This window comes from Lithobates pipiens, unplaced genomic scaffold (genome assembly GCF_037356315.1).
Source record: "Lithobates pipiens isolate NorthernLeopardFrog02 unplaced genomic scaffold, aLitPip1_a1.2 Scaffold_28, whole genome shotgun sequence".
Taxonomy (NCBI): domain Eukaryota; kingdom Metazoa; phylum Chordata; class Amphibia; order Anura; family Ranidae; genus Lithobates; species Lithobates pipiens.
The window spans coordinates 138,949,836-139,238,193 of NW_027507789.1; the positions used below are offsets into that span (position 1 = coordinate 138,949,836).

Sequence of the window (288,358 nt, forward strand, 5' to 3'; positions counted from 1 at the left end):
AAAGTGGTTGTAAACCCTTACAACCAACTTTGACCTACAGCCTACAGGTAAGCCTAGATTAAGGCTTACCTGTAGGTCCAAGAAATATCTCCTAAACCTACACGGTTTAGGAGATATTTGCCAAAAGACAGGCACCACTGTCTATGGCGCATGCGCAGGCCCACTGAGCGCACCACTGTCAACGGCGATATGACGCGAGTGGCGGCTCCCGTGCGCATTCGCGGGAGTGACGTCATCACGGCTTCGCCGAATGACAGCGGCGGAGCAGTGAGACCCACCAAGAAGATGGACGCTCCGGACTACAGGGGACAGCGGTGACTTCGCTGGCTCCTGTGTCAGGTAAGTGAACTATAATGGACTACTATGCGATGCATAGTAGTCCATTATGCTTTACCTTTAAACCCACAGACAAGTCCACATGAAGGCTCTTGCCCTCAAGGTTGTGTTTGGGGAGGGGGGTGCTCGTTGGCCATAGGGGAGGTTTGAGAAGTATGTGTGTCTGATGTGTGGTACGAGGAGTGATATCCAGAGGTTACAAAATAGTTTTTCTCCCCCTTCCTCCTCAAATCTTATGCCCTTGCCACATTGGACATTCAGGACCTGTTGTCTCAGGATGTTCTTATCCATGTTCCTCCATTGGAAAGCTTTCAAAGAATCCACATAAAGGAGGCATTTCACCTATCCTGAACTTGAAAGTTTTCAGTTCCTCCATCCTCAGAAATTCAGGATGGAGTCCATTTGGTTAGTTATTGCCTCTCTCCGTGAGCACAACCTCTTGGTAACAAAAGGATGCATATTTGCACCCCATCTTATACCCATACTCTTCTGGGTCTTCCTGACCTAGGAAAAGTTGTTACATGTGGGTTCAAGGATTGATAGTGTCCATCTTCACAACTTCACATTTGCCCAATTGAATTCCAGATACCTGCAGCTGAACATCCTGCCTATGTGGGACAAGAATTCCTGTCACTTGATGGAGTGATTTAAACCCCTGGACCAAGACATTGCTGTCATGGCGGCTCTTTTTGCCAGCATTGGCAGTAGCCAGGTCCTTTCTCCTTCTTTGATACCTGCCTTTGGGGGTGGCGTGGGGTCCTGGGTCAGTTCAGGATTGTTAGTCACAGGAGTCAACACACCTAGCCAATATTTTGGCTCTATGAAAAATATGGCCAGCTCTCCTCACTGGATAGATCTTCCAACCGGTCATCTGCTCCATATTCAGTATTTTTTCGCAAATTAAATATATTTCCAGGGCGAAAAATTGTCAGGAGGGTTTTTGAAGCAGACAATTGGATTCAGGGGAGTAGTCTTGACACCAAGACTGCTTTTGTTGTAGTCTTTGAAATGCAGGACAAATGTCTGTATTGGGTGGCTTTGGCTGTGAATCTTCTGGCATTCTCGTTGAACAAGTTTGCTTCCACGACTTGGGACCAGTAATGACCTGACGGCACCATGGAATCTGTATACTTTGATTGTAACAGCTGCAGCAGAAGCAGTTATAAAGGGCTCAAAGCAGAGGGCATTCCTGTACTTCTCATCGCCCTGAAATGGCCCCAAAGGAATTTCAACCGTCCAGCTAAGTTAGCTGACCTTCATGACATTTGCTGGATCTTTTGTCTTAACCGATCTGCACCCTGCTTGTTCTCTGACGTGAACAACATGGTTGTTGGGGCCCAGACGTTTAGCCACAGTTGCATTTTAGGTTTGGTAATACAAACCATGCTAAAGATTTGTAATTACACTTCCCAAAAAGTCTAATCATCGAATGTGGAAAGCATATTTTCATGCTAGTTTGAGCTCCTTTCTTGTAATTGTGTGTGTGTGGGGGGGTGCGTTGAACAACACATGGACTTCAAATGTCAGGTCTCTGCTCTGTCCTTTTTCTTCCAGAGATTTTTTTGCAATTGTTTGACTTCCTACTTTTATACAGGTAGTTACTTATGTTATTGACCATTAGGTCTCCAACCGGGAAACTTGACTGAGGTCTCTCTTTAAGCTAATTAGTGAAATTGCTTTGACCTTTAATTCTAGAAAGTAGCTTTTATTGTGGCTATCACATCAACCAGAAGTTTTCGGAACTGGCAGCCTTCTCCTGTAAGAAGCCCCATTTGTGTTATCCTGCTTCTGTTCAGTGTCCGTTTACTCTAGAAAATTTGCCTTCTGTCTACTGATTCTTTGTCATCCCAGAAGGGCATAAAAGAGGTTCTCAGATTTTCCTCTTGCAGGCTTATGAGTTATAAGACAAGTTTCCTCCTTTTCCAGTAAAAGTTCACTTGACCAGGACAGCAAGTGCTTTATGTGTCTTTCACCATCAGGCTTCTGTCTCTCAAGTCTGTAACCTGGTCTCTTGTTCATATGTATTCTAAGTTCTATTAGCTGAATATCTGTGCTTCTTCAGATGCCAGTTTGCAGGCAAAGTGCTTCACACGTAATACCTTATAGTTTTTGCCATTCGCTGACCTGTGGACTTGTATTGAGAGAAAAGCAGTGCCCATGCAAACAAATGTCATTGTACATAAACCCTTCTGCAACTTCTATGCAGATGGTAAAGCCGAGATCTAGGCAATTTGTTTTGAACTAAAATTGGCCTCAGTGTTTAAAATAAAAAAGCAAGCTAGCCTTCAACATTTGCCCGGAGCTGCCCCCACAGCATGTTTTAGTCCCAAAATGTCCTCAGCATTTCAGGTTGAATGATGCCTAGTGTCATTCATCCCTGGAAACGAAGGTCAGACATGTAAGGGTGTCATAGTCCTGCTGTCATGGGGGAGTCACTAGAGCAGCACCCTTCATTATCCGTGTATCCCACAGAGAGCAGTGCTGACCTTGTCTCCCTTCTCCGTATCACCAAAGCCCCACTCTGGGCCTGAGAGGAGGTAAAGAGGAAGAAAACCCAGGTAAATATAAAAACAAAGCATATTGTATAGAAAGGGCACAATCATATAATGACTGAATATACCGATTTTTTTTTTTTGGGGGTAGCCGGGGTCTGATTGGCTGCCTTTGTCTTGTAAGACACATTGAAATAAGCTGCTAATTGCAGCCACAACTGTCTGACATATCGTTACTTTTGTTAACAAATGGCTTCTACATATTCCATAAAATTTGTATTGTACCTTTAAAAAAAAAAAGCAGCACGAAAGATCAATTAGATGATGTGATGGGCCTACAGCAAATTTATGCTCTGGATTTATAAAAATTGATGATTAGAAAATATATATTAACTGGACAAAATGCTTTTATAAATAAGTGTGGGAAAAGTGAGACCTTCTCACAATGCCTGTTTTCTTCCAGCAGTGAGGCGGCAGCACCGTTGGCCAAGAACATCTTGGATGATATCAGTACAATGTTCGATGACCTTGCCGAGCAGCTGGAAGCCATGTTGGACTGAGGAGTTCTGTTCACTTTTTTTTGGCACTTTAGCTGGGACTGAATGATAGCACAGCTTCACTTGGATTAAAGCAGACAAAAATCCTCAAACTGTTGTTTCACCCATTGTTCAAAAAAACACTATTGAAGTTTAAGGATATTTGGAAAACTTTGCAACAGCACCTGGGATGAGGTATTGACCTGGACTAATCAAACTTCATTCAGTTTGAATGCCATATATTTTGCTGTCTCCTATTGCCAGGCTTCTGCATATACTGCCACACCCAATCTTGTTTGTGTATAATCCTTGTTCCTAAAATGAAACTGTAAATGTTTGATTTTCTTTTTTAAGAAATGTTTATTTTAAAGTAATTTTATATATATGTATACATCTATAAATATATATATATTTACTAACCAGAAAGTATTTGAAGTAGTATTTCTTTTCATTCTAAGATGAAACCCCCCCCCCCCCAAAAAAAACAGGTTTATTAGTTATCTGCTCTGCGCAATGGAATTGCAGAGAGCAGCTCCAAACCTCCCCTTTTTTTCGTGTCCCCCACTGGCTCTCCTGCGAGTGTCCCCAGAGCAAGCTCCCTGCTATGAGGGCAGTTGTACAGGCTCGATCCTGAGCCACACTGCCTGTGTCTATAGGCACAGACAGCATGGCTCAGCCCTGTACCCTCCTCACTGAATTTGATTGATAGCCAATGGCTCCCATGGCTGTATGTCAGTCCCTGTGTGAAGAGGGAGGTGCGGGAAGAGAAAACTGCAGCTAGGTACAGCTCTGGATTGAGTGAGGACTTGAGTACGTATAAGGGGGGGGATACAGCTACCCAATCGTTTTATACCTTATGCAATGCATTCAATTAAAAAATGTTTGTGCTTTAGAACCACTTTAACATATATATATATATATATATATATATATAGTTGAAGCGCTGTCTCACTGCCCAGGGTTCTTGGCTTTTGCTTGGATAGATTGATAGCAGCGCAGCCATTGGCTCCTGCTGCTGTCAATCAAATCCAATGACCCGGGAGCCGAGTGCATTCGGCCTCTACGGATGCTGAATGCTGGACTCGGGAGCACGCCCGCAAGGTAACCTCCTCGAGGAAGCACTTCTCGCTCTTATATTTAGAGCGCAAAAAAACAAAAACGCAAAAGGTGATCAAATACCACCAAAGGAAAGCTTTATTTGTGGGGAAAAAAGGACATCAATTTTGTTTGTGTAGAACATCGCACGATCTCGCAATTGTCAAAGTGACTCGGTGCCGTATTGCAAAAAATTGCCTGGTCAGGAAGTGGTTAATGCATAGAATGCAATAAAAATAAAAAAACCTCTTACCTTACAACCCCTTTAACAGTGTGAAGTGGACATACATCTGGGAGGCCTTGCGGGCCCTTATCAACCAGATTGAGTTACTATACTCTTCTCTAAGAGCACAAATATGTATAATTGGGTTGCTGTCTTAACTGCTTAATCTGTATCGAGGCAAGCATGGTCTACTGGTCCAGGGGTTTCTCCTCTTTGTTCAATAACTCCATATGGACAATCAAAGAAAGTAGATGAATGGCCACGGTCAGAAAACACCTTTTATTTGTGGCAAAACAATGTTAAAAAAAATCCAAAACTGTCACGTCATGGTTTGTAGTTGGTATAGAAGAAAAGCCCAACGCGTTTCACATCATTGTAGATGCTTAATCATAGCTATGAGTTGCGGTGTGAAACATGTTAGCGAATGATTCCATCTTTTTTTTTTTTTTTTTTATGGATTTTTAACCAATAACCAGTAGAGACCCGCGCTATAGCCAAATGATGGCTACAGCGCGGACCTCCTTTGCCGGGACTACGTCTATTGTCGTCCCGTGCACGAGCGGCCTGCACGCGTGGCGCGCTCTATGATCGGCGAGTCTACGAGACCTGCCTGATCACGGATCCGAGCAAGGGGTCGATCCCGACCCCTTACCACGTGATCAGCTGTCAGCCGATCATGTGATACAACGGAGCCGGTAATCGGGACATCAGTCCCGATCACGGCCAGCTTACCAGTGCCCACCTGCCAGTGCCACCTCTGTAATAAAAAAAAGTGAGTGCCCATAGTGCCACCCAGCAGTGCCACACATCAATGCCCACAATCTGCCTCAACGGTGCTGCACCCCAGTGCCACATATCCGTGCCCATCAGTCCCATCTATTAGTGCCACCCATCCGTGCCGCCTTATCTGTGCCTATCGGTGCCACTTTATCTGTGCCTATTAGTGCCGCCTTAACTATGCCTATCAGTGCCGCCTCATCAGTGCACTTCAGTGAAGGAGAAAAATGACCTGCAAAATTTTATAACAAACTATTAAACATGATTTTTTTTTATTTTTTTTTGCATCTTTTTTTTGTTTGTTTAGCAAAAAATAAAACTCCCAGCTGTAATTAAATACCACCAAAAGAAAGCTCTATTTGTGGGAAAAAAATTATAAACAATTTCATTTGGGTACAGTGTTGTATGCCCGCGCAATTGTCATTCAAAGTGCATCAGCGCTGAAAATTGGTCTGGGCAGGAGGAGGGTTTAAGTGCCCAGTAAGCAAGTGGATAAAGAAATTTGTTGTTGGAGTGTGGCCATCCAGATTGAAAACTTTTTCATATGCTATTTGCATACTGAGCCAGCACCTGTACCTGCCGCAGGAGGAGATTCTGTGGCTCAGACACCTGGAGCGGGCTCTTTTTCTGATGTTCTGGATGTTACTGACTGGGGGTAACTAATTGCTCCACAGACAATTGTGAATGAGTGAGTGCAGTTTCTCAGTGAAGCTACATTTTAAGGTAGATTGAGTCTATATTTTTTACAGTTACATTCGTTTTTCTAAGTTTTCTTCATGTGTTTTTTTATTTTTATTATTGGGGGCTTGCTACTTTATTTCTTACTTTTTAAAAGCGTGGCACCCCGTGATCTTTGAGCTTTTTCATGTTGTTGTCCACGAAGATCTCCACCTTTCAAAGATTGCCTGCCCCACTGAGCTGATGAGCGAGCGCTATTAATTCCTCAGGTTGTGCTCATGAGGTGTAATCACTGCAGACACCTCACATCTCAGTCTCTGCTCATGCGGGCAGCTCACATCCTGTACACCAGGTCAAACTTGGCAAGGGATCTGTGGTAGTCTATATTGAAAACTGGCGCAATCCCTCTGTTAATTAGGTACAGAACCAGCACCAGTTTCTATTTAACTCTGAAATAAAAACTTGCACAGATAGACCTGAAATAGGTCTATCTGCTCTGTTAGTGTGAGCACACGACTTGCGCCAGTGTGCTGCGCCATCATAAAGGTGCAGAAAACATTCAACTCCACGGATTGTTTTGACCAAATTATGATGTTAATTACAAATGCCTCCACCAATGAAAAAGGAGGTGAAGACCACCAAAACATAGCTTGTGTAATATCATGAACTGGACACACGAAAAGCTGTAGCTAGCGGCAATGTTGTTTAAAAATCATAGGTCCGCCGTGACAGTCTTGCAGAACAGTTACACATTGCAGCAGTGATCTTACTCCCTTCCCTATTCCTTTAATTCATGGAAATCATAGACTTAACTTTAACACACTTCACTATCATCTTGGAAGAAACTAGCTCTTAGGACATTGCAGAGCTGTAAACAGCTAATTGAGTTCTGCTGAACCAGACCTATCGTAAAACTATGACCAAATCCATTAAGAATACATAGCATGCCATAAAATGAAACCCATCTAAATCCTGTTGCAGAGATTTCTCTTCACTTCCTGTCCCATAGCCAAACAGGAAGTGAGTGGAAATCCCTTCAAACAAAGGGGATTCCTTGGGGACCTCCAGGTCACCAGAACTAGTGTCCCCTTTATTACTTTTCTGGGGGAAACCCCAAAATAGTGATTTTCTTTTACTTTCAATGATAATGGTAAACGGGACAAATCGAGAGGGTAAATCTCGGTAACAGAGACACGGACAGTAATAAAAACTGACAGGTGTTCTACTATCCAAAACTACAAAAAAAAAAGTTTTGCTTTAGTTATACTTTAACAAATCCACACATGATTCATAAAGTCAGACAGGAACATGACAGATTAATATTTAGTATATATTTAAATGAGAAATTTCATACGGAGCAAATCGAGGTCATACATGACTGGGCTAGCACCTACAGAAGGGAAGATGGCAGTCACTTTGAAGATCTTTCCAATGGAGTTCCGCTGAAACTGTCTTGCGTACACACGATCACACCAAAGTCTGATCATCAAGAACGCGGTGACATACAGCACGTATGACAGGACTAGAAAAAGGACGTCCAATAGCTTCTGTCTCAAACTTTTTTCAGAGCATGCATCGTTTTTGGTCGGTCGGAACAGCATACAGACGAGCGGTTTTCCCGATAGGAATTTGTTCCGTCGGAAATATTTAGAACATGTTCTATTTCTAGGTCCATCAGAATTTTCGGAAAAAAATTGTCAGATGAGGCATACACGTTCGGAATATATGATGAAAAGCTTCCGTCTGTCTTTTTCTGTTGAACATTCCGCTCATGTGTATGTGGCATTAGATGTCTAATTGGTCAGAGGGCATCTGTCAACACCCCTTCGATCCCAGACAAAAAGGGAGATGGCAAGACAGTTCCGTGTACCATTGAATCAGGTCAAGTTTGAGAACCGATAATACCTGGATCATCGACTGAACTCTGATAACACCCAGGGCATTGATTGCAAGTATCCTTCCCTCTCAATTCTGCCTTATTTCTCTGAAACACCCTTTTTTCTGTAAATATTTTATTTGCACAAATTTTTAACTTTTCATTATTAAAACCTTATTCTGAAAAGTGTTAACCTTGTCTTTAACTGCGCTATGCATACTAAACTAATTCCTGTCTCTTGAAGAGTGCTACAAAACAATATAAATCTCTGAATATACTGGTCTGTGGTGGCAGTGTGTTAGACATTTCTTCTAAACTCATAATTGGCATTGCTAAAATTACAAGTCTCCTCCTGCATGGTCCAAAAAAAGGGGGTGGTGGTAGTTAAAGGGTTAATTGCTCTCAGGTTGCTGGCATCTAGATTGGGTCCCGCAAGCTGGGAAATCTTTGTGCTGGGTGCAGCTGAGAATGGCAGCGTAGTGTGAGATTGGGCAGTTTTTTTGTCCATCATACTGAGGTTTTAATGTGTATTCAGTCCATTCATTGAAACATTGATACTCCAAGATCCCTCTCTCTATAAGAAATAAAGATCCACTAGCGGCTCACTATAAGAATTGTTAAAAGAAAACATTATTAATGTGAGATTGCACATTGTCAGCTAGTAGAATGTGCATCACAGGGGGTACTTTTCCTTCATAAAATATATTTGTAATTTGTACAGATAAAAGGATTGGTAACAGCTGAGATCCCTATACCAGTCCAGCAGAAGTGAAGTTGAACTTTGGTAACCTGGAGAGGGTTTCTACATAATAGAACGGGGATATGCAATTAGCGGACCTCCAGCTGTTGCAAAACTACAAGTCCCATCATGCCTCTGCCTCTGGGTGTTATGCTTGTGGCTGTGAAAGCCTTGTTATGCCTCATGGGACTTGTAGTTCTGCAACATCTGGTGGTCCGCTAATTGCATATCCCTGTAATAGATGATCAGTGTAGGAGACACTCCCACCCACCTCAATGGAATGGGGAAGACAACCCCTGTAATGGTCATGTGCATCGGGGATCCTTATAGCTTAGTGTGTGTAGCAGCCATAAAGTTTGCGTCACAAGTCTCCCCTGCCATTTTGTCATAAGAATGACAGAGAAAATGGAGTACTGTCCGTGATACTTTTATTTTATTTGCACTAACATACAATTTTTCAGGACAAGCTTTTGGGGTATGTCCCCTTTTTCAAGGTCAAAGCAGTACTGATTCACAAATTTTTAAGCAGAATGTTATAAAAAACAAAACAAAAAACCACACTCTATCTAGAAGAGAGGAAAAAGAAAAATAAACACATACAAATCAAATCAATGGTAATAAAGATAGCAGCAGAGTTAGTGAGATAAGACAGAGGGAGAGCTATAGAATGGAGGAGGGGGGGCAGCCTCTAAGCGTTTCGCAATTCCCATTTGCGTCATCACAAACCAATATCTAAATTCAGGCCATTATTTTTTATGTCAAAAAGAATTATTCTTAGTTCAAACGTTTTCCTTTCCTGAATAGTTCTGAAATTCCCTTTAAGTACTAAAACATTGAGGTCTTCTATAGTGTGGTCCAGTTGTGAGAAGTGATGTCCCACAGGTGTGCATAAACCTTGATGGTATGTCTGTGCAAATTCATCCTCGCTTGCAACTTCTGTCCTGTTTCACCAACATAAGATCCTTTGCTGCACCATTGCATTGGATGAAGTACACAACATTACTGGGGGGTACAGTTGTAAGATCCCATTTGTGCGTGTGTGACACTTTTGGATAGATTGATCTGGTTGCATAGTTTGCAGCATTTTATTATTGCAGGGTTTGCTTCCATTATGTGTGACTTCATAATCAGAGTGAAGTTTCCTGCTGATTAGTTTGTGTCTGAGGTTGGGTGGTTGTCTGAAAGCCAATAATGGGGGTTGTTGGCATATTCCTTTCAGAGTTTCATCCTCTGTTAGAATGGGTTGTAAATCTTCAATTATCTTTTTGATCCCTTCAAGTGCTAGCTTGTATGTGGTGACTAGAGGTACTCGGTTATTTCTTTTTTTTTTTCTGTGTATCGCAGGAGATTTTTGCTTCGGGTTTTCAAGGCTGTGTTTATGCTGTTGTTGATGGTTTTGCCTTTGTAACCTTTCTTATAGAAGGAGTCTGCCAGTGTTCTGAGATGTTTATCTCTGTCTTCTGGGTCTGAACAAATTCAGTGGTATCTGATGGCCCGTTTAGTGTGTTGGGGGTGAAAACTGGAACTGTGAAGATAGCTGCATTGGTCAGTCGGTTTTCTGTATATTGACGTGTGAAGCTGGTCATCCCTGATGTATACTGTAGCGTCTAGGAAGTTTACATGAGTGTACGAATTATCCATTTTTAGTTTGATAGATGGGTGAAAAGTGTTGATCAATGAGAAGAATTGGTTTAGATTTTCTTCACCTTCAGTCCATATCATGAAGATATCATCAATATAGCGATAAGATATGGATGGTTTTTGTTGTATGCTGTTCAGGAATTTGTCCTCCGGGTCAGCCATAAATACGCTTGCATATTAGGGGTGCCATTTTGCTTCCCATAAACTAGAGATAGATGTCATTATTGAAAGTGAAGTAGTTGTGTGTAAGAATGAATTTGATGAGCTGTGTCACATCCTCACCAGTGTATTTGTGGTTTGGTGAGGATGATAAGAATCTGTGACATGCCACCAACCCATCCTGGATGTTACTGTACAGAGATTCTACATCCATAGTGACTAGAAGTGTATTTGGTCCTAATTGTTGTATATTGTTAAGTTTGTTCAGAAAATCAGTGGTGTCTTGCAGGAAACTCACATTGTTCATGACTAAAGGTTTTAACATGTTTTCTACAAGGCTTGAGATATGCTCATTAAAGCAGAGGTCCACCCTAAAATGGACCTTCCGCTCATCGGAATCCTCCCCCCCCTCCGGCGCCACAATTGGCACCTTTCAGGGGGGAGGGGGGTGCAGTTACCTGGATAATCCAGGTAACTGCACCCACTTCCGGGATAGCTCTCTGCGGAAAGGGGCGTAGATTACGCCCCTTTCCGCAAGGGCCTGCCGCCTTCCGCAAGTGCCCCGCTGCCTGCTGGGAAACACACAGATCCCAGAGGCAGCGGGGACCGCCCTTATTGCACAGCGCTACTCGCGCATGCGCAGTAGGGAACCGGGAAATGAAGCCGAAAGGCTCAATTTCCTGATTCCCATACCCAAGATGGCGGCGGCAGCACCCGAGTACCGACATCGCGGGCGCGCTGGACAGGTAAGTGTCACTATTTTAAAAGTCAGCAGCTGCAGTATTTGTAGCTGCTGGCTTTTAAAAAAAAAAACGCTGAGTCCCGGCGGACTCCCGCTTTAAGTGTATTCATACCTGTTATAATGGGTCTGCCTGGATTTCCTGACTTGTGAAACTTGGGCATACTTTCCCTCAGAGATGTGTTTTTATTTAACATTCTGCTTAAAAATTTCCAAATCAGTACTGCTTGGACCTTGAAGAACGGGACGTACCCTGAAAGCTTGTCCTGGAAAAAAATTGGATTTTTTGTACTCTTAAAATCCCTTTCTCTGTAATTCACCAACCGACACAGCTCCTCTCTTAGCCATTGGGTTGTTATGCCTATTACTAGGAGATAGTAGGCATTAGTTGTAACACATCACTCAGAACTCTTAGTGTAGCCCAGGGGGCGGTCCCTTGGGCTACAACCCTCCAGTCTGCCAGACAGACCTCAGTATGTCAACAAGCAGTATAAGATAAAAAGGAGGGGCAGGTGCTGTGTCGGTCAGTGAATTACAGAGAAAAGGATTTTACGGTGAGTACAAAAAATCCTATTTTCTCTTATATTCACCGACTGACACAGCTCCTTACTTAGCCATTGGGACGTCCCCAAGCAGTGCCAAACGAGGGGCGGGAAAATGGCATAGAAACTTCATCCACCATGGCAAGTGGGAACTAGTGAAAACTTTACCCACAAAAAACAGTGCGTGGAAAAAAAAACGCCCCAAATACCAGGGTACCATCAACAGGAGTGACTACCCCTAACCGCACCAAAAACTGCGGAATCTAAGGCAACAGCGCATTAACTTAATGGTACTGTGTTTTTATCGAAAAACTACAAAATATATTGCATATCAATTGCAACTATGGCCGCGGTTTTGCAGACGGCCGTAAAACAGGTATCAGACGATGCACTGATGTCTACCTTGTAGAACTTGGTAAACGTGTGGACAGATGACCAGGTCACTGCTTTACACACCTGAGCGACAGACGCTTGGTGTCGGAAGACCCAAGACGTTCCGATTGCCCTCGTGGAGTGAGCCGTGACCAAAAAGGGGGGCACCTGCCCCTTCAAGGCATAGGTTGTAGTACAAGCCTATCTGATCTACCTAGAAATGGTGTCTGACGAGACCGCCATGGCTTTCTTTGGACCAGCCACCGAAACAAACAGTGAGTCCGACTTCCGAAAGGGAGCCGTGGAAGACAAATACAACTTCAGAGGCCGAACCATGTCCAGAACGTGAAGTGCCACCTCCTTAGGGTGCTTCGGCTTAGGACACAGAGATGGTAACACAATGTCCTCAGTGATATGAAAAGCAGAGACCACTTTCGGTAAAAAAAGACTGTTGCGGACACAACACCACCTTATCCTTGTGGATAACCAGATAAGGTGAGTCAACAGGGGAATCTCCCTGATATTTTTAAACTGCGTTTTTTTTTTTTAAGTGCCGACAACACCAGGTTCAAATCCCAAAAGGGGCAACGGTGGACGCACCGGAGGGACTACATGTTGTACCCCCTGAACAAAGGTACTCACTAAGGAGTAAGACGCCAGGGGTCGCTGAAAAAAAAGACAGCTAAGACTGAAATTTGCCCCTTAAAGTGGTTGTATAGTCTTAATTTGAACTTTTACCCGTAGGTTAAAAAAAAAAAAAAAAAAAATCTAAACCTATACGTTTTAGTAGATATTCCCCTGGCAATGCGCCGCTGACTGCAGCGGCGCATGCACACGGGATTCTCGGCTGGAAGCCCGGCAGACGCCTGACCCTCCCGGAAAGAAATCTCCCGTGCGCATGCGTGGGAGTGACGATATCGCTGCTCCGGCCACTCACAGCGCCAGAGCCGCGATATCCGGAAGACACGCCGAGGGAACATGTCAGCTCCCACGGCGTGTATCGGGTGAGATGTCGGGGGCTCGTTCTAAGGTATTTCATAATGAGCTAGTATGCAGTGCATACTAGCTCATTATGCCATTTGCCTTGCAGGTATGAAAAAAACATGTCAGCGGGTTTACTACCGCTTTAATGGTGCTAAACACCAATTTCTGGTCTACTCCTTGCTGAAGAAACAGCAGGATCCTGGATATAGAAAAGGAGCGTGGATGCCATCCTTTCTCCTCACACATGGAGATGTAGGCCTTCCAGGTACGATGGTATATCTTCCAAGAAGATGATTTTCATGCTCTCAACATAGTCTGGATCACAGAGTCCGACAGACCCCGGTTCCTCAACACCTGGCTCGCTCAATAGCCATATCGTTAAAGCCAACGATGGTAAAACAGGATGGAGAATCGGACTTTAAGACAGAAGGTCCTCTCACAACGGCAGTCACCAGGGAGCGTCTGCCACCAGACGCACCAGGTCTGCGTACCAGGGCAGATGAGGCCAAACTGGGGCAACCAGTATCACTGGGATCCCCTCGGCTTCCACTCTGCGAAGCAGGCGTGGTAACAGTTTCAGTGGAGGAAAGCCATAGATCAGCTGGTACTGATCTCATGGAGCCACCAGTGTGTCTGCCCATGAATCTTGGCACCTTCTGATTGAGACGGGAGGCCAGAAGATCCACGTCTGGTATGCCCCACTTCAGGCACAGTAACCTGATTATCTGCGGATGCAATGCCCATTCTCCTGGGTCCAGCATCTGTCGACTCAGATAATCCGCCTGCCAGTTCTCCACTCCCCAGATGTAAATGGCCGACAGGGCCGGTACATGTCGCTCTGCCCACTGAAGTATGTGAGCGACCTCCCATGCAGCGGCTGAGCTTCTTGTTCTCCCTTGGTGATTGACGTATGCCACAGCTGTGGCGTTGTCTGACTGGATCCTGATCGGACGCCCTTGCAGTCTCATCGACCATGTGGAGCATGATCGCTCTCAATTCAAGCAGATTGATCGGCAACTAGGATTCTTCCGTCGACCAGAGACCCTGAGCTGCCTGAACCCCCATCACTCCACCTCAGCCGGATAAACTGGTGTCCGTTGTGTTTACTGTCCACTTCAGAGGAAGGAATGATTTCCCGGACTGAATCAGGGACCTCAACCACCAGATCAGCGAGTCTCTGATTGGCTCACCTGTATCTATCGAACAGGGACAACTGAGATTTGCCCCCTTTTGTCAAAATCTCCTTCTGCAGGACTCTGTGGAACTGGGCATAAGGAGGTTACGATTTGTCCCAGTACTCGCATGCAGCGACAACCACTTGTGGTTCATCAACAGTTTTACCGCGGCTCTGAGAGTCTGAAGGGAGAAACACTCTTGCTTCCCTGGAGTCCAGCAGTAAGCCTGGGTGCTCCAGATGCTGGGTCAGTACAATCACCGACTTCTTTAGGTTCAACAGTCAACCAAATTCTTGCAGGGTCTGCATGGCGATTGCCACACCCTCCTCTAATTCTGAGGCGAAAGATGCCTTCAGGAGGAGATAGTCTAGGTATCCCACGATTGCGATCCCACATTGCCGTAGCAATGCCAAAACTGGAGCCAATACCTTGGTAAAGACCTCGGGGGGGGGGGGGGGGCGGGGGGGGCTGGGCTGATGTCAGACCAAAAGGAAGAGCCACAAACTGGTAGTGGGCTTCCCCAACTGCAGAAGTTTTTGATGCCGAAGGCATATGGGTATGTGCAGGTACGCATCCTGAATGTCTAAGGACGCCAGAGATACCCTTGATGGAGTGCGATTACTGAGCGAACTGATTCCATTCTGAACCTCTGCACTTTTACAAAGTGATTGAGGGCAAACAGATTTGAGTAGAATCCCAAAAGTAGATCGCAGACCCATTGGTCGGATAACAGAGCTGCAAACTCCCGAAGGCGACCCCCCCACCTGAGACATGGGTGGGGCAAACCTTCATGCGGTAGCAGTTTTATTCGCAGGCTTAGTAGGCTTGTGGTTCCAGGGGCGTTTTTGGTCGTCCTGTCAGGCTGGGGATGTTTTGTCGAAGCTCCGGGCGGACGAAAAAGCAGTTTGTGAGCGGAAAAGAGGGCCCTTGCCTAGGGCGTGGCTCCTTCACCTTCCTGGCCTGGAGGAGTAGGGTACTCTTACCACCGGTGGCATTTTTAATAATGTCATCCAAAGAGGCTCCAAAGTGCCGATTGCTCCGTCAAGGCTTTTTTTGAACGCCTGGTCAGCAGACCAACATTTTAGCCAAATCAGGCGCCACAATCAGCACCACAGCTGACACTGAAGCCCTAGACAACAGAGGGAGAGTATCCAGGACTGCATCACAGATCCACGCAGATAGGAGAAGCCTGTTGCTCCCCCAATTCATGGTGCAAAAGTTTTGCCCAGTCAGTTTCTGCGAAACAAGTGCGGATGCCAGTACTGGTCGCATGGCTGACCCCACAACCGTAAACAAGGAACAGGCCACTGACTTGGCCTTCCTGTCCATTGGATCCTTGAATGCAGGAGTCCCCTCTACCAGGATCATGGTTACTTTATTTAACCTGGATACTGGGGGATCCACGACCGGAGGAGCCGGCCATTTCGTGAGAAGTCTCTCCTCAAAAGAGTTACACACCGCCATGTTTTTGGGGACCGAAAAGGTTCATTGCAGGCGACCCCATTCCTTGTAAATGAACTTGTCAAAATAAGTCAGATAAGGGAACACCTTAGGTGAATTTGCAGGCTTGCGGGACCCAAAAGGGACCGGTACCTCAGCAGAGGGATCTGCTGGCTCCTGAATCTTCAGGGTATCACGCACAGCTGTGATAAGTGCTCCAACAAGTGGGGACTCATCCTCACTGTCCGAACGATCCTGGTCAGCGTCATCTGACAAGACAGAGCAGGGGTCACCAGCCTCAGCAGGACCCGAGTCTGCATCAGAGCTCTTCCCAGAGGACGGGGGGGGGGCGCTTTAATGCACCTTTCTTCCCACGTACCGCCTCCATCTTGGCAATGAATGAATTGAGGACCGCCACCAGGGTTGTCCATGGGCACTGCACATTCTGCAGGTGACCCGGTTGCAATTGCCTGGATTTCCGGGGAAGAAACACCAGTTTCTGAAGCCATGCTGATCCTACCCTGTCTGCCACCCGAAGGGGACTTAGGACAGTGACAGTCCCACCCTCCTTGCTGTCGCTGGCTGAGGGGGCTCTTTCCCGCTGGACTTCAATAAAATGGCCGCCCAGCGTCCAGTACAAAGACAAAACACAGGGAAAAGGGCTGTGAGAGCACAAGCTACTGCTAGAGAACACTGAAAAAATGATTTCAGGCTTCCAGAAAATGGCCGCCAATGTCCTGAATAGGAGGTTACTAGGAAAATGGCCGCTGAAGCCCAGGAAGGCACGCTGCCCTCGCCCACACATAAAATGGCCTCCAGCATCTCCATGAGGTACAGAAAGAAAAACGATGGCAATGAACATAGCGCCATACAAAACACCAGCAAAACCTCACAGGCACATTCCAGGGGCATGAAGCACAGGACCCAGGGCACTGCTAGGCAGCACAGCCCCCCAACCCAGGTGAGAACCCTCCAGAGAGCCCCTGTATAGGCGCACAAACACTGCTCAGCAGCCACATGCAGCATCACCCCGGGGGGGGAGGGAAGATAGGGAGGTGAGGGACCCCCGATTTGACCTCCCAGGGAATGCCCGGCTGCTAAGCCCCACAGAGGAAAGGAGAGCTGTACTTACCAGTCCTGAAGAGCTGGCAGACTTTCCATTACAGACCCACTCACAGATCAGTACAGGGTGGCTGCTGGCATCGGCACACTGCGCGGACATCAGTAGCCCGGTCATATGTGATATGATAGTAGATCACAGGATCAATCATCTTGTGCAAAAAGTAGAGCTTCTGCATAAAAAAGCACAGACCGATGGGCCTGCAGGGTTCCTAGGTCCTTCTTCACTAGGCAAAATAAAACGAAGGTCTGTCTGGCAGACTGGAGGCTTGTAGCCCAAGGGACCGCCCCCTGGGTGGAACTAAGAGTTCTGAGTGTTGTGTTACAACTAATGTCTAGTATCTCCTAGGTCATAACAACCCAATGGCTAAGAGAGGAGCTGTGTCAGTCGGTGAATATAAGAGAAATTGTATGTTAGTGCAAAAAAAAAAAATATCACGGACAGCACTCAATTTTCTCTGTCATAATTGCACTAATACAGCTACAAACACGTCATGAGAATGAATAGCCACAGTGACCTTTCCCCCTCTCCTACTTTCCCTTTATACAATGCACAAACTGTTAACTGATGCCAGGACCTTGTTATCAAATCGGACACACAGACCTCTCCATTACCCAAACCACAATTTCAGTCTGGAAACCCTAATAAAATTGTCACCCTCACAAGCTTGAGCAATCCAGAAAACTAACAGATACCCAGTTGAAGAGAACAGCCAATACACATCTTTGCTAGACCGATTAGCAGAAAAGACTTTAAAACGTCAGCATATTTCTTAACTCAGGAAATCATAATAGCACAGCAAAAATATAGACAAATGTACCTCCCTCAGCTAATTTGTAGCGTCTTGAGTCCTAACACAGCTACCCTAGGAGTACTGGGAGCAGAACCAGCCCAATTCCTCTCCTAGGAAAATTGGCATCCAAAACTTGTAAAGTTTATATTTATTTTTAAGCTAAATTCAGGCTGGACAATAATATGTATTAGCAGAATGTACCCAATATAGGTATTCAGAGAAATAAATACCTATAGAAAATGGTTTATGACTATGTCCCTACAGTTATATTCCAGAAACCACTCCTCAGATGCTTAATTGGTCAGATGGCCTCTGTCAACACCCCTTTGACACCAGAGAAAAGGGGAATGCCAGGACAGTTTGGGAGCTTTCGTTAACATCAAACCAAGGAACACCTAACAGGACTTGTGTGAGCCACTGTACCGTTTTTTTACTCATTCGCTGCACTCTGCTGAAACCAGGACACTGTTAAAGGAGAAGTATGGATTTGCCTTTGTTTCCCTAATCATACTTACCTACCACACTTAACTTATCTGACCGATGCTGCATCTGTCCCGTCTCTGCACTGGGAACCGAGGCACCGAACATCACCGGTGGCTCTGTTTCCCGAGCAGAGAGCTGCTGCCTGTCAATCAGCAGCTCTCCTGCTCTGCTCCTCCAGACTCACTGGAGCACTGAGCTGTGGAGGGGCGGGGAGCGGCTTGCTGAGACTGCTATCAGTCCAGGCACCTGGTGGATCCAGACTTCTGAAGTCGGCATGACGCGATGCCTGGACCGAACTTGGTGACATCAGCGGAGAGCGGACTTCAGACCGCTCTCTGCTGAAAACGGGTCACAGGAGTGCAAAACTAATTGCATTGCCTGTGATACATAGGAGAAGCCCAACCAAACAAGCCCAGGCTGGACTTCTCCTTTTAAAGTATTCTTCATTTTCAACTTCTTTTTATTTCTCTGTTGAATTATTGTCTCTATTTCTTTGTAACACCCTTTTCCTGTAAATATTTTATTTGCACCACTTTGCCCTTTTCGTTATTAAGTCATATTTTGAAAAGTGTTAAAATTGTCTCTAAAGCTTTAATGCAAACTAAAGTAATCCCAGTCTCTTGAAGAGTGCAACTGTGGTATAAATCTCTGAACATACCGTGTGTGTTAGATGTTTATTTTTTCATAACTGGTATTGCTAATCTCAAGGAAGTTCGAACTCTGGTAAAAGTCAGCGCTGGCTCTTAAAGAGTTAATTGCTTAAATTAACGCAGTGAAAATCACTTTCAGGCTTCTGGCACCCAGATTTTGGTTCCGCAAGCTGTAAAACCTTTGTGCAGTGGCGTAGCCAAGAGTGTTACGCAAGTGACAGCGTGGTGTGAGATTGGCCAGTCCTTTGTCATGAGTTGGTGAGAAGGACAGGGGTCTGACATTCATGTTCATCACAGCCCCCACAGGCAGTGTGCCTTTGTACAGTAGCATATAATCACTAAACACAATAACAGAGGTTTATATACATGATTTATTTACACATTTTAGTACAAATCACAGTTCCCTTAATATTTTTTTTTTTTTTTAAGAAAATATACATCCATAAAAAAAAAAACACTACTGCCAATTAACGCTTTGCACAAATGCAGCATACAGCACAGTCCAGTGGTTCAAAAGACATTAGAAATTTTCCATGCTAGTTAAGCCATGCACGTGGCACAGAGACCTGCAGGACACCTATCGAAAGACAATATTTTGCGCCAGCAGGGTCAACCATGCATGTGACAGGAAGGAACAATGATAGGGTAGAGACTTGATGCCCCCCTCCATTAATCTATCAGTGCAGAAGGGAGAAGACCAGGAGAAGATGTACCGTTCAGCTTTCTCCAACTGCTAAGTATATGTAAACAGGCAGGGAGATTGTGGAGGCACTGGTGGTGACCGCTGGTTTTGGTGAGATATAAATAGCTATGTGAGCAGCATCTATCCAACAGTGAGGTCATACTATACCAGCCCTGTCTGCCTCCCCCTCATCAGATGCTGTGGGAACCATTAACACCACAGCGCATGGTGCTAAACAGTGCAATCAGAAGGGAGAATTCATGCCAAGCTTGGTTTCAAATTGCAGCTTTTGTCTCTTCTGATAACGGACACGAGCCCTAAAAGAAAAAAAAGCAGTGTACTGGTTACAAAGTACAAAAAAAGTTGAATGGAGAGTTTGAAACAAGAACTTTTTATCATTTCCAGTAACAAAGGGTCAGAGGGAGACAAAGAAAAAAATATGTCTGGTGTCAACAATTTTAAATGAGTCTCTCGATAGCAATTAGGCTTTAAGATATGACCTTTCCCAAACTATATTTTTGCCAATCAGAACTATGGATATCATTGGTTATAAGAATTCATCTGCTCCATTCAATAGCTTTATTGTCTTTGCCATTTGTATTTTATAGCTTGTGCAATATTTTCAAAATCATTCCCGACACACCTGATGTCCGCTTGTGCTACATACAACCTACGGCATGGAAATAAAAACAGGATTTTTGTACTTCCCATGAAATCATTTTTTTTTTGGATATAAAGGCCATGTTTCAGTTTTGTAGAAAGTAGTAATAGAGCACTTCCAATAGCAAAGACTATCACAAACAGAGGAGTGTATATACCAAAAAAAATAAAAATAAGAAAAACGGTACGATAAGAGCATAACTCCCATTATCTTTCACCTTCATTAGGGGACACAGGATTCAGTTAATCTGAGACAACTGGGAAGTTTAAAAGCAGTCTGATTGGTAATGGAACACTAAAGCTGGCCATACATGGATAGAAAATCGTTAAAAAAAAAAGTACTCGATAATCGTTTAACCACTTTCAGACCGGACCATTTTGCTGGTAAATGACCAGAGGTCTTTTTACAATTTGGCACTGCGCTGCTTTAACTGGTAATTGCGCGGTCATGCAATGTTGTACCCAAACAAAATTTGCGTCCTTTTCTTCCCACAAATAGAGCTTTCTTTTGATGGTATTTGATTGCCTCTGCGATTTTTATTTTTTGCGATATAAACGTAAAAAGACCGCAAATTTTGAAAAAAAAATGATATTTTCTACTTTTTGTTATTAGAAAAATCCAATAAACTCAATTTTAGTCATACATTTAGGCCAAAATGTATTCAGCCACATGTCTTTGGTAAAAAAAAAGTCAATAATTGTATATTTATTGGTTTGCGCAAAAGTTGTCACATCTACAAACTAAGGTACGTTTTCTGGAATTTACGCAGCTTTTAGTTTACGACTGCCTATCTCATTTCTTGAGGTGCTAAAATGGCAGGGCAGTACAAAACCCCCCCAAATGACCCCATTTTGGAAAGTAGACACCCTAAGGAAATTGATAAGTGGCATGTTGAGCCCATTGAATATTTTATTTTTTTGCCTCAAGCGAATTTTTTTTTTTTACACAAAGTTGTCACTAAATGATATATTGCTCACACATGCTATGGGCATATGTGAAATGACACCCCAAAATAAATTCTGCTGCTGCTCCTGAGTACGGGGATACCACATATGTGGGACTTTTTGGGAGCCTAGCCGCGTACGGGGCCCCGAAAACCAAGCACCGCCTTCAGGCTTTCTAAGGGCGTAAATTTTTGATTTCACTTCTCACTACCTATTACAGTTTTGAAGGCCATAAAATGCCAAGATGGCACAAAACCCCCACAAATGACCCCATTTTAGAAAGTAGACACCCCAAGCTATTTGCTGAGAGGCATTTTGAGTCCATGGAATATTTTATATTTTGCCACAAGTTGCGGGAAAATTACAAACTTTAATTGTTTTTAATTTTTTTTTCACAAAGTTGTCACTAAATGATATATTGCTCACACATGCTATGGGCATATGTGAAATGACACCCCAAAATAAATTCTGCTGCTTCTCCTGAGTACGGGGATACCACATATGTGGGACTTTTTGGGAGCCTAGCCGCGTACGGGGCCCCGAAAACCAAGAACCGCCTTCAGGTTTTCTAAGGGCGTAAATATTTGACTTCACTCCTCACTACCTATTACAGTTTTGAAGGCCATAAAATGCCAAGATGGCACAAAACCCCCACAAATGACCCCATTTTAGAAAGTAGACACCCAAAGCTATTTGCTGAGAGGCATGTTGAGTCCATGGAATATTTTATATTTTGCCACAAGTTGCGGGAAAATTACAAACTTTTTTTTTTTTTTTCACAAAGTTGTCACTAAATGATATATTGCTCACGCATGCCATGGGCATATGTGAAATGACACCCCAAAATAAATTCTGCTGCTTCTCCTGAGTACGGGGATACCACATATGTGGGACTTTTTGGGAGCCTAGCCGCGTACGGGGCCCCGAAAACCAAGCACCGCCTTCAGGATTTCTAAGGGCGTTACAGTTTTAAAAGCCATAAAATGCCAAGATGGCACAAACCCCCCCCCAAATGACCCCATTTTGGAAAGTAGACACCCCTAAATTTAGGGGTACACTAGTGAGAGTAGGTAATAAATGGCGGGTGCCCTGAAACTATAAAAAAAATAACTAACCAACCAGCGTCACCTGTAACAGTTATATGGTGATCACTGGTGAAAGGGTTAACTAGGGGGCAATCAGGGGGCTTTATGCGGTAGTATATGGGGGTCCCTGGCGCTATAAAAAGCTGCGGCGAACCTAAATACCTACCTGCCTAACTAGCGTCACCTGTGACACTAATACAGCGATCAGAAAAACGATCGCTTATTAGGCTGGGTTCACACTGGAGCGATGTGGGAACGCCACGAATGCGCGGCGGGTTCCCGCATCACATGCCTCCCGGCGGCAGTTCACACTGCCCTATGCGAACTGCTGGGAGTGTCAGTGAAATGTTAATGACACCCCCAGATCAGTTTGCATATCGCAGTGCGATCTGCAAACTCGGATCGCATGGTGTGAACACCCATGCGATCCGATTCTGCTGCGGACCAAAAAAAGGGTCCCGTGCGAGTTTGCGGCGGGTGCGACACGAATTCAGCCATACTATCTGTATGGCTGAACTCGAATCGCACAGAGATCGGATGTGATTTGCACTGCAGTGCGGTGCGAATCACATCCGTTCTCATAAACCGCTGCAATGTGAACCCAGCCTTAGTGACACTGGCGACGGGGGGTGATCACGGGGTTAAACCTTTATTGGGGGGGGGTTAGGGGGGTACCTTAGAACTAAAGGGGGCTAACCCTAACTGCCCTAACAGTTATTACAGTCACAAATGACACCCGCCGGGTGATCAGGGGGTTAAACCTTTATTAGGTAATAAATGGCGGGTGCCCTGAAACTATAAAAAAATAACTAACCAACCAGCGTCACCTGTAACAGTTATATGGTGATCACTGGTGAAAGGGTTAACTAGGGGGAAATCAGGGGGCTTTATGCGGTAGTATATGGGGGTCCCTGGCGCTATAAAAAGCTGCGGCGAACCTAAATACCTACCTGCCTAACTAGCGTCACCTGTGACACTAATACAGCGATCAGAAAAACGATCGCTTATTAGGCTGGGTTCACACTGGAGCGATGTGGGAACGCCACGAATGCGCGGCGGGTTCCCGCATCACATGCCTCCCGGCGGCAGTTCACACTGCCCTATGCGAACTGCTGGGAGTGTCAGTGAAATGTTAATGACACCCCCAGATCAGTTTGCATATCGCAGTGCGATCTGCAAACTCGGATCGCATGGTGTGAACACCCATGCGATCCGATTCTGCTGCGGACCAAAAAAAGGGTCCCGTGCGAGTTTGCGGCGGGTGCGACACGAATTCAGCCATACTATCTGTATGGCTGAACTCGAATCGCACAGAGATCGGATGTGATTTGCACTGCAGTGCGGTGCGAATCACATCCGTTCTCATAAACCGCTGCAATGTGAACCCAGCCTTAGTGACACTGGCGACGGGGGGTGATCACGGGGTTAAACCTTTATTGGGGGGGGGTTAGGGGGGTACCTTAGAACTAAAGGGGGCTAACCCTAACTGCCCTAACAGTTATTACAGTCACAAATGACACCCGCCGGGTGATCAGGGGGTTAAACCTTTATTAGGTAATAAATGGCGGGTGCCCTGAAACTATAAAAAAATAACTAACCAACCAGCGTCACCTGTAACAGTTATATGGTGATCACTGGTGAAAGGGTTAACTAGGGGGAAATCAGGGGGCTTTATGCGGTAGTATATGGGGGTCCCTGGCGCTATAAAAAGCTGCGGCGAACCTAAATACCTACCTGCCTAACTAGCGTCACCTGTGACACTAATACAGCGATCAGAAAAATGATCGCTTATTAGGCTGGGTTCACACTGGAGCGATGCGGGAACGCCACGAATCCGTGGCGGGTTCCCGCATCGCATGCCTCCCGGCGGCAGTTCACACTGCCCTATGCGAACTGCTGCGAGTGTCAGTGAAATGTTAATGACACCCCCAGATCAGTTCGCATATCGCAGTGCGATCTGCAAACTCGGATCGCATGGTGTGAACACCCATGCGATCCGATTCTGCTGCGGGCCAAAAAAAGGGTCCCGTGCGAATTTGCGGCGGGTGCGGCGGGTGTGACACGAATTCAGCCATACTATCTGTATGGCTGAACTCGAATCGCACAGAGATCGGATGTGATTTGCACTGCAGTGCGGTGCGAATCACATTCGTTCTCATAAACCGCTGCAATGTGAACCCAGCCTTAGTGACACTGGCGACGGGGGGTGATTACGGGGTTAAACCTTTATTGGGGGGGTTAGGGGGGCACATTAGAACTAAAGGGGGCTAACCCTAACTGCCCTAACAGTTATTACAGTCACAAATGACACCAATGCAAAAAATAAAAATAAAAAAATAAAAAAAAAAGCAATTGGTGTCACTGTGACTGGGGGGGCAGGGGTAATTGGGGGGTGATCGGGGGGTAAAGGGGGGGTGTGAGTGTGCCTGGCATGTTCTACTGTGTAGTGTAGTGCTTGTGCAACTCACCGATGCTCTCTCCTCGGTGCCGGAACGAAAAATACCGACACGGAGGAGAGAATACATCACTTCCTCTCCTGTGTTTACATTACAGGAGAGGAAGTGATGTCACCGGACATTTTCATTCGTCGGGAGCGATCGCGAGGGGGTGGCCATGAATGAATGGCCGTCCCCTCGTCCGGGATCGCTCCCGAACGAATACCGACCGCCGCAGGCACCGGGCGGGGGCCCGATCGGGCCCCCGACCCGCGGGCAGGCAAGGACGTACATGTAAGCCCTTATGCCTGCCCGTGCCATTCTGTCGACGTACATCGTCGTGCGGCGGTCGGCAAGTGGTTAACTTTAAAAACGTTAGTGGCCGCATTTCGATTTTCCAAATGCAAAGTTTTATGCCAAAATAAAGAAAATGTTTGAATTTTGTTGCGTATTTGAACAATTTCTAAACATTATTAGGAAAATACATCTTAAATAGTTAGAAAAAACATACAGCACACGTGCCTTGATCATCGACAAAACAAATCTCAAACAAATCTCAAACCATGCAGAACGTATTACTAATATTCAGATAAAGGAACATCTGGGTAGCAGTGACCATAACATGATTTCATTTGATGTTAGCTGTAAGCAAAAATCACATACGGGAAAGATAAAAACACGTAATTTCAAGAGAGAACATTTTCCAAGGATGAGGGCTGCTCTCCAGGACTTAGACTGGGAGAGAATATTGGCACCAATGGGCACAGAACAGAAATGGGAATTCTTCAAAAAGACTGTTTGTGATCTCACGGCAAAGTATATTCCCATGGGCAATAAGTTTAAAAGGTTAAAAACAAAACCGATGTGGCTCACGGCCAAAGTTAAAAAAGCAATAAACTATAAAAAAAGAGCTTTTAAAATATATAAAAATGAAGGAACGCTAGTGTCATTTTACATTTTTAATATTACAAGAAATATAACAGAATATGTAAAAAGGAAATCAAGGATGCAAAATTTCAAAATGAAAGACAAATTGCAAAAGATAGTAGGACAAATTCTTCAAATATATTAATAGCAAAAAGGTTAAGTCTGAGCATGTAGGCCCTTTGCAAAATAATCTGGAGTGGGTGACTGGGGACAAAGAAGGCTAACTTATTAAATACTTTCTTCAGCTCTGTGTATACAAAAGAGCATGGGGGAGCTCATAATTATAATGGGGGTGGTACTGACGCAGCCCCAAATCCACAATAGCTCAAAAGTGATATGGTCCAGAAATATTTGGACAGAATAAATGTGGATAAAGGTGGATAAAGCACCTGGACCTGATGGCATCCACCCACGGATCCTAAAAGAATTGAGCTCTGTAATTTCAAAGCCATTGTATCTAATTTTTAGGGACTCATTAATGACAGGAATAGTACCACTGGATTGGCGCAGGGCCAATGTGGTGCCTATATTTAAAAAGGGAACAGTCTTTACCAAGTAATTATAGACCCGTTAGTTTAACTTCTATAGTTGGGAAGATACTGGAGGGATTAATAAAGGACCACATAGACGAGTTCTTTCAGGAAAAAAATATTTTGAGCAACAGACAGCATGGATTCATGAAAGACAGAAGTTGTCAGACAAACCTGATTTCTTTTTATGAGGTGGTAAGTAAAACCTTGGACAGAGGGGTGGCGGTGGAAGTGATAGATTTGGATTTTGCAAAAGCGTTCAATACAGTTCCGCACACACGGCTCATGTGTAAGGTAAAGTCTACAGGTTTGGAAACATCAGTTTGTAAATGGATAGAAAACTGGCTAAAAGACAGAATTCAGAGAGTAGTGGTTAATGATTCTTACTTTGAATGGTCTAAGGTTATCAGTGGTGTACCCCAAGGTTCAGTGCTGGGACCCTTACTTTGTAATATCTTTATAAATGATATAGGGTCTGGGATCAAAAGTAAAATTTCCGTGTTTGCAGATGACACCAAGCTATGCAGTGGAATAACGTCCTTACATGATGTCTCCAATTTACAAGCCGACCTCAATGCCCTGTCTACTTGGGCGACTATGTGACAGATGAGGTTTAATGTTGAGAAATGTAAAGTTATGCACTTGGGGGCTAAGAATATGCATGCATCATACACGCTAGGGGGAGTACAACTGGGGGAATCCATAGTGGAGAAGGATCTGGGGGTTTTGGTAGATCATAAGCTCAATAATAGCATGCAATGCTAAGCTGCGGTTTCCAAAGCGAGCAAAGTCCTTTCCTGTATTAAGAGAGGTATGTACTCCAGAGAGAGAGATATCATTTTGCCCCTGTTCAAATCATTAGTAAGACCTCATCTGGAATATGCCATTCAGTTCTGGGCACCAGTTCTCAAAAAGGATATCGGTGAACTGGAGAAAGTGCAGAGAAGGGCAACCAAACTGATAAGAGGCATGGAGGAACTCAGCTATGAGGAAAGATTAGAGGAATTGAATTTATTCACTCTTGATAAGAGGAGATTAAAGGGGGATATGATCAACATGTACAAATATATAAGGGGTCCATATAGGGAACTCGTGTCGAGTTATTCACTTTACAGTCAACAAAGAGGACAAGGGGGCACTCTTTACGTCTAGAGGAAAAGAGATTTAATCTCCAAATACGGAAAGGTTTCTTCACAGTAAGAGCTGTGAAAATGTGGAATAGACTCCCTGCAGAGGTGGTTCTGGCCAGCTCAGTGGATTGCTTTAAGAAAGGCCTGGATTATTTCCTAAGTGTACATACTATATCTGGGTACTAACATTTATAGGTAAAGTTGATCCGGGGAAAATCAGTTTGCCTCTCGGGGGATCAGGAAGGAATTTTTTCCCCTGCTTTAGCAAATTGGATCATGCTCTGCTGGGGTTTTTTGCCTTCCTCTGGATCAACTGTGGGTATATGGGCTGGTATGATATTTATTATATATATATATATATATATATATATATATATATATATATATTTTTTTGTGGTTGAACTGGATGGACTTGTGTCTTTTTTCAACCTGACTAACTATGTAACAATTTACCAGTAACGATCGATAAGGTCAAGAAATGTGGAAAACAATTTGATACAATAATGGCATCAACACACAAATCGTTCGACAAATCTTTATCAAAAACAACTGTTTTTTTAAACGATTTTCTATCCATGTATGCCCAGCCTAATAGGTCCACATAAACAAAATAATAGAACTGGAGAGAGCTCAAAAAGCTGCTTGAGGGCCAATTCCCACTATATGTGGCAACAGACATTTTACCACATAGTAAAATGTCTGTTACGGCAGGGACACAGGAAAAAAATAGGGGCGCCACACTGCCCCCAAGCGCAGCCAACAAAGCAGAACGGCCGCAGGGATGAATCGCTCCAGCTGCTATGCAATTTAAGGATTTACTTTGTGAATTCACCCTGAAGGACATTACATCCAAGGTTGGCAGCTGGTAAGCAGGACAAACAGTGGGTCAATCTCCCTAACAGGAATACGGCGATATAAACAAGTGATAAGAGTTCTAATCCTTCTCTAATCTATCCAAAGCGAAAAAAAAATGGGAATTTAGTTTTTATTTTAAACAAAAAAATTGAGTCTAGTAGTCTTTGAAATAAGATCACAATTATTGAATTGTGTATCTTGATGGTACACAATGCCAATCCAGTCCCGATAGGTCAGGATTCTTCCCATGGAGTATTTTCCAGAGGTAAAAGCTCCTCTACTCACAACAAGTGAAGCCATGTTGTTAAAGCTAGCAACTGTGAAGTAGGGTGGTAAACCAGTCCCTGTCATAGGAAATCGAATCAATATGGAAAAGTCCACAGGATGTCGATCAGAGGTTTGGAGTACCAAATCTGCCTAGGCCAGTTCAGCAATAGGAGGATCACTGTGATGTCCTCAATCTTGATCTCGTGGACAAGACAAAGAAGCAGTTTTAGAGGAGGGAAATATCAGGTTGTACTAATCCCAGAGGGTTCCACTGCTTCTGCCACAGGATCTCTGCACCTGTGGCAAATATGTCCAGTTCATTGTTAAACATGAATGCCAGAACCAAATCCAGCAGCCCTCACTTCTGACACAGGTCCTAAGAGACTTCCAAGACCTAAAGACCATTCTCACAGATCCAGACACTGCCTGCTGAGGAAGTCTGCCTGTAACGTGAACAGTGGACAAGAATGGAATGTGGAGTTCTTTCCAATGCGGTCTGCCTCTTTTGCTGCAGCAGTGCTTCTAGTTCATCCCTGATGGTTGATGTACGCCACTACTGGGCCAATGTCAGCCTGAATCCTGTTCGGATGATCCTCCATTACAGGTGTCCAACGTTGCACAGACAACTAAATCGCTTGGAGCTCCAGAATGTTGATCGGGAGATGAGATTTCCTCGACCAAGCCGCCTGCACAGACAAGGTGTCTGCTTTGTGGGCTAGCATGTAGCGATAGGCTCTTTCAAGACTACAAAAAAAGGGATTTCCCCCAACTCCAAAGCTGAGCCACTGAGACCAGAAGTCAGGTTGCTTAGTCAATGAACAGATTTGTCCCACAATGAAAGAAAGAATTGTGTATTGAAGGGGTCTGAGGTGAAACTGAACAAATTAAACTACCTCAAAAGGGGGCTACCATCAGGCCCAGGACTCTCGTACAGAATCGCAAAGATGGGGGATTCCTGGACTGAGCTTGGGAGCAGAGCTTTGTCTAGAATGAGACTCAGATACTCCAATGAGTTTGCGCCAGAGTCACTAAAGCTACAGGATCCAACCAAATTTTTTAAAGGTCTGGACTGTCTGCAGTACATTTTCAGATATATTTTGTGTCAACTGCTTCGGCAGTAGTTCCCACAATGGTGAATGACCTGGGAGCCCATTAAGATTAGAATTAGTGCCAAGGATCAGAAGACAGACCAAATGTAAGGGCTACAAACTGATAGAGCTGTGTGGCTACAGCAAAATGGAGATAGCATTGCTGCTAAAGATTAAGACGTGCAAGTATGTAACCTTGATGTCCACAGAGGATAGACAGTCTCCCTGATGGAGGGAGCTTATGACAGACCTGGTGGATTCCATACAAAAAAATTGGACTCAAAAGACATTTAAAGTGGGTGTAAATCCACTTAATTATTTTCTGGCAATCTCGCGTGTTAAATAATGCAACGTCTCTTTAAAGCGGTTCTCCACCCTAAAGTGTAAGTTCCGCTAATCTGATCCCTCCCCCCCTCCGGTGCCACAATCAGAAACTTTCGGGGGGGGGGGGGGTGCAGTTACCTCGATAATCCAGGTATCTGCACCCACTTCCGGGACAGACCGCCGCAGATGCTGCCCCCCCCCCCCCCCCGTTGTGTTCTGGGAAACACACAGTTCCCAGGACACAGCGGGGACCAGCGGGGACCAGCAGAGACGCGCAGCGCGACTCGCGCATGCGCAGTAGGGAACCGGGCAGTGAAGCCGCAACGCTTCACTTGCCGATTCCCTGACAGAGGATGGAGGTGGGGGCAGCAGAGAGACGAGCGATCGCTCATCATCTGCCGCCGACATCGCTGGACCCTGGGACAGGTAAGTGTCAATTTATTAAAAGTCAGCAGCTGCAATATTTGTAGCTGCTGGCTTTTAATATTTTTTTTTTTAAGGTGCAGAACCGCTTTAATAAAAAAAAGACCCTGTATTACCTTATTTCCGAGCACTAGTTGGCGTTTACGTGACCGGCCGCCGTTCCCTCTCCCAATCTGACAGCTATAGTGGGAGGGGAAGGGAATCCCCTGCTGACCTCAGTCAGGAGGAGGGGAGAGGTGGCCGGTCACGTGAGCACCACTTGGAAATAAAGCATACAGAGGTATTTTTTTAAAATAAAACACAGAAATTGTAGACAATGCATTATCTAACACGGGATTGCCAGAAAATGTTAAAGTTGTTATAGTAGCAGGAGGAGAGGGGAGGGCACTGTCACGAGCTGACAGGAAGGGAGGGATGGGGGGAAAGGAAGACAGAGGAGAGAGTGGATGACGGAAGCACGTAAACTGACCACGGTGTCAGGGCTCAGCAGCAATGATATATCATGGTCAGTTTGCAGGGGGGGGGCAAAACCAGACAGGATCAGCCAGGTACTTCAGGCGCTACAGGGGGCCAAATGACACAGCACAAGCACTGTGCTGTTATTCATGCTTTAAAAGGGACAGAATAGTTTTGTTTTGTTTTTTGGGGTAAAACACTTTAAGGCCTTCAGATACAACATGACGTAGATGCCCTTCTTTTGTTTTTTGGAACAGTTGAAAGGTTTGAGTAAAAATGCTGAAACCTGTCTGATATTGGAACAATTCAGGAGCTCTAAAGATCTGTAAGAGCAGAATTAAGATCAGCTAGCCTGTGCAGAGGCACAGGTAGGTTGGACAACATGAAGTGAAGTGTAGGTAAAGCACTAAACTCTAGCGTGTAGCTCCCAATCACCATGTCTCTTACCCAAACACCAAGATGTTTGCCGACCAGGTTTTTGCAAAGACCTACACAAGTTCCCTCTGCTTTGGAAAATGGGGGCATCCACTAAAGATGAAGAGGACTAGTCTGCATGTTTGGGTAAAGGGTGTAAAGTCTGAGATTGAAGTCTAACCTTGGGTTTGAGCTTGGATTGGAACTTTTCTTGGCTTTAGAAGTGGGAGAGGTCTTTCTTGAAGGTGACCTATTCTTGTTCTCCTGGGGCAAATGAGACATCTTAGCACCAGTTACATATTTTATGAAGTTATCTCAAGATGCACCAAGGAGACGCTCACCATCAAAAGGTTTGTTCAGCAAGTGTTTTGTATGTTATTCCACAGAGCAACATTTCAGAGAAGTGTTCTTTGCATATTTACAGACAGAAGACTGGAAATAAGACGGACAATATCAACTAACTCATCTATGCAACAGTGTAAGGCTGAAGGTTTAAGCTCTAAGCTCTCTACAAATAAAGGATCAATAAGGATTTTAGCTGGATCCTGTGACATAAGATTAGTCTATGCCACTAATGTTTGACAAATAAACATCACGACTATGGTAGGGTGCATACCAAGGCCTATTAATGAAAATAGGGATTTGGAAATAGCTTCAAGCTGTTTGTCACTGGGATCCATAAACAATGATGCACCCTCAATAGGTACAATCAGTGGGCACAGCCCACTTCTTATTAAAAGCCTCTTCCAATGGATATTGGTAAGTAAAATGCTTTGGAAGAGTGAATAATTTATCAGGATTAGTCCAGTCTCCATAAAGAACTGGTTCAATTCTACCGAAAACGTTTTGGGGCCTTTTGGAGATCTCCAACTAGTAACAGAACAAGTTGCTTGAGCTAGTCACTTGGGCTGTTCCAGTTTTAAACAGGTCCTCAGCTCTTCAAGAACCATCAATATGGTAACTTTAAGGTAACTTTCCGTTTGGGACATGTCTCAGTTGACTGTGGCTCGTCAGGAACAAAATGTATTCAGAATACATTTAGAAGATTGTTTATTTGAAAACAAATCTGCAGCATAAGGTTCAGAGGGCACTATGGCTACAGGAATGTCAGCAAAAGTTTCTACAAAATAGGTAAAGTCTCTATGTTCTGAGAAATCTTTTTTTCAACTTCATCCATAAACTGTAGCATAGCTGTATCGAAGTACTGTACTACCTGAGTAAGGTAGAGGAGGGGGATTACCCCAGATGAAGCAAAGGGAGACTCCAAGGACAGTGTGGGCTAAGGAAGAGGACAACATTCCAGGCTATCAGTGTAAGGTCCCTGAGGAGGGACCTGGGAGGCCTCCCTGGAGTGGATCGTAAGCGGAATAGGCCTGATACAACTGCAGAACTATTCCCTTTATGCTTGGGATTCATCATGATGTATTGCTAGACTGAGGCAACTTAATTTAGGATGCCAGGTAAAAAACCGGCCGGACCTCACAAACCAGCAACTGAAAACAGGAGAGGGTTAAAAGCCTGGAGGTGAAAAGGTCAGTGTAAGACGTAGAAAAGACTAACTCAAGTGAAAAGCCAGTGTCTCTTGCAAAAAGGATCAATGGCAGGAAGATTTACCTCCTGCTGAAAAAGGTGGGAACAAAATGTGAAATGCAGCACAAAGCCCAGTACACGAAAGGTGACATTCTAGGTTACCTTAGCTCCATTTACGGGCATAATCAAGTGATTCTTCTAGACTGAGTCACACCAAAGGTTTTGCCATGGCTCTGGACCTAGAGCACTGTGCTGCTAATTAACGCCGTAAAGTAAGGTCTGGAGTAAATGCCACAAGCAGAGCCCAGTGCTTAAAAGTCACATTCCAGGCAGGCCCCACAATTTCCAGGTATGGCCGCCAAGGACACGCTGATCTGGATATCTGTATAAAGACCTGAGCTCAGCAGCAGGGAGTTGAAATAATTGAAGCAAAACGGTAAAAATGGTTAAATCTTTTTTAACCACTTAAGGACCAGGCCTCTTTTTCAGACTTGGTGTTTACATGTTTAAAACAGTTTTTTTTTGCTAGAAAATTACTTAGAACCCCCAAACATTATATATTGTTTTTTTTTAACACCCTAGAGAATAAAATGGCAGTCATTGAAATACTTTTTTTCACACCGTATTTGCGCAGCGGTCTTACAAGCGCACTTTTTTTGGAAAAAATTCACTTTTTTGAATTAAAAAATAAGACAACAGTAAAATTTTGTGATTTCCACTGCTGCCTACTAAGCGCTTGTGTTTATACATTTTTTGGATTTGGGGCACGAGAGTATAAACATTGTGAGGAGTAAAATTAGCCCAATTTTTTTTTTATATTGTGAAAGATAATGGTACGCCGAGTAAATTGATACCCAACATGTCACGCTTCAAAATTGCACCCGCTCGTGGAATGGCGTCAAACTTTTAGCCTCAAAAATCTCCATAAGCGACATTTAAAAAATTCTACAGGTTGCATTTTTTGCGTTACAGAGGAGGTCTAGGGCTAGAATTATTGCTCTCGCTCTACCGATCGCGGCGATACCTCACATGTGTGGTTTGACCACCGTTTTCATATGCGGGCGCTACTCACGTATGCGCTCGCTTCTGTGCGCAAGCTCGTCGTGACGGGGTGTTTTTAAATTTTTTTTTTTTCTTATTTATTTTAATTGATTTTATTTATTTTTACACTGTTTAAAAAAAATAATAAAAAATGGATCACTTTTATTCCTATTACAAGGAATGTAAACATCCCTTGTAATAGAAAAAAGCATGACAGGTCCTCTTAAATATGAGATCTGGGGTCAAAAAGTCCTCAGATCTCATATTTGGGCTAAAATGCAAAAAATAAATAAATAATAAAAAAAAGAAAATCTGACATTTAAAAAAAATATACCTTTAAGAGGTATGGGCGAAAGTGACGTTTTGACGTCGCTTTCGCCCTCCTATGGTATAGAGACGAGTGGGGGCCATCTTAGCCTCACTTGTCTCTATGCCCAGCAGATGAAAGGACCCGATCGCCTCCGCCGCTACCGACGGCTCCGGTAAGCGGCGGAAGGTGCGGGAGGGCGGTGGGAGGGGGGGTGGCACCTCTCCCGCCGCCAATAACGGTGATCACGCGGCAAATCCGCCGCGGAGACCACCGTTATCGTACAGCCGACCGCCGCCTGAAGAGATGGATATCTCGGTTGTGGCAGCAGCTGCTGCCGTTACCGAGATATCCCTCTTAAAAAATAGGACGTACATCGTCGTGCGGCGGTCGGCAAGTGGTTAAGTAGAGAAAAGACATCCATCTTCATAAGGATGCTAACAAAGAACTGAAACATGCTGGTAGTGGGAGTGTCTATACCTGGCTGGGCATTTTTGTTTGCCAGTGTACGATTCCTCCTGAAGGTGGCAGTACAAATTAACTGTCTTGCATTAACTGAATCCTGTGTCCCTGAAAGGGTTAGTTCACCTTTAGGCCACTTTCACACTGAGGCGCTTGTAAACTGCCAGTAAAAACACTGAGCGCTTTTGAAGAGCTTTCCATTCATTTCAATGGAGAGGGGAGTTTTTCACAGCCCTGCCAGCACACTGTGCTGTGTGAAAGTGTTCATTGATTAATGGAAATAAGTTTTTCGTGAGCTTTTTAGGCACTGTTTTTAGCGTGAAAGCACCTGAAAAGCGCCTCAGTGTGAAAGTGGTCTTACAGAAAAAAAAGAAATTTAAAAAGATAAACTAGCACTGGACACCCTCCCAGCCCCCCTCATCCCTGTTGTACTTACCTCAGGAGTTGCCATGCTATCGTTACCCCTGAAGCCATTCCAGCAGCCTGGGGATTTAAAATCCCTACTCTTCCTCCTTTTCTCGGTCAGTGCTTCTGGAACAAACCAGGTGGATTCTGAATTCCGATTGGTCAGCGCTGACACTGTGACTGGCGCTGATCAATCAGAATGCAGAAGCGCTGATGGAGAAGAGGTGGAAGAGCAGGGGTTTGAAAGCCCAAGACAGCTGGATCAGCTACGGGGGGGGGCTCACAGCGCAGCAACCTCGAACATAAGTACAGCTGGGACTGGGGTGTGAGGTTATCTGGTATTTGCAGTAAAAGAAATGTAAAGCTATACACTCACTTTAATGAAGACGTTCATAATGAACTTTTAATAAAAACTAAAGGACGTCACATGATGCAGCTACATCAGATGAGGACTGCACTCCTGTATATGCAAGCAAAGGATTCTAGACCTTTTGGTTCTTCTGACCAACACTTCTTGTCTATAAGCACTCAAAACAGTATGGTTGACTGTCATCTTTTTGTTTACTTACTAAATACTACCCCTTTCAATTCACCTATGCCCACACAGATCTCTCAAAAGTGTGAATAATGAGGACTTCAGTGTGGCTTTGTACATAAAATAATGATACACTACTGTAAGAAAAATCTTTATATGGAATAAAAAAGTACCTTATTTCATGCAGTTTGACTATTTCATTGATAACTAGAACGACAAGAAGCGAAAGTGACCCTGACAGCCATGACAGTAGGGGGATGTCCCAAAGGCTGAACTTTAGAGGAGAATCCGGATTTGTCCACAGCTGTAGATCTAGGGCTGTCTGTAGTCCTTGTGCGAGAACCCTATGACACAAAATGCTGTCAGGAAAGTAGAAAAAGCCCACTGAACACATTGCACAACTTAGAGAAGCACCAAGTACTCACAAGAAAGGGAGAGTCAAGCTCCACCATATATTGCTGAAGGGGTTCCTCTTCCATAGAGATTTAGAACGATGGACATGACTGACAGAGATAAATACTGAAAAGAGAGAAAAGACATTTAGAGACACAGTCCAGGTTACACTCACTTTTTCACACTTTTTTTTCCATTAAAAAAATGACTTATTCCGGTAGATACAAATTAAGGGACATTGAGATTACATAGGGTACAAAGTAACTATTGAGATTATGAAGTGGGGTTTGTTTGTCCCCCAATAATACCATACCTAACAAGGCACATCATATGGAGTACGGAATAAAACATAATAAAATACTGACAATATTAAAATATAGGTATAAAGACAATACAAGGTAAAATATGGTTGTCAATATTAACACCCAGACGTCAGCACAGTCCGGACAGGGGCATCACTCGGGCCATGTTTGGACCACAGGCCGGCATCTAATGAAGGCTGGTCTAGAGATTCAATCCATTTTTCATCATCTATGTTACATCAGTCTCCCACCTTGTCTTTATCCCATAGGCTATTTGGGATGAGGAGGGAAGAAGTAACAAGCCATAGAATATAAAGATCCGTTTACAAGGTTCTATGCTTTTAACCACTTTCATAATTTGGTTCGGGACTGACTGTGGGAACACAAGAAAATGAATTTTACATGGCATGACGAACCTGCAGGAATCTGAAAGACATATGTTTGGGCAATGAGAAGTCCTCCTTTAGTCTATCAAATGTTTTTAGATTACCAGATGAAAGAAGGTGACATAGATAGTGTATACTCAATAGGTCTGCATCAGAAACAAAGATAGGTTCTGTAGCATTTTATTGTGTCAAAAGGGGGTATGGTCATTATATTGGGGAATATTCAGTTTGTCAGAGGCCAAGTCCCATATTTGCCCTATAGTGGTAGATAAAGGGACATTCGATCTCCCACAGTTTCAGCTCCCTTTAAACCACACTTTCTCACACTTTTATCACAGGTTCTGCTTACCTATGTGTAGAACAATGAGACAGGCACAAAACTTCTGAGCTACAAGCAATGCCCCAGAAAAAGATCCAAACCAGTCCGGGGCACCGGGAGCATCACTGTAAGGAGAGAACCAAATACATTAGGCACACCAAATTCTGCCTTCTGCAAGGGGGAAGTGTTTTCTTATGCGATTCCTGATTTTGTACCTGAAAACTGGAAACCCAGAGCAGTTGGTGGCATTATTGTGGGAAGAAATCTCACAAAAACTCTGTAGCGAGAACCAGAAGCAGGCCAGACAACAGGAGAAGGAAGGGAGGAACTTGATTAGGAAACATACCAGGAAATATTGCCGAGTCTAACGGTGGAGAAAATGATCACAATTATCCACACATAGTATGAAAAATCGGATTTTAAATAGTAACAAAAGATATGTAATAAGAGTATCCAAGCAATAAGTGCACTTTTAAAGCCTAAACGAAGACAAATTAAAAAAACAGAAAATTCAAGATCTATAAACGGAGGACGGGCAGATGATTGAAAGTTCCACCTCATCCATTCATAGATCCCGTTTTCATTCACAGAAGCTGCAGTACAGCTTCTATGAATGGCAGAGCTGGGCAGAAAGGACAAGTATAGTTGGGGCACTGTTGATAAGAGCTTGTGACATCTCCGACAGTTCTATTAAGTCATGTCCCTTGTGATGATTTTTGTGTGTTTGTTTTTTTTTTTTCAATTTTGGCTGCACTTGGGGCTTTAAGGGAAAAAAAAACCCCTCCCCCACAAAACTCTACATAAATCAACCAATTCACTGTCTGGAGCAGTTCAGTATTTATCATCTCAGCTGCTCATTCTCACATCTGAAGATAAGGATCTGACCATGGAGAATTACCTTGGCACATAACAGTCTGTCATTATTCTCTATGGCTAGAGCCACTTCCAGTCCAGGCAGAGACAGATAAGGCAGAATGGGGCTCTTTGAAAGGTAGCAGATTTGCTCATATTTGCGCTCCATCACTTTTATTAATATTGTAAGCATTATAATAGGTGCAGAGAAGCTACTTTTTTCTTTGTAAAGTGAAACAGTAAACTGCGTTATTCCACTGGTTTGCTGCAGGAGCAGAAAAAGTTGTAGTTGGGCCTCCTGGATATCCCCCAGACCCTAAGCTCATAACTAGTTTGCCTTTGGCTAGTTAAGTTGCCTTTGGCTGAAACAGCAGAGCTTTGCTCCGAAGAAAGGGGAATGTCCCCCAAAACGCATCAGCTGGTATTAGGACATTGACTTGAATCAGAGGAATTCCAGCATTTGCTAGTCCTTTCAGTTCCCTGGTTACATACAAACGCTGTTACTACTTTTGCGCGTATGTACTCTATTTTATCCTTTAACTCTTTGGCACAGAAAGTATGCAAATATATGCAGCGTTTCAGCAGGTTGGCCTTAATGCCAAGAGGCCGCATATTTGCGTACCAGAATGTAAAACACAGCTGTGCCGAGAGCATGCGCCCTGTGTGCTCCTGGCACAGTTAACGTATCGCTACTTGCGATCGGGAGCTTTCGGATCATTTGAGATAGCCAATTACGGCAATCACATCATCATAGCAAAGGACAAGACACATGCCCACTAGGGTTCAAAGAGCCTCCCTCTTTTCCCCCCCTCTCTCCGGGTTGGTAGGAGGGTGGGGATACGTTACAGGTGATCTCTTGTAAGCTGCGCTGGCGGGCGCCATCCTGTCCCCGGTCTGCGATACCTGTGGAGTGTTCCGGGACCCCGAGTTTGCAACCAAGGGGCTCTCTCTTTTTAACAACAAATCTTCCTTGTGGGAACAATAGTTGAATCTGTCATCTTTGTGGATACAGTGGATGGGGTAACTTTACCAATTATTTGTACCCTATGTTATTTAACATATTGACAATGTACATGAGGAATATTTGTTATATACTTCCCCCACATACACATTTTTCTCTGAAGACCCCAGTGAGGGTTGAAACGCGTACTAGCACTGTACATGTTTCATGTATAATTGTACAGCGTTAATAGGACATAATTGACTGTCACATTGTATCCATGTAGTTACATTTATTTGTCTTTTTTCCTTTTTATCATGCTATTCCCACTGGAAGCTCATGTTTTAACTACTATGTTTTGAAAAAGTTTTTTTCTTATCTTAATAAATTATTATATCTATAGAGGTCATCCATCCTATCTCTGTGTTTGCTGCCAAAAAACCCCATCTGGGGGAGTTGTTCTTCCTTTTTCTCTATCACATCATCATAAACCCCGCCCCCAGCAGTTGAAACCCATTAAAAGGCCGTGAGGAGCTGAAGCCAAGGGGTTAATAAAGTTCTGTAGATAATGCACTAGGCGTTTGTACTCTTTGTTCTATTTGTGTCTGCGCAGTTGCAAGATTGCTTGGTCTTAGGAGGGCTGCATCGTCTTCATCATCCAGTGTGGGTCATGAAGCGGGAGCTATCATTTGTTTAATCTCCCTGGAGTCCCTTGGCGCTATGATGTCATGATATTTTTCTTTGTGGAAAGTGAACCGGTTGCAATGATAGAAAGATGCGCCAGTGGTGTTAAGAGCTGCACAAGCCTCAGGCAGAGAACTGGAGGATTTTTAAAAAGTATAGGTACTGGGCACAATGGAAACTTTTTTTTACTGCAAAGGCTGGGGATTGATTTTTTTCCCCTTCTAAACAGGAAGGGCCTTTCCTCAACAAACATGAGAACTCAGCAGCCTCTCGTCACCTAAAGCCAAGGGCATCGGGATTTCTCTCTCCAGCATCTATAAAACACTGAAACTACAATTTTTCGATGGACCCTTACAGTGCATCTGGAAAGTATTCACAGCGCTTCGCTTTTTCCATTTTGTTATGTTATAGCCTCATTCCAAAATGGATTCAATTCATTATTTTCCTCTAAATTCTACAAACAATAACCCCATATAATGACAATGTGAAGGTAGTTTGTTTAAAATCTCTGCAAATTTGTTAAAATTTTTTTTTTTTTAAATCCCATGTATGTAATACCTAAATACTTTGTTGGCACCAATTACAGACTTTTTGAGTATAATGCTACAAGCTTAGCACACCTATATTTGGGCAGTTTCTTCCATTCTTCTTTGCAGGACCTCTCAAGCTCTATCGGGTTGGATGGGGAGCATCGTTGCACAGCCATTTTCAGATCTCTCCAGAGATGTTCAATCGGGTTCAAGTCTAGGCTTCGGCTGGGACACTCAAGGAGAATTCACAGAGTTGTCCCGTGGCCACTCCTTTGTTTTCTTGGCTGTGTGCTTAAGGTTGTTGTTGTGTTGGAAGATGAACCTTTGCCTCAGTCTGAGGTCCAGAGCGCTCTGGAGCAGGTTTTCATCAAGGCTGTATCTGTACATTGCTGTATTCATCTTTCCCTCGATCCTGACGAGTCTCCCAGTTCCGGCCACTAAAGAACATCCCCATAGCATGCTGCTGCCACCACCATGAGTCACTGTAGGGATGGTATTGGCCAGGTGATGAGCGGTGCCTGGTTTCCTCCAGACATGTGGCTTGGCATTCAGGCCAAAGACTTCAATCTTTGTTTCATCAGACTTTTGTTTCTCATGGTCAGAGTCCTTCAGGTGCCTTTTGGCAAACTCCAGACGGGCTGTCGAGTGCCTTTTACTGAGAAGTAGCTTCCATCTGGCCACTCTACTATATATGCCCAATTGGTGAAGTGCTGAAGAGATGGTTGTTCTTCTGGAAGCTTCTCCTCTTTCCACAGAGTAACCATTGGGTTCTTGGTCACCTCCCTGACCAAGGCCCTTCTGCCCTGATCACTGTTTGGCCAGGCAGCCCACTCTAGGAAGAGTCCTGGTGGTTCCAAACTTCTTCCATTTATGATGGAAGCCACTGTGCTCATTGGGACCTTCAACGCTGCAGACCTTTTTCTTCCCCAGATCTGTGCCTCAATTCAATCCTGTTTTGGAGGTCTACAAACAATTTCTTGGACTTCCTGGCTCGGTTTGTGCTCTGACATGCACTGTTAACTGTGGGACATTATATAGACAAGTATGTGCCTTTCCAAATCATGTCCAAACACCTGAATTTACCATAAGTGGACTCCAATCAAGTTGTAAAAACATCTCAAGGATGATCACTGGAATCAGGATTTACCTGAGCTCAATTTTGACTGTAATGGCAAAGGCTGTGAATATTTAAGTACATGTGATTTTTTTTCTATTTTTAATAAATGTGCAAAGATTTCAAACAAAATTCTTTCACATTTTCATTATGGGGTATTGTTTGTCGAATTTTGAGGAACATAATGAATTTAATCCATTTTGGCATAAACTTGTAACAACAAAATGTTGAAAAAAGTGAAGAGCTGTGAACACTTTCTGGATGCATTGTAAATATGCGTGATAGAATTTATTTAGTGTATGGATGATTAAAAACTAAGCCAAGTTTTTCTGGAAAAACCTTCATGGCTTTCAATACTGCCAACAAAAAAGTGTTTTATATATAACATTAGCAATTTTCAATTTTTGAATCATCCCTATGACAAGATCAATAAACCTAATAATCCTAAATTACCTTTATTATGTTGGATAACAGCTACTTATCCAAATGTTTAACTCAGACACTTTAATAATGGTGGTAGGGAGAGTTAAAGCTGAACTCCAGCCAAAGCTTTATGAAGGTTTAGCTATAGGAGGGTAAAAGTTAGAACCGCTTTCAGGTTTTTATCTATATCCCTATCAGTGGGATTTCCTTGCACTTCCTGTCCAGAATGGACAGCAATCCCAACAATGATTTCTGCTGTCAGGACAAACATCCTTATTGGAAGATATCCCCACCACCACCTATCACGGTAGCAAAAATAAAATGTTGCACTGCACTGACTTTATGGTGAGGGGAAATCGCAACAGTGGAAACACAGACCAAAACAAAAACCTAACAGAGGCTCTAACCCCCAATCCGCTATGTCCAATTTTTGAGTGGAGTTCTACATCAACAGCTGCTCTTCCAAAGGATTACTGAAGAGGCTGTATCTCACTCATACCAACTTTATCTTGCAGTGTTTCTAAAGGAAAGATTATAAAAAAACAAAAAGGAAAAAATAAAAAATAAACACACGTTATACTTACCTGCTCTGTGGAATGGTTTTCCACAGAGCGATCCCGACCCTCTTCTTTTTGGGTCCCCACTGATGGTCCTGGCTCCTCCCTCCTGACGACTGACCCCAATAGCAACCCTCTTGCTATGAGGGCACTTGAGCAGGCAAAGCCACACTCCCGCTCTTCTCCTCATTGGCTCACTGACTGTGACTGAAAGCGACAGGAGCCAATGTCTTTTGCTGCTGTGTGAGCTAACGAGGAGAGAGAGACCCCAGAAAGCTGATGCTCTCATGCACATCTCTGAATCGAGATGGGTTACATATAAGGGGGAGCAGTGCCCAAGTTTTTTATCCTAATGTAGAGAATGCATTAAGTTAAAAAAAAACCTTAAGCCCTTATAACCACTTTAAATACTGCTCATTCTGAGAACTCCTGGAGCTTTTACATGTTGTCAATTCTCTATTCAGCTATTATGCACAGCACTAAAACTATTGTTAAATCATACATACTGAAAACCTATGTGCAATAAATAAGTATAAAATAAATTACAATAGGAACACTAATGAAAGTTATAGTGAAAACAGCAACTATATATGAAAAAATATATATCTTCAATATGCAACAAATACAACTAGTACATAAACCATACATAAAGTGCAATCCAAACAAGTGTGAACTTTTTCAGTTGGTGGTAACCAATAACCACTTGTCCATCCACCATGCATAAAGTGCAATCAGTGCAGTACGAATAATTGTCCACCTCTTAATGGCTTAAAAAAATAACAAAAAAAAAACAAGCAAAATGAAGGTTTTGGAATGGCCTAGTAAAAGTCCGGACCTAAATCTGATTGAGATGCTGTGGCATGACCCTAAACAGGTCATTCATGCTGGAAAACCCTCCAATGTGGCTGAATTAATACAATTCTGCAAAGAAGAGTGGGACAAAATTCCTCCACAGTGATGTGAAATACTCATTGCCAGTTATTGCAAACACTAAATTGCAGTTGTTGTCGCCAAGGGTGGCACAACCAGTTATTAGGTTAAGGGGGCAATTACTTTTTACAAGGCCAGGCAGGTTTGGACAACTTTTTTCCCTTAAAAGAGATTTTTTTTTTTTTGGATTCATACTTACCTAGGTGGATGCTGCATTGGTCCCCTGGTGCTTCTACACTAAGAACCGAACGATCCAACACCACGGATCGCACAGTTCTCTGCTCTGCCTACCCCCACCCCCCCCCCATTTACTGGAGCACTGTGGGCACGAGCGGCCGGCTCAGGCTCTCAGCGGCTCGCTGAGAGGTTGACGTGGGTCTGGGCGGATCCCGACTCCATGGCCTTAATGACGCCCGAGCCTGGACCAAGTTTGTGATGTCAACAGAGAGCAGATTTAGGCCGGCTGAAAATGGGCCACAAAAGTGTAAAACAAATGGCACTCCTGTGATCCATAGGAGAAGTACAGCTAAATAACCTCAGGCTGGACTTCTCCATTTTGTATTTGCTCGGGTTATCTTAGCGTAATAATAACATTTGTTTGATGATCTGAATCATATAAGTGTGACAATAATGCAAAAAAACAATAAATTTGGAAGGGGATGAATACTTTTTCACAGCACTGTATATCTTTTAAAATATAGCACTGGATGTAGGTGTTGTGTAGTTGTTAATCACAGAGTATTTTCTACACATAATGCCATCTCTGATGGCACGTAATCTGTGTTTATTGGTTCTGCAACTCCCATAATCAGTAAAAAAAAAAAGTAAACTCATCAGTATTATTTTGATTGTTGAACAGATTTTATCAGAAAAATAAAGTTGCCATACAGTGTTTACCTTCATACCACAGTAGTTCAGATTAGATACAGTATATATAGAACAATTGCCACCAATCAGAATTCATTTACCTTTTTAGGTATGGAACGCAGATTTTTCCCAGTTGCTACAGACATTATGGAGATGTCAGCTGGCTTCCCAATCAGTGAGACACTGTGGAAGAAATAAACAAAGAGTTCACTACGCAAATCTGATCAGTACAGCGATGTCTGATGTTACCATGGTAAAGGGTTCTATTTATAATACATTCGGCGGACAAATGTCAGAAGCATTTGTGTAGTCTGGACGAAATGTCCTTGTATTTTTTGTAATAGATTAATGTCTGTAACACCAGCATCATCTAGTGGTCAAAATGAGGTATAGTTTTCTGAAATACCTCAATGAGAAAATATACTGCATTTTGGCCACTAGATGTACCTGACAATACAGCAATTAGTCTATTACATAAAATACAGGAAAATATCATGCAGGTTGCATGAATGCTTCTCATATTTGTCCAACAAATGTTTTATAAATAGACCCCTTGAATATACTTAACCAGTTCACCTCTTATGCCGTGTACACACAACCGTTTTTCCCCATCAGAATAAACTCAGACGGTCTTTCCAATGGAATTCCGACGGAGTTCCGCCAAAACGGACTTGCCTACACACAATCACACCAAAGTCCGTTCATTAGAACGTGATGACGTATGACGGGACTAGAAAGAGGAAGTTCACTAGCCAGTAGCCAATAGCTGCCCTTGTGTTGTTTTTAGTCCGTTGGAATAGCATACAAACTGTTTTCCCGATCGAAATTGATTCCGTCGGAAAGATTTAAAACGTTCTATTTCTAGGTCCGTCAGAATTTTTTTTAAAAAAAGTCTCATGTAGTCCACACATGATCAGAATATCCGATGAAATGACTCCATCTGACCTTTTCTGCCGGAAAGTCTGGTCGTGTGAACATTACACATCTATACCCCTCTATACCACTATGAACCAGAGCACGTTTTTAAAATCCATATTTTATTTATTGAAAAAAAAAAAAAACAACAACACACATAAAAGTCAAGAAGCCGTAGAAAAACATCCAAACACAAATGAAAAAAATAAATAATAAAAAAAAAGTGCAAATTTATTTGGCAAGAACTGTCATTACTTAAAGTGTTTGTAACCCCCCCAAAAAAACATGCTCCTGTTCCTGTCAGTCTGACATACTGCAACACTGATCTCGGCAAAGAGCCTCTGACGGAGGCTCTTTACCACGTGATCAGCTGTGTCCAATCACAGCTAATCACAGTGTAAACAGGTAGAACCGTTTATCGTTTTTTCTCACTCGCGTCTGCCAGGCGCAAGTAGAGGAAAGCCGATCGGCGGCTCTCCTGACTTTTTTTTTTTAGGTCTTTTTTTAATTTGTTTAGCAAAAAATAAAAAAACGCAGAGGTGATCAAATACCACCAAAAGAAAGCTATTTGTGGGAACAAAATGATAAAAATAATAATTAATTTGTGTACAGTGAAGCATGACCGCACAAGTCTCATTTTAAAAGCGACAATGCTGAAAACTGAAAATTGGCTTGGGCAGGAAGTGGGGAAGTGCCTGGTATTGAAGTGGTTTTAAGAATAATCAGTAGCATAGTGCTATTGCAGTGTAATTGGTCTCTTTTTTTATCTTAAAAAAAACTGGTTAATTTAACTTTTTGCTATAAAACACATCCAATAAAAAAAATAATTAAAAAAAAAATCAAATTTCATCATCAATTTAGGCCATAATATATTTTGCTACATTTTGGTAAAAACAAAATCCCAGCAAGTGCAAAAGTTATAGCATCTACAAACTATGGGATATATTTATGTTTTTCTTTTATTGCTTTTTTATAGTAATGGAGGTGATCAGCAATTTTTAGTGGGACTGCGGCATTGCAGCAGACAAATCTGACACTAAGTGACACAAATACAGTGATCAATGCTAAAAAAAATAAAAAATAAAATAAAAATGCACTACTAATCACTACTAATGACACTGGCAGGGAAGGGGTTAACATGGGGGGAGGGGATCAAAGGGTTAAATGTGTCCCCTGGGAGTGCTTGCTAACTGTGGGGGGAAGTACTTAGCAGAAACACAAGATTCTCCATCTTTCCCTATGACAGAAAGGCCTTGTTTACATAGGGCAGTGATGGCGAACCTTGGCACCCCAGATGTTTTGGAACTACATTTCCCATGATGCTCATGCACTCTACAATGTAGTTGAGCATGGGAATTGTAGTTCCAAAACATCTGGGGTGCCAAGGTTCACCATCAGTGACATAGGCAGACCGCTGTTCTGTCTGCTTCGGGAACGATCTGCGGGTCCCAGTGGACATTGGGTCTGCTGGACCCGCTGATTGGTTTCCACTGTGTCCACTCACTGCGGGAGCGGGTCATTGACGATGCATGCCCCCCAGACCCAGTGATCAAACTCATGTACAGGAGGTATGTGATTTTGCGCTGAAGTGCCCGCCCCGCTGCAGTAAATGTATGTGGGTCGGTCCGGAAGAAGTTAAAGACAACAATGTAATGAGTATTTTTTTAGTTAGATTGCCTGAAAATAATATATTTCTTGTGCAACCCATAGCTAAAAAAAAGTAACAATATTTTAATAAATATTTTTTAGACAGTTATAAAAAAAATAAAAAAATAGTAAAATAATCATTTTTTTTTGTCCTTGTTAAAATGACAATATATTATGGGATTCTGGTACAAAGCATTGCAAAGTTTTTGTTTGTTTTTTACAATTGAAAAATATATATATTTTCCAATTTCACACTTTTTTTTTTAAACGTGACACAAAAAAAAAAAAACAATGAACAAAAAAAAATCAAAATGAAAAAAGGTTTAAACATTTATGGTTAGAAAAATAGTAATAGAAAAAAAACTGCTGGAAAATAATACCTTATAATATAGAAGGGGAGAAGATGAAGGCGTCGTTTGTTAGGGAACGAAGGGTTAATAAGGAGTAAATAGGAACAAATTTTATTTAAAAATATTTTCTCTTTACCGGTCACGTTACTTTGACAACATATACGGAACAAAGATCATTCCTTTGGTCTGCAGATGAACGGAACAAAGTACAAAAGTGAATCTTTTGCACAGACATTCAGCAAACAAACATTCACTGGCATTCACCGCTTTATAAATAGACTCATTTGTCCCTCTAAATCGTTCTTTTACATCATCTGCTGTAATATGTATTTATACATCAACTCCAGGCTATCATTTGGATGGGTATGAATTGCTGGCAAATGGGGTGTCAATAAAGGAGGACAGGGCATCACACACACCCTTTGTACTGTGGTTAAGTTTTTTAGGGGGTGTGTAGCCCAGCCAATTAAGGGAAACACATTTTTTTGGTTTTGTTTTAAATAGAGTATTGAGGAGTTTTTAGCCCTCAATCACACTGAATGCGGCTTTGAAATCATGTGACTCCATCTAAAGTCACACAATTTTAGAGCTACGTGTCAGTGCGACTTGCATAAACATCTGTGCATGAAGCCGCACAGATGTCTTGAAAATCACACCTGAAATCACTAAAAGTAATGCAGAAACTACTGATTGAAACTGATGCGACACCGCAAAGTCGGCATTGCACAGATTTGAATGGCGCCATTGCTGACAATAGGGTGCGACTTGTCATTTGATTTCACCCGACCAAAGTTATTTCATTTTTTTGCAACATAAAAACCGAATGCGGCCTACAATATAAAAAAATAACGCGGCGTACAAAATTCAGCAATGTAATGTATATTTGATTACATAAAGAAAAAAAAAAAAAGTACAGTTTAATTGGAAATGAGCTATACATTCAATAAAGAAAAGTTTAACCGGTTCCGGATCGCCCTGTAGCAGATTTACATACATACATATATATATATATATATATACACACACACATATATATATATATATATATATATATATATGCGATTCTGCACTGATCAATCACAGCAGAAGCTGATCTGCGGGTGCTGGGCACTGGATGTCTGCTGGCACCTACCAATTGTCAGTACAACACACAAAGCAGGGATCTGCCTATGTAAACAAGGCAGATCTCCATTCTGACAGGGGGGGGGGGGAACAGATAGATTTTGTGTCCCTGCAAAGCAGGGAATAAAATTCATCTCTTCCCCTAGTAAAAGCAACACACAGTCACAAAAACACTGGTTAAGCACACAGTTAACCTTTGATTATCCTATATATTTAACCCCTTCCCAGCTAGTATCATTAGTACAGTGACCGTGTATAGTTTTAGCACTGATCACTGTATTAGTGTCACTGACGGACGGGAAGGGATTGCGTCTGATGTGGATACCGTCGTGTTGAGGGGTGATGGCTCTGTTGGGGGAACAGTTAAGTGGGAGGGGGCTGGTGGCTGTGATGGGGACAGAGTTGTGAAGGGGGATGGTGGCTGTGATGGGGACAGAGTTTTGAAGAGTGATGGGGACACAGTTGTGAAGGGGGATTGTGGCTGTGATAGGGACACAGTTGTGAAGGTGGATGGTGGCTGTGATGGGGACACAGTTGTGAGGGGGGATGGTGACTGTGATGGGGACACAGTTGTGAAGGGGGATGGTGGCTGTGATAGGGACACAGTTGTGAAGGGGGATGGTGGCTGTGATAGGGACACAGTTGTGAAGGTGGATGGTGGCTGTGATGGGGACACAGTTGTGAAGGGGGATGGTGGCTGTGATGGGGACACAGTTGTGAAGGGGGATGGTGGCTGTGATGGGGACACAGTTGTGAAGGGGGATGGTGGCTGTGATGGGGACACAGTTGTGAAGGTGGATGGTGGCTGTGATGGGGACACAGTTGTGAAGGTGGATGGTGGCTGTGATGGGGACACAGTTGTGAAGGTGGATGGTGGCTGTGATGGGGACACAGTTGTGAAGGGGGATGGTGGCTGTGATGGGGACACAGTTGTGAAGGTGGATGGTGGCTGTGATGGGGACACAGTTGTGAAGGTGGATGGTGGCTGTGATGGGGACACAGTTGTGAAGGGGGATGGTGGCTGTGATGGGGACACAGTTGTGAAGGGGGATGGTGGCTGTGATGGGGACACAGTTGTGAAGGTGGACAGTGGCTGTGATGGGGACACAGTTGTGAAGAGTGATGTTAATACAGCTGTGTGTGTGTGGGGGGGGGGGGTGTTAGTCGATAGCTGTGATGGGGACACAGTTGTGAAGGTAGATGGTGCTGTGATGGGGACAGAGTTGTGAAGAGTGATATTGACAAAGCTGCGGGGGGGGGGGGGGGGGGGCTAGTCGATAGCTGTGATTGGGACAGAGTTGTGAAGAGTGATAGGGACACAGTTGTGAAGGGGGGTGGTGCCTGTGATGGGGACAGAGTTGTGAAGAGTGACGGGGACAGAGTTGTGAAGAGTGACGGGGACAGAGTTGTGAAGAGTGACGGGGACACAACTGCGGGGGTGGGGGGGGAGAGTCGATAGCTGTGATGGTGACAGACACAGTTGTAGGGGAGGGTGATGGCTCTGAGGGTGAAACAAATGTGTATGAGGAGGGGGGGTGGGGGGCTCTGATGGGGTCACAAATGTGCGGGGAGATTCTAATGGGGACACAAATTTGTGGAGAGACTCTGATGGGTGATGGGGACAAAAGCTTGTGGGGTGGCTATGGTGGGGACATCAATTTGCAGAGGAAAGCTAATGGGCACACAAATCTGCAGGGAGACTCTGATGGAAATACAGATGTAAGGCATGAGGCTATGGCATTTAGGTATGGGCAGAGGACACAGGTGCACCATGCAGCCAGGCAAATTCTATTCTATGCCACTGCTGCAAATTTATTTATAAATGTTTTTTTTTTGGCCTGCGAGCGTGTGTAAAATATACTATGTGGCCCTCGAAGTGAAAAGTTTGGAGACCCCTGGTCTATCACATAAAATACATTTACGTTTTTGGTTGTAACATGACAAAATGTGGAATATTTCAAGGGGTATGAATAGTTTTTCGGGTGTGTGTGTGTGTATGTGTCTGTATATATATATTACTTTCAGTGTTTCACAGTATAAATTACCCCAGGGTATTTGATTTTTTCTCTCTTAATAAAAATGTTGATCTCCGTTTCTGATGATCTGTACCAGATTCAACCTCTCCACAGTCGTGCTGTGTACTCCCTGATAGTATCCAGCCGACTCTGAGACGCAAACGTCACTTCCTATCATAGTGGAGGTCACACCTTGATGCGTTTCGTCATATCAGACTTCAACTGAGGGTGTGACATTCAGGCTTATATTTGAAGAGTAAACAAACCGAGAGGCAGACCAATAAAAGCATGGTCGCCATGCCGTGAGATCGCCCCCACAGTTGAAGATGTAGTTTCCACAGCACGGCTGTGGAATCTACATAGACGCTATCCTGAGAAACAGACTGGTGATTACGCATTTATACATGCTTTATTGATTTAACCACTTCCCGACCAGCGCACGACGATGTACGTCGACAGCATGGCACGGGCAGGCATATTGGCGTACATGTACGTCCAATATTCGTTGCCACCGTGCCATCGGGAGCGCGCCGCCGGCGGCGCGCTCCCGCGCTGGTCGGGACCCCCGTGAGTCCGGTCGCGGGACCCGCGGACTCGATCGCCGCGGGCATCCCCGCGATCGTCTCACGGAGCGGCCGAATGGAGGAAATGCTGTATAAACAACATTTTCCCATTCTGCCTAGCAACTAGTGACGCTGATCTCTGCTCCATGTGATTGGAGCAGAGATCAGTGTACACTAAATGAAAGCCCAACCCCCCCACAGTTAGTAACACACCCCTAGGAACACTTAACCCCTACACTGCCACCCACAGGTTAACCCTTTCACTGCCAGTGTCATTTACACAGGAATCACTGCATTTATATAGCAGTGATTACTGTATAAATGACAATGGTCCCAAAAATGTGTCAAAAATGTCCGATGGGTCCCCGACAATGTCGCAGTCACAATAAAAATCGCAGATCGCCGCCATTACTAGTAAAAAAAAAAAATAATAAAAAATTATTAATAAAAATGCTATAAAACTATCCCTATTTTGTAAACGCTATAACTTTTGCGCAAACCAATCAATAATCGCTTATTGCGATTTTTTTTACCAAAAATATGTAGAAGAATACGTATCGGCCTAAATTGAGGGGAAAAAAATGTTTTTTTATATATTTTTGGGGGATATTTATTATAACAAAAAGTAAAAAATAATGCGTTTTTTTCAAAATTGTCGCTCTATTTTTGTTTATAGCGCAAAAAATAAAAACCGCAGGGGTGATCAAATACCACCAAAAGAAAGCTCTATTTGTGGGGAAAAAAAGGACGTCAATTTTGTTTGGGAGCCACGTCGCACGACCGCGCAATTGTCAGTTAAAGCGACGCAGTGCCGAATCGCAAAAAGTGGTCTGGTCTTTGACCAGCAAATTGGTCCAGTCTGAAAGTGGTTAAACAGCTTGTACGTATTTTGTATGAGGGACGGGTATTGGGTTCTAATAAATGTGTGAAACAGGATTATGCTATGTTGGAATCTTTTTGTTTTTTATAACTGTATCTAACTGGAGCAATTCACACTGTCCAAACCCACCTGCAATGCTGATGACTTTTCTTTAAAGTATTATAAGGATTTACTTTAAGGCCCAAGATATTCTGAGCTCTGGTGAGTGTAACCCCTGAGGGGATTGTGCCTCACGTGTTGAAGACCTTGGTGTTTGGTGAACCCTTTGACAACCATTTAGGATCGCCTGCTATTTCCAGAGTGGAACCCACTAACTGGCATCATATGACGTTACATGCTTAGGAACACATTTATGAAATTTTCTGAAATCTGGTGGACTAACATAAGCACTGTTATAACATAGGACCGATGCAGCGATCCAACTGTGTGTATTATATATATATATATATATATATATATATATATATATATATATATATATATACATATATACACACACACACACACACACATATACACACACTAATATATATATATAAATTATTATTTTTTATTATAACAGAGAGAAGCTCAGTCGCTATACGTTTATAGGAAAAGGTGACTCGGGAGTCTCAGAAAGGGTTAATGTGATGTTCTGAACTAGCATCTCTCCAGAATCGGTTGTTCTGAATCAGAACATTCAATCCTGGCTTCAGGTTTTGCTAGATGTCTGCAACCTGGCTCACTACACAGGTGCGCAGGGCCATTATATAGTCAGGTCTGAGAATTGCTCAAAGCTCTAATTTTGGAGACAGCTTCCAGCTTGGAGGTGGAAAGTCTCACCCGGGCTCAGGCGGCCCCAGCCAGAAGCCATGAGACAGCAGGAGAACCCCAATCCTTAGGCCAGAGGTGGGCCATGCAGCAGGGCACTGTGACCGAAGGCTAGAGCCAACTGTTCTGAGAGAGCTGAATGACACACTCAAAGGACTGGTAAGAGGAGCAGCCATGCTGCCAACACGCAAGCCAGGTGCCTTGGTATTTTCGTTAATTCATCTTATGTGGAAGAATCCCCTGCGTGGGCAACTGATGCATAAGTGAACATATATACATATTATATATATATATATATATATATATATATATATATATATATATATATATACACATACACATATACACACACACACATATATATATATATATATATATATATATATATATATATATATATAATTTTCTGTCCGTTATTCTCAGAGGAGCCAGAGCAGAGTGGATTAGATATCATGCTCCCAACCATATAGCTGGCTGATTTTTTTGTATAACTACCACTGCATATAAATATTAAAGAACTTTTTTTTATTTTTTTTGCTTTACATATTAACTAAACTGCATGCCACACTTTGTTTTAAAGGTTTTTATCCAACTAATCAAAACCTTAATCAGTCAACTGATTATGAAAATAATCATTAGTTACAGCCTACTGAAAAGTATGATTGGTAAAACTTCATTTTTTAGTTTTGGATAGAATGGACAAGGATTAGAACACCCGTCAGCCTTTATTGCTGTCTGTGCCCTGCTTAATGAGATCCACCATCTCTATTTGTCCTGTTTACCATTATCGCTTTAAAACTGAAAAAATAAAATAAAAAAAATAATCACAAATTTTGGGTTGTCCCCAGAACAGGAATAGAAGGGAGATCGTTGAATGGAACAGAAACTGACAAGAAATCTCCCCATTGGGACACAGATAGCAAAAAAAAAAAAAGGACTGACAGAGGTTATAGCCCTCCTTTACTCTATCCCAAATAAAAAAATAAAATATGTTGCCTTTGGCTCTACTATAAATAAACTATGGGGACCATCATTTTACACCTTTCCCGTGCTTGCTATGCATTTACCTTTTCCACCTTATTTATACACTGCATGCTTTAATGTGCTCACAGTACTTCCTGCCGTGGCTTCAGCACAAACTGTACTTTGTGAATGATCATCATTGCTGCCAACCTCAGCGGCCTCCTTGACTTTGCAAGGGACCAAATGCAATATAGGAGATGTACTAAATCTAAAAATGAATAAGTGTTTGTGCAAAATCTTCTATGAAACAATCTTTAATAAAAATTACCGGATTGAAAAAAAAAAAAAAAAATGTGATAAGTAGCAATTTTTTTTTTTTTTTTAACAAGGCACGTAGTATATAAATAGTAAGGCAAAAGAAAAATATGACACTTATTATGTTCGAAAATGACTTTCCCAATTCAACAAAACACTCTCAGTTATCTAGTGGAATGGGACAGTATGGGGATATTTTAAAGCATGCTGTCACTTTTTGCATAATTTCCAGGGATGGTATGCAATCTAGCCAGCAAAGCAGAGGAACGGTAGAGATATGTGAAGAATTTGGAGGGACAGACAAAAACAGTGATGGCACGTCCATTTAGTTATGTCATCACTCACCTCAGTAATGGATAACAGAAGCAAGACAACCATAAAATATCTGTCGTGCTGAGTAAAGGAGGTAGCTGGAGCAGACAGGCCAGGAACTAGAGAAGAAAAAATGTTCATATAACTTCCATAATACAAGATATTCTGACAATGTAAATCAATTATTTTTCCATAAAACAGTAAAATAGTTTTACAGCATTCCTGTTTTATCTTTAGGGCCCTTTCACACAGGCAATCTGATCAGGTCCGCCTCTCAGTTTTTCAGGCGGACCTGATCGGACCCTCCAGTCTGTTCTATGGAGCGGCAGATGTCAGTGTACACCGATCCGAAAAAAAAAAAGATGGTGGTCCTATTGCCCCATTAATCTGGGAGTAGCGGATGGCATTGGACAGAAACAGACAGGTGGTCCATTTCCATGAGATTGCCCCATAGAGGAGAGGGGACCTGTCATCCGCCTGCTCAGCGGGGATCAGTGGAGAGATCCCCCGCCGAACAAGCGGATTCCGCTTCACGGAGGCACCTGTGTGAAAGGGGCCTAAAGTGTATGCAAAATGTTCTTTAAGTTAAATAGTTAAGACATACATTTATATATATATATATATATATATATATATATATATATATATTACACAAGATAAAATTTTGCCTTGTGTGTTCCCTCAGGGAGATTTCCCTTCTTTACAACTTCCTGTCCCACAGACACAAAATGAAGCAAGAGGAAACATCTCCCTAAAGCGAAAAAATACACCCATAAACTGTCAGCAGATTTAAAGCTCATGTACATGGCTATTAGGGGGCCATACAGCATCCACAGCCGCTGTAAAAATGTATTAGGCCCTGCAGGGGGTGCATACGGCCCATAGACATAAAATGGGAAAATGTCATTGTACTGAGGATTGATGCTGTATGTACCCATTACAGCTGTGTGCACGATCCCTTACTCTAACCATACCTCCTGTTACAGTGGAAACTCTAAATATTTAAAGTGGAACTTCAGTCATTTTTTCCCAACTTCTCATCTATTAAATCTTCTGCCCTTGTTATTTTAACTTTGGATAGTACATTTTTTTTTCTGCCAGTAAATGCCTTATACAGCCCACTTCCTCTTCCTTGTCTGGTTAAAAGCCTAGGCTTATGACTTAATGCACAGCTCTCACTATCCTGAGAGAGTTTTCCAGGAGGGGAGGGCGGATGAGTCATAAGAGGGCCAATGAGAGCTGCAGGGCTGCAGAGCTGGAGGTGTGCCTCTGTGTGTCTGTGTAAATCCAGGAAGTGAACAGGCAGCAGCTTCAGCTGCCCACAATTAAAATGGTTGCAGCCAGACATAGTGGAGGGAGATTTCTGAAGCATATTTGGCAAGTACAGAATAACAGTATATATAAAATAACATGCAAAGTGGTTGGAGGGAAGCTTCAGAATGGCAAAGATGTTTTTATTACAAATTATGTGAGCAGACCGCATTTACTCTTTAACTTTTGGCTTTACGTACACTTTAATGAGTTCACTGGGTTCAGGTAAATTGGAGGGCTCATTTTATCATGAAGAAACCTTTCGACCTGTTAGCAATAGCCTTGGATCAAGGGACATGCCCAGAGTAAATGAGAAAAACCTGAATTGGAGCACTTGAGACATACAAGACTGTGGTTTGGCCTAAGATATACAGGAATTAAAATGGACAAATGAAAAATATATAGCCGTGTTAGTCTGTCAGATAGCTTGGGGTAGACCAGCTTGCAGGCTTCTCACTTGTCCTCATCATCCCCCAGGACCCCAATATCCATTTGCCACTTTTGTTTAATTTGGCAGAACACAGCTGCCTGAGGGGTAAGGTGCATTGCATGGAAAGTAGAAATCATCTTAGAGGGAGTGGATCCACAGACAATCTCTAATATGGGAACAGCAGTGGGGCAAAACTACTTCCAGCTAATTGAGTCCTAAGGGTGTAGCATATCTAGATTGTAAGCTCTAACAAGCAGGCCCTCGATTCCTCCTGTATTGAATTGTAACTGTACTGTGTGCCCTCCTGTAAAGTGCTGAGCAAACAGTTGGTGCTATATAAATCCCGTATTATAATAATAATTTGAAAGTGATCCAGAAACCCCTGCCAGACCACAAAATCAGGACCTGGACTTCCCCACAGGCTACACTGTCAACAATACAGCCTGGTTCAGGACTGACCCCAGCCTGTCAGTGGACAATAACAAAGCAAAAGCACTGCCATATGGTTATACTCTCCTTTAAATATGGTGAACTGAACCTTGGAAGTTCTACCCCAAAAAACGCAGGCAGATGGCAAAAGACTATTCACTAGCATGGCCTGTGGTTTTCCTGCAGCTAATCTTTCCCTATTACTGAAATTTTTCTGCATTTTGCCTCTGTGTGTCTATTGTAATAGAGACAGGGCTTTGCTTCCTTATGTCAGAGCCTCCAGCAAGGAGAACAGTGAGACCCACAGTACGGACATCAAATTACTCACACTGCAGACATATAGTTATAAGAATGTAGGCACAGGAGTGCCTAGACAAACTTACATACAAGAAAATGCACTGCTATTTTTCATCTGGAGTTTAAATAAACAATTTAATTGCTACCTACAGCATGGCAAATCTTAATTTTTTTAGCTCAATTCCACTGTAAGCCTTTTTCCTTGAGGCAAACCTGACAGGTAACTAGTGCTTGCCCTGCTGCTGTGTAGATTACAAGTGGCTGATATGAAGACCCTTTCAGGCACTTATACTATAAAGCAAACTAACGTAAAAAAGGAGGTGCTAGCCTAATAAAATTTACAAAACTCTTCAATGGTGATGAACCAGATATACAATATGTGCAATGTATTCAAATGTCCATGCAACAAAATACACAAAATATAAGGGCACATGTACTATAAGTCCATATCATGTGTATCCAATCACCGGGTTGCTGAGCGAATAAAATATAGTTGCCAAAAAACTTCTTCCAGATCACCAAACGTGCTCCACCATGTACTAGTAATTTATTATACCCACAATACCAACAAGCAATCAAACATTCTGGTTTAAAGCCATCCATCCACACAGATAGGTCTGCTCCTCTCCTGGTGGGTCCCGACGTTGCTCATAAACTAGAACAAGAAATCGTTTGAGAGGTCGGCGTCATTACCAAGTTCTCATCTTACTTGGTTTCAGAGTATGTGGAGTGCATGCCGGCTCTTGGGAACACAAGCGGCAGGATATTACATTCCTGACCGAGGAAACTGTTTATGGTGGAGCTACATCTACAGCACCTATATGTCAGTGCATATGAATATGATTTTACAGGTTTTGTCGATTTAAAAAACGGTATCACACTATATGCCCCTACTTGTTGGGATTTCTGGTTTACGAGCAACATCGGGACCCACCAGGAGACGAGCAGACATATCTGTGTGGATGGATGGCTTTAAACCAATATGTTCATTGGTTGCTCCTTGATGAGTGCAATAAATTACTAGCACGTGGTGGAGCACTTTTGGTGACCTGGAAGGAGTTTTCTATATTGTGTTCGCTCAGCAACCTGGTGATTGGATTCACATGATATGGACTTATAGTACACATGCACTTATATGTTGTAGTTTTTGTTGCATGGACATTTGAATACATTGCATATATTGGATCATCACCATTGAAGGGTTTTGTCACATTTATTGCGCTAGTACCTCCTTTAGTTTATTAAAGTGCCATTTGATATTTAATGGGGCAGCTGCCCATTAATCACAAATACATCTTTTGGTGAGGTGGGGTAGGTGCCCCGCTTATATATACTTATTGTTTAGGCACTTATACTAGTCCGAAGCAAAAATACATTTAACAATTGGATTCTTGTATCTTGCCTGGAGCTCAGCTCTAACATGAATTTTCAAGCGCTGTCTCACTTACCTGAACCATGACAAGGGTTAACTGACATTGTAATAGAAAGAGGAAGCATTTTCTTATACCATATGTAGCGTGACGAGCCTGGAAGACAAACCAGCAAACATTTAATTATAAACCATAATGCACAATGCCCTTACATATACAGTAAATATGCAAACATTAAAAATGATCTGCTGTGAAACCGAAAGTTTTGTTTTAAGCATAGCTGGATTCTAATTGGCAGGTTGGTGGCATTGTTCCATGGGGTCACTGACTGAGTGGGAATGCCACCACATTCATCACTGCTTTACACTCTTCACATTGGGGAAATCAAAAGACAAAACTTAAAGAATCATTGCAGAAAGGTTCCGCCCACAAGAGTTTATAATGTAAAATAGAGAAGCGAAAAGGAACACGTGTTTATTTTGTATGAAATTCCAGTTATATATGATGATGACAAAAATTGAGGATTTTTGCACTCACTGTAAAAATCTTTTTTCTTGGAGTCCGTTGAGGACAGCTATATATAACCTTCCAGTTATACTGCCGCCTACATGTAAATTGAATGCTGGCAAGTAAAAAAAACTGTAGGCCAGGCAAGGAGAACACCCTCTTACTACCAAGTATGCTTGAATTTTTTAACTTTTTTGCAAATCAGTACCGACAGCACGATCATGAACACAGAGGAGTGGGACCTGTGCCCCTCAAAGGAGAAAAGGATTTAATGAGGAGTACATAAGAGAAAAATTCTCTGTACTGTATTTTACAATAAGATGCAATTTTGACTTATCAGTAATATCCTTATCTTGGAGTACAGTACAAAACACAGGATTCTTAACTATGGGTTATATGCTACCACCTTCAGCTGATTGGACACTGGCTTCAGGATATCCCCGATATAAGCCCCCCTCCCAGAAAGCCTTGGTTTAGTATCATTCAATAGAAAGATCATAAATACAGCTAGGAAGGGCCGGTGTCAAAATACCATTTTCCTAATCATATACTACCGGATTCTTATTCTTAACTATGGGATATTCAAAAGCAGTCTAACTATGGGGCGGGCAACAAAGCAACCAAAATCCTAATAGGCTTACAAGTTATTTGGTTAGGGAAGGGTCTCGACAGAATTCAGAAAGCAACCTTACACCTGAAAATGGCCTCATACAGTGGGATAAAGTAGAAGGTGTAGCAGCTGAGAAATGAACTCAAATACTGCATGCCACAGCTAAATAAGGAAAGTTAAACTTTCAGATATACTGGAACGGGAAAGAGAAAAGTTAAAACACTGTCCTAGCTAAAGCAATTAAAGTCTAGGTATGGATAAATAAATAAATAAAGTCGCGCTATGGAAAAATCAGATCTCCAATGTGATAGAAATATGTGAAATAAAATTAATAAAAATGAAGAGAGAAAAGGAAATATACTGGGTTAGAGCTGCCTGTGCCTGAAGCCCTCACTTCCTTAATGGGAAGGAGAGGGAAATGAAAAGTGTAAAATAAAAAGGTTATGGCGCTAAACCCTATCAGTGATGTGATGAGTTAACTTATCATCAAAACCTGGTGTTTATTTTTTATATAGAAAGAAAAAACTGTTGGTGATAACGTGCAGAGATTTCCTAAAACAATTTTATCCAAAGAAAATTGTGTGTGATTAATGTGGAGTCAACATTCATGTTCCATTATAATTAAAACCAAAATGGGTATTAAATTATCATATACGTATCAACCTACTATGGGTGGGTACTAAAAACATGTAAACATTCATTTAAGTATGCAAAATGGTGGAAATATTGTTAGCATTCAACAATGTGCTAGTTCAGAACAGACTGTGCAAACGTGCAAAAAATGTGCAAAAAAGCAACTAAAGGTCAGAACAACCAGGGATCAGAAATAATTCAACCAAAAAATCGCATGAAGACGCAAAATGTGCAAATAAACAACAACTAAGGATCAGAACAACCAGGGGTCTGAAATATTTTCAACCAATAATCGCATGAAGACGCATCTATGTCCAATGTAAGTCCAAAGTTAATATTTGGCTTAGTAATATTGCTTTTAATGTAAAATGTGAGTAGTTCTTAATATTAATAAACGAACGATTTGGTTAAGAATGTATTACACTATGGATATGTCTTTCCTTATATAATTAACGTTGGATACCATACGGACGGAATAACGAAGCTTCACCCAGTGCACCAGCAGCAGCCAGAGATCGACACAGTGGCTTACATTGTGAAGGTCCATCCAGCCCCACAGGGGCATGAACTCTGGTGAGAGCATTCACATACTATAGCACTGAGTGGCGCACCGGAGATGAAGTTCTCTAATTGAAAACCCGCACTATTTGCACGAGTGAATCAAATATTCCCTATTGACTTTATGCACCAATTACAACAATAATCTGAAGAGGCAATATTACTAAGCCAAATATTAACTTTGGACTTACATTGGACATAGATGCGTCTTCATGCGATTATTGGTTGAAAATATTTCAGACCCCTGGTTGTTCTGATCCTTAGTTGTTGTTTATTTGCACATTTTGCGTCTTCATGCGATTTTTTGGTTGAATTATTTCTGATCCCTGGTTGTTCTGACCTTTAGTTGCTTTTTTGCACATTTTTTGCACATGTTTGCACAGTCTGTTCTGAACTAGCACATTGTTGAATACTAACAATATTTCCACCATTTTGCATACTTAAATGAATATTTACATGTTTTTAGTACCCACCCATAGTAGGTTGATACGTATATGATAATTTAATACCCATTTTGGTTTTAATTATAATGGAACATGAATGTTGACTCCACATTAATCACACACAATTTTCTTTGGATAAAATTGTTTTAGGAAATCTCTGCACGTTATCACCAACAGTTTTTTCTTTCTATATAAAAAATAAACACCAGGTTTTGATGATAAGTTAACTCATCACATCACTGATAGGGTTTAGCGCCAAAGTCTAGGTATGGACCACTAAAAGTCCACCTAACAAGTTTTCACGCCAGGGAGAAGCATAACAGTAAGGGTTGAAGCCAGATTCCCACCCAGTCCATTAGCAGATGTGCTTCTCTGTAATTTGCAAGACAACAGATTACTACCCGGTGGGTGATACAAGTCATCAGCATGGCATAGTCCAATGGAATCCATGTCAGATAACCTTGCAGATGAGAGGTCCAGCACTGAAGGGATAACCAAAATACCCTGAGCTCTGAAATGTTGATTGGAAGAAAAGTTCCTCCAATGGCCAAGGAGGAAGGAATTCAGAACTTCTTACCAGCCCTAGAAGCTGATGAGTGGAGGGGATGTTGTACTTGTTCAGCTCCAAGCTCCAGTGCAAGTCTGATCCCTGACCCAAAACTCATCTGCTCCCGACTGCAGATTCTGAACATGGAAAACAAAAGCCTGGAGGTTGCCCAGGGGAAAACAAAACCTGAACAGGGCTGAGATTTAGGCTTAGATACTTGAAGAGATGGGATGATTCCAACGCTGAGTTCAGGAGATTTGGATCCAAGATTTGCATAGTCGAATGGAGCTGTGACTGAGCCAAGTATGATTTCAGAAGAATGTCATCCAATATCCTACAGAGTAAGAACACGTGCTAGTGCCTTGGGGAAGATACCAGGAGCAGCGGACATGCTCAAGGAAGAGCCACATTTAGAAAAGAGCAGAAAACCTCCAGCAAAGATGCAGGAAGTGCAGAATTGCCAGGAAAATCGGGACATGCAGTAGGCATTACACAAGTTCCACAGAGGCTGGAAGGTTCCCCATATGGAGGAATTAATGACGGACCTGTGTTTCCAAATTACAAAAAAAGGGCAAAACACTGCGCTACTTAGATAAAACTAGCAGCTAACACTCAAACATACAAAGTTATAATAAATGTGAAAAAAAATATAAATTTAGCGCTAAAAAATAAACTCAAAGAACCCTAAAAGTAAATTTTAAGCGAGTATGAGTGACCCGTCTTTAAAAAGGGGAAGCTTTGCACTGATTATAAAACAAGTGTAAACGACATTATGTGCAAGGTGCAATCACTGGTGCTATATAAATACAGCAGTGCATAAATAATGTTATAACAGTGGGATCACATGACGTGAATCCTGAAGGGTAAACTATTAACAGTTCATCGATCTGTACGAAAGTCCACTAGTATGGAAAAAGAGTGACCAATCTTCTCATGTAGACCTTGAGTCAAGGTAACAAGGAGACAAACCACGACAATCTATTTGTCTGTAGAAGTATCTGAGGATGCGACACTCTGAAGATATAAGATGGATACTCTTACCAGAACAGTTGCATGCCCTATGACAATGGGTCTAAAGAGCTTGTAATCCCAGATGGCATATAACAAGAAAAAAAGAAAAAAGAGCTCCGGATGGTGTAGGTTAAAAAAAACGATTGGTTTTAATAAAAAATACGTATTATACAAATATAGAAAGTGATCACAAAAAAGACAAATGGGATAAGAAAAAAGCAATATGGGGTGCAAGTAACCATATTGCTTTTTTCTTATCCCATTCGTTTTTTTTTTTTTCTTTTTTCTTGTTATATGCCATCTGTATGAACCCTTGAAATTGGAATTGGGATAAATTGGTTTCCTGAGGTATCGTCGCCCTCGAGCGTGGGAATCACTGGTTGGTAACTATCGGGGCCCACCTATTTCCATGTGGGATCGAGGACGCCTATAAGAGGATTCCATACCGTGACCCTTCCCATCAGAAGTTGGAGTATAATCCTTTGGGATTACAAGCTCTTTAGACCCATTGTCGTAGGGCATGCGGGTCTAACTGTTCTGGTAAGAGTATCCATCTTATATCTTCAGAGTGTCGCATCCTCAGATACTTCTACAGACAAATAGATTGTCGTGGTTTGTCTCCTTGTTACCTTGACTCAAGGTCTACATGAGAAGATTGGTCACTCTTTTTCCATACTAGTGGACTTTCGTACAGATTGATGAACTGTTAATAGTTTACCCTTCACGTCATGTGATCCCACTGTTATTACATTATTTATATAGCACCAGTGATTACACCTTGCAAATAATGTTGTTTACACTTGTTTTATAACCAGTGCAATGTTTCCAAATTAGACTCAGGCGGATAGAGAGAAGCAGAATGATTGTGATTTACACAAATCAGAGTTGGCCCACATGACAAAATGCAATGCAAACAGAAATAGCCAGTGTGTGTGTGTGTGTGTGTGTGTGTGTGTGTGTGTGTGTGTGTGTGTGTGTGTGTGTGTGTGTGTGTGTGTGTGTATAAAATTAAAACAAGGTAGACTCATGATCCAGCTGCAGAGCAGGAAGGATCAAGGATTGAGTGATACTGGATCACCCATGGCTGTTGATGAAGCACCCTCAGCTGAAACACAAAAATAGTATTGCAAGTGAAACTGTACACACAAAGGGTGCACCGGACAGGCAACTGAAAGGTAATGGCCATTGTGACTAGGCCACCATAGCCCAGCAACCATGTGCAAATAAGGCAATACCAGCAAGGTATACTCAGAGATCAACTACAAAGCAAGCAGAGTTAAATGTCATCAATCACTACAGGCCACTGGACAATAGAATAGACAATGAAACAATACCAACTAGGTTTACTCACAGCCTCACTGCAGAGCTGTAGGTGTTAATGGTAGTGTGTGACTAGGTCACCACATGCCACCATACAAACAGAAACTGTGATCCATTACTAACAAGGGATACACACAAACACCAGCAAAGTAGGATAGTAAAAGGCTGCGTGTGACAAAGCACCATAGGACGCCATACCAACGTTATCTAATTATGCATTACCAATAAGGATTAATTACAGACCCACTGCAGAGTAGGAGGGGTTAATAACTGTGTGTGAATAAGTCACCATAGGCTGCTGTACAACACTAGTGAGATATCATCAGCAGCGGTTACTCACACCCCACTGCATAGCAGGAGGGTTGGTGGCCATGAGTGAAAGTCACCATAAGCCACTGTATAAACAGTATACAGTGAAGCATTATCAAAAAGTGTTACCCACAGGCCACAGTATCAGGAACACAGAGAGAACTTGCAAACCAAGGGGTCACAGAACCCCCTGACCCAACGCCTTTCTGCCACAGATCTGTCATGTGTGGTGCTACAGTATTGTAAGGATACTTACAATATTCTTAACGGGTTGAATGGGTTACTGCCTTTCATGCCAGGCATTCATGACAGCTGGGTTTTATGGAACATCCTCTGATTTTTGGGCTGCTTTGATGGAAGAACATGCAGAGCTATTTGTTTGTTTCCGATGTGCTTCTGAGCTTACTAGAAAATTTTCCCTTCTTCAGAAAGAGTCAATTTCCCAGCAAAGTCCCCTCCCTCCTGCCATAGCTCTCTCCTCTTCTGGGAGTGTTTAAGGAACAATATTCTCAGGCATTTTAAATGTCTTCACAAGAAAGGTAATAAAATTGGGAGATGCAGGCTATAAACCCTGCTTATGCATTTACTTACATGTTCAATAAGACGGATGATGCTGATGCTGTCCTCCTTTCTGAAGGACATGGAGCAGGCCAAGCTGGTTAGTGCTGAAGAGAGATGCAGTGGAGACAGATCCTCTAAAGTGTTGGTCCTCAGAGGGCCACTCACGTACCCAAACGTCTCCCATGAACAGCGAGAGGGGAACAGTGGGTCCAGGGAAATGCTAGGTGAGGTGCAGGACAAATTTGGGTTTGAATTAGAACAATAAACAGAAGAAAGGCATGGCAAAGTTTCAGGAGAATACAATCGAGAAATCGGCAATAAAAATGTCCTATGTCAATGAAATTGAGAGAAGAGTCCAAAAAACGGACCGTACCCAAAACTGCCATTTCAGATGTGGGTAATTGCTGGCAAGCTAATCCATATTCAGTTTTTTGCTGGGAATTACTATGGCGTGACCACTCGAGCAGAATTCCTTGTGCCATCCAGCAGCTGCAGGTATTACAAAGTCACCATGGTACCATGCTGCTCTCAAGCACTTTTCATAAAGTGGAGAATCCAATATCACAATATTATGTGTGGAAATTTCATAAGCGAGACGTTAAGAGAAGCTTGAGGGCAATTTAACACACTACTGTACATCAAGACACAAAATGGCAGTTTTGGGTAAATCCGGAGGAAACAGTACAACCCCACTGCCCGTCCCCCACTTCTCAACTCGGCCAATCAGTATTGTCACAAGGGGATTTTAATAAGTTTGTAGTCATAGATGTAGTCATAGATGCAGCCACTGTGTGCGTAAACATACTGTTGTAGCATCAGCTACATACCGTAAGCGCCGTGGTATTTCGGGGAGCAGTACAAGTGAATTCTTCTCTGATGTCAGAAATAAAAAAAAAAAAAAAAAAGAGTCGGACTGAGTGCAATGAATACAAGGCTTCCTCTCATTGGCTAAGGTGAAAATTGTAAAGTTATCCACCCACCTTTCCATCAATTCTGGAACACAGCAGAACTAACTGTATGCAACTAAAACAGAATTTTACAGCGCACACATTGGTTGCATCATTATGTAATGGAAATCGTTTTATTGGGCCAGTTTGACTGAAACTATTTAAAGTAATAGGAAAGCTGTAACTCTAGTTTAAACAATTGACTGTCATGCTGATAAAAAAAATCTGCTCATGGACCGCACAAAATACATTTAGCAAAAAAATATCTGCAAGCAAGACACAAAAGCTCACCCCCCAAGTGGTAATGACCACACCTGCATATAGGTTGGATCATCATATGCAACCTGGGGGGTGAATTCGAGTGGCATGCCTAATATCTCCACTGCACATCATGAGGCCACCAGGGAGCACTGGACACACAAAGCAAATAGGCGTGGGCAGAAGATGTTCAATATTTTATCGCAGCTGAAATTCTGCTTAATTACTTTTTCCTAAAGCTTGAGAAACTTTGAAGAAGAGACAAAATCGATAATATATACCTGTTTACAGGTAGTCCTATACCCATACTAAATAAGCACATTTCTGTCTCAAATGAAAAAAACAGCATATCTTTTGTATGCAGAAGACTGGTATCTTGTAATATGGTAATTTAAAAGATACACAGACAAACTGAATACCAAGCCCATCCAAATAATACTCACTATCCCTAACAAGGGCGGAACCTCAGAAGTGGAGCCCTAGTGCCATTAAGTGTTTGCTTTCCTGATATACTTACATCTGTACAAAAAACATTCATGCTGGCTTCTGAAAAGAAAAATGATGTATGGTAACCCAAGGCAACCAATGGACAATTTTTACTAGCTCAAAATTTCAAGTCCTGAGCTACTAGCCAGGACTCAAGGGTTACTTGCCACCAGTTGCCCCCACTCAACCCCTACCCCGCCTGTCCCTAAACATGCCCTCAAATTATCTCATGAAATTACACTATTTTATGCAGAATTAAGTTACAAAAATAAATATTAACCACCTTATTAGTGCCCCCCTTAGCACAGCCTCACCAGTGCCCATGAATGCAGCCTCGTTGTGCCCACCATTGTAATAGCTTACATTACAATTGCCTCTGCTCGCTGTCACACAGAGCCCCGCCCTCTTGACCTGCGCCTGTTGTAGACAGAACGCATTCCCAGCATTGGGCAGGTGTTCTATCAGACGTGGGTCAGGAGGGCGGGCTGTGTGTGACAGCGAGCAGAGCGGAGGCAATTGTAATGTAGCGGTTACAGCAGGCTATTGACACTCTGGGATCCCGTGGCTTTCCTCTTCCTCCATGCTGATCACTGGGAGAACAACTCCTGATCAACCCCACCCGCCGTCGGTGCTTGCCCCCCACTCCCAGGCAGCTCAGCTCCTCACCAACCATTGTAAAACGCGAGTAGAAAATTTGAGGGTTGAGGTAAACAATTGTTATCAGCCTTTGGATTACCATGCAATACCTCGCTACCTTTTGTTTATTTTTATTACGTTGTGTCAATAAAGGGTCACTGCATACCAAATCTTAACATCTTATTTTGATGGTGGCATCTCGATACTGGTAAGTCCTCAAAGTGATATGCAATCATTAGTGGTTTTGATCCATTAATATGACAAGCCATATTGAAAGGCAGACAAAGATAGGGAGTAACAGTAAAGAATGCTGCTGACCTGATATCACTCTGTAAGAATAAGCCACTGTTTCTGACGTTTGCAGAACTTCCCATACAGCAGGTCACCTCCCCATACTCCTGCATGATCTGGATCATATCGCACATAGCTGGGGAACAAAGAAATATTACCAAAGGAACATTTCAACAAACCAAGTCCATCTATTACAGCCTTTTTTGCTTTACCCACTTTCTGGTGTACAGTCTGTAAACAGCGGTACCAACAAAGGAACATTATCAATGTTCTGCAGATGAGGTCTTACTTGATGGATACCACGAGGAAGTTTTGCCTATGGTTAGGTAATAAAAAAAAAATGGTTAAAAAGCACCACTAAATCGTAAACAGCTATTCACATTGTAGCTTAGTCAAGGTAAATTTTTTTTATAAAAAATAAATAAAAAAAGTTTTCTTACACGATTCGAATCCTCTAGAAAACTAGGAACATCACTATCTGTAGGCTGAAAACTAATCATATCTGAATGACCCTCATCATCCATCAGTAATAAGCCCTCTGCATCTTCTCGAGAACCTAGAAGTGTTATGAAGAAACAAGTTATTTGTGTGGACAACTATTCAATACTGTCCAAAAACAAAAGTGGGATAACAGGATGGAGAACATTTTGAAAGAACCATGCTACAATTGTTCTGATATTTTTGCTCACCTTGATGTAGGTCATCTCGCAGAGATCCAGCATTACTGGGGCTGGATGGTGGTACCACAGATCCTGGCCCATCACCGTTTGGAGTTAGAGAGATGTGACAGTTCCATCCAGTTTCTAGGCCCATTTTCTCAGAAAAGACCTGAGTAGACACAGTTGGAACAAAATTAAACAGAAAGGGCGTTTCAAGTTAATATCTAAATGTATCCAATACCCACTTGAACTTCCTTGAAACGGATAGCTATAAACTCTAGAACAGGGGCAGGCAACCTGTCAAAGGTTGAGATCTACCTGGACAACATAGTTACACAGTAACATAGTAGGTTAAAATAGACACAAGGCCAACCTATGTGTGTGGTTATTTGTCAATATTACAGTGTATATCCCTGTATGTTGCGGTTGTTCAGGTGCTTATCTAATAGTTTTTTGAAGCTATCGATGCCCCCCGTTGAAACCACCGCCTGTGGAACGGAATTCCACATCCTTGCCACTTTTACAGTAAAGAACCCTCTACGCAGTTTAAGATTAAACCTCTTTTCTTCTAATTTTAGTGAGTGGCCACATGTCCTATTAAACTCCCTTCCGCGAAAAGGTTTTATCCCTATTGTGGAGTCACCAGTATGGTATATGTAAATTGAAATCATATCCCCTCTCAAGCGTCTCTTCTCCAGAGAGAATAAGTTCAGTGCTTGTAACCCTTCTTAATAACGAATATCCAGACCTTTTATTAGCTTTGTTGCCCCTTCTGTGTACTCGCTTCATTTCCAGTACATCCTTCCTGAGGACTGGTGACCAGAACTGGACAGCACACTCCAGGTTAAGCTGGACCAAAGTCTTGTAGAGTGGGAGAATTATTGCTTTATCTCTGGGAGTTAATCACCTTTTTAATGCATGTCAATATTCTGTTTGCTTTGTTAGCAGAAGCTTGGCATTGCATGCCATTGCTGAGCCCATCATCTACTAAAACCAATTTTTTTCAATACCTTCGCAACCAGATGTCCTTCCTCATTCTTTATGGGGCCAATATGGTCTGTCCTCCCTTTTTACTGTCTATATACTTAAAGAAATTCTTGGGATTTTTTTTCACGCTCCTCCGCCATGTGTCTTTCGTGTTCCATCTTAGCTGCACCAATTGCACCCTTACATATCTTGTTGCATTCTTTGTAAAGTCTGAATGCGGATGATGATCCCTCAGCCTTGTATTTTTTGAAGGCCTTCTCCTTTGCTTTTATGTGCATTTTTACATTAGAGTTAAGCCATCCTGGACTTTTGATCGCTCTTTTAAATGTATTTCCCAATGGGATGCACTGGCTAATGCCCTTATTTAATAAGCAAACCCATCTCTCCTCCGTGTTCTTTGTTTCTAAGATCTTATCCGAATTTATATCTTCTAGCAAGGTTCGTAGTTTAGGAAAGTTGTCTCTATTGAAATTCAGTGTCTTTGCGTCTCCCTTGTGTTTACTATATATGTGATTTATACTGAATATTAATCACAATTGACCTGTGATCATTTCCTAAATTGCCCCGTATTTCCACCGTGATCAGGTATGTATTGTTGGTAATCAGTAGATCTAGTAATGCCTTGTTTCTAGTTGCATCTATCATCTGACCCATGAAATTGTCCTGCGAGACATTTAGGAACTGGCAAGCCTTAGACAAAAGCTTGGTTCCCTCCGCCCAGTCTATGTCTGGATAATTAAAATCCCCTATTATGATAACACTTCACATCCTTGTCCATCTCCCCCTCTTTCCTCAGGTTAGGAAATGCATATAGCATACTCCCAGTATTATTTGCCCCTTAGCTTTATCCCTTTGGAGCTATACCCATAAGTATTCCACCTGCTCCCTTAGTAATATCATCTCTCACATTCACTTGCACATTATTCTTGATATATAGGCATAACCCCCCCCCCCCCTCCTCCTTTTTTACCCTCTCTATCCCTGTGATAAAGGGAATACCCTTGAATGGTTGCCAGCCAATCATGAGAGCTGTTGAACCAGGTCTCTGAAATTCCCACAAGATCAAAAGCCTCCTCGTTCAACAGTTTCTCTAGTTCACCCATCTTTTCCGCCAGGCTCCTGGCATTGATGAACATGCCGCATAATTTAGACCGATTCTGGGAGGACAGCCTATGACATCCTCCCAGAATGACAGATCAGGGGCATTAATGGGCAGGCAACCTTTCAGAGGTTGAGATCTACATGGAGGAAATCAAAGAACCCCAGATGTGGGGGTTTGTGGTGTTAGGCAGCACCCTTTTTAACTGAAGTTTTACAGTTGGCTGGGCAGGAATCATTTAAAAAGGGTGCTGCTCGACACAACAAATGCCCTCCCATGGAGATCGTAGTTTCCTCCATGTTGTCTAGGTAGATCTCAACCCCTGAAAGGTTGCCTGCCTGTTAATGCCCCTGCTCTGTTAGTGACACTCCATACATCATAGGATGTCCTCCCAGGATCGGGCTCCGACATACTCTGTCATCTGCTGTGTCTACCAGACAAAGAGGATAAGTGTACTGGGCCGCTGCCGTTACTATGTAATCGCTGTGACCAATCACAGTAGATTACATGGCAATTGTACACAATGAATGGACTCCATTCATTGTGTACTATTGTGTTGATCTCTGTGATTGGTCACGGTAATCACATGGTACAGACAGGGCCATTTACAGCCCATCTGTATCATGTGATTAGCTGTGGCAAATCACAACTAAGCATGATAGTACACACTGAATGAATGGATGTCATAAAAAAAAAAGTTACTTATAACAGTGATATTCACTGTTTTAACCACTTCAATACCAGGCACTTTCCACTTTTCTTGCCCAGGACAATTTTTAGCTATCAGCGCTGTTGCACTTTGAGTGACAATTGCACGGACACGCAACACTGTGCCCAAACTAAATTTGTTAAATTTTATTCCCACAAATAGAGCTTTCTTTTGGTGGTATTTGATCACTCCTGCGGTTTTAATTTTTGCGCTATAAATGGAAAAAGACAATTTTGAAAATGAAAACTGATGGGCACGGATAGGCGGCACTGGAAGGGCAGCACTGATGAGGAGCTACTGACAGGCATTACTGAGTGGCACTTTTATGGTCACTGACAAGCGTTTCGATGGGGGACAGGCTGGCAGGTGATGGGCACCTTTTGATGGGGGCTCATTGATTACAGCACATTGATTATCAGCATAGACCACCTGATTGGCTCTCCCTGTCAGCGTGAACTGAGGAAAGACATTTACAGCACTTCCTGGTTCACGCGATGATCAGCTGTGATTGGTCACAGCTGAGCATGTGGTAAGAAACCTCTGTCATTTTGCTATATGGCAGGCGGCAAGTGGTTAAGCAATCGTAATGTGAGGAAATTTTTTTTAGATCATCTCCCCAGAGTAGTGTTGCTGTGGTAACACTGCACCGCCCTGATCAAAACGTAATAAAAAAAAATATTAAACAGTTTTATTTAATTTTTTTTTTTTTTTACAAACTGTGCCCAGTCAGTGTTGCTGATCTCCGCCACACCAGTGATATGACGATACTGTACCACTGACGGTGGGTAAGTAGGGCCTCAAGAAATGAGATAGGTCATCAGTACTTATCGATTTTCATAATATATATATATATATATATATATATATATATATATATATATATATATATATATATATATATATACACATACACACACACATATACATATACATACACACACACCATAGTTTGTGGACTGTATAACATTCCTACAGACTTTATAATCTGATATAAAAAATAAAGTAATCTGATCTGGGTTATTTTCACCAAAGAAAATGTAGCAGAATACAATTTGGCCTAAATTTATGAAGAAGGATTTTTTTGCAAATTGTTATAACAGAAATAAAGAAAAATGCGGGTTTTTTTTTTTCCAAAACTTTCTGTCTTTGTTTATTTAGCAAAAAATAAAAAAAAAACCCAGTGGTGAGTAAATACCACCAAAAGAAATGTAAGCTTTATTTGTGTGAAAATAAATGATAAAATGAAATTTGGGTGGAATGACAGTGTGGCATGACTGCAAAATTGCCAAACTGTGACAGCGCTGAAAATTGGCCTGGGCACGAAAGGGGTGAAAGTGCCTTGTATTTAAGTGGTTAAAAAAACTACCAAGCTTCCAATAAAAAGACGGCATGAAGAACAGTGTGTCACAGTAGTGTCCTCTGCCCCCCTTCAAATCACCCTCCTCCCCATAGTAGTATATTCTGCCTCCTCTTCACATCATCCTAACAGGTCGCCCCCCCACAGTAGTAACCTCTGCCCCCCCCACCACCATACTGTAGTGTGCTCTGCCCTTCCCATAGCAGTTTTCTTAGCCCCCATATTAGTGTCCTCTGGCCCCTTTACTGTGTAGGTAGCACTCCGCTACCTCACTGTGTGTGTACAGCAGAGCAGAAAGCAAGAGGCAGCACAATACGGGATGGAGGGCGGGAGCTGCCGGAGTTAACACTTCAAATTAACAAGCTAGTGATTGGTTGCTAGGACCGCCCAGTGTCTTACACATGATTCCCTGTGTGGAAAGGCATTGGGGGAGGGGATAGGATGGAGTTTGGGAAGCAGTAGCAGCCTTTGCTAGCGGCATAGACCGCAGAAGAGGAACGGTAGCCCCACGGGTGCACACAATTCTGCCTGTAATATTCTGCTGCGCCACAAGCAGCACCTGGAGTGACAGGAGAGGCACTTTACAGTCGCTCGTTGTAGCGATATAGCGCCTGTAACGTGCCTCAGTGTGACACAAGTCCACACAAGTTACTTGACTTTTACAGCTTTTCAATTGGTTCATTGCAAAGGGCAGTATGTCTAATATATTCTATGCTTTATTATCATACAGTATATGTTTCAAATTCATAGTTCTAGCACTCTTGAATGGTTTATCAATGTAGCAGTGCTGCTAAGGATAATCAACAAGAGCTATAATATCTCTAGGTCCACATATATCAAGAAATAAGAGTAGTAAAAAAGAAAAAGAATGGTTTTAAGTACCACCAACTGTTAGGATTACCGATTCCGAATGTTTGGCATTGCTTGCTATAGCCAATTATCTTTTGAAGGTGGCAATATGTGATTAGTGCCTTTTTTCACTTAGATTTCACTTACTAGAGGGCAACCCCTTATATTTAAATGTAGGTTAAAATGGTGATGACAGACACCCCCTTTTTTTTTTTTTATTCTTTTTTTTTGAAGACATGCGCACTGCCGAAAAACGTGATTTTCTTTTCATTAATTTTTTTTTTGTTCGCCCCCCCGAGTCATTTGTTATGATCTAAATTTGCTATTTAGAATAAATTCGTAACTTCGGAAAAATTTGAATTGCCATGTTCCAATTGTTTAGATGCGGTATTCGTAAATTAGAAAATTCATAAATTAGAAATTTCGGAAATTTGAAAATTTGGAAATCCAAAATAATAACTAATATTAACTATTAAATTATAGGCATTGGAATTTCCTTTCAAATTTCTCTATTTATGAACGTAACAAATTGATAACAATAAATATTAAAAAGTTTTATTATTATTATTAATTTGTTAGGTTCTATTCTTTTAGATGCAGCATTCGTTATTTCGAATTCATAACTTCAGATAAATTCGTATTCGTTACGTTCACTAATAGTCAAAATTTTAAAGGAAATTCCAATAACTATAATTTAATAGTTCGTAATAGTTATTATTGGTTAGTTATTTCGAATTTTCAGATTTTTATTCTTTTGAATTTTCGGATTTTCATTTTCACATTTTTGGAAAAATTTGTTAAACAAGTTTTCTTTCATTCGAATATTTCCACAATAATGAATTTGTCGAATTTCATCGAAAAATGAATTCGGAACAAATTAATTGCAAAATATAAAACTGTAGCCCTCTTCCTTGGGGATTCTGTAAATCCCTTATGTAACATTAAAAAGGGAAAATACAAGACTTCCTTTCTTACCTTACTTCTAAGCTCATCTTCCATGGAAAAGTAAACAAATCGGATACATGCATTCACTAAACCATCAATAAGACGCACAATATCCAGACGAGCCTGGTACTGTGAGGAGACCATCCCCATGAAGATCTGTCCACTGAGTGCCTGGGTGAAATCCTCTGTGAACTCTCCAATGCCTTCTGTGTTGAAATAGACAGAAAATAATACAGGAGGACACAAAGAAGATTTTTAAGTACCGTAGTTTGTTGCCATTCAATCAGAGTGCTCAATTTTAAAGCATGACATGTTAGATATCTATTTACTCTGTGAAACATCAACTTTCATATTTTACAAAAAAATTGGGGTATATATTGTGTTTTATAAAGTGAAAAATCAACCAGCGCTAAAAACACAACAAATACAGTGAAAAAATATATACAAATGCAGCTAGAATACTGTAGGTCAAATTACCAAATCCCACATCTCAAAATCAAAAAATATCAGTACAGCGCAAATACAAAATAATACAATAAATATCATAAAGTGAAAAATAAAAAGTCCATATAGTGAATAATAAGAGAAGTTCAGAAAGAGTCCACTTGTGTAATGTGTCTTCAATCAATATATCAAGTGACGATGTGATCCCTTCACCATTGAGCAAGTTGAACTCTCACCTCAACAAGTGGACCCCTGATAATTCGGATAGGTCAAAAACGCATGTTCCCATCAAGGGTAGATCATAAGGTTACAGCAGACCAAGCGGAAGCATTTCCAGGTAAGGTTCTCCTCCGTATCATCAGATCAATGTGATATCATATATGAAAAAGAACAGGCTAATCTAGTGCTCTCCGTTGATGCCAATTTATTAAACAAATAAATAAAAGACAAATACCACTCACATTTGAAAGCACTGATCTCCAGTGCTGAGTGCAAAGATAAAAGGTACCATGCATGGATCAGTGTGTCAGCTGGCGGATGACGTCACGACGCAGGTCACCGCTGATGAAGTCTCGCCTACTCTCTGGGACGCAACGCGTACGGACCGCTGATGAAGTCCCGCCTACTCTCTGGGACGCAACGCGTACGGACCACGTGACCTGCGTCGTGACGTCATCCGCCAGCTGACACACTGATCCATGCATGGTACCTTTTATCTTTGCACTCAGCACTGGAGATCAGTGCTTTCAAATGTGAGTGGTATTTGTCTTTTATTTATTTGTTTAATAAATTGGCATCAACGGAGAGCACTAGATTTGCCTGTTCTTTTTCATATATGATATCACATTGATCTGATGATACGGAGGAGAACCTTACCTGGAAATGCTTCCGCTTGGTCTGCTGTAACCTTATGATCTACCCTTGATGGGAACATGCGTTTTTGACCTATCTGAATTATCAGGGGTCCACTTGTTGAGGTGAGAGTTCAACTTGCTCAATGGTGAAGGGATCACATCGTCACTTGATATATTGATTGAAGACACATTACACAAGTGGACTCTTTCTGAACTTCTCATATATTGTGTTTTGTTTTTATTTTAATTAAAGTGTATTTTTTCCAAAAATATAATTGGAACAATCGCCATTTTATTCCCTAGGGTCTCTACAAAAAAATAATATTATATATATATATATATATAAAATATGTTTGGGGGTTGGAACTAATTTTCTAGCAAAAAATATTGATTTAAACCTGTAAACACAAACTGCCAGAAAGGCCATGGTCTGTCTTTAAGTAAACTTTTTCTCCTGCTAATATTGAAGCTGCCATCGTTATATTTTATTCAGAACATATAAGACACATGACTATAATGCTGAACCACTAGCTTTTTGAAATCACCAATGCAGAACCAGTATGGACATCAGAAACGTTTGAGAAAAATCATAAAAAAATAAATAATAAAAAAAAAGACAAAAAATGTAATAAAAAAGACAAAAAAAAATAAAATTGAAAAAAGTTATAATTTTTTTTTTTTTTACATACTGTCACCAGTCATCAATAATTGTAACAAAAAAATACTACTTCAAAAAACTCCCCATGCCTCTTACTAAATACCTTGGACTGTCTGGCATTTTTGGGCCTCAAGAAATTAGGCCATCAGTACATCTGGATTGATCAATTTTCAGATATACAGTGCATCCGGAAAGTATTCACAGCACTTCACTTTTTCCACATTTTGTTATGTTACAGTCTTATTCCAAAATGGATTAAATTTATTATTTTCCACAAAATTCTACAAACAATACCTCATAATGACAATGTAAAAATAGTATTGTTTCGTCATACCTGTAAAATCCTTTTCTTTGAGTACATCATGGGACCCAGAGTTAGGCTAATATTCATTACCTGCTGGGTAATACTTCATCTCCAGGTGAATGGTTACTGGTAGAACAAAAGGTCTTTAGACAGGAAGTGATCCCCTATATAACTCCTCCTATACAAGAAGTACTTCAGTTTTGTAGCAAGAACTGAATCCTCAAAAAGAGGGGAGGGACTTCTGTGTCCCATGATGTACTCAAAGAAAAGGATTTTACAGGTAAGTATGATGAAAAAATCCTATTTTCTTTTTCATACATCATGGGACACAGAGTTAGGCTAATATTTATTATCTGCTGGGACATCCCAGAGCAATAGCCTTGAGGGGAGGGAGACACCCTGCCAAACAGCAGCTATCAGACCTTATACGGCAGCCCGCAGTACACTGCGGCCGAAAGCCAAATCCTCAGCTGCTCGAACATCCACTTGATAAAATTTTGTTAACGTATGCACTGAAGACCAGATGGCAGCCTTACAAGTCTGAGCCACAGATACCTGATGGCGAAAAGCCCAGGAGGTTCCTACACCCCTGGTAGAATGAGCTCTCACCCTAAAGGGAGGAGCTTTACGTTTCAGACCATAGGCCTAATTAACCAATTGATGGACCCAATTGGCAATAGAAGCTTTGGAAGCTGTCTGCCTCTTCTTGGGTCCTTTGGGTAAAACAAAAATTGAGTCTGATCCTCGGATCTCCGCAGATCTAGACAAATAAAACTTGACTGCCCAGACAACGTCCAAAGAATGCAGTCGTCTCTATTTCGCTGAACGAGGCTGAGAGAAAAAAGAAGGCAAAACAATGTCCTAATTTAAATGAAAGTCTGACAACACTTTTGGCAAAGGTCATAACCCAACCCTGTCGTGGTGAAGGATCAAGTATGGTTCCCTGCACAAAAGGGCCACCATTTCTGACACCCTTCTAGCCGAGGTGATGGCCATCAGCAAGGCTAGCTTGCATGACAGCAAGTCTAATGGAATTTCCTTGATGGGCTCAAATCGTTGTTTCTGTAACACGGACAGCACCGTGTTCAAGTCCCAAGGACATATACCGTATTTAGCGGCGTATAACACGCACCCCAAGTTTAGGAGGGAAATTTAAGGAAAAAAACATTACATTTAAATGCCCATCAATGCAGCCTTATCAGTGTCTATCTGAAGCCTTGTCAGTGTCATTTGCAGCCTTGTCATGCAGCCTGTCCGTCATTGCAGCCTTGTCATGCAGCCTGTCCGTCATTGCAGCCTTGTGCATCGTTGTCCCCTCAGCTTTTGTTTTTAAAAATGGCGCTGCCGAGATGTCCTTTGTATCTCGGCGGCACCCGGAAGTTCTTGGCGGCCTTCGGCCGCTCTCGGCCTTACTCAGAGGCTTTCGGCCGCTCTTGGCCTTACTCGGAGGCTTTCGGCCGCTCTGGGCCTTACTCGGAGGCTTTCGGCTGCTCTGGGCCTTACTCGGAGGCTTTCGGCCGCTCTCGGCCTTACTCGGAGGCTTTCAGCCGCTCTCGGCCTTACTCTGCGGTTTTCGGCCGCTCTCCGCGGTTTTCGCCCGCCGAGAAGGACTGAAGGCGGCCGGAAGCCCCCCTGAGCCTAAAATTTGCAAGGAAATCGTGACAGGTCGGCGTATAACACGCACCCACGATTTTCCCCTTTGCAAACACCCACAGCTAGCCCAAAAACTCCCCCGTATGGTCGTGGTGTTCAGCCTCTAGCTAGCTTGACCGATTGTTACACTCACTGGGACACTCCAATAATAATAAATGGGTTTCACTTACCCGTCCAGGCGCAGGGCAGCTTAGAAACGAAGAGCCCAATCTTCACCCTTCATGGTGGGTTGTCACTTGAGGACCTTCAATGGCTGGGTACCCTTTTCCTGTTTAAGGTCTACTCCCTTGGACCTGTAAACCACCCGGTAGGAATGCCATAGCGCTGTAGTCTCCAGGATTCCACTTTGCAGGGAAGGCCGCATTACAGACAAAACCTCGCAGGATCTTGAGTCTTCTTTGTGAGGCTTGGGTACCATTTATCTAAGCATATAAACCCTGTGTCAAATGGATCTGATCGGTCAATCCCTTGATTAATTTAAGAACCGTTTGTGGGACTAGAGACCTGGAGCTCAGAGAGCTCAAAACTGTGCCATCCACCTTGCAGGTGTAACGACATTTTCGGCGATGCCATCTTGCTACACCCCACACGCCTCCATAGTAAGGATACATAAGGATACACTGAGAAGGGGGAAAGCAGACATCCTGTTACACCAACTGGAGTTTTGCATTTTACACGTATTTATAACAGTAAAGTCAGTTAATATAGTGAAATACAGGACTTAGAACTCCATCTGAATTTGAATTGAATTGAATTTGAAAAGCAGCAGCAAGCCTGCTGATCTCAGAGGTTTGCTAATCTGGCAGAAGTTTACTGCTTTGAAAATTCAACATCTAAGCAGTCAGACAATGCAATGCAAAACTCCGGTGGGTGTAACATGTCCGCTTTCCCCCTTCATAGTCTATCCTTACTATGGATGAGTGTGGGGCATAGGAAGATGGCGGCGACGGAACGTCACTTCCGTAGCAAACTGATCGGGTCGCCCAATATGCCGTTACACTGGCACAAAACGGAAGTACTTCCTGTATGGGAGGGGTTTATTTTAGTAACGGGAACGTATCATTAGCAGTAATCAGCATGGATTCATGAAGAATAATTCTTGCCAAACCAATCTATTAACCTTCTATGAGGAGGTGAGTTGCCATCTAGATAAAGGAAGGCCCGTAGATGTGGCGCATCTGGATATCGCAAAAGCATTTGACACAGTTCCCCATAAACATTTAATATACAAAGTAAGGTCCATTGACATGGACTGTAGGGTGAGTACATGGATTGAAAACTGGCTACAAGGGCGAGTTCAGAGGGTGGTGATAAATAGGGAATACTCTGAATGGTCAGAGACAGGTAGTGGGGTCCCCAGGGTTCTGTGCTGGGACCAATCCTATTTATATTCTTCATAAACGACCTGAAGGATGGGGTAAACAGTAGACATGTGCAGAGTAAAATATTTCGTTTCGGAATTTCGTTTTCGTCTGAAAACTTAATTTATTTAGTTACTCCCGAAATTCGTTTTTATTTATTTCGTTTTTCGTTCAAAAATTGCATTCGTCCGAAAATCCACATGAATCACGGTCGAATCTGTCTTTGAAGGCTTATGGTGTCTGTCGAATGTATAAAGAAGATTCGACGGAGCTAGTATATAGCATACTTTAGAACCCTATTAAAGTCTATGGGACTCCAACGTTCAAAATCTAAAGTGCTCATTTTAAAGGCTAATTTGCAAGTTACTGTCCTAAAAAGTGTTTGGGGACCTGGGTCCTGCCCCAGGGGACATGGATCAATGCAAAAAAAAGTTTTAAAAACGGTTCCCCGTGACGTATAGGTGACCCCGCCCCCCTCTGATGTAACGGAAACCTGCCTGTGTTACATCAGAGGGGTGCGGGGTCACCCATACGTCACAGGGAACCCCGGGTTTCCCCTTGCGTCAGAGGGGGGCGGGGTCAGGTGACGGGTGGCCCTGCCCTCCGCATATAAGAAACGTCAGCCGCCGGAATGCCTGCAGTGTCTCCTACACGGAGACAGAAGAAGGATGGATTCGCTGCGCTGGATGAGATGAGACATCGCTGGAGAGATGACCATCCGTCGCTGGATAGCAAGAGTCGATTACCGCCGCTGGAATCTTTTTTTTATTTTTTTATTTTTAATAAAGGAATTTTTCAAAAGTGTGTTTGTTTTATTTAACCATTTTTTACACTTTCTTTGTGAAATGGTAGGGGTACTTTTGTACCCCCTTACCATTTCAAACAGGGGGGGGGGGCGGGATCTGGGGGTCCCCTTCTTAAAGGGGGCTTCCAGATTCTGATAAGCCCCCCGCCCGCAGACCTCCACAACCACCGGCCAGGGTTGTGGGGATGAGGCCCTTGTCTTCATCAACATGGGGACAAGGTGCTTTGAGGGGTCACAGACCCCCAAAGCATCCTCCCAATGTTGAGGGCATGTGGCCTGGTACGGTTCAGGAGGGAGGGGGGGCCGCTCTCTCGTCCCCCCCTCTTTTCCTGCGGCCTGCCAGGTTGCGTGCTCGGATAAAGGGTCTGGTATGGATTTTTAGGGGGAACCCCACGTCAATTTTTTTTTTAATTTGACGCGGGGTTCCCCTTAATATCCATACCAGACCTGAAGGGTCTGGTTATGGATATTTAGGGGGAACCCCACGTCAAATTTTTTCTTAAATTTGAGGCAGGGTTCCCCTTAATATCCATACCAGACCTGAAGGGCCTGGTAATTGAATTTGGGGGACCCCCACGCTTTTTTTTTATATTTATTTTTTTTTTTTTTTATCAATGACTTTCAATGAGTGTTCTCTGTATTACGGGAGCCGACAATTCATAATAGCTGCGAGTGATTTTAAAGGACTTTTTTTCCTGCATAAATGACACTTTGTGCAGGGACAATTCTAAGCACGGGAAACATGCGCCCCTTCACAGGCATACTATAGACAACCCCCCCCTACGAAATTTAAAGGAATATTACACTTTTATTGTTTCACTTTAATCATTATTAAAATCACTGCTCCCGAAAAAACGGCCGTTTTTAAAACTTTTTTTTGCATTGATCCATGTCCCCTGGGGCAGGACCCGGGTCCCCAAACACTTTTTAGGACAGTATCTTGCAGAATCTTTTCTCTCTGTCAAATCTTTTTTCTCTGTCGAATATTTTCTCTATATAATCTTGGACTAATAGAGGTAAGGTTAGGCACATTCGAACACAGGTTCTATAGACACAGATTGTTGTCAGAGTCATGTCGAATCTCCTATTCTATATCGAACTGTTGTAACAATGAAAACGAAAATAAAGCATTTATTTATGTCGGATCTTTCGTTTTTCGGATTTTGTGCTTTCGTTATCGTTTGTCAAAACAAAAACGAAAATAGCTGAAATTCGGACGAAAATGCATTCGGACGAAAACGAATGCACATGTCTAGTAAACAGTTCAATCTCTGTATTTGCGGATGATACTTAGATAAGTAGGGCAATAAGTTCTCCGCAGGATGTGGAAACCTTGCAAAAAGATTTGAACAAATTAATGGGGTGGGCAACTACATGACAAATTACGTTTAATGTAGAAAAATGTAAAATAATGCATTTGGGTGGAAAAATATGAATGCAATCTATACACTGAGGGGAGAACCTTTTGGGGAATCTAAGATGGAAAAGGACCTGGGGGTCCTCGTAGTAAACGATAGGCTCAGCAATGGCATGCAATGCCAAGCTGCTGCTAACAAAGCAAACAGAATATTGGCACGCATTAAAAGGGGGATCAACAGGGATAAAATGATAATTCTCCCGCTCTTCCAAGACTGGTCTGGTCACACAGAGTAAGCTGTCCAGTTCAGAGTACCAGTCCTCAGGAAGAATGTACTGGAAATGGAGCGAGTACCAAGAAGGGCAACTAAGCTAATAAAGGGACTGGAGGATATTAGTTATGGGGAAAGGTTGCGAGCACTGAACTTATTTTGGAGAAGAGATGCCTAAGAGGAGATATGATTTAAATTTATAAATACCGTACTGGTGAACCTACAATAGGGATAAAACTTTTTCGCAAAAGGGAGTTTAACAAGACACGTGGCCATTCATAAAATTTAGAAGAAAACTAAGTAGAGGGTTCTTTACTGTAAGAGTGGCAAGGATGTGGGATTTCCTTCCACGGGCAGTGGTCTCAGAGGGGAGCATCGATAGTTTCAAAAAACTATTAGATAAGCACTTGAACAACCGCAACATACAAGGATATACAATGTGATACTGACAATCACACACATAGGTTGGAATTGATGGACTTGTGTCTTTTTTCAACTTCATCTACTATGTAACTATGTAAGCAGGACTCTTCTTAGAGCGGACCACTCGGGTAAGTTGAGAGATCGAGGGAGAAGGACCTTAGTCAGGGAGGTTACCAAGAACCCAATAGTCACTCTGACAGAGCTCCAGCGTTTCTCTGTGGAGAGAGGAGAACTTTCCAGAAGAACAACCATCTCTGCAGCACTCCAACAATCAGGCCTGTAAGGTAAAGTGGCCCGACGTAAGCCACTCCTCAGTAAAAGGCACATGACAGCCCACCTAGAGTTTGCCAAAAGGCACCTGAAGGACTCTCAGAACATGAGAAACAAAATTATCTGGTCTGATGAAACAAAGATTGAACTCTTTGGCCTGAATGGCAAGTCTGGAGGAAACTAGACACCGCTCATCACCTGGCCGATACCATCCCTACAGTGAAGAATGGTGGTGGCAGCATCATTCTGCGAGGATGTTTTTCAGAAGCAGTAACTGGGAGACTAGTGTGGATCGAGGGAAAGATGAATGCAGGAGTGTACAGTGACATCCTTGAAGAAAACCTGCTCCTGAGCGCTCGGGACCTCTTACTGGGGCAAAGGTTCATCTTCCAACAGGACAAAAACCCTAAGCACACAGCCAAAATAACAGAGTGGCTATGGGACAACTCTGTGAACGTCCTTCAGTGGCCCAGCCAGAGCCCAGATTTGAAACCAATGGAACATCTCTGGAGAGATCTGAAAATGGCTGTGCAACGACATTCCCCATCCAACCTGATTGATCTTAAGAGGACCTGCAAAGAAGAATGGGAGAAAATGCCCAAAAATAGGTGTGCTAGGCTTGTAGCATCATACTCAAAGTGACTTGAGGCTGTAATTGGTGCCAAAGGTGCTTCAAAGTATAGCGCAAAGGCTGTCATTTTTATTTTAATAAATTTGCAAAGATTTCAAACAAATTTCTTTCACGTTATCATTATGGAGTACTGCTTGTAGAATTTTGAGGAAAATATTGAATTTAATCCATTTTGGAATAAGGTTCCAACAACAAAATGTGGAAAAAGTGAAGAGCTGTGAATACTTCCCACATGCACTGTATAAACCATAGTTTGTGGACTGTATAACTTTCCTACAGACTAAATAATATACACGATTTGGGCTATTTTCACAAAAAAATGTAACAGAATACATTTTGACCTAAATTTATGAAGAAATATTACTTGCAAAACTTTATAACAGACACTAAGAAAAAATAGTTTTTGTTAAAAAAAATTCGGTCTTTTTACACCTATTTAGCAAAGAAAAAACCCAGTGGTAATTAAATACCACCAAAAGAAAGCACTATTTGATCATTTTTCTTATGGGTTGCATGAACGCACAATTGTCATTCAAAGTGTCACAGTGTTGAAAGATGAAAATTTGCCTGGGCAAGATGGGGGTAAAAGTGTCCTGTATTGAAGTGATTAAAAAGGAGAAAAAGATAAAAATGGTATAGTATGCTGTGCAGTATGTTCAATACTAGTTACTTGCTCACCATCAGAACTCCAGCTGTCATGACGTCCAGAAGGTTTCAATGGCACAGTTCCACCTAGATCACATGATACTGGAATGGCGCTGTGACCAGGAGCATGGTGCATCTCTATGCACTTTCCATGTAGTTGAGGGGACAGTGAATAGTGCATCGGCTTGTAGGAAAAAGCAGAGCAGTATCCAGACAAACAGGCTCGCTGGTAGAAATCGAGCACCTTTTTCCTAAGATACATGATAAATAAGTATGAGTACTATATAGGCAGGATACAAACATGCAAATATAAAATGTGGAATGCAGAGAAAAGCTAATAATGGCGAATGGAGAAGAGAAGACAAGCTTTTGGTGCATTTTAAAATATATTCCAGTTTTTCAGGGATCCTGCCATTTGGAGATAATATTATAATGCGTACCTGTCAGACCCAGAGAGGGGGTAAATATCAGCTCCATCCCAGAAATCAGTACAAGCTTCAAGGATAATATCAGCTGTTCCATGGGACAGCATCTGCTCTGTGTCTGAGAGTTACAGGAAAAACAGATGAAAGATACAAATTTCAGTATATATATATAAAAAAAAACATTCTGACAGACAGGACAAGAAAAATTGCTAGCAGTGGATTAGAAAGGAACAGAACATAGCTTCAAATGAACATTATATACTAAGGAAAATGCATGTGGTGTAATGCTTTAGGTAGGTGGCCATTAAACAACTTACTGGATGTGACATCCTTGACAAATAGGCTGACCATGTGGCTGAGGGAAGGTCGTCGTTTGGCAACCGCTGGAAGCTTGCAGAGAAGGGACTCTTTCACAGTTTCATCACTTGGAAGGTGATAAAGTGCAAGATGATTTTGCAGTTTAAACAGATCCTTTGCTCCAGGCGTGAAACCTAGATACAATTCACAAGGTTGATAAACAAGGTGAGAAAAATAATTCTGTATTACCAAAAAAAAAAAAAAAAAAAGTACACAGTAGGGGAGATATTAAACCAACCATACCGATGAGCCTAGAAAAGTCACAGAGTCCCCATGGGATATGCCCTGGAAGAACACAGCAGTGGGATTCTTGAAGGGCAATGTGCCGTAAATGGTCAGAGAAGCGGCAAAGTGTGGTGGTCACGCCTGGGTTACAGAGGTTGAGCAGCACGTTAAGACCCAGAGGTTTCAGAGAGCTCAGGTGAAGTTGCCAGTTAGCCTCATCAAACTGGATGCTTTGAGGATTCTGCTGGTCCTGCGACAACCGAAGCATCTCTAGATGGCAGTCACAAACATAATCATCCACCTCGCTGCTTAGCTACAAACAAAAAGTGAAAAGCATAAACTATACATACTAACATAAAAAAGAACACATTTTAAAGTGGAACTTTAGAAAATTAAAAGAGAAGCATGGTTTGGTATGGTGGATGCAACATTGGCCCAATGCTGCATCTGTCCCCGGCGCCTCTGCACCAAGAACTGGGCGAGCGAACATCGCCAATCGCTTGGTTCTGACAGTCCCCTAAGCAGAGAACTGTAGACTGCTTCCTCCTCGCTCATTGAAACACTGGGCTGTGGAGGGGGCAGAGTGGCCGTCTCAGGCTCTCAGCGACTTACTGAGAGGCCGAGTGGGGTCTCAGTCCAGGCATCTGGGGAATCCAGACTGTGTGGTCGGGATGACACGGTACCTGGACAGACTTCTGTGACATCAGCAGAGAGCGGACTTCAACCCGCTTTCTGCTGAAAACGGGTCACAGGAGTGCAAAACGAATTTCACCTCCTGTGATCCATAGGAAAAGTACAGCGAAACCAGCTTTGGCTGGACTTCTCCTTTAAGCCCTGCTAGATCACTTCAGGCTGGACCCTTTTACAAGTATTGCTATGTAAAACATTAAAAATAAATGCCTATACTGTCTAAAATCCAGTAATACACTGTCTCCCTGTTTCACACATGCTCAGTTGCTCTCCATTTTTAGGCACTGAGTTTGTAGAGACCAATCTGCTGACAGCCTTAAAGCGTAATTCAACACTCCTATCCTTTACAGCCAAGCTGCTTCTCTTTGATCTGCAACTGCCACGGTGCTGCACATGTGATCAGTTGTGACACCAGCCATTTGGTGGTTTTGCAGTTTGGTTGAGGACACAAGCAAATGTGACAGTTAGCAATCCCGGCATTCCAGGAATGTCAATTTTTTGAAACCATTAAATCGATGGGCTTAGTTCCGCTTTAAGATTTACTTCCGCTCAGGGGCTCTGGTCTTTGGAAAAATGGAAGCCTCCAGCAAGAAGAAACAAGAGCAAATCTGGATGCAATTTACAGCACAAACTAATATTGGTAGCATAATTATTAATATGGAATGTATGTTCTTTACTTTACTAAAGAATGTTATTATTTTATCGTTTAGTTGTTATGTTATGGGTAAAGTTCCACTTTAAGTATTTCTAAATCAAAGACAGTTGTTTTAGATAGGAGGTAGTTAAAACCCATGAGGGGGTGGAAAGTCTCAGTTTTTTTCCTTCAACCACCTGCCGATCAGCCGCTGCAGTTTTACGGCAGCAGAATGGCACAGCTGGGTGAAATGAAGTTATGTTACGTCATTCGCCCTTTTGGCCATTAGGGGCACGTGCGCCCGCAGCATTTGCCCGATCATGATGAGAGTGCCCAGTGGGCACGATGACCGTCGGGCTCCCGCCATCGCGCGTGACAGTTCGAAAATCAGGATGTGTAAACACACAGATTCCGGTTCTTTCAGGGGAGAGGAGACAGATCGTGTATGTATGAACACCGATCTCTGTCTCTTCCTAGTCAGTCCCATCCCCTCTACAGTTAGAACACACACAAGGGAAAACAATTAACCCCTTCCCTGGCAGTGACATTTACACAGTAATCAGTGCACTTTTATAGCACTGATCTATGTATAATTGTCAATGGTTTCAAAAATGTGTCAAAAGTGTCCGCCATAATGTTGCAGATAGCCACCATTACTAGTAAAAAAATTATAATAAAAATGCCATAAATTTATCCCCTATTTTGTAGACGCTATAACTTTTGCACAAACCAATCAATATACCTTATTGCGATATTTTTTTACCAAAAATATGTAGAAGAATACATATCAGCCTAAACTGAGGAAAACATTAGCTTTTTTTGATAAAAAATGTGGGATATTTATTATAGCAAAAAGTAAAAAGATAGTGTTTTTTTTTTCAAAATTGTCACTCTTCTTTTGTTTATAGCACAAAAAATAAAAACCGTAGAGGCGATCAAATACCACCAAAAGAAAGCTCCATTTGTGGGGGAAAAAAGGACATCAAATTTTGTTTGGGTACAGCGTCACACGAATTGCAAAAAAATTGCCTGGTCATTGAGTAGCCAAATCTTACAGGGCTGAAGCAGTTAAAAAATAGGATTTTTATAACAGCTTACCTGTAAAATCCTTTTATTGGAGTACATCATGGGACACAGAGCCTTAATTACTTAATGGGTTATGGGCCACCTTCAGGTGTTGACACTTTTATACCCAATACAGGAAGCCGACTCCCCTATATAACCCCTCCTCCTTCCAGGAGTACCTCAGTTTTTATAGCCAAGCATTATACTTAAACCCAATAAAAAGAGGGGAGGGACCTCTGTCCCATGATGTACTCCAAGAAAAGGATTTTACAGGTAAGCCGTTATAAAAATCCTATTCTCTTTATCGTATACCATGGGACACAGAGCCTCAAGTAATTACTTAATGGGACGTCCCATAGCAATGCTACTTGAGGGGAGGAAGACACAACCCATAGGGCACCCCCAGACCTGAGGACTTATACTGCTGCCTGCAGCACACTGCACCCGAAGGCGATATCCTCTTTCCTTCTTACATTTCGTGAATGTATGGACCGTAGACCAAGTTGCGGCCTTGCAGATCGAAGCAAAGGAGGCCTGGTGACGCACTGCCCAAGAAGCACTAACCATTCTGGTAGAGTGTGCCTTAACTTGAAAAGGGGAAATCTTACCCCTTAAATCATAAGTTTGAATTATAACTTGCTGAATCCACTTAGCAAAAGTGGATTTGGATGCTGCCTGTCCTTTCTTAGGACCCTCTGGCAGAATAAGAAAGACATCAGTCTTATGAATCTGAGCAGTTTTCTTTAAACAGATTTTTACTGCTCTCACTACATCAAGACAATGTAATGACTTTTCTTCCCTGGAACATGGTTTTGGGAAAAAACGATGGCAGGACAATATCTTCATTCAGATGAAAGACTGAAACCACTTTTGGCAAAAAGCCTGGACGAGGGAGTAGCCTTCCAATCCCTATACTATATAACTCTTGAAGCTGGCTTTCTTGCATTAATCAAAGTTGAAATGACTGACCCGGAAAGCCCACATTTCTTCAGAATGTGGGTTTCAATAGCCAGGCCGTTAAATTTAGCTTTCGTAAGATGGAATATTGGCCCCTGTGAAAGCAGGTTTACTATTTGAACTGTCTGTAACACTTGGGATGTTCGTTATTAAATAAGAATTTTGATGGATCTTGGAGTGCAGCCATTTCTTCAGTGTAGGTCTGGCCTTAGTGGGAGGGGCCATGGACCCTCCACTGCCATCTTTACAATTTCTGCGTACCATGACCTTCTGGGCCATGCTGGTGCAACCAGAATTACTGGCTTTCTTTCCAGCTTGATCCTGCAAAGAAGTTGTGGCAGCAACTGAACAGGAGGAAATGCACAGGTCAGTGAGAACTGATCCCACAGGGTCACCAACGCAACTTGTTACGCATGCAAATGGTTCTCTTGTCCTGGACACAAAGTTGACTAACTTCATGTTGAATCTGGACGCTAGAAGATCTATGTCCGGAGTCCCCCATCTTCGGCAAACCGCTCAAAAAACATTGGGGTGAAGAGACCATTCCCCTGGGAATAACTGCCGGCGACTTAAGTAGTCCGCCTGCCAATTCTCTACTCCCGGGATGAAAACTGCCAATAGGCATGGGACATTCATTTTTGCCCAAGTTAGAATATGGTTCACTTCTGAGTTGAGAGACTCTTGGTGCCCCCTTGGCGATTGATACAGGCCACAGCCTTGGCATTGTCAGATTGGATCCTGACAGGACTATTCTTTAACCTGGAGGTTCAGGTTTTCAAAGCCAGACACGCTGTCCGAATCTCTAGGATTTTGATGGGCAGGGTTCTTTCATATCTTGACCACTGTCCCTGGACAGTAGTTTTCTCTAGTACTGCTCTCCAGCCTGAGAGGCTGGCATCTGTCATTACCACTTTCCAGAAAACTGGTCTGAAGAATTTTCCTTTTCGGCAGATTCTGGGTTAGTAACCACCAGCTGTGAGGCTTTGGGACACACTTGGGGATAGTCACATTGGCAAGTCCAAAGCTTGCCTCATTTTGTTCCAAGCAGATAGGATACTGTTTTGCACCAGTGTCTAATAGAACTGTGCATAGGGAACTGCTTTGAATGAAATTACAATTTTTAACAACCTCATGCAAATTGAAGGATTTCTTTTTGACCTGACCATCCGTACCAGCTCTTGCATGGAGCTGATCTTTGGCAGAGGCAAAAACACCTTTTTCTGGGCTATTTCTATGATCAGGCCCAAATACTCCCGCTTTCTTAGCGGGTTTAAGGAAGATTTCTTTAGGTTGAGAATCCAACCCAGACTTTTCAGGTAACTGGTTGTAATGCATACACTCTGCTCCAAGCGAGCCACTGACTGGTCTATTAACAATAGATCATCTAGGTACGCCAAGACTGTTATGCCCTGTGCCCTTAGCATGGCTAGAGATGGGGCCAGTACTTTTGTGAATACCCTGGGTGCTGTGGCTAGCCCGAAGGACAAGGCTATGAACTGGAAGTGCTGTTCTACTTTGAACCGCAGGAACCTCTGGACGCAAGTAGGATGGAAACTACTGACTTGATTGACTCCAAGGAGTGGATTTCCAGGAACTGATTCTGATTCCTTAGCTCTAAAATGGGTCTGACATCCCCATTTGGTTTTTGGTACCGTAAAGAGGTTCGAATAAAACCCTGAACCTTGCTCTTGTGTGGTAATCTGTTTGATCACTCCCTGAGCCAATAAACTGTCTTTTGCCTGAAAGTCTTTTCCCTGGATCTTTGGGAACGTTTGATCTGAGAAAACGAGATGGTGGAAACTCCTGGAATTCTAGTTTGTATCCTAGAGACCGTGAATGGAACCCGTCCTGAATTTCCCTTTGGCAGACTTCTGCGATGAGGACTTAGTGTTCTGCTTTGCAGATTTGCAGCCCCGGGTCTTCTTTTGTGCCTGGGACTGACCCTGAGGTTTTCCTCTAGAGTCTGACGGCGGAGGCCGTCGCCACTGCCTAGAAGTGGATGCCCCTGGTGCAGGAGAAAAAGTCAGTTAAAAATGAAGTACGTTTATACTTTCCTTTGACTGGCAAGAGAGTACTCTTTCCACTAGTAATTGTTTGGATGTATTTATCCAAATCATTGCTCCCCATGAAAAGGGAAACTAGTCAGAAGCTTTTTACAAGGTGTCTCGGCTGCCCAATTCTTTAACCAAAAGGGTTTTACGCATGTGTATTAGCACAAGCGCAAGGCAGGACGCCTGGTGAATAGAATCTTTCATAGCGTCTATAGCAAAACATAACGCCTTTGGTAGTTCGGCCAACGCCCGGGCCTGCTGTGCAGGGACCTACTTAAGAGCATCTGTAAACTGGTCCTTTGAGGACTGACAGATCCTATTGCGGTGACTGCAGGTTGAGTAACGGTTCCTGCCAAGGAAAAATAGGTTTTTAACAAGAATTCCAACTTCTTAACTGTTGAATCTTTAAGCATTTGCGCATTGTCAACTGGACAAGTCAAACTTTTATTCACACTGGAAATCGTAGCATCAACTGCTGGAACTTTCCATCTTTTGGTGAATTTTTCCTCCATGGGATAGAGTACTGAGAATCTCTTGTGAGGGAGAAAATGCTCATCTGGATGATCCCATTCGGTATAAATAAGCTTCTCTAGTAATGCATGGACAGGAAATGCATGCACAGGTTGTGAAGGTTTCAAAGAACCCAAGGAAGAAACAACTTTCAGCTGGCTTTGTTATGGGTAGCATGAAAGTGGAGCGAACCATCTCTGCAAGGATCTGTATCTCAGAATGTGAAGGTGAATCATCAGCTGTTTCCTCTGCAGAGGAATGATCAGTTTGCTCTCGATCATCTGAGGGTAATACCTCATCCTGTCCGCACTGTTCCCTTAGTAAAGGGTTTGAAGTGGGAGAGAGGGATCTAGCACGCTTCCTATCCCCTTGAATGGAGGATGTAATTAAAGCCGCTAATCTTTCTTCTAAGCCTTGCAAGGCAGAGGAAAAAGCATCTTCGGTCACATATACAGGGGCTGAAGTGTGAGAAGCAGTTGCACCACCAATTGCTTCCAATGACTCACCCTGGATTGCCATGTCAGGTATCTCCGGAGAGGATGACAGTGTGGAGGCATGACTGGAGTTCCCAGCGCCTTAGGGTGGATTTTTTGGTGCCTTAGTAGTAACCCTGGAAGCCATAGTGCAAAGCACAAAAGCAGAGGCAAAGAATCCTGCAATAGTAAGGACAATGGAATTTTTTGTACGTAAAATCCTTTTTTCTATAATTCACCGACCGACACAGCTCCTCTTAGCCATTGGTTGTTATGCCCTATTACTAGGAGATAGTAGGCATTAGCTGCAATACAACACTCAGAACTCTTTGTTCCGCCCAGGGGGCAGTCCCTTGGGCAACAACCCTGCCATACAGTCATCAGTACGTCAACAAGCAGTATAACGTAAAGAGAAAAAAGGAGGGGCGGGTGCTGTGTCGGTCAGTGAATTACAGAGAAAAGGATTTCATGGCGAGTACAAAAAAATCCTATTTTCTCTTATATTCACGGACCGACACAGCTCCTCTCTTAGCCATTGGGACGTCCCTAAGCAGTGCCAAACGAGGGGTGGGAAACGGCATAGAAACTTCATCCACCAATGCAAGTGGGAACTAGTGAAACTTTACCCACAAAAAAATAACAAAAAAAAAACAGTGCGTGGGGAAATCCACCACAAAACCAGGGTACCCTCAACAGGAGTGACTACCCACAACCGCACCAAAAACTGTGGAATGTAATGCAACAGCGCATTAACTTAACGGTACTGCATTTTTATTGAGGAAAAAAAAAATATATTGCATATTCAATTGCAACTATATGGCCGCCTACAAAACTTTGCGGCCAAAACAGGCATCAACTGATGCCCCGACGTCTACCTTGTAGAAGTTGTTAAACGCATGGACAGACGACCAGGTCGCCGCTTTACACGCCTGCGCGACAGACGCTTGGTGTCGGAAAGGCCAAGACGTTACGATTGCCCTTGTGGAGTGGGCCACCTGCCCCTTCAAGGCGTAGGCTTGCACTACAATCTGTCTGATCCACCTGGAAATGGTGGCCGACCAGACCGCCATGCCTTTCTTTGGACCAGCCACCGAAACAATGAGTCTGACTTCCGAAAGGGATCAGTGGCAGACAAATATATGTTAAGAGCCCGAACCACGTCCAGAGCGTGAAGGGCCACCTCCTTAGGGTGTTTCGGCTTAGGACACAGAGATAGTAACACAATGTCCTCATTGATATGAAAAGCCGAGGCCACTTTCGGCAGAAAAGACGGATTGCGGATGCAACACCACCTTATCCTTGTGGATAACCAGATAAGGCGACTTTCAGGACCAGGCCGCCAGTTCCGAAACCCTCCTGGCCGATATGATGGCCACTAAAAGGACCACTTTCTGGGAAACAGTGAACAGGGGAATCTCCCTATTTTCAAATGGCGGTATTTGAAGCACTGATAACACCAGGTTCAAATCCCACGGGGGTAACGGTGGACGCAGCGGAGGAACTACATGTCGCACCTCCTGAACAAAGGTACTCACTAATGAGTGAGATGACAGGGGTCGCTGAAAAAAGACAGCCAAAGCTGAAATTTGCCCCTTAATGGTGCTTAACGCCAATTTCTGGTCTACTATCTGCTGAGGAAACAGTAGGATCCTGGATATGGAAAAGGAGCGCGGGCGCCATCCTTTCTCCTCACACATGGAGATGTAGGCCTTCCAGGTACGATGATATATCTTCCGAGGAGAAGATTTTCGCGACCTCAACATAGTTGGGATCACCGAGTCCGATAGACCCCGTTTCCTCAACACCTGGCTCTCTTAATTGCCATGCCGTTAAAGCCAGCAATGGTAAAGCAGGATGGAGAATCGGACCTTGAGACAGAAGGTCCTCTTGTACTGGCAGTCGCCATGGGGCGTCCGCCACCAGGCATACCAGGTCTGTGTATCAAGGACGCTGAGGCCAATCTGGGGCAATCAGTATTACTGGGATCCCCTCGACTTCCCCTCTGCGAAGCAGACATGGCAACAGTTTTAGTGGAGGAAAGGCGTAGCTCAGCTGGTACTGATCCCACAGAGCTCCCAGCGCATCTGACGCATCTGCCCATGGATCTCTTGACCTGGACATGAATCTCGGCACCTTCCGATTGAGACGGGAGGCCAGAAGATCCACGTCTGGTGTGCCCCACCTCTGGATGCAACGCCCATTCTCCTGGGTCCAGCATCTGGCGACTCTGATAGTCTGCCTGCCAGTTCTCCACACCTGGGATGTAAATGGCCGACAAGGCCAGTACGTGTCGCTCTGCCCACCGAAGTATGTGAGCGTGCGGCGGGCGAGCTTTTTGTTCCCCCTTGGTGATTGACATATGCCACAGCCGTGGCGTTGTCTGACTGGATCCTGATCGGACACCCCTGAAGTCTCATCGACCATGTGGAGAGGCATAGCCTGATCGCCCTTAGCTCGAGCAGATTGATTGGCAACTTGGATTCTTCCGCCGACCAGAGGCCCTGAGCCAATTGAACCCCCATCACTCCACCCCAGCCAGATAGGCTGGCGTCTGTTGTGATCACTGTCCACTTCAGAGGTAGGAATGACTTCCCGGACTGAATCACCAGGGACCTCAGCCACCAGATCAGCGAGTCTCTGACTGACTGGCTCACCTGGATCTAGCGATCCAGGGACAACTGAGATTTGTCCCATTTTGTCAAAATCTCTGGAGGACTCTGGTGTGGAACTGGGCATATGGTACTGCCTCGAAGGGGGCTACCATGAGCCCCAGGACTCGCATGCAGAAGCTGAGCGACAACCTCTTGCGTTCATCATCAGTTTTACCACGGATCTGAGAGTCTGCAGTTTGTCTGAAGGGAGAAACACTCTTGCTTCCCTGGAGTCCAGCAGCAAGCCCAAGTACTTCAGATGCTGGGTCGGTAAAATCACTGACTTCTTTAGGTTCAACAGCCACCCAAATTCTTGCAGGGTCTGCAAGGTGATCGCCACATCCTCCTCTAATTCTGAGATGGAAGATGCCCTCAGGAGGAGATCGTCTAGGTATCCCACGATCGCGATCCCACGTTGCCTCAGCAACGCCAAAACTGGAGCCAATACCTTGGTAATGACTCGGGGGGCTGATGCCAGACCAAAAAGGGAGAGCCACAAACTGGTAGTGGGCTTCCCCGACTGCAAATCGCAGAAACTTTTGATGCCGAAGGCATATGGGTATGTGCAGGTAGGCATCCTGGATGTCTAAGGACGCCAGGGAGTCCCCTTGATGGAGTGCAGCTACTACTACTGAGCAAACTGATTCCATTCTGAACCTCTGCCCTTTCACAAAGTGATTGAGGGCTTTTAGGTCCAAGATTGGACGTACCCCTCCCTTCTTGGGAACTACAAACAGATTTGAGTAGAATCCGTGGAAATGTTCTGATTCCGGAACAGGTACAACCACCACGCGACTCAGCAGGTCCCATAGTGCCCCCAAGGGGGCCTCCCAGGGAGCCGGGGATACGGGTATGCTGGAGGGCAAGAATCTGTTTGGCGGCCAAGAGGGAAACTATCTTGAAACCGGAGGAAATCAGATCACAGACCCATTGGTCGGATAGTTAAGAGGACCACCGGGCTGCAAACTCCCTAAGGCGACCCCCCACCGAAACATGGGTGGGGGAAAACCTTCATGCGGTAACACTTTTGTTCACAGGCTTGCGGTTCCAGGGACGTTTTTGTCCTTCTGTGGTCGTCCTGTCTGGCTGGGAACATTTAGCCGAAGCTCAGAGCGGACAAAAAAGCAGTTTGTGAGCGGAAAAAGAGGGCCCTTGCCTACGGCTTGGCTCCTTAGCCTTCCTGGCCTGTGGGAGTAGGGTACTCTTACCACCAGTGGCATTTTTAAAAATGTCATCCAAAGAGGTTTCAAAGAGCCGATCGCCAAGGAAGGGAAGATCCGTCAGGGCTTTTTTGGATGCCCGGTCAGCAGGCCAGCATTTTAACCAAATCAGGCGCCTCGGCACCACTGCTGACACTGAAGCCCTGGATAACAGAGGAAGAATATCCAGGGCCACGTCACAAACGTACTTAAGGCCTTGCACTAGTTGGTCTGCTAGTTTCACGCAGACAGGAGAAGCCTGCTGTTCTCCCAATTTGCGGTGCAACAGTTTTGCCCACTCAGTGTCTGCGACACAAGTGCGGACGCCAGTACTGGTCGCAAGGCGGACCCCACAACTGTAAACAAGGAACAAACCACTGCCTCAGCCTTCCTGTCCGTGGGACCCTTACATGCCGTCCCCTCTACCGGGATCGTGGTTACTTTTTTTAACCTGGATACTGGGGGGTACACGACCGGAGGAGCCGACCACTCCTTGAGAAGGTTTTCCTCAAAAGACCCAAAGGGGACCGCTACATCAGCAGAGGGATCTGCTGGCTCCTGAATCTTCAGGGTATCACGCACAGCTGTTATAAGTGCTCCAACAAGTGCTTTGTCGTGACACGGACCCGGACGGGGACTCATCCTCACTGTCCGAGCGGTCCTGGTCAGTTTCATCTGACAAGACAGAGCAGGGGTCACCAGCCTCAGCAGGACCAGAGTCTGCGTCAGAGCTCTCCCCAGAGACCGTGGGGTGGTGGGCAGGGGCTGCTTTTTTGCACCTTTTTTCCTCAAGTGCCGCCTCCATCTTGGCAACGAGGACCGCCGTCAGGGTGTCCATAGGCACTTCGCAGTCCACAGGCGACTGGTTACAATTGCCTGGATTTCGGGGGAAGAAACACCAGTTTCTGAAGCCATGCTGACACTACCTTGTCTGCCACCAGAAGGGGACTTAGGACAGTGACAGTCCCACCCTCCTTACGGCCGCTGGCTGAGGGGCTCTTTTCCCGCTGGACTCGCCACCCTGAGGAGTTCTGCGCTATTCAGCAGTTAGTGCCTGTAGTCCCCTGTTGGCTCCCAGGTGCAGAGGAAACAGTGCTGTGTTGGTGTAAGCAGCTGCAAATGGTGCTAAAACCGCTCTGAAGTGTGTTCAGGCTTCAAGAAAATGGCCGTCCAGCCCAAGGACATAAAACACAGGGGAAATGGCACAGGAGCACATGCTGCCGCTAGAGAACACTCAAAAAACGTATTCAGGCTATAAGAAAATGGTCGCTGGTGTTCTGAATAGGAAATCACCAGGAAAATAGCTTCTGAAGCCCAGGAGAGCATGCTGCTTGCCCACACCTAAAATGGCCACTGAAATGGCGGTGAGCACAGCGCTGCGCAGGACATCAGCATGGCCTCACAGACACCTTCCAGAGGCATGAAGAATAGGACCCAGAACACAGCTAGCCAGCGCAACCATCCCCCCCAGATGAGAGCCTCTGCATAGACACACACACAGCCACATGCAGCATCCCCCACAGGGAGGGGGGGAGGGAGATAGGGACAGGCAGAGAAGAGAGGGAGGTGAGGGACCTGAATCAATCTCCCAGGGAACGCCCAGCTGCTCAGCCCTGCCAGGCCAGGGAGAGCTGTACTTACCAGTTCTGAAGAGCTGGGAAACATTCCATCACAGACCCACTCACTGATCAGTACAGGGTGGCTGCTGGCCCGGCATACTGTGAGGTAGACATCAGTAGCCCACTCACATGTATGCCCCCAGAGCATAAAAGCTCACCGACCACCTCTGAAGCTGAGGTTTCGGTGCGACCTGTCTCGCACGTAGCTGCAGCCTGCACACGCTCGATGGCCAGACTAGGGAGGCTACAAGGATAAGAGTATCCAGCCGGCTGTTGATAGTAGATCACAGGATCAATCATCTTGCGCAAAAAGTTACGCTTCTGCAGAAAAAAGCATGGGCCGATGGGCCCGCAGGGTTCCTAGGTCCTTTCTCCTTTACTAGGCAAAATAAAACTGATGACTGCAAGGCAGGCTGGATGGATGTTGCCCAAGGGACCTCCCCCTGGATGGAACTAAGAGTTCTGAGTGTTGTATTACAACTAATACCTAGTATCTCCTAGTAATAGGGCATAACAACCAATGGCTAAGAGAGGAGCTGTGTCGGTCGGTGAATATAAGAGAAAAAGCAATGGTAGCACAGATTAAACTGATGCTAAACAATACTGTCTTTTTCCTGTACTGAAAATGCCTTTGTACACTTCTCACATGCTCCAGCGTTACTGTGTCCTGTGGCAGCTCTCCTTCAGCTGCTCTGTAAACACAAAGTGAAAATTGCTCTTTTATCACTCCCCCTTCTCAGGTGAAAACGTGATTGCCCAATTGCTTCACAGGACGCTGAGTCCGCACATGGTGCTGTCTGCTATAGACACACCCCTTTTTACTTAATCCGTCCTCCTCCTCCAAGTAAAGCGTGCAGCACGCTACGGGTCTGACCCAGACCAGGAAGGAGAACAGCCACCATGCGGTTTCCATCAGAGAAACAGCTTTAAAAAAAAAAAAAAAGTAAATGTCTCTATAAAAGCGGCCCGCACCCCTTGACGTTCGGGGGGTGGCGGGAGCGGCTGGCGGCGGGGATGAAGTGGGAGATGGGGGGGTTCTTTACTTACCTGCACTGTTGCAGAGGATTTGCACAGAGCAGTCCAGATCCTCTTCTTCTCGGGTCCCTCCCCCCCTCCTGTTCAGTGCCCCCACAGCAAGCAGCTGGTGATATAATTTGCTGCTCAGTGATTGCAGTATTCTAGTCTGCATCTCCCCAAGGTAATACATAAAACCTGGCCTGTTAGTGGGCCCTGAAGACAGGGTTGATGACCACTGGTCTAAAGTAAAGAAAACTTCTCTTAATTGTCACCATAACAAGTGTCCTCATTGGAAGATTCTTGTTTTGGTGAGAACTCATGATTTTGTATTTTCCGTGACTTTCAATCTCATCGACAACATCCAACCAGCCAATGTTAATGAATGTCCCCAGCAATAAATACCTGACAAAGTTTCAAACCCCCAACCACTCTAAATCAATAAAATGTTGGCTTTAGATACACTTTAATACTGTCTAGTGAAGAAGATTGAAGAAACACTAAACAACAAATCACCTGGCCTGCAGTATCTTGGCTGAAGCTTACATTAGAACCTGAGGCATGTTTGTTTCGGCTCTGAGGCTTTTTCTGTGTATCGGTAGGTCTGGAAAGATCATTTGAACGTTCAGCGCTTTCCTGTTCATTCACCATTTGTAGTACATCTGTGTCTGCCAGCAAAGCTACCATTTCTTGTGGCTGGGGAGACAAGCAAAGTGACACAGGGTTTAGGGCAACTAAAATCATTAAAGAAAGAACATCTGCAGAGCAAAGAAATGTTTTCAGCACCTCTTCTTCCATCTCTGTCTGACAGTAGGTATGTAAAGATAGCTGGTCAGTGACATCCTCGTGTCTATCAGTGGCCTGATCCATTCTACCACTAAAAAAGAGGACTGTCTCTGGGCTTGGATTGGGCCAGGACAGAACACCTTGTTTATCGACACAGCAGATGACCTGTAAGACAAGACAACTATTAACTACATATGACAACATTTACTAGTAGATTGATGCTTCTGATATTCAAAAAACATGGAACATGGACTGACTTTCTGTACCCGAGTTCCAGCACTCCTCAGATTCTAGCTACAAGTAGGGGGACTCTGGGGTATGAGTCCCCCACATACAGAGCTATGCTGCTTGCTCTATGTCAGGGGTGCCCAAACAGGTGGCCCGCGGAGCCCTCTGATGTGGCCCACGACCTCCTGCTCTGGGATGGCTGGTTGGCAAGCCCAGATCGTGGGTTCCTGACCCGGTATCCCCCGGTATCCCCGAGCAGCAGTGTTGTGAATGAAGCCAATGGTAGAGGTGGTTGCGTAGCAGAGCCACATAAGACGATGCTTCCTGTATAGTGCCATCTCCTGTCACAGGCGGAGTGATACCAAATGCACTCTGCTTGGAACAGCAACAGCTGGCGATACCTAAATTGAAGACTATTATTAAAGGTATGTTTAATACTATAATCACAATGTATATATGGGCATATCTGTTCTGCAGTGGTTAACGGGCTGCTTTCAAACTGCACTGAGCCATAAGACCTCTGTTATTACCTACGGGTTTGGTGCGCTTTCAGAAAGTGCACAACACCAGCAGGATATAATAGAATTCTATGACAAAGTGCAGCTAACCCACAGGAAAGCCAGAGGTGCACTGCTCTGGGTAGATCACAGCACATCAGTGTGAAAGCAGACTTGGGCCCCTTTCACATGATTGGTCCAACCCAATAAGATCCTCTATTCACCTCTAAGGAGCGGCAAATGTAAACAGACTTGAGTCTGTTTACACCTGCATACCTTCAATCCGATCCGCTAAAAGGAAAAAAAAAAACAGAAGGGGATCTGTCCCCTTCCATCTGGGTGGATCGGAGGGCCCATAGAGTAGAGTGGGCTGTGTCCGTGTCCGCTCTGTGTATGCAGATTGTACATGGACCTGTTGTCCGCCCACTCCGCTCATTGTGGCCCACGACTGGTTACCAAAGAACTTAAGTGGCCCTTGCATTTCAAAAGGTTGGGCACCCCTGCTCTATGTATTAGTATGCTGTTGACAAGACCACCACTGATATTCTCTGGAAAAAGTCTGGTGGCAGAAAAGATTTGATTTTTCCTACATCTTACATGTAAAAAAGCCATTTCTTGGAATACATCATGGAACACAGAGCAGCCATAATTATTACTCTCTGGGTTATGCGCCACCTATAGGTGAATGGATACTGGCAGATCAAACAGGAAGTCCCCCCCTATATATTCCTCTACAGGAAGTACCTCAGTTTTGTAGCAAGCAATAAATATCCCAGTAAAGAGAAGACCTCTGTGTATTAAAATGTAACAATAAAATACAATCTAAATAAATAACGATTTATCGTACATCATGGGACACAGAGCAGTCATAATAATTACTTTGTGGGATGACCTAAAGCGAAACACAGGAGGGGAGGAGGACACAATCACAGAAACTGCCACCTGAGAAGGACCTATAATGCCACCCGTAACATACTGTAAACCAAATCAGTCTCCTTCATAGCTTTGATATCCATCTGGTAAAACCTTGTGAATGTATGAACCAAAGACCATGTAGCGGCCCTGAAAACCTTAGCCCCTGATGGCGGATAGCCCAAGATGCCCTCACACACCTGGTAGCAAGCGCTTCCACCAGAAAGGGTGGGGACCTGGCCCTTTCAAGCCATAGGCGTGAAAGATAAGCTGGTGGATCCAGTGAGAAATAGTTAACTTGGATGCAGTCTGCCCTTCCTGGGCTCTTCTGGCAGCACAAACCAAGATTCCTGACCTACGCTGACAATTCAAGAACATCCTGACCGCCTGAACTACCTCCAGAGTATGCAGCTATCTTACTCCTGCCAACTGAGGATTTAGAAAAGACGGTAAGACACTGTCCTGTTTCAAATGAAAGAAAAAAGGAAAAAGTGGTCAGCGGGACTTTAAATGAGGTCAATCACTATATAAAGTAAACATGTAGGATATAAAAACAGTGTTGCTTTTATGAGTTCCAACAAAATAAATCTTTATTGCTGTTTCAAGTGAAAACTAAAAACTAAAACATTCTCTTCTTGGTCTAAAAGCCAATCTAGGCAAGAAAGATGCATGAGGACGCAACATCACCTTGTGATGGTGCGAAACCAAGAACAGCTTCTTACATGAAAGAGCCGCCAGCTCTGACACTCTTGCTGAAGTGATAACAACCAAAGAGCCACCTTCCGAGTTCAAAGACTAACGGAGTTTCTCTAATTGGTTCAAAAGATGGCTTCTGCAAGGACAGTCCCGACCAAGCTCAAGTTCTAAGGACATAAGGTTGGCCCAACAGGCAGGACTGTCTGCGTTACCCATTGCATTAAGTACGAAAGGAGTGAGAAACAATGGTCTCTAGAAAAAAAATAGAGACTAAATCTGATCCTTAATGGATCTCAAGGCCAATCTAATTTCCCCTCCCGATTGAAGAAAGGAAAAAACATAGCCGCTTTTTACCAATTCCTCTAAAACTCAGTGGTGTCTGACAGCACATTGTTAGCAAGCACAGATCCTAGACATTGGTAGGCATCACATGGAGAAGAAAAATAGGATTTTTTTGTACTCACCATAAAATCCTTTTCTCAGTAATTCACCGACTGACAAAGCTTATTTTCTTTAGACCATTGGGTTGTTATGCCACCTTCAGGAGAAGACTAGGCATTACGTTACATTATGTTAACATGTGATAATAAAACTAGAACTTTCTAGTTCCGCCCAAGGGCGGTCCCTTAGGCAACAATCCCTCAGCATGCTACTGCAGCCTCAGTATGTCAACAAACAGTATAACGTAAAGAAAAATATGAGGGGAGGGTGCTGTGTCAGTCAGTGAATTACAGAGAAAAGGATTTTACGGTGAGTACAAAAATTCCTATTTTCTCTTATATTCACCGACTGACACAGCTTCTTCTCTTTAGACCATTGGGATGTCCCCAAGCAGTGCCAAAACGAGGGGTGGAAAACAGCATAAACTTCATCCACCATGGCACGTGGGAGCTAGTACAAGCTTTACCCACAAAAAAACTACAGTGTGTGGAAAAAACCACCACAAAAAAAACAGGGTGCTCCTCAGCAGAGAAGCACTATCCTCAAACCACAACAAAAACTGCGGTAACGCATGCAACAGTAAACGGTAAACGACCGTCAGGGCCGGTACATGTCGCTATGCCCACCGAAGTATGTGAGCGACCTCCCATGCGGCGGCCAAGCTTCTTGCTCCTCCTTAGTGATTGACATATGCCACAGCAGTGGTGTTGTCTGACTGTATCCTGATCGGACGCCCTTGCAGTCTCATTGACCATGTGGAGAGGCATAGCCTGATCGCTCTCAGTTCGAGCAGATTGATCGGCAACTTGGATTCCTCCGTCGACCAGAGGCCCTGAGTCGACTGAACTCCCATCACTCCACCCCAGCCAAATAGGCTGGCGTCCGTTGCAATCAACTGCCATTTCAGAGGTAGGAATAACTTCCCAGACTGAAGCCCTGGGGACCTCAGCCACCAAATCAGGGAACCCCTGACTAACTGGCTCACCTGGATCTGTCGATCCAGGGACAACGGAGATCTGTCTCACTTTGTCAAGATCTCCTTCTGCAGGACTCTAGTGTGGAACTGGGCATATGGTACTGCCTCGAAGGAGGCCACCATGAGTCCCAGGACTTGCATGCAGAAGTGCAGCGACGACCACTTGCAGTTAATCAGCAGTTTTATTGCGGCTCTGAGAGTCTGCAGCTATTCTAAAGGGAGAAACACTCTTGCTTCCCTGGAGTCCAGCAGCAAGCCTAGGTACTCCAAATGCTGAGTCGGTACTATCACCGACTTTTTTAGGTTCCACAGCCACCCAAATTCTTGCAGGGTCTGCATGGTGATCGCCACATCCTCTTCTAACTCTAAAACAGAAGACGCTCTCAGGAGGAGATTGTCTAGGTAACCCACGATCGCGATCCCGTGTTGCCGTAGCAACGCCAACACAGGAGACACTACCTTGGTAAAGACTCGGGGGGCTGATACCAAACCAAAAGGGAGAGCCACAAACTTGTAGTGGGCTTCCCCGACTGCAATTGCAGAAACTTTTGATGCCAAAGGCATATGGGTATGTGCAGGTATGCATCCTGGGGATGTCCTAGGACACCAGGGAGTCCCCTTGATGGAGTGCAGCGACTACTGAGCGAACTGATTCCATTCTGAACCTCTGCACTTTCACAAAGTGATTGAGGGCTTTTAGATCCAAGATTGGACGTACCCCTTTCCTTCCTGGGAACTACAAACAGGTTTGAGTAGAACCCCTGGAAAGTTCCGATTCCGGAACAGGTACAATCACCCCGCGATTCAGCAGGTCCCCTACTGCCCCCAAGAGGGCCTCCCGGCGAGCCGGGAGAACGGGTATGCTGGAGAGGAAGAATCTGTATTGCAGCCAAGAGAGGAAAGCTATCTTGTAGCCGAAGGAAATCAGATCGCAGACCCATTGGTCGGACAATCGAGAGGACCACCGGGCTGCAAACTCCCGAAGGCGACCCCCCACCCGAGTCATGGGTGGTGGCAAACCTTCATGCAGTAGCACTTTTGTTCGCAGACTTGCGGTTCCAGGGATGTTTCTGCCCTTCTGTGGAAATCCTGTCAGGCTGGGGACGTTTAGCCGAAGCTCCAGGCTGCCGAAAAAGCCATTTGTGAGTGGAAAAAGAGGACCCTTGCCTACGGCGTGAAACCTTAGCCTTCCTGGGATGTGGGAGTAGAATACTCTTACCACTTGTGGCATTCTTAATGTCATCCAAAGAGGCTCCAAAGAACCGGTTGCCAAGATCAGTCAGGGCTTTTTTGGATGCCTGGTCAGCAGACCAGCATTTCAACCAAATCAGGCGCCTCAGCACCACTGCTGACACTAAAGCCCTGGATAACAGGGGGAGGGTATCCAGGGCCACATCACAAACGTACTTAAGACCATGCACTAGTTAGTCTGCTAGTTCCACGCAGACAGGAGAAGCCTGCTTTTCTCCCAATTCGCGGTGCAACAGTTTTGCCCACTCAGTGTCTGCGATACAAGTGCGGATGCCAGTACTGATCACATGGTTGACCCCACAACCATAAACATGGAATGAGCAGTGACAGTCCTACCCTCCTTACTGCTGCTGGTTGAGGGGCTCTTCCCCGCAGGACTCACCACCCTGAAGGGTCCTGCGCAATCCAGCAAGTAGTGCCTGTGGTCTCTGTTGGCTCCCAGGTGCAGAGGGATCCGCTCTGTGTCAGTGAAAGCTTCTGCTAATGGCGCTGAAACCGCTCTGCAAAGTGCTCAGGCTCAAAGGAAATAACTGCCCAGCGTCCAGTATAAGGACATAAAACACTGGGAAAATGGCCGCCAGAGCACAGGGACACATGCTGCCGCTAGAGAAAGCTGAAAAACGTGTTCAGGCTTCTAGGAAATGGCGCCGGCATCCAGTATAAGGAAAATCACAGGGAAAATGGCCGCCGAAGCACAGGAGAGCATGCTTTCCCTTGCCCACAACTAAGATGGCCGCTGATGCTGAAACAATGAGGGACAGAGCTGAACAAATGGCGGTGATCAGCGCTGCAAGGGACACAGGCACCTCCAGGGACATGAGAAACAGGACTCAGGGCACAGCCAGCCAGCGCAGCCCCCCCCCCCCCCCCCACAGGTGAGAGGCCCCCCCAGAGAGCCCCTGTACAGACACACACACCGATCAGCAGCCACATGCAGCATCCCCTACGGGGGGGGGGAATAGGGACAGGAAGAGAAGAGAGGGAGGTGAGGGACTCCCGAATCGACCTCCCAGGGAATGCCCAGCTGCTCAGCCCCACTGAGGCAGGGAGAGCTGTACTTTACCAGTCCTGAAGAGCTGGGAGACATTCCATTATAGACCAACTCTCTGATCAGTACAGGGTGGCTGCTGACCTTGGTACACTGACGCAGACATCAGTAGCCAGGTCATATGTGCGTCCCGAAGCATAAAAGCTCACCAACCACCTTTGGAGCTGTGGTTTCGTCGTGGCCGAGCCAGCGTGGAGCTCTGGTCTGCACACGCTCGATGGTCAGGCTGGGAGACTACAAGGATAAGGGTATGGGTGTCACCCAGCCGGCTGTTGATAGCAGATCACAGGATCTATCATCTTCCGCAAAAGGCCAAGCTTCTGCAGAAAAAAAAAAAAAAGCGGACCGATGAGCCCGTCAAGGTTCCTAGGTCCTTCTCCTTCACTAGGCAAAATAAAACTGAGGCTGCAGTAGCATGCTGAGGGGTTGTTGCCTAAGGGACTGCCCCTTGGGCGGAACTAGAAAGTTCTAGTTTTATTATCACATGTTAAATTGTAATGCCTAGTCTTCTCCTGAAGGTGGCATAACAACCCAATGGTCTAAAGAGAAGAAGCTGTGTCAGTCGGAGAATATAAGAGAAATTATGGAACCATGGCAGTAAATTGTGCTTATATTTAAAAAGCCAATATTCCCACTCACCGTGACAGATCCCAGGCCATGCAGCAAACCAGACGTATAGGACAGCGTCTCACATTTCCCCCTTACAACGCGCAGGAAGTGGGTATACACAGAGCGCAACATTTCCTATACAAGAGATAAATGTGTTAAAAAACAGGAGTCAAAATGAGAAAAGTACAAAAAAATTAAATGGAGGTCAAAACTTTTGCTCTGCCCAGGCAGAGCAGAGGAACAGTTTTTTTTCACACATTCAAAATAATAATTTTAGACCTGAAGATTACGAAAAAAAATAAAAAAAATAAAACATCATCTTTTCTGATAGCAAAGGCCTTGAAGAATACATTACAGGCTCTCCTCACTTAATCAATGTAAATGGTGAATAAACTTCACGCCTCGTAATCTGTATATAGTGCTCTAAATAGAAAAGCTGCTATCCCCACTAAAGTGACAATGTGCTTTAGAGCAAAAGGGAGCACTCAGTGGAAATATATGACTAATTAAAGAAATATATATGTGGCATATACCGTGTTGGGTATTAATGAAATGAAAAATCCATTAACTAACATTTGATTACATACAAACACATAAGATGAAATATTCGATTAAATATTCGATCAATAATTCAACATGTTCAAATTGCAAAAGCACACAAAAACAAATAAATCCTATAGAAAGCGACTTATGGCCGTGCAGTAATTAAATCGTCTCAGAATGGCTTGATACGCGTGCCTCCGCCAGTTGGCTTTTTTTTTACCGTTTAACAGATGAAGATGACCATTTTAGCTAAAAAGTAGGTCGAATGCGCTTATTGCAGAACCTGTCTGCTGACAATGGTGGATCCTGAACACCTGCAAGAGAACTTCCTCCCGCCAGGAATCATTGGTGAAGAATATACGAGAAATGACAGAGGAATCTAATATAGTGTAATCCCGTTTATTTATAAAAGATTAAAAAGCTAAAAATCCAAATGGCTCACTTAAACACGTAGTGCCTTTGCTCGGCACAGAGGCTGTGAGCGTGTCTAGTGGTTGGATGTCTCCTCGCAGCTCTCGCCCCGTAAAAGCGCGCACAACACCTTGCTCGACACGCAAACCGAATATGGACATGACTACGGCGCCTCGACATAGGTTTCGTATAATTTTACATCATCGGGAAGCATTCATTGGTCACTAATATTGTGCCCAATGAACGCTTCCTGATGACATAAAACTATACGAAACGTACGTCGAGGCGCCATGGTCACGTCCATATCCGGTCCCTTTGGGTTGAGTGTCGAGCGAGGTGGAACACACGTGTGTATGGGCAAGAGCCACGAGGAGATTTCCAACCATGTCCACCATTGCCAAAGGGTGAAGATACCCCGTGGGTCCCCAAACTTATACCCCAAGAGTCTCACACTGGGACCATCAAGCGACCCCAGCCCCGTTGACCTGCAGCATTGTGATCTCCCGTTCTGAGCTCTGGTATAGTCGCCTCAGGGCTCCGGGGCTTAGAAAACCCCAGAGCTTAATCGGACGACCAATTAGAACCCGCGTAGCCTGTCCTCTCAGCGGGGAAGAAGATGCATGGAGATCGCCGCACTGCAGGTCAGTGGGACTTGGGGGGGGGGGGGGGGGGGGGGGCGAGGAAAGGGTCCTGTGTAAGTTGACTTTACAGATTTTTCTGTAAAGGTGAACTTACACTTTAACCACTTGAGTCCCGGAGTCAGACTTTTTACACCTGTCAGACGGGTGTCATCCATTTTGCCAACAAAAAATGGATTCAGTTTAAATCAGTTTAGCCATCTTCCATTTAGTTCTGTAATGTTTCCATCTGTTTTTTGTTTGCTTCCGTTTTTCTTTTAAAACAAAACAAAAATGCAGACTTTTTTTTTTTTTTTTTTTTTAACGTAACAACAGACCTTAACGGAAGTGGTTGAAAAACAGACGCAAAGGGATGTTGTAAAGCGCTGAGCAAACTTTTGGCGCTATATAAAACCTGTATAATAATAATAATGACATTTATAGGGCACACAAATGTTATCCAATTGTTTGGCAAAACATAAAAGATAGATGAGGTTGTGCCAAATAAACAGATACTCAACAGGTCCAGCCTTAACATCGAGTGTGCCTGTGAAATGCCGAAAAAAATGTTGGCACCCTAAATTTTCCATAGGCGACACTTTAAAAGTCTGTACAGGTCATCTGTTTAGAGTTGACCATTAAAAATGGGCCTGAAATTATTGCGCTCAGTGCACGACCATTTGCAACATGTGTGGTGCAATCGACCTTTAGTACATTAGTGCCTCAGATGCGTGTACATTATCTCACATAAGTGAGTACACTCCACACATTTTTGTAAATATTATATCTTTTCATGTGACAACACTGAAAAAAAAAAAAAGACACTTTGCTACAATGTAAAGTAGTGAGTGTACAGCTTGTATAACAGTGTAAATTTGCTGTTCCCTCAAAATAACCGATGGCAACAAAAGTGAGAACACCCTTAAGTGAAAATGTCCAAATTGGGCCCAAAGTGTCAATATTTTGTGTGGCCGCCATTATTTTCCAGCACTACCTTAAACCTCGAGCATGTGGGCTTGCCCGGGATGTGAGCCAGAGGGGACGTGTGCTCGAAGAGCTCCGTGCTAATCCTGCAGATTTGCCCTGTCAGACTGCTCATTCTCCGCTGGAAGAACCCCCCTCGGCTTCTCCGCTCACCCTGGATCCCTCGTCGGCCACAATTATGTCTGTAAAAGGCAGTGGAAAAGCACAAAACACTGCCAAGCCACAGAGGCCAGGTAAGTGGAGGGCCGCAAGCTCTCTGAGCGCCATCTTCGGCTCTGCTTCCGGAGCACAGCGTGGGGGGGGGGGGGGGGGGCAAAGCCTGATGAGATCTCCTATAACCATGGTGTCTCCTGCAGCAGAAACCAATTCCAATGGTAAAGGTGGAACATCTAGCATCTGAGTGCACCCTGATCCGCCATGACCTAGATAAAATCAGAGGGAGACTCACTGAAGTTGAGGGTCGGATTAGCAATGTGGAGGACCAGCAGGGATCCCACTCATCACAGATTACAGAACTGCAGTCCCGGGTGAACTCGCTAGTCCATAAAGTGGACGATGCTGAGAACAGACAGAGGCGTAACAATATACGTGTGGCGAGTCTGCCAGAGGGTGAGGAGGGCTCCCGCCCGGCTGTCTTTGCTGAATCCCTGTTTAAAACATTGCTGAACTTACCTGATATGCCACCCACCTATGTGGCAGAAAGTGCCCAATAGGGTTCATACGGGCCGTCACCCAGAGGGGGCCCCCCACAGCCATTCCTAGTCCAGATCCTTAATTACTGTGATAGGGATATGATTTTAGCCGAGGCCCGGAAGCACCCAGAATTACCCTATGAAAATACAAAAGTAATGTTCTTACCTGATTTCTCGGCGGAGGTATAGAAAACGCAGATCGTTTAATGAGGTGAGACGCAGGCTCAGAGAAAAATACATCAAATACAGTATGCTATACCCCAGCAGATTGAGGGATCCCATATAAAGGCACCGTGTGGTTCTTTGACACGCCTATGGAAGCCAGTGACTGGATTGAAGGTCTGTGAGTAAAGGGCAGCAAAGCCTGAGGCTAAAGTTTGTTTTGTTTCCTAACACTTGTTAAACTGCTCTGGATTCCTCCGTTTGGGGTGGGGGAAGATGGGGGGCTATGTCCTGCACACGCAGCTTCTAAACGTGTGGACCTGGCCACTAGGCCTGGAATGCTTTTAAGGCCCTGAAAATCTCCCCTGCAGGAACAACGGGTGCACATTTCCCCAAGTGGGGGTCTGACGGGTATCCATTTCAGAGACATGGAGCGATAAAGGCACGGACACTATGTTTTCAGATTGATGGACTCCAGAAATGTTTTTTATATTCTTTTTTTTTTTTTGCACAATTTTTCTTTTTTCCTTTGTTTGGTTCTGAACTTTTCTGTGGTCACGCTTTCAAGAAATCTTTTCGGACGAGTTTTGGGGAAAAGCTGTGTGTACTTTTTGTTTTGGTTTTATATATATTGGAAACTAGTTTCTATTACATGTGCAGCTTTTCACACTAAGCCCTAAGTCACACCAATGCATCAATTTTTTTCTCACAATGTTGGTACACTATGCAATGTATACTATGTTGAAATAGGATTATGGCGGGATCAACAGTTAATCTGGTCTCTTGGAACGTCCAAGGCTTAAATGACAAATTTCGTTGAGCCTTGAGGTTCTAATACCTAAAGACAATTAAACCCCATGTGGTGTTCTTACAAGAGACACATTTGGATGGGAACAGGGGACTGGCTTGCGCAGAGCCAGGATACAGCGGGCATTGCATGCGACATATTCCACCTATGCCAGGTGGGTGTCAATCTTAATTAACAAGGCGGTACCCTGTACCATACATTATGTCATCTCAGATCCTGGTGGCCGTTTCTTAATTGTTATAGCCGATATTAGCACATGCAAGATGGTCTTGGTAAATGTCTATATAGCTCCTCCTTTTCAGGTCCAGGTACTATATGACCTCCTTGGTAAGCTGGCCCCTTACATACATCTTCCCCTTATCATAGCAGGGGATTTCAATGCCATACTATTTGCCATACTAGACTCATCTAACGTATCTATGGTGGCAGCTACTGCCTCCTTGACAAAATTATGGCAATGGAAAAACCCCACCACCAGGAGCTTCTTGCACCTATCAAAAACTCATAGATCTTCCTCAAGGATTGCTCCTCTTTTTACAAGATGTGGGGTCATCAGAGGCAGTGTTCGAGATATTAGATACATTTGCCACTTTTTCAGGACTAAGAGTGAACTGTGAGAAATCTAATGTGATGGCTATTGACGCGGGCCCCCAGGTTTTGGCAACTAAAATAGTTCCCATTTCATGGGTATCAGAGTTCAAGTACCTGGGCATATGTATATCGCCCAGAGTAGGTGATTTCATGTCCCTCAATTTGCTCTCTTTATTGGCCAAAGTTAAGTTGCAGTTAGATGCTTGGAGACATCTGCCATTGTCCCCGATTGGAAGGGTTTACCTTCTAAAAATGAAGATTCTTTCAGTCTTCTTATATTTCCTACGGAACAATACAATCTGGATCTGCTCTTTTTTTAGAAGGGTAAACAGCTTATTTCCTTCTTATGGGTCACTGCACACCCCAGGATTGGCCTTGCAGGAACCCTTGGGTCAAGGTCGACTAGCGTTACCAGACCTGTTCAAATACTTTATAGTGGGACAAATGGTGATTGCTGGACACTGGCTGACAAGAGACGATGGGGACTCATCATATGAGAGTCTGTTTTACCTAGTATGCAGTATAGGGGACCCCGGGCCTCTCCGTCCTACTGGCTCGATGAGAACTATACTATACGCGCATGGGACAGAGCACAGGCGTTGATGAAATCTGCAGATGGGGGTTGGTCACAGGACACCCTGCTCTGGTTTAACCCTAGATTAACCCTACTTTGGTGCAATTCCCGACCCAATAATATGGGCTAGAGTTGGCATTAAACAACTGAAACATATAGTGTGTGTGTGTGTGTGTGTGTGGGGGGGGGATTACTTACATTTGATCAACATAAGGATAAATATAACCTTCCCAACTGGTATCTCTTCTGATATATTCAGTTGAGACACACGTTCCTAACTCCGTTCAGCTCAGATAAACTGGAGCTGGGTGCCTCCCCATTAGATCGCATGCTGGGTAATGAAGTCTTACAAAAAAAATTATCAGAAGTTTACAAGGAATTATTTGTGGAAAGGCCAAAAATGCTCAGCAAATGCAGGGATACATGGAATGCACTGGTAACAGATTTGGGGGGGACTGGGATGACATGTGGGAACACCTGTTCCGGACTCTGTCAGCTAGAGATAGGCTTATTCAATTTAAAATACTGCACAGGGTTTATTGTACCCCAGGGAGAATAGCTGGTTTTTATGGTACTGATGCAGCAGAGTGCTGGCGGTGCACGACTAACCATGGCGATTTTGAACCCATATTCCGGCAGTGCCAGCCGATACAGGAGTTCTGGACGGGGGTTACACGCTCTGTACAGAAATTGCTTTTGGTGTCAACTCCTCTAATGGTCTCAGTATATCTGCTGGGCCTGGTGGAGGGGCTGGCGCCAAAAAGGGCGCAAATGACTATGAATTCTCTCTCCCTATTTTATGCATGTAACGCTATCTTACTTTGTTGGAAAAAACCTGAACCACCCACAGTGTCCTACTGGAAAAACATAATTAATAAACTGCTACCCTTTTACAAAGCAACATACTGAAGTAGGGGTTGTCCAAATTTTTTTCTAGAAAGTATGGCAATGCTGGCTTCATGCCAAGGACACGTTGATCTGACCTGCCACGGTGGGGGAATGCTTTAACTGGGGCACTCTTCGACCCTAGGTAAATTGACCATGTAAAGTTGACCAAATAAATATTTGACTATGTGATGAATGGGTGCACTATGGACTGAATCTTCTTATAGCCTAGGCCTACTAGGCCATCATTATGTAGAGCAACAATTCTTTTTTGAAAATAGAGTTCTTTGCCATGAGGGGTTGAACTTTCAGTGACCAGTATGAAGGAATGAGAGCAATAACACCAAATTTAAACACACCTGCTCCTCATTCACACCTGAGACCTTGTAACACTAATGAGTCACATGACATCGGGGAGGGAAAATGGAAGATTGGGCCCAAATTTGGACATTTTCACTTAGGGGTGTACTCACTTTTGTTGCCAGCTGTTTAGACATTATTGGTTGTGTGCTAAGTTATTTTGAGGGGACAGCGAATGTACACTGTCATACAAGCTGTACACTCACTACTTTACATTGTAGCAAAGTATCATTTCTTTAGTGTTGTCACAAGAAAAGATATAATAAAATATTTACAAAATTGTGAGGGGTGTACTCACTTTTGTGAGATACTGTATTTACGCTCTTATGGTTGAGTCTTTTTGGCAGAAGAGTGGGAGGACATTTTTTTTGGGTGGGGGCTTAGGTTTAACTTCATTTGTTTACACTTCTTTTTTTCCAGCAACTTTATATTTTATGACTTAGGCAGCATTCACACCTGAGCATAACGTTATTCTGGCATTTTTTTTTCATCCCTCTGTTATGATTTTGGCACTTTTTATGCGCGATGTGCGTGTTTTTATACAGCGAATTTGAGCTTTGGCTTTTTTTTTTATTAGTCAAAAGGGAAAACTATTATGGATGAGATGTTGGGACACTGCATTCTGATCACCAGCGACATCCCATCCGAGTTCCAGTTTCTATACTTATGCCTGGTTGACTCTCTGCTGCTGGCATTTGAGTTCACATCTTCTGGTAAGAGTACATACCCTCTCTTTTGGGGGGGGCGGATGCACAGTCTTTGGTGACCCCTTTAATAGATGCCATTCTATGTCTGTCTGTACTGAATAAACTCTATCCCATATCCTTGTTTCCATGAACTATTATTTTTGGATGCTGGTGACTTTTGCATCTAGCTTAACAGAGCTAGATGCCTGCTTACCACATTTGAACTGTGTTTATTTTTTAGCGGCTACTTATATATTTGTTTTATTTTTAGGATTTAGTTGTTTAACCACTAAAATACAGGGCACTTTCGCCCCCTTCCTTCCCAGACCAATTTTGAGCTTTCATCGCTCTCGCACTTTCAATGACAATTGCGTGGTCATGCTACACTGTACCCAAATTAAATTTTTATCATTTTTTTCGCACAAATAGAGCTTTATTTTGGTGATATTTATTCACGACTCCGTTTTTTATTTTTTTCCGATATAAGCGCAAAAAAAGCAGAAATTTGAAAAAAATATATATTTTCTTTTTTCTATTTTAAAAGAAATCCAATAAAATCGAATTTTGTCATAAATTTAAGCCAAAATGTATTCCGTTAAGTGTATAATAATTGGTTTGTGTGATCACGGACATATGTACGCAAATGATCATGTACCGATGTGTGCAGGTGATCACGTACATATGTGTGCAGATAATCATTGGAACATGTGATTTTAGTGGGACATATGTGGGGGACATGTGTTTTTTTTATTTGGGGACATGTGTGGTGACATGTGTATTGTGGTGACATGTGTGTTTACACTGTAGGTTTATACTAGACTAGTGATCAGTGAGTAAAAAGCTGTAAAAACAGCTCATACTCACTGATCACCAGCCGGCTGCAGCGATCTGCTCTCCTCTCCTCAGCGACGACTTCCGTGTGAGGAGAGCCGATTGCCTAGCAACCGGCTGTTTGTTTACATCACATGACGGCCGTGATTGGACACGGCCGTCATGTGATCAGGAGGGCCAATCACAGACGCCTCCTGCCGACCCGAGATGCGCCGTGTCTGGGTGACATGAGCGCATCCGGATCGCGCCGCTGCGCGGGCACGCGCGGGTGATCCCCCTCCTTCTGAAGGACGTTCCTGAATGTCCATTCAGAAGGAGGCGGCTCCCACCCGGCCGTATATGTACATTGGCCGGGTGGGAAGTGGTTAAGCTCATGTGCACTTTAATATTGGTGCAAGCCAATTATTATTATGCATATAGTATTTTGTGCATACACTTTGCACTAATTTTGTTGAACATTTGCATTTATTTTGATTTATTGTTTGTATACGCAAGCCTATGTGTATTTTATTGGCGCAAGCCAATATTATTTAACACTTAATTTATTCATTGTGTATTCATTTTGCAGATTTGCATATATGCACTTTTATTGGTTCACACCCACATAGGCTTCACATTTAGCACTGCACTTTTTTACTTTTCACTATTTACACGAATTCATCAGATCGCAGTGTTAGCTATTTTTTTTTATTTTTTTGGTAGTGCAGTAATCCGTCATTTATATATATATATATATATATATATATATATATATATATATATATATATATATATATATATTACATTCATATCAGTCCCTGCCCTCAAGGAGCTTACGATATAAAGGGACTCACATTTACAGTATAAACTGCACAACTCAGTTGAACAACAAACTGGAATCTTATGCGGGGAGGGAAGTAAAAATAAACTAAAATAATATGGTTGCATAAGTGTGCACACCCTTAAACTAATACTTTGCTGAAGCACCTTTTGATTTTATTACAGTACTCAGTCTTTTGGGTATGAGTCTATCAGCACGGCACATTACGACTTGGCAATATGTGCCCACTCTTCTTTGCAAAAACACTCCAAATCTGTCAGATTGGGAGGGCATCTCCTGTGCACAGCCCTCTACAGAACACCCCACAGATTTTCAATCAGATTTAGGTCTGGGCTCTGGCTAGGCCATTCCAAAACCTTAATCTTCTACTGGTGAAGCCATTCCTTTGTTGATTTGGATGTATGCTTTGGGTTGTTGTCATGCTGAAAGATAAAATTCCTCTTAATGTTCAGCTTTCTAGCAGAAACCTGAAGGTTTTGTGCCAATATTGACTGGTATTTGTAACTGTACACAATTCCCTTTACCTTGACAAAGGTTCCTGTTAAAGCTGAAGAAAAACAGCTTCAAAGCATGATGCTACCACCACCATGCTTCACTGTAGGTATGGTGTTCTTTTGGTGATGTGCAGTTGTTTTTGCACCAAACATATCTTTTGGAATTATGGCCAAAAAGTTCAGCTTTGGTTTCATCAGACCAAAACACATTTTCCCACATGCTATTGGGAGACTTCGGATGTGTTTTTGAAAAATTTAGCCGGGCTTGGATGTTTTTCTTCCTCTTGCCACTCTACCCCATAGCCCAGACATATGAAGAATACGGGAGATTGTTGTCACATGTACCACATAGCCAGTACTTGCTAGATATTCCTGCAGCTCCTCTAATGTTGCTGTAGGCCTCTTGGCAGCCTCCATGACCAGTTTTCTTCTGGTCTTTTCATCAATGTTGGATGATAATGTCACTGTTCTGCCATATTTTCTCCACTTAATGACTGTCTTGACTGTGTTCCATGGTATATCAAATGCCTTGGAAACTCTTTTGAACCCTTCTCCTGACTGATACTTTTTAAAAATGAGATCACTCTTTCTGTAGGATGCGACTCAGAAAATGTCAGGAAAGACCTACTAGAACAGCTGCCCTTTATTTGGGGTTAATCAGAAGCACTTCATGACAGTTATGTACCGACTCCTTTTTAACATTAATTTGAATGTGATTGCTTAATTCTGAACACCGCTACATCCCCATTTATAAGAGGGTGTGCACACTTATGAAACCACATTATTTTAGTTTTTTATTTTTACTTCCCCCTTAAAAGATTTCAGTTTGTTTTTCAATTGAGTTATACAGTTTATAGGACACATTAACCAGATAAAGACCAGCCTCATTTTGAGATTTTGGCGTTTACATGTTTAAAACAGTTTTTTGTGCTAGAAAATTACTTAGAACCCCCAAACATTATATATATTTTTTTCTAACACCATAGAGAATAAAATGGCGATCATTGCAATACTTTTTGTTCACACCGTATTTGCGCAGCGGTCTTACAAGCGCACTTTTTTTGGAAAAAATTAACTTTTTTGAATATAAAAATAAGACAACAGTAAAATTAGCCCAATTTTTTTTTTTTTTATATTGTGAAAGATAATATTATGCCGAGTAAATTAATACTCAATATGTCACGCTTCAAAATTGTGCCCACACGTGGAATGGCATCAAACCTTTACCCTCAAAAATCTCCATAGGTGACATTTAAAAAATTCTACAGGTTGCATGTTTTTAGTTACAGAAGAGGTCTAGGGCTAGAATTATTGCTCTCGCATTAACAATCTCGGTAATACCTCACATGTGTGGTTTGACCACCGTTTTCATATGTGGGTGCTACTCACATATGCGTTCGCTTCTGCGCGTGAGCTCGTTGGGCTGGGGCATTTAAAAAAAAAAAAAAGATTTCTTATTTATTTTACTTGATTTTATTTATTTTTACCCTGTTTTTTATTTTTTTAAAAATTGGGTCATTTTTATTCCATTACAAGCAAGGTAAACATCCCTTGTAATAGAAAAAAGCATGACAGGTCCTCTTAAATTAGAGATCTGAGGTCAAAAAGTCCTCAGATCTCATATTTGGACTTAAATGCAATAAAAAAAATAAAAAAATAAAATTGTCATTTGAAAAAAGGAAATTGGAAAAATGTGCTTTTAAGAGGTATGGGCGGAAGTGATGTTTTGACATTGCTTCCGCCCTGCTATGGTATGGAGATGGGTGGGGGCCATCTTGCCCCCACTCATATCCATGCCAAGCAGAAGACAGGACCCGATCACCTCCGCCATTACCAACGGCTCCAGTAAGCGGCAGAGGGCAGGTGGCACCTCACCCGTCCGCCAATAACCGTGATCTTGTGGCGAATGCGCCACAGAGACCACCATTATCGTAAACACGGCCGTTGTCTGAAGAGATGGATACCCCAGTTGTGACAACAGCTACTGCCGTTACCGAGATATCCCTCTTCAAAAAAGGGACCTACATCGTCGTGTGCTGGTCGTGAAGTGGTTAAAAAGGTGGGAAAAGTTCTGAAATGATTTATATTTCTCTTGGTTTTTTTTTTTTTTTTACATCACAGAAACCTGACATTTTAACAGGGGTGTGTAGACTTTTTATATCCACTGTATATACAGGTCCTTCTCAAAAAATTAGCATACTGTGATAAAGTTCATTATTTTCTGTAATGTACTGATAAACATTAGACTTTCATATATTTTAGATTCATTACACACAACTGAAGTAGTTCAAGCCTTTTCTTGTTTTAATATTGATGATTTTGGCATACAGCTCATGAAAACCCAAAATTCCTATCTCAAAAAATTAGCATATCATGAAAAGGTTCTCTAAACAAGCTATTAACCTAATCATCTGAATCAACTAATTAACTCTAAACACCTGCAAAAGATTCCTGAGGCTTTTAAAAACTCCCAGCCTGGTTCATTACTCAAAACCGCAATCATGGGTAAGACTGCCGACCTGACTGCTGTCCAGAAGGCCATCATTGACACCCTCAAGCAAGAGGGTAAGACACAGAAAGAAATTTCTGAACGAATAGGCTGTTCCCAGAGTGCTGTATCAAGGCACCTCAGTGGGAAGTCTGTGGGAAGGAAAAAGTGTGGCAGAAAACACTGCACAACGAGAAGAGGTGACCAGACCCTGAAGAATATTGTGGAGAAGGACCGATTCCAGACCTTGGAGGACCTGCGGAAGCAGTGGACTGAGTCTGGAGTAGAAACATCCAGAGCCACCGTGAACAGGCGTGTGCAGGAAATGGGCTACAGGTGCTGCATTCCCCAGGTCAAGCCACTTTTGAACCAGAAACAGAGGCAGAAGCGCCTGACCTGGGCTACAGAGAAGCAGCACTGGACTGTTGCTCAGTGGTCCAAAGTACTTTTTTCGGATGAAAGCAAATTTTGCATGTCATTCGGAAATCAAGGTGCCAGAGTCTGGAGGAAGACTGGGGAGCGGGAAATGCCAAAATGCCTGAGGTCCAGTGTCAAGTACCCACAGTCAGTGATGGTCTGGGGTGCCATGTCAGCTGCTGGTGTTGGTCCTCTGTGTTTTATCAAGGGCAGGGTCAATGCAGCTAGCTATCAGGAGATTTTGGAGCACTTCATGCTTCCATCTGCTGAAAAGCTTTATGGAGATGAAGATTTCATTTTTCAGCACGACCTTGCACCTGCTCACAGTGCCAAAACCACTGGTAAATGGTTTACTGACCATGGTATTACTGTGCTCAATTGGCCTGCCAACTCTCCTGACCTGAACCCCATAGAGAATCTGTGGGATATTGGGAAGAGAAAGTTGAGAGACGCAAGACCCAACACTCTGGATGAGCTAAAGGCCGCTATCGAAGCATCCTGGGCCTCCATAACACCTCAGCAGTGCCACAGGCTGGTTGCCTCCATGCCACGCTGCATTGAAGCAGTCATTTCTGCAAAAGGATTCCCGACCAAGTATTGAGTGCATAACAGAACATAATTATTTGAAGGTTGACTTTTTTTGTATTAAAAACACTTTTCTTTTATTGGTCGGATGAAATATGCTAATTTTTTGAGATAGGATTTTTGGGTTTTCAGGAGCTGTATGCCAAAATCATCAATATTAAAACAAGAAAAGGCTTGAACTACTTCAGTTGTGTGTAATGAATCTAAAATATATGAAAGTCTAATGTTTATCAGTACATTACAGAAAATAATGAACTTTATCACAATATGCTAATTTTTTGAGAAGTACCTGTATACACATACTAGGGTCAATTTAGACAGAAGCCAATGAACCTACCATCATGTCTTTGGAGTGTGGAAGGAAACTGGAGTACCCGGGGGAAATCCACACAGGCACAGAGAGAACATGCAAACTCCAGGCAAGTAGTGCCAAGGTTGGGATTCAAGCTGGTGACCCTAGTGCTGCCAGGTGGAAGTGCTAACCACTTTGCCACTGTGCTGCCCACTGACATTCTGAACTTGGCTTCACACCGAATCACTAGCCTTCAACAAGCACACAGACAATTGAGTCTGAAAAGTCTAAAACCATCCTGCAATACTTGTTCTAGATCAGCAACTCCCTACAGAGTGAACTAGTACAATAATGATAGCCCTAGAGTTGCCCCTCTGAGAACAACTCTGTATTCCTATTTTTGAAAGTTCACTTTAAATGTGATACAACGTATGACACATTGCATTAATTTAAAGGACAAACACTGATATGGTTGCTATTCCTTGTATACTGACCTGACTAGAGGCAACTTCAGTATAGCTGCTTAAAGTATCCTCTGAAAATTTAGCCACCTGTGAAGAAGGCCACAGACATTACTGACAAGCTTGTATCACAGAAAAGTACTGGGGGGAAGCAAATAGGAATTCTTACCAGGGAGGTAGGGCAGGGTCTGCCCATTTGGGCCAATACACGAGCTTCACACAAAGCAGTAACTAGAATCCACATAACAGGGAATAGGAGAGGAAGAACTGGTAACACTGCATTCACCTAAATGAATAGGACAATGTACAAGTTACAAAAAGAGAATATAAACATTTATACACAATGTGCATATCAGAACAATGAAAACTGCCATAGCAATGCTGTCAAATGGAAAGTGATATTAAAGGGCAATTTAAAAAAAAAAAAAAAAAAAAAAAAAAAAAACATGTCATACTTACAGTATCTCACAAAAGTGAGTACACCCCTCACATTTTTGTAAATATTGTATTATATCTTTTCATGTAACACTGAAGAAATTACACTTTGCTACAATGTAAAGTAGTGAGTGTACAGCTTGTATAAGTGTAAATTTGCTGTTCCCTCAAAATAACTCAACACACAGCCATTAATGTCTAAACCGCTGGAAACAAAAGTGAGTACACCTCTAAGTGAAAATGTCCACACTGGGCCCAATTAGCCATTTTCCCTCCCTGGTGTCTTGTGCCTCGTTAGTGTTACAAGGTCTCAGGTGTGAATGAGGAGCAGGTGTGTTAAATTTGGTGTTATCGCTCTCAATCTCTCATACTGGTCACTGGAAGTTCAATATGGCATCTCGTGGCAAAGAACTCTGAGTATCTACAAAAAAGAATTGTTGCTCTACATAAAGATGGCCTAGGCCAGGGATATGCAATTAGTGGACCACCATTTGTTGCAGAATTACAAGTCCCATAAGGCATAGCAAGACTGACTGACAGCCACAAGCATGACACCCAGAGGCATGATGGGACTTGTAGTTTTGCAACAGCTGGAGGTCAGCTAATTGCATATTCCTGGCCTAGGCTATAAGAAGATTGCCAAGACCCTGAAACTGAGCTGCAGCACAGGCCTCGCCATGGTCGACCAAAGAAGTTGAGTACACGTGCTCAGCATCATATCCAGAAGTTGTCTTTGGGAAATAGACGTATGAGTGCTGTCAGCATTGCTGCAGAGGTTGAAGGGGTAGGGGGACAGCCTGTCAGTGCTCAGACCATAGGCCGCACATAAAGTTTGCTGAAGACAAGCTGACTAAGGACATGGATTACTTGAACCATGCCCTTTTGTCTGATGAGACCAAGAAAAAATTATTTGGTTCAGATGGTGTCAAGCGTGTGTGGTGGCAACCAGGTGAGGAGTACAAAGACAAGTGTGTCTTGCCTACAGTCAAGCATGGTGGTGGGATTGTCATGATCTGGGGCTGCACGAGTGTTGCCGGCACTGGGGATCTACAGTTCATTGAAGGAACCATGAGTGTAAACATGTACTGTGACATACTGAAGCAGAGCATGATCCCCTCCCTTTGGAGACTGGGCCGTAGGGTAGTATTCCAACATAACGACCCCAAACGCCTCAAAGACGACCACTGGCTTGCTAAAGAAGCTGAGGATAAAGGTGATGGACTGGCCAAGCATGTCTCCAGACCTAAACCCTACTGAGCATCCTCAAACAGAAGGTGGAGAAGCGCAAGGTCCCCAACATCCACCAGCTCCGTGATGTCATCATGGAGGAGTGGAAGAGGACTCCAGTGGCAACCTGTGACACTCTGGTGAACTCCATGCACAAGAGGGTTATGGCAGTGCTGGAAAATAATGGTGGCCACACAAAATATTGACACTTTGGGGTGTACTCACTTTTGTTGCCAGCGGTTTAGACATTAATAGCTGTGTGTTGCGTTATTTTGAGGGGACAGCAAATTTACACTGTTATACAAGAAGTACACTCACTACTTTACATTGTAGCAAAAGTGTAATTTCTTCAGTGTTGTCACATGAAAAGCTATAATAAAATATTTACAAAAATGTGAGTGGTATACTCACTTTTGTGAGATACTGTAGCTGCTCTTTGCTATGGTTTTGCACAGAGCAGCCCAGATCCTCCTCTTCTTGGGTCCCCCACTAGTGCTCCTGGCCCCTTCCTCCTGCCAAGTGCCCCCATAGCAAGCTCCCGAGATGCTGGTCTGTCTGTCCATTCAGATACAAAGCGCAGCTCAACACCGCCCTTGCTCTCTCTTCATTGGATCACTGGTTGTGATTGACCAATGGCTTCCGCTGCTGTCTCAGCCAGTGAGGAGCCAGACACCCCAGAGAGCCACTGCTCTTGTGTACATCGCTGGATTGAAATGGGGCTCAGGTAAGCATTAGGTGGTGTGGGCTGATGCACACCAAAGGTTTTTACCGCAGAAAAAAAAAAACACGCTGGATAAAAATGCTAATATTTTGTGATTTTTGCCAGTGTTTAGGAGCAGCAGTAGAGTTTTTGTTAAGGAGTGGGCAGCCTCTGGTGTCCTTAATAACCAGTGAATAGTGTAGATTAGTGTAAATTAAACAATTGCCGGCAAATAAAAAAAGTGAGGAAAAAAAATGGCCCGTGGGTCCCATCCCCCCAAATCCATTGGTCTCGGGGTACCCCAAATTAAAAAAAAATTGCATGGGCCCCCCCAAAATCCATACGATACCCTTATCCGAGAAGGCAGGGAGGGGTCCGGAGGCTACCTAGAGTCCTACCCCCCCGCTTGAACCATACCAGGCCAGATACCCTCAATATGGGGAGGGTGCTTTGGGGAAGGGGGTTCTGCCTTGTTCTCTCACAAGTGTACTAAAACGGCTACAATCACCTCAGACAATGGTAAATTGTATCCTTATATTCATAAATAAAAGTTTGCCTGTGTATAATTTGACACGAGACCAGATGAAAACTAACGAATTTGAATCAAGTTCAGATGGTAGATGGGTACATTTTTTTCCATTCTATTCATTCACCTCCAGGTGGTGCCATGTATGATAAACCCATGATGCTTCTTTTGACTTGCAGGTAAAAAAATCAATATTAAAAAGTTAAAGCCACTTATGTGCTACCGATAATCAAATCACAATTTGCCCACCTGCTAGGTACAGGCTTTACCTTGAGTGAGCCCTCTTCTTTGGCTCTATCATATGCCTACCCCCTCCCAGAGCTGGCTGCACGTTTACTTCCACTCTGTGGATTGGGGACTCCATGCTTTGTATTCTGGCCTTGGTATGTACTTCATGGAGTACTTATGTAAACATTGAATGAATTTGGTCAACTGAAACATGTTTAATGTTCAACAAAAATATATATTTTTGATCTGTATGTACATGAATATTTGTAATCATATGCCAATTACGTTACATCTCCCAGTACCAATAGGATCCCATGAAAAAGCTGTTGGCAAAACACATGGTGATCCATTGGTGTTTGTACAGTGATTCAGTCGTTTGGCCCTGCACATGGAAGACCTTTTCATTTAATAAGCTTTTGATTCATGGGCCATCTGAATAGGTTTCTCTCTACATTCTGTTATTTGACACATGGGAGACTCTTATAGCTATATAGAATGCACAATTCTTCTCAATATGTTTTTAGGACATTTTATAATTGCTACAATAAATCTTTAAATTTTATACATATGCGAATACTCCTTTCTAACTTGGGATTATAGTGGCAACTGTTAAAGTCCTACACCAATTTTGCTCCTTGTTTTTTTTTCTTGTATCCATTTTGGATGACACACACACACACACACACACACACACACACACACACACACAAACGGGTTACGTCTCTGCATTCCTTTATTGCATTATTAGTTATTTGCTATAATATTATCATCATTTATTGGCACCAATTTATTAGTGCACGGTTTTAATTTTTTATTATTGTCACATATACTTATATTCGAGTTAGCGCCACACTTTTTATTATTATTAAAAATAATTAGCACTGCTATTAACACATAATGATTGGAATCATGAAGGATGTGATATGGTTATTGGTATTTATTTGTTTTTAAATGATTTTATTAAAACATGCATTACACAGGCATTTTGGTCCATACAGATGATCTGCTTTTGTGTATCTTCTAGAGACAAAGTGGATGGACGAAGACCAATGTCACCCAACAAGTTCTGGGTGTGGGTTAATAGCACAGAGAAAAAGATCAACACCAGATCTAAAACTAGACAGTGCAAGTAAGCTAGTGTGAAATCCTTTGCCCCACCACCTAATGTTTTAATAAATCAATGGAGATGACTTGTCAAAGATTTCCAAGTAATGGGAAGAAGTTCCAGTGTTTTCTTCTGCCCACCTCTTAAAGGAGGGGCCAGTATCCAACCCCTCTTTGTATTTATCCAGAAGCAAAACTAAACTTGTAGAATAAATTTCAGGAAAATGACTGCAAATGCTTGGAGGGTAGATTACCTGTAGTTGCACCAAAGCATAAGTAGCAGGGGGAATGCCAGGAGTATGGAAGATGACTCGAAGGGTATTAGTGAACAGGAAGGCAACCTACAAGGTTAGAATGAAGAACGGTTAACAAAATGCTGTGTGGATGACAAAGATATGGCTAAAAAGTTCCAAACTTTAAAGAGAACCTATTTTGACTTACATAATATTTCTATGTCACTGCACTCTTAAAGCCCTATACACTTGTGCCGCTACTTTAGAGGCCAGATTCAGCATTTATTGGCGTACAAATGCCCCTAGCGAGTCCTAAAGTGGAACTTTTCTTATAACAATTGATAAAAAAGAATGTTCTTTAGCAATATTATTAATCATGCTACCAGAATTGGTGTGTGCTGTAAATTGTCTTCAGCATTGTTCCCGTTTCTACTTTCTGGAGGTTGACATTTTGTTAAAGCCCAGAGCAGCAGGTAATCACTTAAATTCCGGCCACTTTCACCCCCCTTGCAGTCCAGGCCAATTTTCAGCTTTTAGTGACAATTACTCTAACCCTTCCCTGCCAGTGTCGTTTATACAGTAATCAATCTGACACACCGCAACTCCAAGCTAGGTAAAGAGTCTCTGACAGAGACTCTTTACCGCATGATCAGCCGCGTCTAATCACAGCTGATCACAATGTAAATAGGAAGAGCCCTTGATCGGCTTTTCCCTCACTTGCCTGTCAGACGCGAGGAGAGCGGATCGGCTGCTCCTCTGACGGGAGGAGGGGGGTCTGTGCTGATCGATTATCAGCACAGCCCCCCGAGGATGCCCCCACTGGACCACTAGGGACGCCACCAGGAATTTCACAACCAGGTATGCCACCCTAGACCACCAGGGATGCCAATCAGTGCCCACAATGGGCATCACTGATTGGCATCCATCAGTACCATACATTACATCAGTGTCACCCAGTGCCCATCTATGCCACCTATCAGTGCACATCCGTGCCGCCTATCAGTGCCACCTATGTGTACCCATCAGTGCCACTTATCAGTGCCCCATTAGTGATGCATATTAGTTCCCATCAGTACCCATTAATGGCACCTCATTGGTGCCCATCAGTGCAGCCTCATCAGTGCCCATCAGTGAAGGACAAATCTTATTTACAAAGTTTTGTAACCGGAAAAAAATAAAAATAAATTGATCAGCCCTGATGTACTGACAGCCTCATTCTTTGAGACCCTAAAATGCCAGGACATACAAATACCCCTCCAAAGACCCATTTTTTGGAAAGTAGACAATCTTAGATATTTAGTTATAGGCATGGTGAGGTTTTTGAAGTATGCATCAATGAAAAAAAATAATTTTTTTTTTTCACAAAGTTGCCATTTTAACTAGCTATTTTTCTCACACAGCATAGGCATACTTTCAATTACACTCCAAAAGACATTCTGATACACCTCCCGAGTATGAGGATACCACATATGTGAGACTTTCACAGTCTAGATGCATAGAAGAGTCTGAAATCCAATGAACACCTTCAGGCATTCCAGGGGCATAAATTACACATCTAATGTTCTGACTACCCATCACATTTTTGGAGGTCCTGGAGCACCAGGACAGTGGAAACACACACAAAATGGCCCCATTTTGGAACACACAAACCCCAAAGTATTTTCTAAAATACATGAGTCTTTTGAAAACATGATTTTGCCACAAGTTTTTGGAAGCTGTAGGAAAGAAAATTAACAGACATCATGGACATACTTGGCCAAAACACCTTTTGCTACGCCTCCTAAATATGGCGATATTAAATGCGTGAGACTTTTTCACAACCTAGGCACACAGAGGGGCCCTAAATCCACAGAGCACCTATAGGCTTTCTATGGGCATAAATTATGCATAAATTACACATCTAATTTCCTGACTTCCTATCAGCTTTATTGAAGGCCCCGAAGCACCAGGACAGAATTAACACCCACCAAATGACCCCATTTTGGAGCGTAAACACCCCAAGCCATTTTTTAAGAGGCATAGGGAGTTTTGATTACTAATTTTTTTGAGATTGGAAAATGCGGAAGGAAAATTTAAATATTTTGTTATACACAAAGTCGTCAATTTAATAAGATATTGCTCACACATAGCATGGGCATACTTACAATTACACCCCAACACACATTCTGCTACTCCTCCTGAGTAAGGAGATACCACGTGTGAAACTTTTTCACAGCCTAGCCACACATAGGGGCCCAACATATAAAAAGCACCTTAACCACTTCCAGTTTGGGACGATTCTGACATTTGTCTGCTACATGAATAAAACAAATTTTTGCTAGAAAACTACTTTGAACCGCCAAACCATAAAATATTTTTTTCTAAGCAAAGGCCCTAGAGAATAAAATGGTGGGCGTTGCATATTTTTATGCAAGACGTTATTTTCACAGCGGTTTTTCAAATGCAATTTTTTTATTTTATATATATATTTTTTTTTTTTTTTTAGGAAAAATAGGATTTTTGTACTCACCGTAAAATCCTTTTTTCTGAAGTTCATTGACGGACACAGCATCTTCATCTTGACCTTAAGGTTATATCGCCCATTTAGGAGAGGACTAGGCAGAAAGTGTTAAAAACAGCAACACTTGCACAGTACCGCCCAGGGGGCAGTCCTACTGTCTATAACCCCTCACACTGCATCCAGCAAAAGAGGTACAAACATAAATAGGAGGGGGTGGGTGCCGTGTCCGTCAAACTTCAGAGAAAAGAATTTTACAGTGCGTACAAAAACCCTATTTTCTCTTTCATTCATTGACGGATACAGCATCTTCATCTTGACCTTAGGGACGCCCCAAAGCAGTGTCAAAGAAACGAGGGTTAGGAACAGCAAGAAAAGAACTCCACCCATAACAACCAATGCTCCTCAACGGAGGAGTTGCAACTTTAACCACTTTCAGACCGGACCATTTTGCTGGTCAAAGACCAGACCACTTTTTGCGATTCGGCACTGCGTCGCTTTAACTGACAATTGCGCGGTCGTGCGACGTGGCTCTCAAACAAAATTGACGTCCTTTTTTACCACAAATAGAGCTTTCTTTTGGTGGTATTTGATCACCCCTGCGGTTTTTATTTTTTGCGCTATAAACAAAAATAGAGTGACAATTTTGAAAAAAACGCATTATTTTTTACTTTTTGTTATAATAAATATCCCCCAAAAATATATAAAAAAACATTTTTTTCCCTCAGTTTAGGCCGATACGTATTCTTCTACATATTTTTGGTAAAAAAAAAATCGCAATAAGCGATTATTGATTGTGGTTTGCGCAAAAGTTATAGCGTTTACAAAATAGGGATAGTTTTATAGCATTTTTATTAATAATTTTTTATTATTTTTTTTTTTACTAGTAATGGCGGCGATCAGCGATTTTTATTGTGACTGCGACATTGTTGGGGGACCCATCGGACATTTTTGACACTTTTTTGGGACCATTGTCATTTATACAGTAATCACTGCTATATAAATGCAGTGATTCCTGTGTAAATGACACTGGCAGTGAAGGGGTTAACCAGTGGGTGGCAGTGTAGGGGTTAAGTGTTCCTAGGGATGTGTTACTAACTGTGGGGGGTTGGGCTTTTGTTTAGTGAACACTGATCTCTGCTCCAATCACATGGAGCAGAGATCAGCGTCACTAGTTGCTAGGCAGAATGGAGAAATGTTGTTTACAACGGCATTTCTTCATTCGGCCGCTCCGTGAGACGATCGCGGGGATGCCCGCGGCGATTGAGTACGCGGGTCCCGACCAGCGTGGGAGCACGCCGCCGGCGGCTCGCTCCCGATGGCAGGGCGGCAAATTTAAAGGGACGTACATGTACGCCCATTTGCCTGCCCGTGCCATTCTGTCGACATACATCGTCGTGCGCTGGTCGGCACGTGGTTAAACAGCCACCTGCAAAACCTTGCGGCCGAAGCAAGCATCCGAAGATGCGCTCACATCAACCTTGTAAAATTTTGCGAAAGGGTGAATGGACGACCAGGTCGCATCCTTACAGATCTGGGAAATGGACGCTTGATGATGTCGGAAAGCCCAAGAGGCACCAATTGCCCTGATAAAATGTGCCGTCACAGGAAAAGGGGGGCGCCCGTCCCCTTATGGCATAAGCCTGAACCACAATCTGTCTGATCCACCAAGAAATGGTGACCGATGAGACCGCCAATCCCTTCTTCGGACCAGTCACTGATACAAACAGCGAGTCCGACCTCCAAAAAGGAGCCGTAGCAGACAGATACACCTGCAGAGCAAAGACCACGTCCAAGGAATGCAAAGCCACCTCTTTGGGGTGCGACGGCCAAGGACATAAGGACGGAAGCACAATGTCCTCATTTAGATGAAAGGCCTAAACAACCTTGGGCAGAAACAAAGGCTGGGGACGCAGCACCGCTTTATCCTTGTGGCGGATCAAGTAGGAAGACTTGCAAGATAAGGCCGCCAACTCAGAAACCCTCCTGGCAGATGTAATAGCCACTAGAAAGACTACTTTCTTAGAGAGTTTCAATAAGTGGATCTCCCTAAACGGTTTCAAACGGCGGTTTCTGAAGCACCGAGAGCACCAGATTCAAATCCCACGGAGCTTTGGTCAAACCGGAGGGGTCACATGTCGAACCCCCTGAACAAACATACTCACCAATGAATGAGTCGCCAAGGGTCACTGAAAAAAAAAAAAAAAAAAAAGAGAGAGAGACAGCCAAAGCTGATATCTGCCCCTTGATGGTGCTTAAGGCAAGTTTCTGATCCACTCCTCGCTGCAAAAACAGCAGGATCCTGGAAATAGAATATGTGCGCGGACGCCATGCCATCTCCTCACACATGGAAATGTAGGCCTTCCACGTACGATGATAAATCTTCGAGAAGATGATTTCCGTGCCCTCGGCATAGTGGATATTACCAAATCCGACACACCTCGGTCCCTTAGCACCTGGCTTTCAACAGCCATGCCGTTAAAGTCAGTGACAGTAAAGCAGGATAAAGTATTGAACCTTGCGACAGAAGGTACTCTTGCATCGGCAGTCACCAAGGAACATCCGCTACCATTCGTACTAGGTCAGTGTACCACAGACGCCGAGGCCAATCTGGGGCAATCAGCATTACCGGAATCCCCTCAGCCTCCACTCTGCGAAGCAGACGTGGGAGAAGTTTGAGTGAGGGAAAAGCATAAATCAGCCGATAATGCCCCCATGGAGCCACCAACGTGTTTGCGCATCCGCTCAGGGATCCTTTGATCTGGCCACAAATCTCTGAACCTTTCGATTGAGTCAAGAAGCCAGGAGATCCACATCTGGTGTGCCCCACCTTAGCCAAAGGAGATGAAATACATCCGGATGTATCGACCATTCCCCTTGGTCCAGCATCTGGCAACCTAGGTAGTTCGCTTGCCAGTTTTCTATGTCCGGAATGTACACCGCCGACAGAGCCAGCACGCCGTTCTGCCCACCGCAGGATGTGAGCGACCGCCAGTGCTGCAGCCAAGCTCCTTGTTCCTCCTTGATGGTTGAAATACGCCTCCACTGTGGCGTTGTCTGACTGTATCCTGACCGGACACCCTTGCAGCCTCTGTGACCATGTGGATAGGCACCGCCTGATTGCCCGATGTTCCAGCATGTTGATTGACAGGCGGGATACTGGGTCCAGCGACCCTGGGCTGACTGTACGCCCCAAACTCCCCCCCCCAACCGGTCAGGCTGGCATCCGTTGTGATCACCGTCCAATGAAGAGGAAGGAAGGAACGACTTCCTGGACCGAAGGGCAGGTGACCTCAGCCACTAGAGCAGGGAATCCCTGACTAGCTGGCTCCCCCAAATTTGACAATCCAGGGACAACGGAGATTTGTCCCATTTTGACAGAATCTCCTTTTGCAAGACTCAAGTGTGGAATTGAGCATACGGTACCGCCTCGAAAGTGGCTACCATGAGACCCAGGACTCGCATGCAAAAAATGTGGCGACGACCACCTGCGGGACACCAACAACTTCACCGCAGCTTGAAGAGTCTGCAGCTTGTCTGAAGGAAGAAAGACTCTCGCCTCTGAGGAGTCCAGAAGCAAGCTCAGGTACTCCAGGCGTTGAGTCGGCACCAACACAGACTTCTGTAGGTTCAGTATCCAACCAAACTCCCGAAGAGTTTGCATAGTGATTGCCAAATCCTCCCTTAATTCTGAGGCGGAAGCTGCTCTCAGAAGGACATTGTCCAGGTAACCCACGATTGCGATCACTCACTGCCTTAGCAAAGCCAAAATTGGGGTTAGCGCCTTGGTGAAGACTCTCGGTGCCGACGCCAGGCCAAAAGGGAGAGCTACAAATTGGTAGTGCTTGCTACAGACCGCAAACGGCAGGAACCTCTGATGATTGATGCATATGGGGACATGCAAGTATGTGTCCTTGATGTCCAGGGATGCCAGAAAATCCCCCTGGAGTGCAGTGACCACTGAGTGAACCGATTCCATCCTGATCATTTGTACCTTAACAAAACTGTTGGGAGCCTTGAGGTCCAGGACCCCTTCCTTCTTTGGGACTACAGATTGGAGTACAATTTCTGAAACCTTTCCGGTGTCGGTACAGGTACTATCACCCCGCGCAGCAGCAGGTCCTGTACTGCCCCAAACAGGGCCTCCCAATGAGCCAGCAGAAGATGAAGGTTGGAGGGAAAAAATCAGTTTGGCGGACAAGATGAAACCAGTACGCAGACATACTGGTCGAAAAGTAGGGAGGTCCACGCGGCTGCAAACTCCCGAAGGCGACCCCCCCTCGAGAGTCGGACGGGGGCAAACCTTCGTGTGGTAACAGATTTGCTCACAGGGTTGTTTGGCTTGTGGAACCAGGGACGCTTTCGTCCCTCAGCAGGCACCTTGTTGGACTAGGAATGCTTACCTGCCAACCTGGGCGGATGAAAAATCCGCTTCTGATTGGAAAAGGAGGGCCCTTGCCTACAGCGTGGCTCCTTACCTTTTCTGGACTGTGAGAGCAACGTACTCTTACCTCCAGGAACATTCCTAATGATGTCATCCAGCGAGGCAGCAAATAGCCTCTCTCCCTGGAAGGGCAAGTCCACCAGTGCTTTCTTAGATGCTTGGTACACAGACCAGCATTTCAACCAAATCAGGCGATGTAGCACTACTGCTGATACAGAGGCTCTAGAGAGCAAGGGGGCCATATCTAAGGCCACATCACAGACATACTTAAGGCCCTGCACCAACTGGTCCGGCAGCTCCATGCAGACAGGGGAAGCCTGTTGCTTCTCCAACTCACGGTGCAACAATTTTGCCCATTCAGTAAGCGCCTGTGACACCAGGGCCATGGCTAACACTGGCCGCAATGCTGACCTCACCACCGCAAACATGGACCGGGCAACCGCCTCGGCCCTTCTGTCGGCAGGGTCCTTGAAAGCAGGAGTCCCTTCCACCGGAATCGTAGTTACCTTATTTAACCTAGATACCGGGGGGGTCAACAATCGGAGGAGATGTACATTTTTTCAGGAAACTCTCCTCAAAGGTCTAACTCACCCCCATGTGTTTCGGGACTGAAAAGGCCCACTGCGGTTTTCCCCCCTCCTTGTAAATAAACGTATCAAAATAAGTTGGGTAAGGAAACACCTTAACAGTACGGGCCGGCTTGTGGGGCCCAAAAGGGACCGACGCCTATGTAGATGCCCCCGCCGTATCCTCCATTTTTAGGGTAACCCGCACCGCCGTAATAAGTGCACCTTCAATCACCTTTTCCTGCGCTGACCCGGACACGGAGTCATCCTCCCTGTCCGAACGGTCCTGGTCCGCATCCTCTGATATGTCAGAACAGGGGCCGCCTGTCACAGCGGGGCCAGAGTGTGAATCAGAGCTTTCCCCAGAAGACGGTGGGGCGTATTTTACCCCCCTTGCACCTGCACGCCACTTCCACCCTGGCAACAAAGGCCTCCAGGACCACAGAGTGTCCATAGGCACCGCAAGTGCGGGGGAACCAGTTGCAATAACAGGGATGTCTGGGGAAGAAGCACCAGCTTCCGATGCCATGCTGACCCACACTCGCCTGTCACCACTTAGGGACCTAAGGCAAGTCACACAAAATGTCCATCCTCCTAGCTGCCATAGACTGAGAGGCCCCCCACAGGACTCACCACCCTGACCCAGGTACTGCGCTGTGCTTCTGATGTCCCCTCTCCCCTTGTCATCCACGAGGTGTGTGTGAAAAGCGCGCTGTTCTAGAAGGAAAAAAGCACCCAGCGCTAGAGGCAAAACTACCCGAGGCTACTAGAAGATGGCCGCCAGCCGCCTCAGCAAAAATGTCTCAGGGTGCCGAGAAAATGGCTGCCGAACTACCAGAAAATGTCCGAAAGGCAATAAATGGCCGTGGCCATTTTCTTGAGGCCGCACCCTTTTTTTGTAGCCACAGCCAGTGTCACACACATGTCACACACAGCACAAACACCCCACCGTGGCCCAGAAACAGGGAAGAGAATGAGCGGACCCCCAACACGCAGCGAGCCCCCTGCCAGGACCCAGAGCCCCCCGGAGGACTGTGCCAAGTCACACAGCGGCCCATAGCATGGGGAGGAGGGAAGGAACAGGGAGAGAAGAAAGGGAGAGTGAGAGACCCCCTAGTCAACCTCCCAGGGAATGCCCAGCAGCTCCATCCTGCCGAGACAGGTGGAACCATACTTACCCCTCCTGCAGGGACTGCTGGACGCATTCCACAGACAGACCCATCACCGAGCTGTACGGGGTGGCTGCCGGCCATGGCACACTGACACAAACAGCAGTAGCCCGCTCACGCTCGATGGCCTGGCTGGGGAGACTACAGGGATCTATATTACATCCCACAGGGAGCAAAGTCCTTCTCCGACACTAGGCAGAAAAAAACCTGAGCTGCTAGATGCAGTGTGAAGAGTTATAGCCAGTAGGACCGCCCCTTGGCGGTACTGTGCAAGTGTTGCAGTTTTTAACACTTTCTGCCTAGTCCTCTCCTAAAGGGGCGATATAACCCTAAGGTCAAGATGAAGATGCTGTGTCCGTCAATGAACGAAAGAGAAAAATACACTAACCACTTAAAGTAGAAGTCCACCCCAACACTAAAATCTTGAAATCTACTTGCATCCACAATCTAAGACTAACCTATCCAGCCCTGTAAAGATGAAACAACGTAAATGTTACTATCCATAGGCAACATTTTAAGAGCCTTTACAGGTTACCACCTTAGATTTGCAGAGGTGGTCTGGTGCTATAATTACCACCCATGATTTGAGATTACCTCATATATTTTGGACGATCGCTGTTTGTGTACGTGCAGGACTGACCCGTGCATTCGTCTTTGCGTGTGAGCATGGGAAGTACAGGAGCACTTTATTATATATATTTTTTAAATTAGACCCCAAATTTCTCCTCTGCCCATAAAAGCATTCAAAACACCATGATTTGTGTTTTTTTGGAATGCTTTTGAATTTTTTTAAATGGTGCCAGGTAAGCCAGAAGTGATGTTATGTCATCACTTTCGGGTTACTACAGCAGAGAGCTGATCAAAGCTGATCTTAGCTTTGTTCGGCTGTCTGACCAGCCAGCTGGTTGCTTGGGCTTCCTTGTGGGATGGTAGAGCCCGAGCAAGCCGTAGAAAGCGGTGGGAGGATGTCCCCTCCCGCTGCTTGTCATAGCAATCGAGTGGCTAATTAATCAGTGGTTAACGAATTTGAATGCACAGAAACACAATAGAATACCCAATTATTTGTTAAAATATAAAAGATGATAAAAGTAGATACCAAACTTCTCACGCTTTAAAATTGCGTCCGCCCAAGGAATGGTACCTAAAAATCTCCATAAGCAACACTTTAAAAGCCTCTACAGCATACCAGTTTAGGGTTACACAGGAGCTCTGGAGCTAGTATTATTGCTCTCATGTTGACGTTTCGCAACGATACCTGTATACATGTGTGGTGTAAATCGCTGTATACATATATGTGCGGGACCAATGCGTGCGTTCGCATTTGCGTGCGAGCAATATCAGGTTCAGGAGAGCCCAATAAAGGCGGTAGTGGAAAAGAGGGGCCCCTTCTGCTGCCTATATTTTTCCCGGCTTCAGAATCACCGGTACGTCGCTGTACATAAAGCGGTTATGGTGTTCTAGGGGAATAAATTACACATGTAATTTCCAATCTATTACATTTTTGGAGGCCCTGGAGAACCAGGACAGTGGAAACAATTGGGTTCTGTTGACACTAGTACTTATATGGCAGTGATCAGGACGCTGGTATGGGGCATGGCGGTGATCAGGACGCTGGTATGGGGCATGGCGGTGATCAGGACGCTGGTATGGGGCATGGCGGTGATCAGGACGCTGGTATGGGGCATGGCGGTGATCAGGACGCTGGTATGGGGCATGGCGGTGAACAGGGCGCTGGTTTGGCGGTGATTAGGATGCGGGTATTTCCTCTCACTTCCTGTTTTGACTAGGAAGTAAAGGGAAATCTCCCCCATAGGACACAGATAGCAAACAAAATCATGAGCTGGGCAAAGAGATTCCCCTGACCTTCTTTTAGGGGGCATAATGTGTATAGAAATGTTAAAAGGTAAGGAACGTTCAACCCTTAATAGTTTCTACCAGAACTGCAAAAGCGGGCAAGTCTTCAAATTGAGACATCTGTCAAGGAGAACTCTCAACAATGAACAATCCTATAATAATGTTCAAGCTGGGGTTCCCCTTTAACCTAATACATATGTTTTCTGTAATGAGTTATCTGTTATTTTTTTTTAAAAAGGTCTACATGACTCACCATGATGGCTGGGACAGCATACATTAACATTACCGACTGAACAGTGAACCTCTCATTATCCATTACAGTTACAGGACGGTTGTGGGCCTGGTCCAGCCAGTTCCTATGGGATAGTAATACTGTTTAGAAAAATTGCAATGCAGACAGAAAAGCTCATTATAAAGTTGATTCCTTTAAATTCCCTAAGAATGCATAAATAAATGTGCTATGTTTAAAGCCTGTTTTAGTGAACATTAAAGGGGTTGTAAAGGCAGAAGGTTTTTTAATCTTAATGCATTTTATGCATTAAGAAAAAAAAGCCTACTGTGTGCAGCAGCCCCCCTCAGTCCCCCTAATACTTACCTAAGCCCCATCTCGATCCAGCGATGTTGCACGAGAGACTTGGCTGTCCGGGAACTCTCCCTCCTTATTGGCCGAGACAGCAGCGAAGCACCATTTGCTCCCGCTGCTGTCAAATTCAGTGAGCCAATAAGGTGAGAAAGGCGGCTCAGCTCAGGTGCCCCCATAGTAAGCTGCTTTCTGTGGGAGCACTTAACAGAAGGGAGGGGTCGGGAGCGCCAGCGAATGACCAGAGAAGAGGAGGATCTGGGCTGCTCTGTGCAAAACCACTACAAAGGTATTTTTTAACATAAAAAAAAAAATACTTTAGTAGCACTTTAAAGCGGGAGTAAAACCGCTGACTTTTTTCTTTCTTTCTACACTTGTAAGGGAAAAGGCACTGCATACTAGCTCATTATGAAATACTTACCTTAGAACGAGCGCCGGCATCTCACTCGGTCCACGTCGAAGGAGCTGACATGTTCCCTCTGCATGTCTTCTGGGTATCGCAGCTCCGGCGCTGTGAGTGGCCGGAGCCTTGACGTCGTCACTTCCTCGCAGGAGTTTTCTTCCCGGCAGGGTCTGGCGTCTGCTGGACTTTCAGCCGAGAATCCGCAGAGCTCATGCACCGCTGAAGTCAGCAGCTCATTGCGAGGGGAATATTTCCTAAACCGTACAGGTTTAGGAGATATTCTTTTTACCTACAGGTAAACCTTACCTGTAGGTCAAAGTTAAAAATATGACTATACAACCGCTTTAAATCGTTTGGACCAAGCTGGTCCAAATGAACCATTTCCTTCACTGACACGTGTTTTGGAGCTCTTCAGCCATTCACAGGAAGTGCTGCTGAAAAGCACAGCCCACTTTACTGTATGTAGCCGAGGCCACATACAGTTCATACAGCGCCAAAAAGACCCTGCATGTGTCAATGAAAGAAATGGGTCTTTTGGAACAGTTTGGTCCAAACAAAGTATTTAACCACTTTCAGACCGGACCAATTTGCTGGTCAAAGACCAGACCACTTTTTGCGATTCGGCACTGCGACGCTTTAACTGACAATTGCGCGGTCGTGCAACGTGGCTCTCAAACAAAATTGACGTCCTTTTTTCCCACAAATAGAGCTTTCTTTTGGTGGTATTTGATCACCCCTGCGGTTTTTATTTTTTGCGCTATAAACAAAAATAGAGCGGCAATTTTGAAAAAAAAAACGCATTATTTTTTACCTTTTGTTATAATAAATATTCCCCAAAAATATATAAAAAAACATTTTTTTCCCTCAGTTTAGGCCGATACGTATTCTTCTACATATTTTTGGTAAAAAAAAAAATCGCAATAAGCGATTATTGATTGGTTTGCGCAAAAGTTATAGCGTTTACAAAATAGGGATAGTTTTATAGCATTTTTATTAATAATTTTTTATTATTTTTTTTTTTTACTAGTAATGGCGGCGATCAGTGATTTTTATTGTGACTGCGACATTGTGGGGGACCCATCGGACATTTTTGACACATTTTTGGGACCATTGTCATTTATACAATAATCACTGCTATATAAATGCAGTGATTCCTGTGTAAATGACACTGGCAGTGAAGGGGTTAACCAGTGGGTGGCAGTGTAGGGGTTAAGTGTTCCTAGGGGTGTGTTACTAACTGTGGGGGGGTTGGGCTTTCATTTAGTGAACACTGATCTCTGCTCCAATCACATGGAGCAGAGATCAGCATCACTAGTTGCTAGGCAGAATGGAGAAATGTTGTTTACAACGGCATTTCTTCATTCGGCCGCTCCGTGAGACGATCGCGGGAATGCCCGCGGCGATCGAGTCCGCGGGTCCCGCGACCGGACTCACAGAGGTCCCGACCAGCGTGGGAGCGTGCCGGCGGCGGCGCGCTCCCGATGGCAGGGCGGCAATTTAAAGGGACGTACATGTACGCCCATTTGCCTGCCCGTGCCATTCTGTCGACGTACATCGTCGTGCGCTGGTCAGCAAGTGGTTAAATTTCACCAAAACATGAAAGTCAGATTTAATAAGTTTTAGAGAACACACTGCCTTCCATAGTGTCAATAATGGGACTAAGATAATTGAGGGAACAGGTAGGGACTGCAGTAAATAAATTTATAGGGATTTACCAAAACTGGAGTGTGCAAAATCTGGTGCAGCTCTGCATAGACCGAATTGAGCGCACAGCTAACAGTGGACCGATGAGCGTCTCGTTCGGGTGTAAACGTCACTTCCGGTTTCCCTTTTTTTTAGGAAACCGGAAGTGACGTTTACACCCGAGCGAGACGCTCATCGGTCGACTGTTAGCTGTGCGCTCAATTCGTTTCCTCTTGTGAGTAGATTATTATATGTTTTAATAAAGTCGATGGTTTTATATACTACACTATGGTGGATGTTATTTATCTGTCCCTTTGAGTACATACGTTGGTAACATCCACGAGGAAATCGGATGATTTTCGGCACCGTCAGAAGTTCCTCTCTGCAGTCATCCCCCTGTTTCAAGCACTCCTTGCAAAAAGATCTTTTTTTTCCGCTGCATACTTCGCAGCAGTGAGGTAATCATTTAGTGTAACCAGCACTGGCACGAAAAATCACTGGAAGAGAGTTGGCTTGGCACATTGCACTTTATTTGGATTGTGATATTGCATTTAACTTTCACGATTGGACTATGTATGGGACACTCTAATTAGATTCACTTGTTGGCTGCTATCGATTTTTGCTGCTATTTTTTATATCTAATTTTTATATCGCATTTTTTATTTTATATCGCATTTTTTATTTTATATCGCATTTTTTATTTTATATCGCATTTTTTATTTTTATATCGCATATTTTAGTTGATGCATGTTTTTTATTATATGCACCTGAATTTACCTATCACAGTATCACTGTTGTTGGCACTTTGCACTTTGAATCAGTGGATTTTATGCTATGCACAGATGCACTTCTAATGCAATTTTTTTCAAGCACTATTGCACTTCTTTGTTTTGATATTATTATTTATTATTTTGTATTACTGTTAGTTTATTTGGTATTTAGGAAGCGCAACACACCCCCCCCCTTTTTTCATTTTTCACAGTATTGAGAGTCAACTCATAGTGTTTGCTGCTCCCGTCAGAATAGAATTGTGCCTTCTAATTAATTTGGTCATATAGCACGGGAGCCTTTGAAATACATAAACATTTATTATGCTCCAGCTTCCCAAGTCTAAAATGTGATGGGATTATTTTTTCATCTGGTAATCTGGCCAGCAAGTCTGTTTTTTTTTTTACAGTATACACGCTCCAGCAGAATGTATCAGTTTACATGGATGAGACAAACTGCTGGCAGGGTGATTAAAATTATAATTTCTTTATGTAATCATGCAAAATGGTTTGCTGTAACTGATCTTAATCTGCTGATACATTTAATATTACCCTTCCCTCCAGTCTGATAATGCTGCTGTCCTCTATGCCCCCTGTGCTCATTCATCCAGAGTTGTGTCTCACCAATACTGGCCAGATCACCAGGTGAACACAGAGGGAAAAAGCCAAAAAAAGAAAAACTAATGGAGCCACTACATTCAATGATTGCCAAGCTGCAATATAATACATTTTTGGTTTTGGGTTTAAAGTGGTTGTAAACCCATCTGAAAAAGAAAAAAATAATAAAAAAAAAAGCAACGTGCAAGGCAAAGGCATAATGAGCTAGTATGCATAGCATACTAGCTCATTATGAATAACTTACCTGAGAACGAAGCCCCCGAAGTGGTCCTCCGTCTTCATGTCTGCCGCTGCCATGGATCTCGGAAGTGTCTACCGGGCCTCGCTGCTCCGGCGCTGGGATTCCCCGGAGCAGCGATGACGTCACTCCCGCGCATGCGCACGGAAGCCGACACTCGCGGCATATCGCCGCGATCTGCGGCCTGACCAGTGCGCCTGCGCGCCGCTGTCTTTTTGTAAATGCCTCCTAAACCGTATAGGTTTAGGAGATATTTCTTGGACCTACAGGTAAGCCTTAATCTAGCTTTACCTGTAGGTCAAAGTGGTTTGTAAGGGTTTACAACCACTTTAATGTCGCAATAAACGTGGTGGGTACATTTGTTTTCTTTATTAAGACTTTTTTCAATAATTTTTTTCCCCTGGTGATCCAATCAGTAACATTTTAATTTTTAGGGGTGCCTCCTCTATAGAGGAGTAATGGAGCCACACATAGACAGCAGCATTGTCTGTATAGAGGACAGTGTTGGATAGACTAGCAGATTTAGATAGAATTTACATAAGTGACTAATTGATGAAATTATAACTCCAGCTAACACTTTATGAGCAGTTACAGAATAAAGGTTTTAACAATATGAATATAAGCGGATTATTATAAGCAACCAACATTAGTGGTAAATTGTTTCTCTCTACCCTCTAACTGCCACTTTTACTGTACAGCTCAGTCTGTTAAAGGAAGTTAAAAATAACTGCAGGATCACCAGATAAAAGTTACAGGGGGGCTCAGAAAAACAAAGACTGCTTTGCTAATGTTGGTGACAGACTGTATTATATATGTCATATTTATTATTGTGCCTTTAGTATCATTGTGCCCTTCTCAACTCATTGTGTCAAATTTTCCACAGTCACGTTACAACCAAAAATGTAAATTTATTTTATTGGGATTGTATGGGATAGACCAACACAAAGTGGCACATAATTGTGAAGAGGAAGGAAAATGATAAATGGTTTACAAATATGTGAAAAGTGTGGTGTGCATTTGTATTCAGCCCCCCTGAGTCAATAATTTGCAGATCCACCTTTCACCGCAATTACAGCTGCAAGTCTTTTTGCGGATATCTCTACAGCTTTGCACATCTAGAGTGACATGTTTGCCCATTCTTCTTTGCAAAATAGCTCAAGCTCTGTCAGATTGGATGGAGAGCGTCTAAACAGCAATTTTTAAGTCTTGCCACAGATTCTCAATTGGATTTAGGTCTGGACTTTGACTGGGCCATTCTAACACATGAATATGCTTTGATCTAAATCATTCCATTGTAGCTCTGGCTGTATGTTTAGGGTTGTTGTGCTGCTGGAAGGAGAACCTCCACCCCGGTCTCATGTCTTTTGCAGACTCTTAAGTTTTCTTCTAAGATTGCCCTGTATTCCCATCAAAAGCATCCCCACAACATGATGCTGCCACCACCAGGTTTCACGTGGGTATGGTGTGTTCAGGGTGATGTGCAATGTTCATTTTCTGCCACATGTAGCGTTTTGCTTTTAGGTCAAAAAGTTCAATTTTGGTCTCATCTTACCAGAGCACCTTCTTCCACATTTGCTGTTTCTCCCACATGGCTTCTTGAAAACGGGACTTCTTATTGCTTCCAACAATGGCTTTCTTCTTGCCACTCTTCCATAAAGGCCAGATTTGTGGAGTGCACGACTAATAGTTGTCCTGTGGACAGATTCTCCCACCTGAGCTGTGGATCTCTGCAGCTCCTCCAAAATTACCATGGACCTCTTGGCTGTTTCTCTGATTAATGCTCTCCTTGCCCAGCCTGTCAGTTTATGTGGACGACCATGTCTTCTTGGTAGGTTTGCAGTTGTGCCATCATATTTCCATTTTCAGATGGTGGATTGAACAGTGCTTCGTGAGATGTTCAAAGCTTGGGATATTTTTTTTTATAACCCAACTCTGCTTTAAACTTCTCCACAACTTTATCCCTAACCTGTCTGGCGTGTTCCTTGGCCTTCATGAGGCTGTTTGTTAACTAAGGTTCTCTAACAAACAGGGGCGGACTGACAACTCATGGGGCCCCCGGGCAATAGGAGATTATGGGGCCCCCAGGCAATCAGACAGGTAGGTACTGGAGAGGTGGGGTAGCTATAATCTAAGGATTTTTAGACCAAAAGGATGTCGGTAAGGGACATTTCAGAGAGAGATGTAAAAAAAACACAGATTTTTACATACTGTCCCTGGTTTTACTAAGGCTGGCAACCCTGATGGGGCCCCCTAGTGGCACGGGGCCCTCGGGCAGTGCCCGAGTGGCCCAATGGTCAGTCCGCCCCTGCTAACAAACCTCTGAGGGCTTCACAAAACAGCTGTATTTATGCCAAGATTAAATTTCACACAGGTGGACTTTTAGTTAGGGGTATCAGAGTAAAGGGGGCTGAACACAAATGTACGCCACACTTTTCAGATATTTATAAAAAAATTAAATTGAAAACCATTCATCATTTTCCTTCCACTTCACAATTATGTGCCACTTTGTGTTAATCTATCACATAAAATCCCAATAAAAAACATTTATGTTCTTGGTTGTAACATGACAAAATGCGGAAAATTTCAAGGGGTATGAATATTTTTTCAAGGCAGTGTAATTTATAAAAGGTTACTGGTATTGTAACTTATAAAAGAGAAGTAATTTTAATAGACTGTGAAAGTCTAGCTATGGGTGATTTATCTGTATGATAGCAAAGGCTGACTATACACACTGTATGAGTGCTCAGTAACCCCAGAGACCCACCCATAGTCTTACCTGACATTCTCAAGCACAGGAGTTTTCATGACACGAAACAGATGATGCTGCTGTGGTTCTTGTGGTACCTTCTTGCCTTCTGCGTGAGGAGATGGTGGTGGTGAGAAAGGAGGGAACAGATCTCCTGGTTCTAGAACTATGTGCTCATCATCCTGTGAATGAGAATATCAATAACTAAGAGGGAACGGTGCACAAGTTTTACTTTCTACCTTCACACACCATTACTAGCAGATGTCAGTAAAACATCACAAGGACAGGACATATACTGTAGGAAGCTGTAAGATACTACATAAGCCCTAAGTTTCGGAGAGAATAGACAATAAGCTAGGTTTTGGGCTGGTGTGGTTACTTCTTGCAGAGGTAAAAGTATCCTGATTTCAGGCAGTGCATATTTTGAGTTATTTTTGCATTGTTTACTCCAACAGGCTTTTTGAGACTAATATCACATTTTTACAGGACTACTCTTTCATATTTTGTGTTACTGTATTAAAGAGGAAGTAAACCCTTCCAAACAACTTGGACCTACAGGTAAGCCTAGATTAAGGCTTACCTGTAGGTCCAAGCAATATCTCCTAAACCTATATGGTTTAGGAGATATTTGCCCGAAAATGGGCACCGCTGTCTACGGCGCATGCGCCGTAGACAGCGGCGCGCAGGCGCACTAAATGCGGCAAATCCATGAATGGATTTGCCAAATTTGTCGACTCCCGTGCGCATGCGCGGGAGTGACGTCATCGCGGCTTCGCCGAGTGGCAGCGGCGGAGCTGCGAGACGCGACTCCCGTGCGCATGCGCGGGAGTGACGTCATCGCGGCTTCGCCGCTGTGATTCGTCGGAGCTGCGAGACGCCACCAGCAACATGGATGCGGCGGACTACAGGGATCAGCGGCGACTTCGCTGGCTCCTGTGTCAGGTAAGTGACACATAATGAGCTACTATGCGATGCATAGTAGTCCATTATGCTTTACCTTTGCAGGGAAAAAAAGAGGAAGTAAACCCATCAGGGTTTACTTCCTCTTTAAAGTGTCACTAAACCCTCATCATAAAAACTATCAGTAAATGGTTTATTACATGCTGTTGATACGCACTACGAGATTCGTTTTCTATATTCTGCAGAAAACCTTGTTGATCTTGCTACTCTCTATCTATACCCTCTGTCCATGTCCCCAATTCAGCTAGGGATTTTACAGAGCAGTGTTGGCAGCCCATGTGACCATAGTCACAAATGTGGACGTAAACACAGTGGTAAATGACAGCCCTTCCTCCCTCCTCATCCATGCCCACTAACTAGCTAAACACAATGGGGGTGGGATATTACATGTAGATTGATGGTGGTGTCACCTCCCTCTTACTCTAAGACACAGGCTGGAGGGGAGTGACACAGCCTGTGACTGGCAGGAATCCACCCCCATTATGTTATTTACACAAAATAATAAACATTTTGTATCAAATATATATTTGTTTGTAGTTTATTGATATTATTTATTTTTACTCTGTATTCCAAAGGCTGTTTTTTTTTTTTATCTTGAACATGTGACCGGCAGCAGAGGACTATGAGCTCCCCCTGCTTATGTTTCCTGCAGACAGGAAAGACCTGGGTCATGTGACTGTTGTATATCTATTAGGAAAAAGATATTTAGAAGTTTTTTTTCTTTTTCATGGGATCAGCCATCAATCCCAATCGTCTTAATCGTCAATTAAGACGATTAATAACATCTTATGAAAGGTGGCAAGAATCCATTAGCTTTACGTGCAGGATCGGTACTATGGAACCATCGATTGAAATACCTGCTGGAACAGGACGGAATAGAGCCAGCCTAAAAGTGAGACTCTTCTGTAATAGCAGGATGTTGGCTCGTTGTTGGTTGCATTTGGTATAAGATTTGGCCTCGCTTAGAAGCAATATTGAGGCCCTTAGCATTGTAAGAGCAAAGTTCCAGGAGCTGATGCGTTACAATCGTGTAAACCATGATGAAGTTAGGGTAAGGGAAAAAAAGGGGGCATAAGGGAAAAGAGGGAGGGGGGTAAAGGAAGATAAAGGGGTAGGATAAGTGGGGATGTAGAGGAGTGGAGGAAACGGTAAATAGAAAAAGAACAAAAAGACACAGGGGTAAGGCGCTCAAGGAGCATCACAAAAAACAAAACAAAAAGAAAAACACCCCAACGTGCCCGTGAGACACACGGCACCATGCGATTAATCATGGAATAGGCACAAACTGTGCCAGTCGTATGGAGGGAGAAGGTCAAAAGATAGGAATACCCGAGATGTGTTCCCAGCAGCTAAAAAAGCATACAGTACTAGTAGAAAAAATAAAGGTCACATCACAACTGATATTGTTAACAATCAACACCATACAAGAGCTCAAATGTAGTATTGACTATTTCAATAGAAACACTTAATCAGGACCATAGCATAATGAATTTACTGTATGTGGGTAGAGAACGGAAAAACATACAGAAGTCCCGGACAGCTGAAAACATATATACATAATGCAATAACTGATACAGAAAGTTGTTACCTACTGTATCAAATGGGGTATATAAGACCATATTGTGATGTATTCGTAAAAATAAAAAAAATAGGCCACAAAGGCAGTTGTTATTAAGTGGAAACCCAGTACTTTCATTCCCCTTGTGATACCGTTAGAAAAGCATGGGGGGTGAGAAAGTGCAAAGAAATGTAGCGATATGTTTTCTACATCTATTGCGCTGCTATGATTTTGAGGAAGTGGCAGTTAGAATGACTGGCCATGTATTATTATTATTATTATATAGAATTTATATAGCATCAACAGTTTCCGCAGCGCTTTACAATGTAGGGAGTAGGGATGAACCCCATCCCCCTCAGACACCCTGGGAAAGCCATGGGGAAGTTCCTGTGCTTCAGAGGGGGGCAGGGGTCACCCGGGTACATCACCGTGTGGCCTCACACACAGTTATATAAGAACTGTAAAAGGGAAGACGTGTCATACGGCGGGTGCCTCCCATGGAGGAGGGTTGGTTGCAGCTTTGTTTTTTCTTTTTCGGTCCGTCGGTGGCGTGAGAGAAGATGAATGGACTTTGTGGAACATTTTTATTTTTGATTATTTAATAAAGGACTTATCCCAAGCTGTGCCTTGTCTTTTGTACCATTTTGTCACTTTTTTTGTGAAATTGTAGAGGTACATTTCTACCTCCATTACCATTTCACACGGGGGGGGCGGGAGGCTGGGATCTGGGGGTTCCAGATTCCGATAAGCCCCCTGCCCATAGACTCCCACAACCACCGGGCAAGGGTTGTGGGGATGAGGTCCTTGTCCCCATCAAGATGGGGAGAAGGTGCTTTGAGGGGCTGCCCCAAAGCACCCTCCCCATGTTGAGGGCATGTGGCCTGGTACAGTTCAGGAGGGGGCGCTCTCTCATCCCCCCTCTTTTCCTGTGGCCTATCAGGTTGCGTGCTCGTCTGGTATGGATTTTTTTTTCAAAATTGGCGCATGGTTTCCCTTAAAATCCATACCAGACATGAATGGTCTGGTATGGATTTTGAAGGTCACCCCCACACAATTTTTTTTTAATATTTTGGCCCGGGGTTCCCCTCAATATCCATACCAGACCTGAAGGGCCTGGTATGGAATTTGTGGGGAGCCCCATGCAATTTTTTTTAAATTTTGGTTGGGGGTTCCCCTTAATATTCATTATCTGTATTGCCTGGACTGACAATTCATTATAGCCACGAGTACTTTTAAATTACGTTTTGCCTTTAGAAATGTCATTTTGGGCAGGGACTATTCTAAACACGAGGAAAATGCGCCACTTTACAGGCATACTATAGACACCCCCAAGTAAGAAATTTAAAGGAATATTTCACTTTTAGGCTGGGTTCACACTGCTGCGGGGGGAGATCCGGATGTGATTCGCACCGCAAATCACATCCGATCTCCGTAGCGCTGCGAGTTCAGCCATACAGATAGTATGGCTGAACTCGCAGCGGTCCCGCAGCAAACTCGCACGGGACCCTTTTTTTCGTCCGCAACAGAATCGGATCGCATGGGCGTTCACACCATGCGATCCGATTCTTGTGCGAGTCGGCGGATCGCACTGCGATATGCGATCGGATCTGGGGGTGTCATTAACATATCATTGACACTCCCAGCCGTTCGCATAGGGCAGTGTGAACTGCCGGCGGGAGTCGTGCGATGCGGGAAAACGCCGCGGATTCGCGGCGTTCCCGCATCGCAGCGGTGTGAACCTGGCCTTATTGTTTCACTTTAAGCATTATCAAATTCACTGCTCCCGAAAAAAAAAAAAGGACGTTTGTAAAACTTTTTTTTTGCATTGATATATGTCTCCTGGGGCAGGCCCTGGGTCCCCAAACACTTTTTTATGACAATAACTTGCATATAAGCCTTTAAAATTAACACTTGATTTTTCATGTTAATGTCCCATAGACTCTAACGGTGTTCCGGCAGCTTTTGAATTTGCCACGAACACTGCATATTGTTCAGTGTTCTGCAGAACATCCGAACAACCAACAGTACAATTCATAACAAGAGGGTTAAAGAAGCCCTGCTCATGCGAGCTTACAATCTAAGAGGGAGGGGCCGATGAAACAAAAAGGTAGGGACTGTGAGGGATGAACTGATGAGGGGAGTAGAAGATCTCGTTGTTAGCTGGAGGCAGGCTAGGCCACCCTGAAGAGATATGAGTTTTCAGGGATCGCCTAAAAGTGGACAGAGCAGGAGATAGCAGGACAGATTGGGGTAGTGAGTTCCAGAAGATGGGGGAGGCTCTGGAGAAGTCCTGGAGGAGAGCATGGGAGGAAGAGAGAAGGGAGCTAGAGAGCAGAAGGTATTGGGAGGAGCAGAGAGGACTGTTTGGGTGGTATTTGGAGATAAGTTTGGTGATGTAGCTCGGGGCAGAATTGTGAATGGCTCTGTAAGTTATTATTAGTGTTTTGAATTTTATTAGGTGGGCAATGGGAAGACAGTGGAGGGATTTGCAGAGAGGACTGGCGGAGACTGAACGGTTGGTAAGGTGGATGAGTCTGTCATGATAGACTGAAGAGGGGATAGCTTGCGGAGAGGTAGGGCCAATGAGGAGGGAGTTACAATAGTCAAGGTGAGCGATAACGAGAGTGTGAATAAGTTGATCAGTGGTCTTGATGGTTAGAAAGGGGCATATTTTGGAGATGTTTCAGAGGTGAAGTCTGGATGATTTGGACACCGATTGGATTTGGGGCTGAAAGGACAGGTCAGAGTCTAGGATTACACCTAGTACCTTGGCATAAGGGGAGGGACTGATGGTTGTATTCTTGATCTTGATGGAGAAGTCAGGGGGAGGGGCAGGAGCTGGAGGAAAAATTATGAGCTTAGTTTTAGAAAGATTGAGGAAGTGGTGCGACATCCATGTTGATATGTCAGTTAGTAAGTTAGTAAAGTGAGAGGAAACTGAAGGGGTGAGGAGTAGACAGATAGATTTGTGTGTCATCAGCATAGAGGTGGTTCCGGAAGCCATGGGAGTTTATTAACAGACCAAGAGGGGAGGTGTAAATGGAGAAGAGCAGGGGTCCAAGGACAGAACCTTGAAGTACCCCTACAGAAAGAAAAAATGGAGAGGAGGAAACAGTTGTAGGTAACACTGAAGGAGCGCTGGGATAGGTAAGAGGAGAGCCAGGAGAGAGCAGAGTCTTGAAGACCAAGAGAGTGGAGTTTTTTTTTTGAGGAGGAGGGGATGGTCAACAGTATCAAAGGCTGAAGGGAGATTGAGTAGTAAGAGTATGGCGTAATGGCCATTGCTTTTAGAAGTTAGTAGGTCATTAGTGAGTTTCAGTAGAGCAGTTTCAGTGGAGTGTCAAGAAGGTTGTCGTCAGTGAGGTAGGAGCTAAGATGGTTGTAGACTAAGCGTTCCACAAGTTGACGCAAACGGGAGCAAGGAGATGGGTCTCCAGTTGTTCAGGCTGGTGGGATCCAGTGAGAGCTTTTTAAGTATGGGGTGATCAGGGCATGTTTTAGAGGAGAGGGAAAGGTGCCAGTAGAGAGAGATTAAAGATGTGCGTGAAGGAGCATACGATAGAAGAGGAGGGCGATTGTAGTAGATGTGAGGGAACAGGATCCAGGGGACAGGTGGTAAGGCGGGTTTCTGAGAAAACTTCATGACCTCTTCCCTAGTAGCAAGGTCAAAAGAGGAGAGCGTTGAGAGTGGATTAGTACAGGGTATGTTAAGTGGGTTAGATGTCTGTGCAGTGGCGATATCCCCACAACGTGAAGGATATCCCCTCAAAGTCTTCAACAGGGGCAAGATGCCCCTGTTGAAGACTGAGGTCGAAACGCGTAGGGATAGCAGTTGTCTGCTCCCCAGATTGCTATTTTTTATGTATCACGTGATTTTATATTTTTAGTTCTGTTCATCGAAAAAAATTTCAATAAACCATCATTGGTTGTATTTCACCATGCGAAGCGTCTTCTATGCTCTATTTCCTTCATGGTGAACTCTTACGGGACGTCTGGCATCAAGTTCGATCGCAGTGTTTGGCACAGAAATCCCACTCACCTTTCCTATCCATAGACCGTGAGGAACCCTGAGAGGAAAACACATTGGGTCGGTGTACTGGGGTGAGTGGCCGGAGCCCCCCCATAAGCTCGCAAGACACACTACTATAAGGTGGATGTGTCCAACCCATCTGGTAAGGGTACTTATTCTTTCTACTTGCTTACAATTCAGTTCCAAGAGTCGCCAAGGGCGGAGAACGTAGCAGGATAATTCACCCTGAATGCCACCTGCGGACTTGCAATTTAGCTTGAGACGCACCAGAGTGAATAATTTTTTGGGACTGTTCTAAAATATTTCATGAACTTTTGCATTTACTTGCTTGTATTGTCAGTTATGCACATTATTTACTTCTTTCACCTATTTAAATAGGTGCCTTCAAGCGCAGCACTTATTGTATTTATGTTATGTGAACTTGGTTTGTTTGTGTGCTAGCAGCTGGGCTGTGTTTTTCACAGAAATTTTTGTAGTTTTATCACTTTTCCTTTCACTTGTTTTTGTTTGAATCAGCGCAGTGTTTTCTTTTTGTTTTTTTGCGGCTTTACAACTGGCAGACAAGTGTCTGATACCACAAGAAGACTGATTGACATCCTTCACCACGCTGAGACCAGTGTGACGCCTTCTCTGCTCCTATCACTGGATGCAGGGAAGGCATTCGACAGAATACATTGGAAATATCTACAGCAAGTCCTCCAGAAGTTTGGGTTTAGGGGGCAAATACTGAATGCCTTCCTTGTACTATACACCTCTCCCTCAGCCCAAATATTCTCAGCTGATATGCTATCCCATCCCTTCACCATAACCAACGGAAACCAGGCAGGGGTGCCCATTATCCCCACTGATTTTCAATCTGCTTATGGAACCCCTCGTGGAGCACATCAGACAAGACCCTAAAATAACAGGCTTTGAAATAGTTCACAAGACAAACAAGATAAGTCTGTTCACGGATGACGTCGTCCTTATGCTCACCAACTCAACATCTTCCCCGATAGAAGTACAAAATGCCCTCCAATGGTTGAGGAGCGTTTCCTACTACAAAGTAAATGCAACAAAATCATATATCATTTACCTGGGCCTAAACACCACTACCAGAAACCTACTCCAAGCCCAAACACCCTTCACATGGGTTGAAAAATACATATCATACCTCGGGGTGCAACTGACAAAAATCAACTAAATAGATTTTAAAACAGCTTACCTGTAAAATCCTCTTATTTGATGTACATCAGGGGACAAAGAGCCATAGTAATAACTATGTGGGTTATGTTGGCGTATCAGGTGTTGGACACTGGCACGCCCCTTAAGCGTGAACTTCCCCCCATATAACCTCTCCTATTACTGGGAGTCCTCAGTTTTGTAGCCAAGCAATCAAAGTGTATAAGAAGAAGGGAGGGACCTCTGTGTCCCCTGATGTACATCAAAGAAAAGCATTTTACAGGTAAGCTGTTTTAAAAATCCTATTTTCTTTTCTTGCATCAGGGGACACAGGGCCATAGTAATAATTATGTGGGATGTCCCATAGCAATGGCAACTGAAGGGGGGAGACAGAATCAAGGAAACAGGAGGCCAGAGGACTCATACTGCAGCCTGCAGTGTATGCTGTGCCCAAAAGGCAATAGCCTCATGACCTTTAATATCGATTTGGTAAAATCGGATAAACGTCTGCACCGAAGACCAAGTTGCGGTCTTACAGATCTGAGCCATAGAGGCCCGATGATGCACCACCCAAGAGGCACCAATCTGGATGAGTGTGCTCTTAATATGAGAAGGAAGAATTTTCTTCTTTAAGCTGAAGCTTGATCAATCACTTGACAACCCCATTTGGAAAATAATGGATCTTGACGCTGCCTGTCCATATCTTGGACCCTCTGGCAGTACAAACAAAACCTGTGTTTTGCGAACCTGAGTGGTCGCCTTTAAATTGATTCTGAGACTGTAGTGCTTTCTCTTCCCCAGATTTAGGCTTCTGGGGAGAAAGAAGGAAGAATAATATCTTGGTTTAAATGAAAACCTGTTACCACTTTTGGTAAGAATTCAGGATGAAGACATCAAACCACCTCATCCTTATGCATGATGAAATATGGCTCTTACAAGACAGAGCCGTTAGTTCTGATACTCTTCTAGCAGAAGAAATGGCAAGCAAAAAAGATTATCTGTCTTGTCAAAGAGAATTTCTCGTAAGGTTCAAACGGCTGATTCAGCAAAGCCGAAAAAAACTATTTTAAATCCTAAGGATTTAAAAGGTGCCTTGATAGGGGAATAAACCGCGTTAACCCCTAAATAAGCTACGCACCAAGTGTGGGAAGCAAGAGGCCATAGGAAAATACTTTGACGCGGCCTGGATCTGGCTCTTGATGTCAAGGCCAGCTTATTTCAGATACCATATGCAGGGATCCTGCCTACTGACATACTTCCTGGGGTGCCAACCCCTGGATCCATACCAAGAAACCTATGCCTTCCAGATTGTATAGTAAGTGATTCTGGAAGCCGGCTTCCTGGCATTACTCAAAGTAGACACTACAGAAGAAGATCACCCACAATCTTTTATAGAGTGGGATTCAACAGTCAAACCTGTTAAACTCCTTGTCCGTAAAGTAGGATGAAATACCGGGCCTTGTGCAAGAAGGTGTGGCTATAATGGCAAAGTCGAAAGGACTTCTACTGCACTCTTTATGATCTCGATAAATTAAGATCTTCTGGGACCCGGCTGGGGCCACCAGAATCACCTCCTTCTGTTCCTGCTTAATCCTGCGGAGAAGGCGCGGAAGTAGCAGAGCTGGAGGAAATGCATAGATCAGTGAGAACTGATCCCCTGGGAAGACGAATGCGTCTGTTCCACCTACTAGCGGAACCCTTGTTTGACATAAAGTTGTCGACCTTATTAATGAATCTGGACGCGAATAGGTCCATGTCTGGAGAACCCCATCTGACATATTGCCGATAGGCAAGGAATGTTGTGTTCTGCCAAAGCTAGAACATTATTCACCTCTTTTTTTGGGCTGCACTACTTCTCGTGCCTCCCCTGGTGATCGATGTAAGCCACTGCAGTGGCTCTGTCAGACTGAATCCTGTTAGGACAGTCCCGTAATCTGACCGCCAAGATTCTATGGCCAGGTGTACTGCCTGAAACTTCCAACAAAGTTGATAGGCAAGGTCCTCTAACCTGGACCATCTCCCCTGGACAGAATCTTCTTCCAGTGCTGCTCCCCAGCCTAGAAGGCTGGCATCTGTTGTTAACACCTTGCAGGATAAAGATTTTCCCTCCTGCTGGATAACCACCACCAATTTAGGCTCTGACCTATGTTGGGAGCCAAGCGCATTGGAAACAAACAAAGCCTGAATCCTCTTTATTCCAGACAGACAGGATGGTGTCTTGAAGCAGTCTTTGAATAAAACTGCGCGTAAGGGACAGCCCCCTGAAGGAGGCCACCATTTCCCCTAAAAATCTCCTGCAGCCGAATGAAGGAATTTTCCTTTATCCTGATAAGTTGAATTAGTCCTACAATGGAACTGATTCACATCTGGGGTAAGAATACTTTCTTCTGTATGGTATCTATAACCTGCCCCCAAGTAACCTCCTTGATGGATTTAGGAATCTTCCTAGGCTGAGAATTCAACCTAGAGATTTCAGATATCTACAGCTGAGATCAGACTCTGTTTTTAGACCTGAGACTGAATGATCTAATTAAAAGTAGATCCTTTTAATAGGCTAGGACCGTTATGCCTTGAGCCCCCAACCTGGCTAAAAGAGGTGCCAGAATATTTTAGAACACTCGTAGTGCTGTGGCTAAGCCGTATGGCAGTGCCACGATTGAAAAAATAATTTTATAATTTCAAAACGCAAAAATTTCTGGTAAGCGGGAAACTTTGGCACATGGAGATATGCAACTCCCCTCCTTGCAGGATGGACACAGCTGATCGAATTATGAAAGGATCGGATGTTCATGTGCCGATTCAGATCTCCAGGATCTAGAATGGGTCTTAACTCTCTGTTTGGCTCTGAGACCTTAAAAGGAGAGACTTCTCTTCTTTCCTTTTCTCAGTTTTTTTTTTCTCTGGAACCTTAGGAACATTCTTTGAGGCGGCGGACACTCTTGCATAAAGACTGCCGCATCAGCAGCCCCAAGGACCCCACAGGCAGCAACCAAACAGGACCCGAACCCCGGACCCTCAGATCGAAAGCCGACTGGGCCATCCGGGCTCTTGAAACTCTAGATGTAACCTAGAGAAGAAAAACACTGAAATCCCTTTGTTCTTAACATTGTTCCTGCCAGACTGAGAATCGCAGGACCTTTCCCCTCACCCGAACGAGTGGGGGTGCTCCTTCATGAGAAGGCCTTAGCATTCTGCTTTATGGGCTTTCTGCCCCCAAGATCCTGGTGCTTCTCCTGGGAACTAAGGCATAGGAGAGGCTGCACGATTAAAGGAGAACTGTCTGAACATCCTTTTACTGGTAAAGAGAGCTTTACTCCTTTTGGATGTACTTATCCATTCTAAATAGTCGTACCCCAGAAAGGGACACAGACTGGCTAAGGGTTTTCACCTGGTGCTTCGGCGGATTAATATTTCAGCCACGGACCTCTGCAAAAATGCACTAGTCCAAGTATAAGTAATAGGGCTTAAACGACCGAGTCCATAGCATCTGTGAGACAGTGAGTCAAATACACCAGCCCCTTGCTGGGCCTACTGATCAGGCAGAACTTTCAGGTATCTCACACCTGTTCCTTAACCCCTTGGAGTCCATATTTCAATGCACTGGCGTGACTCAAAATGTGCTCCACCAAAATAGTGGAGCAGACGTTAAAGAGTTAATGGACTGAGCTACTCCAATTGCAGCCAGAACTGCAAAAGACATCTGGTCTTTAAAAGGAAAATCCAACCTTAACTTGCTGGATCCATTAACATCAGTGCATTATCCACTGGACATGTGAGACTCTGCTCACTGAGGTGATTGCAGCATTAATAGCTGGAACCCCCATTTCTTTCACAGAAATGTTCCCATTCAGAATACATAGCTATGCATGAATAGGAAAAACATCCCCAGGTTGGGGAGGTTCAAATGAACCCTATTAGAGGTTGATACCTCAAGAACCTGTACTGCAGGCAACAAAAGGGTTAAGTAAAGGAGTAGACAAACACCTGACTTGTGCGGCTACTCCCTCCCTGTTAGGATCCTCCGAAGAGGAAAAATAAGTATCTTCCAATATTTGTGAAGATCTACCTGATCCCCAGCCTCCTGCACCTCAACAAAAGGGCCCAGAGGACTAGATGGGAATCTGCTATGTTTAATCCTACTATGGAGAGACATCATAGCTTTAAAAGCTTTTAAATGGTAGAAGAAAAAGCCTGTTTGTATGAAATACACAGGGACAGAAGTGTTCTACCCTTGACGGCTCATCTGACTGGCCGTATTTTTCTTTTTACCTCTCAGGGGAGGAAGACATTCTTTTGGAAGGGTTTTTAGTTTGTTATATACCATTAACCCCTTAGAACCCTTAGAAGAGTTCCTGGTCCCTTTGTCACTCATAGCTTACAGTACAAAGCAGAGGCAGTACCAGCAAAAATGTTACACTTGCTAGGCTATAGTACAGTATAAGAGCTGCTATTAGTCCTAGCTATACAGTATAATGTTGTCACCAAAAGGGGGATGCCCGTCACCAAACCTGACCAGCAACCACTCTGCTCTGTCCCTCCACCGCCAGACTGCAGCTTTTCCTGTATAGGTTAGATTACTTCCTCCACATGTGGCCGGCATCTGACGCCATTTAGCCACGCCCCTCCTTCCTCTTTCAATAGGGAATTAGGGAAGTGTGTGAGCGCAAGCATTATGGCAGGCGGCAGCGGGGGGGTAAATCCTCTGCCTGACGAGTGCCCGCGACTTGCCCAAAAAAACTTTTTTTTTTATTGAGAAAAAGGCAGCTGGCTGGCATTAAAAGGATCGAAAACTGCTAATCTGGGGGCCCAGGAAGTAATCAGACCCCCCTTCATACCTGAGGGTCTGAGCTGGCTTGAACGGAGAGGAGAGTGGAGCTTCTGCTGTTTCCAGCGTCAGACTGGTGAGTGGCTCAATACAGCCTCCAGTGGTGACACATAGACATGACAACACAATACATGGAAGGAGAGATTCCTGAGAAAATCTCCCCTACCTTTCCTTGCAGCAGGGTTTATCAGAGATAAAAAAAAAACAATCTTCACCCTTCACGGTAGGCTCCAAGACCTTGAAAGGAAACTTTCAGGAACAGGGGTACACTCAGGTAATCGCGCAATCCTGGACCTGCGAGAAGACCCTGCCAGTAAACTTTTATTGCCTTTACTACCAAAAAGTACTGGATCCCAGGGCCCAGCTTTAAAATCAATCGCAAGCAAAACCTTGTGTCTTCGGATGACAAGGCCCGGGTACCATTCATTTAGTCCATTACGGAGACATCAGAATGGATCCGGTCAGGATGGCTGGCTCTCATCAAAGGATTACTGCCCGTGGAGCTCAGTACAACACATCCTTACATGTGCCCAACACCTTAGACACTGGCGAAAAAAATGAGGACTCCCAGTAATGGGGGAACTTCATGCCTTAAGGGGCGTGCCAGTGTCCAGCACCTGATACGCCGATATAGCCCACAGTTATTGCTATGGCGCTGTGTCCCCTCATGCAAGAAAAGAAAAAATCTTTTTAATTAGAAGTTCAAACCATTCCTCACCAAACTACAAAAGGATGTCCAGCAATTGGCTAAACACGAATTGACATGGACAGGCAGACTCGCAGGTTTCAAAATGTTACAGCTACCTCAATTACTTATTACTTATTTCAAACCATTCCCATCCCTATCCCGGCATCTTATTTCAAATCCCTCCAAACAATTCTTAAACTACTATGGCAGTGAAAAAAACCTAGATGCGCAAAAACTACACCCACTAAAACATAAATGTGTAGGGGGCGGGGTCTATTGACTTAGAAGATTATTAATGGCCCTTGATTCTGACCCAAATGCAGGACTGATTCCGGAAACACCCCCAAACTTTATTTAGCATCATCCAATAGCCATCCTACAACACTGTACTATGGACCTCTCTGAAACACTGGGCATCATCAGGACTGAAATACATACAAGACATAGTTCAGGGGGCCGATCTACTATCGTTCCCACAACTACAACAGAAATACAATCTTCCTCACGCAGAATCCTTCACCTACACTCGAGTTAAACATTGCTTCTCTCAATAGCCACACCAATGTACACACTTCCTATTAATTTATGGAAATACCTGACTGACCCCACCTCGAAACTGAAGGGCATTTCCCTTTTTTTACAACGCCTTTCATCAAAAACAGTGTTTACCAAATTAAAACTTCACCTTCACTGGGACAAAGACTTGGGCAAAACTTTCACTGATGCTCAATGGCAGGCAGACTTACGCTCTATATACAAAGTCACTCACAACTCTGCGTTTTGGGAACTCACACAAAAATATCACTAATGTGGTATCTCACACCCACCAAATTGGCATCATCCAGCAAAAAACAAAACAAAAAAAAAAAAAAAAAAAAAACAGATTTATGTTGGAAATGCAACTCGGTTAAAGGAGACCTACTTCACATCCTTTGGTCTTGTGCTTCCATACAAACATATTGTAAAATCATTTTTTGCATCTTGTCAGACATAGCATAAAGCCAAATACCTTCCACACCTACATTAGCATACATTACACATCACGACGACCTATCACACTTTTGAAGGGCCTTAATATTTCTAAAACATAGCATGTACATACTAAGAATTACACTGCAAAATAAATTCTATTGAAGAAAGAGAAAAAAATATATATATATATACATTACCTGTAGTTTTAGTAGTGCAGTTGTCCGCTGGGGAGAGCATTGGTCCAGGCAGCAGGCAGGGACGTGCTTAGCAACAACAAAAGTAATTATCCAGGCAGCAGGCAGAAATATTGTCTATAGTCAGTACAGGGATAATGTCAGCACAGCCAAAGCATTTGTCCAAAGGAATTGTCCAGGCAGAGACATGGTCAGCACAGCCAAAATATTGGTCCTGGTACACGGTTACCTGCAGACACTTACACACACCTATTGTACCACTCTACAGTCCTTCATAAACATAGTGCCTCTTACAGTTAAATATTTCCATAGCACATGTAGCATGCAGAGGTGTAGTCAGTTCATGCTGCAGGCAGAGGCATGATGGCAGTAAGTCAGCAGCAGGCTGAGGGCCTCGGTCAGGCAAGACCTGGATACAGGGGTAGAGACTTCACCCACCCAAATCTCTTTGAAGCCCCTGGACTCCAGACCCTAATCCGGAAATGACAAAACCCGGAGAAATCCAAAAAATTTGTTTTCTCCATCCGGAAAAGCAATTCTGGAGACCCTCACATATGTGAGACCCCTGTGTACTACAGTAGCAGGGCAACAGATCAGTCCAAGCGGTAGTCAGAAGCATAATTGATAAAACAGGCCAGGGTCAGTTCATGTGGAAACAGTCCAAGCGGTAGGCAGAGGCATGGTCGAAAAACAGGACAGGGTCAGTTCACGTGGAAGGCAGTGGCATGGTTATTTGAGGAAGCATGGAAAATGGTCAGCAGAGATGATGAAAATGGGGAAATGGTTAAAAATATGGGCTGATATTTTAGGCATGTATGATAACGTTGGAAGCATTTGCCTATGTATAGGCCAGGTTGGGAGGGACACTTGGGACAATGGTAGCTGGTATCTCCTCAAACTCCTCTTTCCCTGCATATGCGACATCTTTTCTGGTGTGTTCGGCCTGCTTCAGATGGTGGAATGCTGTCTGGGAAGTGGCACTTATGACAGCATCAGAGCGAAGGGTTTTTTTTGGGGGGGGGGGGGGGGAGGGGTCTTTACTGATAGACGAGGGATCGCACTATTTCTTTGATTCATTTTAGGAAGGAAGTCGGGCTCTCCGTGGATTTGGTGCAGGTGATATATACATTGTAAATGGCCAAATGAAAAATATAAATTGCAACTTTCTTATACCAGAAATGGGACTTTGCTAAAATAGGGCTGAAGCATTTGGTCATTGAAATCCATCCACCCCCCCACATATATAAAGATTATAATTCTTGGACGCATGTTGGTTTTTGAATGGGACCATGTCTTCCAGGAATCTCGACTGATGTCATTATGGGTGGTGGACAACATGTATAGAGCCCTTCACCTCAAGGCCAGCACTTTGTCGTTCTCATTGTTGCTTTTCCCCCCTTCGTATTTCTTTTGCTAGGAATATATTGTTTTATTCCTAGCCGGCCTCTAAAGTGTATCAGGGACTCATCCACACATATATTCTGATCAGGGACATAAAGTTCAGCAAATCTTTGGGAATAATTAATTAATTTATATATATTATATATATATATATATATATATATACATATACATACACACATATACACACACACAGTGCCTTGCGAAAGTATTCGGCCCCCTTGAACTTTTCGAGCTTTTGCCACATCTCAGGCTTCAAACATAAAGATATAAAATTTTAATTTTTTGTGAAGAATCACCAACAAGTGGGACACAATTGTGAAGTGGAATGAAATCTATTGGATATTTTAAACTTTTTTAGCAAATAAAAAACTGAAAAGTGGTGCGTGCAAAATTATTCGGCCCCTTTACTTTCAGTGCAGCAAACTCACTTCAGAAGTTCAGCGAGGATCTCTGAATGATCCAATGTTGTCCTAAATGACTGATGGTGATAAATAGAATCCACCTGTGTGTAATCAAGTCTCTGTATAAATGCACCTGCTCTGTGATAGTCTCAGGGTTCTGTTGAAAGCGCAGAGAGCATCATGAAGACCAAGGAACACACCAGGCAGGTCCGTAATACTGTTGTGGAGAAGTTTAAAGCCGGATTTGGATACAAAAAGATTTCCCAAGCTTTAAACATCCCAAGGAGCACTGTGCAAGTGATCATTTTGAAATGGAAGGAGTATCAGACCACTGCAAATCTACCAAGACCTGGCCGTCCCTCTAAACTTTCAGCTCAGACAAGGAGAAGACTGATCAGAGATGCAGCAAAGAGGCCCATGATCACTCTGGATGAACTGCAGAGAACTACAGCTGAGGTGGGAGAGTCTGTCCATAGGACAACAATCAGTTGTACACTGCACAAATCTGGCCTTTATGGAAGAGTGGCAAGAAGAAAGCCATTGTGTCCCACTTGTTGGTGATTCTTCACAAAAAATAAAAATGTTATATCTTTATGTTTGAAGCCTGAAATGTGGCAAAAGGTTGAAAAGCTCAAGGGGGCTGAATACTTTCGCAAGGCACTGTAATTTATATATATATACACATATACACACATACACAAATTTTATATAATTTGTCATTGTTTAGATGATCCCCGGGAGGGCACTTGGTGTTGTCGCTGAAGTTAAGGAAGTGCATATTCATCTCATATCAGGACCTGGGCATTACTGAGGAATAAATGGGCGGGTGGACCAGTAGGCATATTCTTCAATCACCGGCGAGCGACAGAGGACAGTCACCGACGGGCGACAGGTGCACCACTGATGGCAGCAGGTGCACTGATGGGTACTGTTGGCAGACAGGTGCATTGGGGGGGGGGGGGCGACAGTAACACTGCTGGGCACTGATGAATACAGTCACACTGCTGATGGGGCAATGTGACAGGATCTTTTTATTCAGGTGCTTAGTGCAGTACAATACAGATCTGTAACTCACTGCTCTGGCACTGGACACTGGAAACGGTGTGTGAGGAGAGAAGAGCTAGTAACAGCCTGGTACTGGTCTGTGTTTACATTTGTGATCATTCACAGCTGATCATGGGGTAAACAGCCACGATCATTTCACTGTTTACCCAGTGACAAGCAGTGTCCTGGGGACCCGCCACCCCCAACAGTGCCACGCGCTCCCGATCGTGTGCATGGGCCGGTTAAATGGGACGATGTTCGCCAGAACGAGAGCCGCCCCGCTCCGCCATCATTGTACTATACGGTAAGTGAGAGGTGGTCATATATTAACAAATTATAGATTAGCTAATAGAGGGGACTCTTAAACTGGCCATACACTTAGTTTTTTCATCCAGCAAGTGGAAACTTAAAGCGGGGTTCCACCCAAAATTGGAACTTCCACGCATTTGTCTCCTCTCCCCCTCCGGTGCCACAATTGGGGGGGGGGGGGGTGTCAGAATACCTGTCTTTGACAGGTATCCTGTTCCCACTTCTGGGAGTCCGGGCAACGGCCCGTGACATCGCTGCGGGGCTCCCTCCTCCTCTCCCTGTCGCTGGGCCAGTAGGAGAGAGGAGCGGGGCCTCACGCATGCGCATTAGGGTTCCCGGCGTGAAGCCGTAAGGCTACACTGCTGGGTACCCTTAACCGCAATGGCAGCATCAGACAGCTGATGGAAACAGCTGCGGTGCCGACCTTGCGGAACTCCAGGACAGGTAAGTGTCCTATTGTTAAAAGCAAGCAGCTGCAGTATGTGTAGATGCTGACTTTTTGGGGGGGGGGGGGGGGGGCGAAAAATCGCTTTAACAGAAGCCTCCATCCACACAAAGTAGATAGATAGGGTCCTTTTAGGGACATTGTATTCTGACAGCTACTCCTCCCGAAATCTGCAAGAATACACTGATCATGGGGTGCAGCAGCCGATTGAGAAAAAATGTCCAACTTGTCCATTCGACAGATGTCAACCAAATGATTGATTTCTGTTGCCAAAAGACTGCCACACTGATGGAAATTTGATTAGTGTGTAAGGTCAGCTTTAGCAGCAAACTGTATTTTAGAGGTTTACAGTTTCAAAAAAAAATTAAAAAAATTAAAAAGTGTATTATATTCGACTTTTTGAATTGAATATGAATTTACTGTCATCCATTATTGCCACCTTGAGCGCAAGAAAAGCTTAAAAAATAAATAAAATAAATAAAAAGCATCCCTTTAAATTCTATGCATGTCTTCACTCCATTGTGCTTCCGATGATGTTAAAAAAAAAAAAACATTTAAAAAAAATAAAAAATAAATAAAAAAAAAAAACACACACACACCAAAAACGCACCCCCCCCTGCTGAAATGCATTTAAACGCAGTAAAAAGACATCAATAACGCATCCGTTTTACGTTTTTGAGTCATATGCCCTATAAAAAACACACCATAAGCACAGTAAAATTCCGGTGAAAATACAGCAAAATAACATTTAATCTTTTTCTCTAGTGGCAAAATGGCGAAAAACGTCAGTGAATCCCTAGTGTATTTGCTCTTTTCGTTAACAACTGTGGGGATAAGATATTAGCCATACAGGGGGTGTATTATTATCAATGAGTCAGTTAAATCTTATGCCGCGTACACACGGGCGGACTGTATGGCGTACTTAGTCCGTCGAAACACATTTCAGCGGACAGTCCGCTCGTGTGTGGGCTTCAGCTGACTTTTTCAGCGTGCAGTCTGGCGTAATAAGTATTTCGGATTTTTCGAAATTGTCCGTCGTACTTTGGTTTCAGCGGACAATCCGCTCGTCAGTAGGCTAGTTCGACGTACTAAGAATGGCGCATGCTCAGAAAGGATTTACACGGCGGAAGGGTGCTTTGCTGTGTATTGGACTTCCTATTTCTAGTCCCGTCGTACGTGCTGTACACGTCATCGCGCAAGCTTTCGGCGGAATGTTTGTGCATCCGTGTGTGGTCAAGTCCGTTCAGTCGAAAGTATGACGGACTGTCCGTCGGATTGTATGACGGACTAAGTACGCCATACAGTCCGCTCGTGTGTACGCGGCATTAGACTTACCTAATGAGAAAGAGCAGCAAGGCAAACTGCAGGGCAGGAAGCAGAGCTCCCCCCCCCCCCCCCCATGTACACTATATTACCAAAAGTATTGGGATGCCTGCCTTTACACGCACATGAACTTTAATAGCATCCCAGTCTTAGTCCGTAGGGTTCAAAATTCAGTTGACCCACCCTTTGCAGCTATAACAGCTTCAACTCTTCTGGGAAGGCTGTCCACAAGGTAACAGGACACGCCTATGGGAACATTTGACCATTCTTCCTGAAGAGCATTTGCGAGGTCAGGCACTGATGTGGACAAGAAGGCCTGGCTCGCAGTCTCTGCTCTAATTTACCCCAAAGATATTCTAATCGGGTTGAGGTCAGGATTCTGTGCAGGTCAGTCAAGTTCCTCCACCCCAAACTCACTCATGCATGTCTTCATAGTCCTTGCTTTGTGCACTGGTCCAAATCATTTGGTGGAGGGGGAGGATTATGAAGTGGGGTTGTTTTTCAGGGGTTGAGAACCAGTTCCAGTGAAGAGAACTTATAAGGCGTCAGCATACCAAGACATTTTGGACAATTGCATGCTCCCAACTTTGTGGGAATGGTTTGGGGATGGCCCCTTCCTGTTCCAACATGACTGCACACCAGTGCACAAAGCAAGGTCCATAAAGACATTGATAAATGAGTTTGGGGTGGAGGAATTTGACTGAGCTGCACAGAGTCCTGACCTCAACCCAATAGAATACCTTTGGGATGAATTAGTGCGGACGTTGTGAGCCAGGCCATCCAAAATCAGTGCCTGGCCACACAAATGTGCTTCTGGAAGAATGGCCAAACATTCCCATTGAAGCTGTTACAGCTGCAAAGGGTGGGCCAACCCAACTCAACATTTACTATGATAATCTGCAAAATTGGTTACTAGGCATTAATGCCTTTTTGAGCAGCATGCTTTTTGTCACAAGGGAGAACGTTTATTTTTATTTTTTTGAGAAACTGAAAATTAGGAGAACAGAAGTCTCATTTTTTTTTCAGAGGTGGGAGGGCAGAGGGGCCCTGCATGTGCTGAAATGTGGCTGAAGGGAAATGGAAAAGGCTAACTTGATAAATGAGATAAAATGATAAAAGGATGATAAACTAATCAGTGTTACAATTCATACTTTTATTAAACAATGCTTTTATTTATTTATTTTTATTTTTTTTAAGCATTAAAAGTATCTCTCCCTACTTACCTTCATTCCCCTGAGTGATGCAAATGACTCCTGTCCAGGCCTTAAAGCAATGACATCTCCATCCACCAGCAGGCTTACTGGAAGGTTAACAAGCCGCCCATCTCTATAAACCCAGTGAAGGGACCATGACGGTGCTGATGGCATGTATAAGTCAGGGTACATGCTGTCTGCCCACACCAATTCATACCCATTGTTCAGAGCCTCTGGAGAGATAAAAAGTCAGTATTAGTATCCAATCATAAATATAATATAGCCAGTATGTGCCCCACATCAGGTTACAGATTCAAGGCTCCATGCACACTAGCCTTTTTTTAAGCTCCTAGAAGCTAAACAGTGTTATCCTATGTGCCCATGCACATTACTTTAGGTTATTAGTGTTTTTAAACCTCAGCATCTAGGAGGAGAAAGAAAAAAAGTTTCTTGGTGCGTTTTTCCAAAGGAAGCGCTCCTAATAGCATTTGTTTAGCTTTTTTTTCCCCCCTTTTATTGCGAAAATGCTAATAAAACGTGAATGCTCCTAAACGCTGCTATAACGCTACTACAAAAAGCTATTACCAGAGTTTTTTTATCCAGAATTTTTTTTAGCTGAAAAAAAAAAAACAACCCGCTAGTGTACATGGAGCCTAATACCTTTTTAATTCAAACTGTAAACATAGTCAACAATAAAAATCTCATATGTAATAGAGCGCTCACACGTAATCACAAGGGGTTTAGTTAGTTATTAATGTGAGTGTTGTACATAAAAACATACCAGATCCATATCCTATCAGAAACCCTTCCCTGATGTCAATTCCTTAAATAAGGTGACAAGGCCGGCATAGAACCATTAAAATGGCAATCAGCTTGGTTACCCCAGTGTGCACCATTCAGTACAGGACTGCACCTGTAGGTGTGGACATAACCTATGTCTAAAGCCTGGTACACAGTGCTAGGTGTTTGTTTTCATTCAACCCAACGGGATGTATAAAAAAAAAACGAAAAAAAACACAACACCCGACAGCTCAGGTCAGAGCTGATGTACTAACATCAGATTGTTAGCACATCAACTACCCCCCACCGCTCTATTGTGTTCTAACAGGGGGAACCCTGAGAGCACTGATCGGGAGTCAGTCAGCAGACCTGACCTACTACGGTCATACTTCTTCAACAGAAGCCGACTCAGACCAGCTACAGTACACGCTGGGCAGTATTTAATATTGATTGGACCCTGGGCAAACATTTTCTTGAGCCCTCCCTTCCATGTAATTTCGCTCTCCACCTGCTCTTAGACATACAATAGCAGCTAGACTCAGTTCACTGAATCAAATCAGGCAGCGATTGTGATTGATCGTCAGAGGTTACAGTGTATCATTACCGCTCACTGACTGGCTGGCTACTAGAGGTCACAGCACACATTATGGCTCACTGATTATTTGCTAGAGGTTACGGCACATGACTTCTGCTTTCTGATTGGTTGCTAGAAAATACTGTACATCAATACTACCCACTGATTGGTTTCTATGAGGTTAGTGCACATCATTACTGCTTACTGATTAGTTGATAAAGGATACAGCACATCATCTCCTCACCGTATGCACACCATGGACTGGGGAGGTGAGGGGACCCATCAGTAGACAGAAAACTCCTAGGGATCCTAGGACTCCTGGTTTCAGTGGCAATGCTAGGGGAGGGGGTGTGTGATCAGTGGCAGTGGTGGGGGGATTGGATTAGTTAGGAGGCACTACACTGTGGCAAATTCTGAATCATGTAGAGCAAAGCTGGAAATCTTTGGCAAGCATATAGTGAGGGATTCTACACTGATCACCAATGTGAGGGGGAATTTGCACTGACCGCCAGGTAATGGGGGATTTTACGCCACCCACCAATATAAAGAGGGATTTCTACACTGACACCAATGTAATAGGAGCATTTACTCCAACCATCAGTGTAAGGGGGAATATACAATGACCTCGATGTAAGGGGGAATTTACACGACAACCATTATCGAGGAGATTTGTACTAACCACCAATGCAAGATGACACGTCTACACTGACCACCAGTGTAAGGGCAAATGTACACTGATTTCCAGTGTAATGAAGAATGTACACTGACCACCAATGTAAGGGGGACCTTTACACTGGCCACTAGTGTGAATGAAAGTATTGTACACCAAGCCCCAATGTAATGAGAAGATTTACACTGACCACCAATGTAACTAAGACATTTAGCCCACGTTTACATTTCTTTGTGTCAGAAACGCATGCAGAATCGCTTTCCTGACACCACAGAAACTTGCTGCCCTTTAGCAGATACACAGCGGTGCTATTCACTGTTAACGACACCCCAACACATCAGCTGAGATGTGTGTATTCACATTCACCAAAATTCAAGTTGCTGTGCCATGTTATTTTGAAAAAGGGTTCCACCTCCAAATTTGCTTTCATTTGCAGAACAGGCTGATGTTAGGCTTAATGACTGCAGCTGTAGGCAGGACTTTTAATCAGACCCCTTTACCTCCCCAGTGGGCAGCATTCAGCAGAGGTGATGGTGGATATGACCTCGGGGGGGGGACGTTATTTACATGTAAAACACAGGGTCTGCAGGCGAGTCATCTGTGCACAATAGGTCAGAGCTGGGCAACATTAGTAACAGAACTTTACACTGAGATATTGGGACAAAGCACGGGACTAAAACTTCAAGGGACGAGGGAATTTAAACTGGGATAGTTGGCAAGTATGAGGCAGCTGCTTTGGGCCCCACAACAATGATGGGGCCCAGAGCAGCTGCCCCTTTTTTCCCCTGCCTTAAAGACAGCCTTGAGTACACATGGGCCTATTGTTGACCAGTTTTGAATGAAGCGGCCGATAGCATTAGACATTCGGGCCTGTGGGTACGGGGCTTTACTCTCCAGCAAATGGACAGTGAGGTACTAGAGGCATAATCAGATCTGTCCATCACTGTGCACACTTCCAGTGCTAGTAGAATATTAAAGCTGGGTACACGCTGTTGCTTTTCATTCAACCAGAGGGTTGGAAAAAAAAAAAACGGCATTAACACAAAACACGATTTTCGGCCAGCGTGTACCCAGCTTAAGGGCTCATTATTCCTGCTTATATCAATTTAACTACAACACCTTTGCCTGTTCCCCCAGTATCATCTATTACTAACACTTATTGCCTCTCTAACACTAGGGAAGGCCTGTACACAGTTCGAATCTCGGCCGGTTTAGCAGGAACTGGCTGAGATTCCAATTGTGTATGGGCAGACTGAATGTACCAAGTTGATTGATCGATCAACTTGGGAACAATTAGCATGCCAGCTTTTACCGGCGATTATCACTAGCGACTGCTATAGTCGCCATCTTCTCCCGGCTGCGACGGTTAACCCCGCTACCCACCCCCAACCCCAGAAGACAATGGCCTGGCACGAGGGATTTCCGTATCAACACGGTCTGTGCTGATGGGGGGAATCAAGCAAATTGACCGCATTTACACTAGGCATTGGTTAATGAAATACATTACTGTGCATTAAGGCATGCTGCATTAAGTGGTTGTAAACCCTTACAAACCACTTTGACCTACAGGTAAGCCTAGATTAAGGCTTACCTGTAGGTCCAAGAAATATCTCCTAAACCTATACGGCTTAGGAGAGATTTACAAAAAGACAGCAACCGCTGTCTACGGCGCATGCGCCGTAGACAGCGGCACGCAGGCGCACTGGGCAGGCCGCAGATTGCGGCAATATGCCGCGAGTGTCGGCTCCCATGCGCATGCGCGACGTCATCGCTGCTCCGGCGAATCACAGCGCCGGAGCAGCGAGACCCTGGAGTCACTCCGGGATCCATGGCAGCGGCAGACATGATAACGGAGGACCACTTCAGGGGCTTCGTTCTCAGGTAAGTTATTCATAATGAGCTAGTATGCTATGCATACTAGCTCATTATGCCTTTGCCTTGCACGTTGCTTCCCCCCCCCATGAGTTTACAACCACTTTAAGGCAGCCTATTGATTTTCAATGAGTCTGCAGTAGAGGGTGGATTTTTTTTCACTTCTTGTGATTTGGACTTTAAGATACTCCTCCAGCTCTTCAATCAATAGGCTGACAATACAGTGCGCCTTAATACATGGCAACGTTCAATTTGGCCATGAGTTACTATACAAGCAATTTTACTTGCCTTACACTCTGCTCTGCCTGGCTCCAGCACACTCCTCCTCCACCCGAAGCTCCAGTCTGTGGGCAGAGCCTCAGCGTCATCAGGTACAATACAGAGACAATAACCCTGTATTGTATGCTGAGGAGGCGGCAGTGCGACCACCGATGGTCACAGCCTACAGAGGCAGTTTGCTGGAAGGAGCCACACTGGGAACTCTCGCAATCTCACAGATTTTCTTAGCCACCACAGAATATGACTATACTGCCCACTAACTGCAATGCATATTATATACAAATTAATATCACTTGCAAGTATGCAGCAAAACATCACAACATTAATCCTGGCAAGAGAGCACAAAACCATATGTTGCTATTAAAGCTGGATGACCTTTCTGTATATTTCTACAGTGCCTTGCGAAAGTATTCGGCCCCCTTGAACTTTTCAACCTTTTGCCACATTTTAGGCTTCAAACATAAAGATATAAAATTAAAATTTTTTGTGAAGAATCACCAACAAGTGGGACACAATTGTGAAGTGGAACGAAATCTATTGGATAATTTAAACTTTTTTAGCAAATAAAAAACTGAAAAGTGGTGCGTGCAAAATTATTCGGCCCCTTTACTTTCAGTGCAGCAAACTCACTCCAGAAGTTCAGCGAGGATCTCTGAATGATCCAATGTTGTCCTAAATGACTGATGGTGATAAATAGAATCCACCTGTGTGTAATCAAGTCTCTATATAAATGCACCTGCTCTGTGATAGTCTCAGGGTTCTGTTGAAAGCGCAGAGAGCATCATGAAGACCAAGGAACAAACCAGGCAGGTCCGTAATACTGTTGTGGAGAAGTTTAAAGCCGGATTTGGATACAAAAAGATTTCTCAAGCTTTAAACATCCCAAGGAGTACTGTGCAAGCGATCATTTTGAAATGGAAGGAGTATCAGATCACTGCAAATCTACCAAAACCTGGCCGTCCCTCTAAACTTTCAGCTCAGACAAGGAGAAGACTGATCAGAGATGCAGCCAAGAGGCCCATGATCACTCTGGATGAACTGCAGAGAACTACAGCTGAGGTGGGAGAGTCTGTCCATAGGACAACAATCAGTCGTACACTGCACAAATCTGGCATTTATGGAAGAGTGGCAAGAAGAAAGCCATTTCTCAAAGATATCCATAAAAAGTCTCGTCTAAAGTTTGCCACAAGCCACCTGGGAGACACACCAAACATGTGGAAGAAGGTGCTCTGGTCAGATGAAACCAAAATCGAACTTTTTGCCCACAATGCAAAACGATATGTTTGGCGTAAAAGCAACACAGCTCATCACTCTCAACACACCATCCCCACTGTCAAACATGGTGGTGGCAGCATCATGGTTTGGGCCTGCTTTTCTTCAGCAGGGACAGGGAAGATGGTTAAAATTGAGGGGAAGATGGATGCAGCCAAATACAGGACCATTCTGGATGAAAACCTGTTGGAGTCTGCAAAAGACCTGAAACTGGGACGGAGATTTATCTTCCAACAAGACAATGATCCCAAACATACAGCAAAATCTACAAAGGAATGGTTCACAAATAAACGTATCCAGGTGTTAGAATGGCCAAGTCAAAGTCCAGACCTGAATCCAATCGAGAATCTGTGGAAAGAGCTGAAAACTGCTGTTCACAAACGCTCTCCATCCAACCTCACTGAGCTCGAGCTGTTTTGCAAGGAAGAATGGGCAAGAATTTCAGTCTCTCGATGTGCAAAACTGATAGAGACATACCCCAAGCGACTTGCAGCTGTAATCGCAGCAAAAGGTGGCTCTACAAAATATTAACGCAAGGGGGCCGAATAATTTAGCACGCCCCACTTTTCATTTTTTTATTAGTTTAAAAAGTTTCAAAAATCCAATAGATTTCGCTCCACTTCACAATTGTGTCCCACTTGTTGGTGATTCTTCACAAAAAATAAATTTTTTTTATATCTTTATGTTTGAAGCCTGAAATGTGGCAAAAGGTTGAAAAGTTCAAGGGGGCCGAATACTTTTGCAAGGCACTGTATATATGCATACCAACAAAATAGGTCACATACCATCAATCTGTGCAATGATCCTCTGTACTCTGACTTCCACCTCTCGCTGTCTGAGCTGTTCTTGTCGCCTCATCAAGAAGAGATCCAGTACAAGTAATAGAAAGAGAGCGCATGCATTTCCCACTTCTGATCCCTGGCTGAGGGAAGAAATAAGACATAGACCGACTATAAATGCCCAGATTGGTAGTGCAATACTTTTACATAGGAAATACGCTTTACAATAGTTTAACATATTTTTAAAAGCACTTTGGCAATAGGTTTACTCATTCACACCATTGCTCAAGGGTGGATTTTTCTGCTGATTTTTATTATCCATTCACAGCACTCCATGGAAGGAAGCTAGAGTAGAGTTCTTCAAGGCTGGACGAGTTTTTTCTTGTATTTTTACTTTGCACTATTTTAGCCGCATATTTTTCTAATAAGAACCTGGAGTGAAACTTGGTACAGTACTAGCTTTGAGACCAGCAAACCTTGTACGAACCTTTATAAATAGGCCCCTGAGCATAATCAGAAACTGCATACAGTACACACACTTACAACTATGACCACATAATAGAACGTTGATTCAAGAAGTTTTGTTTTGCGGGTCAACTAAATGTTTAAAGTGAAATAAAGTATCTTCAAATTCTGCATGTTAAAAATCGTGGAAGCATATCTGTAAATCTGTGTAAGGCTCCATCACACTTATATGATCCCCCAACTTTGCAGTACAACTTTAATTCAACTTTGGATGGGTGCAATTTGGAGAAGGATTTTGTCTTTGACGAGAGATAAATGGACAACCGTTGTATTGTATAACATTCAGGTACGACTTTCATTCAACTTTTGAGGGTTAACCCTGAAGTCTATGGCCCTCAAGTTGCATGAAAGTTCGACCAAAGTAGTGCATGAACTAATTTGAAGTTGCTGCAACTTCAAGTCACACTGCAACTTCAAGTCACACATATATGAATGGCTACCATTGGAAAACATGGGGAACGACTTATGTGACTGATGTCCAAAGTCGCACAAGTGTGAATGGAGCCTTACAACCAACTCTGACCTACAGGTAAGCCTAGATTAAGGCTTACCTGTAGGTCCAAGAAATATCTCCTAAAGCTACACGGTTTAGGAGATATTTGCCGAAAGACAGGCACCGCTGTCTACGGCGCATGCACTGAGCGCGCCGCGGTCAACAGCGATATGCCGCGAGTCGCGGCTCCCGTGCTCATGCACGGGAGTGACGTCATCGCGGCTTCGCCGAATGACAGCGGCGGAGCAGCGAGACCCGCCGAGAAGATGGATGCGCCAGTCTACAGGGGACAGCAGTGACTTCGCTGGCTCCTGTGTCAGGTAAGTGACACATAATGAACTACTATGCGATGCATAGTAGTCCATTATGCTTTACCTTTGCAGGGAATGAAAGAGGAAGTAAACCCATCAGGGTTTACGTCCTCTTTAAAGCGGGGCTCCACCCTAAAGTGGAACTTCCGCTGATCGGAACCCCCCCCCCCCCCCCTCCAGTGTCACAATTGGCACCTTTCAGGGGGGAGGGGGGTGGAGATACCTGTCAAAGACAGGTATTTACACCCACTTCCGGGCATAGACTCCCGTGGGAGTCTATGCCTCTTCCTGTCCTGCCGCGCTGTCTGCTGGGACACACACGGGTCCCAGAGACAGCGCGGACAATTCCTATTGCGCTACGCGACTCGCGCATGCGCAGTAGGGGACCGGGAAGTGAAGCCGATTCGCTTCACTTCCTGATTCCCTCACCTAGAATGGTGGCGGCAGCAGCCGAGAGATCGATCAGCCTCGGCATCGCTGGACCCGGGACAGGTGAGTGTCCATTTATTAAAAGTCAGCAGCTGTAGTATTTATAGCTGCTGGCTTTTAATATTTTTTTCCCCAGTACAGTCCCGCTTTAACTTTTACATTGTCCATGTAGCATCTTTCGTAGTCTGTTCATCAGACTTACCGGGATGTAATGAATGGGTATTACTATCTGACTATCATTGCCTTACAGGGGGATGGTGCGCGTGTGCCATAGGAGATCTGGCATGGCCTGTTACACCTCAATAATAGACCACTCCAGATAACATAACAAAAAGAGCTGCGCCAAATAATATAAATCAAAAAACCATACAATTATAAAGAAAAGTCCATGAAAACTTTATGCTATCCAAAAAAAGGAAGACGATCGCACCACAGTGATTCCACACTTCCTTATCACTATAGTGTCCCACCACCGACAAAATAGTGCGCTTATCAGACGGTAAAAGCACAAGGAGCGTTTCGAGTACCAAGCCACCGACAGCTCCTCGCCTCCACCAGACACTTTATCCTTTATCCCTCAGGAACGAACGATCCATACACTGTAGCCGCTCCACATTCTCATAAGTAACCCAATTTCACGTTCGTAATATAAAAAGAAAAGAAGCCTCCCATAGTGTAAAAAACTTCAATGCTTTTTTAATTAGTAGAAATACACTTACATAAAAACGAAAGTTTTCAGCATATGAAAACAAGCCGGCTACTTTTTCACATCTGCGATGTGGCTGGAGGACAAGGCCAGAATGTGCAGTCCTGCCCAAGATTATGATTGATGCAAGCTTCGGCCGTAGCATATTCTGACTGAATTCTCACCTTTTTTCTGCCTAGTGTCCTCAAATATAGGAATCCAGCATTGCAAGGGCAACTAAACTGCCCTAAGCTCCGGAATGTCCACTGGAAGGCAAGCTTCCTTCGACAACCACGTTCCCTATACTGTCAAGGTGTTTAGGACTGCTCCCCAGTCTAACTGACTGGTTTCAGTCACAGGAACATTGGACGGCTGTGGAGAAAAAGGCTTTCTTAACTCCTTGGCAGACAGGAAATCCACCATGTCAGGGAGAGTTCAAACATATAGGACAATTCATGGACCGAGTCTGCCTGTCCCACGTGTCTTGAATGCTGAAATGCAACAGTCTGGAATGAAACTGGGCATATGGCACCACCGTGAAGGAGGCCACCATGAGACCAAAAACCCTCATGCAAGCACAAATCAAGGGCTTCCCCTAGGACCTAAGGGCCTTGGCATGAACATGAAAATGAAGGGACAGGAGTTTGTCCTGAGGTAGAGATCTAGGCAAAGCCTTATTCAGTGTCAGACCCAAGTACTCTATTCAGAGATGCGTCCAGCGATTTCTAGAGGTTGAGGGGCAATCTGAAGCTTGGCAGCGAATGCATCGTCTTGGGCCAAGGAGACGGGAGAACAAATGCTTTAAACAGGAGATCAAACGTCCAGGTACCCCACAATGTGATTCTCTCGAGAACGAACCAGAGCCAAACCAGGGCAAGCAACTTGGTGAAAACTCATGGAGGGGCCAAAAGGGAAGGGTGACAAACTGGTACTTGCTACGTCACTTGCCACAAGTTGTGGATTGTCCACTTGCCACGTCACCTGCCACAAGTTGTGAATTGTCCACTTGCCACGTCACTTGCTACAAGTTGTGGATTGCCCACTTGCCACGTCACTTGCTACAAGTTGTGGATTGCCCACTTGCCACGTCACTTGCTACAAGTTGTGGATTGCCCACTTGCCACGTCACTTGCTACAAGTTGTGGATTGCCCACTTGCCACGTCACCCGCCACAAGTTGTGGATTGTCCACTTGCCACTTCACCTGCCAAGTCACTTGCCACAAATTGTGGATTGTCCACTTGCCACCTGCCATGTCACTTGCCACAAGTTGTGGGTTGTCCACTTGCCACAAGTTGTGGATTGTCCACTTGCCACAAGTTGTGGATTGTCCACTTGCCACAAATTGTGGATTGTCCACTTGCCACAAGTTGTGGATTGTCCACTTGCCACGTCACTTGCCACAAGTTGTGAATTGTCCACTTGCCACAAGTTGTGGATTGTCCACTTGCCACAAGTTGTGGATTGTCCACTTGCCACCTGTCATGTCTTTTGCCACGTCACCTGCCATGTCACTTGCCACAAGTTGTGGATTGTCCACTTGCCACAAGTTGTGGATTGTTCAATTGCCATTGCAATTGTTTAAAATATATTTAATGGTTTTCCATCATTTGCCATCATTTTTGAGATTTTTTATGTAAAAAATAAAATAAATTGGTCACCTTTAAAAACGATTATAAACTAAAAACGCACACAAAAAGCGGTACCGGCATTTTGCATCTGAAACGTGGAAAACTTTTGCGTCTGAACCAATTTTTTTGCTTCTGGGAAAACGAGGTTAAACGCAACTGCATAAAAACGGCTAAAAACGAGACTGTGAACATGGACACATAGGATAACATTGAATGAGTTCAGGGGCAGTTGAAAAAAAAAAAAGTGCCCAACTGCCTCTGAGCATGCGTTTAACAGCATCTCGTGTGCATGGGGCCTAACTTGCTTTATGATGTGGCAAGTGGACAATCCACAACTTGTGACAAGTGACGTGGCAGGTAACGTTGTAAGTGGACAATCCACAACTTGTGGCAGGTGACGTGGCAGGTGGACAATCCACAACTTGTGGCAGGCGACGTGGCAGGTGGACAATCCACAACTTGTGGCAGGTGACATGGCAAGTGACGTGGCAGGTGACGTGGCAAGTGGACAATCCACAACTTGTGGCAGGTGACGTGGCAAGTGACATGCTAAATACAAGTACACTGCTGCTCTCACAGCTGCTGCTACTCACTCTGGTCTCACAAAATGGCTGAAATAGTTAATACTGGGTTTTTTTTAGCTTGGGGAGGGTCTGTGATGTTAGCTTAACTAAACGCTTCTAGACGCAAACGCGCAAAAAAATCGCAGCAAAACAGGCGTTTCTAAACGTCGGTTTCAGCTTTTAAAAACATGTGTTTAGCAGAGTTTGTACCGGCGTCTCATGTGCATGAAGCCTAAAAGGGGCTGCATGAGATCAGCAGTGCAGCCTTGTAAGAAAGGTTAGAATAAAAAGCTAAAAATCAGTATTTTGGTTTAAAAAAAAAACTGCAATTTCAACTTAATGTCAATCAGTTAGGGTTTACATGTACTTAAACCACTTGCTGACCAGGCTTTTTCTGGTACTTTTTGTTTAAAATTTATTGCTAGAAAATTACTTAGAACCCCCAAACATACATTTTTTTTAGCAGAACCCTAGGTAATAAAATGGTAATCGTCGTTGAAATGTAGGTCACATGGAATCTGCACAGCTCTTTTTTTGAATGCAATTTTTTTGGGGGAAAAACAAATTTTAATAAATTAACAAAAAAAAAAAATTATTATATACACACACACACACACACACACACACACACACACGTTATATTTTTTTGTAAAATGTGAAAGATGATGTTACACCATGTAAATTTATAACTAACATTTTACACTTTAAAATTGCGCACGCTCGTCGAATGGGGACAAGCTACGGCACTTAAAAATCACCAAATCCCAAGGCGACGCTTTCAACTCCTTTACATGTTGTCTGTTTAGAGTTCCAGAGGAAATCTAGTGCTAGAATAATTGCACTCGCTCCAACGTCGACACCTCACATCTGTGCAGGAGCATGGAGGGATGGGGGGGCGCTTCAATTTTTTTTCTTATTTATTTTACAGTTTTATTTTTACATTGTCCCTTTAATTTTTCTATCCTTTATTTAAACATCCCTTGTAATGGAAATAAGGACGGCAGTCCTCTTTATGGAGAGATCTGGGATCAAAAAGGATAGAGGGTGTCCCGGGGAACACGCCGCCACCAACGCACATGCGCCATGCACAGTGGGGTGTGACCATCTGTGATCGTGCCGTAATTTCATCACGGCCAATCACATGGTAAACAGCCATAACCAATGGCTGTTCACCCCCTTCGGTGGCAGCGTGTCACGGAGACAGCACGATCGCGCGCATTCCCTGTTTAAACGGGAGGCCATCATATGGCTCCCGCAGCTGTCAGTCAATCAGAGCTGTGATTCGGCTCGGGTGCCCCCATAGCAAGCTGCTTGCTGTGGGGGCACTCGGCAGGAGGGAAGGGTCAGGAGCAGCGAAGAGGGAACCAAGAAGAGGAGGATATGGGCTGCTCTGTGCAAAACGAGGTGTGTATAACGTTTGTGTTTTTTTTGTTTTCACAATCATTTTAACCACTTAAGGACCGGGCTTCTTTTTCAGACTCGGTGTTTACAACTTAAAAACTGTTTTTTGCTAGAAAATTACTTAGAACCCCCAAACATTATCATTTTTTTTTCTAACACTCTAGAGAATAAAATGGCAGTCGTTGCAATACAGCCACACCGTATTTGTGCAGCGGTCTTACAAGAGTACTTTTTTTAATTAAAAAATAAGACAACAGTAAAGTTGATCCAATTTTTTATTTTTTTTTATATTGTGAAAGTAGAGCTGTACAATTAATCGTCAAGAATCGTTATCACGATCTTGACTAAAGCGTTTCATAATTTTTTCTATGCAAAGAATTCTCTCTGCTCTTCTGAAGCCACCGCCTTCAAAAGAAAGGAAGAGAAAAACTGGGCAGTCTGCCAAGAATCACAACATTGTTTATCAGTAGAACTTAAGTATAAATATTGTAACAATTTGTCAATGGAATAGACTTTGTGTGTAAGTGAAAAAAGTTTAAAGTGGAGGGACACCCAAAAAAAAAAAATGACATTAACATCTTTAAAAAAAAATTAGAAAAATAATAAAATACATTTTTTACTCACCAGAAACCCCTGTTGCTAGGCAATCTTCCTAATCTGCCTCTTCCTATTCCACGGCGCTGTTTCTTCAATTCCTCCTCCTCAGCGAACGGCCCCGTTGTCTTCTTCTTCGTCGTCTGTCTTCGTATGTGTCCCAGGAAAAAAACGGGGCCATTCCCAAAGTGCCGCAGGAAACGGGCAGTGAAGCCGCAAGGCTCCACTGCCTGTTTCCCTTAGATAGGATGGCGGCGCCGGCAGCTGATCCGATGGACGGATCGGCCTCGGGGGCTGACATCGAGGGCTTAGTGTCTTTATTAAAAGTCAGCCGCTACAGTGTTTGTAGCTGCCGACTTAAAAAAAAATAAAAAATAAAAAACGGCCGGAACACCCCTTTAACCACTAAACCTTTTTCTGAAATTTGTTGGTTTCAAGTTATAATCATTTTTTACTAGAAACTTACTTATAATCCCCAAACAGTATAATAATATAATATAAATATTATATATATATAATAAAATGGTGGTCATTGCAATATTTTATGTCACACTGTATTTGCACAGCGGTTTTTAAAAAAATTACTTTAATGAATAAAAAAACCAACAAACCAGTAAAGTTAGCCCATATTTTTTTTTTTTGTATAAATGTGAAAGATTGTATGTCGCGAGAATCATGATCTTTTTATTCTCATTTTGGCCAGAATCGTGGAATGGTGACAAACTTTTTTTCCTTAAAAATCTCCAAAGGCCACATTTAAAAAATTCTACTGGTTGCATGTTTTGAGTCACAGAGGAGGTATAGGGCTAGAATTATTGCTCTTACGCTACTGATCGCGGCGATGCATCACATGTGTGGTTTGAACACCGATTCCATATGCGGGCGCTACTCACATATGCGTCCGGCTTCTGCATGCGAGCTCGTCAGGACGGGGCGCGTTTAAAAAAAAATGTCTTATTTATTTTACCGTTTATTTTTACACTTTAAAATAAAAAAAAATGGTGTCACTTTTATTCCTATTACAAGGAATGCAAACATCCCTTATAATAGAAAAAAGCATGACAGGACCTTTTAAATATGAGATCTGGGGTCAAAAAGACCTCAGATCTCATATTTGGACTTGAATGCAAAAAAATAAAAAATGTGCCTTTAAGTATGGGCGGAAGTGACATTTTGACGCTGCTTCCGCACTGCTATCCTACGGAGACGGGTGGGGTACATCTTCCCCTCAGTCGTCTCCATACCTAGCAAGGAGACAAACATGATCGCCTCCGCCGACGGCTCTGGTAAGCGACGGAGGGCACCGGATTGCGGCGGGGGGGGGTTATCTTGCAAATCCACCACAGAGACCACTTTTATCTTGTAGCCGGCCAAACACGGGGATACTGGGGTTATGGCAGCCATAACAACGATATCCGTCCCCAAAGTAGGGACGTACATCAGTGTGCAGCGGTCGGCAAGTGGTTAAGTAACTAAATTCACAAAATTACTATATGATGGTTGAATGATTTGGGAACATTTCAAATAGCAACAACAGTTCTAGCCAACAGCGGAATGAAACAGCATAAGCAGAAGCAGATATGAAGAACCGCCAAGCTCACCTTCCATCTGGTTGGCTACCATAACAACAGAGAAGTAGAAGTGTTGCAATCAGCATTAGCAAAGCTCCTGGCCAATGGAAGCAAGAAGATCGGTTTCCATGATACAAAAAGCTTAATCTCCAGTCCTGCAGAGAAAAACATTATGTGATCCTTCTTGTTTGCAGAGTCATGTATTTGTTCTGGGCACCTTATTTTAGAAACTGAAAATGTAATGCAATACAAAAACATAATTGCCAAAGACAAGACATGTTTCAGCTACATTTCTGAGCATTATCATAAAGTATTCGAACAGCATTTTAAATAAATGACAGAGAAAACTGAGTACTGTCCGTGATACTTTTTTTATTTGCACTAACATATAATTTTTCATGGACGAGCTTTCGGGGTGTGTCCCCTTCTTCAAGGTCCAAGCAGTACTGATTCACAAAAGTTTTAGCAGAAGGTAAAATGTTAAAACAAAAAAAAAAAAAAAAAATCTGAGGGAAAGGAAAAACAAAAAATACACATACAAATCAATAGAATGGTAATAAAGCTAATCAGCAAGTAAGATAAGACAGAGGGAAACCAAATAATTAAATTTCAGTCTCATCTGACCAGAACACCTTTTTCCATGTGGCCTCAGAATCTTAAAGGTGCGTTTAAGGTGGTCAGATGAGACTAAAATTGGATTATTTGGCCTCAACACCAAACAAAAATGTCCGGCGGAAATCCAATACAGCTCACCATCTAAATAACATCTGTGAGGGGTTAGCTCGGCAGCGGGTGTGTGTGACCCCCTGGATGGGTTCACAACAGAAAATCAGGCACAGCAGACAGCGTTGTAGGTGCAAAAAAAAACAAAAGATGCGGTTTATTTATGCTACATGCAGTGAAACATATAACAGCCAAACAAAAATAAAACATGAAAATAAATCCTGGTCAGCTTGACCTCTAATTACACACTTAGATTCCCTATCTAACAACTGAGTGCAGCCTTGTGCTGCACCAGTCCCTGTCTCTGTTGTAGAGGTTTGCCACACAGGCGTTAACTCACCGCACAGAACAGGTGTCACACTCCCCAGTCTATACAACACAAAACTGGTTCCAGGATGGAGCATCTCCCTAAGCATGCTGGGGTTTTTTGTAGAGGTCTTAATGAGCCCACTTACTTCAGCTGGGCTCATTAACTCTTCCCCTCTAATTGTAAAAGTCTGCATAAAGCCTGAATCTAGGGCACACATATTTCCCATCCTGGATACAACCAGGTGACTTTACCTGCGTGCTGCCACATACCCCCCCCTCTTGTTTCAACCTTGGGGTTGTAACACAAGCAGTCAGACACGCATGTATCCGAGATAAAGCATCCACATTCCCCATTTTAACACCAGGGCGATGCTTAACTGTAAAGTTAAATTCTTGTAGGGCCAGGAACCACCTATTTACCCTTCCATTGGTCGCCTTGTTCTGAGCCATCCACTTTAAAGGAGCGTGATCAGTCACCAGGTCAAAGTGCCTACCTAGCACATAGTACCGAAGGGAATCTAGAGCCCACTTCACTGCTAAACATTCCTTCTCAATCGTGGCGTAATTGACCTCATGGGACTTGAATTTCCTGCTGAGGTAAATGACTGGGTGCTCTTCCCCGTTCCAGACCTGGGATAACACTGCTCCTAACCCAACGTCTGATGCATCAGTTTGTACAACAAAGTCCTTAGAGAAGTCTGGTGAGTACAACACTGGGTGGCTACATAAGGCTGTTTTTAAGGACTGAAATGCTTCTTCAGCCTCTGGGGACCATTTAACCATAACAGACTCTTTCCCTTTTGTCAGGTTGGTGAGGGGCACAGCCTGAGAAGCAAAATGGGGAATGAATCGTCGATAATAGCCAGCGATTCCCAGAAAGGCTCGTACCTGTTTCTTGCTGTTGGGACGTGGCCAACTCTGTATGGCCTCGACTTTATTGACTTAGGGTTTTATCACCCCCCTCCCAATAGTGTACCCAAGATATTTGGCCTCCTCCTGTCCAATGGTACACTTCTTTGAATTGGCCGTAAACCCAGCTTCCCGGATAGAGTCTAGGACTGCTTGTACTTTTGGCAAATGTGAGACCCAGTCTGTGCTATGGATAATCACATCATCCAGGTAAGCTGCAGCATATTTCTGATGGGGCCTCAGAATCGTATCCATTTTCCGCTGGAATGTTGCCGGTGCATTCTGTAACCCAAACGGCATTCTCTTATATTGGAATGCCCCATCTGGGGTTACAAACGCAGTTTTCTCCTTGGCCGACTCGGCCAGGGGAATTTGCCAATACCCTTTGGTGAGATCAAGAGTTGTCATATATCAGGCTGTTCCCAGCCGGTCAATCAACTCATCTATACGCGGCATGGGGTAGGTGTCAAATTTTGTAACTTTATTTATTTGTCGAAAATCGTTACAAAATCGCCAGCTCCCATCAGGTTTGGGCACTAGTACAATAGGACTGGACCAGTCACTCTGGGACTCCTCTATCACACCCAATTCCAGCATCCTTTGAACCTCCCCATGTATTGCCTCCCGTCGGGCCTCTGGTATTCTAGAAGGTTTTAGTTTTACCCTCTCCTGGCGGGGTGATAATGTCATGCTCTGCGCCAGATGTTTGTCCCGGAAGCTCAGAGAAAATCTCTTTGTTACGAAGTACAAACTCTTTAACCTCCTGTTGTTGGGGTTTCGATAAGGTGTCTGCTATTCCAACCTCAGGAACTAAGCAATCAGGCTGTACTTGTGACAAAGTCTCTGCGACTAGGGATTCCCTATCCCTCCAGGCTTTCAGCAGATTGACGTGCTAGATCTGCTCTGGCTTTCGCCTTCCTGGCTGTCTAACCCTGTAGTTCACCTCACTCATTTTTTCAATTACTTCATATGGACCTTGCCATTTGGCCAGAAATTTGCTTTCAACCGTAGGGACTAGCACCAAGACCCTATCACCCGGGGAAAAAGTACGGGTCTTGGCCCCACGGTTGTACACTCTCTGCTGTGCTAACTGCGCTTGGGTTAAATGTTCCTTTACAATTGGCATTACCTGTGCAATTCTATCTTGCATCAGGGCGACATGCTCAATCACACTCCTGTGAGGAGAACTCTCATTTTCCCAAGTTTCCTTGGCGATATCCAGCAGCCCTCTTGGGTGTCTCCCATAGAGCAACTCGAAGGGTGAGAAACCCGTAGAGGATTGGGGTACCTCCCTAATGGCAAACATCAGATAGGGTATTAGACAGTCCCAATTCTTTCCATCTCTATCCACCACCTTCTTTAACATTTGTTTTAGGGTTTTGTTGAATCTTTCAACCAACCCATCTGTTTGGGGGTGATACACAGATGTACGCAATTGCGTCACTTTGTACAACTTGCATAATTCTTTCATAACCCGGGACATAAAGGGTGTACCTTGGTCCGTAAGCAGTTCCTTACAAATACCCACGCGGCTAAAAACAAGAGATAGCTCTTTGGCTATGGTTTTGGCCGAGGTATTTCGGAGAGGAATTGCTTCCGGATAACGGGTGGCATAGTCCAATATAACCAAAATGTACTGATGCCCCCTGGCGGACTTCATTATCGGACCTACCAAATCCATTGCGATCCTTTCAAAGGGGACCTCAATGATAGGAAGAGGTACCAGCGGGTTACGGAAATGTGGCATAGGTGCCGACTTCTGACACACAGGGCAGGAGGAACAATAATTTTCTATTTCCTTCATGACCCCAGGCCAATAGAATCTCTGCAATATCCTCTCTCTGGTTTTCTCTGTCCCCAGATGACCTCCCAGAATGTGCCCATGAGCCAATTCTAACACCAACTTCCTGTAAGGTTTGGGCACTACAAGTTGCTCAATGGTTTCTTCTGCCCTTTGAGCCACTCGATACAGCAGGTCCCTTTCCATAGTGAAGTAAGGATAAGTGCAAGTCTTATCTGGGTTCACTAACTCGCCATCTATTTTCACCACATTTTCCCGTGCCTTTATTAGGGTGGGGTCTTTTAACTGTTCTGTGGCAAAATTTTCCCTGTGAACCTCAAGATCCGAAAACTCCACAGACGGCATGTTTTCATCTGAGGATGTTGGCTCCTCCCCAGTTTCTCGAGTTTCCCCCGCCAATACCGACAAGGGAAATTCAGGAGAGTCCTCATCACTCCCAGAGGAATTCTGGTCATCTTCCTGGTTTATAGGGGCACCAGTGGGGGGCTCAGGACAATCCCAGAGTTCCCAGAATTTTGGAAAATCCCTTCCCACAATAGCATCATGTGGTAAGTGAGACACTAACCCCACCTGATGAGAGAGGTTACCTTTGGGGGTCTCAAAAAACACTGAAGTTACAGGATACTCTCGGGTGTCCCCATGCACACAAATAACAGCCACCCTGTTCTTCCCAGAGACCTCTGTAGTAACTAATTCAGCTTTTATCAATGTTACCAGGCTACCTGAATCCAGCAACACATCAACATTTCTACCATTAATACACATTTTACATAAATGTTTCTCAGGTCCCCGAATGGCAGTGCATGCAACTGTCGCAAACAGCGACTGACGTCTCTCCCTTATAAAGTCACATTGCATAGGCTCATCCACAACGGGGCAATTGGCTGCAATATGTCCCTCTTGCCGGCAGCGGTAGCAAATAATCTTTCTCGCTGCCTCTTGCAGCCTGGGCTTCCCGGGCTGCTCCCGTCAGACCTTAGGTAGAACTCCCACCCTCTCACTCTCTCCACCCTCACCCCTTGGAGTCATCTTACCCACCACTGGGGATGATCTGGTCTTAGGGTAGAAAGTCCGTGAGTCCCTGGAAGAGGTGGTCAGGTTCTCTGTAGCCAAGTACCTCTCAACCAGATCCACAAGTTTATCTGCATTTTCTGGGTCTCCATGGCTTACCCATTTTTGGATGGCAGTAGGAAGAGCTCTCAGGAAACGATCCATAACCACACGTTCCACAATGTTTGGTGCGGTCAAAGTCTCTGGCTGCAGCCACTTTCTGCTCAGGTGAATGAGATCATACATTTGAGACCTGGGGGGTTTTCCAACCTGAAAAGTCCAATTATGCACACGCTGAGCCCGGACGGCCAGGGTGACACCCAGCCGTGCCAATATTTCTGTTTTTAGCACCACATAGTGTTTTGCTTGGTCAGGCTCTAGGTCATAATAAACTTTCTGCGATTCCCCAGTTAACAGAGGGGCCACTAGTCCAGCCCATTGCTCCTTAGGCCACTTTTCCCTTTCAGCAGTCCTTTCAAATGTGGTCAAAAACACCTCCGGATCATCCTCTCCAGTCATTTTTGTCAGTAAACGGCTCACACCAAAGGATGCGGTATTATTGTAACCACTTGCTTCATTGGTCTGCGGACGTTGCTGTATTAATGTCTCTATTTGCCGTTGAAAACTCTGCTCTTGCTTCTGCAACAGGTCTATGAAGCGGGCTTCAGATTGCTGCTGGGCTTGTTGCTGAGCTTCCAAACTCTGCAGGTGAGCTTTCTGCTGAGCTTCCAGACTCTGCTGCAAAGTTGCATTTGTCTGCTGCTGGGCTGCAAGGCTCTTTTGTAAACCTGCATTTGTTTGCTGCTGATTTGCATTTGCTTGAGCCAGCTGTCTCAGTATCTCCTCCATGCTGGCCTTAACAAAAAAATAAAAAAAACTGCCCGCATTCTCCACCAACTGTGAGGGGTTAGCTCGGCAGCGGGTGTGTGTGACCCCCTGGATGGGTTCACAACACAAAATCAGGCACAGCAGACAGCGTTGTAGGTGCAAAAAAAACAAAAGATGCGGTTTATTTATGCTACATGCAGTGAAACATAGAACAGCCAAACAAAAATAAAACATGAAAATAAATCCTGGTCAGCTTGACCTCTAATTACACACTTAGATTCCCTATCTAACAACTGAGTGCAGCCTTGTGCTGCACCAGTCCCTGTCTCTGTTGTAGAGGTTTGCCACACAGGCGTTAACTCACCGCACAGAACAGGTGTCACACTCCCCAGTCTATACAACACAAAACTGGTTCCAGGATGGAGCATCTCCCTAAGCATGCTGGGGTTTTTTGTAGAGGTCTTAATGAGCCCACTTACTTTAGCTGGGCTCATTAACTCTTCCCCTCTAATTGTAAAAGTCTGCATAAAGCCTGAATCTAGGGCACACATATTTCCCATACTGGATACAACCAGGTGACTTTACCTGCGTGCTGCCACACATCATTCTTACAGTAAATCATGGAGGTGGCAATATCCTGTTATGGTGGCGTTTCTCTGCAGCAGGGCTTGGAGCACTGACATAAGCGCTGCATGACCTTACATTTCATGTGGGTCATTTATATAAGGTGGTGAATAATTCATGCCAGAATAAGAGTATATTGATCTTATTAATGAACACAAAGAGCGTTTTTTTGCACATTTGGGACTTTTATTTGTGCATTTAACATTGTTTATAGGTAGTTATAAGGGTGATATACAGTATCTCACAAAAGTGAGTACACCCCTCACATTTTTGGATTTTATTCTATCTTTTCATGTAACAACACTGAAGAAATGACACTTTGCTACAATGTAAAGTAGTGAGTGTACAGCTTGTATAACAGAGTACATTTTCTGCCCCCTCAAAATAACTCAACACACATTAATGTCTAAACCGCTGGCAACAAAAGTGAGTACACCCCTAAGTGAAAATGTCAAAATTCGGCCCAAAGTGTCAATATTTTGTGTGGCCACCATTATTTTCCAGCACTGCCTTAACCCTCTTGGGCATGGAGTTCACCAGAGCTTCACAGGTTGCCACTGGAGTCCTCTTCTACTTCTCCATGACAACATCATGGAGCTGGTGGATGTCAGAGACCTTGCGCTCCTCCACCTTCCGTTTGAGGATGCCCCACAGATGCTCAATAGGGTTTAGCTCTGGAGACATGCTTGGCCAGTCCATCACCTTTACCCTCAGCTTCTTTAGCAAGGTAGTGGTTGTCTTGGAGGTATGTTTGGGGTCTTTATCATGTTGGAATACTGACCTGCAACCCAGTCTCCTAAGGGAGGGGATCATGCTCTGCTTCAGTATGTCACAGTACATGTTGGCATTCATGGTTCCCTCAATGAACTGTAGCTCCCCAGTGCCGGCAGCACTCATGCAGCCCCAGACCATGACACTCCCACCACCATGCTTGACTATAGGCAAGACACACTTGTCTTTGTATTCCTCACCTGGTTGCCGCCACACACGCTTGACATCATCTGAACCAAATAAGTTTATCTTGGTCTCATCAGACCACAGGACATGGTTCTAGTAATCCATGTCCTTAGTCTGCTTGTCTTCAGCAAACTGTTTGTGGGCTTTCTTGTGCATCATCTTTGGAAGAGGCTACTGGGATAACAGCCATGCAGACCAATTTGATACAGCGAACGGCGTATGGTCTGAGCATTGACAGGCTGACCCCCCACCCCTTTAACCTCTGCAGCAATGCTGGCAGGACTCCTATGTCTATTTCCCAAAGACAACCTCTGAATATGATGCTGAGCACGTGCACACAACTTCTTTGGTGAGGCCGGTTCTGAGCGGAACCTGTCCTGGTAAACCGCTGTATGGTCTTGGCCATTGTGCTGCAGCTCAGTTGCAGGGTCTTGGCATCTTCTTATAGCCTAGGGCATCTTTATGTAGAATAATAATACTTTTTTTTCTGATCCTCAGAGAGTTCTTTGCCATGAGGTGTCATGTTGACCTTCCAGTGACCAGTATGAGAGAGTGATGACACCAAATTTAACAGACCTGCCCCCCAGTCACATCTTAGACCTTGTAACACTAACAAGTCACATGACACTGGGGAGGGAAAATGGCTAATTGGGCCCAATTTGGAAATTTTCACTTAGGGGTGTACTCTTGTTGCCAGTGGTTTAGACATTAATGGCTGTGTGTTGAGTTATTTTGAGGGGGCAGAAAATTTACACCGTTATACAAGCTGTACACTAACTACTTTACATTGCAGCAAAGTGTAATTTCTTCAGTGTTGTCACATGAAAAAATGCTGCACCAATGTAGTTTTTTTACAGTATTTTATTCACATGAAAAAGTGACACAGGGTGTACACATTCGTACACATAGCAGTGCAAGACGTTTTTTTTTATTTTTTACCCCTGTACTGTGTCTTAAAGGTGGACCCAGCCTTCATAATTTCTGCCTAGAGCTCCACTTCAAACATCCTGCATGTACAGAAATGCATAAAGACTTACTTTCCAATAAGCTGTTCTATTTCTCTGGTGGGAACTCAGTGTAGATAACAGCTGCTCCCGCAGATCTGACAAAGCTTGGCGAGTGGAGAGTCCCAGACACGGCCTAAGACCATCCTGCACAAAAAAAAAATAATAGTGTTGTTTCTGGGCTGAGTAGACCATACAGTGCTTATAGTAAAGTAAGATACACAAGCACAAAACAATTAACCTGGCTCTTCTCGCTGGGCTCCATAGCTCCAAACCCCTGAGAGCACTCATGTACAGGCTTCTGTGTTGTCACCACCTACAAATAGCAACATAGGAAACAAGAAAATGTTAGAATCAACTGCATCCAGGTCTTATAACGCAATCTCATTCTAAAATCCTGTTCCAGTAATACTACAATGTATGCATTATGCTAATAATACACAGATCTCTAATTTATTACAACAAAATATCTGCCGATTGGTCTAGCTTAAAAAAAATAATAAAAAGAGATATCTTGCGTTTCTGATAAGCAGGGACACTAACTGTGGGAAGACAGGGATCAAAGCATCTCCCCAAACAGTCAGAAAACACTCCCTAGGGACACATTTAATCCTTTGATCACCCCTGATGTTAACCCCTTCCCTGCCAGTGGTATTAGTACAGTGACAGTGCATTTTTTAGCACTGATCACTGTATTAGTTTCACTGGTTCCCCAAAAAAAAAAAAAAAGTGTCAAAAGTGTCACTTAGTGTCTGATTTGTCCGCCGCAATGTCGCAGTCCCACTATAAGTTGCCGATTGCCAGCATTACTAGTAAAAAAAAAAATTCTATAAAAATATCCCATAGTTTGTAGACACTATAACTTTTGTGCAAACCAACCAATTGTCATAAATTTGCAGTAATACCTTGTCTGTCTGCTTACCTCTGTGTATCTGCCTTAGGGCCTGCACTTTCACCCCTGCATGGTTAAGTAATCTTCCCTCAGCATGGCTCAGCCCTAGCCTCTACAAGATGCACTATTTAACACTGTGCTGTCCAAGCCCACCTTGCCCGAGCAATATTGTGTGTTTGGCTTTCTGTGTGCTCCTTGCTATGCGCTCCATGTTTGTTTCCGTTTACTGATCTTGGCTTGTTCTGCGACTATCCATGCCTGCTTGTTACCCTGACCTTTGGCGTGTTCTTTGTCTATCCTTGTCTGCCAGTAGCCCCAACCTTTGGCTATCTCCTGACTATCCCTTGTTGTCTTGGACTGCTGCTTCCTCTCCATCCTCCAGTAGCCTACCATGAGCTGGGAGACCCTGGGGGCCACGACCTGGAGCCAGTTGCAGCGCAGTCCATCCTTACCACTAGAGACTCTGGTGAACACATGCTGGCTCTTAGACTCCGCACCCTAGAGAATCTTATATTGTAGCTCCCAGCAGGATCTGTGTTGGTGCTCCAGTGGACCTGCTTTTCTGAACCCAGAGTTCCAACTGCAGTCAGCCATAGGATCCACTACCTTTGCAGTGCACTCCTGACCCCAACGGTGTGCATCTGTCACCTGGCCTCAGGTGACCTGACATCACTATACACTTATTCGGATTTGTTTTAAACAAAAACATGTAGCAGAATACTTACTGGCCTAAATTGATTAAGAAATTCAATGGTTTACATTTTTTTTTTTATTTGATATGTTTTATAGCAAAAAAAAAAACAATATTTTTTTATTTTCTATTTCAAAATTGCTAGTCTTTTTTTTTTTTTTTTTTTTTTATCACCATTAGAAAGCTCTATTTGTGGGAAAAAATGGACATTAATGTTATTTGTTATTAAATTGTCAATTAAAGTTCGCATCTTTCTTAGGAAATCGTTCTCGGACAGTGAAACTCGGAGCATTCACCTCTGAAACCCACGCAAACTTTTGCATCACGGGACAAAAAGACCATCATCAACAACTAGAAAAATGCATCACTTTTAGACGACTGGATGACCACTAGCTCCCTCAAACTCAACGAATCAAAAACAGAGCTTCTTCTCCTACACGCAAACCAAAATTCCAAAACTAAGACCCCATGGACACCTCCCACCATCTTTGGACAGACCATCTCTCCAAGCACCAAAGCCAAGAATCTCAGAGTCCTCTTGCACAAATAGGATCAGTAGTCAGCAGATCTCACCACCTCCTCCGCCTGCTACGTAGACTCAACCCCTTCACTCCAAAAGAGGACAAAGCAGCGGTAGTTGTAACAATCATTAATTCCCAACTCGACTACGCAAACTACCTCTACATAGGACTACCCCAATATCAACTTGTGCGCTTACAACTCATCCAAAACACAGTGGCAAGACTGATCTCCCTTCCCTGAGGAGCCTATATTGGCTAACTGTAAAGAATCGGATCACATTCAAGACCCTCTGCCTCACCCACAAATGCACACAAGGAAACGCTCAATACTTATGCGAGGAAATAAAACAGTACACACTAGAGTTCGACCATTATATCGGCCGATATTTGGCGTTTAATTAATCGGCATCAGCCGATTGTGCTGTTAAAAAGGGTCGATGATATATTCAGCGCGACTTGCAAATGATTTCTGTAATAGAAGTCAATGCAAGTTGCCTGAAGACAGCAGTGAAGCGACTTGTCTCCTCTCTGGGCAGGCTGCCAATAAAAGATCAAAGAGATACAATGTTTCCACTTCTGAATGAATTCAACTCAGTGTGTAGAAGTTCTCAGTTTAACCATTTAAAGACTAAATCTTTTTTGACACTTGATGCTTACAAATAAAAATCCTGTATTATCTGCTACAAATTCACTTAGAACCCCCAAAACGTATATATTTTTTTTTAGCAGAGATCCTAGGGAATAAAATAGCGGTTGTGAGATTAAAAAATAAAAATAAAAAAAATATATATATATATATAATCTAAATTATACATGATACACATTATACAGTGAACTGATTGGATGTTTGGTTTAATAAATGTTTAAATGTAAAAAAATTTCTGTATCACTTAAGGCTGCTTTTACACCGGAGCGGGCAGGCGTTGACAGTAAAACGCTGCCAGCTTTAGCGGCGCTTTACCGTCATTTTAGCGGCGATATTGGGCTGCTAGCGGGGCACTTATAATCCAGCTAGCGGCCGAGGAAGGGGTTAAATGTGCCCGTGAAGCACTGCTTCCAAATCGCATTGCAGGTTCTTCGGCAGCGGTGCCCATTCATATCAATGGGCAGGAGTGGTGGAGGAGCGGTATACACCACTCCAAAGATGCTGCTTGAAGGACGTTTTTTTAACATCCTGCCAGCGCATCGCCTCAGTGTGAAAGCACTCGGGGCTTCCACACAGACTGCAGGGGAGCTGTTTTGCAGGCACTTTACAGGTGCTATTTTTAGCCCAAAAGCTCCTGAAAAACGCCCCAGTGGGAAAGGTGTCTAACAGTTAGATTTTATGAGATGAAGGGGGAAAAAAAAATAATAATAATCGGCCTAACATATCGGCCCCAAAAAAAAATCGGCATCATAGATCGGCCATCGTGGCGATTTCTACATATCGGTATCGGCATTGGCCAGAGAAAAACCCATATCGGTCGACCTCTAGTACACACCCAATCGCAGTCTTCGATCATCTAACCAAATCCTCCTCCTCATTCCCAAATCCAGCTACAAATCAAAGGGAGAACAAAGATTCGCAGTCCAAGGACCACGGCTATGAAACGCTCTACCAACTTACATCCGGATGGAAGAAAACCATCAGGCCTTCAGGAAAAAACTCAAGACCTACCTCTTCTAAGAAGCTGGACAACACAGGCCGAATCCAGCGCCTTGAGGAGATTCAGTTCGCATTGCAGCGCTATACAAATAATTCATTCATTCAGTGCCGTATTGGAAAAATGGCCTGGTCATGAAGGGGGGGTTAAACCTCCCAGAGCTGAAGTTATAAATACATTTCAATGCAAAAAAAAACAAAAACAAAAAAAAAAACCCTCTAACCCAATTGTTTAGTAAAATATAAATGATGCTACGACGAATAAATAGATACCCAACATGTCACGCCTTAAAATTGCGCACGCTTGTGGAATGGTAGCAAACTACAATATTTAAAAATCTCCTTAATTGACACTTTAAACATTTTTAAAGTTACAAAGGAGGTCTAGAGCTAGAATTATTGCTCTTGCTAGAACGCTTGTGGCAATACCTCACGTGTGCACACAAGCACAGGGTAAAGGAGCACTTTAAAAAAAAAAAAAAGTTTTATTATTTGATTTTAAAAAAAAAGTTTTACATTGCGCCTTTTAATTTTTATTTTTTTTATCACTTTTGTTATCACAAGAAATGTAAACATCCCTTGTGACAGCAATAGGCAGTGACAGGTCCTCTTTATGGAGACATCTGAGGTCTATAAGATTATAGATCTCTTTTCTACCCTTGAAAGCATGAGATAAAAAATAAATAAAACCTTTGATCTCATGCTTTCCAAAAAATAAAAATAAAAATGCCCCCCTTTTACACCTGCCCTAACCAGAAGTGACAAAAGCCTGTCACTCCTAGTCCCCTAGAACAGGTGGTCATCAAACTTTCTAATCTAAGGGTCAGTTCACTGTCCTTCAGTCTTTAGGGGGACTGGGCATGCAATAAAGCATCCCCCATCATTGGCGTCATTGACAGGAATTGTGCCCCGTCATTGGGAGGAACTGCGCCCCATCATTGGTGTCATTGGGAGGAATTGCGCCCCATCATTGGTGTCATTGGGAGGAACTGTGCCCCATCATGGATTTTATTGGGAGGAACTGCGCCCCATCATTGGATCTCATTGTTGGTGTCATTGTGAGGAACTGTCCCTTTTATTTGGGGTCAGTGAATGAAATAGTGCCCCAACAGCCAGATAAAAGCAGGCAAAGGGCCGCATCTGGCCCCTAGGCCACAGTTTGGAGACCTAGACCATAGAGCCCATATGATCAGCTGGTGGAACCGCTGGATTGAATTCAAGCTTTCCTAAATGCACAGAAGAGCCTGGAGAGACACCAGTTGGTAGCAGGATGACCCCTCCCGCTGCCCGTAAATGTGATTCAGTGGCTTTCAGCCACTCGGGTCACTTTTAAGATGTGTTGAATCACTGGCTGAAATTTTTAATACTGAGGTTATGGCTGGCAGCTTTGGCTATAGTTCCTGCATAACCACTTGAACACAATAACATATATACAGTATATGTGATTGTGTGGCAAGTGGTTAATAAATCCAATCTCCAAACTCTCATAGAACATAGTAGTAGTAGTTTTCAATATTTTAAATTTAGAAGCCTTGATTACAATGATATTTAGTGATTCTGCAACCAAGGTCCTTGTTCAGGCACTCCCTGGTATAGGTCTCTCCAAGCCTTCCCGATTAGTCACTCAGGCTACCAACAGAGACCACGAGTAGCTGTTTCAGCACACATTGCACGGGCATGTTTCACTGTTACCACCATCAGAAAACGAACCCCAAGAAATGCCATGTAGCCCTCACTAGAGTGCAGGCATGTGGCTGTAAAGAGGCTATAGGAGATTAGCAGTACCGAGAGGCAACAAAGGGTGAAAACAGGTATTTTGTTAAAATTGGCATCAAATGTCATTTGGTTGGGCTTTATGTGGCTGCATTCACACTATAGTTGTTTCTGAACATTTGCAAAATTAGTACAGCCAAACACTTGTCCTGTGAATCACAGGAGTGCAGTTTGTTCTGCACTCCTGTAACCCGTTTTCAGAGCCGTTCCAGGCTAAAGAAAGATTGTGACCATACGGTCGGGATCCATCCACATGCCTGGATCGGCACCTGGCTCAGGCTCACAGGAAGTCGCTAAGAGCCTGAGCCAGCCTCTCCCGCCCCCTTCCACAGCCCTACAGTGAGCGAGGGGAGGGTCAGAGGAGACAGCAGACCAGCTCTCTGCTCACGGAGCACTGAGAACAGATCGATCAATGGTGTTTGATCGCTCGGGTCTCAGTCTTAGAGCCAGCGGGTGACAGCATCCACCTAGGTAAGTATGATTTTCAAAAAAACACACACACCACACACACTTTTTTAAGCACTTATAAAACACGCACATTTTTTTGGACACACTTGGTACCACTCATTGTTAATGGCACCCCAAATTCAACAAGCAGAAATGTGGCAACATGCACGGTTAAAAAATGCGCAAAGCTGAAAAAGGTGCATGAGCTACTTTACTGCGATTGTCGAGCACAGAGCAGCCCACGGTAACGAATGGACTTTCATATGCATACAGCGCATAGGTATGATGCCTGCCATTGTGTGTCATAGTTAACTGGAAGTAGTAATGTTTGTCCTTCACACAACCAAACATACGGTTTATACAGATCCTAAAAATAGGCATCTGGTTATTGGCCAAAAGACTTGTCCAAATAAGATAAAACAGGTCCCATCAGTACTGTCAGCCAATGATTTAAGGTGAACAAGGCTTTGGTCCAGGTCACAGGGCACACAGCTTTGCCTTCTATGACATCAGTAAATAGCCAAGCTACAAAAGGGCAGCTCCTGCTCACCGACAGAGCCAAGAAGGTTCAATGACAGCACAGAAGATTTACTCCTGGGACGAAGCAACAGATGGTCCAGGATGGAAATTACATAAGAAGCTGAAGCAAGGTCCCTTGGACTTTACAAAGAGGGAAACAAGGCATAACAATCTTTAAATATCCAGCCGTCATGATCTAAAGCCAGAGCAAAATAAAATCATTTACAAGTCTGAACTGACAGACTCTCCTTCAAGGCATATGCATGCATGCAAGCAACTGTGAGAAAGACAAAGCCTTGCTGAAAAAGGAATCCCCACCAAGCAACAGAATACATTGCAATTACCACATTTAAGGCCTGATTCACACCTATGGCATTTTTTTAGTGCTTTTTGCATTTTGCAGATTTGCACTACAGAACGTGTTCCATAGGAAACCATGTTGAATGGACTGCAGAGCAAATCTGCAAAATGCAAAAAGCACTAAAAATTCATAGGTGTGAATCCAGCCTTAAAAGAGAAATGTGTTTTTTTTTTAAATGCTCCAATGCTGCATCTATCCCCCGCTGGCCGTAAGACTGAGAACTGAGCTATTAAACACCATCTCATTGGATCTCGATCCAACAGATCGCCTTTGGGATGTGGTGGAATGGGAGATTTGCATCATGGATGTGCAGCCAACAAATCTGCAGCAACTGCGTGATGTTATCATGTCAATATGGACCAAAATCTTTGAGGAATGTTTTTAACATCTTAGGCCTCATGCACACGGACGTTTTTACAGCTGCTTTTTTGAGCGTTTTTTGCAGCTTAAAAAGGCCTGTCCATGTTAGTCTATGGCTTCATGCCCACCTAGGCGTTTTTGAGCTGCAAATGGCATAGGCGTTTTTAAGCTGTAAAAAAAACCCAGGACCAGTGCGCTCCCTGGCGTGGAGCTAGAACTGTAAAAACGCGAATCGCGGGAAAACGCGCACAAACGCGCAAAAACGCGCATAAACGTGCAACATATTTTCTTTGTTTTCTGAGTGCTATAGCCAAGAGATGTTTCTCTTTAAAAACGCTACTTAACGCTAACGCGCAAAAACGCGCAAAAACGCCAATGCAAAACGCCGATTTTTCCAGGCGTCGGAGCTAGCTTTGCAGCCAGTTTTTTAAAACGTCCGTGTGCATGAGCACTTACTGAATCTATGCCACAAAAAATGAAGGCAGTTCTGAAGGCAAAAGGGGGTTCAACCCAGTACTAGCAAGGTGTACCCAATAAAGTGACCAGAAAATGTATGTTCCCATCCACACAGCATACCTAAAATTATTATTATTGTCTTAAATGAGGTAAAAAAGACAGTTGTAGGGGTTCAGCTCCAAGAAAGATGTAGGTCACAATGCATTTTGGCATACAGCCTTGTTCACAGCCAAAACGCGTCAGCTATCATTAATCTTGATCTTTGTGTAGCTAATAAAGATTTTCAATGGATTTTAGAAATGCCGGCTACATCTTTCTTGGAGCTGCCTATTCAATGGCTGGAGGCCATTTGAGCCAGAGTACCCAGTAAAGGACTTCACCCTTAGAGCCAGTACACACCAAACGCAGTTCCATTCAGTTCCGTGCGCTTTTTTTCTGCACAAAAAAATGCATGCACAGTGTTTTCCATGTATTCCAATGACTCTAGTTCACACCATGCAGTCAGTTTCTGGTGCAGAAACTGACCGGAACTAACTGTATTGGTGCAGAAAATATGGAAATGCATCTTGTGTGAACTGGCCCTTAATCTATGCAGTGTGTTCACAGCCGAGAGCGTTGCCTTGGTGCTTTGCTTTCCTAGTTGTGGGGGGATTCATTCACATGCCACAGCTCCACTTAAAGTGATACTAAGGGCCAGTTCACACCAGACGCAGTTCTGTGAGCTTTTTTCTGCACTAAAAATGCATGCACTGTGTTTTTAATTCATTCCAATGGCTCTAGTTCACACCATGCAGTCCAGTGCAGAAACTCACCGGAAACTGACTGCATGGTGTGAACTAGAGCCATTGGAATACATAGAAAACACTGTCCATGCATTTTTAGTGCAGAAAAAAAGCACACAGAACTGCGTCTGGTGTGAACTGACCCTTAGTGCTTTTTTTTTTCTCCTTTAAAAATAATAAACATGTTAAACTTACCTACTCTGTGCAGTGGTTTTGCACAGAACAGCCTAGATCAGTGCTCCTGACCCTTCCCTCCTATTGAATGCCCCCCACAGTAAGCAGCTTGCTATGGGGGGCATTGGAGCCGAGCTGCAGCTCTGTGTGTCCATTTAGACACTGGGCCATGGCCCAGCTCCATCCCCTCTTTTTCCTTAATTGGCTCACTGACTTAGATTGACAGCAGCGGGAGCCAATGGCACGTCGCTGCAGTCTAAGCCAATGAGGAGGGAGAGTCAGGACAGCCGAGTCTCTCATGCAACATGACTGTTCGAGATGGGGCTCAGGTAAGTATTAGAGGGGCTAAGAGGGGCTGCTGCACACAGGTCTTTTTTATCTTAATGCATAGAGAGCATTAAGATTAAAAAAAAAAAAAAAAAAACCTGCCTTCACAACCACTTTGACAAGCCCAGAAATGTTAAATTTGATATGTAAGACAGGGAAATCACCTGTCAGACTCCCCAACTGAACTCAATGAGACTGCACAACTATGAGACAGCCATTTGGCTAGTGGTTGCAGCACAGTATTCCCATGCAAAAATCCCTGTTAGGCTGTTAACCACCTCAATACCAGACACCTTCACCCCCCTTCCTCCCCAGGCCAATCTTAAGCTCAGTCATGCAATACTGTACCTAAATAAAATGAAAAGGACCGGACTGGCTGTGTTTAAATAAACTTTAGGGCTTCTTTTTTTTTTTTAACATACTGTCACCAGGAGAGTACAGCATCCAGCCCGGTACACCGATCGGTCTTCCACTGAGACAAATCGTGCCGCTGTATGGTACGCACCTGGAGGGCATCATGCGATGTCCACCAAGCATAACAGTGCTCCCCGTCGGCTATCATTTTACAACAGACTGGGCACGAGGTGGTTAAAAAGAAAACTGTGTCTCAGCATTCTTCACTTACAATATGCGCAGGTCGGGAACGCATGCATAATTACATATACACACAGGTTGCATTTAGTAAATGTGTGGGGTGCCATTCATTCGCAATGGCATGCCCACGCATTGAAAACCACAATGGCATGTTTTAAAAAAAGTACTGGGGGCTTTTTTCCCCCCAGGTTTCTCTTGAGTACATAAGACCATTTAAAAGAATGGGGTCGCTGTGCCAGCAAAAACATGAATGCACTTACCAGCACACATATAAACCTAGACTTACTGGCTGGATCACCAGGTAAACGTGAAGGAAAAAAAAAATCGAAAAAAGAAAACAAATGCAGCCGCCACATCTAAGAACTGGTAAACTGCAATATATTACTTTTTTGCTTTCAGGTGTAGATAGTTAAAAGTTTTTAGGTGGTAATTTTAGTAACATTAAAGGAGAACTCTTGCTATTTCAGTGAAAGGGATCAGGTTCATGTAAATAATCTTATTAATGTGTGGTTTATTTTTTCTATGTATAATTTGTAATTCTATATGTACAGATTCACTCATTACATGTGGAGTCCAATTTTAGTAGTGCTGCTTAGCAGTTGTATCTAAGGCCTGATGTACACTGCTGCTGGTAAACGGACGTTCAGAGGTAGTTGGCTCCCCCGACGTGTCACCAGTACTTGTCCAGGCTGCACGAATGTTCCTCATATTTTCTTGAATACTTTGACTTCCTACGATCGTCAGCTCCATCTGATGCAGTATACTTTCTGATTGATGTATTCCAAAACCATATACTACATGCTGGCCATTAGAAGCAGATGACCATAGGAAGTCAGTATTAGAGAAATCACAGGGAACATTGGTGTAGCCTGGACAAATGATTGTGTCATTCATCTTACAAATGTTTTATAACTAGACCCCAAAGTGTGCATGGTGCTGAATTCTTTCCATCAGAAAGATGGCCGAGATGTGAGTTGTCCATGTGAATGAAGCCTTACTAAAGGAACTGAGAATCTTCACTGAAAGATTTCTGAGAAGATTCCCTTTAATTATCCTATCATGTGAAAGTCATTGCACATGGTTTGATATTTAAGGGGAACAGAAATGTACTTAAAGCGAAAATAAACCCTATTCTCATTTTCAGCCAAGGAAGCTGCCATCTTGGCTTCTGTTTGACCTTCAACTGTCATATTGCTACACATGTGATCAGTTATGACACCAGTCATTTGATGGTCTGACAGTTAGGTTGTGAGCACAACTAATGAGACAGTTACTTTCCCAGCATGTCAGGAATGTAACCCTTATTTGAAACTTAAATTGATGGGTTTACTTCCGCTTTAACAGTTTAACCGCTTGCCAACCGCCGCACGAACATTTACGTCGGCAGAGTGGCACGGACAGGTAAATGGATGTACAGGTACGTCCCTTTAAAATTTGCCGCTGTGTGGTTGCGTTCAACCCTGCCGTGAGTATGACCATGGGTCCCGCAGACTCTATGTCAGTGGGGATACCCGCGATCGTCTCACGGAGAGGAAGAACGGGGGAAATGCTGATGTAAACAAGCAATTCCCTGTTCTGCCTAATGACACTGATCACAGCTCCCTGTGATCGGGAACGATGATCAGAGTTTTGTCAAACGTAGCCCCTCCCCCCAGTTAGAATCACTCCCTAGGACACACTTAACCCCTGCAACGCCCCCTCCTGGTTAACCCCTTCAGTGACAGTCACATTTACACAGTAATCAATGCATTTTTATAGCACTGATCGCTTTATAAATGACAATGGTCCCAAAAGAGTACCAAAAGGGTCTGATCTGTCTGCCATAATGTCGCAGTCATGATAAAAAATCACTGATTGCCGTCATTACTAGTTTAAAAAAAAAATTATTAATAAAAATGCCATAAAACTATACCCTATTTTATAGACACTTTAACTTTTGCACAAACCAATCAATAAATGCTTATTGTGATTTTCTTTTTTTTTTACCAAAAATATGTAGAATACGTATGGACCTAAACGAAGGAAAATAAATGTTGTTTTATATATTTTTTGGGGAGATTATTGGAAAAAATAATGCGCTTTTTTCAAAATTGTCGCTTTTTTTGTTTATAGCGCAAAACCTAAAAACCGCAGGGGTGATCAAATACCACCAAAAGAAACCAAAGAAACCTCTACCTCTCTAGTTACTTTCCTGACATGTGCCAGGGAATGTTAGGGCTCATTTACACTTGCTTCAGCTTCAACACACATCAACGGCTAGTTTACACTTGCTTCAAAAACATGGCTTCGGACACGCTTTATTAACTTCATCCGTCCTCCTGTGCCCAAGCGACCTGAGCGCCCCCCTGTGATCAGCGAGTCTATGAGACCCAGCTGATCGGAGTCAATCCCAGCCCCTTACCACGTGATCAGCTGTCATCCAATGTCAGCTGATCATGTGATGTAAACAGAGCCAGTAATCTGCTATTTTTTTTTCCTCACACTGAAAAAAAAATGATCACCAGGGGCTCTCAGAGGGATATCGGTCCTGATCAAGGAGAGCCTATCTGTACCACCTATCAGTGCACAACAGTGCCGCCTACCAGTGCCCACCAGCACCATCTATCAGTGTTGCCCATCAGTGCCACCTTCTCAATGGCCATCAGTGCCACCTTATCTGTCCCTATCAGTGCAGCCTATCAGTCCAGTGCACTCCACTCCCCCTTCATCCAGAGTGCACATACTAAAAAATCTGGTCATAGATGACTTACATATGGTGTGAGTGGGCCCTGACAGCTCCGATCTGGTCAGTACACACAGTGTTATTGGACCCTGACAGCACCGATCTGGTCAGTACATACAGTGTTATTGGACCCTGACAGCACCGATCTGGTCAGTACATACAGTGTTATTGGACCCTGACAGCACCGATCTGGTCAGTACATACAGTGTTATTGGACCCTGACAGCACCGATCTGTTCAGTACATACAGTGATATTGGACCCTGACAGCACTGATCTGGTCAGTACATACAGTGATATTGGACCCTGACAGCACCAATCTGGTCAGTACATACAGTGATATTGGACCCTGACAGCACCGATCCAGTCAGTACATAAGTGTTATTGGACCCTGACAGCACCGATCCAGTCAGTACATAAGTGTTATTGGACCCTGACAGCACCGATCCAGTCAGTACATAAGTGTTATTGGACCCTGACAGCACTGATCTGGTCAGTACATACAGTGTTATTGGACCCCGACAGCACCGATCTGGTCAGTAAAGTGTTATTGGACCCTGTCAGTACAGTGTTAATGGACCCTGTCAGTACAGTGTTAATGGACCCTGACAGCACCAATCTGGTCAGCACAGTGTTATTGGACCCTGACAGCACCGATCTGGTCAGTACGTACAGTGTTATTGGACCCTGACAGCACCGATCTGGTCAGTACATACAGTGACATTGGACCCTGACAGCACCGATCCGGTCAGTACATACAGTGATATTGGACCCTGACAGCACCGATCAGGTCAGTACATACAGTGATATTGGGCCCTGACAGCACCGATCAGGTCAGTACATACAGTGATATTGGGCCCTGACAGCACCGATCAGGTCAGTACATACAGTGATATTTGGTCCTGACAGCACCGATCTACCTAAATGTCCATGTCTCCTCCTCATACATGGGAAGATCAGATAAGTTGTGATAAAAGTTGAGATGAGAGCTGTGATTTGTTCCTATACAATGTCAGTCCTTTCTACACCTCCCATATTGATAAATCACACAGGTCCACCTATATCTGTACACATCCACTGACAGCCCACAGCCCGATAACCCTCCTTCCCCCGTGCTAGCCCGGGTAACCTCCACCATGTCCTCCCATCACTCCCCAGCCACTATCATACACACCGCTACACCGTTCCAGCCACCTCCAGGTATTTCCGGTGTTTGCTCACAGGAAGGCTCCTGCAGATGAAACGCCTTACGTCATCACGCCGTGTGCCTTAGAACGAGAGGGGGGCTGTCTGAGGCGTGCGGCGCCATCTTTTGTGTGGGCACTGTCACTGCTCTACTGAGAGAACAATGTGAGGTGATCTTGGCTAACCTTTGTGTGTAGAGGGGTCATCAATGGCAGCTTGCATAGTTCTCTCAGCACTTACAATGTATGGAAATACTGATAATACACTTTCATTACTGGCTCCCGGTTTGGTCTGTTAGCCATCTGATGTCCAAGGTTCTTTTTAAATTTCTCACACACATAAAAGCATTTGTAAACTGTTTTTTTTTAAATTATGTTAGGACCTTCGAGCTAAAGGCATAATGTGCTAGCATGCATTGCTTACTAGCATATTATGTGAAACTAACGCTGGCGGCAGCATCCATCTTCTCTAGGGTTGCCACCTGTCCAGGATTCACACAGTTTGGGTTTGGAATCATGCAGACTGTCTGCAACCCGGACACATTATTTAGACTGGCCTATGGCTTCCCAGCAGATTTGCTGTCTGCAGTTGTTTAAGCTGAGAGTGTCTGTTACTCTCTTTCACACTCCCCAAAGTCAACACTAACAACCCCCCCCCCCCCCCCAACACATACAGACGGGAGAGGAGAGAGGGCTCAATCTGCACCTCTTCCCCCTCATCCCTACCCCTCTTTGTCTGCCCACACTCCAATCCCTGGCACTGTGCCTCAGAAAAGGGAAATTTGGGCCAGAAATTTGAAGTCCAGCAGCCTCAGATCCAACTGGATGAGAGGTGCTGAATGTCAAGAGGTGAGAGAGCTCACCATCCATCTCACCATCCATCCAGTGGCGGCTGGTGAAGTTTTAGGATGGGGGGGGCGCAAGACCCCACCCCTTCAGATGCGGCCCCTCCCAGTTCTCATAAGCCACTCCTCTTATAGAATCCACATCATATACCAGGCTTCACATTATACACGGGGCTCTGCACATCATATACCAGTCTGCACATTATACACTGGGCTCTACTAAAACAACCTGTAACTCGCACATATCTGCATTCTGCAACCTGTAACTCGCACATATCTGCATTCTGCAACGTGTAAAACATACATATCTGCATTCTGCAACTTGTAAATTGCACATATCTGCAAACTGTAAATCGCACATAACTGCATTCTGAAAACTGTAAATTGCACATATCTGCAACCTGGAAATTGCACATATCTGCAACCTGGAAATCGCACATATCTGCATTCTGCAACCTATAAATCATACATATATGCATTCTACAACCTATAAATCATACATATCTGCATTCTGCAACCTGTAAATTGCACATATCTGCAAACTGTAAATCGCACATAACTGCATTCAGCAACCTGTAAATTGCACATATCTACAACCTGTAAATCACACATATCTACAACCTGTAAATTGCACATATCTGCATTCTGTAAATCGCACATATCTGCATTCTGTAAATCGCACATATCTACAACCTGTCAATCTTGTTTGGGGGGAGGGGTATGCTGCTGACCACCGATAATAACCTTTTTTTTTTAAATCTTGTTTGGGGGGGTATGCTGCTAAACACAGATAATAAGTTATTATCGGTGGTCGGCAGCATACCCCCCCCCCCCAAACAAGATAAAAATAAAAAAAGGGTTATTATCGGTGGTCGGCAGCATTAACTCCCCCCCCCCCACTAAACAAGATACAAAAAAAAGGGTTATTATTGGTGGTCGGCAGCATACCCCCCCTACAGTTAGGAGATATTTACAGTACCTATAGCTAAGCCTTATAGCAGGGATATACAATTAGTGGGCATCCTGCTATTGCAAAACTACAAGTCCCATCATGCCTCTGCCTCTGGGTGTCATGCTTGTGGCTGTCAGAATCTTGCAATGCCTCATGGGAATTGTAGTTCTGCAACAGCTGGAGGTCCGCTAATTGGATATTCCTGCCTTATAGGCTTACCCAGACCTCCCAAGTCTCCCAGATTTTGGCAGGGGGGGGGGGGGGCTCTCAGACACCCTCAAGTGCTGCCCAATATCCCGGCTGCAGGGCTTATCCTGGATGGTTCACAGCTGAGGATGATCAGTGCAGCAGGAGGGACAGCTGCACCGATCATCCCTGTATGCTTCTACTCCAGCCCTCCTCCTTGTCCTTCTAACCTCCTGTTCTTCTCCCCCATTCTTTTACAGCTCCCCTCCGTGTCCTTCACCCCCCCTTCTTCTCTGGCTACCTGTCCTCCTCCTCAGCCCCCCCTTGTCCCCTACAGCCGGATTCCCTACTTTCCTCTCCCGCCAGCTTTGGGGATCTGTCAGGATGGCCCCGGCCCCTTTTATCGGCCCCTTCCTTTTCTGAATTGGACACAGTGAGCGAGCGAGCTCCTGTGAAAACTGAGCAGAGTAAATTGTGTTTACTCTGCTCAGCTTATGAAAGAACAGGAGCCGCTTTCTTCTGTACATTCATCTTCAATGTTGAGAAAGAGACTGTGGAATCTCTGTCCTCAGTCCCTTTTGCTGTCTCAAAGAGCAGATTTCAGGGGTCTTTTTAGACCCCTGATATCTCACCAAAGCCCCCCCACCCCCAACATGATTTATTAACCACTTTCCACCCGGCCACTGCACATATACGGTCAGGTGGGCGATTCCTCCTTCTGAGTGGATGTTCAGGAACGTCCCTCAGAAGGAGGGGGGTAGTGCACACGCGTGCCCTCACAGCCTCATGTCACCCTGGCACAGCCCATCTCTGATCGGCAGGAGGGCTCTGTGATTGGCCCTCCTGATCACATGACAAGTGTGTCCAATCAAAGCCGTCATGTGATATAAACAGAGAGCTGATTGCTAGGCGGTTGGCTCTTCTCTCCTCACATGGAAGTTGCCAGTGAGGAGAGGAAAACAGATCACTGCAGCCAGCCAGTGATCAGTATAAGCTGTTTTTACAGTTTATTACACACTTATCTCCGACACAGTGTCCCCACACAATGTAAACACTTTTCATGGGGTGGTCATAATGTTTTGGCTGATAATGGGGTGGTCATAAATTATTTGGCTGATCATGTTGTGGAAATACTGCTTTGGCTGATCATGGGGGGGTATAATGTTATGGCTGATCATGTGGTGGTCATAATGTTTTGGCTGATCATGTGGGGGTCATAAGGTTTTGGCTGATCATGGGGTGGTCATAATGTTTTGGCTGATCATGGGTGGTCATAATATTTTGGCTGATCATGGGTGGTGATAATGTTTTGGCTGATCATGGGAGGGTCATAATTTTTTGGCTGATTATAGGGTTGTCAGCTTTTGTCACCTCCCACTCTAGTTTTGAACATTTTACCATTCATTCTTATGGGACAAATTTCATTGAAAAAAACTACGATATTTTGTGAACCATTTGGCGAAATGTTCCATCAAGTAATAGCACACCAATCGACAACAATCCACATGTTTCAGTATATTACTATGTATGTAGTGTAAAAGCTGTGGGAGGAGTGGTAAATTTTGGTATACTAATAATAAGAACTAGAAAAGCTAAAATTTCTGGGGAAATTGTGTGAAGTGTTCTTGCCTCCACCTACATTTTAGAAAAAAAAAAAAAATTTCTAAAGTGATTTTTTTTTTCAAAAAATATTTTTTTTAAATTAAAGAATTTTTTAAAAATGATTATTTTAAATGATTTTATTTTTCGAAAATGATTTTTTTCTCGAAAATGATTTTTTTCTCGAAAATGATTTTTTTCTCTAAATCGATTTTTTTCTCTAAAATAATTTTTTTTAAAATGATCTTTTTTGAAAATTATTTTTTTGTCAAAAATATTTTTTCTTTAAATTAAAGAATTTTTCAAAAGATTTTTTTCAAAAATTATTTTTTTAAATGATTTTATTTTTTCAAAAATCTATTTTTTTCTTCAAATTTTCATTTTTTTTTCTAAAATTATTTTTTTTCAAAATTATTTTTTTTCTAAAAAAAATTTTTCTTCAAATTTTTTTTTTTTTTCTAAAAATTGTATTTCCTGACAGGCTCCATGGCAGCATACGTGTGGGTTAGCCCCGCCTCCATATTTACCCAATAGGACCCCTACTCCCACAAATCTTTGCTCCAAGCTGCTATCCGTGCTCCTTTTTTGTCCTCCTCCATAGGACAGGTGTTTCCTATCTGAAGAGATCTTCACTACGATCAAGTCGGCCGACTATCAAGCTATTTTCCTCCGATAGGCCCTGTCTGTTAAGCATGGGTATGGACCGTATGGCAGAGTAGCGCTGAAGGCTTGGTTTGTCCGAAGATAAGTGCGCACGGCTTATTACCTGCTATGTAAGGTGGCCATTATCTGTCCGGTGGATCGGTGGTGTGTGCTTGAACCTGTTTGGCCAGATGATCGTTGGTGGAGTGGTGAGCTGTAAAAATTCAGTTTTTCATGGCAGCAGTGTTTATGTGTTTTTTTCTACCTGTGTCTCCTTCATATGCCAGTTGGTTCTTGTGCATAGGCGCTGATGCTTCCACGTTCCAGAAGCCTTTCTCCGCCTGTTTTCCGGGTCCAGCACTGCGTTCTGCGCATGCGCGGACCCAATCCAAAGTGAGGCTTGGTTCCCACACATGCGCGCGGGCATCTCGCGTCTGACGTCGCTGATGACGTCATGAGCGCCATATTTAAAACACAGTGAGAGCTGTCAGAACTTGGGAATGATTGCAGGAAATTCAGCAACTTCCCGGGGCCATTCTCTGGTTGATGTAATGTAGGTTATGATCTGCTCTGATGTATTATTGCTCCTGTGTTGTGTGGCTGCTTATGAGGGTCTATTGTTGTTACAGTCAGCGATCTTTAGTCATGGATGCCTCACTGCTTACTAGTGACCTGCCCGCTTGTAACAGGTATGTACATGGCTGGATTGCTGTGTATATGTGGAGTATTCTTTAGCATTTGATACCAGCTGGTCTGTGTCTCTCACTTTGTATATTTCCTTATAGCCCTTCTAGGTTCGAACCGCATTACAGTGCGCATAGTCGCAGTGGATCGTCAAAATCGCACCACCGTAAATCATCGTCAAAGTCTGGTTACCATAGGTCTTCCAGATCTGAACAACGCAGGGGTCACTCGCACTCAAGCAGAGGACCAGATAATTCATGTTGGGGCTGTAAGATGCCCATCCCATCAGACAAATCGCTCTGTGATCATTGCTTTTCTAAAGTCGCAGATGAAAGAGATGGTGCGGATCAACGCTTGGAATCTATGGTGAGAAGGGTGGTAAAGGAATCCCTGCAGCAGAGGGAAGCTCATCACTCAATGGGTCTGAAGGGGATTCCATAATGTCCTTCAGGAGGTGAAGGGCTCTTACAAGAGACTGGGGAATCTTCTCAACCAAGCCACCACTCTGTCCTCTTGTCTGACTGCGATTCAGATCCAGAGGACCCAGGAGTAGGATTTGATTATGCTTTAGTACCTGCACTAGTCAAGGCAGTGAAAGAAGCTTTAAAATGGGAAGAACCCACTACTCCCCCCCCCCTTCCCAAACAAAGAAAGTTTTTCAAACAACTCAAAAAGGAACGGCAATATTTTCCTTTCCTATCTGAATTGGGAGAAATCATTACTGAAGAGTGGAGCAAGATTGATAGGAAGAGCTCCATGCAATCAAAAGTGTCTAAACTGTACCCCTTTAAGGAGGATGATGTGAAGCACCTTGAATCAGCTCCTCTGGTAGATGCAGCACTTATGCGTTTAGTCAAATACGTGACTCTCCCTTTGGAAGACACGGTATCTTTCAAAGATACGTTAGAGAGAAGAATTGACTCAGATCTGAAAATAATTTATCTGACTTCAGGGATGGCTTGTAAACCAACTTTGGCTTTAGCCACAGTCTCAAAGGCTATTGAAACATGGGCCGACAACAGGGCTGGACTGGGACAAAAATTTGGCCCTGGACTTCATCCAGACCAGCCCACTTTAAATTTTGTAAACAAGCACAAAAACGGTATGTAAAACTATATGCAATTGTGCAAAAAAACATAAGTAGCATAACATAAGGAGTCCTCACTAACCTCTTATTATTTCACTTATTCTCCTCTGTATTTTTCTCATCTTTCCCACATCACTACGTGAAGTTGAGGGCGAGCCGCGCAGCCATTACTGAAACCGGCCCACTGAGCCATCGGCCCACCGGGAAACTCCCTGTAGTCCCAATGGCCAGTACATGCCTGGCCGACAATGTTGAAGAGTTCTTGAGAGGTATCTCGGTGAATACGGCTAAAGACTCTCCCATTCAGGAGATCAGAATGGCATCAGCCTTTTTGGGGGAGGCATCTATTGACATTACCCGCCTTCTGTCTCGGGCTATGTTGGCAACAGTCTTGGCATGCCGTGCTTTGTGGCTCCGTCCTTGGTTGGCGGATCCAACATCTAAGCAGGCATGGTGTCGTATACCATTTGAGGGAACCTCCTTATTTGGTAATAAACTAGATAGCGCCATATCCCGGGCCACGGGTGGGAGGTCTGGGTTCCTCCCTCAAGACAGACGTCTTCAAAACCAAAAACGTATTTTTCCAAGAAGGCAGACCTCGGATTGCGCTAGAGAAGCGCGCAGTTATAGACCCGGCCGGGAGTTCTCTAGATCTTGGAGGTCCAGACAATCCTCCCTTAAGAAAACCTCAAAGGGGGGTTCAGCAGGTATTCAAGATTTTTGGACCGTCAAGACGGTTTCCTCGGGTCACAAGTGGACTTTCATCAACACTCCGAGGTTAAGGTTCGTTCCCACAACAATTCCAGGCTCAGAGGAAAAGAAACAGGTCCTATTGACCTACGTAAGTTGTTTACTGGATCAAGGCGCAGCCGAGCCCGTGCCGGAAGACGAATGTGGCGAAGACATGTATTCTCCTCTGTTTATGGTTCAGAAAAGAAATGGCGCATGGAGGCCAGTGATAGATTTGACCCACCTTAATTCCTTCATTCGCAAGGAAAAGTTCAAGATGGAATCTCTTATTACAATCCAACAGTCGGTGCATCTGGGGGATTGGTTAATCTCAATCGATTTGAAGGACGCATATTTTCACGTGCCAGTAGCAAGGGATTTCCAGCAGTTTCTCCGTTTCGCAGTTGGCGAGCAACACCTCCAGTTTACCTGTCTCCCATTTGGGTTGACAACATCTCCTCGGGTCTTCTCCAAGGTACTCCTAGCAATAGTAGCTCTTTTACGAGTCAAAGGAGTTCATCTTCATCATTATCTGGACGATTTGCTCCTATTATCTCAGGACAGAGATCAAATTCTGGAACACAAGAGTTTAGTCATCTCCACTCTGCAGATGTTTGGTTGGCTCCTGAACCTGGAGAAGAGCCATCTGGTTCCAACTCAAGTTATCGTGTTTCTAGGGGCTCAGTTCGACACATTAAAAGGCACTATCTCCCTACCGGAGGAGAAAATCAGTGTGATCCGAGACAGGATTCACACGGCTCGGGAATCATCTCATCTTTCGGCTCTACAATGTGTAACATTGGGGTGTTTAGCTCAATTGGTAGATGCATTTTTTAGTCCACATCAGGCAGGCGTGTATAGTTAAGGGCCTGGTAGCCCACGTTTATTATAAGAAAAACAAAATATTAGTCCATCCAGTAATCCCACGCAGGGGTCCAAGCTTAAATTAAATACAGAAAAATCCAAACGAAAATGCTAGCCCACCTGGCTACTCTTCAGCAGTAGTGCTGCTATAGGTACTTGCCCCTCAAACAAGCTGCTTGGATACACACAGTCTTAGGCTCCTTGGACGCACACAGCTTCAAGCCCTTTAACACACAGCTTTGGACTCCTTGGACGCACACAGCTTCAACCCTTCAACGCACACAGCTTTGGGCTCTTTGGACATGCACAGCAGCAAGCTACTCCACTCCACCATCCCTCACACTCTACTCCCAACAGCCCCTTCGTTATATGGCTGTGTGCAGCTGGGCACACACCCTGCTCGTTATCACCAAGACCTGGACACAGGGTAGAAGATCCCTCTTTCCTCCAATTTCACAGGGACAGAGCCTCGCTCTGTCACAAATGTTTGAAGGTGATTGGCACAATGACAGCCACCATCCCTATGGTGAAGTGGGCCCAGTGGCACACTCGTCCCTTCCAGAAAGGGTTTCTGCAACAGTGGGACTCGTCCAGTCAAACACAACGCATACTCTCCTCTGGTGGCTTCAAGGGAAGAATCTACGCAACCATCATTCGATGGTCCCCATTTCCTGGGTAATAGTAACTTCAGATGCCAGCAACAAAGGTTGGGGCGCTCATTGCCTTACGGAAGTAGCTCAAGGAAGGTGGTCGTTCCCGTCGCTGTGTGTGGTCTCCAACATCCTGGAGTTGAGAGCAGCCTTTCAAGCGCTCATAGCATTTCGCCATCTGGTGGCAGGGTCGTCAGTAATGTTAAGATTGGACAACACAACTGCGGTGGCCTATATAAAGAAACAAGGAGGGACTCGCAGTTGGTCTCTATTACAAGAAGTAGAACCGATAATGAGCTGGGCTCAGAAGAATGTGGTCAACATTTCTGCTGTATACATCCCAGGGGTCCAGAATGTTCAAGCAGATTTTCTGTCTCGGGTCAGAATAGACAACAACGAGTGGTCCCTTCACAGGGATGTCTTCGAGTGGCTTCTGACTCTGGGAGTATCTCCAGAGGTCGATCTGTTGGCTTCGCCGTACAATCGCAAGATGCACAGATACTACTCGAGGTTCAGGGATCCTCAGGCGTTCGGGACAGATGCTCTCACGGACTGTTGGAAGTTTCAGAGGGCCTATGCCTTCCCTCCAGTTCCTGTAATCCTACAGTTTCTTCGGAGGCTCAGAGGGGAGAAGGCGGAGATCATTGCGATAATACCATTCTGGCCCAACAGGCCTTGGTTTCCTCTGCTGTTGCTTCTCAGCTATCAGGATCCAGTTCCCCTGCCTCTCAGGCCAGATCTACTGTCCCAGGGCACGCTATTACACCCGTGCCCGTCCTGTCTACACCTCAGGGCGTGGTTCTTGAAAGGGGAAGGCTAGAAGCTCTGGGTTGCCCAGAAGAAGCGATTCCAACCCTTCTTAGTGCCAGACGGAAGAGTACCAATAAAGTATACGAACGCATATGGGCCAGGTTTATGGTCCACATGTCTTCTAGGTCAAATTCATATAATTCTCCGGCAGTTCAAGATATCTTGTCCTTCCTTCAGTCAGGGTTAGACTTGTCTCTGGCAGTTAGTTCTTTAAGACCCCATTCACACCTGAGCGTTTTGTAGCTTGATGCCTGAAGCTACAAAACGCTGGAGGGGAAAAAATCCATTATTCTCAATGGAGATGGTTAACATCTCCACTCCAAGTCGCCTGAAGCCCTACGCCTGAAGCTCAAACAAGTTCCGGACCCTTTTTTGTTGCGCGAATCGGGCTGATTTGGGCGTTTTTCTTCTTTTAACATTGGTGACCTTTTGCCCTGCACAAATTCGCGACAAAACGCGGTAAAAAACGCCGCGAATCGCGGTAAAAAACGCCGCGAATCGCGGTAAAAAACGCAAGTTTCAGCCATTTCAGCCTTTACAGGAGTTTCGTGGGCGAATCATACCTTAATACGACAATTCTTTAAAGGAGCCATCAGGCTTAGGCCTCAAAAAAGGCCCAGGTTTCCCAAATGGGACCTTCCTTTAGTACTGGACTTTCTTTCTGATCTTGGAAGAAGTTTGGACGCTCCCCTGTCTTTAGGAGATCTCACTATCAAGACGGTGTTTTTGGTGGCAATAACTTCAGCCAAAAGAGTGTCGGAAATTAGGAATCTTGGGTCTGTGGAACCATTTCTAACCTTCTTTCCGGACAGAGTGGTCCTGATCCCTATGCTTGGGTCAAATCCAAAAGTTTCATCAATATTTCATGAAAATCAGGAGATTGTGCTACCTACGTTTAGAATGTCAGATAACCAAGAGATTGACCCCTTGGATGTTGGTCGCACCTTGAAGCAATATTTGGACGCTACAGCTTCGTTCAGGCAAACAGACTTTCTTTTTGTCTTTCTCCATGGCAAAAATAAAGGAATGCGAGCATCAGTAAGATCAATCTCATCTTGGGTGGTCCAAACGATTCAAAGGGCATACAAGGCAAAGGGCATGGTTCCTCCTGAGGCAGTGACGGCTCATTCTACTCGGGGCATCTCGACCTCTTGTGCAGCAGTTCGACATGTCGCACCAGAAGTTATCTGTAGAGCAGCTTCCTGGTCTTCAATTAATACTTTTGTTTCCCATTATTGTGTAGAGCCAGCTGCGCTTTCTTCTGTTAATTTTGGTTTACAAGTATTGTCAGTGGACAATGAAAAATAAAATTCTAGTTTCTTTGCTCAACATTTTTAGCCCACCTGGGTGTGTTTGGCGAGTTATTTCCCACACGTATGCTGCCATGGAGCCTGTCAGGAAAATGGAAAATTTATATCAAATACTTACCGTAATTTTCCTTTCCTGATGGGCTCCATGGCAGCAGGAGTTCCCTCCCAAATGTTGGAGTAGGCTAGTTACGGAACACGGATAGTAGCTTGGAGCAAAGATTTATGGGAGTAGGGGTCCTATTGGGTAATTATGGAGGCGGGGCTAACCCACACGTATGCTGGCATGGAGCCCATCAGGCAAGGAAAATTACGGTAAGTATTTGATATAAATTTTCCATTTTTTTTCTTTCACATTTCCTAATTTCATAATTCCCCTCAGATCTGTGTGGGACTAGCTATAATTCCCCTCAGAGTTGTGTGGGAGTGGCTATAAATCTGCTCAGAGCAGTGTGGGAGGAGCTATAATTATCCTCAGAGCTGTGTGGGAGGAGCTATAATTCTCCTCAGAGCTGTGTGGGAGGAGCTATAATTCTCCTCAGAGCTGTGTGGGAGGAGCTATAATTCTCCTCAGAGCTGTGTGGAAGGAGCTATAATTCTCCTCAGAGCTGTGTGGGAGGAGCTATAATTCTCCTCAGAGCTGTGCGGGACTACCTATAATTCCCCTCAGAGCTATGTGGGAGTAGCTATAATTCTCCTCAGAGCTGTGCGGGAGTAGCTGTAATTCTCAGAGCTGTGTGGGAATACCTATAATTCCCCTCAGAGTTGTGAGGAACTAGCTATAATTCTCCTCAGAGCTGTGTGGGACTACCTATATTTCTCCTCAGAGCTGTGTGTGAGTAGCTATAATTCTCCTCAGAGCTGTGTGGGAGAAGCTATATTTCTCCACAGAGCTGTGTGGGACTACCTATAATTCCCCTCAGAGCTGTGTGGGAGGAGCTATAATTCTCCTCAGAGCTGTGTGGGAGGAGCTATAATTCACCTCAGAGCTGTGTTGGACTACTTATAATTCCCCTCAGAGCTGTGTGGGAGGAGCTATAATTCTCCTCAGAGCTGTGTGGGAGGAGCTATCATTCTCCCTGTGCAGGTTTGGCTTGAGTGTGGAGACCAAGGGGGCCCCATGATCTTCTATTGCCCGGGGGCCCCATGAGTTGTCAGTCCGCCCCTGCCTCAGAGCTGTGTGGGACTACCTATAATTCCCCTCAGAGCTTTATGGTAGTATCTATAATTCTCCTCAGAGCAGGGGCAGACTGACCAGTCGGTCACTCGGGCGCCGCCCGAGGGCCCGCGGACATTAGGGGCCTGGACTCGGCCATATGAGAGGCCACTTGCAGCGGCTGAATTACATGCCGCGATGCAGATGCTAACTGTGCGCTGATCCCCGCCGGCCCCTCCTTCCCCCGTCCATCCCAGGCCAGGTGCTTGTACTGTATGCGTCGTGACATCACCTGACTTGGGACCGACGAGAAGAGTGGAGGGGCCGGCGGGGAGCAGCGCGCTGTTAGAAGTGTCTCAGGCTCAGCATCCAGTGACTCGGTGAGTGAAGCCGAGACACCAGGGGGCCGCCACACGTGATGGGGGGGGGGGGGGGGTGCGGTACAGACAGATGCATGGGCCCCAGGTCCCTCCATCCCACAGTGTCCTCCTGGCTGTGTGCATGTCCTCTTGTGCTGTGTGCATGTCCCCCTGTGCTGTGTGCATGTCCCCCTGTGCTGTGTGCATGTCCCCCTGTGTGCTGTGTGCATGTCCTGTTTGCATGTCCCCCTGTGTGCTGTGTGCATGTCCCCCCTGTGTGCTGTGTGCATGTCCCCCCTGTGTGCTGTGTGCATGTCCCCCCTGTGTGCATGTCCCCCTGTGTGCTGTGTGCATGTCCCCCCTGTGTGCATGTCCCCCTGTGTGCTGTGTGCATGTCCCCCCTGTGTGCATGTCCCCCTGTGCTGTGTGCATGTCCCCCTATGTGCATGTCCTGTGTGCTGTGTGCATGTCCTGTGTGCATGTCCCCCTGTGTGCTGTGTAAGTGTCTTGTGTGCATGTCCTGTGCTGTGTAAGTATGTGTCCTGTGTGCATGTTCTCCCGTGTGCATGTCCTCCTGTGCTGTGTGCGTGTCCCCCTGTGTGCTGTGTAAGTGTCCTGTGTGCATGTCCCCCTGCGCTGTGTACATGTCCTGTGTGCATGTCCCCCTGTGCTGTGCACATGTGCTGTGTGCATGTCCTATGTGCATGTCCCCCTGTGCTGTGTGCATGTCCCCCTATGTGCATGTCCCCCTGTGTGCATGTCCTGTGTGCTGTGTGCATGTCCTGTGTGCATGTCCCCCTGTGTGCTGTGTGCATGTCCCCCTGTGTGCTGTGTGCATGTTCCCCTATGTGCATGTCCCCCTGTGTGCTGTGTGCATGTCCCCCTGTGTGCATGTCCCCCTGTGTGCTGTGTAAGTGTCCTGTGTGCATGTTCTGTGCTGTGTAAGTATGTGTCCCGTGTGCATGTCCTCCCGTGTGCATGTCCTCCCGTGTGCATGTCCTCCTGTGCTGTGTGCGTGTCCTCCTGTGCTGTGTGCGTGTCCCCCTGTGTGCTGTGTAAGTGTCCTGTGCTGTGTAAGTGCATGTCCCCCTGTGCTGTGTGCATGTCCTCCTGTGTGCGTGTCCCCCCTGTGCTGTGTGCATGTCCCCCTGTGCTGTGTGCATGTCCCCCTATGTGCATGGCCGCCTGTGTGCTGTGTGCATGTCCTGTGTGCATGTCCCCCTGTGTGCTGTGTGCATGTCCTGTGTGCATGTCCTGTGCTGTGTAATTATGTGTCCTGTGTGCGTGTCCTCCTGTGTGCGTGTCCCCCTGTGTGCTGTGTGCATGTCCTGTGTGCATGTCCTGTGTGCATGTCCCCCTGTGTGCGTGTCCTCCTGTGTGCATGTCCTCCCTCCAGTGTCCCCCTGTGTGTGTGTGTGTATTCTCCCTCCAGTGTCCCCCTGTGTGTGTGTGTGTATTCTCCCTCCAGTGTCCCCCTGTGTGTGTGCATTCTCCCTCCAGTGTCCCCCTGTGTGTGTGTGTGTATTCTCCCTCCAGTGTCCCCCTGTGTGTGTGTGCATTCTCCCTCCAGTGTCCCCCTGTGTGTGTGCATTCTCCCTCCAGTGTCCTCCTGTGTGTGTGCCTTCTCCCTCCAGTGTCCCCCTGTGTGTGTGCCTTCTCCCTCCAGTGTCCCCCTGTGTGTGTGCCTTCTCCCTCCAGTGTCCCTCTCTGTGTGTGCCTTCTCCCTCCAGTGTCCCCCTGTGTGTGTGCCTTCTCCCTCCAGTGTCCCCCTGTGTGTGTGCCTTCTCCCTCCAGTGTCCCCCTGTGTGTGTGCCTTCTCCCTCCAGTGTCCCTGTGTGTGTGTGTGTGTGTGTGTGTGTGTGTGTGTGTGTGTGTGTGTGTGCGCGTTCTCCCTCCAGTGTCCCCCGTGTGTGTGTGTGTGTGTGTGTGTGTGTGTGTGTGTGTGCGCATTCTCCCTCCAGTGTCCCCCCGTGTGTGTGTGCGTTCTCCCTCCAGTGTCCCCACCCCCCCCCCCCGTGTGTGTGTGCGCGTTCTCCCTCCAGTGTCCCCACCCCCCCGTGTGTGTGTGTGTGTGTGTGTGTTCTCCCTCCAGTGTCCCCCCCTGTGTGTGTGTGTGGCTTGAGTGTGGAGACCAAGGGGGCCTCATGATCTTCTATTGCCCGGGGGCCCCATGAGTTGTCAGTCCGCCCCTGCCTCAGAGCTGTGGGGGACTCGCTATAATTCTCCTCAGAGCTGTGCGGGAGTAGCTATAATTCTCCTCAGAGCTGTGTGGGACTACTTATAATTCCCCTCAGAGCTGTGTGGGACTAGCTATAATTCTCCTCAGAGCTGTGTGGGACTAGCTATAATTCTCCTCAGAGCTGTGTGGGACTAGCTATAATTCTCCTCAGAGCTGTGTGGGAGTAGCTATAATTCTCCTCAGAGCTGTGTGGGAGTAGCTATAATTCTCCTCAGAGCTGTGCGGGAGTAGCTATAATTCTCAGAGCTGTGCGGGAGTAGCTATAATTCTCCTCACAGATGTGTGGGACAATGGGCGCCGTCAATAAATTCGTTTCGTTCTGTTCCGTTTCGATTCGTAATAAAATTAATTGGTACTTCGTATTTCGTGTCCGAAATTCCGTTCTGTTTTGTACGAAGTACGAATTGTCGTTAGGTTCGTTAACGAGTACGAACGTTCTTTACGATGAATTTAAAGGCAAAAACATTGCTCATTATGCTTATTATGACTTGTAAAAGACTTCTGTGATAGAAGTCAATGTAAGTTGCCTGAAGACATCAGTGAAGGACTTTTCTCCTCTCTGGGCAGGCTGCCAAGAAAAGATCAAAGTGATACAATGTTTCTTCTTCAATGGGCTGAACTCCTGTGTAGAAGTTCTCAGTTTAACCATTTAAAGACTAAATCTTTTCTGACACTTGTTGCTTACAAGTAAAAATCCAGTATTTTCTGCTAGAAAATCACTCAGAAGCCCCAAAAATTATATATATATATATTTTTAGCAGAGACCCTAGGGAATAAAATAGCGGTTGTTGCAATATTTTATGTGACGCGGTATTTGCGCAGAGGTCTCTCAAACGCAAGTTAGCCCTTTTTTTTTTCGGTCGACCTCTAGAGAGCACTGACATTAGCAGCGTGACATACAGCAATGACACCTGCACCATGATAGAGTGATCTGACACCAGCACCGTGATAGAGAGCACTGACATTAGCAGCGTGACATAAAGCACTGACACCAGCACCGTGATATACAGCACTGACACCAGCTATAATTCTCCTTAGAGATGTGTGGGAGTAGCTATAATTCTCCTCAGAGCTGTGTGGGAGTAGCTATAATTCTCCTCAGAGCTGTGTGGGAGTAGCTATAATTCTCCTCAGAGCTGTGTGGGACTAGCTATAATTCTCCTCAGAACTGTGTGGGACTAGCTATAATTCTCCTCAGAGCTGTGCGGAACTACCTATAATTCTCCTCAGAGCAGTGCTGGAGTAGCTAGAATTCTTTTCAGAGCTGTGTGGGAGTAGCTACAATTCTCCTCAGAGCTGTGGGAATAGCTATAATTCTCCTCACAGCTGTGTGGGACTAGTTATAATTCTCCTCAGAGCTGTGAGGGAGTAGCTATAATTCTCCCTAGAGCTGTGTGGGACTAGCTATAATTCTTCTCAGAGCTGTGCGGGAGTAGCTATAATTCTCCTCAGAGCTGTGCGGGAGTAGCTATAATTCTCCTCAGAGCTGTGCGGGAGTAGCTATAATTCTCCTCAGGGCTGTGCGGTATTTGCTATAGTTCTCCTCAGAGCTGTGCGGGAGTAGCTAGAATTCTTCTCAGAGCTGTGTGGGAGTAGCTACAATTCTCCTCAGAGCTGTGGGAATAGCTATAATTCTCCTCACAGCTGTGGGACTAGCTATAATTCTCCTCAGAACTGTGCGGGAGTAGCTATAATTCTCCTCAGAGGTGTGTGGGAGTAGCTATAATTCCTCTCAGAGCTGTGTGGGACTACCAATAATTCTCCTCAGAGCTGTGAGGGACTAGGTATAATTCTCTTCAGAGCTGTGTGGGACTAGCTATAATTCTCTTCAGAGATGTGTGGGAGTAGCTATAATTCTCAGAGCTGTGCGAGAGTAGCTATAATTCTCCTCAGAGGTTTGTGAGACTAGCTATAATTCTCCTCACAGATGTGTGGGAGTAGCTATAATTCTCCTCAGAGCTGTGTGGGAGTAGCTATAATTCCCCTCAGAGCTGTGTGGGACTACCTATAATTCTCCTCAGAGCTGTGTGGGACTAGCTATAATTCTCCTCAGAGCTATGCGGAACTACCTTTAATTCTCCTCAGAGCAGTGCGGGAGTAGCTAGAATTCTTCTCAGAGCTGTGTGGGACTAGCTGTAATTCTTTTTAGAGCTGTGAGAAGTAGCTATAATTCTCCTCACAGCTGTGTGGGACTACCTATGATTCTCCTCACAGCTGTGTGGGACTACCTATAATTCTCCTCAGAGCTATGTGGGATTACCTATAATTCCGCTCAGCGCTGTGTGGGAGGAGCTGTAATTCTCCTCAGAGCTGTGTGGAAGTAGCTATAATTCTCCTCAGAGCTGTGTGGAAGTAGCTATAATTCTCCTCAGAGCTGTGTGGGACTAGCTATAATTCTCCTCAGAGCTATGCGGAACTACCTATAATTCTCCTCAGAGCAGTGCGGGAGTAGCTAGAATTCTTCTCAGAGCTGTGTGGGAGTAGCTACAATTCTCCTCAGAGCTGTGGGAATAGCTATAATTCTCCTCAAAGCTGTGGGAATAGCTATAATTCTCCTCACAACTGTGTGGGATTAGCTATAATTCTGCTCAGAGCTGTGCGGGAGTAGCTATAATTCTCCGTAGAGCTCTGCAGGAGTAGCTATAATTCTCCTTAGAACTGTGTGGGACTAGCTATAATTGTCCTCAGAGCTGTGCGGGAGTAGCTATAATTCTCCTCAGAGCTGTGCGGGAGTAGCTATAATTCTCCTCAGAGCTGTGCGGGAGTAGCTATAATTCTCCTCAGAGCTGTGCGGGAGTAGCTAGAATTGTTCTCAGAGCTGTGTGGGAGTAGCTATAATTCTCCTCAGAGCTGTGGGAATAGCTATAATTCTCCTCAGAGCTGTGCAGGAGTAGCTATAATTCTCCTCAGAGCTGTGTGGGACTAGCTATAATTCTCTTCAGAACTGTGCGGGAGTATCTATAATTCTCCTCAGAGCCGTGCGGGAGTAGCTATAATTCTCCTCAGAGCTTTGCGGAAGTAGCTATAATTCTCCTCAGAGCTGTGTGGGAGTAGCTATAATTTCTCTCTGAGCTGTGTGAGACTACCAATAATTCTCCTCAGAGCTGTGTGGGACTAGCTATAATTCTCCTCAGAACTGTGCGGGAGTAGCTATAATTCTCCTCAGAGCTGTGTGGGACTAGCTATAATTCTCCTCAGAACTGTGCGGGAGTAGCTATAATTCTCCTCAGAGCTGTGCGGGAGTAGCTATAATTTTCCTCAGAGCTTTGCGGAAGTAGCTATAATTCTCCTCAGAGCTGTGTGGGAGTAGCTATAATTTCTCTCGGAGCTGTGTGGGACTACCAAAAATTCTCCTCAGAGCTGTGTGGGACTACCAATAATTCTCCTCAGAGCTGTGTGGGACTAGCTATAATTCTCCTCAGAGCTGTGTGGGACTAGCTATAATTCTCTTCAGAGATGTGTGGGACTAGCTATAATTCTCCTCAGAGCTGTGTGGGAGTAGCTATAATTTCTCTCGGAGCTGTGTGGGACTACCAATAATTCTCCTCAGAGCTGTGTGGGACTAGCTATAATTCTCCTCAGAGCTGTGTGGGACTAGCTATAATTCTCTTCAGAGATGTGTGGGACTAGCTATAATTCTCTTCAGAGCTGTGCGGGAGTAGCTATAATTCTCCTCAGAGCTGTGCGGGAGTAGCTATAATTCTCAGAGCTGTGCGGGAGTAGCTATAATTTTTCTCAGAGGTTTGTGAGTCTAGCAATAATTCTCCTCACAGATGTGTGGGACTAGTTATAATTCACCTTAGAGCTGAGTGGGAGTATCTATAATTCTCCTCAGAGCTGTGTGGGACTAGCTATAATTCTCCTCAGAGCTGTGTGGGACTAGCTATAATTCTCCTCAGAGCTATGTGGAACTACCTATAATTCTCCTCAGAGCTGTGTGAGAGTAGCTACAATTCTCCTCAGAGCTGTGGGAATAGCTATAATTCTCCTCAGAGCTGTGGGAATAGCTATAATTCTCCTTACAACTGTGTGGGATTAGCTATAATTCTCCTCAGAGCTGTGCGGGAGTAGCTATAATTCTCCTCAGAGCTGTGAGGTATTTGCTATAATTCTCCTCAGAGCAGTGCGGGAGTAGCTAGAGATCTTCTCAGAGCTGTGTGGGAGTAGCTACAATTCTCCTCAGAGCTGTGGGAATAGCTATAATTCTCCTCACAGCTGTGGTAATAGCTATAATTCTCCTAACAGCTGTGTGGGACTAAGGCCGCGTACACACGGGCGGACTGTCCGTCCAACTAAGTCCGTCAGACAATCTGACAGACAGTCCGTCCTACTTTTGAATGAACGGACTTGACCACACACGATGAACAGACAGTCCGCTGAAAGCTTGCGCGATGACGTGTACAGCACGTACGACGGGACTAGAAATACGACGTCCAATACACTGCAATGCAACCTTCGGCCGTGTAAATCCTTTCTGAGCATGCGCCATACTTAGTCCGTCCAATTTGCCTACTCACGAGCGGACTGTCCGCTGAAACCAAGTTTGGACGGACAATATTACGGAAATTCCGAAAGACTTAGTCCGCCAGACTGTCCGCTGAAAAAGTCCGCTGAAGCCCACACACGAGCGGACTGTCCGCTGAAACACGTTTCAGCGGACCAAGTCCGTCAGACAGTCCGCCCGTGTGCACGCGGCCTAACTGTAATTCTTCTCTGTGTGGGTTGTGTGGGAGTAGCTACAATTCTCCTCAGAGCTCTGGGAATAGCTATAATTATCCTTATGCCCCGTACACACGAGAGGACTTATGTCCGACAGACTTCCAAAGGAGTTCCGCCGGAGTTCCGACGGAGTTCTGACAGACTTTTCGGCCGAACGGACTTGGCGACACACGATCACACTAAACTCCGACGGATTCGAACGTGATGACGTACGACCTGACTCGAATAAGGAAGTTCATAGCCAGTAGCCAATAGCTGCCCTAGCGTCGGTTTTAGTCCGTCGGAGTAGCATACACACGAGCGGAGTTTTCGAAGGGGACCGGGTCCGGCGGAGTTCCTTCGGGAAAATTTGAAGCATGCTTCATTTCTAAAGTCCGTCAGACTTTGGCGAATCAAAAGTCCGTTGCAGCCCACACACGATCGGATAGTCTGACGGACTCGGTCCTTCGGACTTTGGATGTTGAAAAGTCCGCTCGTGTGTACGGGGCATTAGAGCTGTGTGGGACTTCTCCTCAGAGCTGTGCAGGAGTAGCTATAATTTTCTTCAGAGCTGTGTGGGAGTAGCTATAATTCTCATCAGAGCTGTGCGGGACTAGCTATAATTCTCCTTAGAGCTGTGTGGGAGTAGCTATAATTCTCCTCAGAGCTGTGTGGGAGTAGCTATAATTCTCCTCAGAGTTGTGTGGGAGTAGCTATAATTCTCCTCAGAGCTGTGCCGGAGTAGCTATAATTCTCCTCAGAGCTGTGCAGGACTAGCTATAATTCTCGTCAGAGATGTGTGAGACTAGCTATAATTCTCCTCAGAGCTTTGTGGGAGTAGCTATAATTTTCCTCAGAGCTGTGTGGGAGTAGCTATAATTCTCCTCAGAGCTGTGTGGGAGTAGCAATAATTCTCCTCATAGCTGTGTGGGAGTAGCTATAATTCTCCTCAGAGCTGTGTGGGACTAGCTATAATTCTCCTCAGAACTGTGCGGGAGTAGCTATAATTCTCCTCAGAGCTGTGCGGGAGTAGCTATAATTTTCCTCAGAGCTTTGCGGGAGTAGCTATAATTCTCCTCAGAGCTGTGTGGGAGTAGCTATAATTCCTGTCAGAGCTGTGTGGGACTACCAATAATTCTCCTCAGAGCTGTGTGGGACTAGCTATAATTCCCCTCAGAGTTGTGTGGGAGTAGCTACAATTCTCCTCAGAGCTGTGGGAATAGCTATAATTATCCTAAGGCCGCGTACACACGCGCGGACTGTTGGCCCAACTTTGTCCGTCCAACAGTTTGAGCGAACAGTCCGCTCAAACTTAGCATGGACGGACATGGCCACACACGACGAACGAACAGTTTGCTGAAACCGTGCGCGATGACGTGAACGGCACGTACGACGGGACGCAAAATACGACGTCCTATACACTGCATTATAACTTTCGGCTTGAAAATCCTTTCTGAGCATGCGCGGAACTTAGTTTGACGAACAAGCCTACACACGGGCGGACTGTTCGTTGAAACAAGGTTTCAGCGGACAGTTTTTCGGAATTTCCGTAAAACCTTGTCCGTCCAACTGTCCGCTGAAACTGTCCGCTGAAAGCCCACACACGAGCGGACTGTCCGCCCAAACACTGTTCAGCGGACAAGGTTGGGCCAACAGTCCGCGCGTGTGTACGCGGCCTTAGAGCTGTGTGGGAATTCTCCTCAGAGCTGTGCAAGAGTAGCTATAATTTTCTTCAGAGCTGTGCGGGAGTAGCTATAATTCTCCTCAGAGCTGTGTCAGACTAGCTATAATTCTCCTCAGAGATGTGTAGGACTAGCTATAATTCTCCTCAGAGCTGTGCGGGAGTAGCTATAATTCTCAGAGCTGTGCGTGAGTAGCTATAATTCTCCGCAGAGGTTTGTGAGACTAGCTATAATTCTCCTCAGAGCTATGTGGAACTACCTATAATTCTCCTCAGAGCTGTGTGAGAGTAGCTGCAATTCTCCTCAGAGCTGTGGGAATAGCTATAATTCTCCTCAGAGCTGTGGGAATAGCTATAATTCTCCTTACAACTGTGTGGGATTAGCTATAATTCTCCTCAGAGCTGTGAGGTATTTGCTATAATTCTCCTCAGAGCAGTGCGGGAGTAGCTAGAGATCTTCTCAGAGCTGTGTGGGAGTAGCTACAATTCTCCTCAGAGCTGTGGGAATAGCTATAATTCTCCTCAGAGCTGTGGGAATAGCTATAATTCTCCTCCAGAGCTGTGCGGGAGTAGCTATAATTCTCCTTAGAGCTGTGTGGGAGTAGCTATAATTCTCCTCAGAGCTGTGTGGGAGTAGCTATAATTTTCCTCAGAGCTGTGCAGGACTAGGTATAATTCTTGTCAGAGAGGTGTGGGACTAGCTATAATTCTCCTCAGAGCAGTGTGAGACTACCTATTTTTCCCCTCAGAGCTGTGTGGGAGTAGCTTTAATTCTCCTCAGAGCTTTGTGGGAGTAGCTATAATTCTCCTCAGAGCTGTGTGGGAGTAGCTATAATTCTCCTCAAAGCTGTGCGGGAGAAGCTATAATTCTCCTGAGAGCTATGCGGAACTACCTATAATTCTCCTCAGAGCTGTGCAGGAGTAGCTAGAATTCTTCTCAGAGCTGTGTGGGAGTAGCTACAATTCTCCTCAGAGCTGTGGGAATAGCTAGAATTCTCCTCACATCTGTGGGAATAGCTATAATTCTTCTCACAGCTGTGTGGGACTAGCTATAATTCTCCTCAGAGCCGTGCGGGAGTAGCTATAATTCTCCCTAGAGCTGTGTGAGACTAGCTATAATTCTCCTCAGAGCTGTGCGGGCGTAGCTATAATTCTCCTCAGAGTTGTGCAGGAGTAGCTATAATTCTCCTCAGAGCTGTGCGGTATTTGCTATAATTCTCCTCAGAGCAGTGCGGGAGTAGCTAGAATTCTTCCCAGAGCTGTATGGGAGTAGCTACAATTCTCCTCAGAGCTGTGGGAGTAGCTATAATTCTCCTCGCAGCTGTGCGGGAGTATCTATAATTCTCCTCGGAGCTGTGCGGGAGTAGCTATAATTCTCCTCAGAGCTGTGCGGGAGTAGCTATAATTCTCCTCAGAGCTGTGTGGGAGTAGCTATAATTCTGCTCTGAGCTGTGCGGGACTAGCTATAATTCTCCTTAGAGCTGTGTGGGAGTAGCTATAATTCTCCTCAGATCTGCGTGGGTGTAGCTATAATTCTCCTCAGAGCTGTGTGGGAGTAGCTATAATTCTCCTCAGAGCTGTGTGGGAGTAGCTATAATTTTCCTCAGAGCTGTGCAGGACTAGCTATAATTCTCGTCAAAGCTGTGCGGGAGTAGCTATAATTCTCCTCAGAGCTGTGTGGGACTAGCTATAATTCTCCTCAAAGATGTGTGAGAATACCTATTTTTCCCCTCAGAGCTGTGTGGGAGTAGCTATAATTCTCCTCAAAGCTGTGTGGGAGTAGCTATAATTCTCCTCAGAGCTGTGTGGGACTAGCTATAATTCTCCTCAAAGGTGTGTGGGACTACCTATAATTCTCCTTAGAGCTGTGTGGGAATTGTCCTCAGAGCTGTGCGGGAGTAGCTATAATTTTCCCCAGAGCTGTGTGAGACTAGCTATAATTCTCCTTAGAGAGGTGTGGGAGTAGCAATAATTCTCCTCAGAGCTGTGTGGGAGTAGCTATAATTCTCCTCAGAGCTGTGTGGGAGTAGCTAGAATTCTTCTCAGAGCTGTGTGGGACTAGCTATAATTCTCCTCAGAGCTGTGCAGGAGTAGCTATAATTCTCCTGAGAGCTGTGTGGGACTAGCTATAATTGTCCTCATAACTGTGCGGGAGTAGCTATAATTCTCCTCAGAGCTGTGCGGGAGTAGCTATAATTCTCCTCAGAGCTGTGCGGGAGTAGCTAGAATTCTCCTCAGAGCTGTGTGAGACTACCAATAATTCTCCTCAGAGCTGTGTGAGACTACCAATAATTCTCCTCAGAGCTGTGTGGGACTACCTATAATTCTCCTCAGAGCTGTGCGGAACTACCTATAATTCTCCTCAGAGCAGTGCAGGAGTAGCTAGAATTCTTCTCAGAGCTGTGTGGGAGTAGCTACAATTCTCCTCAGAGCTGTGGGAATAGCTATAATTCTCCTCACAGCTGTGGGAATAGCTATAATCCCCATAACAGCTGTGTGGGACTAGCTATAATTCTCCTCAGAGCTGTGCAGGAGTAGCTATAATTCTCCTCAGAGCTGTGTGGGACTAGCTATAATTCTCCTCATAACTGTGCGGGAGTAGCTATAATTCTCCTCAGAGCTGTGCGGGAGTAGCTATAATTCTCCTCAGAGCTGTGCGGGAGTAGCTATAATTCTCATCAGAGTTTTGCGGGAGTAGCTATAATTCTCCTCAGAGCTGTGTAGGAGTAGCTATAATTCCTCTCAGAGCTGTGTGGGACTACCAATAATTCTCCTCAGAGCTGTGTGAGACTACCAATAATTCTCCTCAGAGCTGTGTGGGACTAGCTATAATTCTCCTCAGAGCTGTGCGGAACTACCTATAATTCTCCTCAGAGCAGTGCGGGAGTAGCTAGAATTCTTCTCAGAACTGTGTTGGAGTAGCTACAATTCTCCTCAGAGCTGTGGGAATAGCTATAATTCTCCTCACAGCTGTGTGGGACTAGCTATAATTCTCAGAGCTGTGGAGGACTAGCTATAATTCTCCTCAGAGCTGTGCGGGAGTAGCTATAATTCTCCTCAGAGCTGTGCAGGACTAGCTATAATTCTCCTCAGAGCTGTGCGGGAGTAGCTATAATTCTCCTCTGAGCTGTGCGGGACTAGCTAGAATTCTCCCTAGAGCTGTGTGGGAGTAGCTATAATTCTCCTCAGGGCTGTGTGGGAGTAGCTATAATTCTACTCAGAGCTGTGTGGGAGTAGCTATAATTCTCCTCAGAGCAGTGTGAGACTACCTATTTTTCCCCTCAGAGCTATGTGGGAGTAGCTATAATTCTCCTCAGAGCTGTGTGGGAGTAGCTATAATTCTCCTCAGAGCTGTGTGGGAGTAGCTATAATTCTCCTCAGAGCTGTGTGAGAGTAGCTATAATTCTCCTCAAAGCTGTGCGGGACTACCTATAATTCTTCTTAGAGCTGTGTGGGAATTCTCCTCAGAGCTGTGTGGGAGTAGCTATAATTCTACTCAGAGCTGTGTGGGAGTAGCTATAATTCTCCTCAGAGCTGTGTGGGAGTAGCTATAATTCTCCTCAGAGCTGTGCAGTACTAGCTATAATTCTCGTCAGAAATGTGTGGGACTGGCTATAATTCTCCTCAGAGCAGTGTGAGACTACCTATTTTTCCCCTCAGAGCTATGTGGGAGTAGCTATAATTCTCCTCAGAGCTGTGTGGGAGTAGCTATAATTTTCCTCAGAGCTGTGTGGGAGTAGCTATAATTCTCCTCAGAGCTGTGTGAGACTAGCTATAATTCTCCTCAGAGATGTGTGGGACTAGTTATAATTCTCCTCAGAGAGGTGCGGGAGTAGCTATAAGTCTCCTCAGAGCTATGCGGGAGTAGCTATATTTCTCCTCAGAGCTGTGTGGGACTACCAATAATTCTCCTCAAAGCTGTGCGGGAGTAGCTATAATTCTCCTCAGAGCTGTGCGGGAGTAGCTATAATTCTCCTCAGAGCTGTGCGGGAGTAGCTATAATTCTCCTCAGAGCTGTGTGGGAGTAGCAATAATTCCCCTCAGAGCTGTGTGAGACTATTTATAATTATCCTCAGACCTGTGCGGAACTACCTATAATTCTTCTTAGAGCTGTGTGGGACTATCAATAATTCTTCTCAGAGCTGTGTGGGGGTAGCTATAATTATGGGCGTCCGCAGCAGGGGGCAAGGGGGTCAAGTGCCCTCCCCTGGAATCCCCAAGGTGTTGCCATGCTGCATTTTTTTTACTGAGTCCGCTGGCAGCTGCATCCTCCACTCTCTCCTGCGGATCACAGCTCTGGCTGGCTCTGTGTTCGGCGGCCGCTCTGTAACACAGGCCCGCCCCCCCAGACCGGCTCGTGTGATAGTAGAGAGAATCAACGTTCCGCCTATCACACGAGTCGGTGTGGGGTGGGGGTGGCGGGGCTGTGTTACAGAGCTACCGCCGAACACAGAGCCAGCCAGCTCTGTGATCCAGAGGAGGAGATGCCCATCCGTACAGCCCGCCCTGTGTGCCACAGTGCCTGGATAGGAGGATTGAGGGGAGGCGCGGGGGCTGCAGTGCTCTCCTCCACCACCACACTCTCCTGCCCCCCCCCCCCACAGTTATCTCCTCCCCTGTTCCTGCTACCCCCCTGCTCTCCAGCTCTCCCCATCCTTCTCTAGCCACCATCCCAGTGCTCTGCACTCCGCCCGTTCACCCCCCAGTGCTCCCCCCTGTTCCCCCCCCCGTTCTCCCCCCAGTGCTCTCCTCTCCCCCCCATTGCTATCCCCCTGTTCTTTGCCCCCCAGTGCTCTCCCCCCAGTGCTCTCCACCCTGTTCTTTCTCCCCCCCAGTGCTCTTCAGCTCTCCTCATCACTCTCCAGCCCCCACCCCAGTGCTCTCCAGCCCCCCATTCTCCCCACCCCTGTTCTTTCTTCCCCCCTGGTGCTCTCCAGCCCCCAAATGCTCTCTACCCTCCGTGCTCTCCACCCCTGTTCTTTTTGGCTCCCCCCAGCACTCTCCACTCCCCACCCCTGTACTCTCCACTCCCCCTGCATTTTGCCCCCACCCATGTGCTTTCCACCCCCCATAGTGCTCTCCAGTCCCCCGTGCTTTCCACCCTGTTCTTTCTGGCCCCCACTGGTGCTCTCAAGCTCCCCCCCCTATGATCTCCACTCCCTCCTGCTCTTTGTACCCCCATAGTACTCTCCAGCCCCCGTGCTCTCCACCCCTGTTTTTCTGCCCCCCCAGTGCTCTTCACCACCCCACACTCTTAGCCCTCCCCCCCCCGCAGTGCTCTCGGCCTACCCCTGTTCTTATTGGCCCCCCCCCCAGTGCTCAAAAGTTCCCCCCCAGCGCTCTCCACTCCCCACACCTGTGATCTCCACTCCCCCTCGCTCTTTGCCCCCACCCATGTGTTCTCCAACCCCGCCAGTACTCTTTGCACCCCCTTCTCTCCAACTCCCAGCCAGTGCTCTCCACTTCCCCAGGACCAGAGGTAGAGATGAGCTTCGTGTTCGAGTTGAACATACGTTCGACACGAACATCAGCTGTTCGCACGTTCGGCGAATACCGAACGTTATGGGCCATTCGCGCTAAATTCGTGTGGTGCTCACGGCCCACAATGCACTGCGCCATCGCAGTGCATTGCTGGCTCATGATTGGCCAAGCATGCATTGTGACCCTGCATGCTTGGCCATTCACAGCGCCATGATTGCCTGCCTGTGGCCAATCATAGCTCAGGTTGTGTAGTACACACCCCACACTATATAAGGCCGCCAGCGCGGCGGCCTTGTGTAGTGTGTTGGCATCTGTAGGAGTTAGTGAGTGTTCTCTGTGTACCTTCAACACAGTATACACCGTTCGTTATCGGCCGATTTTGCGTTCTTCATCTTCTGTAATTGAGCTTTCAGCAATCTGCAGGAGTTTGTGGGTGTTGTCTGTGTGCCCTGACCGCAGTATACACCATTATATCTCATTATATCCACCTATATAGCTAGCTATATTGCTCTTCTGTAATAGAGCTTGCAGTCAGTTGTAGGAGATTGTGCGTGTTGTCTGCGTGCTCTGACCGCACTATACACCATTATAGCCACCTATATAGCTCTTCTCTAATTGAGTCATCTGCAGGAGTTAGTTGGTGTTGTGTGCCTCCAGCACAGCACAGTATACACCAGTATCTACCCTTTAATTCCTGTTCTATAATAAAGGCATCTTCAGGAGTTAGTGGGTGTTTTGTGCCTCCAGCACAATATACACTACCCAATTGCTGGTTTTCCCATCTCCCTTCAGGTCATTACCATGTCTGGAAGGCCAGCAAGGAGAGGCAGACAGGCGCGAGCCGATAAAAGAGGGCAAGCAGGCTCTGTGTCTAGAGACAACCGTGCTGGTTGTGGACGCGGTGCATCGTCATCAGCACATGGCCATGGGACAAGCTTGTCCTTCTTTTCGGCAGCTGGACGTGTTGAGCCGCATCATGCCGAAGACTTGGTAGAGTGGATGACCAAGCCCTCTTCATCCTCCTCATCCTCTCTTACCCAGGCTCAGGGTACTAGCAAAGCAGCTGCCAACACATCGTCTTCCCTCGTCTCAATGTCATCATCAGTGACTCCTTCCCTAGACCCACCACGTCCTCCTGAGGAGTCTCCTGAACTCTTTGAGCACAGTGTTGGGTACATGCTCCAGGAGGATGCCCAGTGTTTTGTAGGCTCTGATGATGATACTCAGCTAGAGGAAGGCAGTAACGTGAATGCAGAGAGAGGGGATGCTCAAGAAGGACAGCAATCTGGCAGTCATGTTCCACAACTGCAGCATACTGCCAGGTTTGCTCCAGCGATGAAGAGGGAGGGGATGATGAGGTTACTGACTCAATGTGGGAGCCTGGTAGGAGAGAGGAGGAGGAGGAGGCACATGTCCAACAAGGCAGGATGCCCTCCGGGGGGCCAGCTTAGGGGCAGCACACCGACTGAATCACACCGCAGAGCTCCACCTGTGCAGGGCGCTGCCTCTGCACGTTATTCTAAAAGTTCTTTGGTGTGGGCCTTTTTTAAGACGAGTGCATCAGATGGCACCGCTGCTATTTGCAACATATGTCTCAAACGTATCTTGCGTGGCCAAAACATCGCCGCTTGGGCACCACATGCTTGACCAGACATATATTGACCTGCCATGCAGCTCGTTGGCAAGCTTACCTCAAAGACCCACACCAAAGAACAAAGCGGACATCTCCTTGCTCCTCATCAGCTGGGATCTCCAACCCCACTAGACCTTCAGTCCTCTCTGAAACCTGCTCTGAGAGGAATGAAGGTGTAGAATTAGGTGTGTTACAGCCAAGTGCTTCCGGGCACTCTGCTAGCAGTACACCCACGTCCGATTATAGCAGGCAAATTTCCCTGCCCCAGCTGCTGGACCATCGAAAGAAGTTCACTCCCAGCCATCCACATGCCCAGCGCTTGAATGCTAGCTTAACTAAATTGCTAGCACTTCAACTGCTGCCTTTTCAATTGGTAGACTCGGCCCCCTTCCGTGAGTTTGTACAATGTGTGGTTCCTCAGTGGCAGGTCCCCAAACGCCACTTTTTCTCACCGAAGGCGATTCTGGCTCTCTACCGGCATGTGGAAGGCAATGTCCTTGCCTCGCTGGACAGGGACGGTCAGCGGTAAGGTGCATATTACCGCTGACTCATGGTCCAGCAGGCATGGACAGGGACGTTACCTGTCTTTCATGGCCCATTGGGTCACTCTTCTGGCAGCTGGGAAGGATGCAGGACAAGGTGCAGTAGTGTTGGAGGTTGTTCTGCCACCACGCCTCCAAAATGCTACTACTGGTTGTGACACACCTCTCTCCTTCATCCCCTCCTCTTCTTCTTCCTCCATGGCCTCTTCCAGTGCTCTGACCTCAGAACCAGCGGTGCTCCGTAGGCGTTCAAGGGACTATGCAAGTACGCAGGCAAAACAATGCCATGCTGTGTTTGCACTGGTTTGTTTGGGGGACAGGAGCCACACTGGGGCAGATATTTTGTCAGCTCTGCAGGGGCAGGTCGAGAGGTGGTTGGCACCATGCCAGCTTAAGCCAGGATTGGTGGTTTGCGACAATGGCGCCAACCTACTCTCCGCCCTCTGACAAGGACAACTGACCCATGTGTCCTGTGTGGCTCACGTCCTTAAAGTGGAAGTAAACCCATGGATTTAAACAGTTAAAAAAAAGGCATGCCGGGAATGCTAACTGCACATTGGCTGTGCTCTCAGCCAAACTATCAAACCATCCAATGGCTGGTGTCATAAGGAATCACATGTGCAGCACCATAGCAGTTGAAGATTAAACAGAGGCAAAGATGGCAGCTTCCTTGGCTGAAAACGATAGGGGAGTTTATTTCCACTTTAACCTGGTGGTGCAGCGGTTCTTGGGCAGGTACCTGGGCTTACAGGATGTCCTGAAGCAGGCCAGGAAAGTCTGTGTGCATTTCCACCGATCATTTAATGCCTGTGCTCGGCTGGCTGAGCTCTAAAAGGAGTTGAACCTGCCCAAGAACCACCTTATATGTGACATGCCCACCAGGTGGAACTCAACGTTGGCCATGCTGCAGCGGCTGCACACGCAGCAGAGGGCCATCAATGAGTACCTGTGTGACTATGGCACCAGGACAGGGTCAGGGGAGCTGGGGTTTTTCTCACCACGCCGGTGGGGCATGATCAGGGATGCATGCACTGTCCTGTCACCGTTTGAGGAGGCCACAAGAATGGTGAGCAGTGACAGTGCATGCATCAGTGACACTGTACCTCTTGCCACCTCTTGGAGCATACGCTGCGTGGAATAATGGACAAGGCACTTGAGGCAGAACAGAGGCAGGAAGAGGAGGACTTCCTTGCCTCTCAAGGCCCCCTTTATCCAGACAGTGTTCCTGCTGTCCCACCCATCACACAGGAAGAGGACGAGGAGGAGGAGGATTGTGTCAGCATGGAGGAGGATGCTGGCACTCAGCATCATCAGCAGCAGCAGTGTCACGTACCTTCTAGTAGCGAGCCCGGATTGCGGAGAGAGGCCTCCCTTACAACTCCCACTACCGGTTTCCTGGCAATGTAACAGGGAACACAGGAGTAAGGAGGGGTACAGGTGCCTGGCAGGATCAACAGATGAGTAGGATGGGTAGGTGAAGTTCAGTGGAGCAGGTAATTTATAGCAGATAACACAGTTCAATGGAACAGGTAACTTGATGATAAGCAGTGCAGGGAAGTAGGCAACTTGTAGCAGAAGAACAGTGCAGTATACACAGGTACTTGCAGCAGATAAACAGTTCAATATGAGCAGGCACTTGCAGCAGGTGAACAGTTCAATAAGACAAGTGACTTGAAGCAGATGAATAGCGCAATATGACAAGTGACTTGAAGCAGATGAACAGCGCAATATAAGCAGGTTACTTGCAGCAGATGACACAGTTCAATATAAGCAGGTTCACCATTAGCAGACGGATGGTCAAAGCAAGCCGGGTCGGATATCAGACTGGAAACGAAGTACAAGGGAACAGGCAGGAGAATCGTCACAACAAGCCGGGGTCGGGTGCAGGCAGATAGCGGATGGGCCACAGGCAGGCCGGGTCAAACAGGAACGAACACTACGGATCAGGTCTCACAGGTATAACGCTGTAGAGCAGACAGCAGAGACCATTAGCAAGAGGCTAGTTTAAATAGGCCATTTGGCGCCAACACGGACGCACGCACGCGACCGCGCACGTGCCCGCGCACGCATGCGCGTTCGTACGATCGTGCATCCCTGCGACGATCGTAAACCAGAAGACCTGGAGGTCAGTCTCTTCATGCGATTTTCATGACAAGCAGTCTTGTAAGGATGATTTACAGTCCCAAGAAACCCGTGGACTTGTACGTGGCTGGGAGGAGGTAGCTGCGGATCATGTTGTCCTTAGTGACCCAGAGGACTCTGGACCGAATGCCTCAGCTAACCTACGCTGCATGGCCTCCCTGATCCTGCAAAGCCTGCAGAAGGATCCTCGTATTCTTCAGATCAAGGAGAGGGACCATTACTGGCTGGCCACTCTCCTTGATCCACGGTACAAGGGTAAGGTTGCCGACCTTATCTTGCCATCGCAGAGGGAGCAGAGGATGAGACATCTCCGGGAGGCCTTGCAGAAAGGTCTGTGCAACGTGTTCCCAGAGACTGGGAGGTTACACACTCCTGGTCCTTGACAACGTGTTGCTGAGGCATCGGTCAGAAGGAGCGGTGGAGAAGGTGGCCTTCTGACCGATGCGTTCAGACAGTTTTTTAGTCTGCAGCCCCAAGGTATGATCGGTTCCAGCAACCATCGCCAGTGTCTGATTTACATGGTGCAGGAATACCTAGGGGAGGGGTCAGACTTGGACACCTTTCCCACCGAAAATCCTCTGGCTTACTGGGTCTTGAGGATGGATCACTGGCCAGAACTTGCACAGTATGCAATTGAGCTACTGGCCTGTCCTGCATCCAGCGTTCTTTCGGAACGCACCTTCAGTGCTGCTGGTGGCTTTGTTACCGATCACAGGGTGCGCCTGTCCACCGACTCGGTGGATCAACTGACCTTCATAAAGATGAATCAGTCTTGGATCACCCACAGCTACCAAGCACCTGAAGCTGATGTAACCGAATAATTTTCTTTTTAAATATCGCATCACTTCAAGACTGCCTATGCTGATGCTGAGTGACTGTCCTTTTATGTTGATTGTCTATCCTCTTCCTCCTCCGCTGATATGTTGGAAGAACATTTTTGGTTCTGGGTGATGCCACCAGCCCAATTTTTCAGCCCGTTTAACAGGGGCGTTTAATTACAATTTTTGATGCAATGTTTTGCAGCAGGGCTCATTCCTGCACCACAACTAGAGTATATGGGAGAGGTTGCATTGTCGTGGCACCAGCACCAGTGCCTAAGGCCCAATTTTTCAGCCCCTGTTTAACAGGGGTGTTTAATTACAATTTTTGATGCAATGCTTTGCAGCCGGGCTCATTCCTGCACCACAACTAGAGTATATGGGAGAGGTTCCAGTGTCGTGGCACCAGCACCAGTGCCTAAGGCCCAATTTTTCAGCCCCTGTTTAACAGGGGCATGTAATTACAATTCTTGATATAATATTTCACAGCAGGGCCTTTTCCTGTGCCCACTGAGAGTAACTGTGAGGGCTTACAATGTTGTGGCAACACCAACACCTTGTTCCGCCATTTCTGCAGAGCATATAGGGCTGGCCCCTACTCTCAAACATCCAACAAACGTCTGCTACTTGCAAACGGAAGGAGACAACAGGAAGTGAGATGAAAAAAGACGGACAGCAAAACAAATTATACAGGGGTGATAACCCTTCCCTATGTTTTCCAAAAAGCTTAAAAATTGATTTTTTGACTGGAGCTACACTTTAAAAATGTACCAGTTCAAAATTACAAACAGATTCTACTTAACACAACAAACCTACACAGTCCCTGTCTTGTTTGCCCCACCTGTATACTGCTATTCTGAGTATATAGGGCCTGGGGGCCCCACGTCTTCCTTTTTTTTAATATGGGTACAGGGTTCCCCTTAATATCCGTACAAGACCCAAAGGGGCTGGTAATGGGCAGGGGGGGCTACCCATGCCATTTTTCTCAATGATTTTCATCCATATTGCCGGAACCAGATATTACATTAAAAACGCAAGCAGTTTTAAATGACTTTTTTCCCATTAAATGTCATTTTGTGCAGGGACTGTTCTAAACACGGGAAACACGTGGCACTTCACAGGCATACTATAGACATCCCCCAGGCATGATATTTAAAGGAATATTTCACTTTTTTTCACTTTAATCGTCATTAAAATCAGTGCTCCGGCCAAAACGGCCATTTTTAAAAACATTTTAGGCATTGACCCATGTCCCCTGGGGCAGGAGCCAGGTCCCCAAACCCTTTTTAGGACAGTATCTTGCATATTAGCCATTAAAATTAGCACTTTTTATTTCGAACATTCGAGTCCCATAGACTTCAGTGGGGTTCTAAAGTTCGTACGAATTTGCGGTCCGTTTGAAAGTTCTGATGCGAACCGAACCGGGGGGTGTTCGGTTCATCCCTAATTATCAGCATATAATTTGTGGTTGATATCCAGAAATTAATATTATCAATTCTTGGTTGATTGATACATGTGATTTTTTGAACATTTTTTAATTTAATAATAATGTAGCATTAGGGGTGGTTACATGTAGATCAGTCATACGTGTAGAGTTAAATGATGATCACGTTAATGGCGGTAGATTTAACACCCTATTTGGTGATTGGAAATTAGGTGTTTAATTTATTTTTATTTTAGCATTTTATATTTCAGTATTTTTATACAGTTCGATTTTTTATTTTATACACTCCAAGGATATAATCTCCGTCAAGAGTGGGCATTTGCTCTGTTTCTAATTGGGCGTGGTAGTGTGCTCGTAGTGTAAGAGCACCTGCCCTGATTTAAGGTGTCCCTTTAGTGTATGGACGCCAGGAGCTCAGAGCGGGGCGTTTCTGAATTGATTTGTATGGTATATATGGCGGTGAGTCAGCACGCCGCCCGTGCCCCTGGAAGATGTTACCTTTAACGAAACGGCGTAGGGAGGAGCGACGCGCTGACCTCACCGCAAGTCTGCGCTGATCCTGGAAGCAACGGGCAGCGATATAGTAGCCGGCCGGCTGGAGTTTTTATTATTGAGGCTTTTATATGCAAGACACATGTAAGTGCAACCTGTATTTGTTTATTAAAGTGGTTGTAAACCCTTACAAACCACTTTGACCTACAGGTAAGCCTAGATTAAGGCTTACCTGTAGGTCCAAGAAATATCTCCTAAACCTATACGGTTTAGGAGATATTTGCCCGAAGACAGGCACCGCTGTCTACGGTGCATGCGCCGTAGACAGCGGTGCGCAGGCGCACTGAGTGCGGCATTTCCAACAATGGAGCTGCCGCGTGTGTCGGCTCCCGTGCGCACGCGCGGGAGTGACGTCATCGCGGCTCCGCCAAATGACAGCGGTGGAGCTGCGAGACCCCACCGAAAAGATGGATGTGCCGGACTACAGGGGACAGCGGTGACATCGCTGGCTCCTGTGTCAGGTAAGTGACACATAATGGGCTACTATGCGATGCATAGTAGTCCATTATGCTTTGCAAGGAATGAAAGAGGAAGTAAACCCATCAGGGTTTACTTCCTCTTTAAACTATTTGACAGTATTACACTATGGTGGTTCCTTCCTGTTTTTATCTATATGGTGGCAAATGAGCGGTGTGGTCGTAGGAGTTTAACATTACCAGAGTGGAGCGTTTCCAAAGGATTTATCCTCCAAGCAGTTTAAAACCTTGACTGGGTGACAAGTCATTGGCGATACTTGATCTCACATAAGGGATCAAAGCAGCTGATAAGCGGCAGTATTGTTGGTGGTGAAGGATTCTTTCTCTCCCTTTGGTGACACTTATCCGTCGGTGTTGTGTGCAATATTACAGTGGAGACCACATGAAAAATTGTACCTGGACTTAATAATTGTCTTCACTTAAGGACAAAAATTTGGAATTTTAGTGGTGCACTGGTTTATTATTTTTTATTAGTTGTAATTAATTTTATATTATTTGCATCTCACCTTAAGTATGTTAATGGATATTAACTGACCCTTTTTCTAGCTATATGTATTGTGTTATCATATAGTTGTTCACTATAGCGCAGCTTTTTGGTAAATTGGTAATTTGTGTACATTGGGACACTCAAGAGTATCCGGTGACTATGGTATCCTTTGAAACCTCCCTCTGTAACCTGTGTCACCAGGTGGGTTTGGTTCCCCAACTACCACATGACTGTCAGGGCTGGGCTCAGCCCTTCCTTCTCTGAGTTGACCGCTCAGCTGTCAGCTAATTGCCAGCTCTTATCTCTCCACAGTCATGCACCTGTTGATGACATCCTGCTCGTCAGTCCTGCCTACTTAAGCCATCCAGCCCAGAGGATCTCTGCCTTCGCCTTGGTCAACATCACAGAGACAATCTCCTGCGTTCCTGTTTAAAGACTTGCTTTTCTGACATCTCTTCTGGCTCCAGATCCTGCTTGCTGTTCCACTACACTGATCCATGGCCTTCTGGCTTGACTGACTATCAGTTATGGTTACCGAACTTTGGCTATGTTTTGAATACGTTTGTTCTATTTTACTTTTATTATTAATAAACAAGTGTGATTTAACTGTACTTCTGTTTTGGTCTGATTTCATGGTTTCTGACAATAGGTTGAAGGCCATGAATTCAGAAGATACAGTCAATCCACTTGTTGGTAATATTTTTCCAGTTTTGATGAGCAGGATCACCACATGGATCAGTTTGCCATGGCATTACAAAGGCTCCTGAGTCGCACGGCTCACTGGAAATCTTGCACTGTGGCTGCTCCGGTACAACCTGTGTTGCAGGCTGTCCCTGCTGCTGCTCTAGTCTCAGTGCAGGCACTCGCATCGAGTATTACCTCTATAAGAGGTATGTCTGGTTTCCGCTCTGCTTCCCCAGCGATTTGGGGGCAATCCAGTCCAATGCAGAGACTTTCTCAACCAGGTTGAGATATACTTTGAGATGCTGCCCCAGATGTTTCCCACGGACAGAAGCAAAGTAGGTTTCATAATGTCTTTGCTTTCTGAGACAGCCTTGGCCTGGGCAAACTTCTATAGGAGACACAAAAACCTGTTGTCTTGAGTTATCCTGAGTTTGTGGCCTTTTTTAAAAGGGTATTTGATGTTCCAGCATGCTCCGCTTCTGCTGCCAAGTGCCTCATGTCCATCAAACAGAATACGTGAACTGTTGCCGATTATGCCATTGAATTCCATACTCTGGCAGCAGGAACAATGAGGCCCTCATGGCTGCTTTTTCTCATGGTCTCTCGGATACCATCAAGGATGAGATAGCAGCCCGAGATATACCCACTGAGCTGGAGAAGTTTATCACGTTTGATATCCTCATTGACTCCAGACTCAGAGAAAGACTTTCTCTTAGGGAGCGCTTGCGGAAGCCTCCTGTACGTTTGCCTCCGAGCTTTGTAGTCCCACCCATGCCTCCCTCACCTCCCGTGCCTCCAGGTACCGAGTTGGTCAGTGAAGATGAACCCATGCACCTGGGCTTCACGCATCTCTCTGTAGATGAGAGAGCCTTTAGGAGGAGGGAGAGATTGTGCCTTTATTGTGGCCAGGCAGGTCACTTTTTGAAGTCTTGTCCTACCCGTCCAAGGAATGCCCGAACCTTGAGGTTCTGTCATGGACAGACCTTAGATGGCGTTGTTTTGTTCTCAGTTATCCAGAAGGATAAGCCCCTGGTTTCGGTCACCCTTTCTTGGCCTGAGTCTTCCGTTGAGATACAGGCTCTAATGGACTCTGGGGCTGCAGGCCTGTTCATTGATGCTGTCTTTGTATCAAAGCACTTGATTCCACTGCAGCTGCGTGACACTCCACTTGCCATTGAGGCTCTTGACGGGAGACGTCTACAGCCTGTCCACGTGACTCATGAGACTGTTCTGTTGTCCATGGCCGTAGGGGCTCTTCACTATGAGATAATCCAATTCCAAGTTATTTCCTCACCTAAGTTTCCGCTGGTTATTGGTTATCCTTGGTTAAAGAGGCACAAACCCTCTTTTTATTGGCTCCATGTTGAGATTCTCTCCTGGTCGCCACAATGCAGTAAGACATGCTTCCAGCAGGTAGCAAAGGTCCTCTTCACTCTCCTCCCTGCCAGAGGAGTACCGCGATCTTAGCAATGTCTTTGACAAAGGACAAGCTGGTAGTTTGCCTGCACACCGGTCATATGATTGTGCAAATGACCTTCAACCTGGTACCATACCCCCTTGTGGCCGGGTTTACCCTTTGACGGTCTTGGAGGATAAGGCCAAGGAGGAGTATGTCGCAGGCGCACTTTATCAAGGTTACATCCGCAAATCCTCATCTCCTGCTGGCGTTGGTGGTGAACTGAGACCTTGTATTGATTATAGGGGTCTAAATCGTTTCACGATTAAGAATGCCTATCCGATTACATTGATTACAGAGTTATTTGACTGCTTCAAGGGAGCAATGGTTTTCACAAAGCTTGATTTGAGAGGGGCATACAATCTTGTCAGGATTAAGGAGGGTGACGAGTATAAAACTGCGTTTAATACCACAGCAGGCCATTATGAGAACCTTGAAATGCCTTTTGGCCTTTATAATGCCCCAGCAGTTTTCCATGAATTTATTAAAGTGGAGGGTCACCCTGAAAAAAAAATACATTAAAAATTAGAAAAAAATCTGAAAAAAAAATGAAATATTTTTTTTTTAACTTGCCAGAAATGCCTGTTGCTAGGCACATCATCCTAATCTGCCTCTTCCTCCTCCGCGGAGATCTTCTGTCTTCTCTCCTCCGTGCGGCGTCTTCTGGGTAATGGGTCGCGCTATGTTCTGGGAACTGTGTGTCCCAGAACACAGCGCGCCCCATTCACAAAGCGCTGCGCAACTTGCGCATGCGCAGTAGGAAACGGGCAGTGAAGCCGCAAGGCAGGTAAGTGTGCTTATTAAGTCAGCAGCTACAGTGTTTGCAGCTGCTGACTTTTAATTAATTTATTTTTTTTAAACCGGCCCTCCTCTTTAACGATGTCCTCCGAGATTTGTTGGATTTGTTGGATTTATGTGTGGTGGTTTATCTCGATTAATATTTATATATTTTCCAAGTCCCTGGAGAGCCACCACACAGATATCTGTCGTGTGCTTCAGAAACTAAGAGAAAACAATCTCTATTGTAAATTTGTGAAGTGCGAATTCCACCGTGAACAGGTTAAATTCCTGGGTTATGTAATTTCCACTGCTGTTTTTTTTTTTCGATGGACCCAGAGAAACTTTCAGCAGTCCAACAATGGTCCGACCTGTGGGATTACGTCCTCTGCAGCGTTTTCTGGGCTTTAGTGCCGGTTCACACTTGTGCAAGTTGATAACGAATGCGATGCGTTAAACAAAAACTAGATTCGCATGTCATCCAAAAAGTAATTGTTTTTCATTACGGCCGTTCACATATATGCGTTGCGATTCCTCTCAGAATGCGATGCGTTAAAAAAGGTCTTGTGCAAGTTTACAGCGTTACGAATCTAGTTTCCATAGACATCAATGTAAAATCGTTCTGGAATCGCATTGTTGGTTCAGATATATGCAAATTCTTCACCTCCAGCTCCTCCTTACAGTTCCGCCCCCTCACTTCCTGTTTCCTGTCTCATTTCCATCTGTAATCAGTCAAGATGGCCCCCAAGCATCGGAACAGTGTAGACAATGAGGAGCTCATCAGACTCGTCCGTGACAGGCCATATATATGGGACAGCTAGATAGAAGAATACAAAAATAATGCCAGGAAGAGCAGAGGCTGGGATGAGATTTGCAGGAGTCTGTATGCAGACTGGGATGACTTCACACCTCAGGTTCGCAAACATAAACGTAAGTATATTTCCATTTACTCATCCCACTGACCACCAATCCCACTGACTACCAATCCCACTTACCACCAATGTAAGGGCATGCATTCCACTCACCACCAATCCCACTGACCACCAATCCCATTGACCACCAATGTAAGGGCCTGCATCCCACTGACCACCAATCCCACTGACCACCAATCTCACTGACCACCAATCCCATTGACCACCAATGTAAGGCATGCATCCCACTGACCACCAATCCCACTGACCACCAATCCCACTGACCACCAATGTAAGGGCATGCATCCCACTGACCACCAATCCCATTGACCACCAATGCAAGGGCATGCATCCCACTGACCACCAATCCCACTGACCACCAATGTAAGGGCATGCATCCCACTGACCACCAATCCCACTGACCAACAATGTAAGGGCATGCATCCCACTGACCACCAATCCCACTGACCACCAATGTAATGTTGTGGAATGATATTGCAAGCTCAGTATGTTGACACAGGAAGTGCAAAAAATAGATGGACGCACTGTTGAACAATAAAACTTAATAACATTTATTGAAAAAAGTACAGATAGTAGACCATGCAGCAAAAAAAGTTTTGGTGTTTATTGAATTGCATTAAGCTGTCATGATACCTGACCGGCAGGACTCATAAAGAAGTTAGTACATTTCTCACGGACGCTGGCCCCTCTGTAATTGCCCCTTGTATGTGTCCAATCTGCGCCTTCCATCTCATCCATTAAAGAGTCCTCGAAAAGGTATCCATCCCTTTCACGGACAAAATTGTGGAGTGCCAAGGCAGCTTTGATGGCAATTATGGCGTTTTCCATGCTCAGAGTTATTGGGGTGTGAAGAAAACGCCATTTGTTTGTCAGGATTCCAAAAGTACACTCCACCACTCTTCGTGCTCTTGTTAGCCGATAATTAAATACCCTTTTCTCCACAGAGAGTGACCGGTTAGCATATGGCCTGAACATTTTTTCTGACAGAGCGAAAGCCTCATCACCGACAAATATTAAAGGGAGAGAGGGTCCAGATGTTCCAGGGAGTGGTCGTTCATTCGGGAGGTCAAGTGTGTTTTCCCAAATCATTCTTCCAAAACTGGAGTGGGAAAAAATGCTGGAGTCAGAACTGCTCCCATAAGAACCAATGTCTATGTAGATGAATGAGTAGTTTGCATCAGCCACTGCCAGAAGAACAAAAGAAAAATATTTTTTATAATTAAAAAATTTTGTCCCACTACCTCACAATTCTGACGTGCTTGCCGTCTATGGCACCAACACAGTTAGGGAAGTTGCAGCGCTCCCAAAACAACTCAGCTTTGGTGTTCCATTCCTCTTTCATTGGTTTTCTCATGACCACATCTCTTAGGACCTCCCAGATGGTGATACAGGTGTCCCGCACAATTGTGCTCACCGTAGATTTTCCCAATTTGAACTCGTAGTGTAAGCTGGCAAATGAATTTCCAGTTGCTAGGTACCTGAAAAATAATATGAAATTACTTAGTTATGTTTTTTTTTATTACAGAAGGTCTCATATGCACTAGGTGGCGGAGCCTCAAGGACACACTTCAGAGACACCAGAGACTGAAGCAAGGAGTGGGTCTGGTGCTGCCCCAAAGCGTCCCTATGCCTTTGCCAGATACATGGATTTTTTTAAGCCAGTTTTAGAATTGAGGAAGTAAGTTATCATACATGAATCGGTCACTCTACCATCTCTATCTAATTAACCTGTCCTACCCCTAACCTTTACTCCCCCTATCAGCTTTATACTTTTTCATTCATAACACAAATGCAATTTATATTTTTTGTATTGCAGCACGGAAGCAAGTTGGGAGGAGGAGGAGGAGGAGGAGGGGGAGGAGGAGGAGGAGCATGCTGCTAGTTTTGACAATGATGAAGGAGTATCTTTTTCTTGCACATATCAGGAGGACTCATCTATGGAGCTCCAGGGTGAGCAGATCGAAGCACATGAGTCCTCTGCTCATGAGCCGGAAAATTAGGATACCGACATTTCAACACCTTCCATCAGAAGGCCAAGGCAAATCTCTACTTCCCGCAGGAAGAAAAGCAGCAGGGCAGTAGAACAGGTTGAAGACCAAGTCCAGACCAAAAAATTACTACACAAAGTGTCAGGGATTACTGAACAAATCGATGCCCAGCGATGCCCTCACACTATGTTTGCCATTAGTTTGGTGCCTCTTCTCAAAGAGGTCTTGCCAGACCAGTACTTTAATATGAGGATTGCAGTGCAACATTGCATCCATGCATTCACTGTGCCACGCCATGTTTCTGTTCCAACACACGACTGTCCTAGTACCCAAATAATTCCTCCCATTTCTTCTGCCTCAGACACCGTGCCAAACCCTTATCCCTCTAGTTTTGCCAAACCCTCTAGTATGTATGAGACCCCCAGATCACGAATACCATATCCCATTCCTTCACCAGTGGCCTCTGTAATTTCACCCCCAAGTAGAACCACGGATATTAGCAGACAAATGGATATGAGACCACTTGACTCAACATCTTACCATGTCCTGACACAAAACAGACCACCACAGTGATATGAGCAAATAACGTCCCTGCCAAAACAATTCCCTTCTGTAGCAAGACCAATGGAACAGCACAAACCTATAATTTCAAATCATTATCCATATCACAATCGATCTCTTGAATCTCCCTCAAACATGCCTACACCCTATCGACACTATGGACCCCCAAGTGTACCACGGGATACCGAGATATCACCACCTGAGCCATGCAGGAAATATCCCTCAACACAAGGTGAAGCCTTGCAACAAACACCACCGAGCTCTTCAACAACAACACTACAACGGCATGATGTAACCAAGCCTGATGAACATAGTTCACCAAGTTATTTGAATTTGTAGATGACTATCTACCAATTACGCTACCAACTTCATGTTATGTTTTTGTTAAATTATTTTTTGTAATTTTGATGGTTTGTTCAAAAATGCTATCTTTTTTTCTAATGGCTCAGGGAAATAGAGATGGAGAGAAAAAACGATTAGGGGGAAAGTGGAGATGAAGATGCGAGGGAGGGAGGATGAGAGAGTGGGAGATGACAGGGAGGTTGAGGTGGAGAGGTAGCGTTTCAGTTACTAAAGTTTTGAAAGTTAGAATTAAAGTTCAGTGCAGGTAAAGACAGACAGTCAGAGGGAGTTAGAGAGTCAGAGGGAGTTAGAGAGTCAGAGGGAGTTAGAGAGTCAGAGGGAGTTAGAGAGTCAGAGGGAGTTGTAGAGTCAGAGGGAGTTGTAGAGTCAGAGGGAGTTGTAGAGTCAGAGGGAGTTGTAGAGTCAGAGGGAGTTGTAGAGTCAGAGGGAGTTGTAGAGTCAGAGGGAGTTGTAGAGTCAGAGGGAGTTGTAGAGTCAGAGGGAGTTGTAGAGTCAGAGGGAGTTGTAGAGTCAGAGGGAGTTGGAGAGTCAGAGGGAGTTGGAGAGTCAGAGGGAGTTGGAGAGTCAGAGGGAGTTGTAGAGTCAGAGGAAGTTAGAGAGTCAGATTGGAGAGTGAGAGGGATTTGGAGAGTGAGAGGGAGTTAGAGAGTCAGAGCAAGTTAGAAAGTCAGAGGAAGCTAGAGAGTCAGATTGGAGAGTGAGAGGGATTTGGAGAGTGAGAGGGAGTTAGAGAGTCAGAGCAAGTTAGAGAGTCAGAGGAATTTAGAGAGTCAGATTGGAGAGTCAGAGGGAGTTAGAGACTCAGAGGGAGTGTTAGGTACCTGGGTGGTGAGCCTGACTTGACGAAAGAAGACCTCTCTTACGGCTCTGGTTCAAGTCCCACTGGAGTGAGAACAGTGGTACAAGAGCACAGCGGGGTAGGAGTGTCTGGCCGGATGCAGCAGCAGATGCAGGCGAAGCGGCGAACCTCCAGATGCTGGAACCACAGGAGCTGGTGGAAGCAGGAGACGGCTTGGCAGAACTGGAAGTAGTGGCAAGGCTGGCAACCCGATGAACCTGGAAGGCAGTAGCGGATCCTGGAAGGTCTCAGAACGAGATATAGGCAAGATAGGTCAGGCAGGCAGGAACCAGCAGACAGGTGGCAGATAGCGCAACGTCAAAAACAGGCAGAGATTCAGCAACAGTAAGCAGTCCGAAACAAGGTCAGGCAAGCCGATGTCGGGGCGGGAGAGAGCAGCGAAGTCAGACGGGAGCCGGGTCAAACGATCAGGAACAAACAGGCAGAAAACGGGGTTCTTCAGGTACTAGCTGCAGACAAACAGCACGGAGCATCTGCAGCTGTACCTTTAAATAGGGCCACTGGCGCCAAACGCGTTCGCGTGCACATGTGCGCGCGCACACGCGAACGCCGTGCACGCTCGCCTGGGGCGCACGGCGGCGCGCGCACCCGCGCCGATGCCCAGTCTGACTAGCGACGCCAGTGCGCATGCGCGAACGGCACTTTGCGAGTGGGACCCTGACATTGACATTGCCCCCCCACAAGGGGCAACCTCTGGGTGCCCCTAACGTCTCTCTTTTCAGGGTGTGCGGAGAAAAAGCCCCAAATTAATCTCTCAGCATGCAGATTATCATCAGGTTCCCAAGAGTTACTCTCTGGGCCATAGCCTTTCCATTTAATCAAGAACTGACCTTGTCCCTGCTGTCTTTGGCAGGGACATGGCCTCTACCTCGTATTCCTCCATTCCCGTCGACAAGAACAGGCTCAGGCGGTCTCGTACCTCTATTAGGAAAGGGGTCAGGTACTGAAGGTTTAAGCAGGGACACATGAAAAACCGGGTGTATTTTCATGGATTCAGGTTAAGACTAGGGATGGCTGAACGGTTCGCCCGGCGTTTGGTTCGCGGCGAATTTCGGTTGTTCGCGGTCCGCCCGATTGGCGGACTATTGCCGCTGTTCGCCGGGCGGACTTCCGTGTTTACTGTGTAAAAGAACTTTGACCTATGATGACACATCCATCATGTGGTACAGAACAGCCAATTGAGACATTACAGCACATGGACACTTGGTCATTCCCCCTAACTTATAAATAGACCCGATCCGGCGGCCATTTTACATTCTTTCGTATGTCACTATAGGGAGAGGTTGCTGTGTGGAGCAGGGAGAGACTGCAGTGACCCAAATCGCTAGCTATTAGGTCCACAAAAGTTCTTTTAAAGACTGGTATGGTATAGGTGTTAGGTGTAGTTCAGGATATAGGTTTAAGGCACTGCTATTCAAGTCATTGTTGCAGCAGCCTGTCTTTTGTCAGTGTAGAGAGAGGGACAGGACGCTGTGTGCAGCAGGGACAGTCAGTTTAATCATTAGCTGTTACTATTAGGTCCACAAAAGTCCTTTTCAGGACTGGTATGGTAAAGTAGTACAGGATATAGTTTTGAGTGCTATTCAAGTTATTGTTGCAGCAGCCTGTGTTTTGTCAGTTTAAATAGGGACAGGCAGTAAGCTGTGTGTGGCAGTGAGGGACAGTCAGTTTAATCAGTAGCTGTTACTATTAGGTCCACAAAGGTTCTTTTCAGGACTGGTATGGTAATAGGCTTGTACACGTATAATATTCTTTCTTCCAAATATAGAAAGAATATTATACTTGACTGCTGCCCTTCTGCTGCAGTAGTCCTTTATGAATATAGGGACTGAGGTACAGTCTGCTAATCACAACCTACTAGTTGCACAAAGGTCCTTCTAAGGACTGGTAAGGTATAGCATACTAGAGTATATAGGGTTGAGTGAGGTACAGTCTGCTAATCCTTAAGGACTGGTATAGGTCCACAATATATAGGGTTGAGGTGCACTACTGCTGACTGCCACCCTATTCTGCAGCAGTCCTTTATCAGTATAGGGACTGAGGTACAGTCTGCTAATCACAACCTAATAGTTCCACAAAGGTCCTTATAAGGACTGGTAAGGTATAGTGTACTACAGTATATAGGGTTGTGTGAGGTACAGTCTGCTAATCCTTAAGGACTGGTATAGGTCCACAATATATAGGGTTGAGGTGCACTACTGCTGACTGCTGCCCAATTCTGCAGCAGTCCTTTATCAGTATAGGGACTGAGGTACAGTCTGCTAATCACAACCTAATAGTTACACAAAGGTCCTTATAAGGACTGGTAAGGTATAGTGTACCACTGCAGTATATAGGGTTGAGTGAGGTACAGTCTGCTAATCCTTAAGGACTGGTATAGGTCCATAATATTTAGGGTTGAGGTGCACTACTGCTGACTGCTGCCCTATTCTGCAGCAGTCCTTTATCAGTATAGGGACTGAGGTACAGTCTGCTAATCACAACCTAATAGTTCCACAAACGTCCTTATAAGGACTGGTAAGGTATAGTGTACTACAGTACATAGGGTTGAGTGAGGTACAGTCTGCTATTCCTTAAGGACTGGTATAGGTCCACAATATATAGGGTTGAGGTGCATTACTGCTGACTGCTGCCCTATTCTGCAGCAGTCCTTTATCAGTATAGGGACTGAGGTACAGTCTGCTAATCACAACCTACTAGTTCCACAAAGGTCCTTATAAGGACTGGTAAGGTATAGTGTACTACAGTATATAGGGTTGAGTGAGGTACAGTCTGCTAATCCTTAAGGACTGGTATAGGTGCACAATATATAGGGTTGAGGTGCACTACTGCTGACTGCTGCCCTATTCTGCAGCAGTCCTTTATCAGTATAGGGACTGAGAGTTTTGTCACAGGGTCATTTAAAAAATGACAAGCAGAGGAAGAGGCAGGCCCTTCCGCAGGGGTGGTAGGGGTAGGGCAGTAGCAACAGGCTTGAGCCAAAGTGGGAAGTTGCAGAAGGTGCATTCAATTACTTTAAAGGAAGCACCAGACTTGGTTGAGTGGCTCACTCAGCCTTACTCTTCTGCACCCTCCTCATCCTCTCGATCTGCACCCTCTTCTTCACTCTCTGCTATGTGCACCCCCAAAGACACTACCACCAACAACAACACCACCACCACCACCACATACCTTCCGCTTGAGTCACAGGAATTATTTTCCAATCCATATCAAGACATTTTTGATGCGCAGCCACTCTTGGCATTGGATCAGGAAGAATAGGTAGCAAGAACCGCCACTCAGCAGTCTGACGACAGTACCCAGATCAGTCCAAGGAGGAGGTTGGTCCCCGGTGTTGCTACCTTCTCCGAGATCTCTACTTATAGTGGTGGGGAAGGTGACGTCGATGATGACGTGTATAGTGATGTCAAGTGGGTCCCCACAAGAGAGGAAGAGGAGGGGAGTTCAGAGGGAGATATGGACCAGCAGATAGGGAGGAGAAGCAGGAATAACTTACATTGCACAGGAGGGACAAAGCAGACTGCTAATGTATCAGGAGCGAGTCATCGACCATGTACGGTCACATCTGGTGCTCTCAGGACGCCAGCACATGGCTCCGCAGTGTGGGCTTTTTTTAACGTGTCCGCTGCTGACAATAGTGTTGCCATCTGCAATCTTTGCAGTCAACGCATTAGTCGCAGTAAGCCCAACACTCACCTAGGGACGACCGCCTTAAGAAAGCACATGAGCAGCGATCCCCGAGCCCAGTGGGAGCAACGGAACACACAAAGCCACACTCCAGGCTCTCACCGTCCAGCCTCGTCTTCTACTTCTTCTCCTCTCTCCTCACAATTGTCCTCCACTCCACCTTCCATCACGCCAAGCTCACGTTTTTCTGCAAAAAGGCAGACTTCCGTGGGCCTAATGTTCGAGCGTAAAAAAATGATGACGCCGGATAACCCTCTTGCCCAACGGTTGGCGGCTGGCTTGTCAGAACTGATAGCCAGCCAACTACTGCCATATAAACTGGTGGACTTGGAGGCCTTTCGAAAATTTGTGGCCATTGGAACACCACAATGGAAGGTCCCAGGAAGGAAGTATTTCTCAGAGAAGGGCATCCCAGAGCTATATGGCCATGTTCAGCGGCAAGTGAATGTATCTCTGGCACACAGTGTCGGTGCCAAGATACATCTGACCACAGACACGTGGTCTAGCAAACACAGGCAGGGAAAGTATATCACTTTTACTGCCCACTGGGTGAACCTTCTGACAGCCGTCAAGCATGTAACCTGTGGCACCCGTGTAGATTTGGTTTTACCACCACGGATTGCATGCAGGCCTGGCTCTTCTTCTCCTCCTCCTCCTACTCCATCCTCCTCCCTCTCCTCCTCGGCTGACTCCTCCTTTTCCGCTGATAGCGTCTTCCACTGCGCCGCCCAAGCTCCCCAGAACCTATTCAACATGCCAGGTGAGACGTTGCCATGCCGTGCCGCATCTGTTGTGCCTAGAGCCAAGAGCCACACTGGCCCAGCACTCCTTTCAGCTTTGCGTTCACAGGCAGATCAGTGGCTAACACCGCTCAATTTGACAGTTGGTAAAGTGGTGTGTGACAACGGTGCCAATCTGCTTAGCGCATTGAAACAGGGCAAAATTACGCACATGCCATGCATGGCACACGTCTTAAACTTGGTCGTGGAGCGATTCGTTGTCAAATACCCTGGGGTCCAGGACATCTTGCGGCAGGCAAGGAAAATCTCGGCCCATTTCAGAAGATCTTACACGGCTCGCCTTGCTGACATTCAGCGGCGACATAATCTGCCGGTCAGACGTCTTATTTGCGATTGCCTGACTCGATGGAACTCAACTTTCTATATGCTTGGTAGGCTGCTCCAGCAGAATTGTGCAGTTAACGTCTACCTGTATGAACTCTGCGGCAGAACAGGTTCTGGGAGCTGTTTTTTTTTTCACCGCACCAGTGGCTGCTCATGCACGATGCATGCAGACTTCTGCGGCCATTTGAGGAGATCACCAAACTGGTCAGTCGCAGCCATGGCGCCATCAGTGACATGGTACCTTATGCCTTCTTTATGGAGCATGCATTGCATCGTGTCATTGATCAAGCTGTGGAGGAGCAGGAGCGGGAAGATGAGGAAGTCGCAATGCTGCATGAATTCCCAGGGGGGCTACTCTATCTGAGACAAGTCAACAACAGGAGTCTGAAGAGGAGTCAGAGGAGGATGGTGCCGGGGCGGATGAGGAGGAGCAAGAAGAGCATGCTTTAAACCTTTCTGGGATCCCTGTTGTTGTGCGTGGATGGGGAGAGGAGAATGAAGAGGACGACATTATCCTGGATGATGAGCAGGAGCCAGGCCACCACACCGCTTCCAGTTTAGTGCAAATGGGGGCCTTCATGCTCCAGTGTTTTAATAGGGACCCCCGTATAAAAAGCATAAGGGTCAAGGACCAGTACTGGGTGGCAACGTACTTAGACCCCCGGTACAAACACAAAATGGCGGAAATGTTACTGCCGTCACAGAGGGCTGTCAGAATGGAGCACTTCCAGGCCTTGCTTCAAGAAATGCTGCATTCTGCTTTTGCGTGCGCTGGCAGAGGAGCAATTCCCACTCCCAGAGAAGGAGTTGCGGGTACCAATCCAACAGCGCCTGCAAGAAGAGGCTGGTTTGAAGATGTGTTGGTGACTTCTGATATGAGGTCATTCTTTCAGCCGACCCATCGACAGGTGTCATCCGGATCCAATATCAGGGAACGCCTAGACCGTCAGGTGTCCGACTACATCGGGTTAAAGGCCGATGTGGACACTCTGAGGAGTGATGAACCCCTGGACTACTGGGTGGGCAGGCTTGACCTCTGGCCAGAGCTTGCCCAATTTGCAATCGAACTGTTGGCTTGCCCCTAGTCCAGTGTCCTGTCCGAAAGGACATTCAGCGCAGCAGGGGGGATAGTGACCAATAAGGGTACTCGCCTAGCTCACGACAGTGTTAACTACCTCACATTTCTAAAAATGAATGAGGCATGGATCTCAGAGGAATTCAACACATGTGACCAGTAGACCATGTATATGTCTATAAACGATTTTTTTTAATCGAGCACACAGACCTTCTTTCTTCATTTGGTTCACTTCCTTGTCCAAAAAAAGCACACCGTACTATATGCCCGTACCCTCCTGTTTGAAGAGGTTGAGCGGTGTCATATTTCTACTGGGGCTGCTTATTATGAGGGGCTCCCACCATCCCTGTGCTGTGCTGACTTTCTCCTGGGGCTGCTTATTATGAGGGGCTCCCACCATCCCTGTGCTGTGCTGACTTCCTCCTGGGGCTGTACCTCTGCTGTGCATATTATGAGGGGCTCCCACCATCCCTGTGCTATGCTCATTATGAGGGGCTCCCACCATCCCTGTGCTGTGCTGACTTCCTCCTGTGGCTGCTTATTATGAGGGGCTCCCACCATCCCTGTGCTATTCTGACACCCTCCTGGGGCTGCTTATTATGAGGGGCTCCCACCATCCCTGTGCTGTGCTGACTTTCTCCTGGGGCTGTACCTCTGCTGTGCATATTATGAGGGGCTCCCACCATCCCTGTGCTATGCTCATTATGAGGGGCTACCACCATCCCTGTGCTATGCTGACTTCCTCCTGGGACTGCTTACGGTGCCGGTGTCAGTGCTGTATATCACGGTGCTGGTGTCAGTGCTGTATGTCACGCTGCTGATGTCAGTGCTCTCTATCATGGTGCTGGTGTCAGATCACTCTATCACGGTGCAGGTGTCATTGCTGTATGTCATCCTGCTGATGTCAGTGCTCTCTATCACGGTGCTGGTGTCAGATCACTCTATCACGGTGCAGGTGTCATTGCTGTATGTCATGCTGCTGATGTCAGTGCTCTTTATCACGGTGCTGGTGTCAGATCACTCTATCACGGTGCAGGTGTCCTTGCTGTATGTCACGCTGCTGATGTCAGTGCTCTCTATCACGGTGCTGGTGTCAGATCACTCTATCACGGTGCAGGTGTCATTGCTGTATGTCACGCTGCTGATGTCAGTGCTCTCTATCACGGTGCTGGTGTCAGATCACTATCACGGTGCAGGTGTCATTGCTGTGTGTCACGCTGCTGGTGATCATCTCCTGCACCCTCTTTGCCTACCCTGACCTTCCCTCTCCTCCATTGCCTTCATGCGCTCCACAGTCCTGAGTTGTCACAATTTCACATATAAAAAAAGAATGCTTGTAGTTGTCGATCCCAGATTCACCTCATACATGTGTTATATCATTGGGCATGTGGTGGGACTATGTTTGCACAGCTAGTAATTATTTTGTGGCCTCAAATTTGACCTGTAGGTTTGCAAAGTTCGCCTCACATTGAAGTCAATGGGGCCTGCCGCGAATGTTACGGTTCGCGAACTATCGGCCGCGTTCACGGTCCGCGTTCGCGAAACGTCCCGTCGGAAGTTTGTCCATCACTATTTAAGACAGTTCATAAGATACCTCATTAATCCTCCTTTTAACCGGAAAAGGCCCCAAAAACTTGGGTGTCAGCTTCTTGGAAGGACAGGCTAACTTAAGATTAGAAGTTGAAAGCCATACCTGATCCCCGATTTGAAGAACCAATTCTCCCCTTCTCCTCCGATCGAAGGCCTTCTTACTATCCGCCTGAGCCTTGGATATAGCTTCCTGTAGAATCTGGTTGTTGCAGTGAAGAAAGGTCACAGTGTCCTGGACTGCCGGAACGGAAGATTCTGAAAGGAAATCAGGAAGAAATGATAAGTGGAAACCATAATTGGTAAAGAACGGGGACTGCCCTGTGGTTGAATGACTGGCATTATTGTAGGTGAACTCCGCTAAGGGCAAAAGGGATACCCAATCGTCCTGCACAAAAGACGCTAAGCACCTGATATACTATACTGATTTGTACGTTCCGTCTGTCCGTTGGTCTGGGGGTGGTAAGCAGAAGACAAGGCCAGTTCTATCTTCAGACTCTCACACAGGGCTCTCCAAAACCGGGAAGTAAACTGGACCCCCCTGTCAGACACAATATTAGCGGGTACCCCATGTAGTCTAATGATCTCCTTAATGAAGATACAGGCCGTCTCAGATGCTGAAGGAGTTCCTTTCAAAGGTAGGAAATGGGCCATCTTGGACAGACGGTCTACAACTACAAAGATGGCTGTACAGTTCTCGGAGGGTGGAAGTTCGACTATAAAGGCCATAGTGATCATTCGCCCGGGTCGATCAGGTGCAGGGAGCGGTTTCAGCAGCCCCCAGGCCCGGTTCCTGGTAGCTTTACTCCGGATGCACACGGGGCAGGAGTTAACGTATTTCTTGCAAAATTCCTTAATGCCGGGCCACCAGAAAGTACGCAGCACGAGTTCCAGAGTCTTACGAGCCCCAAAGTGCCCTGCTAGGGGATGATCATGAAGAAGGGTAAGGACCCTTATCCGGACATTCTCAGGGACAAAGATTTGACTGTCCTTCCACAGCAGACCCTCTCTGGTTGTCAATGTAGTCCCCGGAGGACAAGGAGAATTAAGAGATGCTTCTCTTATCTGGGACAGCAGATCTGGCTGAACGAGCAAAAAGGTGCTAGCAGGAAGAATGGTGTCTGGGGGTGCAGCATCCTTAGAACCATCATACATGCGCGAGAGCGCGTCCTGTTTCACATTTTTAGAACCAGGGCGGTATGTAATGTGGAAGCAGAACCAAGAAAAGAACAGGGCCCAGCGGGCCTGCCGGGGCTTCAGACGCTTAGCGGTTCGGAGGTACTCAAGGTTTTTGTGATCGGTGTAAATCAATACAGGACGGACAGCACCTTCAAGCAAATACCTCCATTCCTCTAATGCTGACTTGATGGCCAGCAGCTCTCGGTCTCCCACGTCGTAGTTCCTTTCAGCAGGAGAACGTTTCCGGGAAAAGAACCCTACGGGGGGCATCAGGTCATTACTGCCTTGACGTTGCGATACCACCGCCCCCACACTTCGGAAGCATCGACTTCAAGGATGTATGGCCGAGATGGGTCAGGATGGCTGAGAATGGGGGCAGAAGTGAACAGGCTTTTGAGTCTCTCGAAGGCCTCCTGTGCCTCAGAGCCCCAATGGAAGCGTACATTCTGCTTAGTGAGTTGAGTGATGGGGGTGATGATGGCAGAAAACCCCTTAATGAACTTCCTATAAAAGCTTGCAAAACCCACAAAGCGCTGTATCCCATTCTTGTCTGTGGGTGCCGGCCAGTCGAGTACAGCAGATACTTTCCGAGGATCCATCCTGATGCCTGCTGGGGAAATCTCGAGACCGAGAAATTGAATGTTCCGCTGCTCAAACCTGCATTTCTCAGCCTTGGCGTATAATCCGTGCTGGCGGAGCCGGAGCAGCAGCCTGCCAACGTGTCCCTGATGTTGCTCCAGGGACCCGGAGAAAATCAAGATGTCATCCAAGTAAACTATAACAAAAACATCCAAAAAGTCCCAGAACACATCGTTTATAAGATGTTGAAAGGTGGCAAGGGCATTGCAGAGCCCAAAAGGCATCACAAGATATTCGTAGTGCCCAAAAAGAGTTCGGAAAGCTGTCTTCCATTCATCCCCGGCCCGTATGCGGACCAGATTGTATGCATCCCTTAAGTCTAATTTAGTAAAGATTGTGGCCGATCTCAACTTCTGGAAAAGTTCTGGTATCAAGGGCAGAGCGTAGCGGTTCTTGACCACAATCTTGTTCAACTCGCTGTAATCCACGCAGGGCCGAAGTGACTGATCCTTCTTGGTGACAAAGAATATTCCGGCGCCTGCAGGAGAAGTGGAATGGCGAATGAACTCCTTCTTGAGGTTCTCTGTAATGTAGACCTTCAGGGCCCCCTGTTCCTTCTCGGACAAGGCAAAGATGCGTCCGAACGGGATCTCAGCCCCTGGAAGGAGCTCAATGGCACAATCATACGGACGGTGCGGAGGAAGGGAGTCTGCCCCCCGTTTACTGAAAACGTCCAGGAACTCATGATACGGTTCGGGCACAGATTGACATAAGTTCTGATCAGAGTCCAAGCAGAAAAGTGTTCCAGGCCGGACAGATGCCTCAGGGAAACAGTGATCTAAGCAATAGGGGGACAGGAACCTCTCCAGTGGACCAGTTAATAGTGGGGTTATGGGCCTGTAGCCAAGGTATGCCCAGGATCACCGGAAACAGGGGTGATGAGATCACATCGAAGGTAAGTAGTTGCTTATGCTGGCAAGGGGAGATAGCTGGTAGGGGAAGTGTCTCCTGGGTTACTTGGCCCAACTTGATACGAGAACCGTCTGCCAGAAAAATGGATAGTCCGTGGGTCTTCCTCCGAAGAGATATGGTATGCAGGCTGGTGAAGGTGGAATCGATAAAGCAGCTGCAGGCCCCTGAATCAATGATGGCGTTGATGAAGACCATCTTTTCCTGAATCTGCAATGAGAGAGGAAGAGCAATATGGGTGGTGTTGGCTGGCAAGGGTACAGGACTGGCAGACACAGAAGAGAGGCACTTACATATCTTAGCAGGGCAGTTAATTACATAATGTCCAGATCCACCACAGTAAAGGCATAAGTTCAACTGCCGGCACCGGGCTCGCTCTTCTGGTGACAAGGTGGGTCGCAACAGTCCGAGCTGCATGGGTTCATCAGCGACCGGGGCAGAGCTGGCAGGACCCCCTTGTGGGGGAGGTAAAAAAGAGCGCAGGGGTTGGAACTCTCGCAGTCATCCAAGCAGGCCGGTGGGGTTGTGAGGAGCGTTCGACTCTACGTTCTCGAAGCCGTCGGTCGATCTGGATGGCAAGTGCGATTAGGCCCTCCAGAGAGTTCGGGGTACCGACACGGGCCAGTTCATCTTTGAGACTTTCACAAAGGCCCATGCGGAACTGATGCCTCAGGGCTGACTCATTCCACTGGGTGTCTGCGCTCCAGCGTCTGAAGTCCGTAACATAGTCCTCGGCCGTTCTGCAGCCTTGCTTGAGTGCAGATAGGGCAGATTCAGCAGTGGCAGTCCGTTGAGAGTCATCGTATAGCTGGGCCATCCCCTCAAAGAAAGAAGAGAGAGTCTGAGTCAATGTAGTGTCATTCTCCAGGAGGTGATGGGCCCAGGTTTGAGGCTCCCCTTGTAATAGAGAGATGACGAATCCCACCTTGGTTGCTTCCAGGGAAAAAGTTCTGGGCTGAAGGGCGAAGTACAACTGGCAAGCATTGCGGAAGGCCCGGAACTTGGAACGGTCCCCTGAGAACCTCTCAGGAATAGGCACCCTTGGTTCAGGTGGAGGCATCATAACAGCAGGCTGGGGGACGGGTTGAGCAGGAGGAGACGGAGGTACAGTGACTGTGGGACCGGAACTGGACAGATGCTGAACTCGTTCCTCCAATCTGGTATACCCCTCCTGAAGAGACTTCTCAGCCTGGGTGAGAGCCGCAAGGTGTGAACAGATCTCCTTCATAGCAGAGGCTCCTTCCGCAGGATCAGTCATGGCTATTTGTACTGTTAGGTACTTGGGTGGTGAGCCTGACTTGACGGAAGAAGACCTCTCTTACGGCTCTGGTTCAAGTCCCACTGGAGTGAGAACAGTGGTACGAGAGCACAGCGGGGTAGGAGTGTCTGGCCGGATGCAGCAGCAGATGCAGGCGAAGCGGCGAACCTCCAGATGCTGGAACCACAGGAGCTGGTGGAAGCAGGAGACGGCTTGGCAGAACTGGCAGTAGCGGCAAGGCTGGCAACCCGATGAACCTGGAAGGCAGTAGCGGATCCTGGAAGGTCTCAGAACGAGATATAGGAAAGATAGGTCAGGCAGGCAGGAACTAGCAGACAGGTGGCAGATAGCGCAACGTCAAAAACAGGCAGAGATTCAGCAACAGTAAGCAGTCCGAAACAAGGTCAGGCAAGCCGAGGTCGGGGCGGAAAGGAGAGCAGCGAAGTCAGATGGGAGCCGGGTCAAACAATCAGGAACAAACAGGCAGAAAACGGGGTTCTTCAGGTACTAGCTGCAGACAAACAGCACAGAGCATCTGCAGCTGTACCTTTAAATAGGGCCACTGGCGCCAATCGCGTTAGCACGCACGATGCCCAGGCTGACTAGCGGCGCGAGTGCGCATGCGCAAACGGCGGTCCGCTCGCAAAGTGCGAGCGGGACCCTGACAGGGAGTTAGAGAGTCAGAGGGAGTTAGAGAGTCATAGGAAGTTGGAGAGTCAGAGGAAGTTGGAGGAGTTAGTTTTTTTTGACAATATTTCCTGCAAAATATGTAATTGCAAAATAATTACAAGTTTTAAAAAAAAATACTTTTTTGGAAGACAATTTTGTTGTGATATCTGTCTGTATTCTTTGCATTCATTACTAGAGCTTACTATGGTGCATAGCATAAATTTTCACAAAGTATAGCTATGAAATTTACCTTAATGTAACAAGCAACCTTTCCGCTGGCTCCACACTATTCCGAAAGGTGGTGTTCTGATACTCCAAACGTGTACTGTGGTAGCAATTTGGCTGCTATGCTCACAGCCCCACTACCTACTTTGTGCTTCAATAAGCACCCATTTCCGTCTTAATGATATAATGCTTTCAGGTTACCTTCCAACACATTCATCCCAATGAACAGACTCAACCATCCTTCTACGTTCTCAGTTCCATGCTTCTGCCCCCCCCCCCGGGGGCTCAACATCGCCTTTTATTATCTCTCAAAGAATGACAAACAGGAAGTCCTGCCCCCAACAGGCTGGACTTCCTTACTACAGAAAATGACATCACAGGAAATGACATACATTAAAGGGGAGGGTATTCACAAGAGGAAAATGCACACGCCCCCTTTTAGTCAGCATGGCACACAGACCATAGTGCTTTCAATGATGGAAACCATACAAAACCAATGAACGATGATTATAATTCCGTTGATAGAAATCCTTAATATATATACATTGTTCCAGAGAACAATGTATACTTGGATAATTCATCTCTTGTGAATGGAAAGCCATCTACAGATGTGCACCGCCTATCTCCATGTGCTGATCAGACACAGGAGAGACGATGTGCACACATCCGCACACAGCCAATGCCTACAGAGCACGCATATGTCCCCAGACGATCGTCTGTACAATGTACAGGGGCCCTTTTGCTGGTGGACATACCCCCACTCCATAAACACCTTTCTTTCCAACCCCAAGATATTATCCACTACCTAACGGATCTCAACCAGCGTCAGTCTGCCCCAGTCAGCTCTAAAAGAGCGGGCTGGGGGAGAATGAACACAGGAGGACTCTTATGACAATACATATAATAAATACATCTAAAATTTCCACAACAGTACCAAGCAGCTGAAGTAATACATCAAAACTAAGAATAAAACCACAACCAATTAGACATGTGCAGAGTAAAATATTTTGTTTCGGAATTTCGTTTTCGTCCGAAAAATGAATTTATTTAGTTACTCCCGAAATTAGTTTTTATTTATTTCGTTTTTCATTCAAAAATTGCATTCATCCGAAAATCCACATGAATTAGGCTGCATTCACACCTGAGCGTAGCGTGTTTGAGCGTTTTTACCGGCGTTTTGTCACGCGACAACGCGCGACAACGCGCATTTGCATACAGCGTTTTCCGGCGTTTTTTAACTTCTGCGTTTTTTTTCAGCCAATAGGAAAAATATTTTTCATCTGCTTCCTGAGTACTGTACTTAATGTACTTCCGGTTCAGCATTGTGCTCATGTACTTCCGGTTCAGCATTGTGCTCTCTGCGCCATATCTACTATAAAGATGAGTGACGATGAGATGGCATGTTTTGTGGCAGCATCCGCTGTTGCCACATTTTTTCTGCGTGAACAAGAGAGGAGGAAGAAGAGGGCACGCAGATATTGGATACACCCCGTAATTGCCGATCGGGAAGAGAGAGGGCAATTTTGGGTTATGTACAGTGACCTACGTGACCATGAAGATAAATTTTTGGACTACACCAGGATGTCCATAAAAAGGTTAGTCAAAATAGTTGAATTCATGATGTTTGACATTGTTCCTGTCTTATATTATAATGTCCAGCCATAAACGCCATATTTGTTATTTTTTTTTTCACAGCTTTGATGAGTTACTGGGTTTACTCAGTAGTCGTTTGCAGCGAATGGACACATATCTTAGGAACAGTATACCCCCTGTGGAACGACTAATTATCACACTGAGGTAATATTGTCATATTTCTATTAAATTTTTTAACCACTTACCACCTCACGCCAATGTACATCAGCAGAATGGCACGGCTGAGCACAAGCACATACCTGTACGTTGCTCAGTGCCCAGCCGTGGATCGGGAGTGCCCCGCCGGTGGTGCGTTCCTGACCCGGCCCTGAGCTCTGTGACCGTGGCCGCAGAACCAGCGGACCTGATCGCCACTGGTGTCCCGCAATCGGGTCACAGAGCTGAAGAACGAGGAGAGATCCGAGTAGACAAACCTTTCCCTGTGCTTCCTACTGTGGCTGTCACCGATCGGAAAGACAATCAGTGACGTCACATGCCAGGCCACGCCCACTAAAATAAAAAAACACATAACGTCATACATAAGACCTACACTGCCCCCTAGTGGTTAACACCTTCCTGCCAGTGTCCAAAAATGTGTTAAAAATGTCTGATGTGTCTGCAAAAATGTTGCAGTTACAATAAAAATCGCTAATCGCCGTCATTAAAGAAAAAAAAAAAGATAAAAATGCTATAAAACTATCCCCTATAAACGACATAAATTTTGTTTTGGAGCCACGTTGTACGTCCACGCAATTGTAGCGCCGCAGTGCCGAATCACAAAAAGGGTCCTGGTCCTTTGGCTGCAAATTGGTTTGGGGCTTAACTGAGATTAAAGCGGTAGTAAACCCGCTTTTTTTTTTTACCCCTGCAAAGCAAAAGGCATAATGAGCTAGTATGCACCGCATACTAGCTCATTATGAAATACTCACCTTAGAACGAGGCCCCGACATCTAGCCCGATCCACGCCGAGGGAGCTGACATGCTCCCTCTGCGTTTCTTCCGGGTATCGCAGCTCTGGCGCTGTGAGTGGCTGGAGCCGTGATATCGTCACTCCCACGCATGAGCGCGGGAGATTTCATTCCGGCCGGCCAGCCACTGCCGGATTTTCAAGCTGAGAATCCCCTTGTGCGCATGCACCGCTGCAGTCAGCAGCGCATACCGAGGGGAATATCTCCTAAACCATACAGGTTTAGGAGATATTTTTTTTACCTACAGGTAAAACTTATTATAGGCATTCCTGTAGGTAAAAGTCCCAAAAATGAGTATACAACCACTTTAATGAAGAACCTAATATGAATAATTTTTTATATGCCTAAAATAAACACCAATCACACATTTCTAAAGCCAAATAAAAACTTTATTTTTTTTATTTAAAATATTACTGAAATATAACTTTTTCTGTTATAACTTTTTCTGTTCGTTTGTGCGTTTTGCACATATACAGCTCAACAAAGAAATAGAGCTAACGTAGCTCATGAATCAAAAAAAATAAAAAATTAGATTAGATTCAATTAATTGCATGGCCATATTGTGACCAGTTGGAGGTAGAGGGATTCTCATTTTGCTGCCAAATAGAAGGTGGTGGTGGTGGTGGTGGTGTTGGCAGATGAAAGTAATTTGAAGGTGGTGGTGTTGGCAGAGGAAGGTAATGAGAGGATGGTGGTGCTGGCAGATGGGGCGGGGGGTGATTTGCATAGGGACCATAAGGTGGCGGAGGCTCTGAGGACCTATATGTGGGGGTTGGTGGTATAAAAGTCGCAATATAGTGTATGGTACCTGCCAACATGTCTGCCTGGAGTTCTGATGGTACCTTCTCCATCAGACCTTCCAGACATCTTGCAGAAACCTGCACATGAGACCTGTTGCTGCTAATTTTTTCTGATATACTGGTCATAATGTCCAGCATGCGGTTGAAGTCAGGATCAGGAGCCTTCCTTCTTATTGCTCTAGCAGGTACACTAGCAGAAATTGATAGTGGGGGACGTCTCATCTCGCACATGTGTCTCAGATGTAGACCGCGCTGGAGTCGACAATTGGCTCTCCAGATCTCGGCCTCCTTGATCACTTGATGCTTGGCTTGCTTGCTGACTTTGATCACTTGACGCTTGGCTTGCTTGCTGACTTTGATCACCTGATGCTTGGCTTGCTTGCTGACTAGCATCTGTGTCCAAATCCTCATTTGGATTACTGTCCTCCCAGCAGTTTTCAGTCCTGAAAATAGAATTGAATTATTATAACTTTCTCTTTAAATTTTGTTTAATGACATTCGTGCACAGATGATAGCTTACCGCCCCAAAGCCAGCATTGGCCGAAGGAATTCCATTTCTTTTGCATGCAGATAATCTCTTGGAGCACATGCCCCAGATCCACTCCTAAATTCCCTTTGCAGTCTTAGATGTCGAGTGTAGGCATCACGTATACTCTTCCACTTTATTTTGAGCTGTTTAACTGTTAAAAAACACATTAGAATATATATGTTTATTTCTTTGTAGGTACCTATCAACCGGACAAGCTAGCATACATTATGCCTTTCGAGTTAGGAAATCCACAGCAAGCTACATAATTCGGGACACTTGCTCTGCCATTTACGACATACTAAAGGATATTGTATTCAAAAAACCGACAGCGGAAGATTGGGCAAGGATCTCGGATGTTTTCTGGCAACGCTGCAACTTCCCCAACTGTGTTGGAGCCATCGATGGGAAACATATTCGTATCGTAAAGCCCATGGGTAGTGGAAGCCAGTTTTTCAATTATAAGAAATATTTTTCTTTTGTTTTAATGGCAGTGGCTGATGCCAATTATTGCTTCAGCTACATCGAGATTGGAGCATATGGTAGCAGCGCTGACTCTGCCATTTTCTCACATTCATCATTTGGACACCTGCTGCGCAACAATGCTCTGGACCTTCCAGAAAACAGGCCACTTCCTGGCACAAATGGCCCTCCCCTACCCAGTGTTTTTGTTGGAGATGAAGCCTTTGCTCTGAGTGAGCATCTGCTACGGCCTTACTCGGGGCACAACCTGACGGAACATAGGAGTGTGTTCAATTATAGACTAACTCGAGCACGTCGCGTTGTGGAATGTGCATTTGGCATATTGGCCAACAAATGGCGGGTACTGCACACTCCGATTGGTCTCAACATGCAAAATGCAATTTGTGTGGTCAAAGCTGCATGTGCCTTGCACAATTTTGTTCGCCAGCGGGATGGATATGACTTTGAGGACCCAGTCCATGAGAACATGGAAAGGGCTCATTGGACCGGTGTTCGTGGAAGCAGGCAAGGGACACAGGTCAGGGATCAATTTGCCTCCTACTTTATGTCACCAGCAGGACAGGTCCCATGGCAGCTTGAGGCAATCTAATAAACTTTAGTTCTTTGTAAATACAACCATAGTATATACTATGCTGTACTGATTTATTATTAAAAATGCTTGGATGTATTGACAAGAAGTCCCATGTTTTTTTTTTAGAAATATATATTTTTTTTTTATGCAGTATCCTTCCAATATCCACTAGGGGTCAGAGTGTGTCATCATGTATTTAGGACATTCTGATAATACTATACTCATACTCCCATGCATAGTCCCCTTTCACACTGTGGCATTGTTCAGGCAGAAGCAGTGAAGGAGCAGTGTATTCACTAGCTAGCGCACCGCTCCTCCGGCTTTCACAATTGAGAGAAAGGAGCCGGTATAGCACCTGAAAAAGCGACTCCTTTCACTGCACTGTGAAAGCAGGAGTGCTGGAGCGGGGCACTAGCAGGACGGTAAAAAAAGTCCTGCTAGCAGCATCTTTGGAGCGGTGAATACCGCTCCTACTCATTGAAATCAATGGGCCAGCGTGGCTATACCACCGGCAAAGCGCCGCTGCTATCGGCCGCTAGAACGCTGGCAAAGGGCCGCTGCAGCGGTGCTTTGTGTGCGATTGCGACCCTTTGCCAGCGTTCTAGCGGCGGCTAGCGGGGCTGTTTTAACCCCCGCTAGCGGCCGAAAAAGGGTTAAAATCGCATGCAAAGCACCGCTGCATTAACCCTTTTCGGCCGCTAGCGGGGGTTAAAACTGCCCTGCTAGCAGACGCTGGAACGCTGGCAAAGGGCCGTAATCACACACAAAGCACCGCTGCAGCGGCCCTTTGCCAGCGTTCTAGCGGCCGCTAGCAGGGCAGTTTTAACCCCCGCTAGCGGCTGAAAAAGGGTTAATGCAGCGGTGCTTTGCATGCGATTTTAACCCTTTTTCGGCCGCTAGCGGGGGTTAAAACTGCCCTGCTAGCGGACGCTAGAACGCTGGCAAAGGGCCACAATCGCACACAAAGCACCACTGCAGCGGCCCTTTGCCAGCGTTCTAGCGGCCGCTAGCAGGGCAGTTTTAACCCCCGCTAGCGGCCGAAAAAGGGTTAATGCAGCGGTGCTTTGCATGCGATTTTAACCCTTTTTTGGCCGCTAGCGGGGGTTAAAACTGCCCTGCTAGCGAACGCTGGCAAAGGGCCGCAATCGCACACAAAGCACCGCTGCAGCGGCCCTTTGCCAGCGTTCTAGCGGACGCTAGCAGGGCAGTTTTAACCCCCGCTAGCGGCCGAAAAAGGGTTAATGCAGCGGTGCTTTGCATGCGATTTTAACCCTTTTTCGGCCGCTAGCGGGGGTTAAAACTGCCCTGCTAGCGGACGCTAGAACGCTGGCAAAGGGCCACAATCGCACACAAAGCACCGCTGCAGCGGCCCTTTGCCAGCGTTCTAGCGGCCGCTAGCAGGGCAGTTTTAACCCCCGCTAGCGGCCGAAAAAGGGTTAATGCAGCGGTGCTTTGCATGCGATTTTAACCCTTTTTTGGCCGCTAGCGGGGGTTAAAACTGCCCTGCTAGCGAACGCTAGAACGCTGGCAAAGGGCCGCAATCGCACACAAAGCACCGCTGCAGCGGCCCTTTGCCAGCGTTCTAGCGGACGCTAGCAGGGCAGTTTTAACCCCCGCTAGCGGCCGAAAAAGGGTTAATGCAGCGGTGCTTTGCATGCGATTTTAACCCTTTTTTGCCCGCTAGCGGGGGTTAAAACAGCCCCGCTAGCCGACGCATGCCACATACGAAATAACGGCAAAGCGCCAACCCACCAACACCCGCACTGTCCCAGTGTGAAAGGGGCCTTATAATGTACTAATCAATCTATTATGTCCCTATTGTGGTTATGTTTGCAGGGGTTTCTCTTACCTTTCTCATCCTTCACATGGCCAGTTAGGTCTGCCCAGTTTGTAAAAAGTTGGATGGCAATCTGGTTCCATGCCCTTCTCTTGCTCGCTCGCAGTTTGTAGCATGGATCTCTTGTATCATATAGACAGGGGTGCTCCTTCACCGTTCTTATGAACCTCTCCTGCTCTAGGAGACATACTGTCTCATCCAGTTCTTCATCCATATTCATGTTCTCCATGTGAGCTAAAAATGGTGATCTGTGCACTTCCTGTGTATTTTTTTTATGTCCTTTATGTCATTTCCTTATTTAAATTATGTAAATCATATTTTTTCTTGAGCAGATACAGCGTCAAAACGCCCGTAGAAACGCTCGTTGTCACGCTAAACGCTCGAATCGAGCGTTTCCATTAGTTTCTATGGGAATGAAAACACCCAAATCAGCCCGATTCGCGTGACAAAAAAGGGTCCGGAACTTGTTTGAGCTTCAGGCATAGGGCTTCAGGCAACATGGTGTGGAGATGTGAACCATTTCCATTGAGAATAATGGATTTTTTCCCCTCCAGCGTTTTGTAGCTTCAGGCGTAGGGCTTTCCAAACGCTCAGGTGTGAATGGGGTCTTATGGTCGAATCTGTCTTTGAAGGCTTATGGTGTCTGGCAAATGTATAAAGAAGATTCGATGGAGCTAGTATATAGCATACTTCGTGTGACTTTAGAACCCTATTAAAGTCTATGGGACTCCAACGTTCAAAATCTAAAGTGCTAATTTTAAAGGCTAATTTGCAAGTTACTGTCCTAAAAAGTGTTTGAGGACCCGGGTCCTGCCCCAGGGGACATGTATCAATGCAAAAAAAAGTTTTAAAAACTGCCGTTTTTTCGGGAGCAGTGATTTTAATAATGATTAAAGTGAAACAATAAAAGTGTAATATTCCTTTAATTTTTGTAGGGGGGGGGGGGGCGGGGGGGGGCGGGGTGTCTATAGTATGCCTGTGAAGGGGCGCATGTTTCTGGTGCTTAGAACTGTCCCTGCACAAAGTGTCATTTATGCAGGAAAAAAAGTCCTTTAAAATCACTCGCAGCTATTATGAATTGTCGGTTCCGTAATACAGAGTACACTCATTGAAAGTCATTGATAAAAAAAAAAAAAGCGTGGGGGTCCCCCAAATTCAATTACCAGGCCCTTCAGGTCTGGTATGGATATTAAGGGGAACCCCTCATCAAAAAAAAAAAATTGACGTGGGGGTCCCCCTAAAAATCCATACCAGACCCTTTATCCGAGCACACAACCTGGCAGGCCGCAGGAAAAGAGGGGGGGACGAGAGAGCACCCCCTCCCTCCTGAACCGTACCAGGCCACATGCCCTCAACATTGGGAGGATGCTTTGGGGGTCTGTGACCCCTCAAAGCACCTTGTCCCCATGTTGATGAGGAGAAGGGCCTCATCCCCACAACCCTGGCCGGTGGTTGTGGGGGTCTGCGGGCGGGGGGCTTATCAGAATCTGGAAGCCCACTTTAACAAGGGGACCCCCAGATCCCGGCCCCCCCTGTTTGAAATGGTAAGGGGGTACAAAATTACCCCTACCATTTCACAAAGAAAGTGTAAAAAATAGTTAAATAAGACAAACACATTTTTGAAAAATTCCTTTATTAAAAATAAAAAAAGTAAAAAAAAGATTCCAGCGGTGGTAATCCACTCTTGCTGTCCAGCGAGGGACGATCATCTCTCCGGGGTCCAGCGATGGCTCATCTGAATCAGCGCAGCGAATCCATCCATCTTCTGTCTCTACAGAAACCTGCCTGTGTTACATCAGAGGGGTGCGGGGTCACCCATACATCACGGGGAACCCTGGGTTTCCCCTTGCGTCAGAGGGGGCGGGGTCAGGTGACAGGTAGCCCCGCCCACCGCATATAACAAACGTCAGGCCGCCGGAATCCCTGCAGTGTCTCCTCCCTGGAGACAGAAGATGGATGGATTCGCTGCGCTGATTCAGATGAGCCATCGCTGGACCCCGGAGAGATGATTGTCCGTCGCTGGATAGCAAGAGTGGATTACCACCACTGAAATCTTTTTTTTATTTTATTTTTTATTTTTAATAAAGGAATTTTTCAAAAGTGTGTTTGTCTTATTTAACTATTTTTTACACTTTCTTTGTGAAATGGTGTACCCCCTTACCATTTCAAACAGGGGGGGGCCGGGATCTGAGGGTCCCCTTGTTAAAGGGGGCTTCCAGATTCTGATAAGCCCCCCACCCGCAGACCCCCACAACCACCGGCCAGGGTTGTGGGGATGAGGCCCTTCTCCTCATCAACATGGGGACAAGGTGCTTTGAGGGGTCACAGACCCCCAAAGCATCCTCCCAATGTTGAGGGCATGTGGCCTGATACGGTTCAGGAGGGAGGGGGGCTGCTCTCTTGCCCCCCTCTTTTCCTGAGGCCTGCCAGGTTGCGTGCTAGGAAAAAGGGTCTGGTATGGATTTTTAGGGGGACCCCCACATCAATTTTTTTTTAATTTGACGCGGGGTTCCCCTTAATATCCATACAAGACCTGAAGGGTCTGGTATGGATATTTAGGGGGAACCCCACGTTAAATTTTTTTTTTTATTTGATGCAGGGTTCTCCTTAATATCCATACCAGACCTGAAGGGCCTCTTAATTGAATTTGGGGGACCCCCATGCTTTTTTTATTTATTTATTTATTTATTTATTTTTTATCAATGACTTTCAATGAGTGTACTCTGTATTACGGAGCCGACAATTCATAATAGCTGCGAGTGATTTTAAAGGACTTTTTTTCCTGCATAAATGACACTTTGTGCAGGGACAGTTCTAAGCACCAGAAACATGCGCCCCTTCACAGGCATACTATAGACACCCCCCCCCCCCCCTACGAAATTTAAAGGAATATTACACTTTTATTGTTTCACTTTAATCATTATTAAAATCACTGCTCCCGAAAAAACTGCAGTTTTTACAGTTTTTTTTTGCATTTATACATGTCCCCTGGGGCAGGACCTGGGTCCCCAAACACTTTTTAGGACAGTAACTTGCAGAATCTTTTCTCTCTGTCAAATCTTTTTTCTCTGTCGAATATTTTCTCTATATAATCTTGGACTAATAGAGGTAAGGTTAGGCACATTCGACCACAGGTTCTATAGACACAGATTGTTATTGTCAGAGTCACGTCAAATCTCCTATTCTATATCGAACTGTTGTAATAATGAAAACGAAAATAAAGCATTTATTTATGTCGGATCTTTCGTTTTTCGGATTCTGTGCTTTCGTTATCGTTTGTCAAAACGAAAATGAAAATAGCTGAAATTCGGACGAAAATGCATACGGACGAAAACGAATGCACATGTCTAATACCAATGTAAGTGACAGGATAAAGCACATACACACAATAAAATTGAATGGTAAGAGGCAAGAGTTCTAGTAAAAGGAGAAAAGAGATAGCAAGTGGGATTGGTGGTCAGTGGGATTGGTGGTCAGTGGGATGCATGCCCTTACATTGGTGGTCATTAGGATTGGTGGTCAGTGGGATTGGTGGTCAGTGGGATACATGCCCTTACATTGGGGGTCAGTGGGATTGGTGGTCAGTGGGATGCATGCCCTTACATTGGTGGTCAGTGGGATGCATTTCAGTGATAGAAAGAAGGAGGGAGGAGGAGAAGGAAGAGAGGTACAGTTACTAACCTATTTACTGACATCTGGGAATAGTTGAAGAACTTCTCCTCATGCTGCCTCTCTCTTCCCTATTTTGGAAAATTGGATGGACCCAATATCTTCTTGTACTCATCAGTCACTTCCTCCTCCTGCTCCTTTTCCTTCTGGCTGTGTTCATCAGCACTGCAGCAGTAGCAGTAACAACTGCTGCCATGATTAACGGCATATGATGAAACATAATGGGCAAAAATCAAAATCCTCACTCACTACACACAAAGAAACCACACTCCTCAACGACAATACTCTCCCCACAAAAGAAAACCGGGAGGAGCACAGGAAATTGACACCCATTTTTTTTGATTGGCCTGAGCACAAAACACACCTGTACCTCATTTACATTCTAAGCGCATTGAATTTGCATTAAATTCGCAATACAATCGCGCTGGTAATAACCAAACACGCAATGAAAAAATTACCATCACAATCGCATCGCACAAGTGTGAACTGGCACTTACCAACTATTATCGGAAGTTTATTTGTAACTTCTTGTCTCTGGTCAAGCTGATATTACCAGAAAGGATGGTAACCCACGGAGGTCTCTGGAGTCTGTTAAGGCCTTTGAAAGTCTCAAAGCTGCCTTTGTTTCTGCTCCTGTGTTGGCAAATCCTGATCGTACGTTACCTTTTTTCCTTGAGGTTGATTCTTCTGAGACTGGTGTTGGCATCCTTCTGTCTCAACGTCCTACGTCTGAGAGAGCGCTATGCATCCTTGTGGCTACTTTTCCAAGAAATTGTCACCTGCGGTGTGAAATTACGAGATTGGTGACAGAGAGCTGTTAGCAATTATTTTAGCCCTGAAAGAATGGAGACATCTCCTTGAAGGTACCACTGTGCCTGTTCTCATTCTTACTGACCATAAGAATCTCACATCCTTGTCTGAGGCTAAATGCCTCTATACCAGAAGGGCACGATAGGCTCTTTTCTTGTTAAGTTTTAATTATTTTGTCTCATTCTTCAGAGAAAGTTTTGCCACTGAACAATTGAAGGACCCCACATTACTAAGGACCCAGGAGAATGTAGTGAAAAAGATTGGGAATTAGTTAACCCTGGCAAGAGGATTGCACTCCTTTACTAATCATGGAAAGGGACCTGTTATATTGGGTGTCACAGAGGGAAGAGAAAAGCATTGTGCAACTGGTGGTGTCCAAACCTTAACGCAAGTTGGTCTTATAACTGGCCCATGGGCACATTTAGCTGCTGAAAAGACCCAGGAAAGAATCACCCAGAGGTTCTGTTGGCCTGGTATCACTAAGGAAGTGTTAATGTACTGTTCCTCCTGTCCAGTGTGTCAGATTTATGCACCAATGCTACATTTACGTAGTCCTTTGGTACCCCTGCCCATCATTGAGGTCCCTTTTGAGAGAATCGCTATGGATTTGGTTGGCCCCTTGCTGAAGTCCGCTAGAGGGCACCAGTATGTCTTGCTGATAATGGACTATGCCATCCGTTACCCAGAAGTAGTTCCTCTCAGAAAACACCTGTGCCAAAACCATTGGCAAAAATCTATTTCAGGTTTCCACTCGTGTGGGCCTTCCTAAAGAAGTAATAGCTGACCAGGGCACCCCATTTATGTCTAGAGTAACCAAAGTGCTTTGCAAACTTCTGAAAGTGACCCAATTACGTACTTCAATGTATCACCCTCAAACAAATGGGCTGGTTGAAAGATTTAATAAAACGTTAAAACAAATCCTGAGGAAGGTGGTTGATAAAGACGTAAAGAATTGGGATTGTCTACTCCCTTATTTCATGTTTGTTATCAGAGAGGTTCACCAATCGTCCACAGGGTTCTCTCCTTTTGAGCTACCATATGGGAGGCTACTGTGTGAGAGACTGCTGGACGTTGCCAGGGAAACATGGGAGAGTGGAAGTTCCCCTCGTATAAGTGTGATTGAACATGTGGTACAAATGCAAGACAGAATTGCGCAATTGCACAGACTTGTTAAACTCCCTTCTGCGAAAAAGTTTTATCCCTATTGTGGGGTCACCCGTATGGTATTTGTATATTGAAATCATATCCCCTCTCAAGAGTCTCTTCTCCAGGGAGAATAAGTTCAGTGCTCGCAACCTTTCCTCATGACTAATAACCTCTAGACCCTTTTTTTAGCTTTGTTGCCCTTCTTCTACTCGCTCCATTTCCAGTACATCCTTCTTGAGGACTGGTGCCCAGAACTGGACAGCATACTCTAGGTGCCTCTGGACCAGAGTCTTGTAGAGCCGGAGAAATATTATTTTATCTCTGTAATTAATCCCTTTTTATGCATGCCAATATTCTGATCGCTTTGTTAGCAGCAGCTTGGCGTTGCATGCCATTGCTGAGCCTATCATCTACTAGGACCCCCAGGTCCTTTTCCATCCTAGATTCCCCCAGAGACATTGTCACCATACCAGAGGAAATGGTCAAGGTGAAACCTTATCGAATTCCCAAAGCTTGGTGAGAGGCAATTCACCAAGAAGTAAAAAAAATGTGTGAGCTGGGGGTTATAGAAGAGTCAAAGCCCTTGTACACACGGTCGGACATTCCGACATCGAAATCCGTGGGATAAATTCCGACGGATTTAGTCCGGAAGTGGTCCAGAAGGGGTGTTGCATACACACGGTCGGACTAAGTTGTCAGAATTTCCGATTGCCAAGAACGCGGTGACGTAACCAGCGTACGACGGCACTAGAAAAGGTAAGTTCAGCACCACGTCCGGCACCCTTTGGGCTCCTTCTGCTGATCTAGTGTTTATCGTGTGTTAGTAGAAGTTTGGTTAGAGACGATTCGTGCTTTTCAGATTTGTGCTTCAGTTCGTTACTGCTCTTCAGTTTGTGCTTGTCGGTGCGTATCTGCTTATAAGTGCGTGTAGTCAGTTAGCATTTGTTGCTCATTGTGGATTATATCTTGGTATAGTACGCTTTGATTTTCATTGCTTATTGTCTGCTCGTTTCTAGTTTTCAGGTCGTTCTTTCAGGCATTGCTGTTTATCAGTGATTTCTGTTGTCCGTTCTGACCAGCCAACTGTTTTCAGGCCATGTTTGGTGTACGTACTCATCGTAGATTTTGTGCTGTGCAGGGGCTTGGTGTTGGTCTTTTAGCTTTGACACAAGCCCGGTCCATGAACAGGGCAAGGAGGAGTTTGTGGACCAAGAATTGGTTGCGCCAGCGTGACCAGTTCTCGCACATGCCTTTGCTTCGTGAGATCCGGGAGAATAATCCTGATGATTTCAGGAATTATCTCCGGATGACGGACCCCATTTTTCACCATCTGCTGGCTTTGCTGTCCCCTTGTATCAGTAGGCAGGATACCTGCATGCGGCAAGCCATCACTCCGGAGCAGAGGCTCATCGCCACATTGCACTACTTGGCGACAGGGAGAAGTCTTCAGGACCTCAAGTTCTCGACAGGCATCTCCCCCCAGGCTCTGGGAATCATTATTCCAGAGACCTGTTCTGCCATCATTCAGGTCCTGCAGAAGGATATGAAGGTAAGTTTTCTCCTTTAACATCACATTCTATGTATTTCATGTTTGCTAATGTCTTGTATTTCTTTCCTCATTCCCTAATGACCACGATTGCAATATGATGTAATTGATATGCTGTGCCCCTTTGTCCTCATGCATGCTGGAAGCTTTTCAAGTTCCTTTTTTGTCCTTCATGCATATTTGCCTTCACTAACTTCCCCAGCATGCTCTTCTGGGGCCATAAACCTATAGTCTAGTCACTTAGCAATGTATTTTGTCAGCTCCATAGTATTGCTTTCCCCTAAACACCCCCTAAAATGTGTACAAATGTTATGTGTGTGCTTAAATTCATGCAGAGTGCCAGATTTTTTGTTTTGGTTGGGCTAAACTCATTAGGAACCCCCCTCCCCCCAACTACTAGGTCAGCTGATAGCAATCCTCTATCTGCTGACTTTGCCAAACCCAATACTATACCTACCTTTTTTCTGGTCAGATTTATGGATGAATTCACCAAAGCATGTAGTGCAAGGGCCTGCCTCAATACTTTCACATGCTACAGTTTAAAGTTTTTTTTCTCCTATTATTATCTTGATAGGTAATAGCAGAATGTCAAAATGTGCTTCCATTTGTTCCTTTTTTTTGTATTATGACACTTCTTACTTGTCCGGTGGGCTGCCAATAGTGTAAGTAAGGAGGGGCTGGCCAAAGTATCACACATTATTTATGCATTCAGCTCTCAATGAAGTGGAGAGTGTTAATTGTCCAAAACACCCCCCCCCCCTAATTTTTTGCAAGGGCCCATCAGATGGGGGGATGGGGGGGGGTGATGAATCTGATAAGGGGACCTTATACTTTAGGCTTTAAATACTCATTTCTCAAAACGTTATACTGATATTGTCCAAAAACGTTTGTGTCTAATCTGCTTGCAATGTTGATGTGCAAAATTACAATTTTTTTTCTTGTTTCACTCCACAGTTTCCTTCAACGCCACAGGAATGGCAGACTGTGGCCTCCCACTTTGCCAGCCATTGGGACTTTCCCAATTGCGGAGGTGCAATTGATGGGAAACACGTCCGCATCCTCCCACCCCCCAACTCGGGGTCGTACTATTATAATTACAAGGGGTTTAATAGTATTGTGATGTTGGCAGTGGTGTCAGCGACCTATGACTTCCTTTATGTGGATGTGGAGCAAAATGGCAGAATGTCGGATGGTGGAGTGTTCGCACGGTCGGAATTCTGCTGGCATCTCCAGAGTGGCAGTCTGGGCTTGCCACCTCCAGAGGAGAATGTAGAAGAACTCCCGTTAGTTTTTGTTGCGGATGAGGCGTTTGCTCTGGCAAACCAACTGATGCGGCCTTTCCTGATGAGGACCCTCACCCCGGATCAGAGGATCTTTAATGTGCGGCTGGCCAGAGCCAGAAGAGTAGTGGAAAACACTTTCGGAATAATGGCCAGCCGGTTCCGCCTATTTTTGACGCCAATACACATGGTGGAATATAAACTAAATCACATTGTGCTTGCCTGCTGTGTTCTGCACAATTACTTTTAAAAAACATTCCTCAAACTATGTGGTCTCAGTTGTCCCTGATGCAGACTTGCCGGAAAATGACAACCTCACGGCCCTTTAAGCTGCTCGTCCTGGCTTGCCCCCCAAAGTGCCTTCGAGGTCAGAAACCAATACATGGAGTACTTTGTGGGTAGGGGGGGCATTGATATGCCAGACAATGTCTGAGAGGCATTATTTTAATAATTTTTTCTTTAAAACTCCAATAATCTTTGTTTTCATTTACTGCTTGGCTTTGTTTTAGGTGTCTCATAGGTATTTTTGCTGTTTTTTTTGGGCCTTATTTAACAACAGTGCAAACTGAGCAAGATGAGGTGACAGTCTCTTCTTCAGATAATCTTATTTTGTTGTGGGTCTGCTACACACACACCTCGTTTTTGTTGATAATGTATGTAGTGCCTTACTGACAAAAATATTGATCATTTTCAGCACCATGGCAGAAATATGTGGGGTCATGAAAATGGCGTGATTGGGGAAATGTAAACATCACTGTGGGCGTTATTTACTAAAGGCACATCCACTATGCACTACAAGTGCACTGCAAAAGTGCACCTGAAACTGCAATTGGAGTGCAAAGTGGATTTGCCTTTAGTAAATAACACCCATTGCCACAGAAACCAACAACTTTACTAAAAATACTGCTTTGGCGCATTGAAAAAGGAAGCCACACATTGTTGATAATTTAACTTTTTACTCAAAGCACATTCACATGTGCGTTTAGAAAAGGGTTTTGCAATAAACCAACATATTTGGTGTATAGACAACATTATTTTGGGTAACATTTTTATAACTTGGCATTTTTGTGTAAACAGGCATGTATCAAAGCATAACATACAGAACACAGGAACTTACAAAGTTCAACTTTGAAAAGTGAAGATGATATCAGACATGAGTATGTACAAACTGTGCTTCTATTGCCTTCATCAGATGGGGTGTCACCCCTGGAAAAGCCAAATTTGGAAGATGCACACAAATTGAGAATAAAAAAGTGGCCAGTTTCCTCCTGATCCCATGCCTAATGTCAAAATGTGCTATCTCCCATCATGGGGTATCAATGTACATGTTTTGGGGTGCAACCCCTTCATCTCAGACACTTTAGTAGCAAGGAAGGGGTTGCACCCACAAAACACGTACATTGATCCCCCATGATGGGAGATAGTACATGTCGACACACTGTGTGCATCTTCCAAATTTGGCTTTTTTAAAAATATAAAAGTGTTTTTGAAAATTTAAAAACTATGCTGGCTAGTTTGGGGTGTTTCAGATTCTCTCCAAAACATCAATGATGTTCTTCATTTTTTGTTGAACATCATTGATGTTTTTCTGTATATTCTCTAAATCGCGATTGCACCCCATTATCTCCCCAATGAGGATCTGGGCACTTTCACTGGTAAAATGTGATTCTTCTTCCACATCACCTAAAAAAAAAACTAAAAAAACACACCATATATTATAAATATGCAGACATACATTGATTAGCTTACCAGAAGCTGTGGTCTCCGACACTCACCTGTTGTGGTGACAATTTCCCCAACTTCAACAATCTCTCCTTCCTCCTCCTCTGCTTCTGGTGTTGGTATTTCCCCTTCTTTGGGAGGTGTGGGGTCCCTGGTGTCCTCAGACGTCCCGAGTCTTCTCTCCGCTATGAGAATGTAAAAAAGGAATACTTAGCATACAGAGGGCAGAAATAGGAATATGAAACATTGCTTGGAAGTGTCATACAATTGTGTTTTTTGGCTGAGTTCAAACGTGAGAACATTATTTTTGACACTTTCTAAAGCTGGAATACTTACCTGTAGTGTGAACAAATATAGTGAATAGGGATAAGCTTCGAGTTCAAGTTGAACTCATGTTTGACTCGAACATTGCTTGTTCGCCTGTTCAGCTAACAGTGAACAATTTGGGCTGTTCGCGGCAAATTCAAAAAGCCGGAACACCCTGTACAAGTCTATGGGAGAAATCTAAAGTGCTAATTTTAAAGGCTAATATGCAAGTTACTGTCCTAAAAAGTGTTTGGGGACATGGGTCCTGCCCCATGGGACATGTATCAATGCAAAAAAAAGTTTTAAAAACTGCAGTTTTTTCAGGAGCAGTGGTTTTAATAATGATTAAAGTGAAACAATAAAAGTGTAATATTCCTTTAAATTTCGTACCTGGGGGGTGTCTATAGTATGCCTGTGAATGGGCGCATGTTTCCCGTGCTAAGAACTGTGCCTGCAGAAAGCGTCATTTCTGCAGGAAAAAAAGTCTTTTAAAATCACTTGCGGCTGGAATGAATTGTCGGCTCCCGTAATACAGAGAACACTCTCTGTATTACGGGAGCCGACAATTCATTCATTGATAAAAAAAATAAAAATAACAAAATAAAAAGCATGGGGTTCCCCTAAATTCAATTACCAGGCCGTTCAGGTCTGGTATGGATATTAAGGGGAACCCCGCGTCAAATAAAAAAAAAATATGTGGGGGTCCCCCTAAATATCCATACCAGACCCTTCAGGTCTGGTATGAATATTAAGGGAAACCCCGCATCAAATTAAAAAAAAATTGACGTGGGGGTCCCCCTAAAAATCCATACCAGACCCTTTATCCGAGCATGCAACCTGGCAGGCTGCAGAAGAAGAGGGGGGACGAGAGAGCGCCCCCCCTCCTGAACCGTACCAGGCCACATGCCCTCAACATTGGGAGGATGTTTTGGGGTCTGTGACCCCTCAAAGCACCATGTCCCTATGTTGATGGGGACAAGGGCCTCATCCCCACAACTCTGGCTGGTGGTTGTGGGGGTCTGCGGGCGGGGGGCTTATCAGAATCTGGAAGCCCCCTTTAACAAGGGGACACCCAGATCCCGCCCCCCCCGTTTGAAATGGTAAGGGGGTACAAAAGTAAAGAGTAAAAAGAAAGTGTAAAAAATGGTTAAATAAGACAAACATACTTTTGAAAAATTCCGTTATTAAAAATAAAAAAGCAAACAAACTGTCAAAAAAGGAGATGTTGATTAAAAAAACAACCACAAAATTATATAAAAAAAATAAATAAAGATTGGGGAAATGTGACGAATTAAAATATTTGTATTGTATTGTATTGATGAAATGAGTAAAAAGAATAAAGAAATAAGTTTGGGAGAAGTGTGTGTGAATATGAGCAGCAAAACAACTATTGCAGCATGACGAATGTGCTATATCGATTACGAGCGGTAGTTTTACCTGACCGAGCACTTCCGTCTCAGAATTTTATTGTGAGCATGCGTGGCCCCTTTTGCCCGATGGACTAGGCTACACACGATCGGAACTGACGTGATCAGATCATGTTGTCGGAAAATTTTATAGCCAAGCTCTCAAACTTGGTCCCTCGGATATTCAGACAGAAAAAGTCAGATGGAGCCCATACACTGTCGGATTATCCGACAACACAGTCCTATTGGACATTGTCCATCGGAATGTCCAACCGTGTGTACAAGAGCAAATAGTGATTGGTCCAGTCCCATTGTGTTAGTCCCCCAAACCAGATTGAAGTTGGTGGTTTTATAATGACTTTCGCCACTTGAATAAAATCACTAAGTTTGACACCTATCCCATGTCCCGCATAGATGAACTGATTGATCGCCCTAGGGACAGCCCGCTATATGACAACGTTAGACCTGACCAAAGGGTATTGGCAAATTCCTCTCTAGGAATCGGTCAAGGAAAAAAACGTAATTTGTAACTGCAGAGGGATCTTTCCAGTATTGGAGGATGCATTTTGGGTTACAGAATGCTCTGGACACATTTCAACGGGTAATGGATAAGACCCTTCAACCTCATCAAGCCTATGCTGCTGCATACCTAAATGACATGGACATCCATAGTGAGGATTGGGACTCACACTTACCAAAGGTTCAGTCTATGTTATATTCCATCTGGAAAGCCAGGTTTATAGCCAATCCCCAAAAATGTACCCTTGAGCTAGAAGAAGCAAAGTATCTGGGATATACCATTGGGAGAGGTCTAATAAAGCCACATGTAAACAAAGTTGAGGCTATTCAGAGTTGGTTCAAGCATTTTTAGGAATAGCTGACTATTATCGCTGCTTTATTCCCCATTCAGCCTCACAGACTGCTCCCCTGACCAATTTGACACAACGGAAAAAGTCTGTCATGATCAAATGGACCCCCGAAGCAGAAGCAGCTTTTGAGGCCTTAAAAACAGGCCTTATGTAGTCAGCCAGTGTTATACTCGCCTGACTTTTCAAGGGACTTTGTGGTCCAGACTGATGCATCAAATGTTAGGTTAGGAGATGTGTTGTCTTGGGTTTTTAAGTGGGAAGAACACCCTGTCATTTACCTTAGCCGGAAATTGAAGGCCCATGAAGAAAATTATGCCACCATTGAGATACAATGTTTAGCGATAAAATGGACTTTAGATTCTCTCCGGTACTATCTCTTGGGGAGACAATTTGAACTGGTAACAGATTATGCTCTATTAAAGTGGATGGTACAGAACAAAGAGATCAATAGGAGGGTGAATAGGTGGTTCTTGGCCCTTCAATAATTCAGTTTTACAGTGAAACATCGCCCAGGCATTAGAATGGGAAATGCGGATGCTTTGTTTGGAGTGCACGCATGCCTGGCAACCTGGGTCCCAAACCTAGGGTTGAAACAAGAGGAGGGGTACGTGAGAGGAAGCCAGGAAAATCTATGGGTTGTGTCCAAGATGGGAGATATATTTGCCCCAGGTTTATGCTGTGCACTGATTGCTTTTGGGTTTCTGCTGGGTAGTGAGACTGTTTGGGTCGCAGTGAGGGTTAATGAGTTCAGGTGTAGAGATGGCCTTGCGGTTCACCCGGCGGTTGGTTTGCGGTGAACTTTGCTCAACCGGCGGACTTCTGGCGCTGTTCGCGGCGGCCATATTTGTTTACATTGTGAAGAACTTTGACCCATGACACATCCATCATGGGGTACAGGACAGCCAATTGAGACATTTCAGCACATGGACATACCCCCTACCTTATAAATAGACCTGATCTGGGGGCCATTTTACATTATGTCTTTTGTCAGTGTAGGGAAAGACGCTGTGTGGAGCGGGGACAGTCAGTCTAATCACTAGCTAGCTAATTAGCTATTACTATTAAGGACTGGTATAGGTGTACAGTATATAGGGTTGTAATACACTTATAATATACTTTCTTTCAAACATAGAAAGTATATTATGGTGCACTGCTGTGCTGCTGACCGATTTTGCAGCTGTCTTTTATCAGTGTAGGGAGGGACAGTTTGGTGTTTGGAGCACGGACAGTCTGCAAATCACTAGCTACTAGGTCCACAAAGGTTCTTTTAAGGACTGGTATAGGTGTACAGTATATAGGCTTGTACACGTATAATATACTTTCTTTAAAATTTAGAAATCATATTATACTTCACTGCTGTGCTGCTGAGTGCCCGCAACGATTCTGCAGCTGTCTTTTATCAGTGTAGGGAGGCACAGTTTGGTGTTTGGAGCAGAGACAGTCTGCAAATCACTAGCTACTAGGTCCACAAAGGTCCTTTTAAGGACTGGTATAGGTGTACAGTATATAGGGTTGTACACGTATAATATACTTTCTTTCTAATATAGAAAGCATATTATACTTCACTGCTATGCTGCTGAGTGCTGACCGATTCTTCAGCTGTCGTTTCTCAGTGTAGGGAGGGACAGTTTGGTTTTTGGAGCAGGGACAGTCTGCAATTCACTAGCTACTATTAGGTCCACAAAGGTCCTTTTAATCACTGGTATATGTGTACTATTTGGTGTGCAGTATATAGGGGTGTAATACATGTATAAAATACTTGCAAATATAGAAAGCATAGTATAGTGCATTTCCACTGTGCAGCATTGTGACTGCTGAGCGGTTCTGCAGCGATACTACAAAGAGTGACAAACGCAATTAGAAAAAAGTATTATAACTGGTGTGATAGACAGTGGCCCCCCCAAAACGTCAGATTGAAGCGGGGTGTTATATACCTTCTTCCACATATACTGCACTTCTCTAGAGACTTTTGTCACATGGTCATTTAAAAAATGACAAGCAGAGGAGGCAGAGGCAGGCCCTTCCGCAGGAGTGGTAGGGGTAGGACAGGAGCAACAGGCTTGAGCCAAAGTGGCAAATTGCAAAAGGTGCTTTCGATTAGGCCAAAGGACGCACCAGACTTGGTTGAGTGGCTCACTCAGCCTTACTCTTCTGCACCCTCCTCATCCTCCCGATCTGCACCCTCTTCTTCACTCTCTGCCGTGTACACCCCCAAAGACACTACCACCAACACCACCACCACCACCATATACTCTCTGCTTGAGTCACAGGAATTATTTTCCGATCCATCACAAGACATTGCCGATGCGCAGCACTCTTGGCATTGGATCAGGAAGAGGAGGTAGCAACAACCGCCACTCAGCAGTCTGAAGACAGTACCCAGATCAGCCCAAGGAGGAGGTTGGTCCCTGGTGTTGCTGCCTACTCCGAGATCTCTAATTATAGCGGTGGGGAAGGTGACGTCAATGATGATGCGTTTAGGAATGTCACGTGGGTGCCCACAAGAGAGGAAGAGGAGGGGAGTTCAGAGGGAGATATCGACCAGCAGATAGGGAGGAGAAGCAGGCGGAACTTAGATTGCACAGGAGGGACAAAGCAGACTGCTAATGTATCAGGAGCGAGGCATCAACCATGTACGGTCACATCTGGCACTCCCAGGACGCCGGCACATGGCTCCGCAGTGTGGGCTTTTTTTAATGTGTCCACTGCTGACAATAGTGTTGTCATCTGCAGCCTTTGCAGTCAATGCATAAGTCGCGGTAAGCCCAACACTCACCTAGGGACGACCACCTTAAGAAGGCACATGAGCTTCCATCACCGAGCCCAGTGGGAGCAACGGAACCCACAAAGCCAAACTCCAGGCTCTCACTGTCCAGCCTCGTCTTCTACTTCTCCTTCTCCTCTCTCTTCACAATTGTCCTCCACTCTACCTTCCATCATGCCATCCTCACGTTTTTCTGGAAAAGGGCAGGCTTCCGTGGGCCAAATGTTTGAGCGTAAAAAAATTATGATGCCTGATAACCCTCTTGCCCAGCGGTTGATGGCTGGCTTGTCAGAACTAATAGCCCGCCAACTACTGCTATATAAACTGGGGGACTCGGAGGCCTTTCGAAAATTTGTGGCCATTGGAACACCACAATGGTAGGTCCCAGGAAGAAAGTATTTCTCACAGAAGGGCATCCCAGAGCTATATGGCCATGTTCAGCGGCAAGTGAATGTATCTCTGGCACACAGCGTCGGTGCCAAGATACATCTGACCACAGGCACATGGTCAAGCAAGCATGGGCAGGGAAGGTATATCACTTTTACTGCCCACTGAGTGAACCTTCTGACGGCCGTCAAGCATGTAACCTGTGGCACCCGTATAGATTTGGTTTTACCGCCATGGATTGCATGAAGGCCTGCCTCTTCTTCTCATCCTCCTACTCCATCCTCCCTCTCCTCCTCAGCTGACTCTTCCTTTTCTGCTGCTAGTGTCTCTTCCGCTGCATCGCTCAAGATCCCCAGAACCTATTCGACATGCCAGGTGAGATGTTGCCATGCTATGCTGCTTCTGTTGTGTCTGGAAGCCAAGAGCCACACTGGCCCTGCACTCCTTTCAGATTAGCATTCACAGGCAGATAAGTGGCTAACACCGCTCAATTTGACAGTTGGTAAAGTGGTGTGTGACAATGGTGCCAATCTGCTTAGCGCATTGAAACAGGGCAAAATTACACATGTGCCATGCACACGTCCTAAACTTGGTAGGGCAGCGATTCGTTGTCAAATACCCTGGGGTCCAGGACATCTTGCAGCAGGCAAGGAAAATCTCGGCCCATTTCAGAAGATCTTACATGGCCATGGCCCGCCTTGCTGACATTCAGCGGCAACACAATCTGCCAGTCAGACGTCTTATTTGCGATTTCCCGACGCGATGGAACTCAACCTTCTATATGCTTGATAGGCTGCTCCAGCATAAACGTGCAGTTAACGACTACCTGTACGAACTCTGAGGCAGAACAGGTTCTGGGGAGCTTGTTTTTTTTTTCACAGCGCCAGTGGCTGCTCATGCGCGACACATGCAGACTTCTGCGGCCATTTGATGAGATCACCAAACTGGTCAGTCACAGCCATGGCGCCATCAGTGACATCATACCTTATGCCTTCTTTATAAAGCGCGCATTGCGCCGTGTCATTGATCAAGCCGTGAAGGAGCAGGAGCAGGAAGATGAGGAAGTTGCAATGCTGGATGAATTCCCGGGGGGGGGCTACTCTATCTGAAACAAGTCAACAACAGGTGTCTGAAGAGGAGTCAGAGGAGGATGATGCCGGGGCGGATGAGGAGGAGCAAGAAGAGCATGCTTTAAACCTTTCTGGGATCCCTATTGTTGTCCGTGGATGGGGAGAGGAGAACGAGGAGGATGACATTATCCTGGATGATGAGCAGGAGTCAGGCCACCACACCGCTTCCAGTTTAGTGCAAATGGGGGGCCTTCATGCTCCAGTGTTTTAACAGGGACCCCCGTATAAAAAGCATAAAGGTCAAGGACCAGTACTGGGTGGCAACGTACTTAGACCCCTGGTACAAACACAAAATGGCGGAAATGTTACCACCATCACAGAGGGCTGTCAGAATGGAGCACTTCCAGGCCTTGCTTCGAGAAATGCTGCATTCTGCTTTTGCATGCACTGGCAGAGGAGGAATTCCCACTCCCAGAGAAAGAGTTGCGGTTACCAATCCAACAGCGCCTGCAAGAAGAGGGCGGTTTGAGGATGTGTTGGTGACTTCTGATATGAGATCATTCTTTCAGCCGACCCATCGACAGGTCTCATCAGGATCCAGCATCAAGGAACACCTAGACCGACAAGTGTCCGACTACATCAGGTTAACGGCCGATGTGGACGCTCTGAGAAGTGATGAACCCCTGGACTACTGGGTGGGCAGGCTTGACCTCTGGCCAGAGCTTGCACAATTTGCAATGGAACTGTTGGCTTGCCCCTCATCCAGTGTCCTGTCCGAAAGTACATTCAGTGCAGCAGGAGGGATCGTGACCGATAAGCGCACTCGCCTAGCTCATGACAGTGTTGACTACCTCACATTTATAAAAATGAAGGAGGCGTGGATCTCGGAGGAATTCAACACATGTGACCAGTAGACCATGTATATGCATAACTCTATAAACTATTTATTTAATATAGCACACGGACCTTTTTTCTACCTTTGGCTCACTTCCTTGTACAAAAAAAGCACACTGTGGCAGAGGAGGAATTCCCACTCCCAGAGAAAGAGTTGCGGGTACCAATCCAACAGTGTCTGCAAGAAGAGGGCGGTTTGAAGATGTGCTGGTGACTTCTGATATGAAATCATTCTTTCAGCCGACCCATCGACAGGTCTCATCCGGATCCAGCATCAAGGAACGCCTAGACCGACAGGTGTCCGACTACATCAGGTTAACGGCCGATGTGGACGCTCTGAGAAGTGATGAACCCCTGGACTACTGGGTGGGCAGGCTTGACCTCTGGCCAGAGCTTGCACAATTTGCAATGGGACTGTTGGCTTGCTCCTCGTCCAGTGTCCTGTCCGAAAGGATGTTCAGCGCAGCAGGGGGGATCATGACCGATAAGCGCACTTGCCTAGCTCACGACAGTGTTGACTACCTCACATTTATAAAAATGAATGAGGCGTGGATCTCGGAGGAATTCAACACATGTGACCAGTAGACCATGTACAAGCATACCTCTATAAACTATTTATTTAATCTAGCACATGGACCTTTTTTCTACCTTTGGCTCACTTCCTTGTACAAAAAAAGCACAACATACTATATGCCCATACCCTCCTGTTTGAAGAGGTTGAACGGTGTCATATTTTTGGGTCCCGCAGCGAGTTGCTGGTATCAGTGCTGGTGTCAGTGCTCTCTATCTCTGTGCTGGTGTCAGTGCTCTCTATCTCGGTGCTGTTGTCAGTGCTCTCTATCACGGTGCTGGTGTCAGTGCTCTCTATATCGGTGCTGGTGTCAGTGCTCTCTATATCGGTGCTGGTGTCAGCGCTCTCTATCACGGTGCTAGTATCAGTGCTCAGTCTCTATCATGGTGCTGGTTTCAGACAGTGAGGGAGATAGTAGCGGAGAAGCCAATCAGCAGGCAGTGCCAGCACTATGGCTGAGGATCAGCACTGGACTGGCACCTCCGGACCACCACAGTGGAGCCCTGCATAGGCGGGGGTAAGGGGGAGGGCAGAGGAAGGGGCTCAAGCACAGGTTGGCACACTGGGACACTGGCACAGTACTGCGCTGCCCTGACTGTGACACTGATCATTTCTTGCACCCCCTTCATAGCCTGGCCTGACCTTGCCTCTCCTCCATGGCCTTTATGCGCTCCTGAATTGTCAAAATTTCACAGATATAAAAAGAATGCTTGTCGTTGTTGATCCCAGATTCACTTAATACTTTTGTTATGTCAGTGTCCATGTTGTGGGACTATGTGTGAACAGCTAGTACTAGTATTTTGTGGCTGAAAATATGACCTGGAGGTTTTTAAGGTTTGTCTGCCATTAAAGTCAATGGGGTCCGCCGCTAACCTTTCGGTTTGCAAACCTTTGGGCGCGTTCGCGGTTCGCGAAACGTCCCGTCGGAAGTTCATCCATCACTATTCAGGTTTAATAGATGAAGCACTCGGGGCTCTAAAAGAACTCCCAGGATGCTTGTGGAAGGGACTCCATCCTGGAACCAGATTCCTGCATCTTCTGAGCGGTGAGATTAAAGAGGAAGTAAACCCTGATGGATTTACTTATCTTTGTTTGCCTGCAAAGGTAAAGCATAATGGGCTACTATGCATCACTGTTGTCCCCTCTTCCACAAAGTGTCCCTCTTCTTTCCAGGTATCATGGCTCTGGCGGTGTGATTGGCCGGAGCTGCGATGATGTCACTCCTGCGCATGCGCACGGGAGCCGCCACTAACGGCATATTGCCGTTAGCAGCGGCATGTTCAGTGCACCTGCACGCCGCTGTCATGCGCCGTAGACACTGGTGCCTGTCTTTTTGCAAATATCTCCTAAACCGTGTAGGTTTTGTAGATATTTCTTGGACCGACAGGTAAGCCACTTTACATCTGTATGACTAAAATACTCTGTTTTTTGTGTGTCAGACAAGTTTTTGGGCAGCGGTAGGCTGTTCCAGACCAGGTAGATAGGTTCCTGTGTTTTGCAGTTAGACGCCTGTATAGGAAATGTGTAAGTTCTGTATACATTTGTATTCTATTTTGTATGTATTGCACACTGCCCTCACTGTGCACACGGCACTAATAATGTTTTCATTACATATTTGCATTCTTTTGAGTCCTGATTAGAATTAGTCTGCCTATGTTACGCCCCTTGTTACCATAAACGTACAATTGTAATATTAATGTGATACCTACATAATCATGTGTATAAAAACCTTTAATTGCGTCATAATAAAGCAGAACAGTTATTTGGAAAGATGCTGAGCGTATGTTTTGTGTCTGTTCCCTACTGCAGTAGTTATTATTAATTTGAAACCACTAATCAATATGAGGAATTGCCTATCTATAAAATTCCATGTCAGATGGCAAGCTGAATGTAGCTGGGATGAGAGATCAGTGATAAGCTGGAAGGACACATGCCAATTTCTGTTTTTAAGACAAAACATTTATAACAAAATGTTCCGAGTTAATTCATTTAATGATAAACAATATGATAACGATTATTTTTTAATCTGTTCGTCAAACACATTAAAATGAAGGTTACATTTAACCATGTCTTACACAAATTGAATATCCTATGATAGTGGAAATAGTGCATTTAAAAAATGCTAATTAAGTAAATTGTCCTCATTAAAGCAAATATATCTTTGGATATATATTAGAATTAGGATGTGATATTGAGATTATCACTTGAGTATTAATTTCTGATATGAGTTTAGCAATTATTAATAAATCTAGATATATTGTAACTGGTTTAGACAACCTTTGTTTAGAAATGAAATACAGGTTATTGGGGAAATTTGTAAAATGGGATTTGTTTAGATTAAGATAACAATTTTGTAATTTTACATTTATAAAATAAACCCTTATTGAGAGAAAAAAAGATTAAGGTGGGGTTGTTAATTGGAATACAGCTGCCATAATATTTAACAAAGCCAAGATGGATGGGATACATAAGACGTTTTTCTACAAAGATGAAATCTTAAATTCTGATAATAACTTGATGTGAGAGTAATAATAAATAAAATGTAAATATAACAGACCCATCACATCAAATCCACAAACCCTGTTAGGATAGATCCCCCCTGCAGCTAGTTGTTTTATAGTTTTTGATCTGGCTGAGAGTTTTCTGTTCTGCCATATACAGATGTTAGTCCTTTTGTTTTTATTTATTTTTATTTTTTAAATCCAAAGCAGAATGTGTGGATTGTGAAATGATATGCCCCTTTTCCTTGTAAGTACAGTTGTATAAGCAGAAGAATAGAAAGAAGGGAACCACCGCTCCAAGATAATCCTCCAATGAAAAGGCTCTTCCTCCTATCAGGGAGCCCGAGGTGCTGGCTGATACATACACAATAGGCAGGTAAGCAGGACAAGACTCTGGATAGCCGCACACCGGAAAAAGACTTAAAATCCTGTATTTTATTGAAAATCGTAGATCACATCAAATGGTCACAGCTAAAGAAAAGTGTGCAAAAATGCAAAAAATAGAGCTATATATTTGATGTTTGTTTAACCACCTCAATACAGTGCAGTTACACCCCCTTCCTGACCAGACCAATTTTCAGCTTTCAGCGCTCTCACAGTTTGAATGACAATTACTCAGTCATCCAACACTGTATCCATATGAAATTTGCGTCCTTTTTTCCACACAAATAGAGCTTTCTTTTAGTGGTATTTAATCACTAGTGGGTTTTTTATTTTTTGTGCTATAAATAAAATAAAACGTAAATTTTGTGAAAAAAATGCCTTTTTCTTTGTTTCTGTCATAAATTTTTGTTAATTAGTAATTTTTCTTCATAAATGTTGGCCAAAATTTATACTGCTACATATCTTTGGTAAAAATAACCCACATTATTATATATTATTTGGTCTTTGTGAAAGTTATAGAGTCTACAAACTATGGTGCCAATCACTGAAAATTGATCACTTCTGATCAGGTCTTCAGTACATCAGGTGTACCTCATTTCTTGAGACACTAACAAGTCAGGAAAGTACAAATACCCCCCAAATGACCCCTTTTTACAAAGTAGACATCCCAAGGTATTAAGTAAGTAGCATGGTGAGTTTTTTTAAGTTGTCATTTTTTTCCACAATTCTTTGCAAAATGAAGATTTTTTTTATTTTATTTTTTACTAAATTGTCATATTATCAGGTTATTTCTCACACACAACATATGCATACAACAAATTACACCCCAAAATACATTCTGCTACTCTTCCTGAGTATGGCGATACCACATGTGTGAGACTTTTACACAGCCTGGCCACATACAGAGCACCAACATTGATGTAGTACCTTCAGACGTTCTACGAGCAAAAATGACGCATCTCATTTCTCAACCACATATTACACTTTTGAAGGCCCTGGAGTACCAGGACAATGGAATTTCCCATAAAATGACCCCATTTTGGAAAGCAAACACCCCAACGTATAATCTGTGAGGCATAATGAGTCTTTTGAATGGTTAATTTTTTTCCAGAAGTTTTTGGAATATGTGGAAAAAAATTAAAACGCATTTTTTTTTACACAAAATTGTAAATTTATAAGATATTTCTAACACATAGCATGTATATAGCAAAAATTACACCCCAAAAATACATTCTGCTACTCTTCCCGAGTATGGCGATACTACATGTGTAGGACTCTTACACAGCCTGACCACATAGAGAGGCCGAACATTGAAGTAGTACGTTCAGGCGTTCTAGGAGCATAAATGACACATCTCATTTCATTCCTACCCATCACACTTTTGAAGGTCCTGGACCACCAGCACAGTGAAATTACCCACAAAATGACCCCATTTTGGAAAGCAAACACCCCAACGTATATTCTATGAGACATGGGCTGCAAATAGGTACTCGGGTGCTCTGATGGGCTGGAGATAGGTACTCGGGTACTCTGATGGCCTGATGACAGGTACTCGGGTACTCTGATGGCCTGGTGACAGGTACTCGGGTACTCTGATGGCCTGGTGACAGGTTTTCGGGTACTCTGATGGCCTGGTGACAATTACTCGGGTACTCTGATGGCCTGGTGACAAGTACTCAGGAACTCTGATGGCCTGGTGACAGGTACTCGGTACTCCAATGGACTGTGACAGGTACTCGGTACTCTAATGGACTGTGACAGGTACTCGGTACTCTAATGGACTGTGACAGGTACTCGGGTACCCTGATGGACTGTGACAGGTACTCGGTACTCTAATGGACTGTGACAGGTACTCGGGTACCCTGATGGACTGTGACAGGTACTCGGGTACTCAGATGGGCTGTGACAGGTACTCGGGTACCCTGATGGACTGTGACAGGTACTCGGTACTCTAATGGACTGTGACAGGTACTCGGTACTCCAATGGACTGTGACAGGTACTCGGTACTCTAATGGACTGTGACAGGTACTCGGTACTCTAATGGACTGTGACAGGTACTCGGGTACCCTGATGGACTGTGACAGGTACTCGGTACTCTAATGGACTGTGACAGGTACTCGGGTACCCTGATGGACTGTGACAGGTACTCGGGTACTCAGATGGGCTGTGACAGGTACTCGGGTACCCTGATGGACTGTGACAGGTACTCGGTACTCTAATGGACTGTGACAGGTACTCGGTACTCTAATGGACTGTGACAGGTACTCGGGTACCCTGATGGACTGTGACAGGTACTCGGGTACTCAGATGGGCTGTGACAGATATTCGGGTACCCTGATGGACTGTGACAGGTACTTGGTACTCTAATGGACTGTGACAGGTACTCGGGTACCCTGATGGACCGTGACAGGTACTCGGGTACCCTGATGGACCGTGACAGGTACTCGGGTACCCTGATGGGCCGTGACAGGTACTCGGGTGTGCCGTGACAGGTACTCGGGTACTCTGATGTGCCGTGACAGGTACTCGAGTACCCTGATGTGCCGTGACAGATATTCGGGTACCCTGATGGACTGTGACAGGTACTCGGTACTCTAATGGACTGTGACAGGTACTTGGGTACCCTGATGGACTGTGACAGGTACTCGGGTACCCTGATGGACCGTGACAGGTACTCGGGTACCCTGATGGACCGTGACAGGTACTCGGGTACTCAGATGAACTGTAACAGGTACTCGGGTACTCAGATGGGCTGGGACAGGTACTCGGGTACTCTGATGGGCTGGGACAGGTACTCGGGTACTCTGATGGGCTGTGACAGGTACTCAAATACTCTGATGGACTGTGACAGGTACTCAAATACTCTGATGGACTGTGACAGGTACTCTGATGGACTGTGATTGACAGGTACTATGAGGGGTGGTGACAGGTCCTATTTATTGGGGGGAGGGGGGCAGGCAGGCAATCAGTGTGATTGGTGTACACTAGGCGGTAACGAGATGTTACCGCAATCTCCTCCTCACACACGATCGGTGTGTGAGGAGGAGAACAACCCGGTAACATCTCGTTACCGCGGTTTGTTTACATTTTAGTGATCGGCTGTGAAAGGATCACAGCCGATCACGTGGGTAAACAGCCGGCCAATGGCTGTTTACCAGCGTCAGTGACGAGCAGTGTTCCCGGGGAACACGCCGCCACCGACGTGCACGCGCAGCGCGCTCACGATCGCGGGCATGCGCCGTGCACAGTCGGGGTGTGACCATCTGTGATCGGCCGTGACTTCATCACGGCCGATCACGTGGTAAACAGCCATAACCAATGGCTGTTCACCCCCTTCGGTGGCGAGCGGTGTCTCCGTGACACGCCGCCACCGAAGAAACAGGAATGCGCGTGCGCATTCCCTGTTTAAACGGGAGGCCGTCATATGACGGCCTCCCGCCACAATAGGTGCGCCGCCTGGCCGTCATTTGACGGCCGGCGGTCGGCATCTAGTTAAGAGATAGCCAGCTATGAGTAAGCATTGATTCCAGTGCGAAACACGTCAGTTTGCACCCTTTTCCTTTGCTGTGGACCATTTGATGTGATGTGATCTACAATTTTCAATAAAATACAGGATTTTAAGTATTTTTCCGGTGTGCGGCTATCCAGAGTCTTGTCCTGCTTACCTGCCTATAAGCAGAAGAATACTTTGGATTTTATTGGACATCTCTGCATGACCGCAGGTTATTGTTATCATTTATTATCTTATGACATCAGGAAAATAATGGCAGATGGAAACTAAGGACTTGTGTTATCTTGCTAAATCTATCAACAGAGCAAGCAATGAGAAACTCTAATATTGCCAGGAAAAAGTTGTCTTTTTGAAACGTGAACTGAAGTTCTGACACAAACAGCATGATAGAAAACAAGCCATTGTAATATATTTATGCAAGCTGGACCCAGTAATGAAGGGTTCACCCCTATATATCAGAGCTGTAGCTTTATGCAAAGGTGCTATTGGACAAAGTTACAGACATTATTTTGGTAAAATATTTCATTGTTAATGGTCCCACATTCTGTGCAGCGAATATACCGCTAACTAAATGTTTGTCTAATGAAAGATTAAAAATATGAATTTGTTCTGTTTGTTTATGTACATGCTAACAATGAAAAATGCGTACATTTGAATCAAGCAACCTTATTGCCTGCATTGGAGGAGGCTGGAGACAAAGAAAGCCACATGTGTTAGTTTCTGTTTAAAAATTTTGCAAATAAGCTGTCTTCATAAATTTAGGTCAACATGTATTCTGCTCCATTTCTTTGGTGAAAATAATCAAAATCAGTGTATATTATTTAGTCTGTAGGAAAGTTATTAGACTCCACAAACTATGGTATATATGGGAAGGTACGCAGTGACGCCACCACCCTCTACGAGGGGAGGACGGGACGCTCTTTTGAATGCCGGCCGGCTTTATATGACTTTGTTTGCTGTTTTAAAGAAATCTTTACGTAAGTGCGATATTTTTATTTAAATAAATATTTGAATGGTTTTACGCTATGGAGGCATCTTTTTCTTTCTGGGGTTGATGCTGGTGACATACGCGATTGCTGACTGTTGAAGTTTTAAAGGCTGTGGTACTGCCATATACCTATGATAAGTGTAACCAGGAGGCAAGAATCATGATCGGATGTCTTTTTACTAAAACCATAACCTGCTTCGGATAAATATTATTAAGGCTACTATCTAATCCGCATCTGGTAAGCGCATCAAAAACCTGGTGACGGGCACTGATTTTCAGCTTTGTTTGGACTCACCGTGGTGACTCGATAATCACTGATATATTGGACTTTATCTTCCAGTCTCAGCTATAAGCTGTTTTTTGTTTTATGTCAGTTTTATATTTCTTATATTTTTTTGATGATTTAATGGGTATAATGTGAGTGTTATTGGCAACAAACATTTATTTTGTATGCATGTTATTAACCCCTTATTGACATTTCATTTGTGGATATATTTTTTATTACTATATAGGGCCAGTGGCGCAGCTTTCCAAATTTTCTTATATGGTATATATCATTTCTTGAGGCCCAAAAATGCCAGGACAGTAGAAATACTCCCCAAGTGACTCAATTTTGGAAAGAAGACAGTCCAATGTATTTATTAAGAGGCGTGGCAAGTTTTTTGAAGTTGTCATTTTTTATATTTTTTTATTTTTGGAAAATGCAGACCTGTAGAAAAATATTTTTCACTATTTATTTTTTTACATACTGTCACCAATGCAGTACAGCATCAGCATATAACTGGTGTGGCAGTGATCAGAGACACTGACTGGTGACAGTATGTTAGTAAAGAATAGTTTCTTTCTTTATTACATTTGTTTAAAAAAAAATATATATGATTTCTTTTTACCCCTGTGACCAGAGCAATACAGTGTTACCATAGTAAATTATCAGTTTTTGTTTTTTTCTACACATTAGGATTGCTATGCCAGTGAATTTCATTGTTATAAGCAAGCATTTTTATGAAATGAAACTGATTCATTCAGTAAGTATGGTTGTGATTACCTGGGATTGCCCACATCTAATCACATGGTACGGATGGGCTGTGATTGGCCCTGTCTGTACCATGAGATCACTGTGACCAATCACAGCTAGCAACACAATTCCATGGCATGAAAGGAAAGCATCCATTGTTTGAAATTGTCATGTGATCTGCTGCGATTGGTCACAGAGATCACATGGTACTGGGAACAGGCCGATCCATCTGAGTCTCTGAATTCCAGGTCCCAAATGAGGACTTGCCAATCCTAAAAGAGAACTGTAAATTGTCCCTCTGCTCTCTGACTGGACTACCCTGGAATACCTAACTCTGCATGGGTGAGAACCCCTGAGTACTCAAAATAGTGGGGAAATATATCTTGAGACCAGGACCCATCCTGTATGGGGGTATACATAGTCATATACTGCATATTCAGGGAAGCCAGAGTATCTACATGGTTGAAGAATAATTAAAGATATGATACATGTTATTATATGAAGGGTCACCCCCACTCTTACCCCAACCCCGATAAAATGGATGGGGGATGGGTTGGGGTAAGAATGGTCCAGAATGAACAGGATTCAGACAAAGGCTTGTAGAATGGGAAGGAACATAGAATAATGGTGGGTAAAGGTCCTCTCTCGGGAAGGGGGTGGGGGTACTGCTCTTGGGGAATACCTTGGAGATGTGACTACATACCACTCCAAATGTTAGACTATGAAATGGTGCCTCAGCCATTAGACTGTGATTTCTGGGTGAAATGTGAGGAGCTGTGTGCCATTCTCTGCAGATTAGGCCTTGTCCACATGGGGTGTATCTGTGTCCGGTGCAGGTAGTCCCATTGTAGCCAATTGGGACACAGTGGCTGCAGATACCGCTCCCCATGTGTCACCTGTGTGGGTGACTACATCCTGTGTGACCGAGGCCTTAGAACAGTGATAGCAAACCTTGGCACCCCAGATGTTTTGGAACTACATTCCCCCTGATGCTCCACTACACTGCAGAGTGCATGAGCGCACAGTGTTGTAGTGGGTAGCACTTTCGCCTAGCAGTAAGAAGGGGCGCTGGTTTGAATCCCAACCACGACACTACCTGCATGTTCTCTCTGTGCCTGCGTGGGTTTCCTCCCACACTCCAAAGACATGCTGGTAGGTTAATTGGATCCTGTCTAAATTGTCCCTAGTATGTATGAATGCAAGTTAGGGACCTTATATTGTAAGCTCCTTGAGGGTAGGGACTGATGTGAATGTACAATGTATATGTAAAGCGCTGGATAAATTGATGGCACTATATAAGTAACTGAAATAAATTATGGGAAATATAGTTCCATCTGGGGTGCCAAGGTTTACCATTAAGGATGAGCTCCAGCGTGTTCGCAAATAGCACGTGCATAGCCCGCCAGGAAGTCGGCACTGCACAGCGCTAATCACAGGCAGTGAGACATTTTCTCGATCTCTGCAGCCACGCATCAGGAAATATTTCACTGCCTGTGATTGGCGCTGTGCAGTGCCGACTTCCTGGCAGGCTCTGCGCGTGCTGTTTGCAAATACGCCTGAGCTCATCCTTTTTCGCCATCACAGCCTTAAAGCGGAGGTCCACCCTAAAGTGGACCTTCTGCTCATTGGAATCCTCCCCCCCTCCGGCGCCACAATTGGCACCTTTCAGGGGGGAGGGGGGTGCAGGTACCTGTACAGTACAGGTATCTGCACCCACTTCCGCTGTAGATTCTGCAGAAGGTACGCCCCTTTCCGCAGAATCTACGCCCCTTTCCGAAAGTCCCCCGCTGCCTGCTGGGAAACACACGGATCCCAGAGACAGCGGGGACCATCCTTATTGCGCAGCGCGACTCGCGCATGCGCAGTAGGGAACCAGGAAATGAAGCCGAAAGGCTCCACTTCCTGATTCCCATACCCAAGATGGCGGCGGCAGCACCCGAGAGACGATCGAGAGATCGGCTTCGGGTGTCGACATCGCGGGCGCGCTGGGCGCGCAAGTGTCACTATTTTAAAAGTCAGCAGCTGCAGTATTTGTAGCTGCTGGCTTTTAAAAAAAAACAAACTGCGGACTCCCGCTTTAAGCCCCATACACACTATCAGATTTTCTGCTGATTTTTGTCTTCAGATTCACCAAAACCATGTAGTGCAAGGGCCTACCTGATTACATACAAATTGAATCTCCTAAGGTTTGACCTCATATTATATGGTTTTGATAAATCTGAAGAAAAAAATCCGCAGAAAATCTGATAGTGTGTATGGGGCTTTAAAATTTGCAGGAAATAATTCCTGGTGACATGATATACTGCCAGTACATGGATGGGAAGAACCTGACACCATCCTTCATCTCCTCTAGGAGTGGGAGCACCATCATGGCTCAGGTGTAGTCACTGCTCCTCCCCCTCATTGTGTCCCGGTGTAGTGTCACATTTTGCTGCCTATCACAGGATGCTGCGGAAGTGACGTTGCCGCCAGAAATTGCGTACTGCGCATGCGCGATGCGTTCCAAACACTTGCGCCGTGCGTTCCAACATAGTTTCGGCAATACAGTTCAGCGAAACCATCACATAATGTTACGGAAGTGATGTTACACACAACACAAACACTGGGCCGTATGTTACAACACTAATACTTCCCTTGTTACCTAGTAGGTTTTGCATTGCTGGGACTTGTAGTGCCTATCCTGAGCTACATGCTTCAATGTTCAGTGTCATCCTTATCCCCGAGCTTCAATTTTCAGTGTCCTCATCCCTATCCCCGAGCTTCAATGTTCAGTGTCCTCATCCTTATCCCCGAGCTTCAATGTTCAGTGCCCTCATCCTTATCCCCGAGCTTCAATGTTCAGTGTCCTCATCCTTACCCCCGAGCTTCAATGTTCAGTGTCCTCATCCCTATCCCCGGGCTTCAATGTTCAGTGTCCTCATCCCTATCCCTGGGCTTCAATGTTCAGTGTCCTCATCCTTATCCCCGAGCTTCAATGTTCAGTGTCCTCATCCCTATCCCCCTGCTTCAATGTTCAGTGTCCTCATCCTTATCCCCATGCTTCAATGTTCAGTGTCCTCATCGAAGCAGGGGGATAAGGATGAGGACACTGAACATTGAAGCTTGCGGATAGGGATGAGGACACTGAACATTGAAGCTCGGGGATAAGGATGAGGACACTGAACATTGAAGCACGGGGATAAGGATGAGGACACTGAACATTGAAGCACACTGAACATTGAAGCAGGGGGATAGGGATGAGGACACTGAACATTGAAGCTCGCGGATAGGGATGAGGACAGTGAACATTGAAGCTCGGGGATAAGGATGAGGACACTGAACATTGAAGCTCTGGGATAGGGATGAGGACACTGAACATTGAAGCTCGGGGATAGGGATGAGGACACTGAACATTGAAGCTCGGGGGTAAGGATGAGGACACTGAACATTGAAGCTCGGGGATAAGGATGAGGACACTGAACATTGAAGCATGGGGATAGGGATGAGGACAGTGAACATTGAAGCTCGGGATAAGGATGAGGACACTGAACATTGAAGCTCGGGGATAAGGATGAGGACACTGAACATTGAAGCATGGGGATAGGGATGAGGACACTGAACATTGAAGCTCGGGGATAAGGATGAGGACACTGAACATTGAAGCATGGGGATAAGGATGAGGACACTGAACATTGAAGCTCGGGGATAAGGATGAGGACACTGAACATTGAAGCATGGGGATAGGGATGAGGACACTGAACATTGAAGCTCGGGGATAAGGATGAGGACACTGAACATTGAAGCTCGGGGATAAGGATGAGGACACTGAACATTGAAGCTTGGGGATAAGGATGAGGACACTGAACATTGAAGCTCGGGGATAGGGATGAGGACACTGAACATTGAAGCTCGGGGATAAGGATGACACTGAACATTGAAGCATGTAGCTCAGGATAGGCACTACAAGTCCCAGCAATGCAAAACCTACTAGGTAACAAGGGAAGTATTAGTGTTGTAACATACGGCCCAGTGTTTGTGTTGTGTGTAACATCACTTCCGTAACATTATGTGATGGTTTCGCTTAACTGTATTGCCGAAACTACGTTGGAACGCACGGCGCGAGTATTTGGAACGCATCGCGCATGCGCAGTACGCAATTTCTGGCGGCAACGTCACTTCCGCAGCATCCTGTGATAGGCAGCAAAATGTGACACTACACCGGGATAGAATATTGTATGATAAGTGAGGACAGCATTAAGCCTTAGAACTGATTACTGAATGACACATACGGGACAC

At 44.8% G+C, this 288,358-nt stretch overlaps 2 protein-coding genes across 6 annotated transcripts in view; one reads left to right on the plus strand and one right to left on the minus strand.

Moving 5' to 3' along the window:
• CASKIN2 (CASK interacting protein 2) overlaps nucleotides 1-3,790 on the plus strand; it is a 110,395-nt gene extending 106,605 nt beyond the window's left edge. For 3 of the 4 annotated variants that reach the window (XM_077459606.1, XM_077459607.1, XM_077459609.1), the window contains one exon: nucleotides 3,292-3,790. In XM_077459606.1, coding sequence (XP_077315732.1) covers nucleotides 3,292-3,388 — 97 coding nt within the window. In that variant the 3' untranslated portion in view covers nucleotides 3,389-3,790. The remainder of the gene's footprint in view (nucleotides 1-3,291) is intronic. The other variant, XM_077459608.1, reaches the window with a different exon arrangement.
• Nucleotides 3,791-19,203: 15,413 nt separating this feature from the next.
• Nucleotides 19,204-196,454, minus strand: TMEM94 (transmembrane protein 94). 2 transcript variants are annotated; one of them, XM_077459611.1, is made up of 32 exons: nucleotides 196,382-196,454; nucleotides 183,190-183,264; nucleotides 182,982-183,095; nucleotides 174,774-174,898; nucleotides 166,548-166,684; nucleotides 160,346-160,548; nucleotides 139,839-139,990; nucleotides 133,027-133,129; nucleotides 122,265-122,351; nucleotides 117,960-118,076; nucleotides 117,824-117,880; nucleotides 104,120-104,224; nucleotides 97,432-97,596; nucleotides 97,162-97,341; nucleotides 83,801-84,095; nucleotides 83,518-83,691; nucleotides 83,216-83,318; nucleotides 82,809-83,026; nucleotides 73,130-73,302; nucleotides 67,184-67,322; nucleotides 66,935-67,050; nucleotides 66,711-66,810; nucleotides 66,522-66,630; nucleotides 63,907-64,096; nucleotides 57,456-57,533; nucleotides 53,574-53,659; nucleotides 43,750-43,831; nucleotides 36,967-37,115; nucleotides 36,782-36,876; nucleotides 35,777-35,870; nucleotides 35,525-35,695; nucleotides 19,204-19,849 (listed from the first exon to the last, which is right to left on the minus strand). In XM_077459611.1, exons 2-32 carry the CDS (start codon nucleotides 183,211-183,213, stop codon nucleotides 19,777-19,779), a joined length of 4,014 nt encoding a protein of 1,337 aa, XP_077315737.1. In that variant the 5' UTR covers nucleotides 183,214-183,264; nucleotides 196,382-196,454; the 3' UTR covers nucleotides 19,204-19,776. The 2 variants fall into 2 exon arrangements, with proteins under 2 accessions (XP_077315737.1, XP_077315736.1); XM_077459610.1 differs by having other exon boundaries at nucleotides 73,130-73,305.
• Nucleotides 196,455-288,358: the final 91,904 nt, after the last annotated feature.

Excerpts from the sequence above, each read along its gene's own strand:
- TMEM94 (XM_077459610.1), bottom strand. The coding sequence starts at position 183,213 with ATGGAGCCCAGCGAGAAGAGCCAG. Across the intron at positions 133,130-139,838 it reads CCTGTGCTTGAGAATGTCAG|GAACTGGCTGGACCAGGCCC; the intron begins GTAAGACTATGG and ends ACTATCCCATAG. Across the intron at positions 37,116-43,749 it reads TGCGTTCCATACCTAAAAAG|ACTCGGCAATATTTCCTGGT; the intron begins GTAAATGAATTC and ends CTCCACCGTTAG.